This window comes from Salminus brasiliensis, chromosome 13, assembly GCF_030463535.1.
Source record: "Salminus brasiliensis chromosome 13, fSalBra1.hap2, whole genome shotgun sequence".
In the NCBI taxonomy this organism is placed as follows: domain Eukaryota; kingdom Metazoa; phylum Chordata; class Actinopteri; order Characiformes; family Bryconidae; genus Salminus; species Salminus brasiliensis.
Genome location: NC_132890.1, coordinates 23,744,779 through 24,030,096, shown reverse-complemented (window position 1 = coordinate 24,030,096; position 285,318 = coordinate 23,744,779). Strand labels below are relative to the sequence as shown.

The 285,318-nt window shown below is 40.5% G+C and overlaps 3 protein-coding genes across 11 annotated transcripts; 2 read left to right on the top strand and 1 right to left on the bottom strand.

Moving 5' to 3' along the window:
* Nucleotides 1-145,879: 145,879 nt before the first annotated feature.
* On the top strand, nucleotides 145,880-193,946 carry cngb1a (cyclic nucleotide gated channel subunit beta 1a). Its single transcript, XM_072695413.1, is given in 40 exon segments — nucleotides 145,880-145,966; nucleotides 146,711-146,750; nucleotides 146,933-146,969; nucleotides 149,477-149,573; nucleotides 149,812-149,834; nucleotides 150,542-150,556; nucleotides 153,057-153,156; nucleotides 154,441-154,482; nucleotides 155,391-155,393; nucleotides 155,957-156,014; nucleotides 156,988-157,072; nucleotides 158,822-158,943; nucleotides 159,400-159,460; nucleotides 159,894-159,960; nucleotides 161,052-161,076; nucleotides 165,917-166,050; nucleotides 166,090-166,139; nucleotides 167,614-167,760; nucleotides 168,787-168,828; nucleotides 169,050-169,106; nucleotides 171,571-171,585; nucleotides 175,226-175,427; nucleotides 175,519-175,549; nucleotides 179,126-179,189; nucleotides 179,736-179,819; nucleotides 180,804-180,955; nucleotides 181,470-181,670; nucleotides 181,908-182,116; nucleotides 183,273-183,323; nucleotides 183,457-183,543; nucleotides 183,767-183,831; nucleotides 185,099-185,221; nucleotides 185,909-186,050; nucleotides 186,207-186,366; nucleotides 187,311-187,408; nucleotides 187,576-187,659; nucleotides 188,658-188,776; nucleotides 190,238-190,384; nucleotides 191,595-191,775; nucleotides 193,761-193,946. Coding segments are annotated over 40 exon segments (3,693 nt in total).
* Nucleotides 193,947-199,814: 5,868 nt separating this feature from the next.
* Nucleotides 199,815-257,701, top strand: kifc3 (kinesin family member C3). Of its 7 annotated transcripts, XM_072694519.1 has the most exons (23): nucleotides 199,815-200,026; nucleotides 203,139-203,245; nucleotides 228,365-228,482; nucleotides 232,087-232,229; nucleotides 236,956-237,178; nucleotides 237,489-237,607; nucleotides 237,969-238,034; nucleotides 238,493-238,624; nucleotides 239,690-239,971; nucleotides 241,086-241,259; nucleotides 245,933-246,080; nucleotides 246,444-246,574; nucleotides 246,704-246,815; nucleotides 247,540-247,718; nucleotides 247,808-247,912; nucleotides 248,137-248,267; nucleotides 250,539-250,662; nucleotides 250,754-250,883; nucleotides 251,437-251,666; nucleotides 252,164-252,316; nucleotides 252,436-252,562; nucleotides 253,588-253,634; nucleotides 256,654-257,701. In XM_072694519.1, the coding sequence occupies exons 3-23, from the start codon at nucleotides 228,401-228,403 to the stop codon at nucleotides 256,660-256,662; spliced, it is 2,847 nt and encodes a 948-aa protein (XP_072550620.1). In that variant the 5' UTR covers nucleotides 199,815-200,026; nucleotides 203,139-203,245; nucleotides 228,365-228,400; the 3' UTR covers nucleotides 256,663-257,701. The 7 variants fall into 7 exon arrangements, with proteins under 7 accessions (XP_072550620.1, XP_072550622.1, XP_072550616.1 ...); XM_072694521.1 differs by lacking the exon at nucleotides 203,139-203,245; XM_072694515.1 differs by lacking the exons at nucleotides 199,815-200,026; nucleotides 203,139-203,245 and adding an exon at nucleotides 213,528-214,206.
* Nucleotides 257,702-259,694: 1,993 nt separating this feature from the next.
* wt1b (WT1 transcription factor b) lies at nucleotides 259,695-285,080 on the bottom strand. Of its 3 annotated transcripts, none has more exons than XM_072695248.1 (9): nucleotides 284,539-285,080; nucleotides 279,549-279,662; nucleotides 277,472-277,562; nucleotides 272,064-272,144; nucleotides 266,497-266,605; nucleotides 264,692-264,836; nucleotides 262,083-262,172; nucleotides 261,905-261,997; nucleotides 259,695-260,827 (listed from the first exon to the last, which is right to left on the bottom strand). In XM_072695248.1, the coding sequence occupies exons 1-9, from the start codon at nucleotides 284,909-284,911 to the stop codon at nucleotides 260,706-260,708; spliced, it is 1,218 nt and encodes a 405-aa protein (XP_072551349.1). In that variant the 5' UTR covers nucleotides 284,912-285,080; the 3' UTR covers nucleotides 259,695-260,705. The 3 variants fall into 3 exon arrangements, with proteins under 3 accessions (XP_072551349.1, XP_072551352.1, XP_072551351.1); XM_072695251.1 differs by having other exon boundaries at nucleotides 261,914-261,997; XM_072695250.1 differs by having other exon boundaries at nucleotides 279,549-279,659.
* Between the last annotated feature and the right edge of the window lie 238 nt (nucleotides 285,081-285,318).

Here is a 285,318-nt window from a genome sequence, read left to right as displayed (position 1 = left end):
CTTGGCCTCAACACACCTTTAACAGTACGGGGAACCTCTTGGGCGACCTCAAGGTCCCAAATGATACAATTCTCGGCGTCAAGTTGTGGTGTAGAGGCTCCTTAAATATCCCCCAGTCCCAGGTGTAACTCATGAACCAAACAAAAAATGCAAGCAACCAAACCAAACACACGTGAACATAAACAAACTGAACCAAACACACATGAATGTATATGAACATGAACCGAGTCACTAAATCAACACACATGAACGTAAATAAACCAGCAGCGGCTCGAGATCGCCCCAGGGGAGGGTGCGATAACAAGGGCCTGAAAGTTGGATGCATTTTTAAATTTTACATTTTAAAATTTTGTATTAAAACATAATTACAGATCTGAACAGGCTTCTCTATTTTTTTTCCATATCCATACACAGAAATGTACACCCTTTGGTCACTTCCAGACAAAGCTCATTTTAATAAAATGGAGGCAAAGGATGGCAAACATCAGGATTGCATTTGCAGAACTGGACTATACTTTTCGAAATGAAGATATTTGATATTTCAAAGGGTTTTTTTTTATTGAATGTTATTAGGAACCAGTGTTCATGCCATAAAGAGCCATGTCTGTAATAGAAATGGGTCACACAGTGTCAAGAACCTTTTAAAGATCTAAGGAACCTTGACCTGATGTAAAGGTTCGTCACACTCTACTACATCTACGCATCTCTACTACAATCATGGGACAATTAACGGGACCAAAAATAGTTTTTTATGGCATAGTTTAAAGAACCATTAAAGCAGCTGTATTTTCAGAGTGTGAATGGGTGTCTGCTGTTAACTTTAGGCCGACATTTTCCCTTAAAATGTAGGAGAACCAACTGGTAAGATATAAGATATAAGATCAAATATGAATTGGCATCAGAAAAAGAACTCTACTGTTTTTAATGAATTCACGGATCATCATATTTGCTTGACTCATTGTTGAATGTCAAGGCAATATTGTCATTTCTCTAGATGTTCACGTTCTTGAGAAGAAAGTTATGAAAATGTTATTTTTAGCATTGTCAGCACAGCTGTTGTGTGTGCGTGTGATACAGAGAGTGAGTTGGAGTGTGAGACTGTAGCTAAATGCGATAGAGCTCTTTGAGGAGTTGAAGTGACTGTGGCAAAAAGACAGAGCAGTCACCTCCAACTATTTTATTAAGACATTCTGTCCTCTGTGGCCTCCCATATGCTGTCTGAGCATGCCCATCGGCCCATAAAGCTTTATTTATGGAATATTTCAGTACAGTGGATTTTCGGATGTCCTGGCAACCTGTTACAACCTGTTACATGGGTGTACTCTTAGCAAAGGCGTGACCTGTCCAGGTCATTCTATTTCGTATAAGCCTTCTGTAGTATATTGGCTGACTGACAACATAGGCCCATTTTGGGAGCCTATTTCTTGGGATTCATTAGTATCAGCAACAGCCCGCACTAATTACTCGAAATTCCCCAAACTCCGCAGAATTCTGGGAACCAGCTCTGCCATGTGCTGCCCAGAGCTGAGGGCACAAACTGCTGCTTTCTAATTGGAGGGGTAGGATGGCAGTGACAGAGAGTTTCCTGGGAGGTTTCAGCCTGGCAGGCATTTGCATAGCTCTCCTCAGTGTGCAGTCAAGTGGTCAGCAGTGCTGCATGGCCAGTAGTTCATAAAGACTGGCCTTTACACACACTGGAAGAAGTGTGTGCACCCTCTCAGACCTCTCAGGTCAGTCAGGCAAAAAAGGAGCCACCTGCCACTGCACTGGAGACTGACTACAAAAACTATTTAAAAATATCCTTTACATATAAAACTACAAAAAGTGCAACATTATGAAGGCAGAAATATGAAAAGACATGCTTCTTTGCCACTCACTGAGTGTGACGATTAGAGGTAGGCTTTTAATTTGGGTTGTACATGTACCCTCAAAGGCACAACATGGTATTTAAGGTCCAGTGGTGTACCTTTAAGGTTCGCTATTTATTATACCTTTTAAAAATTGAACACACAGGCTATTTGAGCAATAATAGCACCCCCTTGTGGAACATCTTCAGCTTGCTAAAAGTGAGTGAGTGGTTTTGTTCTCAAACTTAAGGGACTAAAGGCCCTTAGTTCAATCTTGACAAAGTATTTTGAAAAACTTGTCTTCATGGACCCTCTACAGTTTGCATACCCCCACAAACGCTCTACACAACACTTCCATTCAAAATCCCATCCAAACTCACCACCACATTCATTCATCCCAGTGTCACTGGATCCCCAGCTTCCTGATGGGCAGTGTGGGCAGACAAACATGTCTTACCCACTCTCACCCTCAGCACTGGAACCCCCCAGGGTTGTGTCCTGAGCCCCCTGCTGTACTCACTGTACAATTATGACTGTGTGGCCACTTCCAGCTCTATTACCATTGTCAGGTTTGCTGATGACACTGGTGTGGTAGGTCTGATCTCTGATGATGATGAGAGGAGATACCTAGAGGAGATTAAACCCCTGGAGAACTGGTGCCAGGATACCAATCTCAATCTCCTCCTTAACATTAGCAAGACAAAGCAGCTGACAGTGGACTGCAGCGAGAAGCCTAAGTAACTTACTTCGCAGACCCTTAAAGGTAATGCAGAACTTCTACACCTGCACCATCGAAAGCCTGGTTTAGGAACAGCATCAAGCAAAATAGACAGGCCCTCCAGAGGGTAGTGCGTTCAGGTGAGCACATTATTTGGACCAAGCTTCCTAACCTGCAGATCACCTACTACGAGCAGAACTTGACGAAGACCAGGAAGACTGACCATCCCAACAATGGACTCTTCTCTCTGTTGCGGTCAGGGGAGTGCTTTTGCTCTCTGAAGGCAAACACAGAGAGGAAGAGGAGGAATTTGTTCCTACAGGTCATTCGGGCTCTAAAACCAGTGCCTTCCTTATCATATTTTAGTTACATTAATTTTATTTACAGTATTTTTATATTTAATGTTTATTTGACATCTTCAAAATATCAAAAGGATATGTTGGACCACTCCTATTGGTCAAGTCATCATGAAATGTTCACATATTAAAAAGGGCAACGAGCATTTTGCCATTGATGGATCCCATTAAATCCTATGTCTATACATACACACACATACAGACACACACACACACCAACCTTACTAATCTTAGCTGCGCACCCACTCCTCCACTTGAGCCCTCTCCTTAGTTGCCATGCCGACAGATGGCACTGCCCAGGGTGCTGGTCTCCTGCCATGCCGAGGTCTTTCGAGGGTTGATGGGGGAAAAAGTCTGCTTCAGTGCCCTGAGAGCTGAAGGACACAGTAAAGTGCAGCAGTGGGGTAAAGCTGACTCTAATTACAGCAAACAGCTCAGTATGTTAATGACTATTAACAGAAGAACACTGTATTCCTGCTCATACTGTAGATTTTTCGGCAGTATCACCTACCAGATATCTCTTAGTGTGTATTTTTGAGTGTTGGATTGTATTTTTGGTGCCATCCTTAAACTTTACAGTTCAAATACTTTCACAATGGTGAGGTTTACCCCTTTGTGTGTTGCCATTTCTAGAAAGCTACACCTACTCTTTGTTATAATGATGACTGATCACAAAAGAGCTGCTGTTGCGATAAAACAGATGTGCTATAATCTGCAGAGGTTTTAGGCACGTAAGCACATCATTTAAAGCCCCTACTCATTTTCATGATTCTCTTCTATTATCTATTGTTTTGTGATGAATTTACTCTGACCTGGCAGGAACACATTATGTTGGTTTTGGGTGAAGTTGGGTGGGACTAAATTAGGCCCGGTCAAAGAACCAATCAGAGTTAGCAATATCTAGCAATATCAGCTGCCTCTATTCCACTAGTTCTTCCAACCTGCTTCCCCCAGCACACAGCACATCTCTAAAACACAGCAACACCTGTGTTACCAGTCACACAGCTGCTTATATTAATGTGCCTCCAGTGGGCCTTCAGTGCTGTTACAAACTTCTATTACCAAAGAATAGCCCCACCAGTTTATACAGAAGTCCATGTAGTTACTGAATATTACACCTCAGTGTGTAATAAGCCTTGTTAAGGGGTTAGGGTCCGGAGTTGTTCTCCATTGTCTTACTGGGATTTTCCGTTCCACCATAAATGGTGCAGAACTTAGCTACAGGCAGAATGTATCTGTGGTGCTGTTTTAAGGTGGAATATCATGCTGTGAGATATGCGCATAGCTTTTTGTGTAGTTTTGTTCTTTAAAATTATATTTCATCAGTTCAATCCAGATCAGTCAGAATCCCTGAATCAGAGTCATGAAGTATCACCACTTTATTAAAACATGCACAAAATGGCTATAATTAAATAAAAGCATTTGACATAGACTTTTTTGTTGTTTTTGTCAGAAAAGGCACTCAAGCCAATATTAATCATTCTGAGATCTGACACATCCTCACAGTTTTGAGTGGGCTGCAGCTCATGGTTTTTAGAGCTACAATTGGACTGCATTAACATGTAAATATATATTTTATATAACATTGGTAAATGCTTATTCAGTGGCATGACCACATTCAATTTTTACATATTAAAAATTAGTACACAGGGGCTCAAATGTTTTTACAGTAAAGAGGAACACACAGTTTTCATTTTGAAGAAAGTAGTTGAGATCTTGTGAGCTGGTTCAAAGAACAAAGCTTACTCTAAACTTTTGCTCAGTACTGTACATGCAGCAAAAACAGCAGAACACTATATGTGAACGTGCCTTTAATTATATCATTTATTTTGCATAAAAAAGAGGAAGAAGAAATAAGAAAATGAGAAAAAGACAGCATTCATTTCTCAGGACTAAAGAACATCTCTCCCTTTTTCATTCTCTCTGTCCTCAGATAAAAGGATTCCAAATGATTACAGCAGTACATTATTTTCTAATCTCCCTCAAACGACACAGAGATGTAACATTTGCCAATTTCGCCCACAGCCAAATCCTCAAATCCAGTCATGGGCAACCCTATCTCTCCAACTGTTTCATCTAATTTTACACAGGGCTTTTACTCAGAATCCTGCAGTCTGTTTCAGAAGGCCTGGGGACTGGGTGTCCTGCAAGTGACGTGGTTGATAAGTGTGTGCATGTAACAGCAATGCAGACAGACACTGTGTCCTTAGGAGTACTTGAACAGTGTCAAGAGTGTTAAGGGTGTTGCTGGTTCCATAGTAGTGTTCCACTTGTTTACAGCTGTTTTACTCGGCTCTATGCTGAGGATGCTTTGCAAAGTGACCTTGAGCTTTGGAAATGGGCCATGAAAACTTTATAGAATGTGTAGAATGACAGTCAAAAAGAATTCTTTACTGCTTTCACCTGAACCTCCTGGAGCAGCAGTAGTAGTAGTAGTAAATTAGTAGCAATTGTAGTGGTGCCAGTAGTACTAGTAATAGTAGCAACAGTATTAGTAGTAATAGTAGTAATAGCAGTTGTAGTAGTAGTAGAAGCAGTAGTAGTAACCATCATAGTAGTAGTAATAGCAGTAGTAATAGAAGCAGTAGTTGTAATAAAATAACTGCAGCAGAAATAGTAAAAGTGGCAATGGTAATACTACTACTACCAGTAGTAATAGTAGTAGCAGCAGCAGGAATTGAAGAAATAGTAGTATCAGTAGTAAAGATATCAGAAGTAAATGTATTAGTAGTAGCAGTATCAGTGGCAGCAGTAGTAATAGTAGTAAAAGTATCAGTACTAATAGTAGCAATAGTATAAGTAGTAACATTACCGGTAGTAGCAGTAGTAATGGCAGTAATTTTGTCAGTAGTAGCGGTAGGAATGGTAATAATGATATCAGTAATAAAGTTGCCAGTAGTGGCAATAGGAATAGTAGTAGAAGTATTTGTAAAAATAGTAATAGTATCAATAGTAAAAGTAGCAGTAGTAGCAGTAGTAATAGTATCAATAGTAAAAGTAGCAGTAGTAGCAGTAATAATAGTATCAGTAGTAAAATGATTAGTAGTAGCAGTAGGAATAGTAGTAAAGGTATCTGTAGTAGCAGTTGTAATAGTAATAGTATCAGTAGTAACAGTATCAATAGTATCAGAAGTAATATCATTGATAGTATCAGTAGTAAGAGTAACAGTAGTATCAGTAGAAATAGTAGTAAAGGTATCAGTAGTAGCAGGATTAGTAGTATCAGTAGTAATATCATTGATAGTTTCAGTAGTAACAGTATCAGTAGTATCAGTAGTAGCAGTATCAGTAGTATCAGTAGTAATATCATTGATAGTTTCAATAGTAACAGTATCAGTAGTATCAGTAGTAGCAGTATCAGTAGTATCAGTAGATGTTACCAGTAGCTATCAGTAGTAGTAGAAAGTAGAAGTAGTAGTAATAGGAGTAGAAGCATTTGTAAAAGTAGTAATAGTGTCAGTTGTAACAGTATCAGTAGTAACAGCGGCAGTAGTAATAGTAATAGTATCAATAGCAGTAGTAATAGTAGTAATAGTAGCAGTAGTAGTAATAGAAACAGTAGTAACAGTAGTAATAGTATTAATAGCAGTACTAATAGTAGTAATAGTAGCAGTAGTACTAGTAATAGTATCAGTACTACTAATAGAAACAGTAGTAATAGTAGTAATAGTATCAGTAGCACTAGTAATAGTAGTAATAGTAGCAGTAGTAATAGCAATAGTAGCAGTAGTAGTAATAGAAACAGTAGTAATAGTAGTAACAGTATCAATAGCAGTAGTAATAGCAGTAATAGTAGCAGTAGTAATAGTATCAGTAGTATCACAGTGCTTCCACTTCTGACTTCTTTTAACATATTTATGGATCCATCCATTAAAAACAAAGCATATCAAACTAATTTTGCCCAATTTCTTTTCCTGTTTCAACTTTCTTTTGTATAATCTATTGTTAACCAATAGAGCCCTTTTGCATTGTTCTTTTTTTCACTTTGTCACTGCAGTCATTTTATGTGAAGCGTAAAGTGTCTTCAAACAGAAAATGTCAAGTAATGTCAGGAAGAAATGACAGTTTCCATTTTAGAACAATCCTGTCAATGCCCTTGCTCTGTTTAACCAGGTCCCTGCCATTTTTTATGAGATGCTTTTAGCATCAAATTTGATCATTTAAAGCAAATGACGTATCAATTGAGGGCAATTGTTTTTTTTCTACTTAGTGTACCCCATCAAAACTGCTCACAGACAGCAGGAAATGACAAATGATTATTATCACTTCACTGTGAGGGCTGCTCTTGAAGACTGCATAGTGTTGTCTTTAGACTGTAATTGCACCACATCAAGTAGCAACAGAGCAGTGAAAGGTGAAGCTGGTTCAATTTGACTTCTGTGGGCAAAACGTAGCACAAGCAAAACAACACTTTATAGAAATACACTCTACAAATGAAGGTTCCAACATGGAACTTGGCTTCATTAAGGTGCAATTCTATCTTTTAAATTGAATCTAACGGTGCTCTCACACCTATCCTCCTATCTTGTTTGTTCTAGACCTTCTGACTTTTCAGTTTGGTCCAAACCAAAATAGCAGGTGTGGAAGCTGGCTCAAAAAGGACCAAAATTTGCTCTGACCAAAAGGGGTGGTCTCGGTCTGTATCAAACAGAACCATAGTTAGGTTTGTTTGCAGTGTAAAAACACATTTTTGGATAGTTCAGCCTTTAGAGCAATTCCAGGAAGTTGAGACAGACTATTGTCTCTCTGTGATTATACAATTGTAATTGTTCTGCCCTTGAAGTTGGTGCTGCTGGTAGTAATGCTGTAATATAAGCAGTTTAGTGGAACCAATGAATCTGCTAATTAATTTGAGATGAGTCGGAAATTTTGGGAAATGCGACTCATTGAATCGACAACACATCGAGATCAGACGCGCGCTTCTGTATCTAACAATCGATTCAATTCAGATTTATTTCTATAGCGCTAGTCACAATGAATTTCGTCACAAAGCAGTTTTACCTCCTTTGGGCAAGACGACACTAGCATGGAAAAACTCCCTCCGATCGAGAGGAAGAAACCTTGGGAGGAACCAGGTCTCAAAGGGGAAACCCATCCTCCTCTATTTGACACCAGACAATAGTCTGATCTTGCCATCTCCTTTGAGAACTCACTGGTCACTCCTTCTACAGAAGCTCGAAGCCTTGGTGTCTAGAGTGGTGTGAATGAATCAATGTGAGGATCCAGAGCAGGACAGCATTGCAGCAGACAGCAGGGCAGTGGGGAGCCGGATCGGGCACCACCAGGACAGAATGGTAAGAACAGGGCATCTTAATATATAGGACAGAGATAGGAAGAAGAGATAGCAGTATCACTGTGTCAAGTTCTAATTCTGTCTGCCAAGAACAGAAAGCTGAGGCCGCAGTGGGCAAGGCTCATCAAAACTGGACAATCTTAATTTCTACTGAGGCTCACAGATGTTAGGGTCAGAATAGCATGTTTAGGCCCAACTGAGGGTCTTGCAATCCTTTTGCTGCTGTGATACTGTGAATTTCTAGGACTTCTAGGACTCTGGGACTAATACAGGATTATCTTATCTCAACAGCCATGAGGCCTAAACCCTGTCGTGTCAACAGTCCAGGCTGGTGGAGGTGGTGTAATGGTGGGCCATGTTTTGAGCTAGAGAGAAAATAGAAAGGAAGGTAAAACAAAGGGTTTAGGAGGACAATGTCAATGTGAAGTATAAGGAGACGCAACCCATGTAGGTGATGAGGGCGATGCAAACTTCTTTAGTGAGCTCCCTAACCTGCAATGTGAAACCAAAGTTAACCGGATCAAAGAGGTAAATAAGGTTGACTAATTATATCACCTCACATTTCCCTTCCCACCAACCCCTTATCACTGAGAATAACCCCTCAGCTAGCTCATCAACCATTCTCGAAACCATGGTCTGCTCGCCAAAACATGTGGTGTGGTGTGGTACATAATTGCGCTGTATTCTAATTAATGTAAAGTATTGATCAGTCTTCTCACTTGTCTCATGATGAAGGCTTGCAAAGTAAACAAAGTTGGTACTGATTGCTGTTGTGCTTGTAAAGGCATGTCCTAATGAAGGACCCCTGCTAGCCAAATATGACTTTCAGTTCACGTTGTGCAGGCCTGGTGGTATGATCAAAGGCACAGGCTTGAAAGGCACTTGCATAGGTACCAATTAAGTGGAGAATTCCTAACTAAATGGCCTTTTTGCTCAATGTGATCCCAAATCATATATGCACCTGAATTTTACAGTGTTATTATCAGGCCTGCTATTCTAAAGTGAAGGTAAGAATTCTGTTTAGTAGTCTGAACTGAACCTACCCAAAGTTCAGGCTTCAAAAATCTTCTATAGTTGATTCTATATGTGTTTGTATGTAACACCTAACAATTACCCTGACCCACACATTCATACCATGATCTAATCAGCCAATCATGTGGCAATGCATAAAATCATACAGGTATGGGCCAACACTTTCAGGAGGTGGATGGACTCCATGGTGGATGGGCTAAAGGCTGAAGTGGGCACAGGCTCATCAAAACTGGAGAGTTGAAGACTCATAGATACCCCAATAGCATGGGTCCATGAAACCAACCTGCCTTGTGCCAACTGTCCAGGCTGGTGAAGGTTTTGGGCATGGTTTGCATGTCAAGGCCTTTGAGTATTGCTGTATACCTTTGTGACCACAATTTAACATTTTTTATGGATACTTCCTGTATGTTGATGCATCATGTCTCAAAGCAAAAGCCATTTCAAACCAGACCAGAATCTCAAATACCTATCAAATATCTATACCTACTATTAGAATACTGTTCCTAATAAAGTGCCTGGTGAGTGTATGTGTCTGTACAAGAAACTCCATCTTGCTGAAGTTAGAAATGGTAGCTCATTGAATGATGTACAGTTTGTGCTAGCCAGTCCTTTATCAGTGGTCAGTTCCTGACCACAGAGCTGCTCCTGGCCTAATATTTTTGGACTCTCGAATTAGAGATGAAACTCACTACTGTGTCTGATACACTTGTACCAGCACCACACACACTATCAAAACACTACTACACTATTTGGACAAAAGTATCTGGACAACTACTCATTCATACTTCTAAAATCAAGTGGAGTTTATCCTTCTTTTGTTGGAGTAACTGTCTCTACTGTCCAATGAATGCTTTCTATGAGATCTTGGAGCATAGCTGTGTGGATTTGATTGCATTCATCTACAAGAAAGTGAGATCAGAATTTCAGATGACCACCATGTCACCTTATCCCCAACTCCTCAACTAGGCACTAGGCATGGTGACAGTAGGTTCATTTTTATCTGCTTCAGAGAGTCCTATTCTATTAGCAGTACGACTAGACAAGCTTTGTGTGTGCTTTTGCACATCCGTGTCAGGGATAGGTGCACATTACAAATCAATATATTGTGATTTGTTTTAAATAACATTTGAGGAAAACTGTCATAGTATAAAACCACACAATTATCTGCCTATAATCTTAGTAAAAGAAAAGTTTACTCTTACTGAGGTACAACACTGCTGTCTAGTGGTCAGTGGTTTAAAAACAACACAAAGTAAATCACTGTCTGCCACCAATATTTACATTTAAACTATTCATTGTATTAATGAATAAGTTGGTAATTAATATTGAGTAATGCAAACATAATATCATAATATCATATGTATCAAGGTTTTCTGATACCGCTACCAATGCTTGCTTTTCTCTGTAACTGTACATCTATAAAGTGAACTTATAGTTACATCTCTATTACAAACATGGTTCTTTACGGACGCAAAAGTGGTTCTTCTATGGCATCTCTCAAAGAACCATTTGAAGCACCTTTTTTTTGTAAGAGTTTAGGGTAGGTAGAGCAAATAGGTGGTTTCTAGCTGGATCGTGAGAGAAACTGTCCTGGCATTTGATCCATAGATGGCTGTTTAAGAGTCTCCAGAGTGTAGCTGAGAGCGACAGTAGAAACTACCCGACCATTCTACAGGACGAATAGGAGTTATTACACAGTTTCAAATGCCGGCTGTCACCCTGCCTTTGGAAACATTTCCCTGCACTGCAAGGGCATTGCTCTGAAAGGAGATTTAGAGGATATTGGAACGTGTGAGCACTTTTACTGCTGTTATTACTGAGCTGCTGCGTCTCATTAACATTGACTGTAGAGTGTATCGCATCTCATGTATCAGGCCCTCGCTGAAGCTGGCCGAGTCTCTGCAGGAGGAAATCCGTCGTCACATTTTTTTTTTTCTTCTGAAGGCACCTCGTAAAGAGGGCAAAAACGGACGCTTAATGATGCATTGCAAATGGAAGTCATTCAAGGCTCATTCTGTGCCCTGTCCCCCAGAGGAGTGCTGTTATCTCCTCTACACCAGATGCCAAACAACACAATCACTCCTCGCACATAATCTCTTCACATTTTGAGGTCAGTTGTTTGGACAGCATGCCCAAATGATGCCCAAATTAAGTCCATGACCACAGACCAAAAGATAAACAGGGGGCAATCAACAGTATAAATGTTTTATACTGCATTAAAGCTAAAAGTATTAACAGAAAAAAAATACCTTAGTAATTTTCCGCTCATTAAGCACTGGTGGTTTACTATCACTGCAATTGTAAAACAATAAGGATTAGTGTAGCTTTCCCCAGATTCAGCTATGGAATCCTTCTGCTCTGCATACCTTAGCATTGTCCCCTATTAATTCTCCCTGACTTAACTTCTATTGAGTTTCCCCAAAAGCTTTGTAATGCGCCAGCTGTTTTAACCCCAAAGACATGCGATGACTGATAGGTAAACTTTACTGTCAACTTCCTATGTAGTGATAAACCGTTACGTACTACTCCCTATGCAATTTAACCTCTTATAAAGCTTGGCTGGCTAAAAGTATTATTGCTAAGTAGTGACTGCTATTCCAAGAGTTTGTACAGAAGTCCCTATAGTTACTGAATAATATGGCTTAGCGTTAACACGCTTTTCTGCGTTAAGAGGGTTAAAGTTCCCTGCAAACTGAACACTTTCACTTCCTATAGCTCGAAATGTCTCTTAAAATGTTAGGTTTTCCTGTGTGATCCACCTTTCAAGGAGCTACTGGGATGACTGGAATGTACTAGTGTTGTAATACTCAAGCATGGTCTCTAGACCATAAATGAGCAGTCTCGGTTTCGCCTCAAAATCGGCCTTGCCTCGATTTTGGGGTGAAGTAGACTTAGAAATCATTGTCGAGACCAGCCGAGTCCAATGTGTCCATCTAAGGGTTTAAAATCAACGTGCTAAACAGCTCAACTCTCTACCATCTCCATTAAAGCTATCGTACACTGGCTAGCAGAAGCATTGCATAGCATAGTTTAAGTGTTGTCATTTGCATTTGACAGCTGAACAACCTGACCAAGCCATCCAACCAGGTAGTCCAAGCTGGTTGACCATTAAAATCAAGATGGTTGACCAGTATGACCAGCATGACCAAACTGAATGACCAGCATGACCAAACTGACCACACTACTCTATACAGTGATACCAATGATGCCACCACCATGTCAGTGTCGCTGCTGTGCTGAGAACAGTCCACCACTCAAATGATATCTAGTCAGTGGTGGTACTCATGTGGTTCCTTCCCATTGATGAATGGAGTGTCGGGGTCTAATTAGTTGGTAGTAACAGACTGATGTAAATTGTAGAGCATGTAGAAAGTGCAAAAGTATGGTTGATATACGTCATTTAATGGTGAATGAATGTCTCTACAAGGTTGTTCAAACTTCAAACTGGCTGCATAAACATGCATTTCAGCTTCGCTCCAGCTTTATTAAAGTGATTCAAATAGAAGCTGCGTCTGCAGTGATGTTTTGCCTCCTGAATGAAATCATAACTCTGTTACTGTCAGGGTCACGGCCGGTGAATCCATTCTTTATGACCGCTGTGTGGATGTGGCTTGGAAAACGTGGTGTTTAAAATGCAGGCATAGCTTAGCCTCCGGAACAATCGTGGAATAATGTACCCTTTACAGAAGCCACTGTTTTCAGTCTAGGAGGTAATTTGCCCTGAAACGGATTCATACTTCCAGAGTCAGCAGAGATATAAACACCGCTCCGGTTGTCATGGATATCTGCATGAGATGATGCTTGATCAGGGCTTTGCTCCCTGCGGCCCTGCAACGAGCCCAAATGATATTGTGTAAGCTTCAAAGTGCTGCCAGCCGCTTCCAGGAAGACGGAATGGTGGCATTAGTATTCTGTATCTCACCTCCCTGCTGCATGTAAAATGACTTCAAACGCAGCTCCCTACCTGAGGGAGCGCCACGTCGGTAAATAACTCAGACATTAGAGCCGATTAATAATAGATTCTCTCGCCCGGCCTCGCTCGCTTTATTTTTGGGGAGGGGTAGAGCTATTGGACGTGTATCAAAGGCAAAGTGGCTTCCTCGCTACTGTAACCTCCACACTATCACAGATGCTGGAAGCTCCTGGGCTGCTCCTTGAGGGACCGTTTGGTCAGCGGTGTTTAGGCCAGGGCCTTGAAGGCAGAGACAAAATGTGATTCATTCAAGGCCTTTTTAACATTGCACTAATATGCTGATCAATAAGCCTTTTTTTACTCTGAAATCCTTCTACAGCAAACTGCTTTTGTCCTGAGTGCAGTGACAACTTCTCCTTGTGTATTTTTGCCTACTACCTATTAGGCCAGAATTCATACATAAGTGTTAAGTACATACACATGCATTCAGAGCTGTCAATCACATTTGAAGTTATGCCCTACCACCTATATTGCCAGATAAAAGCTTCATCAATCCATGTATCTTCTTATCTTCTTCTTCTTGGTCAAAGTTGCAGAGGTTCCAAAGCCTACGTGAAATCGTTGTGAGGAAAGCAGGACACCAGTCCATCACAGGGTACCACACACCAATTCACTCATATCCAGGGGCAATTTAGTCCAGCCAATTGCTTGGAATAACCATTTTCGTTCAAATGAATCAACTTTGATAGCAGAGAAACGTTTGAAAATGATTCTAATATGCTTGGCCTTTGTACCTTCACAGCTTCCATTAATTAGAGACTGAGAATCGGAACCATGTAATTTTAGTCCAGAAAGATGAACAGAGCTGGATATGACTCTATAAGGCCTCCAGGACATTAATAATGAAGTTATCAGCAAACACAGAACACTGTGACAACGTTGTCTTCTTTCCTACAACATTGCTATAGCTCTGTCTTGGTCTTGGTCTTGGTCATAAGACATTTTCTGACAGTAGAACACATCATATATTTTGTAACATTTAGAGCATTTCAATCTAGTGACAACATTGTTGGCACCAGAATAACAAGTTGCCACAATGTTGTGAACAAATGAACATCCAGAATACCTTGTATTTCAAAAGTGATCAAATCTTGTAGCAGATCATTCCAGATGAAAAATATATTGGTATTTTCTTTTAGTATTTATTGTATTTTAAATCTACACAGAGAAAGGTTTTAACTGAATATAATATGATTGATATATGACAGTGATTTCAGCCTTTTTAATTATTAAGAAATAATTCAGACTAAATCATTAAAACGTCAAATGCTAAAGTCATGGGTTCAAACTACTTCTTGGGTGTTAAATGAGGTCTGCAGTTCATATAAGTTTGACTACAACTCAATCACTTCATTCCTAAGTGTAACACCACCTGCTTACAATATAGCAGAGTAATGGTTAAATAAATATGATAACTACCTGTTGGAATTAGACACTGGATATGGAAAGACCGTTTAGATGAGAAAAATGAGATGGAAAATGGGCCGTTCTGTCATTGAAACATATGGGGATAGGCGGGGCTACAGATCATACTACAACTACTACGTATTTTAAAGTTGTATTTCTACTTCTGCTCAAACATTCAAGTACTATGTCGACCCCTGGTAGTCATTGTACTAAGACATGTTTGTCGTCTGAAATCTGGAAGTTTATAGCCCAACAATTAGCATGGTGTTAAAACATCACATACTCTCCTTAAACTGTGTGTGGATGTCAGCCATCTCAAACAGTGTTGCTTAAGTGGTTTCCCTTCTGACACTGTATGGACTTACTGTTGACGTAGACATAGAACATGGAAATCAATAGCATAGCTAAAAACAGTAGCATTAGCTCATTTCTGTCTGTTTATGTTTACATCCCAGCTTCCATTAGCCTCATAGTTCTGGTGCAAAACTAAATGAGTTTAGGATGCTCGTCGTCTTGACCTGTGTACCTTTAATGGCCTTTAAATAGACTCAGACAGACTCAGCATCAGAAAAATGATCTAAACAAAACATTAGCGGTATACAGCATAATAACAGAGCTATGCATTATTGTAAAATGACTAAGAAAGCTGTTCTGGCTGATGGAGTTCATTCAGGGTGTCGGAAACCCACCACCACTTCTTGTCCACTTCATCTTGGTCATCTTGAGTTGTGGCGGCTACAGCGCCCACCTGGAATACACTCAATGCAAGGCAGGAATACCTCCCTGGACAAGACACCAGTCCATCACAGGGTACCACATACACCTATACACTCATACATAGAGACAACTAAGCATAGCCAAGTCACCTACCATGTGTGTTTCTGTGATTGGTGCAAGGAAGCAAGAGGAATCTCATACAGGAAGAACACACCAAACTCCTTACAGGTCAGAAGGGTTGGGGAATGAACCCACATCCCCAGACCCCTGGAGCTGTGCTGAACTATGGCTTTTAAAAAAAATAAATAAATAAAAGCTCTACTGATGCAACCGGCTGATGCAATACGGCCAAGCTGCATAAACTGCACACCACCAGTCATTATTTGACTGGCTTTATTCTCCTGCAGAATAACAAAGCCCAGAAAACTGCTCTCCACAGTCCATCAGCATGAATTTCCAACACTCATCCAAAAAGCAACCCATTATATGACATTCTTTTTTGCTTTTTATACTCTATGTAAAAAAAAATGCCTCAACTGGAAAGCTTCAGGTAATCATACAAGCAGTTCTGACAAGCGCATGACTCAAGCAACTGTCTACAGCACATAGCAAAAGTTCAGTCCATTCTTCAGGGACCCCTAGGCAACGCGTGTATTTGTTCTTTTCCAGCTTTTCAACAAACCTGAGCCAGGTAATCTAGGCTGGCATCCCCAAATGGCTGCCTGTGTGCAGGTTTCCGTGTGTTTGATGCTGATTATGATGAAGGCTTTGCACCTGCAGCGAGACCAGCACCAACTGTCAGCAGCGGTTTAATGGCTAAACCCTTTTAGAGTGTTTTTCATCTCCCTCCTACATGTGTCTTGGATTTGAATATTTTCACATTCCAGATTAGGAATAATAATCTGTCATGTCGCTGCTTCAGTATACCAACAACAACAACAAAAAAAACAATCAAATCCATGCACCTTGGGGAAATCAACATGTCCGCTGAACAACAATGGACAAACACAGCGTGCAGTCTGCATTGATTAAAAGATAATAATCTGATAAACCAGGAGACACATTTCCATAAGAAAATTAAACCTTCTGTGTAGTGCTGAGCCAATGGCTGGTTGAGTTGTAGTGAAGCAAGCAGAGTCATTTAGGAGTTATAAATGAGTTAGCTGTGGAGGGGACAAGACTGACAGTATCGGAATTACTTTGTAAGTTTAGAGAGTAAGGTTGGCTGGAGTGGCTTAAAAATATTGGTAGTCGTGGGTTGCGCTTCTTTGGGCCTGTTTCTGAAGTGTAGTTGCTTATTTGGGCTTGCTCGCTGACCCTGTCTCTCTCCACTACACCTGTCTAATGAAGTGAAATTGCTGGTTTGTCCTGTTGCACGTCCACAACCATCCACAACCCCGTTGCTTCCTCACCTTCTCCATACAAATGTAAACTGTGCCACTGCTGGAGTTTCTTTAGTTAGTTTGTGAACAACGTTAGGAGCTAAGTGGGCGGAATACAACAAAGAGCAGGAGAACGAGAGGTGATAAAATGACTGGATTCAGCCTCAAGAGGGGGACAATTTAAAGGCAGTGTGCAGATTCTGTAAGTGTCAAATACGTGCACATCATGCTGATCTTGTTTAACATGAATAATTAATTAAATACATTAGTCAAAGGCTAATCTCAATTATATAATGACTTGTTCAGCTCGTTATTCGTCATTTATTTGTTACCCACTATTGTTGAGCAGTTGGTTTTGTTCAATGTCTTTCGAGTTAAAAGGAAAAATTTAATTTTACAAGCTATGCTATTTTTCCAAAAGGTTGCTTATTTAATACAGAATAAAAGCTTATATAATATATATTTTTGTTTATATAGTTTTCTTATTTGACTTCCTCCTTCCTTTGAAGATTGAAGATGAAGATGATCATGGACTAGATTGCTGTTTTGACTGTTACTGTAATAAATAAAGGATTATCCCTCACTTTTGTACAGTACTGTATGGTATATTACTGTAAACTCTTACTCTGTTGTAAAATAAAGATGCTACAAAAGGTCATTTGATTGAGGCTTGAGATTGTTTTTGGTTCTATAAAGAACCCCTTTTGTGGAAGAGATATGAGTTTGAACCTTTAAATTGGTAAAGAACCTTCATAAACATCTTTAAACCCTCAATGGTCCTTCACATATGAATCTTTCTTACTAATATGGTTCTATAGAGAAACAAAACAATGGTTCCTCTAATGCATCACTCAAAGTATGGAGTTAAATGTGTAATTATTGATAACCATCAATTTTCCCTCTAGGAGCTCAGATGACCATCATGTGGCTTGTAGACCGGCAATGGGCTGGGATTGCCAATGGCATCTGTGGAGGAGATATGAGTGTGAAGGACCTTTAAATTGGCAAAGAACCTTCATTAATGGTTCTTCTTACTAAAATGATTCCTCTGTTGCATCACACAAAGTATGGATTTCTTTTACATGACTAAAATCACACTAACAAGAGACTTTGACTTTGTGTTGCTTGAGTTCTGGAGGTTTTATTACTGTTTCTGTTGATTCTAATGGTATTTTAGTTCCAAGCTTGTATGTTCAGAGATGAAGCGTAGAGTACAGACGTTCCTCAAACAGACACGCCATCAGCAGCAGACAGAAGGAGAATAGCAATCTGTCCTTGGCAAACAGGCTCAAAATAAATGGACTCAGACCCACACTGCTGCAGTAACGTCTTTCCTCATGCTGGAAAAGTTGTCTTTGGGAACTGGAGATGGTGTAAACTCACGGTAGTTCCTTCTGTGATATTTCTATATTGGTTTGATGTTTTGCTCATCAGCTTTAACAAGATTTAAAGGTAGGAAAAGGTTTGCTATGCTCTCTAAGGTTCTTGTTGGCAATATTTCATGCACACAGTGTAGCAATAATATGGTGTGATTCTGATGACCTATTTGGAAAGCACTCTATAGCTATAGCTAACCCCTGAGGTCTATCTGATCAGATGTTAATAAACTGAATTTGAGTTCGAATCAGGCTAAGGGTTAGGTTTAGGGTTTAGGTTTGGATTAGGGCCTGGTTTGGGGGAGATTAAGATCAAGTTTGACCTTAGAAATGAGTGTAACATCACTATGGAAACTGATATTATGTAACCGTAAGAATGAGTAAATTGTAACCATAGAAATGAGTGTAACGTCACCGTGGAAATGGGTATCATGTAACCATGAGAATAAGTGCAGTGTAACCATAGATGTGAGTGTAGCGTCACCAGGGAAATCTGTATATTATAACCCTGAAAATGAGGGTAGTGTAACCATAGAAGTGAATGCAGGATAGCTATGTAAACAAGATACCATAAATGGTATAACGTAACCATGAAAATTGGTATAGTGTAACCATGGAAATGGGTATCATGCACACATGAAAATGAGTATAGCATAACCATTGACATGGATTTAATGTAGCCATGAGAATGAGTGTAGTGTAGTCACATAATTTATTCGTAGCATAACCAAAGAAACGGATATAATGAGCATATAGTAACCATGGAAATGAGTATCATGTAACCATGTAAGGTATGATGTAACCAGTGTAGTGTAATCATAGGAATGAGTGTTGTGTCACCATGGAAATGGGTATAGTGTGAAATAGGTGTGATGCAACCACTTAAATTGGGTACTCTCTTATATCAGTGTTTAGTTCTATTTCAGATGGATTTCTATGAGAGTTCATCTTTTCCCTTTTTTCTATCATTATGCCATTATGATATAATGATATGATATATTTACAGACAGACTCGCGAGTTTTTGAATGGGATTCTTCCGTATCCCTTGGAAACCACGCCTATAAATGATTGAGTTCAATGGAAATGGAGTAGACGAGCCTCTCCCTCAAGCAGTAGATGATATGTTCACTGGTATTTGCATTGACGGTTAGAGGCCAGGGCAGTTTTATTGTGGTGTTTTAGATGCAGGACCCATTCAGCTGATTGGTATACAGTGGTGGCCTCCACTAAAAGGGCAGTACCTCTGGAACGTGGACCTCATGCATACCCCAGCTGGCCTTGATGAGAGAGACCCTGTCGTACTTACTCCTCTGCGTGGAGCGGCTGTGTATGGATTCCTCCCTCTACATTCATCAAATCATAAATCAGCATCACAGCCATATGGCACCAGCAGTGGAGGATCTATTTGTATAGATGTGCCTATGACAGAGTCTGCTTGTGAACATCCGTTATGTTTTATAGAGATAACACAGCCAATGCTGCCAAGGCTTTGAGTGCGTGTGACCCTCATATCCTTCACTGCTCGCCTCATAAATCAGATGGAGATTCTATTAAAACACACACACACATATACACCTACACATACACACACACACACATACACGCTACAGATTATCTCCAAAAAGGCAGTCTTGGTGGTCTCTAATTGGCAACATATTGCCATTTCTGCCTCACTGATCAGCTAATGAAAGGTGGAAGTGGTAATATGAATGAATACACAGCCTGTGGCAGTCTGTGCCCTTGTCCTGCATGGAGACACAAGTTCACTCCTCTGCTGAATTTATGGGAAAAGTTTGTTTGAAGGGCGAAATACAAGAACAACAACACACATGGACAAGGCTCAACATGCACACATGCTTTTCTTCTGTGGCAGTTACTCATATGAACAGTGGAGTGCTTTTCACCTTAAGGCCTGTTCGAGCTGGGTTAGTTCTGCCTGTGGAGGACCGGTTTATTATTCAAGATAAGATTTCAATCAAGTATGAATCTTAAGTGTGTGTGTGTGTGTGTGTGTGTGTGTGTTCTTTGAATCTGGAGTGTATGTTCTTGGTAATCCAGTATGAATCTGCAGCATGTGTAGTGTAGTGTTTACTGTCTGACTGTAATGATTATGCAGTGATGACTCTCTATAATGGGCTGCCACATGCTGTCAGTGTTACTAAATGTGGCATCTGTGGTAAGTTTAGATCTAGCTTGTTTTGAGACAAGAATACCTCAAAACAAACTATTTGCCTGCACATATTCACATCAGAATATTATGGCCACCCTTGGTGTGCAATGAACTCTGCCCATTTTACCAGCTCCCCTTTGTAAGTCTAGACTGTATTTCATCTGTTTCTCTGCATACTATGTTGGCCTCCTTTCACCCTGTTCTTTAATGGTCAGGACCCCACAGGACCGACCCCTACAGGGCAGGTATTATTTGGGTGGTGGGTCATTCCCAGCACTGCAATGACACTGCATGGTGGCGGTGTGTTAGTAAGTGGATCAGACACAGCAGTGCTTTAAAAAACAAACAAACAAACAAAAAAACACCAACCACAGAACAGTCCACCAACCACAAATATCCACCCAACAGTGTCCTGCGGGCATCACCCTGTGACCAAGGATGAAGGACTAGATGATGACCAACACTGACTGTTTGACTTTACATGTACAAGGTGGAGCAACTAGTTAGGAGTGTCTAATAGAGTGGACAGCGAGTGGACACAGCGTTTAAACACTCCAGCAGCACTACCGTGTCTGATCCATTCATACCAGCAGCACAACACACACTAACACACCACCACCATGTCAGTGCTGAGAATGATCCCACACCCAAATCATAGCTGCTGTGTGGTGTTCCTGCGGGGTCTTGACTATTGAAGAACAGGGTGAAAGGAGGCTAATAAATTATGCAGAGAAACAGATGCATAACATTACATTAACAATTTGTATTTACTGATTTATCAAATATTAAAAGAGGCCTCACTGACATACTATTTGGGATCCAGCAACAGACATAGTGAGAGAGGGACACTGAGAGCATCCTGATTGATCTCTGTTGTGAACCTATCAGTTCTCTCTTTGGGTGGACCTATTAGTTTCCTCTTTTGGTGGGATATACATACAGATATTAAATAAATAGAAAAAGTCAGACCTGCTGTGTTTACAGTACAGGCTGTGATGACTACACACATGTGGGACGATTCGTCTGGATCAATCATTATAAGGGCTGCACTGATCAGATGAGCGCTGGCCCAGTGCTGAGACAGAATGACTGATCAAATGTCAGAGAAATGTCAGCTCCCTTTGGAGTTAAATTAAAACTGAGCACAAGGGTCACCCAAAGTTCAGGGTGGCAGACAGGAAAGGACCAAAACTGGGCATCTCACAATTGATTTGCCACAATAAGTAAAATGCCACGTTTTCCCATATCTAAGCCGGTTTTGGAGAACAGAAGTATTGATTCAGTGTTCCTGTCGACTGTCTTTGGAACTGAAATAGGAAAAAAACAAACACCAAATAAAGAAATTAACAAATATGCAAAACACTGAATGTATGATCTGATGATTTTTTAAGCTTTCTAGCCTAATGGCAATGTTCATGGGAATAATTGTACTGGACAGTTTGACATTTAACAATGACATTAGCATTCAAACCACTGAAATCTCTCCAAGCCACTAGGGGTTGGTACATGTGTGTTTTAGAGTCCTGGTGAAGTTCATCTTTGACATCAGTGGTAAAAACCTTAGAACTTACAATAAGCCCAAGCCTCAAGATTAGTCTGTATTATAAACTGGATTACAGAGATTTCAGTTTTTAAATTTTTCATGCAAACCAACCAGCTTTTAAAGGAAACTTTCAGCAAAGTCAGCACTTCTTATTTGTCAGCAAATCTTAAAAGCAATTAAAATGCTGCTTGCAAAAGTATTCAGAGGTACTGGGTGGAAGCACTTTTTGCTGCCTTAGGTCTGTTGGAAAGGGATTCTCCTACATTCGCCCAGCACATCTGAAATTGTTAGGATGATGCTTGTGAACCTTAATTTTGAAACAGTGTCACAGATTCTCAGTTTAACTAAAGCTATGGCTTTGATTAGGCCATTGTAGAACATTCACCTTAGTTGTCCAACAACGCTCATGCTGTTTAGGTTTAAGCTTGGGATACCTGCAGACATCCCACCTCTCCTGGAAGTTGCGGGAGACTTCTGCATATTGTTTGCGGCTCCCTGACACCTTTGAATTGTATCCAATTGGGCTCCCTCACCTACTTTTAAGAAGCAAACGACAAATGTAGCATGAGATGTAGTGAGTGAGATGCACTGGGAGCATCCTGATTGGTCTCTTTTATGCTACCAGTTTTCAGCTTTGGGTGAGATTTATAGTCAACCTTTAGGGTCAGTGTTCATCAGTTTGGTTTAGTGTCCTGCAGCTCCATGCCCAGTAACAGAGAAAATAAAACACACTTCACCCCAGACTACACTAAAGTGACCACTGTAGTAGGGGTCAAAATAATGACAGTGTTGCTGCACTGTTTACAACAGTGTTTTTTTATATTGTCTGTGGTGGTTAAATGACTATATAAGGCATGTTGAGGTTATTTAACTTAGCTGTGCTAAGATATTGGTGTTCCTTGAAGTATATATGTGGGTGATGGTGCCAACTCCCTGAAATTAGATTTTGCAGGATGGGATATCTGTCACTGTCCAGCTGAAAGTTTCCACTAAACACATGAAGTACCACCATTTCTTTTCAAACTGCCACAATGTCAACATGTTTGGAGGAGAACATTCGTTGCCAATTCTGTTATGTCAGCTAACAGATACCTGCACTGACTAGCACCCAGAGAGACTGATGCTAATTATGCTGTCTTTGACTCCCTGATCTCTCTTGAATTTGAGATCTCTAAAAAAATAGATCTTTGTTTATTAGGGCCCATTAGGGCCATTAGGGCCATTTCTCAGCCTCAGTAGTGTTGCATTTTTTTTCTTCCTGCTATCTTGCTAAGCTAAGATTTGATCTTCTTCGTGGATTGCGGCCTCGGCTTTCAAATATTTCTGGACTCTTGATCATTGGCTTGATTTTGTCCTAAATTCAGGAAATGAGTAGTGATGCAGTCCAGGTGTTTTTTTGTTTTTTTATCAGTCAGGGAAATATATTATGCCTCTTCCTTGCCACGTATCTTCTACCACACTTTAGCCAAGGCTAGCTGCTATAAGTTAGAATTTTCATTACCTTTATAGTTGGTTTAATGAAAAGTGTAGAGCTCAGCAGTAAGCCGTTAAAGTCCATCCTCTCCCACTGGTGGAACAGATCCTTTACTTTCAGGACATCTTGTGTACTCAACAAACACACCATGCCTGTGATGGTGAATGTACGAAGTTATTAATATTTCATTTCCCTGTTCTCAGAAGAGTGGAAGTCCACATTAGGTTCCGTGGTAGCCTTCACTAGAAGGTGCATCAGACTGCTTCAGCAGTCTTTGTGTTAAAATCCGCCATCAATATGTATGAATGTCAAAGGTTTGATTCATGTTTTGTTTAAAGATTTATGATGTTTTCCGCATTCTCTCGGCATGTGTGCACTCAGTGCTCAGCTTAGATACTATGTTGGACGTAAGTGGAAGTGCGAATGTTGCTCTTGTTAAGTGCACTTGTACCATATTAGTCATAAAAAAGAGCTATACTGCATTTGAAACAAAGGAACATGATAAACCTCCACTTCAGAAAGGCCTTTTTTTCATTAGGTGTAGTCACATGAATTAGTTTAATAGTCAAATGAATTGTTGAAAATGTTAATGGATATTGCCAAGTAAACATACAGACTATAAACTCTGTACCTTGAGTTAAACTTGAGTTCAGCAGCAGCAAGGCTTGTGGTAAGGGTGTCTATTCATTTTAACTCTCATCCTGGACCCTTAGGGCCCCTATTTTAGCAATCTTAGCCAAACCGCCAACCGTGCACAGTGCAGCTTGACCTAGGGCCTGTGTCTTTGCTATTGTCACGAGAAAGGTACACATTGTGTGGCTAATCCATTTAAGAGCCAGGTGCAGTCTGAATTTGGTGTTATTAATAATGTTATTAAATTAATATTATATTAATAATATTAATAATGTTATGTTACTTTGTATTCTGTTAATTGTTGATGTAAAAGTTTGCATAGCTGCCAACTGGAGCACGCTATGGGTTTGTGCCCTGCTGCATGTTCATGTGTGTGGAACAAGGAGGGTGTAAACATTGGCCACATGCCTGTGACAATTCACTGCCAATATAGCAATGAACGTCTGACTGTTAACGTCTGGCTGGGTTGTTTTAGTGAAGCACCTGTGTTTTCCATTGCCAAGATAGTTATACGCCAGAAATGTACCTGAAAACCTCATTTGGAGACCACCACGCCCATCAACATAGATATATTCACAAGCACCATCGCTATTTAAACGACGCAGACGGAAGGTGTGAAAATAGACTATTGATTTCATTTGGAAAGGAGCACTCCAAACAAAGTGCCACCGTTTGTTTCTCCAGCCAAAACTAAGGAAATACAAGGCTTTCTGAGGAAACTTTATGTGGCGAAAGGTCAGTGAAACTTTAAAGAACTCCTGTTCAGAGCTGGAGAAGTATTAATGAAGCGAATAAGAAATGTCAGAAGAGCAAACAGAACAAAGTAATCCACACTGCTGCCCTTGGCTGGGAGGAACATGAAAGAGCGAGGGTGGTCTGAAAGCTGTGGAACAAATCGTCCACAAACAAATAAAACACCTGCTATTTATTATACAGATGAAAATGGAGGGTGTATTTTTCATCGGCAGAGCGCTTGGGCATGGTAATGCGTTTGTGAAGCTGAACAGTTGGAGTGTGTGAAGGGATGGAGGGGTTCGGAGGGCGAAGGAAACATCATACTGCTTAGGCCAAATGCTTTCTTTACTTACAGTGGAAGTAAATGAATAAATGGTGCGAAGGCAGGAGAGGAGTGCAGGGGGGCAAAGAAGGAGGATGAAGGCAGGAATGAGGAGGAGAATGAGAAGAGAAAGCGGGAAATGTGAGGCGAGACAGGGAAATGAAAGGTAAAATGAGGTGCAATTGACCTTTTCTTGACCTTTGACTGGAATAGCCCTGGGGTGCATCCAGCTAATGATGTGTCAACCTGAATGATCCAAGAGCCCAAGCTGGATGGATATAGAGAGGGAATATAACACACTCGCACACACTCACACACACACACACACACACACACACACACACACACATACATATCTAGGTCGCTGTCAATTTCGCTCTGCTTCCCTTCCATTTCTTTGGTTCTTAATGGTTTGGAGCATCACTAAATGATTCTTTTTCTCACTTTTACTCTCTTTTACACTCCCAGCCACCCCCCCCCACACACACATGCAAAATGGCTTTTTGAATTATGCTAACAAAGGGGTGACGAAGTGTGTGCGTGTGTCAGCTTGTGTGTCTGTGTGTGCGGTTTTCTCTCTGAGTGTACTCCAATATGGCGTGTTGAGTAAATAGCCGCTGAAAGGCCGTGTCCCTGAAGAACACAGTCTGGAATAAGTTCACAGAAATGAAAGAATGCAGCAACAGGAAGAAGGTTAACAATCCTTTATTTATTTATTTATTTATGTGCTTTTCACATCTGTGAGCTTCATAATCAATATTTTACAGCACAATTTCCTTTATTTATTTGCTGAATTTAAAGCAGTAATATGAGAAAATCTGTATTTCTTGCTCCTGGACTCCCCCTACAGTCAGGAAGTGAATTCGTGCTGTGAGACACCCCCTAAAGGACAAGCTCAGTCTTCATCCTGACTTGATCTTGGCTCTAATGGTCTTGACCGGGCCATACTCTGCATTTACACTGCTCTGGTGCGTCAGCGTTGTGCAGTGTATGCAGATATTTGTTATGAATGGAAAGCATTGGTTGTGTCAGACGCATCCATGTGGTGCATGATGGGTCTGGCGCATCAGGTCAGAGGGGTGTTGTCCAGTGGAAAGTTGAGCCGAGATGAACTTTATGCAAATGAATCTCGCCAATGCGAGGGATTCTCGCCAATGGGCAGGACTCAGTATTGGTCTTAACTAGGTCTCAGCTCTAATGTTCTTGGGCAGGACTCAGTATTGGTATTGACTAGGTCTCAGCTCTAATGGTCTTGGGTAGGACTTATTCTTGGTCTTGAGTCTATCTCAGCTCTAATGTTCTTGGGCAGGACTCAGTCCTGGTCTTGACTTGGTCTCAGCTTTAATGGCCTTGATCAGGTTTCAGTCTTGGTCTTGACTTGGTCTCGGATTTAATGGCCTTGATTAAGTTTCAGTTTTGGTCTTGACTTGGTCTCAGCTCTAATAGCCTTGACTGCAACACTACAAGATTTAAATCAGCTTAGTATTAATTTCTGTTGTAAAATCTAATGATCCAGAATAAAACATGATGGATACGAAAGATATGGGGACTGAATGCAGTCATCACTATTACAGTATAATGAACTGGCCACAGTTATGAGCTAATTTAAAAAAGTCCATTAGAAACTATTAATCTGCAGAACATAATGTGACTGGACTTTGCATGAGTTTGCATTTAGATTTTGCAAAGCTGACAAAGGTGGAGATGAAGCAGTTACATTTCAATATGACAGAAAATACAGCAGTTCCTAACAGCCTCAATTCAGTGCTATTTGCTGGCATTGTTCTATCATCCTCAGGTGCAGGATGCTTTGCGAGAGACCATGCCTGGGACTTATTTTTGCTTGATCTTGGCTCTAATGTTTTTGCACAGGACTCAGGCTTGGTCTTAGCTCTTGACTCAGTCTCAGCTTGAATGGCCTTGATCAGGTTTCAGTCTTGGTCTTGACTTGGTCTCGGCTTTAATGGCCTCGATCAGGTTTCAGTCTTGGTCTTAAGTTCTACGCCAGAAAAGTCCAGGTAGAAGCTAAAGAGTAACTCCAGCCTTGTGAAGCCAGATATGTTTGTTTGCAGTGTCATAAATTGGCACTGATGTTTTTTTATTTTATGTCAGAAATGTTCTAAATTATCAGAGGCAAAGCGAAACTTGGCACGTCCAAATTTTTGCATGTCACCGTATATTTTATATGTTTTTATTTTAGGGTTGTCTAATATATTAGAAATGCATTTGTGCCAATGTTTAATATTATCTTCTAATTAATGTACAGTAAATGTGAAACAGGTTTAGACGTGAAACTGTCACACCTGCATATCTTGAGCAAAACAAGTATCCTGTGCTGGCCTCTATGTTTTCTTGCAACACACACTCTCTCAGACACACACAACTTTTTCCATAATTCCTCAGAGAAGGCCAATAAAATGATAATTATACCACACTATGCCTCAACTTCTTAGTAATGAATAATTCACTCCTGTAAATAAGTAAAAAAAAATACAAACCATAGACTGTATTTCAGATTGCTCCAATTAAAATGCCATGATGCCTTTCAGTTTAGCATAAACAGCACAGCCACAATTTTCATCTCTCTTTCAAGGCTTTTTGGTATTTACCCAACCACCCCCCCACCCCCGTGCCTCCCAAAAAAACAAGTTTTGCACCGTTTGAAGAGGGCAATCTGGACAGAGGCCATATGTCCAACATCATGTTTGGCAGTGAAGCCTGCAGAGATTGAAAGCCTGATGTACTGAGCCTTTTGCAATGCTTTTTGGCGTAAATCAGACGCATCCTGCCTGCTTGTTGTTTGGTACTGGTGTACTTCTACGTTTGCTGGAAATTAATTTAAAGGAAGACTGCACAAAAAACTGTCTCTTTTAAAAACAGTGTGCCTTTATTGAAACACATAATGCCTTTCTACATTAAGTACAAAGAAATGTATCTCTTCACATATCCCAGCTTTTACCAGAAAGCTGGGAAAGCCTTGTCTCAGCATTGGGCCTAGCCACACTACAGCATTCCTGGAGCAGAGAGGGTTAAAGGTCTTGCTCAAGAATTCAAAACTGCCATCTTAGTGAACCCGAGTATCAAACCCACAACCCTAGGGTGAACTAGGGTGGTTGCTAAGGTGGTTGCCGTGGTACTTCTGGTGGCTGTTGGTGTTGCTGAGATGTTTCTTGGTGGTTGCTATTTTACTTCAGGTGGTTTCTAGAGTTCAAGGTTTTGTTCATGCTTTTGTTAAAGTGCTAAATGCTAATATTAGATGCATTGTAAGTGCATATGGGTACATTAAGCCATATATTTAGTAATATTCATGAGGTTGATGGTTAGCTGGCAGCTAAGATTTCATTTGTACATTTGTTAACATGGTTAAAATCCAATCGCCAGAGCTGTTAGTCATAGCCTAGATAAATAAATGAGAGGGTTGAGTAGTAAGGAACTTAAATTAACCACACAATACATTTTGTACTTATGAAGCTTGCTGCTTTTGGGTGTGTTTTAAATGCATATGTTGGCAAATGAGAACTGCTACTGATTTTCTGCATGGTGAAGCAGCTCTTTCAGGCGGTGTTTGCATTACATTCCTTTTTGCGCAGTTTGTTTTTACTCAGATTTAGACTTTCTTCACTGACAATAGAGTGTGGCACCTCCAGAGGGCTAGGGTTGTGGGTTTTGGCCTCGCTCTAGTCACTAGGATTTTGGTGTGTTCTCCCAGTGTCCATGCTGGTTTCCTCCTACCTCCTCTAAAACATGCCAGTAGATAGCTTAGCTATGCTTAATTTGCCCTTAGGTGTGACCGGGTGTGTGTTTTTTTCAGCCAATGCAACTCGCCTTACATCATTTCCTAGCTTGTAGCCATATAAACACTTCCCCAATCACCTGAGCATGACTGCTTCAGGAGAGTCTCTCAGCCATTTACTTGGTCTAGGAGGTAGGCCTTGATCTTCATCCTCTATTTGCCTTAATTAATTCAATCATTGTACTCATCAGGCAATATTGTGTTTTCTAGTCTGGAAAAGGCAGACTGTGCAGACCGTGGAAGTGAGAATCTCTGGAGTAGCCCCAATCAGACATTACCTGGGTTTGCTTCTAATCCAGAAATAAAAGCAGGGAGGCAGTGTAAGTAGCCGTCAGCTCCTTCGCAAATATTTGAGCAAAAATTCAGAGCCGCAAGCAGGTTAATTAATAAACTCTTTAAATATTTTAGCTGGATTGTCAAGGAGATCAATCCTGCTGGCTAATTCTACAGCAGGCCCACTTTATCATCACCTAGAATTGAAGGTACTCCTCATAAAGCTACTGCTAAACAGTACAGCTCATGTCGAACACAAGGTTACGGTCACAGTTGCAGTCGGACGTTTACATATCATACATATCACTCTTCATGCACATGAATGGCGTGGCAATATTGGGATTTCAGAGGGTTTTTTTTACTGTTTCTTCATTATTTCATCCACTTTATGCAGTGTACCAGTTCAAAAAGCTGTTACTACCACCATCATGTTTAACATCTGGTACAGTGTCGCCTCATTGAATTTCCTAGCCTATACTGAAAAGTTAGCCATAATTCTGTGACAATAAACTATTATTACAGTGACCCACTACTATTTTATTCATCACATATGCTTCACATCACATTTATTATCACATACACTTTGATTACTTGTTAGCTTCTGTTAGCAGCATTTATGCATCACGGAAAGACACGCTGTTTAGTATACAAATGTACAAAGGTATGCTGCAAATCTAAAAACAGTAGCTAAGTGCTTCTTGAAGCCCCAGTTTTGTCTGCCTATAGCACTTTAGTTCAAGCTTCCACTTCCATCACCTGTGTGCTACATTAGCATAGCGTAGCTTGACAAACAAAGAAGCCACTTCAGATACCAAACATGGCTTGGCTGACTGACTAGATTTGAGGTAAAGGCAAACAAAAAAGAAATGTATTTCCTTGTTTTTGGAGAAATAATCAGATAAGAGTGCTTTCATGCTGGGATTTATAGTAGTGCTTCTGTAGAGTAGTAGTCATGATCACACACACACTGCTCATGAAAGGGTAATAACGTAGAGAAGATGAGTCACGGATGATGATAAATGGTTAACGTGAAGAGCAGAGACCTAATGAAAGCAGGCAGGCCGTTAAATCTTCCTCTCATTCTCTTGCACACACAAATTACCCTCTGCAGCATGTATGCAGTATTTCACACAGTTAAATGGGTGTTTTTTTTTTCTCTGCTGGGATTTACGTGTGAAGAAAATGAGCTATGTGATAATGTTGCTTTATTGTTTTTTGCTCTATCCGTTTTTTTCCCCAGCAGAGCACAGAGACCAGCGGTACACTGTACTTGGAACAATGTAAAGTTCTGTAAATGCATAATAGCAAATCCACAGCATACTGCAGTGTCTACATCATTCATGATCACAGTTTTGAAGTTGCTGTTCATTACCTGCTCACGTATCGTTGATACCCACATGTACGCACATCGCTTCTGTATGAAGCATTCCACTGTCTATAGGTTACCTACATAGGGACTTCATAACACATGCAAAAGCATTGGATAGGATATATTTCAGCCATCCATGGCAGGGAATACACACAACATACACACTTATGACACCCAGAGCAATGGGCAACCACCCCAGCACCAAGGGGGAGATGAGGGTTAGTTGCCTTGCTCAAGGGCACCTCAGCTGTGAATGTTGAATGAGGAGAAAGGGCTGTTCCTTCACTTGCCCCACCACCACTCGGTTAAAGGTCAAACCAGTGAGCTTCTTGTCTCAAGCCCACTTTGCTAACCATTAGGCAACAGCTGCTCCACTGAATGTCATATTTATTAAGCAATGCTTGGGTATTTAGGGACAGCTTACCCCAGTATTTGCAACATCGTCTAATCAGCTTCTTATCGGGGTCCCACACACAACCCCATTCATTCAGACCTAGGAGAAATTTAGCCGCCTGCCATGTGTGTTTTTGAGAGGTAGGAGGAAACCCCCAGGAAATATGGACATGAGGAAAATACACCTCCTCACAGACAAAGACCAGAGTGGGGATTGAACCCACAACCCTACTCCCCTGGAGCTGTGTGACACACATGTACCATCTGCGACACCATCATGCCTCCCATTTTTGCATTTTTGTATTGTATTGATACATCGATAAGCCATAACATTAACAGCACTGACAGATGAAGAGAAAGACATTGATCATCCTCATCTACAGAGGCATCTGTTAAGGTGTGGATATATTAGGCAGTTCATGAAGTTGATGTGCTGAATGCAGGGGAAATGGTGAAGCATAAGGACGTGAGTTGCTGTGATGAGGGAAAAAGTGTGACAGAGGCTAGACATCAGAGCACTCGCCTTGAGAGGCCTTGTGGAGTCTGTTCCTCAAATTCTCAGATCTGTTGTGATAGCACAGACTGATGGTGTTAATGTTATGGCCAGGGGCGCTGCCAGGGATTTTAGGCCCCATGAAAATATATTACGCTGGGTCCTACAACTCTAACAATTCTGCCAAAATACTCAATTAATGTATTTTTAGGGCCCCTGTCAGTCACAGGCCCTTAGAATCATCTTTACGCTGCTTCTGCACTATGGAACTTTGATGGAGCTGAACAAGACCTCTCTCCAGAACTGACAGAAAGAAACTCAACATAGATATTTCTAGTAAATCAGCCAGTGTGTATTAGTACAGGGTAGGTGTTTCTAATAAAGTGGCCAGTGAATGGAAACTCAAGATAGGTGTTTCTAATAAAGCAGCCAGTGAGAGGAAATGTAGGGCTTTATAATTAAGTGGCCAGTGAGAAGAAGTGCAAGGTAAGTGTTTCTAATAAAGTGGCCAGTGAGTGTAAGTGCAAGTGGTTGTTTCTAATATAGTGGCCAGTGAGTGGAAGTACAAAGTACTCTACGGCCTCAGGCCACATGCTTCTGTTTCAATCCACTGCCCCCACTTCCTATCGGTCCTGGGGATCAAGCCAACCTTCTCTTCCCATACCTGCCCCTCAGGCAACGTGGAGTATATACTGCTTCACGTTTAAGCAACTTCAGCTGCGTTTTGTGAACTTCATGCTTCGACCTGATTCCACTGAATCTTGAAGGTCTGTGTGTGTGTGTGTGTTCCGACACCTGGAATCTTTAGCATGCTTACTTCACTTTACTTCTTTCTGTGAATTTGAAAAAGCCTTTATCTTCATCTGTTCATTGCTCTAAAATAACACCACTGAACCTTCGAAAAAAAAAAAACCTCCCGAAGCACATCACCTACATGGAGACGGTTTGCAGTATCTTTGGCATCTCTCTGCGATAACAGCAGCGGAAGCTCAGGGAAGATGAATGCAACATTTTTGTGCGGAAATGAATGCAGCGTTTTTTGCGTGGAATGCTAAAGAGGCATCCTGGCGGTGAACTTCTCGGAGCGCCTTCATCCAAGCGCATCAGCTGCAGTTCAGCTCAGATTAGATTGGACTGGTAAAGGTAGTAATGTGATGGCACTTTACCGAGCTCAGATAAATTACCATCTGCTTCTACCCTACACTCTCACATCCATTCCTTCCTTTTCTGTCACTCACGCTCTCTTTTCTGTCTGCCTACCTTTACAGTGTGTTCCCCCTTTGGTTTTGGGTGCTGTTAGGATCATCTACAAACTGTAGAGAAGCAGTGCTTCTCAGATTAGCAATTCTGAATGATTTATGAAGTCTAGCAACACTGTCTAAAAGTTTGTAGACATCTTCTGAACGCAACGGTATTGAGTTTGTGCTCACGTTGTTGCAGTAACAGTCTCTACTCATCTGGGATGGCTTTATGCTAGATGCAGATTGCATTCAACTACACAAGATGTTCCACTGCTCCACAGCTCCATACTGGAATGGCTGTAGACCCTCTCACCAGGACTTCTTGTTAGGCATGAATGCAGGTGTTTCTAAAAAAAAGTGTCCAGTGAGTGGAAACTCAGCCTGTGAGTGTTAGTACAGGGTAGGTGTTTCTAATAAAGTGGCTAGTGAGTAGAAATACAAAACTGGGGTTTCTAATAAAGTGGACAGTGAGTGGAATAACAGGGTATGTGTTTCTAATAAAGCAGCCAGTGAGAGGAAACTCAAGGTAGGTGTTTCTAATAAAGTGACCAGTGAGTGGAAGAACAAGGTTGGTGTTTCTAATAAAGTGGCCAGTGAGTGGAAGTACTGGGTAGGTGTTTCTAATGAAGTGGCCAGTGAGTGGAAATACTGGGTAGGTGTTTCTAATGAAGTGGCCAGTGAGTGGAAGTACAGGGTAGGTGTTTCTAATGAAGTGGCCAGTGAGTGGAAATACTGGGTAGGTGTTTCTAATGAAGTGGCCAGTGAGTGGAAGTACAGGGTAGGTGTTTCTAATGAAGTGGCCAGTGAGTGGACACTCAACATAGATGTTTCTATTAAATTGTCCAGTGAGTGGAAGTACAAGATAGGGGCTTTTAAAACGAAATTAACCAGTGAAAGGAATTATATGGTATGGGTTTCTAATAAAGTGGCCAGTGAGTGGTGGTACAAGAAGGGCATTTCTAACAAAATGACCAGTGAGCGGAAGTTTATGGTAGGGGGTTCTAATATAGTGACCAGTGAGTGGAAGTACAAGGTAGATGTTTCTAATAAAGTGGCCAGTGAGTGGAAGTACAGTGTCTTTAATCAAGAGGCCAGTATAAGGAAACCCAACATAGTGGTTTCTAATAAAGAGACCAATAAGAGGAAACCCAACATAGGGGGTTCTAAAAAAGTGGCCAGTGAGTGGAAGAACAGGGTAGGTGTTTCTAACAAAGTGGCCAGTGAGTGGAAACTTAATATATAGGTTTCTAATAAAGTAGCCAGTGAGTGTAAGAACAGGTTAGGGATTTCTAACACAATGACCAGTGACAGGAAGTCTATGGTAGGGGGTTCTAATATAGTGGCCAGTTAGTGGAAGTACAAGGTAGGTGTTTCTAATACAGTGGCCAGTTAGTGGAAGTACAAGGTAGGTGTTTCTAATAAAGTGGCCAGTGAGTGGCAGTACAGTGTTTTTAATCAAGAGGCCAGTATAAGGAAACACAACAAAGTGGTTTCTAATAAATACTTTTCTAATAAAGACGCCAATGAGAGGAAACTTAACACAGGGGTTTCTAATAAAGTGGCCAGTGAGTGAAACCACAAGGTAGGTGTTTCTAAAGTGGCCAGTGAGTGGCTAGTCTCATTGATGTTTATGAATCTGAGGACCAGTGACGCAGATGTTGCGTGAGTTCCACACAAGTAGACAGTCATTGTCCACTCTAGCCTACTTGATGTTAATTTCCTGTGACGGTTTCTGAAGACGCCACTGAATTTGGACTGGGAACTGCAAGTGTTGCTAGAAAGGAGAAAAACAGATGGTGTATGTGTATGTGTATGTGTGTGAGAGTGACTGTCATTGGACCGTGGGGCACAGTATAACCCAATGCCTCTGCTTCAGTAGTCAGATCTTTTTGCTGAGTCACCATGACCCTGTGGCATTTCTTCACCATGACAGTGAAGTCCATTGGGTCACTGCAGCCTTTGCTGCCCCTACAGCAGGTCACTGAAGGCCCAGCTTCTGTCAGTGTACTTTTCTAACTCTTTGCACAGTCTGTTCAGACCTGACATCTTCAAGAAGCAAGAAAAGGCAATTATCAGACTCAGAATGCAGAAATCAGACTTACACTGTAAAAAAGGTAGAACCAGACCATCTTAAAATGATGCAGCATCTGATTACAGAGCATTTTTCAAGTCACCTCAACTTCAGTCAAAAGTTCTCCAAACTCACGTTTTCATTTCTGCATCTCAGTTTGATCAACAGTACATACTGAGCTGAGCCTCAAAAACATTAGTAAATGAGCTGCAGCTGAAACTGCTTCAATACTGTGTAAGATGTTTAGTCTATGGCTCCTCCCCCTCATTCTGTTTATCATTTATTCCCATTTGCAGGTTACAAATTACCTCCCTAGACTAAGATGTTTTTGACAATGGAGTGCTGATCCCTTGCTGGGATAAGAATTGATGACCTTCTCACACTTGATGAGTAGCAGTTAGACCATAGGGCCACCCTAACTGCCTGCTTGTCGAGAGACAGGAAATTGTAAGGTCGAATCCCATCAACACCACAACCCTCCTTGGTCAGGAGTCTGAGAATCGGAAGGCCTTCCACCATGTGGTAGGGGGAGTTCTAACCTGCAGATGGGAATGAGCAGTAAACACATTAAGGGGGAGGAGCCACAGACTAAACAACTTACAGAGTATTTAATCAGTTTCAGCTGCAGCTCAGTTACTAATGTTTTTCACTCAGTATGTATTGTTGATCACAGTGAGATGAAAAAAAATGTGAGTTAGGAGAACTTTTGAGTTTGATTATTGAATCATTTGATGAATCATTTGATGAATCATTTTAATTCTGTCTGACTTTACGTTTTGTACAGCGTAAATAAGACAATGTCTGTATAATCACTTTCCTAAATGATTAGATTTAAATTTAAATCTTTTTTGTTATTAAAAAAATAAACTTTTATTTGCATCAGCTGAGGTATTATTAGACCAACAAACCAACAAACAGACCATCCTCCTGCAGAGGAAACGAAGGTAGCAGTCTGTTCTTTTAGATTGGACAATTCTGCTTTCCGTTTTAATCTAATGTGATTTTTCTTTCCTGTTATGTTTGCAAAATTCAATTTAAACTCATGTTTATTCTGCAGTTTATCTCCCGCAGATTACTAATGTAAATGTAATCATGGGCAAACTGCTTAAGATGAACAGTTCAGACATGGCGAGGAGTTTTAGCAATTTAGCAGATGTGATGGCGAACGACCATGGCTGCGGCACTCAGCATGCTTTCAAAATGAGCCGCCAGTATGTACAAACTCTAGCAGGAACTATTTCTACTATACTGTCATAAACGTATACATATTTACATGTTATATATATACTAAACTGTCATATATAGTATATATAAAAATATGCAAAACGATTGCAAGAATAAATGTTTATTGATTTAGTACTGGAACGTAAACCACATTAATTGCAAGCTAGAGTTGAAAACTCAGGGCTGCTCATTTCATGAGGAATGATCATATTGATATATATATATATATTTTAGCTAATACAGGAGCTAATATATATATATATATATATATATATATATATATATATATATCAAAACATCTTATATTTCACACAGAAATATGCATAACTCAGTTTATACATTTGTACCTCGATCTATAACTCATGATATGATACATGTGTAGCAACTGCCTTAATTCCTGATGTTTATTTATGCTGGTTGGATGCTAAACTAAACAATTAGGCCATGAAGGAAATCACAGCTGATACAACTCAGCTTTTGATCCTAATCAAAGCAGAAGATGAAGATTAAGAGGAAAGGACTGTTTTCATATGGAACAGACTTCATATTTCAAGGGCTTCATGTTTGAGTCCCAGAGGAATTGCCTATATTTTGCTATCTTCGTATACTTATTTTGCAATTGCAGCATTTGCAATCAAGTAACCAATGAATGGTGTAAAACATTTGTTTGATTTTATTTGTTCACGTTCATGTTCAAATGAGCAGTTGGAGGAACATGATGTCTCAGCGGTTAGGGGTCCAGGGTATTGATGACAGGGTTGTGGGTTTGATACCTGGGCTCAGCAAGCTGCCACTGTTGGGCCCTTGAGCAAGGCCCTCAATCCTCTCCGCTCCCCAGGTTCCACAGCAATGGCTGCCCACTGCTCCAGCCATGGGTACTCACTATATCACTGTGTGTTTGATCACCAGTGTGTATGTGTTCACTGCGTGGATGGGTTAAAGGTGAAGGCCAAATTCTATCTGTGTCCAATTCACGTCTTATCTGGTCTAATAGTATTAGTTACGACATGTATAAATACCTTGCATTCATAATTTAAAAACAAATATATGAAAACCTTTACATTTAACCTTTTACTGCTAATTAAATGAATCAAATTAACCTAATTAATTAATTCATCTAATTAACATGATTTATCACTTACCAGAGAAGCAGTCAATAGACCAAGGCATGTTTAATATCTGACATTTTCTTCTTGTGTTGACAGTAAGGCTACAAGAAAGCTGTGTTAGTAGTCAAATAATCTATTGATTGAAACAAATATTATACGTATTATAAATCACTCAATTACCAAATTACTCCCATGTAGTTATGAGTTTTTAAATTTCGCTTGAGGTTGTTTCCTGTATTTGCTAACGAACAGTGAAGACAATAAAGATACTTACCTTTTTCAGAAATTCTGCACCTTCCTGCTAATATAAAAGGTGAATAAAACTATATATTTTTCCCGTCATCCTGTCACCATCACCTACTATGTGGGCTGTGTTTCCCCATACCTGACATTGCTTGGTTGATATTTTTTGTCACAATTTAAAAACCCAAGGGTATGCAAAGCAATAAAATATAATAAAACTAAACCATAGGCAAATGTTTTTGGTTTTAGAAATTAGCTTTCCCTTCATTTCTCAGGTCAGCAAAAAAGACGAAAATCAAGACAAATGTGAGACAGTAATTGTAGCTTTCAGTAAGTATTTTGTGTTACTGCTACGTTTGTATTGACTTTTATTTTGAAACTGTCTAGCTGGCGCCACGTCAACCCTCCTCTGCTCGTGGAGCTGATTGGCTCTTTTCGTTTAGGGGGTGACTTTATCCATAACCTGTAACCTGATTGACTCTTTTTGTTGAAGAGTGAGTTTTTCAGTAACCAGCAAGATAAAAGAAAAATCTTTTCAAATTGTTCTTAATGGGTGGGATAGGTTAATGTTGCTAACAAACACTGTAGACTGTCACCAATCTCATCTCTGTAAATAAAACCATTTATGTTTTTTAACTTAGCTTTCATAACTTTTAGTAAAGTATATAGATTATTTATCTGCACTCAGTAAACTCAGTAAAGTTTGGATAGACCTTATTATCAACCAATGAATAATCTGTAATCTGTATAATGTAATAATCTGTGTTCTGTATCTATAATTTCAGTATTTATCTTTATCTAAGATAAAGTTTGATTAAGTTTAATCATACTATGTTCTAATCCACCTCTATTTGGGAACACCAACAAATTGAAAAACTGGATGTGTTATTGGACACAGATGAGATTGATGACAGTCTTAGCTCAGTGTTTGTTAGAAATATTTGCCTAGCATCTTCTAAAGAAGTCTGGTGTGTACTAAAGAAGCACACACCAGACACCAAACACATCTTGGCTGATCGACTGCATCCGAGGTCAGTGATCAATCATGATAAGTTGATAGGGACCCCCTAAAAGTCAAAGTAAGAGTATTTTGCAAACTGTGTATGAAGATGCAGTTACACAAAATAATCTAAGGGGTGTTTTTACACTCAAAAGCCTGGATCAAGGCTCATGTTGTTGTTACATTGTAAAGATTTGATCCAGTTAGTTTTGGTTTTACATTGCAGGCTAGCTAGCTAAAGCGCTAAAGAACTTTACATGATTTACTTACATCCAGTCATCACCAAAGTAGGCTGCATCTCCCTATACTTGAGGGAGAGGAGCGTACATCTAACCTTGGTGTGTTGTCAATTGGGTGGGTTGCCTTTCTCAGAAAAAGTAAATGAGCAGATTCATTTGGTTCCACTCAACTGCTCATATTACTACCAGCAGCACCAACATCAAGCGTAGAACTCAAGACTAGTTCCAAGACTACTACATTGTTTAATGGGTGACGATATCCTGCCTTTAACTTCCTATAATCTGTCTGAAATCACACTGCAAATGCACCCAACTGTGGTCAGTTTGATCCAGACTATTATGGTCCTTTTTGATGCACCTTCCACACCAGCTAGACTTAACAAGGTAGGTGTGAAAGCAAGGGTGTCCTCACACTAGGCAAACTGTACCGTGCTGGAGCATGTTTTCCCCTCATAGCCCAGTTCAGTTGGATTTGGACACTGTACACATCTAGTATGATCACTAACTGCCTAAGCATGGAACTCAAACATGACGCCTATAAGACATATGAAAGGATGCCCAAAACCACTCTGAATAAGCCACAGTGGTAAGTAAATACAATCTGTGTCGCTTGCCTAAACTGTACTGTGCATTTGTACATGTGTTAATTAATGACCTTAATATTAAATATGTCAGCATTCAGAGTACATTATCAGAGGAAGAGATTTTCAGGTAATGCAGATTGGGTATCAGCAGGGTCTCTTTAATATCTTTGAATTTGATGCTATTATTCTGTGTATTTATAAGCCGTCCATATCAAGCAGGTGATTCAGGTGGGGGTGGCAACTTTTTTTTTTTCAGCACAAAAAGCTGCATCAGGAATCTTTGGAATTTTAAGTGAGTGCAGGCTCAGGCATGGTACAAGTCAATTGGGCCTAGTGTGAGTATGCCATTAGTGGCCAGCTGCTTCCTATTCCTATGAAGTACAATGAGGCTGAAATGTAAGAACATTGGGCCTCCATTACCAAAATCGTCTTAAGAATATTCTTTAATCTGAGTGGTCTAGTGGACTAAGGCACTGCCCTTTGACCCGAGAATCACTGGTTCACATGCTGCTTGCCCTCAGCAGCTGGAGCCGGGGAGAGCATAACTGGCCTTGCTCTGTCTGGGTGGCTAGAGATCACAACTTGCCTTGCTCTGTCTGAGTGGGTAGAGATCACAACTGGCCTTACTCTGTTTGGGTGGGTAGAGATTACAATTGGCCTTGTTCTGGCTTGGTGGGTAGAGATCACAACTGGCCTTACTCTGTTTGGGTGGGTAGAGATCACAACTGGCCTTGCTCTGTCTGGGTGGGTAGAGATCACAACTAACATTGATGTCTCCACACATCCTTTTAGTATAATGCTGGCATCTGTTAGCTGATACATCAGAACTGGGTACGCACTGCTGGTTGCCCGTTGATGTCACATCAGTGGCGGTTGAAAAGAGGCAGTGGATGGTTGCGCATGTGTCGAAGGACACGTGCCAGTCCTCACCCTCCAAGCGTTAGGAGCATTACATGTGATAGGGGAGAGTACGAATGATTGGGTTGGGTAATTGGCTAAATTGGGAAGGAAAATTAATCCGATTCATGATGTATTTTGAAAACACAGAATTGTTTTCAGGAGTTCTCTTATAATAACAGATCCCATCGTTCTCTTAAATTCCAAATTTCAAATTACTAAGTGTTGGTGAATATCACAGAGATATCTTTTCAAGAAGTTGTTAGATTGTTGAATGAGGCCTATTTTCTTTTGAAAAGTTATCACATGTAATCTCTCCACAGCAGCAATGCTGCAAATGCTGTAAATGCTGTCCACAGTGAACAGAACACCTTCAACCAGACATTCCCGGGAGGCTCACTTGTTGTCCCCTATACTTAGAACCCACTTTTCACACAGCTAGAGGCACCATGAGGTTTAGGGAGCAGTCCCTCCTCTGGAACATGTGTGAATCCCTCTTACCTAGATCTCAGGTTTATTTCCTCACATTTTCTCACAATAGTCCCCTAGAAATGGAAGCGCATGAGATACTCAGCCCACAGTCCTAATAAGACTCAGTAATCAGGCTCTTTCAGGGGACTCTGTATCTGGCTGTGAGAAGGAAGGTGCTTTAATTCCCAGTAAAATGCTGCTTATTACTGAATATATCTTTGCGAAAGGCCGAGCTAATGGGACGTGCTGCTCTTGGCAAGCTTCTGAAGCAGCCATTATAGCTTAATGTGATTTGGCCTTTCATGTGGCAAGGGAGAGATGCCGTGGGGGAGGTTTGGGAAGATTTAAGGAGAGAATGTGGACAGAATGATGCCGTGTGTAGCAAAAAAAAGAGAGAGAGAAGAAGAATATGAGGCAAATTAGGGCAGGGAATCATGGAGAGCAGTGGAAGGTGAATGACGTATAAAGTGGCACATAAAGATGGTGCTCAAGTAAAGCGAGTAACAGTGCCCCTAATCAAAGGTCACCTTCAGAGAGTGGCCTTCAGGTTTCTTCATAGTTTAATTAAAAGATCAGAAGATATGATGGTAATTACACAGTCATTTACCTACAGATGAGTAAAACCGTAGTGTTCCAAAAGATTAATGTATTCAGAAAGAGAGTAAGTGATGTTTTCTGTCATCAGAGGTCATCTTCAGAGAGTGGCCTTCAGCTTTCTTCACCACTTAATTATAAGATCAGGAGATATTCTCCTAATTACATTACCATTAGTAATCTGTTTATCCACAGATGAGTAACTTGATCTTTAATGAGGAACAAAAAGTTGGCTGCAAGCAAAAGTTTGGACACCCTATTTCGAATGACATGCTTTGTTGGTTTGAGCAACTCAACCAAATTCAATGCATAGTGGTGCAAAGCGTTTTTTACTGCTTAAAGGTGAACGCATAGCCCATGCTTAACCGTACTAACAACAAGCACTAAGAAAACTGTTTTCCTATGTGGTTTAACTAAACTTGAAGCACTCACTGGCCACCCCTACCTTGTAGCTTCACCTTGCTGGGGTAGACTGTAGCCCAGCTGTTGATGCACAACAGTGTTTGTTAACTATAAGCCCTTCCTCATTGGTCAGTTTCTGACCTAACTATAAAGTAGACATATCTAGTAAGTCGGTAAGTGACCTAAGAACATTGCAATGTTGCAAAGCAATAACTCGTCATGGCAGAACAGAGCATGGGTGGTTGGCTGTGGCTTAGAATTTCCTCTATAAAGTGTTCATGCCTTATGTCAGATGAACCCTGTTCTCTGGGCTCTGTGTCCTGAGATTGCCTGATAAACCGTTCAGTCTGGTATTTCTCAGACATCAGACAAGCCAGCTAATTAGAGACGCCAGAGGCAGACCAGCCTATCCTCATTAAATCCCTGTCAGGACGGGGCTAATGAGCTTTTAATGACAGAGAGACAGACACACGCCAACTTCAGCCCTCGTGCATGGATTCTCCATGGAGATCCACTTTTGGATGAGAACAAGGGCGTAGCGTTCGTTTCAGAAGTGGAGGGGACACTATGCACTGGAAACCCACAAGTTGTTTGAACTCAAATAAATGTAGTCTGTTGTATGTAAAACTGTATCTTCCTGCACATCACTGAACTAATTTGAATGTTATTTGAAAGTGAACGTTATCATCCCAGCTTTGGTAGAAGCAGTTTAATTACTAGTAACGTCATTTTTTTCTTTCCTAAAGCAGGGCATGTTTTCCACCAATGAAATGCTAGCTGAACCAGAGGGACTCTGTGTAAATGAGTCATGATTTTAATAATAGAAGTGTCCTTTTTAAGTAGAATTAACATTACCAGTACTCTAAAGGTCAGAGGGCAAGTTTTCTTTTGGTGAAAGATTACTTTCAGTGTTGCCAGATGCTAGGTAATGGCTTAGCTAACTTCCTGTAGCTACATTGAAAGAGCCCAATGTAAAATAGAGTGCTGTGTTTTAGTGAAGCTTAATTTGTGATATATATTTATTACGTATTATTAAGATCATCAGTATATATATGAAAGATCAGCATTGTTTTTTCTGAAGTTATAATGTTTGAAGTGAACTGTAAGACTCAGACTGAACTGCAGAAAAAAATCCTTGAAGTCTAAAAAGCAATCAAGTCCCTTTTTCATGCAGTTTCTGTCTTTTAGTCAGTAGAGTCGCTCTGTGGCACTTCCATTTAAGCACTCAACCCACAGTCTGGAATTAAAGTCCTTGCAGTTAAATAGTGAGCAGACTACCAGAATCCTTTATATTTAACATTTATGTCCCCTCATCATTATTAACACACTGGCAGAATCCAGGAAGAGAGGGCTAATAGAGTTTCTACAGAACATTCAGCATTACTTTCTCTCTCTCTCTCACTGTCTCTGTCTCTCTCTTCATCTTGCACTGAGTGTGCTGTCATGCCTACCAATACACTTGATTATTCAAGGGGTCATGTAAACAGCATGCTCCAAGCCATTTATTGCCTTGTATATTTATTGCATTTATTGTCCTCTGCATTTCTGCATTCATTGCTAAGACAATGGGGTCTGATCTTTCACAATCTTTCACAAAAGTCACAATTATAGACATAGATAATCTAATCACACTAATATGTGTGCAACTGTTCATGTCTTTTATTGAGTATATTAAGTAAACATGCACACGTGGACACAATTGTTGGTACCCCTCGGTTAATAAAAGAAAAAAACATGGTCACAGAAATAACTTGAATCTGACAAAAGTAATTGTAAATACAAATTCCATGAAAATGAACAAATGAACAAATGGCCGCAGGAGGAAAATTGATGACAAATCAAAGAGATGTATAATACAAATGGTAACAAAAGAGCCCAGAAAAACTTATAAAGTGAATAAAGGTGAACTTCAAGCTCAAGGAACATCAATATCAGATCGCACTATCCATCATTGTTTGAGCCAAAGTGGATACCATTGTTGTAAACAAATCATAAAAAAGCCAGACTGGAATTTGCCAAGCTACATGTTGACAAGCCCCAAAGCTTCTGGGAGAATGTCCTATGGACAGATGAGACAAAAATGGAACTTTTTGCCAAGCCATATCAGCCTTATGAAGCATATCAAGAAAAGAACACTGTGAAACATGGAGGAGGCTCTGTTATGTTCTGGGGCTACTTGGCTGCATCTGACACAGGGTGTCTTGAATCTGTGCAGGGTACAATGAAATCTCAAGACTATTAAGGGATTCTAAAGAGAAATGTGCTGCCCAGTGTCAGAAAGCTTGGTCGCAGGTCATGGTTCTTGCAACAGGATAATGACCCAAAACACACAGCTGAAAACACCCAAAAATGACTAAGAGGAAAACATTGGACTATTCTGAAGTGGCCTTCTATGAGCCCTGACCTAAATCCTATTGAGCATCTTTGGAAGGAGCTGAAACATGCAGTCTGAAAAAGGCACCCTTCAAACCGGAGAAAACTGGAGCAGTTTGCTCATGAGGAGTGGGCCAAAATACCTGCTGAGAGGTTCAGAAGTCTCATTGACAGTTATAGGAATTGTTTGATTGCAGTGATTGCCTAAAAAGATTGTGCAACAAAATATCAAGTTAAGGGTACCATAATTTTTGCCCAGGCCTGTTTCATGAGTTTTAATAATTCTGTTGTAGCATGGTTGAAAAGCAATGTCTGACTTTCACAGGTTAATTTTCATAGCATTTTTATTTATTATTACTTTTGTCAGATTCAAGTTATTTCTGTGATCATTGTGGGTTTTTCTTTCATTAACCAGGGGATGCCAACAATTTTGTCCATGTGTGTATAATATACAGTGCAGGCCACATCAACCACATGATATGATTCTCTGTCCACCATGCTTTATAGTTGGGTGATGGTGTGTAGTATTCTTTTTCCTGAGCATTTGTGCCAGTCTTTTTGTTCCACTTATGTCTCATCTGTACATAGAACATTTTCCCAGAACCATTATGGAACATCCCGAGATCTTGGGCAAACTCAAGACAGACCTCAATGTTCTCTTTGGACAGCAGTGGCTCCAGTATTTTTCTAATAGTGGACAAATTATTGAAGAGTTTTGCTGTTTGCTGAGTCTTCTGTAGGTCTTTTTGCTGGTTACCCTTGGGATCTTTCTCAGCTTTTTCAGGATTGCCCTTTGTGTTATTGGAGTGATCTTAACAGGATGGCCAAGTGCTGCATTTCTCCATTTGTAGAGACTTTCTCTAACAATAGCTTGATACACACCCAGGTATTTAGCAATGTTAAAGCAATAATTATAACTTGATAACGGTCAGACCACATATCATTAGTAATGAATGTGAAAATCTAGATAAAGGTTCCAAAGGTGTCCAATTATTTGTTCTATGCCAGTTTCATAACTACTTCAGGCAAATCTTTTCACATCATACTAAATACAATTTTGCTATCTTCTATATTTTGAATGTAATTCTTAATCTTAATGCTTAATCTGTCATCAGGATATCAGGATTCCATGACCAGTGAATGCTTTCACACTTCTTAAGGAGCTTTCATAGTTGTGTCAATAGATACATTTTATTCTGAATGCAGCTGTTTTCAGACTGTTGGCGCGCTGTTACATATCTAATATTTGCCAAGTTATGTTTTAATCCAGCTGATTATTTGTGTCTGGCCCGTTCAGTCAGGCTCTGGGCCAGTAATGGACTCCCGTATTGATTCCTCTTAACCGATGTTAATTCAGCTTCTGTTTTGCAACAATGGAGCCTTCCTGGCTAATTGCTGCTTCCAAAGGTCATTTCTAATGAATGTTGTGGCTGAGCGGCTGAAGTGTGATTATCTGAGGGCTTATCATAGCATACTAAACAGGAATAAATGTCACCAGAGATGGGTTCCAAATCATGGAGAAGGAGATGTGGACATTCTTATAGCTGAACACACATGGATTACCATGAAAATCAGAACTAAAATTATTCTCTAATGCCACACATCATGTTCTCAAGAATAGAAAGCATTGGCATTAAGGGTGCATATATTTATGTGCAGTAGTTTAGTATCACCTAATCATTCTGGATATCTAGCCTTCAACAGACACACCATTTGAAATATTTGCAAAATCTAAACATGCATTTTTGAATCAGTTGTCTATCATGTGTTATCAGTGGAAACTAAACTGGCCCAAAGTATTCAGAGAATCTTTAAGGATTACTGACCTAGACAGACTAAAGCTTGTTGACAAGAGCTTGTGTTGGATGCTGATTTGTAGGTATACTGTAGGTAGATCAGTCATCTCTGTGAAGGACTAAAGTAATGTTTCAAGGAATGGGCCTCTACCGCCAGACCTTCTGAGGGATCTGGAAATTGGATAGAGAAAACTATCCAAGAGAGGTAAAAGAGAGCATGTGATCTTACCACCAATCCCAGTGTTTTTGGATTCTAGGACGATAGAAGTGGACCAAGGGCAGACCCTTGGAGGACTCCAGAAGCGAGGCTGTAGGAGCAGAGTGTGAATCTTTCCATACTACATGATACAGTCACCCCTGAGGATAAGCTGTTAGAGAGCAGTGTAGATGATGGAGAGCCCAGTGGCCACATTTGCATCAGGACTGATTTGCATCAAGGTAGTTGTTTCTCACAAAATGGCAGGTCTTGATGGACCTTGGTGCCAGGACAGCCCTTTCCAAGGTTCTATTTTAAGGATCTATATTTCACAGAAGTGTTTGATTGAGAATGAGTTGCTTGAGCATCTGTGTTAACAAAATTATAGAAGGAAATTAGGCTTGCATACTTTTGTAGGGGAAAATACCAAAAGAAAGTAGACTACTATGTATTACTTTCACACCAAAAAAGTTACATATCTATTTTTTCTAGCATATTTCACATTTTAATATTCACCCTTGAGGTAGGACAATGCATTTCAGCTTTATTTATCATTAGAATTATTCATAATTATTGACATCTTTTTGCACAGAACTCACATGTCCTTGGGGTCTTTCTAAATGTTATTTTAGTAAGTAAAACCAACTGAAACATTTAGTAGATTCATTTTTTTGCACAGAACTCACATGTCCTGGGGGTCTTTCTAAATGTTATTTTAGTAAGTAAAACCAACTGAAACATTTAGTAGATTCAGCCAGGACTAAAGTCACTGAAAAACACCAGCAGAAATAACTTTAACCCACCTCCCCATGTACAACTAATCCCATCCGAATAATACTTCAGTGTAACTCAATAGCTCAAGAGAACAAAGCGCTCAACATGCATTTCCAAATTTCTTGCAGAGCTCCACTTTCTAAAGCTCTCTAACTACGATCTCTCCTCTGGCTGTTCAGCTGATTACAGAGCAGAATTACCTTTGAGTTTCCACTGGCCTGCTGGGCTGAGACAAAAAAAATACTGTGCCAGGGTGGGCAGTGTCTGATGAATATTGACCATTTTAGTCGTTAGCATGTTCCCACATGTCACCAAACCCTTTTGTGATTGAATTTGTGCAGACAGCCATGGAGAAGCAGTGCGCAAGATACACTTCTGAAATATTCCACACAGCTTAGAGGTGAGAGGGTGAGATGAAGAAAGACAGGGGAGGGAGAAAGGTAATGTGGTATTTGAAATATTGAGTTAATTCAAACAGAAATTCAGATGACTTCAGCAGTCTTTGAAATGCAGGACCTTTTCATTTAGGATTATTCTCCAAACTTTAAGAGGTTTGATCAGGAGAAAGGAAAGGACAGGACCTTGAGAGCTGCAGAGGGCACAGAGTAAAAAGAAAAGTGAAAAGTATTGGTAGATGTACAGATGTGTGAATTCAATGAAAATCTATTTATTTAATCTATTTAAAATGCTGATTTGAAAAAAGCTACATTTACATTGTAACGCAAATAACAGCTGGTAAGACTATAAACAGAGCCTTGAATTTGAGTGGAAAGTAGCGTGTCAGGATACTAGTTATAAAAAGATAACCTTGCATTTTCGTTTTTGATTAGAAGTAACATGAACAAAGAGAAAAGCAAAGGCCCTAACCCTGAACCTGGTGGCACTCAACAAGTACATTTTATTTCTAAATGAACCCTTAAACAATATTTTGCTGAGAACGTAATCATGCTCAATCATGCAAATCTCTGTTACTAGTTGATAATGTGATGTATTTTCAGGACAATAGCTTATTATTTCTGTATGACCTTCATACCCCAAAATGTTTTTTGAATCATGCAGTTTTATTCAGCAGACTGTTGTTCTAGCAGCTGTGTTTGGCTATATGTGGTGGGGGTTAATTTCAGTCAAATCCTATTTCAGAAGGTTTCCAAGATAGCATGGTCCGGTTATGGAAATCTATCCCCTTTTTTTAAGCTTTTTATTTCTAAAGATATCAAACAAGTTACCCTTTTGCACAGAAAGGCTTATTACACACTCAGGTATATTATTCAGTAACTACAGGGACTTCTGTACTGGTAATTTGATACAATAGATCATTCTATATTACTAGAAAGATTAGAGAAAATGGTTGGAATCACAGGGACAGCCCTATCATGGTTCCAATCATATCTAATGGGACGCTTCCAATTTGTAAAGATAAATGATTTATCTTCAAACTACACAGAAGTAAGATATGGAGTTCCGCAAGGCTCAATTTTAGGACCACTATTATTTATACTATACATGTTACCACTGGGCTCAGTTATAAGCAGACATGGCGTTAATTTCCATTTCTATGCAGATGACACACAGCTCTATATATCAGCCAAACCTGACGATAAATTTAGACTACAGAAAATGGAGGACTGTGTAAAGGATATAAAACTCTGGATGTCACATAACTTCCTTCTCCTCAACAGTGACAAAACCGAAGTTCTCCTTTTAGGTCCAAAAGACTCTAGAAATAAACAGACTTAATGTTAGACTTGGCTGATTCTTCCATCATTCCTGGTTTAGCAGCTAAAAATCTTGGCATCACATTCGACTCAGATTTATCATTTGAGCAACATATAGCTAATATTAGTAGAACAGCCTTTATGCAGCTTAGGAACATCTCCAAACTAAGAAACTCCTTATCACTACAAGACGCAGAAAAGCTAGTACATGCTTTTATTCCCTCAAGGCTAGATTACTGTAATGCACTACTGTCAGGTTGTTCCAGCAGGAACCTCAATAAACTTCAGCTGGTGCAAAATGCTGCAGCCAGGGTCCTTACTAAAACTAGAAAATTTGACCATATCAGTCCAGTTCTATCAGCACTTCATTGGCTCCCAGTTAAATTCTGTATTGAATACAAAATTCTTTTATTAACATATAAAGCCCTACATGGCCTCGCTCCTGAGTACCTGCAGGATCTTATAGTATATTACGAACCATCAAGACTACTTAGATCTCAGGGTGCTGGCCTCTTACGCGTTCCCAAAATTCAGAAAACCTCAGCAGGGGGAAGAGCCTTTTCTTATAAAGCCCCCCAGCTCTGGAATAACCTTCCAGATAATGTTCGGGACTCAGACACAGTCTCAATCTTTAAATCTAAGCTGAAAACTTATATGTTTAGTTTAGCTTTTGGTAATTAATGTTTCTTAGATAAGACCCAGGGAATTGTAGTACACTGAGATGCTGGAGCTGTCGTCTCGCTGCTTACACGCGATTACTCAGGTTTGTTGACGGTGGAGCAGATAGATGCTGGTGTTCTCAGGGTACGCCCGTGTCCGTGTTACCTTCTGGCTCTCTCCTTTTAATTATGCTGTGATAATCAGACCTGCCGGAGTCGTCAGACATACCCAGATGCTGATTCTCAACATTCTCTGCACTCCATAAAATTCCTCTTAGAACTAACTTTTCTCTCTTTACCTTCTCCGAGTAAATGGCCACCCAGCCCGATCTACAGGAAGATTGCCCGCTGAGGTCCCCTCTACCTGCATCTAACCAGCTGCCACCTACCAGTCCGGCCAGCGGGTCCCCCCCCAACCCGCCACCACCCATGGCTCACCCGCCAGCTGCTGCTGCCTGTTTGGTGGCCGTGCTGAAACCTAGATGGACTTGTGCCTGTCTGACACTATTAATATCACCACTATTAACTTTCTGTTGTATCTGCTTTGGTAATTTTTATCATTAATGTTTAAAACAGTCTGGCCAGAGGAGGATGGGTCCCCCTTGTGAGTCTTGGTTCCTCCCAAGGTCTCTTCCTCCAGCTCTGAGGGAGTTTTTCCTTGCCACTGTCGCCGTTGGCTTGCTCACGGGGGTCTTTGACGCTTCATGTTATTCCTTCTTTCTTCTCTGTCTCTGTTCTTTATTAAGTACTAATTATGTAAAGCTGCTTTGTGAAGACAACAGTTGTAAAAAGCGCTATACAAATAAATTTGACTTGACTTGACTTGACTAATAGAAGTAGTAACACTCTCAGCCTGCCGGCAGGCCATGGGCTACTTAAGGGGTTAACCGTTAAGAAAGTTAACTCTTGAAATAATCTAATCAAATCAAATCAAATCAAATCAATCTAATTTATTTGTACAGCACTATTTACAACTGGCATTGTCACAACACAGCTATGTCCTCTATAAGAGGACAAGAGATCAACAACATAAAATCATACCCCCCCCGCATGCCATAGGCACCAGTGGCAAGGAAAAAGTGCCCCAGGACTGGAGGAAGAAACCTTGGGATGAAATCAAGACTCACAAGGGGGACCCATCCTCCTCTGGTGAATTAGACACTTATTGGGTCTGATTTACTAACGGATCATGCAGATGAAGATTCTGACTTTCCTCATTGTTTTGATATGTTTTATAATATTCCTGGCAGTAGTCTAAGTTTGTGTACCAAAGGGTTTATTTTTGTGGTGAGCAGAAATTAATTTTGGTTGGAAAGGGTTCCTATGCATTATGCAAATGGCTACTTTCACAGCAGTATTGCAGAACTGAATTTGGTGAGCGCTCACAGCGTCCACTTGAACATACAAAAGTACTGGAGTGCACTTCACTGGAGTTGTACTCAAGTCAAAGCGATTGTTATTGAACAGATTCAAGACTGAACAAGTCCTGTGGGGGAGAAATGTAGAAATAAAAGTGCACCTAATTAGGGCTCTTTCCAGCATTGCTGCTTTGTGCGTGTGTTCGTTTGGGTGCGCTTGGCCCATTGTGTTCTGTATGAGGTGGAGGTGGAGGTTCGGGCCCAGTCAGAAGTGGAGAGGCATGACAAAAGCTTTTGAAGTGAAAGAGCAGGAGGAGGAGAGCTATTTTACAGATGAAAGGATTAAGATAATTAGAGAAAGACGGAGTGATGCAGGGCGAGATGAAGTAAGAGAGCTGTGTGAGCAGAAGGCTTCTTTTTTTTTGCAGATGCAGGTGAGAACAGTTGTACCAATGGACTGTGACTTTGTGTGTGTGTGTGTGTGTGTGAGAGAGAGAGACAGCGAGAGATGCAAGTGTTGATGAGTATGAATCATCACAACCTTGTTGCTCTACTATCATATCTCACTTTGCCTCTCGCAGTCTAACCACATTGGGACGGCATCAATTGATGACCCTATTTACTGTTCTAAAAAAGCCCAGCAGATGAACCAGACAGCTACTGTACCTCATGCGTCTGAGTCACACCCCACACTCATTATTATTAACATTCGCCCTAATAATAGACTCTAGCTCCACCTCAGTGTATATCCCAATACCTACATTCAGAGTGTTATTAATATATATTCACCCTAATGAGAGACTGTAGCTCCACCTCAGTGTATATCACAATACCTATATTTACAGTGTTATTAATATTCTCCCTAACAAGAGACTGTAGCTTCACCTTAGTGTATATCACAATACCTACATTTAGAGTGTTATTAATATATATTTACCCTAATAATAGACTGTAGCTCCACCTCAGTGTATATCACAATACCTACATTTAGAGTGTTATTCATATATATTCACCCTAATAGGAGGCTGTAGGTAATCCTTAGTGTATATAACAATACCTACATTTACAGTGTTATTAATATTCTCTCTAACAAGAGACTGTAGCTTCACCTCAGTGTATATCCCAATACCTACATTTAGAGTGTTATATATATATATTTACCCTAATAATAGACTGTAGCTCCACCTCAGTGTATATCACAATACCTACATTTAGAGTGTTATTAATATACAGCCTTAGGAGAGACTGTGGCACCACCAGTGTATGTCACAATACCTACATTTAGTGTGTGTTATGAATATACACCCTAATGAAAGACTGTAGCGCCACCTCAGTGTACATCACAAAATCTAATGCCCCATACCTCTCCAAGGCTTATTATACACTAAGGTGTATTACTCAGCAACTACTGGGACTTCTGTACAAACTGGTGGGACTATTTTCTGGTAGTAAACAACACTTTCAGCCAGACGGCAGACCATTGCCTCTTAAAGGGTTTAAAATAGCCGAATGCATTCATTAGAAGAGGTGTCCACAAACATTTGGACACATAGTGTATGTACGTATGTTCTTCAAGTTTGATGCTGTCAGTAGTCTCTAGTTAAGCACTGCAACTTAACAACTTTGATTGGACATTAGTAAATGTGTAAATTAGTAAACGTTTTGCTGTTCTCCACTGTAGCATTAAATCATTCTTCCTGCACTCAGAGCTCTACAGCAGCTTCTTATGAGGAAATTATTTTATAGAATTTATTGATTGTTGCCATTCAAGAGACATCACTTGCAAGGGTACAGAAAGTAAGTAGCAAAAATAATACATGAAAAAACACCATGCACAATCACAATGTCACAATACAATTACATTTAAGAATGTATCCAGAAAGATCAGAACTGTTCCAAAAAACATCAGACCAAAGTTACATCAGAAGAAAGTTCCAAGTTACGAACATCTTTTCTATCAAGAATGCAGTTCTAATACAATTTATATACAACATAAAATTCTAATACATTTAGTATCCAGAATGAGATTCCAATTAAATTACCATCAGAATAAAGTTCTAATAAAATTAGTATCCAGAATGAGGTTTTAATACAACTAACATTAGAATAGCATTTGTATCAAGTATGACGTTCTAATACAATTAATATTTAGCAGAAAAGTCTAATCAAATTGGTATCCAGAATGAGGTTCCAATAAAATTAACATCTGAATAAAGCTAATAAATGTAATATGCATATATGTTCCTAACATTTATATAAAACCTAAAGGTCTTTTAAAATGTTATTAGGTTATAAGGTTATTTTATGACTCGATTAAAATGAGAAATAACTGTGGAAGTGCTCCGTTTTAATCACAGCAGCACTGCTGAAATCAAACCCCAGAGAAATTATGATTTTCAGAATTTAAAAAAAAATGGATTTCATTTCCTGATACACCTGCTTGCATTTAAATGAGCTCTCTGACAGGACTGCGGAGGTGATACTCAGTACAGCATATCGTTTCTCTACTCCAACAGGTGCTGCAGTCAAAATGTTTACCGGCTAAGCTGAGCCTCTGTTATTCTCTTCCATTGGATATGGCCCTCACAGATGTAATCAGTGGTAATGATGGGAGTGTTTAGGCAAGAGAAGTGGACCTCTCACCTGTGTGTGAAAGAGGCGCTTTGGAACTGCACGCTTTTAAAAACTGTAGAAATGGTTGTTGAAATCAGTACAAGCTGCTCTACATCTCTCCTTCACAACAGATGGGCTTCAGCATGTGCTTGTACACCTACATGAAGCTACACCTACCTAGCTTGTATCTACACTCTAGGCACTTTATTAGGAACAATATACTAATACTGGGTAGAGCCTCTTTTATTAGATCAACTTCAGTTGTTTGTGGTATTCCACAAGGTGCTGGAAAATCTCCTGGTCCATGCAACGTGACATAAATACACTAAATGGGTGCACCAAAGCCCTCTGGAGTGGTTTGTCTGTGGTGAGAACCTGATCTGACCTTGAACCGACGCTACTATCAGGTGTACTCTGCAAGTTTGTGCTAAACGCTATCTGTTAACCCAGTACATTGTCCAGATAATCACTGCAGTTCTGAATAAGTACCATCTCTGCTGTTGCTCCATGTTAAACTGCAAAGAAATCTGCACTAGTCCAGACCACTGGACCTTCTTGCTGTGGTTACCTTCTTGGTACCAGACCCAGACAGTACTGGCCAATAAGTAGAGAGAAGCGAACTTTCTCACATGGTTTGTTGTTACACATTTTGTGCACTTGGATTTTTCTCTAAGTAAAAACAAACCAAACCAAGGGAAAAACCTCCATGTTCCAACTCTTTAACTGATTCAGGACCAGAGCAAACAAACTGCTGGTGTGAAAAAGGTCTTGAATGTCTTATGTTTTAAAAGTGGCAAAAAAGTCATTAAATAAAAAACTACCGAAAAGAGGATAATTACTGTATATAATATTTAGCACATAATATTAACAGTAGTTTTAGTTGGAATGTTAAAAGTATATTTGTGATACTACTTTCTGTTTAACAGTGACTTTTATTTTGACATCACTGATTAAGTGAGCAGTGTACAGTAAGAGTGGAGAGGTTAGTAGTCATGTCCATCATTTTAATATTGACTTTCTGTCAGATATCCCCATCTGCACAAAGACCTTGGCTACCTGAAACTCCCCAGCCTTACACTACTGAATGATAAAGTAGCTTGGACTGGACAGACTGCTGATTAATGCATTTGTGTGTGTGTGTGTGTGTGTGTGTGTGTGTGTGTGTGTGTGTGTGTGTGTGTGTAAAAATTAGCTTTGGTCTGAAATGGTCTTTAATTCACTCAGGCACATGTGACGATTAACATCCCATAGTTTAAAGAAACACAAGCCAGCTGCAGTTACAAGAAAGCACCTACTAATAAGAAACTCTTTTCTAAATGGCCAGTGTGCAAAACCCCAGCAACACGGCTGTGCCTGAAACACTCACACCAGCACTACACACACCACCATGTCACTACTATTAACCATGGTGTATCTACTAAACCTGGTTGGTGTTGGTGTCAGTGGTTGGTTTTGCATAGAAAGTGAAAACATTGCCCTTTCTGTGGCAGACTATAGGGTTCAATTCCCCAGCTGGACAAGTACACCTACCTAAAAAGAGTGCTAGACAACAGTAAAAGTGCTTTGGGACATGGAAGCGACAAACCGTGAATCTCAAATGCTGTTGTTCCTCCTTCAAAAGAAAATCCAACAAAAACAACACAGAGCTGTTAAACGGGCCATTTCCAAAACTCCAAAACTCTTACATAACAGACCTGACTCGTCATATTTACAATCCCACAATTTACACCCACCCAGCCCACTAGCAAAAGCCTTTCAAGGCTAATTGCAACATCTTGGAAGTGAGGCTAAAAAAGGCTAAAAGCTAACATTACCCAACTTAGAGAAGGGCTGACCGATAGAAGCGCCACTGTGGAGAAGCAGGTGAGGCCTATGGGTGCTAGGCTAACAGGTAACCCTAGCAGACCCTATTGCCATCTCACAGCTACTAACCATGCACAATGCCAACTGGACAGTTAGACTGTGGAATAATGGCAACCAATATTTACAATGATGTTGTTACAGTGCTAAAAACAAAACTATGCTATGCTAGGCTATGCTAGGCCACCGTGGGCTATCACCAATCAAACCAGCCAAAGCAAAGCTCATCATTTTATTCATGAGCCCTTTATAAAAGCAAAATCAGTGTTTTTGATTCTGGGTTCCAGGTTCTGTAGTAAATGTTATGGTGTGATCTAAAACTGGGACAACTCAAAGAACCTTTTGGATGCTGAAATGGTTCTTTTCCTGGTTAAAGGGTTCTTTGGATTGGTGAAAACCCATTTGAAGATGACTGTATATATAGAACCCTTTCAAAGAATAGTACATTGCACCAATTGTTTACACAGTCAAGGAACCCCCTTTCAGTATTGCGGAGAACCCTTTTTTGCTTAGAGCGCAAAGTTAGGTTGTCTTAACTACTCAGCACAAAAGGCACATTCCTTCAACCCTGTATGCAGTTACTACATGGAACGCAGTGTAAACTGTGGAGTAGTCTTGAGATAAGAGAGTGAGGTGGAAGCCTGGACCTGCTGGCAGCTCCTGGCCATTTAAGGAGTGACTAGAGAAATCTATAGGTGGAGTAATTAAATGGAGATGGCACACTCAGTAACAGGAAGGTGTGAAAAGCTGCAAATTACAAGAGAGTGATAGAGAGTGAGAGCGAGCGAGAATGAGAGAGAGTGAGAGAGATTTTACACAGACAGAGCAGGTGAATGACTGATTGAATGTTCGTCCTGCGCTTGTGGAAAACAGCTTGATGTGTGTGGGCGTTTCACGAACTGCCACAAGGACCACGGGTTATATGCTGTTTGTGACAGATGTTTGAGCGGAGTGTGTTTGTGTGTGTGTGTGTTGGTGTGTGTCACAGAGCGAGTGAGAATACATACTGCATTTACTGAAAATATTTCTCTTCTCCATTTTTTACACTGCCAGTGTGTTTAAACAGCAGACTGTGCAGACTGAGTGTCCATTAGAGCTGGAGAACCTGTAGGGAGTTCATATCCTGATTATTATATTGTTTATTATACTATTTATAAGGCTTTACATTCAGTTAGTTAGTTAGTCACTAGTTAGTTGGATCAACTAAATTTAGTCATACCCCCAAACTGTAGGTTGTCTTCATAGCAAAAAGCTAAAAGCAAAGCAGTAACATAGCATGTTGAATGTGATTTAGCACACAGTCCCTTCAGCTGTCCATTTCATGAGTTAAAAGCTGTTCAGAATGTGTTTTACTCTGAGATATAATAACAGGGTGGTAAAAAGGCTTGTAAAATAATACCTAACTATTATTCACTCTGACCAAAAACTCACACACTCACTATTGCCCATCCTCATCACCTTTGGGGGATGTGTCTCTCTATACTCTCCCATTAGGGTAAGATAAATGCACTGAAAATACAGAAGGCCATTAGCATTAGTCAATTGCCTTTGCTAACTGTATCTCTCTTTAGCTCTCTCTAGATCTAAAACGGAGAGCGTCTATGAATTCATGTATCATGGCATGTCTTCCACTGTCTTCAACTGTGGATATCAGAGCTGCACCAGAGCAGCCAGGAGCTGTCCAAGGTGCTGACATGACGTCCAACAGCAAGAAGTGCAAGAAACAATAAGGCTTTAATACAAAAACAGAAGAATAGAACAGATTGTAGGTAAGAACTGAAGACCACAGCATGCATGCTGAGTCTTGTTTAAAAAAATAGAGACAGAAGCAACATGCAATCATCGTGGATTTTGCAGCTCTGGTGGATCTGGTGCTTTGCATATGAAACAAAACTAGGCAAGAGCATTAGGAGACCTCTCGATTAAAGAACCCCCACATGCAAAAAGAGCTGCCTTTGGATTAAAGGGTCAAGTGGGGGCTTGACACTGACTGGTTTTATGAGAGGAGTGTTGTCTGCGGCATGTTGTCAGTTCAGCTGGTGACCTTTCCTGAGAAAAAAGAATGAACAGATTTATTGTGTAACACTAAACTGCTAATATTACAGGATTACTACGAGCAGCACCAGCTTCAATTGCAGAATTCTAGACTAATTCCAATTCACCAGATCAGTGCACTTGTGGTGCAGTAATAGTATCATCTCCAACAGATATAATCCTCCCTGTGTTCCAGGCACTTCTGTTTTACTTCTTTTCCTGTGTTTTTTCTTCTTTGATTGTTTAATGGGTGAAAATAGCCTGCCTCAACTTTCTATAATTGATGTGAAAGTCTGCAAGCAATCATGGTTCAGTTTGATCTGCACCTCTTTTGGACAGACCCAATTTTGGTCCTTTGGTCCAGTCCGAATTAGTCACTCACTGTGTGTAATTTGCTAAAATAAGGGGTCCTGAGAGAAAGGCAGCTACAGGCTATAATTTCAGAACTGAGAAGATATAGTTATCCAATCAAAAAATATAGATATCCAATCAAAATTATTCAATCCTATTCCAAAGTAGGTTTATCAGCATTTTATCAATGTACTTTCAGATATACGGCTGATCCATAGACCGAAAATGTTTCAAACTTTCATTACTCAAAATGTCTCACTGCTCCACAGAACAGAATCCCCATACAAAAACTGGCCTATGATCGCGTCTATGGATCAGCCGTATGTCTGGAGGAGGAAGAATGCAGCATACGCTTTAAAGTACACCCTGCCTACAGTAATGCATGGTGAAGCTGGTAAAGATTTCTATGGCACTGCAGCCTGTGGAAGGCAAGATAGATTCAATCAACTCTCAGGAAATCCTAGGAGAAAATGTCATGCCTTTTGTGAAGAAGCTGAAGCTTGGGAGTCATTGGACCTTCCAACAGGACAGGTCATAATAGCAAAAGCGTGCTCTACTAAATACTAAAGACACTAGATGCTAAATTTACTTTCTCTCTGGCTCTCTTTCTCTCCCTAGCTCTCTATGCCCGCCAGTTGCCTCTCTCTCTCTCTCCCTTCCTCTATAATTTTCTTTTCTTCTTCTATTTGAGTCTGTATCTTTCTTCTCCAATGTCTCTCTCCCTCTATCTCTAAATTTTCTTACTCTCTATATATTTCTCCAGTATCTCTCTTACTCTCTCTCTGTCCTTCAGCTTACATTGAGAGAGTGTATGAACTCATATATCATGGCCAGACTACCTGCTATCTTCTGCCATGGGTATCAGAGCATCTGCATCTGAGCACCCAGGTGCTCTCCAAGGTGCTGAAACAACTTCAGACAGCAAGAAATGCAAGCAGCAATAATGCTTTAATACAAACAGAGGAGAATGGGGAAAAATGTAGATGAGGTTCGAATTCCACAAGTTGTTTGCTGAACTGCGTGCATGTTTAAAAAGATGGAAAAGACAGGAGCAACATACCATAAAACGTCCATGAATTTTCAGCTCAGTCGGATCTGGACCTTTACATATGAAACTAAACAAGGCAAAAGCATGGAGAAACCCCATGATCAAAGAACCCCCATAATGCGAAAGAGCTGACTTGGGATTAAAGGGTGAAGTGGGGTCAGTTTTGAAATGGGCACATTACTGTGTTCCGCTGAGCTCTATTACATAAGCCTCCTGTTGAGAGTGCCTGTTGCAGCAGCATTGAAGCCTCAATGATGTGAATATCTGGTATAAACAGCTGAACACCAATAAGACGAGAAGAAAAGAACAAAGAGTGAGAAGGACGAGAGGACTGCCAAGAAGTGCAGTTAATATATTGTTATTCAAGTTTATCATTTTTTCATGTTATTCTACATTTTCGTTTGGATTTTTGTACTTGTTTCCAAAGTGTTTGCTGGCTAACTCATCCCACCATCCCATCATTTCAACTTCAGGTTGTTCGGCCGGCTTGAATTATTCAGGCTTATTCAGGCAGATTTTAATCATTTACATTTACATTTATGGCATTTAGCAGACGCTCTTATCCAGAGCGACTTACAAAGTGCTTTGCTATTTACCCAAGAAAAACCTCAGCTAGTTAGAATAGATTAATAGTTCAAATAGTTCTTTAGACATTACTAAGCACAAGTCAATAAGGTGACCATAGTACTCTATTCGTCCAAGTATTCTCGGAAGAGGTGGGTCTTCAGTCTGTGTTTGAAGACAGTGAGCGACTCTGCCATTCGGACACCCAGGGGAAGCTCCTTCCACCACTTTGGTGCAGCACAGAAAAAAGCCTGGACGCTTGTCTTCCGCGGATTCTGAGGGATGGTGGGTCGAGCCGAGCCATACTCAAAGCTCAAAGGGCTCTAGGTGCGGATCGGCTTTTGACCATTGCCATCAAGTACGGAGGGGCTGGTCCGTTCTTGGCTTTGTAGGCCAGCGTCAGGGTTTTGAATCTGATGAGGGCAGCAGCTACAGGAAACCAGTGAAGAGAACGCAGCAGTGGAGTAACATAGCTGAATTTAGGGACATTGAGGACAACCCGTGCCGCTGCATTGACCCGTGCCCGTGCCACTGCCTGATGGTGCGCAGAGGGAGACCAGCCAGAAGAGAGTCAGACATATGGTTTCCATCTGACAACAGATTTTTGCAGATTTCTTTCCCATAGGACTAGTAACAAACAAACAGTCCCTTGGGTTACCTCAGCACTCTAGGAACCACATGAGTTACCATACTACCTGGGATACCACAGCAACCACCTAGCAATACTATAGCTCCAATCTAGCAAGCACTAAGCAACATAGTGGTCACTTGGTATACAATAGCAGACACTTAACAACATCACAGCAAAAACACAAAACCATAGCAACCATCTGAAAGACAATAGCAACCATATAGCAACCACATGAGATACCATAGCAACCTCTTTGCAACCTTGTTGCAACCATCTAGCAACAATATAGCAACCACTTTGAAATGCCATAGCAACAACCTAGCAACCACCTGAGATACTATAGCAACCACCTCACAACACCATATTGACAACACAGCAATCAATTAGCAAGCAACACCTAAGCAACCACTTAGCAAAGACAGTTTCACCCTAGTGACCACATCAGACAACAGTCTAGTAACTTCCTTGACGTAGATGTGCAACCATTCTGCATTTTAACTTTTACTGCCGGCACAATCACTGTCATTTTAAACAGGGCGGAATTTTTAATTGACAGAGGAGAATCTAGCGCACAGCCACTGTGCTTCTTATTTTATTAACGTGTGAGCTCAGTGGACTGAATGGGGAAGTCGGGCCATCTCCACCTCTCTCCTGAAGTTCACTGTGTCCAATTCATGTTCAATTTCCTTAAGCAAATTTGTCTTGCAGTCATCTACTCATTTGGAAATCTGTTTCCATTGAATTCCCTTGAAGAGGAAATGTGCCCTGCACTCGGCCACCCCCCACCCCCACCTCCCTCAGTGTTACTGTTGGACTGCGGTCAGGAGCTAGCCTGTAGCTACAGAGAGCTGTTACTTTACAGTGTAAGGATTTGATTCAGGGCCAACTTGGAGCACAGTGCTCACCTAATGGCATGTCTGGCACCAGAACAAGGGATCAGAGCCTTCCTGCAGAGATACTTTTGCTCATTATCAATGATCACGCACACACACACACACACACCCATATACACACAAACACAAAGTTATATATACATACAAAAACCTAGCACAAAAGGTAAGGAAATTTGTTTTTGGTAGATTATTTCTTTGTTGCTTCTTAGCAATAAATGTTATACCATTGATACAACAAAGAAATTATCTACCAAATACAAATTTTCATACTTTTTGTATGGAAGTTTATATATAAATAAAATATATATAATTTTAAAATTATATATATATATATATATATATATATATATATATATATATATATATATATATTTGACATACAGATCATTTGATCATTGAGAGTTAGTTTTTTTTTTCTTGTTGGTCATTTTATTCTGCCTGTCCAGTACTAGTGCTGCTGAGTAAAATACACACAAACACACACACGTGTGCGCGAAGGGGAATTGACAAAACAGGACTAAGATATTGTGTTGGAGAATATCCTGCTGTAAAGATTCATGATTTCAGTTTGGTTAAGGTTAGGTTTAGGTTAAGTTAAGGTTAGGTTAAGTTAAGTTAATGTTAGGTTTAGGTGTAGATTACGATATTACAATTACATTTAGCAATTTTGAAGTTTCTGTGTCATTACAGTAACGTTGGACTTGAAGAGTCAATTCTCCGTTGTGAGTCGATTCTCAGCTGTAAGTCAAGACTGGAGGCATTTCCTCTGAACGTAATAAGGGCTCTAGGGGGTTGGACAGTTGTGGTAGTACATTGCCTAATATTGATTTGGTCATAGATAAATAGTGGACATTATGATTATAAAAATAAAAAAAAAAGTAATAATGTTAACAATCATTTTATGTGGGGTTTATTTGTGGTACAAATAACGTTCAAATAGAAAGTTGTGATTTCACCGTGCATATTGAAACACTTCCAAAGCAGAATATTTGAACATACTGATGCAGAAAATCGCTACTTCTGTTAATACTATTTCTATTCATTGTAAAACCAGTGATGTAAGCACATAAATGATTGCCCACTATGCCTTGTACAGTACAGTACAGAACTGTTTCAAAGTTAGCACCTGTTTGGAACAATTTATATAGGATACACTGCAGTGCACAAAAATCCCCACACACTATGACCAGTGTAGACCTGCGAGGCAGATTCTAATCTGGTAAAGGGAGGAAACACAGAGTCTCTGGGTAAGATATGTTAGGCAGGGTTAGCCATTTTCCCTCTGTATAAACAGAGGCTAAAGGGTTAAAGAAGTGCAGAGACATGTTTTCTGCACAGCAGTACTAAATGACTCATCTCTGCCACTGTTCATTAACACACTCTCGTTCTCTCTCAACATCTCTCTCACACAGCAGGGGTCTGCTTTAAGGGCCCCAGCAGGGCTAACTGGGGTCTCTGAGGGCAGTTGTGAGAATGACAGTCTATTGGCAGGTGGTCCAATAATGTCTATCCACTCAGTCTAGCGGTGGACCACTCGTGAGTGGTGGAGTGGTCGTATCAGCTGTGTGTTAAGGTCAAGAGCCATGCTGCATTGCTGGGCTCCATTCTGTGTGACAGTTCTCAGAGCAAAGGAGAGTGAGAGAGTGACCATAGGTTAGTGAGTGAGTGAGTGAGTGGTGCTTCTGCTGGTTATGTGTGACTTACATTAGCATGTTTTTGTTCCTCTTTGTATCCTGATAGACTGAGTACACAGAAAAATCATACAATCAGGTTCTGACCCCCAAACCCAAACCCCAAAAAGAAATTGCCCCCCCATTCAAAATCAAATTTAATGTTAGTGTTTGATTGACAAGTAGGCCTAGATAAAAATGAGACCGCTTTTTAGGTTTAGGTGTAGTGTGTTAGTTTTAGATTAGGTTTAGATATAGTAGACCAGGTGTAGTAGAAATTAGATTAAGGAGGTTAGGTTTAGGTAAGATTCAGGTTAGAATTAGGTTTAGGTGTATTAGGTAAGGTTTAGGTTGATGTTAGAATTAGGTTTAGGTGTGCTAGGTTAAATTTAGATTAAGGTTAGAATTAGGTTTAGGTGTATTAGATTAGGTTTAGGTTGAGGTTAGAATTAGGTTTAATAGGTAAAGTTTAAGTTGGGTTTCAGTCAGAATTAAGTTTAGATGTAGTAGGTTAAGTTTAGGTTACATTAAGGTTAGAACTTGTTTAGTAGGTTAGGTTAAGGTTAGAATTAGGTTTAGTGTAGTATGCTAGGTTTAGGTTACAGTTAGAATTAGGTTTAGGTTTAGTAGGATAGGTTTATGTTAGATTCAGAATAGTATTAGGTTTACGTGTAGTAGGTTGAGGTTAAGGTTAGAATTGGGTTTAGGTGTAGTGGGTTAAGTTTAGATTACGGTTAGAATTAAGTTTAGGTGTAGTAGGTTAAGGTTGAGATTAGAATTATGTTTAGGTGTAGTAGGTTGATGTTAAGGTTCGAATTAGGTTTAGGTGTAGTAGGTTAAGTTTAGATCACAGTTAAAATTAGGTTTAGGTTAGGTTAAGTTTAGCATTAGGTTTAGTATGTAACGTTAAATTGGGTTCCAGTTAGAATTAGGGTTTAGGTGTAGTAGGCTAGGTTTAGGTGAGGTTGAGGTTAGAATTAGGTTTAGGTGAAGTAGCCTAGGATTTACGGGTTGCTTTGTGACATTCTCTGTTCAAATACTTTAATTTCTGCATCAGTAATTTATGAATATACACATGGATCAAACTATATGTAATACACATTGTACAACTACTAAAATGGTGCTGTAGTCACACATGTACAAATTCCTCTTAACACCAGACAGTGTGATTGCCCTTTCCCTTTAATAGTTGGTCACACACCAATTAGGTCCAACTGCAACCAAAAACTTTCTGTAGTCGTTATTATTAAATAAAACTTTCAAAAGTAATTTCTTATTTTTAACCACTGGGAGAGATTTGCTTGTGTGCTTTGGATCACTGCTCACAGACAGATGACCCAACATTCAAGAAGAATAGTGTTTGCTCACTAATGTGTATGTGTGTGTTCACTGCATGGAAATTTTGGCAGAGGCCAAATTACATCTGTGAATATGTGAAAATGGCTTGTCTTGTCTTTTTTTTTCTGACAGCTGGGTCATATACACTGACCATGGCAAAGGCAAGAGAGGCCTACAGTTCTTTAGATGTTGTGGGTGAGGTGGGTAATACTTTCCTCACCCACACCCTCACTTAAAACCTTCAAGTTGATAAGGACCCTTTACCTCAAGAGAAGATTCTTTAGACCTTTAAAAGGTTCTTCACACTCACAATACAAACATCTTGACCACAAACATGGTTCTTTATGGACCCAAAAGTGGCTCTTTTGTGGCATCGCCCAAAGAACCCTTAGAACTTTTTGCCATATGATAGAAATGATATATTTGCATGGAAATTATGTATTTTATTCATGCATAAATAATGTAGGCATTTGAGTCAATGGTACTCAACACATTTGTTTCCTTGGTAATAAATCATGTACAATTACATTTAATTAGTACAAAAATATTGCAGTAATAACTCTAGATCTCTATGCAACCCTGCAGACCCCATTCCCATTCACATTTCAGCAGCAGACACATGGACAGCTTGTTCAGTAAATAATGCCCGTAACCTTCTACTTCCTCGCTCCTTGCAGTCGTCAATAGCAGTGATTGAGTCATTCGCAGAATACCAACATGCCCCCGGTGAAATCATAATTACTGTATAGATTATGAAAATCCTTCACAGTGAGCTCACAAAAGCTGCCTCTTGTATGTTTTGTTTCATACTTGTAGAGGTTTAATCATTATAAATTCCAGAGAGTTCAAATCCTGGATCCTCATTAATCTGAGAATTTTAAATGAGCCTCTGAGTGACTCTGCATGTGTCAAAGTTTAGTGAGAGCATATGTGTGGATTTGTGACAGCATATGTGTGAGTGTCTGTGAGTTTTCCGTTCTGTATCCCAACTGTATTTTCACCTCAGTATGATTATTAACTGCAGACTGTATTGTATGATTTAAATACTATCAGGCTCTTAACAGATTTACATTACATGATGAATGGACCAATAGAAATGCTCCAAAGTCTTTTCATGCTGACTTCCATTGAAGGTTCCCCTCGTGCCACCCAAAACAGCTCTGACCCATCAAGGCATGGACTCCACGAGAAGGTGTCCTGTGGTATCTGGCACCAAGACGTTAGCAGCAGATCCTTTAAGGTCTGTAAGTTTTGAGGTGGGGCCTCCATGAGTTGCATGTTCTATCTTGGAGCACTTTTGGTAGGTCCTGCCCACTGCATACCTGAGCCACCCACAAGACTGACCTGATGTTTTGGAGATGCTCTGATCCAGTGGCGTAGCCATCACAATTTGGTTCTTGTGAAAGTGGCTCAGATTCTTACTCTCCCCTATGTTTCTTGCTTCCAACACAGAATCTTTAAGAGCTGACTGTTCACTTGCTGTCTAATGTATCACAACCCTTTGACAGGTGCCATTGGAACCAGATAATCAACAATATCTACTAGTGTACATTTCAAATGATGTTCAAAATGTAGTATCGGTATTAGCAGTGATGTTTAGGAAAACTATGGGCCTAAATGGTGTGATAATGTCTTCTGTCTGTGTTCATGTAACACAACATTTTTGCATTATTTGAGAAGTATTATAAAACAAATATTTAGTCACTCTCTGTGATGTCCAACTTATCCCATGTCCAATTAACAAAATGACAGTTAAGAAAGTTTTGTATTGCACACAGAAAAGTGAAACAAACAAGCTTCCCAAACAGAAAAAGAAACCAACAAAGTGTTATACTAATGATAATGACAGACGTAATTATGAGCAGGTGTCAGCAGTCAGGGGAGGCAGATTGCTGGGAATGCCCTGCTGGGGGCGCATCCGAGAAAACATTTGATGCTCATACAATATACAAGATACCAGATTCCACCACATCTGATCCAACTAATGAGCTATCAAGCCCTTCCTGAGATGAACTAGTGAGTTAAGGCAGGAAAACATAATAATATTCAGAATAGTGGTACTCCAGGACCAGGACAGCTTAGACTTCAGATCTGTGAACTTAACATTTGGTAAAAACACCTCCTTTGACAACAACAACAGTTACAGGTTCGGATCTTGAATGCATTTCCAGCTGTTCAGCACAATGACTGGGTGGCTTTTTCTTCTTGGGTTTCTCTTAGTTCCCCAGAGGACTCTCTCTGTTTTATGCCTGTTGCAGGTTCCTTCTTAGACTCAGCAGATATCTGGGCTTTCTTTCACTTTTTTTCTTATGTATCCTTGGTCTTCATTGTTGACTCCACACTCACAAGTACCAAGTCAGTGCCCATGTTGCTCAAAGAAGTATTTTGCGTTACATAAAGCATGTCCTTGAGTGGGGTCTACAGAGGAACAGCCAATAAACATGAGTTCTCTATTTTCCAGCATCAGAAAAAACCCTGAATCTATTTATTGTATTCCACAGAAACCTCAATAAAACATCTTTATTTGAAAAATATGTTATTGTAAGTGGTCTTTTGGAGATAACAGATCTTAACAGATCAGATCAGTAACAGATTAACAACCTATCAGTGAAGTAGCAGCAGTAAGGCATTTGAATGACTTGGAGATTTTACTTTACTGATTTACTTATATGTTATAGGAAGTAGATTTCAAATAAGCAAAACCTAACCCTGCCTTACCCAAATCCTTTAAACAGCTTTAAATGCTGTTTATCTTATTGGGGGGGTTGGTGGTCTGCATGGTCTTGCATGGTTGGTAGGAATGACATTTTCTCTGTACCTTTGAATCATTTTTTTGAACTTATTAGCTTCGATGTTTCTCTTACTTAAGGCCTATTCACACCAAGTATCTTTAGTACCTTTTTGGGTGAAAGAAATGTGTTTTAAAAAGTAGTGGCACCTTCACACCAAGTCAGACGTCAGTTTTTTGCCATCTGCACTCTGTAAACATGGCTAGAAACTCGGTAGCTCTCATGAATTTTCACTCTTTCTTTTTCTTTGCTCCCTGTTCGCGTTTGCTGTAATTTCCTACCTCCACACGAGTGGTTATTAACGAGTAAAGCTGTAATTTGCGGCTCTTTTTGGTCATGAACAGACTAGGATGCACCTATACCTAGAACTAAACCTAGAAAAAAATCACATAAAGTCTCTGTAAAGTTTTCATTGCCATTCCCCAGCCTTTCAGCTCTTCTCTGCCATATATTTTCTTGTCTGTAAAAATGGACTGTGTGAAGGGCCTAAGGGTTTAGGATTATTTTATATCTAATCTCCACAGAAAGATATCTTCAACAGTGAAGAACAAGGACATAACTCATACCTACTAGCCATTCTTTTCATATTATTTAGAATTTCGTATTGGTATGTCATGGTCTTGGTCTGTAATGGTCTTTTAGTCACTCTCCAGTTCTTTTTTTTATTTCAAAAAGAGATTCCACAGACCCAACACTGTTCATCTCCTCAGAAAGATCTCTTAAACATGAACATGACTTGTGCTTACTAGCCATTCCTTTTGGATTATAGGTAATCTCTGACCTGAGAATGACTGGGAATGAGATAGATTAGTAACTTATGGAACTGGATGTGAGGTGAAACAGAGGTAAGGACAAGTGGGCTTATCTCCTTTTGTCTTCTTTGCTGCAGGTTTCTCAGTAAATGAAAGGTTAGCATTCAGAATTGAGAAAACAGCAGTGCCAGCTATGGAACTTCTAAAAAAGGAATGAATGGACAGAAACTCCTGCAGACAAGGTAAGAATTTTACATTTCACTATGCTTAAGTTTAGGGTAAGAGTTGGGGTTAGATTAGGTAAAGGTTAGGGTTAGAGTCAGGGATAGGTTAGGTTAGGGTAAGGGTTAGGTTAGATTACGTTTAGGTTAGGTTAGGGTAAGTGTTACATTAGGTTAGTAAGGCATAGGTCATGTTTAGGTTAGGTTAGCATAAGGTTACGTTTACATTAGAGTAGGGGTTAGGTTAGGTGAGGTTAGGTTAGGTAAAGGTTAGGGTAAGGTTAAGGTTAAGGTTAAACTTAGGTTAAGGTTAGGGTAAGGTTAAACTTAGGGTAAGGGTTAGGTTAGATTATGTTTAGGTTTGGTAAGGGTAAGCGTTATATTAGGTTAGTTTAGGGTAAAGCATAGGTTATGTTTAGGTTAGGTTAGCATAAAGGTTACGTTTACATTAGAGTAAGGGTTAGATAAGGTGAGGTTAGGTTAGGTTAGGTTAAGGTGAGGATAAGGTTAAACTTAGGGTAAAGGTTGGGTGACAGTAAGGTTAAGTTTAGGTCAAGTTTGGGCTATGGTTAAGATTAAGGTTAAGGTAAGGGGTAAGATTAGGGTTAGGTTAAGGTTAGGTTATGGTTAAGTTTAGATTAAGTTAAGTTATGATTAAGGTTAAGGTGAAGGTTCTGGTTAGGTTATGGTAAGGTTAAGTTGGGTTAGGGTTAAGGTGCAAGGTTTTGGTTATGGTGAAGGCTAGACTTAAGGTAAGGGGGTTAGGTTAAGTTTATGTTAAGTTTAAGTTAGGTTAGGCTTGGATTAGGTTAGAGTAAGGTTAAGTTTGGGTTATGGTTAAGATTAAGGTTAAGGTACAGGGTTTATGTTAGGGATAGGTTAAGGTTAAGTTAAGGTTAAGTTTAGGTCATGTTTAGATTATGGTTAAGGTTAGGGACAAGGAAAAGGGGTTAGGTTTAGTTTACATTTAGGTTCTGGTGTAGGTTCAGGTAATAAAACCTTTGCGTTGCGTTGTAATATTCTCTGTTCAAATTGTTGGATGCTTGCGTGTCTGGGTTGCATCAGTAATTTGTGCATATACACAATGATCAAAGTATATTCAGAACACATTGTACAATTTATGAAATGGTCTTTTAGTCCCATATGTTCAAATTCCTCTTCAGGCCATGCTGGGTGCTTCACAGACCCAACAGTGTCTAATAATGCAAATAATGTGATGATTCCCCTCTGTTTAACAAGACTTTTTGACAAGAGACCTGGACCCACAAGGAAGAAGAAGACTGCCATCTGCACCATCTTTCACAAAGTCTTTGAGAAATCACACAAGAAAGGAAGTGATGATGAAAAAGAAGATGAAGCGATTAATGTTGGATGAGATGTCACATGAAAAGAATGCAGTCAAGGCAGATGATGTCGCTGATTTCTTCAAGGTTGAATACCAAAAAAAAGAACAAGAGAGAGAGAGAGAGAGAGAGAGAGAGACAACAGCCTATTGAGCCCATTTACTCTATCAGCAAGCTAAGATGACTCCAGTAGACCCTACAGACCCACACATCCCAGCAGCAGCTTCTTTGAAATTTAGTAACTTTTCCGAAATCCTATGCTTGGTTTCAAGTTCCTACAGCAATAAGGAAATGTAGAGCTCTATGAATTATAAGAAGAAAGGGCCAACCAAGGATAAGCACTGTTCTAGAGAGCAATGCGTGTTTTGTAGTACCGGAGGATTATAAAAGTATATAGTACCTAACCGAAGTGAGATTAAAGACCTTGCTTATGAAAAGGTCACAATGATGTTCAGGCCTATAGTTTCTTCTACAGTAATTAAAAAATGTAAAAATGAGAAGGTAAGGATTGTGTGTTCTCCCTAAAGGAAAAGAACGAAAACTAGAAGAAATAATACAAAAGCTATGCGACCTTTGGACTGTTTTGCTTCCTCTAGCACTGGAAACCTGCAGTATGTGGAGGTGTGGAGGCCCAATGATCCCAAGCATACCTCAAAGTCCACAAGGCTTGGTTTCAGAAGAAGTCCTGGAAGATTCTGGAGTGGTCGTTACTTTGAGGTATGCTTGGGCGTCATAGGACCTTCCAACAGGGCAATGATTCCAAGCATACCTCAAAGTCCAACAAGGCTTGGTTTCAGAAGAAGTCCTGGAAGATTCTGGAGTGGTTGTCACAGTAGGCTGAATTGAAACCCATAGAAAATATTTGGTGGGATTTAAAGAAGGTGGTTGTAGCAAGCAAAAGCAAGAATTTTAGTGAACTGGAGGCCACAGCTCTTGAGTCATTAGGAATGTAACTAGAAGCTGGTGTCTGTCTGTACATTAAGTTTCCAGGTGGTAACAGCAAAAGGGTGCTCTACTAAGTGCTAAAGACACTTGTCATGAAGGGGTTGAGTAATTCTGAGACAGCAGTAGTCATTAAATGTGACCTCTTAACAGCATGGACACCTAATGTTTTTTGTGTGCTGGTCCTGAAGATCTCCCTAAAGGCCGTCATCGCCTGGATCAGGTGTGGGGGTTTGAGGTTGGAGCCAAACTCTGTAGAGTGGTACACTTTTACCAAACAGGGTTCTATTTACAGCATATTTCCATAAACTGTTCTTTTACTTATACTATTTCTACAATGTTAAACCTCTTTTTGGTGCTACATAGAACCTTCAGACCTTCTGTACATACAACAGGTGCTTCATCATGGTGAAGAACCATTAAACCACACAAAGAACCATTTATGTATTTAGCATTTGAGTTGACATGGTAAAAAGTATCATAATTTGGACATGCTTAGCACTGTCATATTTTCTGAGTTAAGAGGTAACCCCTAATGACCCCGGCTTCCAACAAACTTAGGAATTCCGATTATAAACCTTTTAGGAAAATGACAAACTACTGAAGGTGTCTGGTTGCCTGTAGAGTTGTACTGCTTATAATTAGCTGTTTTACTCTCACTCTGACTATGCGTGACTTCCAACACCTCATCTTTTCTTCTGTAATGTGGCAATTATAAAGAGTCATCAGTCCGAGCTGCAGTTTAGCGGAAGCTTTGAGCAGATTTGAGTGTGAAATTCTTAGGATGGAGCTGCAGACTATAAGCCGCGGCAGCCCGAGCTTCTTTTCAGCAGGAAAAGGTCGCGACTCCAATATCATACTGAGCCTTTCTGTGAGTAGGCTGTTAGTCTGAAGAGCTGATGGGGGTGTGTGTGTTTGTGTGCGTCTGTGTGTGTGAGTGTGCACTTGTCGTGTGTGCGTTTGTGTGTCCAACTGCAGCACAGCATGATGGACAGAGATTATCAAATGTCATCCTGTCACTTCACAGTATGAAGAGAGAGCGGTTGAACGTAAGGGGAAGAAAAATAAAAGAATAGGAAGATCAAGAAGTCCTTGGCCGTCGTACTGTTCATCACTACAGATAATGGGGAGGTCTGACCTGAGCTCTCCTTATCAACGTCAACATAGTATATAAGTGGAAAGTCCAGATAAACAAGGCCGGTGCAACTGTATTCTATACTGAGGTTCTTTTAAAGCTCTCATATCGTTGTGGAGTTTTATGTTCTACACATTAGGGCTGTGCATTGGCAAAAATAACATGGGATACAATGCACATCATGTTACAGGGGTTACGATTCAATATATTGCAATATGCTGTGATTCTGTAACTAAGGCAATATATTGTATTTTTTTTTAATCAAAGGAAAAGTTTCATACTATAAAAATACACCATCTTATGCATGAAAAGTTGAGACACTGCTCTCTAGTGGTCAAGGTTTTAACTATTAATCGAAAATGGATGTTAGACTAGGAGGTGAAGGGGCTTCAACCATGTTTTTGTATTTTAGGTTTTCATAACTCCACTTGTAGCTATTATTTCTCTCTGCCACATTACGGTGAAAGGTAGGATTTACCTTGAATTTACTTGAACTTTTAGTCTTCAGAAATGTAAACTAACAAAATTAGACACCTCAGTGAATTTTGCAGGGTCAAACAAGCAGCACTGTACACTGCCTCCATATGCTATAGAGGAGTGATCTGGACCAGACCAGAATTCTTGCATCCAGCTCATGGCCAAAGCATATTTTTTTATTCGGAGATGAATGTTTTAGCTCTTAGTTCCTGAGAATATAAACACAATTAAAATGAACACAGGAAAATGGTAGCCCACCCCTGAAACTTAAACACTTCGGTCTGTGAACGCTAAATTTCCAGACAGTGTTTAACGTTGTGTTTACAGATAAATGAAGTTCTTCTGTTAAATTAATATGGCACTTATAGTCATTGTCTCTATTTACTTTTATTAAATAATCTCACGAAAGGCCATTTATTCCCAAAAAACATAAAGCAAAAATGTAATAACATGACAATGAAAAAGTTTCTACCACATCTAATTCTCCTGAATTAGAAAGGGACCCCTACACATAATAGATAGATTAATAAAGTCATAGCTTGTATTTAACTGGAAAGAATAAAGTTCATTGAATTCAAAATGTATTTTGCTTATTTAAAAAAAAAACTAAAATGTAATTTTATATATTGTCCTTCTGAAAATGATTATTTAATATTTAAAAATGTATCTGATTAAAATATATTATTACTATATATATATACTGATTGTTATTGTATTATTTGTTAATATATTTATACTTGGTTACCTTTAATTATGTACTTTTTATAATTATAAGGTGATGTAAAATCCCTACGTTCTATATGAAAGTTATTAGAAGAAGAGACGAGAGAGAGAGAGAGAGTTGAGTTTGAGTCTGTAATACAATTTCACAGATGAACTGAGGTATGGGACCTAAATTCCAGCTTTGGAAGAGTCAGTCTGAATTTATTATTTCATTTGTTACCATTGTGGATAAAGCATGCTGGGCTATATTACTGTGGTAATAAAATGTTGTATGGGCAATAGGAAAATTTAGATCCACTGGGTGATGTTCTGCACACTCTGTAGTTTACAACTGCAGAGCTTAATTGGCTTAGTAACAACTTGGGAGTGAATTAGGAGGGAACCAAATAAGTTATGTTAAGTTATCTACAAACCTCAGCCTTGTGTGAACATTGCTCAATAAATGCTCTGTCCCACAGCAACATCAGCATCTTCAACTGTAGAAGGCTTTATAATGGATTTTGGTGCATACGAATTATGATTACTTTTATTTTTATTTTTATTATTATTAGCAGCAGCAGCAGCAGTAGTAGTAGTAGTAGTAGTAGTAGTAGTAGTAGAATTGTAGTAGTAGTAATAGTAGTGGCAGTAATAACAGCAGTAGTTTTTGCAGCAGTAATAGTAGGAAGGGAGGAGAAGGAGTGGCAGTTGTAGCAGCAGGAATAGTAGTAACAAGAACAGTAAGAACAGTAGTAGCAGCAGCAGTAACAGGAGGATGAGGAACTAAAGTGGCAGTAGTAGTATTAGGTGTAGTAGAAGTACAAGGAAAAAAAAGGAATAGGAGTAGTAGTAGTAGTAGTAGTAGTAGTAGTAGTAGTCGTAGTAGTAGTAAAAATAGGAGTACTACAGGCAGTAGCAGCAGCTGTAGTAGTGGTTTGGAGGAGAATATGGAGTGGTAGTAGTTGTAGTAGTATTATGGGTAAAAGTAGGAGTAACAAAAATAGCCATAGCAGAAACAGTAGTAGTAGGAGTAGTAGTGTAAGTAAGTAGTAGAGTAGTAATAGCAGCATCAGGAACAGGAATAAGAGGAATTATAGTGACAGTAGTAGTAGTTAGAGGAGGAGGAGGAGGGGTAGTTGCAGTTGTAGTAGGGGCAGGAATGGTGATGAACTTAAGATGCTTTGAGGAACCTTGAAGAAACGTTTTTAGCATAACATGGTTCATTGAGAGCTCCTCAAAGCTTCACACTGAAGAACCTCCAAAAGTTCCTCTAGGATCTTGTTCTTTTAACAATGTAAGAGAATCATTAGCAGCAAACGTAGAAGGAGAAAGAAGAAGAAGAGTAGCAGTACTAGTAGTTGGAGAAGGAGTGGAGGTACTATTAGTAGTAGTAGTAGTAGAAGCACTCTTTGGAAGAGAAGTAGATAATAGTTGTAGTTTTATGTATTAGAAATAGATGTGGTAAAGGTAGTAGCAGCAGCTGTAGTGATAGTAGTAATTGAAGGAGTGGTAGTGGTGCCTATTAGTAGTAGAAGAGAGAAGGAGAAGGAGGAGAAAGAATGGTAGTATTATTTGGTATATGAGTAGTAGTTGTAGCAGCAGCAGTAGTGGGTGGAAGGGTGGCAATAGTAGTTGGAGGAGAAGTAGTTGTAGTAGAAGAGATAATAGCAGCAACAGTAGGAGAAGGAAGAAGAAGAAGAGTAGCAGTACTAGTACATGCAGGAGGAGATGAGGTACTAGTAGTAGTAGTGGTACTCTTTGTATGAGGTAATAGTTGTAGTCATATTACAAATAGCAATAGTAAAAGTAGTAGCAGCAGCTGTAGTAGTAGTTATTGGAGGAGGAGAGATAGTAGTACTATTATTAGTTGTAGTTGGACAGGGGGAACGAGTGGTAGTAGTTGTTGTAGTAGTAGCATTAGGAGTAGGAATAGTAGAAGTAGTAGCCATAGCGAAGGCAGTAGTAATAGTAGAAGAAGGAGAAGTGGTAGCAGTCATAGTAGGAGGAGGAGTTGTGGTAGAAGTTGTTGTAGTAGTAGTAGGAGTAGTAGAAGAAAGAGGAGTGTTAGTGGCAATTGTAGTAGCAGTGATCTCGGTAGAAGGAGGAGTAGTATAGTAGGAGAATTGGCAGTAGTGGTAATAGTAGTAGTAAGAGTACTAATAGCAGTTGGAGTAGTAGTAGTATGAGTAGGAGCAGACATAGGAGTACAACAGTAGCAGCAGTTATGCTATGTAATACATTATTTATTGCAGTATTCACATTCCTGTGTTCTTGGGGTTATTAATTTATCTTTGTATAACTAAAATTAGAAAGAGAGAGAGAGGGGGGGGAGAAAGAGATGAATGGGAATGAGAATAGAGATTGCTATGAGCTGCTGACTAGCTTTATAATACGTGTTGAACAGAGTCGCTCAATGGGCTGATTCAAATAGCCAATTAGCTCATAACAGCCAACAGATGGCTAATACAAAAAATGTAATTAAATATTGTTCTCATTATAGTACGCTTCATTAAAAGACCCACAAACAGCGAACAGCGATGTTCTACACTGTCTCTGGTTTTGCTTTTGTCTAGACTGTTCTTTCAAAAAACTATTCTTTATTTTTCACTGCTCTTGCAACTTCTCTACGTGGAAAATAGGCCTCAAAGCCTAAACCTTACTTACATTACAAACACCTCTATTACAAACACGGTTCTTTACTGAGAAACCAAAAGTGGTTCTTTTATAGCATTGCATTTTTAGAAGCGTATACTCGTTTAGAATCCCCACTCTTTTAGCTCCACCTTGCTTCACCTTGGTGTGCAGCTGAAGACTGAACTCATCTGTTTATTCACATTTTGTGTTTGTCATCCTCAAGACCATCATCAGTGGTCAGTTTCTGACCACAGAGAAGTTGTTGGCTGGAAGATTTTGGATGGTGGACACACTCTTGACCTAGCAGTGACAGTGACGTGTCTACAAACCCCAGCGACTCCACTGTTCAGACACCCTTTGCTTGCCAGACATTTCGACCTCCATGAAAAGCCCCCAAAATGCATTATGATTGAATTACGATTGTATCACTCAAACCACGGATGTGGTCAGAGACGGATCTCAGTCAGGCAGGCGGGGTTAAAAAACATGGTAATACGAGTAATAATTACTATGGATATTGGATTCTCCTTCAGTCTTTCATGTGTTTGTGTGCTCATGCTTATGCTTATTTACCGGTAGATGAGAGCAGTATCACAGAGTTTGTTCCCTTGCGTCTTAAACAGTCCCATGCATTTTCTGATAGAGCCATTACAGGAATACGAGAACCATCTATTGTTCCAAACTCCCACTGTTTGTTTTCTTTGTTTTGATGAACGTATTGCAAGAATTGTTTACAGAAAGTAAAAAGGAAAAGGAAATGATGTATGGGTTGGTGTGTTTTTACACTGTAAAAAGATCAATGGGAATTCATCCGGTCACACTGACAAGTGATAAGCATCAGAATCCGATCAAAGTAGATCCAGATAATCCCCTCGTACAAAATATTAGTCACCTTGCATGTTTAAGGTGGTAGTAACTTCAGGTTCCTGTAGATGGCATTGCATGAGGATGATCAAGCTGTTAATGTTTGGCAAAAAGGAGTGATTGTGTGTGGGCATGCCAAAAGCCATATCGAAGCGTACAGTCATACGGGTTTACTAGCAGTGGCAAAAATCCCAGTCTACAGGAAATTAGTGATCAGTGTGGTGGTGTTCTAAATGCTTCCTCATAAAAAATATATTTCATTATTACAGATAATTACATTTTACAGATAATCATTTCATTTCAAAAATCTAGATTTTATGTGTGTATGTGTTCTGTGTGGACACAGGGGTGTCCTATTTTTTCTCCATGGCTGTATATAGTAGACCTATAAGGAAGGTGTTTCTTATAAAGTGTGCTGCCTTCTCCTCTTGTGACTACTCAGTTCACTCGCTCACTGTGTGTGGCTAATAAACAGCTTCTCTTCTCATCTGGAACACTGCCACTGACTGAGGAAGAACATGGGGGGGGGGGGCTTTGCGTGTGTGATTTTGCTGACAAGTCCTTGACGTCGCTGCTGTCAGTGAGCATCGACGAGGTAAACAGTCTGCCCATCATGTCCAGATGACAGCTGGCCATCACGCAACCCCCCATGCAGTCATGTGCTCGGCACACCCCCACTGTAATAGACACGGCATTACACACACGCGTTCCTGTTCCACGTGTTGAGTCACCTCTGGAGTCACAAGGGCCATCAGGGTCATTTCTTGCTATCCACCTTATTTTTTCACTGTATTCTGAGACATCTGCTCAGAGGTGCAAGTGCCGTTAATCTCTGTTTTATGTCCCATTAAGGTTTCTGAGACAACAGAGGTCAGCACAGACTTGTGAAGTCTAAAAGGACGACAAGAACAAGTGGCAATGTAATGAGCAAAAGCCTCTCAACAACAGGGCAAGGTTGAGGCTCATGTTTTACAAGCTTACACCAACCAGTCATAACTGTAAAAACACTGACAGATCATGTAAATAACATTGGTTATCTGGTTCCAGTGCATCCTGCAAAGGGGGGGGGGGGTGTATTAGGCAGCAGGTGAACAGTCAGTTCTTGAAGGTGATGTGTTGGAAGCTGGAAAAACGGGCAAACATAAGGATCTTTAAGGAACGTCAATAAAAGCCAAATAGTGATGGATCAGAACATCTCCAAATCATGAGGTAGGTCTTATGAGGTGTTCCCGTATATGATGTATGCAGTGGACAGCAGCCACCAAAAAAGTGCTCCGAGAAAGAACAATGGGTGAACTGGCAACAGGATCATTGGAGTCCAGGGCTCATTGATGCTCATGGAGGTCCCACCTCAAAACTAACAGGACTTAAAGAATCTGCCACTAACTTTTGATGGCAGATACCACAAGTCCATCTGTCCAGTTTTGGTGGCACGAGAGTGTTCTACACAATATTAGGCAGGTGATTTTAATGTTATGGCTGTTCAATGTGTACCCCATCAACTGACATGCTTAAATCATAACAGACCACATGGAGGTGTTCAGTCATATCTAATGGGGGTTCTGACACTGTATGAATTTTCCCAATTTCCAAATTCTCACCCACAGTCTAGAACTCTACCTATCACACAATGCTACCAACCTTGGTAGGGTGAAAGCAAGGTGTCTAGGTGAGTAAACCTCCTTTAAATTGAGACGTTGTAATTTTTTTCAACCTCAAACATTGATTATCTTTGTCAACACTGGAATCTGTCAAGGGGTGGATATATTAGGCAGCAAATGAACAGTCAGTTCTTCTGAGACACATTGGCTTACCTTCACACTGCAGGTAAAGTGGCCCAAATCCTTTTCACACCAATCAGATCTGATCTATACCTGTCATTCATCTGACCAGTTCACACTCCTAAACTAGACTCATATTTCATCTTCACCAGTATCACAGGAGCTATCAAGCAGTGATAGCTAGGATTTCAGTGCCTCATATCGGAGATGTCCCATGTGTCACACATGACCAAAAGATTGAATTTGAGCCACTCTGAATGTTGCCTTTGACAAAGGCCAAATTGTGACGGCTAGGCGGCTGTCAAAGCATCCCCAAAACATTAGACAGGTCCGTGGCTCATGGAGGACCCATCTCACAACTTACAGTACTTAAAGGATCTGCTGCTAATGGCTTGATGCCAGATACCGTAGGACACCTTCATAGGTCTTCTGGAATCCATGCCTCAAATGGTTAGATACGTTGTGGTGGCACAGGGGAGACCTACTCAATATTAGGCTGGTAATTTTAATGTGCTGGGTGATCTGTGTAACAGCTTCCCCCCCGTATGGTGTCCATGTGACTCCCAAACTTTCAGAAACAGCCCTGGGAGTTGTTCATTAATGCTAGGTCAAGTTGCATTAAAAGCAGACAGATAAAGGCCTTTAGCATGTGGTAGTGCTGATTTTGACCCTGTTTGTGAAATTAGACAGCGCTCCATCTGTTCCTGAGCTGAGCTGTGCTTTGCCATACTGAATGAGTTCTGTTGCATAAGGTGTCATAACTCTGAGTGAGAGAAGGAGAGACAGAGTGAGAGAGTTATGGTATTACATAGTAATTCAGTTAATGCTCTTCTCACATGCTTCTCTCGGCCCTGATATCTGTGGGCACATTAGTGGGATTAAGAGCATTTGTGTAGCAGGATTACATCTTCGGTAACTTTCTACAGTAAAACTGCAACATCTGGACAGAAGTAAAGTTAATTAACATAAATTATTAATGTTACATCAAACATGTTCTTATAGTTGTCATTTCTAAAAACTATAAGACATTGAAAATTGTAAGTAATGGTTTGTACCTGAAGCTGCCGTTATAATCAGCCAAATCAAATTTTTTTTTTACGCAATTTTTCTGCCCTAGCTAGCCAATTGCCCAACCCACTCGTTAGTGATTTCCCATATCACATGTAATGCTCCCGTCACTAGGAGGGTGAGGACTGCTACATGCCTCCTCTGACATATGCGCAAGCAGCCACCGCCTCTTTTCAAGCTGCCTCTGAGGCAACCAATGTGCTTGGAGAAAAATGCAGCGTACCCAGCTCTGATGCATCAGCTACCAGACGCCCGTGCCAGCCAGCATCACAATGAAGTGATGTAGGGAGAGAGAGAGAGTCCATCTGACCACCCAGAGAGAGCAAGGCCAATTGTGCTCTCTCTGGCTCCGGCTGCTGATGTCAGGCAGCATGACCTGGGATTCAAGCCAACGATCCATGTCCGCCTTTCTTTTCTGATTGAAATCATACAGACCAAGTAGATGGTCAAGAGACTGTTCTAAATCATCCTGGGAGACTACATCCGACTAATAGCAGCGGCCAAAAGCCTTTTAGTGGAAAAAAGAGATCTGTGTGTATCTGAACAGGATTTATCACTGTATTTTTGACCTTCCTCTTGTCCAGATCCAGTCTGCCTTATTAGCCACAACACTCTGAAAAACCTCTTACTGGAAGAGCTGCAATAACATGATACACTCACTGGCCACTCTATGATAAACACTGACCATGTACTTTCACTCAAAGTCCACTTTATTGGAAACACCTACCCTGTACTTCCACTCACTGGTCACTTTATTAGAAACGCCTATCTTGTACTTCCACTCATTAGCCACTTAACTCTTTATTCATACTTCTATTCACTGGCCACTTTATTAGAAACGCCTACCTTGTACTACTCACATCAAGTCAGAGGAAGAGGAGCAGCAGTGGGTTACCTGAGTTTTTTTAAGTTACTTTAAAATGATGGCGAACTCAGAAAGAAACACTCTACCTACAAATGGTGCGAAACCTCTGGGTGAACATGTGCAGTAAAGACTGGTGGGAGAAAGTCGTACTGAAGGAATTCACAGATTTTAAGGAGAAGCAAAATTTCCATATGACACGGCAGTCATTCATAATTTCGTGTGGCTTGATGAAAGATAATCTCGGCCCTGCTGATCATACTGTAGGAGCCCCTAGTTTCTGAGAATGGATACAGGCGGACACAGACATTTATTTGGCTATTATCCTTCTATTTAACAGATTATTTAACCTACGGCTTATTACACATTAAGGTGTATTACTCAGTAACTACAGAGCCTTCTGTACAAACTGGTGAGGCTATTCTTTGGTAATAGAAGTTTGTAAAAACACTTTCAGCCCACACGTTCAGTTTATAATAACATGGCCAGCAGGCCATAGGCTTTTTTATGCTTCCTTCAAAGGTAGCCAGGCCTCTAGGTTCTGATGCAGCAAACCATCACTCTACCACCACCATGCTTCACAGATAGTATGAGGTTCTAATTATGAAATGCAGTGTCAGGTTTTCGCTAGATGCAAAGGAGCCCATGATAGTCAAAAACTTTCTTATCACAAAACATATTGCTCCAGAAATCTAGGTGTTCATGTAGGTTTTTCTTGGCAAACCCCTGGGGACCTAAATCTGAGTTTAATCTAAGTTCATTAAGTTAAACTGGCTCCTCAGAGGCCTCACCTTCAAGGACCTTTTTTTGGACATAGGAAGTTTGACCTGTATGCTGAATTCAGTTTTCACAACTTTGACAAATGACAGATTAACTGACATCCATATTTTGGTCAGCAATGCAAATAGCATAGCATCTTTCAGGCAAGGCTCACTTGACTGCACACCAGCTAGGGATGGGGTTTCTAATAAAGTGGCCACTTTCTGTAAATTGCAACCCTTGCAAACATAATTTTAAATTATCAATAAGAACGCTTTGAGTTAATCTGTTAAAAAATACAGTCCACATTTCCATCTGTTAGACACTGCAGTGTAAAATCACTTCACTTATTATGCTTCATGCATCCGCACACACACACACACAGTGTGTAAGGTTCTATATTTGGGAGGTTTTGATCTGTGTTAAAAAGCAGACTCCAGTATTATTCCTCCTCCACGTCTATCTTTGCTGTAAAAATAAACTAATTGTTCATGTTTAAAAATGGAACATCCTCAAAGCCCCTCAACCATCAACACCCCCCCCCCCAACACACACACCCACCCACATCCTGCAGACAGAGTTAAATATAGGTTACACGTCTTTCTTCTGAATTTTATGTACAGCGGCTTCTCTCATCCCAGAAACTGCAGAAATACAAAGTGATGCATCAGGCCTTGAATGGCAATTTTCCTTTTACTACAAATGAAGGACCATTTGTACGGGTTAAAGCCCACCCACTCGTTTAGGCTGTAATGCAGTGTGTATATTTAGACATGTCTCTAATTCTCTGATTACATGAGTCGTTTTTATTTCTCAGCACAATAAAGGGGGTGCAGAACAGAAGAGATCTCACACATCACTGTTTTATCATTTTTTTTCTTCTCTCCATCTCAAGTCAAGTCAAGTCAAGTGGGTTTTATTGTCATTTCAACTACATACAGAGTACACAGTGAAACGAAACAACGTTCCTCCAGGACCATGGTGCAACATAGACACAGTGCATACAAAACACAAGTGCAACACAATACAAGTGCAGACAGACAACACAATACAGACAAAGAATAATAAATAATTGGGGGTAGTGTGCAAATTATGCAATGTGTAAGAGTCCAGTGAGGTAGTAAGGTTATTAGTGCAAAATGCTTTGTGCAAAAATGCTTCCCATTTTATCTGGGGTAAATGGTTGGAGAGAGAGAGAGAGAGAGAGAGAGAGAGAGTATGTGCATGTATCAGAAAAGACATCAGTTCAGAAGTTGAGTTGAGTTGAGAAGTCTGATGGCTTGGGGGAAGAAGCTACTGCAGAGTCTGGTCGTGTTGGACCGGATGCTGCGGTACCTTCTTCCTGATGGCAGGAGGGAGAACAGTCTGTGTGATAGTCACTCTGTCCCTCTTTGACTCTGTGTGACACTGAACTGACAGGAACATGCTCAAAGAGCTTCTAGAAACTGAGCACTGAGAACAGTACAGGCTTTAATTTCATGCAAAACCATACAAACCGTGGCATACAAAGGTTTAGGCCCCCCTGGTCAAAATATACTATATGGGCAAAAGTATTGAGACACCTGTAGGTGAGCTTTTATGACATCCCAGTTGTCATACCCAGTTCTAGGTCAACCCTCGGTGACCCCACTCTATAACCTTTTCCGTGGTCTACCACTTCGTGGCTGAGGTGCTGTGGTTTCTAAACGCTCCCTCTTTTTAATAATACCACTCACTTCTTGTTGCAATGGTGGCTACTATTACAGTACCACGCTGGAATTCAGTGAGCTCTTTAGAACCGCCCTTTTTTCACTAATGTGTGTAAAGGAAGACTGCATGGCAAGGTGCTTGATTTCATACACCTGTGGCAATGAGACTGAATGAAACACCTGAATTCAATGATTAAGATGTGTGTCCAAATACTTTTAATGTAAAATAAGTGATTGCATAAATATTTACCCCCTCCAAGTCAGTATTTAGTAAATGCAGCTTTATCTCAGCACTCACATCACACATTCAAAGCACTGAGTCTGTGTGGACTGGTGTCAGTCAGGCTTGCCTATCTGGATGCTGCAATTTTACTTCAAAACTGCTCAAGCTCTGTCAGATTGCACAAGAATCAGGCTTGACCAGCTCTTTTCAAGTCCAGCCACACATTGTCTATTGGATTGGGGTCTGGGTTTTCACTCTGCCACTTCCGAACATTCCCCTTCTTGTCTTTAAAGCAGTTCTGTGTAGCTTTCGCTGTAAGCTTTGGGTCATTGTTTTGCTGGAAAATAAATCCTCTACTCAAGTTGTGGTTCTCCTGCAGACTGAATTGACAGACTGACAGATTGTCCTCCAGGATTTCCCTACTTTGTACTGCATTCATTTTACCCTCTACCCTCACAAAACTTTCAGGGCCTGCTGCCAAAAAAGAATCCCAACAGCATGACGCTACCACTACCATGCTTCACGGTGGTGATGGTGTGTTTGTGGTGATGTGCATTTTTCGGGGCTGCCAAACATTACATCTAGTCGGATGGCCAAAAAGCTTCATTTTGGTCTCATAAGACCAAAGAAAGGTTTCCCACATGCCTTTGGATGAACTGTAGTGGAAATTGAATTCTCAGTGCCGTTCTCCCATAAAGCCTTGACTGGTAAAGAATCTGGGCAACAGGATTTTAACTCCTTTAGAGTAGTCGTTGGTGTCCTACTGGCATCCCTCACTAGTCTTCTTCTTGCATGGTCACTCAGTTTGTAAAGCTGGCCTTCTCTAGGCAGTATACTACAATCACTCGAGACACATTCACTGCACTCAGGTGATCTCCATTTCATTCACTGTGAGACTACTAGCACCATTTGCCTGGACCTCTGTTGAATTAGGTCAGTCACATTAAAGGGTGGTGAATATTCATGCAATCACTTATTTTAAATTATATATTTTTATTTATAACACATTACTTTCACAGTCTGTTTCACCTTAAACATTACAGAGGTTTATATTTCAGGATGCCGCCCACCGTTACAGATGTCTTTGTGTGTTTCTCCGGCAACTGAAGATATTTAATATTTATTTTAACTTTAATATTTATTTTACATGTACAGTGTTCCTCCGGAACAGTTAGTTACAGTAAAGAGGCACTCCTGGAGTTTGATAAAGTTAATAATGAACTTACCTTTAGCCTTTCTGTTTTACTTTTATGTAGCTTTACTTTACTTTACTTAGTATACTTTACTATTATTTTAGTATTTTTTATTATTTTTATTGTTATTATTATTATTATTATTCTGTTTTCTCTCTTTTTATATTGATATTTACAAGATTGTCAGTAAACAGAGGAACTGCAAAGTAGGAATTGTATTGTACAGTGTAACTGCTTGTTTCTGCTGTGCACATGACGATAAAAGCTTGAATTTTGAATCTATTTGTAAATTATTGTAAAAAAACAAAATCTATGTTGACCATGATTCCATTTCTAAAAGCAACTAATGGTGACATCTTTTATAGGCACTGTAAATCAATGAAAAAGCTCTCAGAAAAACTCTCAGGCTCTGTCAACAACAAAACCCCTGAATTCAACCTGGAAAGTATTTATTACAACAGTGACCTCCAGTTTTTTTTTTTCATGATAACATACATGAAGGATGGTCTTTTGTACAGTCCAGTATATCAATTACAAGTAGCTTCAGAATAGACATCACATAAAAGCTTAGGCCGACACCTAGATCTGCATAACCAACAGTATTTACTGTTGCTTAGCGATTAGCGAATGAAGCATTATAGCATTAATCTGCTGTTGATGCTCTGAGAGACATGAGGACATCAACACCAACACACACAAATTGCGTGTCAGTTCTATTCTCACATGAAGGCAGTGTTTCACACATATTTTGGAGTGATATATTAGTGTGAAATCCAGTTGGTGTGACTAATCACACACTTTCTTCCCTCAAGGTACTGAGTCATAAGTAGGGTCCCTACACATTAGTCCTCCAATAGCAGATACATATGTAATGTGTTTCTCACAGTTAGCCTCTGTATTAGTGCCATTCATTTAACTCTTTATATAAGTAATCTCTACAAAACCATTGACCCCTGACCCATCACTTTATTTGGATGGTTCTAGATGATCCACAGATGCTCAGATTGTTACTGTGTTGGTGCGATGTTCAGAATCAGGAGGAAACGTCATCTGAAAAGCTTTGAGGAGACATTCTCAGCATGTCTCACCCTAACAGCTGTCCCCAACTGCCAACTTGCTTCGATTACAAATGAGCTTCAAAGTTGTCGTTTTAGCACAGAGAAATGCACCCAAATAACGGTCAGTGATTGTTGGTATACCTCTGATGTGTCAGATAGAAATTAGGTTGAAAATGCTGGAAGGAGCGTTTAATAGTTATTTAGCTGGATGTAATTAAAAAAAAAAATAATTCAAGCATCTACACAGAACATCATCATCCATTGTTGTATCAACAGCAAAAAGAGAAAACATGTGAATAATTTGGATTATTATGGGGTAGGATATATATATATATATATATATATATATATATATATATATATATATTAGACAGCAAGTGAACAGAAACAGGACAAGGCATTAGCGTCATCTGTCCAAAGTACATTGTTCGTGAAGTCCTGGTCTTTGTCTATTTGTTCTCTAGCAAACTTAAACTGGAGTCTCCCATTAAAATCAAACTTATTTGGTCTCTTTCTGATGGTACTTTGACATCAGCTGTGGCAAGAGAGCTTCCTGTAGGTCCCATGGTGACATTGTAGGATTTTTTTAAACATCTTTACGTATTTTGGTCTGTTCTTGGGCTGACGGTCTGACCCGGCCATGTTAGCAGTTGTTTTAAAGGTCCTTCACTTAAAATTGACACTGAAATGTCTGATCCCGAACTGTTCATCCTTTCCAGCCTCATCTGCATCTACAAATGTCGTTCTGAAGGCCTCAGAGAGCTCTTTGGATCTGACCATGGTGACCCCACTCACTTCAACAATCAAGAGCAAACCAAACCAAACTAAATGTAAATGAGGTTAAAATAAATCAGACTCCTCCAAATCTTTTCTAACCAAAAAAGATGATTTTTAAAGACAAAAATGTCTGGATATTTAACTATTTAACTGCTAGAAAAAGCAAAGGGTTTCATAAGGTGTCCTCACTTTTTCACACAACTGTATATATGATTCATACACTATATGGACAACGGTATTGAGCTCATCCTGCTACTGTTGGAGCAGGATTCTGTCTTTACTGTCCAGGAAAGGTTTTCTACTAGATGTTGGAGCATTGCTGTGAGGTAAAGATGCCAAATGATCACCACCCCACCTCAACTCCAACTGCCCAACTCATCCCAAAAATACTGGATGGAGCACCATCTATCATTCCAGAGAATGGAAGGGGGCCTTAAACCCCTCTTGCCCACGTCTGGCATTAGGCAAAGTGCCAATAGGTTTATGTTAATCTGCTACAGAGAGTCCTATTGGCAATACTTCTTTACAGGGATTATACAAGCTGTGTGTGTGCATTTGCACATCTGTGTCAGCAATGGGTGTAACTTAATGTAGTTAGAGCTGTTCATTGGAAAGGTTGTCCACAAACATTTGGACATTGGATTGTGTATGTCTTTGTGTGCATGTGTTACGTGGGCACGCTTTCGAGAGTGGATCTCTGAGAGAGGTCACAGGAAGGTGATGATGGTAATACTGACTGTTTTTACTGGAAAAACTGGAGTATTACTCAGGTATCAGTGTAGGTGGATTTATTCTCTACTACAGGGGTGCATTTTACACACACACACATACATACACACATACAGTCTTTTTCTCAATCCACCCACCCACACACACATACACACACTGTTCTAGACATATAGCTTACTGATGCAGTGTCATAAGGGTTGTGCTAAGAGAAAACATTAATATCAGGATATTGAGTAGAAGTGAAAAGTGAGAAGCTGGATGCAGAGTCATGAGGAAATGTTGCTGATGTTTCGGTTCTTGGAGTGCAGGTTCAATAAATGAAGTCTCTCTCTTTTTGTATTTACCACCCCCCCCCCTCTCTCTCTCTCTACACACACACACACACTTATTTGAAGTTAGCAATCCATCTCACTATGCCATTTAACTTTTCTACTCCAGCACACGCACGCTGTAATTATTCTGCTGCTCGCTTTATTGGAAGTCATGAAAGGCCCAAGAGCCGTTACCACGCAGTAGAAGCCCAAAGGACCCAAAACACCATTTCTCAGATAAGGGGTATAGGTTAGACACAGAAGTAATTGCTGTTACATTTGTTATTGGACATTTTTAATTATGTCAATGATCAAACTCTCAGTGGCCACTTTATTAGAAACCCCTGCCTTCTGGCTCCAGCTATACCCTGGTGTGCAGTTAGAGACTGTAAGTCATCCGTCGATGGATAGTTCCTGATTGCATTCTTGAGATATTTAGCAATGGTCAGTTTTTGACCACAAATCTGCTCCTGGCTGGATATTCTTCAGACACTTAGTATCAAGCTAACACACAATTAGTGTATCTAGCATTCCTTTAAAATGTCTAGCTAGCACTCATTAATAGTGTGTAGAATTCATGAGTTCAACTGAGCACTCCTTAAAAGACTATCTAGCATTTGGGAAGTTAGTATCTAGCTGCACTTGTTGAACGTATCTAGAACTAAATTTAGTTAGTAGTTAACTAGCACTTTTTACATGTCTCTAGTACTCATTACAAGTGCCAAAGTATCTGGTGCTCAGGCAGTTAGGATCAAGCCAGCATTTGTTAAGTATCTAGAACTAGTACCCATTAAAAGTATCTAGCACTCAGGCAGTTAGTATCTAGCTAGCATGCATCAAACATACTAAGTACTTGACCTGCATGATAAAGTGTCCAGTGCTTTGGCAGTTAGTATCTAACTAACACTCATTAAAAGTATCTAGCACTCAGGCAGTAAGTATCTCGCTAGCACTAATTAAATGTATCTAGCACTCAGGCAGTAAGTTTCTCGCTAGCACTAATTGAAAGTATCTAGCACTTGGGCAGTTAGTATTGAGCCGTCAGCTGTTAAAAGTATCTAGCTAACTCATAAAAAGCTTGCCAACTGCTCAGTAAGGAAAGTAGCTATTGGTGGTCTTAAAAGTTGCTAGAAGTTGCTAAATGATGTCATCTCCTAATTTGCATAATTGTCTCAATATATTAGAACTACAAAATAACAGTTTTTTCTGTATATGTTTATATATATATATATATATATATATATATATATATATATATATATATATATATATATATTAGTTTTGAGGTAATTAAGACATAAATGCAGCAATTTATTTTTGTGTCACACAGAAGACGCATTTATATTTACATCCTGCTCTGTAAATAGGGGTCCGGGTCAGCGGTGGCTTTGGGCATGCACAGTTCATTTGCAGTGTGGACATGGAGCGGTGTGGGTCTGCTATGACTGTGAGACTGAGCACTGTGAGTGTTGTGGGATGGGGCTCACGGCAGCACCCGCTGCTGAGGACAGTAACTGAAGAATATCCTGTTCCCCAGATTCTCCAAAAGTCTCCAATAACACCTGAAAAAGTTGTTAGAGGGGTCGCTAGAGGGGTAGATGGATAGAGCGAGATAGAGCGACAAGTTGCAAAATCGCTAAGTTGGCAAAATTGTTAAAAAAGTATCTAGCACTCAGCCTGCGTGTAAAAGTATATAGCATTCAGGCAGTAGGTACCTAGCTAGAACTCATAAAAAATATCTAGCATTTGACCTGAAGGCTTTGATGTCTAGTGTTTGGGCAGTTAGAATCTTATTAGCACTTGTAATAAGGCAGTTATTATCATTAAAAGTATCTAGCACTTACGAAGTTAGTATTGAGCTTACAGTTGTTAAAAGTATCTAGCACTTAGGAAGTTAGTATTGAGCTTAAAGTTGTTAAAATTATCTAGCACTTAGGCATTTAGTATTGAGCTTATAGTTGTTAAAAGTATCTAGCACTTAGGAAGTTAGTATCTAACTAACATACGTTAAAATGATCTGGCCTGGGTGCTTAAATGTAAGTGTTTGGACATTAAGTATCTAACTAATAAGTCATTAAAAGTATCTTGCACCCATTAAAAGTATCTAGCACTTGGACAGTTAGTAGTGAGCCTGCACTCATTAAAAGTATCTAGAACTCTTTATAGTATATAGCACTTGGTCTGAGTGCTTAAATGTCTTGCCGTGTTTGGGCAGTAAGCCCTTGTGAAAAGGCAGTTAGTATCTGGCTAACACTTATGAAACATATCTAGCACTCAGGTGGTTACTATCTAGCTAACACTTATGTAACCTATCTAGCACTTAGGCAGTTCGTGTTTTGCTAGCATTTCTTTAAGTATCTAGCAGTCTGTGTTAAAGTGTCTAGCGCTCATGACTCATTTAAAGTATCTAGCACCCTGACTGAAATCTGATTTTCTATGTTACAGTTTGAGTAAACTTTCTGCAACATTACCCTGTAAGAAGAAGCTGAGAACGCAGCTGTCACAGCACATTTCTGCAGACAATACAGATGTGCAGACTGGAGATAATGAAGAGAAGCTGTGTATACATTTCCTGAATTATTCATTAATATATAGAAATAAACAGTTGCACACAGATACTTCTGCCTTTCATATCATAAAATCAACATCTTCAATGTGGCCAGAGCAAATGTTTGGACACCTTACAGAGTCACTACTTTTGGCAGAAATCACAGCCTGCAAACACTCAGTTCTCGTAGTTTGAATTTTTCCCACTGTTCTTTTTTGCCGGCCTTTAGTTCTAGATATTCCTGGGTCATCTTACTGCACAGTTTAAGGTCCATCCACAACTGGCAGCAATCAGTATAAATACAGTATATTTAAGTACAGTACCTATAAAATACTGTAATATATATATAATTTTTTCAGATCTTTAGACAAGTGTTTAAAGGAAACTTAATTCCGTTGACAGTTTTAACTGTTTTTTATTTATTTATTTATTTATTTATTTATTTATTTATTTACAATTGGTGACATGTCTAAAGCCTGACATGATAATCAAGGTCTACATTAGGATTTACTAAGGCCAGGGGTGCACAAACGTTTGCATAAAACTGTAGCTTAAATTCCACTATCAGCTGGATGTGCTGTGTACTGAGAGGTGACATAACACAGTTTGGAAGCATCTCTAGCATTAACTATGTATTCTTTCCCCCCATCTTAGCATTAGCAGCACCTGTTACGCTACCTGTACATTTGCATCCACCCACCTGTGCTGTGCTGTCTGTTGTCGAAGGTGAATTACATAATCTGCCAGAGCACAGCTTGTAGATGCACGTGTGTGTGTGTGTGTGTGTTACATTAGTGCTAAATGTAGGGGAAAAGTATAGACTATCTCTCTCACCGCTCTGCCCGAGCTCTACTTTCCGAATTACAATCTCCCCTCTGCACACAGAAGCTTGGCACGCTGTGTGATGTTGTAATTCATGCGTAAAACATGGCATGAATAATGCAGCACGGCCCGAACCGCCTCCCCGTTCACGTTGAGCCAGGTCGGCGAGTCTCCAGGGAGCATGCTCATATACGGCAGTAAGCAGATACCATTACTTCCTCATAGCTGATTACGATGTAGAGCACCCCTGTGTTAAGTGGATGTTATTGATGATGGTTGTAATCCTAGGTTATATTGAGAACGGGTCATTGGTTGTTATTGCGGCATAGTTCCAGCGCAGTCAGTTAGTTTGAGCTCCTCCGCATGGTTCCGCAACATACAGCCAATAAATCTTGAGTTCATATTCACTCAGCATGTGTTAATGATTGGTGTTTTAATGGAAGAGAGAGGAAATTAGTACATATATAATTTATTTCCGATGTTCAGTAAGATTCGGTTCCCTGCTTAACAAGTATATGTATATTTAGATTTATGCAAGAGTGAGTTCCAACCTCACAATCTGATTGGTTGAGAAGTGCTTTAACCGTGCGGATATTTGTGATAACAGCACAGCCGTTTCACACTAAAACTGTATCACTGCACCAATGCCTTGACAGCAATTGAAAAGGCTGAGCTGAACCAAAGTCCTTATAGGCAAATCTGTTCACTCAACAGCCATCTTTGCAATGCCGCCGGGCAGTTATTTCCAGTCACACAAGACCAGGCTCCCATCTCTATGAATGGGGAGAGACTACTCGAATCTGAAGGTCCAATTACAGTTTCAAAAGCATATTATAAATCACTAATCAAATCTGATCAAAACCTCAGTAATTGTTTGTAGCATTTGTCTCAATAATGCACAAAAAACATGATTTTGCAGCTTCTTTCGGCAACTGCGCTTGCTTGGCTCTTCACATACAGGGGGCTTTCCGCACTAGCATGTAGACAATCCTCTGCTCATGGCGTAACCAGTAAGCTGATTGGCTCTTTTTGGTTTTTGCTTTTGCCCTTGTTGAAGATGAAGCTTATAGTACCAGCAATTATTTTGGACTGGGTACAGGGCTTAACAGGTACCTTAATTAACTTTCTCTTCACTCTAGCTTCAGTTTGTGTCTATGGTGTGTGTTGAAGTGTGTTTGGATCATTATCCTGTTGCAGATGCTACCTTCTGATCCAGCATCCAGGATTTGCTGGTATTTAATAAAATTCATTCTTCCCTCCAGCCATGCAATATTGCCACTGGCAGCAATACAACCACAACAGATCCACCCCCATGCTTCACAGTTGGCAAGGTATTCTTTGCCAAATGTTTGTCTCCATATGTACCTGTGCAGATTGGCCAAAAGGTTGTATTTCAGTCAAATAGAAATTCACACAACTTTAGAAACACAGCAGCAAATTCAGAAACATGCCAGCAAAAACAAAAACCACAAAAGAGAATTCAGCATTCAGCAAACATTTGCTTATGTTTTTTTGGAGTTTAAGTGTTATGGAGCAGAACCTCAACAGCTGAAAGTGCATAAACAGCTTGTCGCCACTCAAATATCTTCACTGCTTGACCACTGTTGCCAAATCTATTATGATTTTGAGATACTAAGATGATAACAACCAGTAGCACTGGTTAGAACACAAAAAATAGCAGCACTGTTACTGTACTGCAGCAGGGCAGGTAAACATATGATCATACACATTTTAAGGACGGCATTTTGTTTGTGTGTGTGTGTGTGTGTGTGCCGAACTGGGTCTTGTTAAATGCTTCCAGTGTTAGCTAAGCTAACTAGCAAACAAATGTTAGCCCTTGTATATGTTCACCAGCAACAGAAGCCAGTAAAGTACAGTGTTTTGTACATGGCATCTTGGAGTCAGGGAAACCATGGCAACTAAAGGTTCGAGTTCAGAAACACCCACAAGCGATGAGTTACAGTTTGAGGTGATACATATCAGAAAGTCGGTAACTAGATGAGGATTGTCATCGCCACAGCTTCAGTTACACTAAATTTCAATTTTAACTTGCCACTGAAGCCGTGTCTGTGAAAATATCACAGACAGATTTGACCTGTTTTTGTAAAATTGCCGGTTCAGGCCACGCTTTCTGCAAAACATTAGACACATTTAAGCTCATTAACAGCAGCCAGTTTTATGCTTTAAAGTGCAAAACACTGCCATGTATAAACACTTTACTGTAATTAACATAATACAATAATAAATAAAAGCCTTCAGAAAGTGCTAGTATTGCCGTAATAACATGGCTCTTCAGCTCAGAGGTCAGAAAAACATGGCAATTAACAGATTACAGGTGAACTGGCTTCTCTATCTGTACTGGTGCAGTAAAACTGTATCATTTATGATATTTACAATTCTGTTATTTGTAGGAGAGTGTAATCTAATAGTCTAACACTGTGTTAAGAATAGCACAGATCTGCATTACCATTGTGAATGGAAGTTTACATACATTCCTAATGAACATAAATGTCCATTTCAATGAAGAACCATTTTTTGAAAATCAGATGTGATTTACATTTCTTAAAAGATTCTTTAAAGGTACCCAACCTGGTTGTTCTTGGCATAGTTGAATAATGAGTGTTTAGTACATGCACAATTTTCTTAAACCTGAACAGGCCAATTCCAAAACCCCTGTTACACAAAACAGTCTTGACCTCATTACCTTTACATCTCCAAAATGTACCCAAACCCTGCTCACTAGAGAAAGCCCTAATCAAAGCTAGCAAAACAGTAAATGCGACTTCAGAATATGGTGTTGATACTAGAGAGTCCCCTTCTTCTCTCTGCAAATTATGGAAATACGGTTGTTTTCCATACACCCTAAATCAAGCAGCGTGGTGCACGGTTGATGGCTTATCTAAAGATTGCTAAAATAAGGCCCAAGAAGCTTGTAAATAGACTTGTTAAACAACATCTGAACATTATTTGCTCAATCCAAAGTCACATATGATCTATTTATACACTGAACAACAACTTACATTCTACATAAATGCATTCTGTGGCAGCTTAAATAAGCATAAACAAGAGTTTCTCCATCATAGAAAAGACCCATTAAACCAAGTTAATTTTTCTCTGAGTTGTTATGGTTCTAAATCTAACCATTGCCAATTAAAGAACCTCTGAATAACCCCTTTTAAGACTGTAGTCCCATACAGTTGTCAGGCCCTCATTATGGCCCCCTTCCCCGGGGCGATCCCGAGCCGCCGCCCACAGGCTCAAATAAGGACTTCCGTTTCGTCTACATTCATGTGTGTTTGATTTCATGTATCGGTTCATGTTCATTTACATTCTTGTGGGTTTGGTTCGGTTCATTTGTGTTCACTTGTGCTTTGGTTCTGTTGTTATCGTTCATTGTTTTGATCATGAGTTTCACCTGGAACGGGGGGTACTTAAAGAGTCTTGACACCACCATTTGGTTCTGAGAATTGAACTGATTGGGCCCTTTAGGACGCCCTGAGGTTCCTCGTAGGTTACCGGTGTAGTTAGGTCAGCTCCAGCGATGCACCCACATTCAGGAGGAGGTCTCCCGGCTACTCACGTGTCAAAGCGAGGCTTGCTCGCTTCCTGTCTGGATACTCAGGTTACCCATGCCCAAGCAAGGCGACTTACGCTTGCGGCAGCACGCTGCAGTTCCAGGGTTGGTCGCCCTTGCCATTTGGTTTAACGTCTGGTTCCCCAGCTCCCCTCATTTGTTATTGAGCGCTGCTCAAGGTTTTGTTTACGTTAGCCTCCCCTCTGCCCAGGCGCTGCCTGTAGGTCTTCGTTCAAGCTCCTTTTTGGTTTCTCCCCTATTAATGTCCCCTTTAAACCTATTCAGCTCCCAACTCCTCCCAGTCCCGGGTTTGGTTGTTTTCGCCATTTCGTTTGGGTTTGTTTGTCACTGTTACTCACTGTTTGCTGCTCGTTTTTGCCTCACTTGCCCTCTTTTGTTTATCTGGTTGTGTTCATAAATCTTGCTTTGATACCATCTCTGCGAGTGTTAATCCCATCTTGGTCTGGCCTAACACGCCATGACAACAGTGTAGACATTTATTATTTACCAGTTACTGGTTTATGAAGTGAGGAGCGCAACTAATGCAACAAAGACAGAAATCACCTTTTCTGAAAATCCATTCATTTTCTCACAGAGTCGAGGCTTCTTTCACCTTCCGAATCCTCTCTGCTCTCTTTCTCTCTCTTTCTTGCTCTGTAAAGGTCAGGTGTTATCACCAGTCGGGCTCCCGTAAGACATTTAAAGCCATTCACCTCATTTGTCTCTGAGCGGAAAGCATGTGTAATTTCACACAACCTTTTCAGCAGCCTCTCCTTAACAGCCTGCTCAGCCCATCGCCCAGCACCTAGAACACAGCCATCACCTGCTAAACCAATGCCTCAATTAGACCAGTGGTCTCCAACCCTTTTCCTGCACAGCTATCTTTCCACAGACTTGGGATCCAACCTTAATCCACTCCTCCTGACCAAGCTAATTAGAGGAATCGTCCCTGGAGTTGAAACCGGTATGAAGGTAGATCCTCAGAAGTATGGTTGCTGTTCCTGCTGTTCCAGATGTCTGAGCAATGTCTCAAGGTAGTTAGTACCTAGCTTGTAGCTGTTTTCAGAAGATCTAAGCTGGTTTGCGATGGTCAAAGGTGGTTGAAAAGCTGGTAATCCAGGTGAAAACATGTCCTGTGCTGGTTAAGATAGGTGACCAGCTTCGACCAGAGTATCTTTTCATTTGAGATTGATGGACTAGCTGGTCTATGAACATGACCATAACCAGGAACGCTACCAGGGACCCCACAACTGTATTGATTCTGCACATTAATACATGTTTTAGGGCTAGCATGATCTACCTGGGCACACTGCTGGACCAGCATGATCATGACTAGCTTGGTCATGCTGACTGACTAGCTTGGTCAAGAGCTAACTGGTCAAACCAGGCTTATTTCAGCAGAGAGGTTTCTGAAGTTGGCATCTTGAGTTTTACACTGAGGTTTTGCTAATGTATACCCTCATGCTTAAATCATCATCACACACACACACATGCACAGCAAACTGTAAGGAGCTGTTCAAACTGCATCTGCAGATGGCCTACAGTCTGTACACCAGCAAGGTGAAACTATAAGACAAAAAAGTGGCCAGTATGGGTTTACTGTATACCTCACTATTTTTCTCTGCATTTCTGTGTTTTGCCTTTTGCTCATATTTGTTTGTTTTGCTCATGATGTATCTGCTTGTATGTGTTTTGACCCCTACTATGTGTCCTCATGCTGATTATTGGATTTGTACAATTAAATTCACTGAGCACATGTATCCTACTGTGTGTGCCTTCTGATCATTACACCAGGGTGTTTTATCAAGCTCAGTCAATACAGAGGAATATCACTGGCTTTTTCATATTTACAGTACTGCCAGTTTTGAACAGCTTGTGGATCCCAGCAGAAGAACCTACAGTCACCAAACAGACTGCAATGTGGGTTTTTACCACTGAACCTGTAAAAATTGTTCATTTTACTTTTTAAAGCTGACTTCAAATGAGAGGAAACCAAAAGTTTGCATTATTATATACATTATTAAGTTATGCACCAACGCACTAGAGTGGTTTGATGACTTAAGCTAGCAGAGAGCAGTATAGGATTGTTTAGCAATGTTTTTAAAAGGTTTAAGGAAGGTTAGCCTGTAACGCTACAGACTTAATGTTCTGGGAACGTTCTGAAAATGTGTGGCATAATAATGTGTGGCATAACAAAGCTATTAAAACCTTACACAACATTTTTTGTTAGTCAAAAACGAACATCATGGAAACAACAGAAGTAACTCTACAATAGTAACAATACAATGAAAAAAATACAATACAATAAAAACATGAATGTATCATAAAATGTTCCAATTTAAGAATTGTGCATTTACACATAACAGAATATTTTCTAAATTTACACTGAAAATAAAAGAATTTAAAGGATGAACTTGCATTACTTTTTGAAATATGCCTACCAGATATGAAAAGCTTATAATTGATTGTGAGAATAAACAAAGAAACGTTAAAAAACATTCAGAAAATTGACCGTTCTAGGTACCAAAACATTTAGAACCTTCGAATTAACTGAACATTTTAAGCTAGGCAGATGTCTGAAGAGTTTAACATCTCTAAAAGCATCACTCACAGAAGATTATGTCATACAATAGTTATAGTTAAATAGTTCAACCTCCCGTTTTACCTCAGGGTGTGGTCCACACTAGCACACATAACATTATTTTAAAATAATATTAAAAAGAAGTCATGAGTTGCACCTGGGACTGGGAGTATTTAAGGAGCTCCATGATGGCCATTCGAGAGGCAAGCGTGTTACATTCGCTTCCTGCTCATGCTCCTAGGTGACCCCAGCTTGAGGCAGTCACAACATACTCAGGTTTGGCTTGCCTAGTTATCTAGTCAGGCAGCTGGCTGTCCAGCTACCTGTGTGTTCACAGAGAGCAGCTCTTGATCAAGTTTCTGGTTACTAGTTATATCCCGCTCGGCTCCTATTGCTCCCTGCTCCTCCCAGTCCCAGGTTTGTTGTATTCACCATCTTGTTTGCCATGTTCTGTTGTGTTCCCCATTTTGACCCTTAGTTGCTTCTCTTTGTTTTTCATAGCACCTTGTTTTGTGTTTGTGTTACGTTTAATAAACAATCTTGCTTTGTTCCATCTCTGCAAGTGTTCATCCCTTCTTATCTGGCTGTACACGCCATGACATAAATTGTGAACTTGCATTATTTTTTGAAATATGCCTACCAAATGTGAGCTCATAATTATAACAATAAAAAAATAAACATATAAAAAAATGTAAACAAAAACTTTCTAGGATTAGCCATTAACTGTAATAAAACATGTTTAGAACCTTCTTTAGAACTTTTAAATGAATCAAAAATGATAAACTAGGCAGATGTCTAAAGGGTTTAAGGGGCTCTAAAATCTCCCTCTCAAAAGATTATGTCATGAAATGTTTATGAATATGACATTATCTTAAGATAATGTTGAAGGTGCAAAACGGAAGCAAAGGATGAAAAATGGAGGAAAAGGATGTGTATGATGTTGTAAGGTCCCAAAGTAAAGTTTTTTTTTTCCAGGTTTGGAGAAAGTTTACCCTCATCAACATATATATAAAACCCTTAAGACATGTGAAAGTTCACTGGTTGGGATTTGATAGTAAATAGCATGACTATATTTGTGTTTTACTCAAAGTGACATCTAGTTTTATTCACCACCTCTCCATTCATCTAATGAATGGAAAATGGACTCATGTGTAGAGTACCACTTCATGTACATGTTACCATGACCGGGAATATCACAGGAGTCCAGTTCCCCTATTACAGAAGAGGTCAGGTCCTGCAACATTCCAAAGCACATGAGCTTGATGCCAGTCCAGCCACCGATGACAGGAAATCTCTGAGTGAAAGTGTGCAGTAAGACTGGTGGAATTCACAGATTTTCAGTGGAAGCAAAACTTCTGTATGACACGGCAGTCATTCACAATTTCACGTGACTTAATAAAAGATGATCTCGCCCCCGCAGATCATACTGTAGGAGCCCATATTCCAGTAGCAATGCGTGTTGCTGTTGCCGTGTTCAAGATGCATGCAGAGAACATACTTAAACTTCCAGACTGGGAATGTAACCGGATACAGATGTTTACATTCTGTATTGGCCTCAATCAGACTAGTCCATTCCGACTGAGGTGCATACACGGACATATTCTTTTCCGATTAAGCTGTTAACTGATTATCAGACTGCATGTAATTGTAGATAGTCCTATAATGTCAGAAACCAAATAATTAGACATGCAGTTAGTTTGCTAATTGATGCTAATTGAGATATGAGATTCAGTTATGTGCTAACATAACAGCTCCAGAGCAAGATCGGATACCAAACATGTCTTGACTAAACAGTTTCAGGTTTTTGGTAATCATTTTGCAGATGTTCTATAAGATTATTGGATTATTAAGCAGTTTCGTGGACTGTGTAAAGTTTTTTCTTGCAACTGCAGGTTTGCACATTTGCTTTGTGCAGTCCTGAGGATACACTGTAGTGCTTGGCTGCAGGATCTGACAACATCAGAGGAAAACGTGGTATTCATCTTGATAAACACACTACTGTGTGTGTGTGTGTGCGTGTGTGTGTGTGTGTGTGTGTGAATTGTTCTTTCTGATACAATCTCTATGACTGGCACTTCTGCTGAGTGGCTGCTTGTGTCAGAGCTTTGCTTACAGCAACTGTAAAACAGACAAAAATTGAAAAATTGTGTTTTCAGAGAGGGAACGTGCAGTATGTGTGTATGCGTGTGTGGGCATGTGTGTGTGTATGTGTGTGTGTGTGTGTGTATAAGAAAGAGAGAGAGAAAAAATGAGCACGAACGCAGAAATATGATCCGTTTTTTAATAATTCAGAATGATTAAATGTAATCCAGTGCACATCATCAGTGTACACAGGTAATCCACTTCACACCATCAGTATATACAAGTGATCCACTTCACACCATCAGTATATACAAGTGATTCAGTTCACATCCTCAGTATATACAAGTGATCCAGTTCACATAATCAGTATATACAAGTGATTCAGTTCACATCCTCAGTATATACAAGTGATTCAGTTCACATCCTCAGTATATACAAGTGATCCAGTTCACATAATCAGTATATACAAGTGATCCAGTTCACATCCTCAGAATATACAAGGGGTCCAGTTCACATCCTCAGTATATACAAGTGATCCAGTTCACATCCTCAGTATATACAAGTGATTCAGTTCACATCATCAGTATATACAAGTGATCCAGTTCACATCAGTAGTAAAATGCAAGTGATCCAGTTCATATTATCAGTATATACAAGTGATCCAGTTCACATCCTCAGTATATAGAAGTGATCCAGTTCACATCATCAGTAAACAATTGTTATCCAGTTCACATTTCAAGCTTCATTTCACACAGCTAAATATTTATATCAGCCACACATTCACACCCGCCCAGTGATCCATGTTGCGTTTCTCTTGCCACTCTCAACTTCGTCAGGCACCAAACTCACAATGTGACATTGAGATAAAATAATCACTATGAAACATAATAACAGTTATAATATGGTCTCTGTAGGCTGTGGCCTGTTTACACTAGCAAAAATAAGACAGTAAAAGTACACTAAATGGAGGAAAGTATTGGGACACCTACTCATTAATCAAGAGTCCCCTTCAGTTCTTCAGTCTGCTGCAGTATAAGACATAGACTGGGTTATTCGAAGTTACTGGCAAACTGCAATATACCTTAAGAGCAGTGCTTAGAAATCTCACTCAGACTGAGACCAACGCAATGACCCGCAGAAATGACTCGCTCATGCAGACATTCATATCAGCCCAGTGATCCATGCTGCGTTTCTCTTGCTGCTGTCGACTTCGTCAGGCACCAAACTCACAATGCGTTTGACATGGAGATAAATTACACGCTATGAAACATAATAACAGTGATAATATCAGCCGGGGTAATGATAATAGTAATAACTGCTATTGATCTGGCAATCATGAGGCCTAATATCGCCGCCTGCGCTCCATTGACTGCTGGCCCAGAGTGTGTGAGCGAGTGAGTGAGTGAACTAAATGTTAATTTCCATTGATGAAAAATGTCAGCGTTGAGCAGAAACTGCTCTCTGGTTAGAGAGAAATGTTCACACAGTGCACTGGAGGTATTGCTAATCCATTCACGCCTGCCACAACAGAAAGAGATTAATATCGCACCTAGATAGAATGACTTTTTGCTGTCTTGTTGTCTTCTGGGTCTGAGAAAGAGCAATATACACTACAATTACAACTGCAGCACATACTGGAGGTGGTACTTATTTCCACTATAAGAGTTAGGAAGGAACACCACCACTTTAAGTAAAATAAAAACAGCCTTATGTTTGATCCACCCCATTTAGACACTTTCAGTGTTGGCAGGTTATTTGTATTGCTTTTAAATTCAAAATAGAATTACACAGATTTCAGGGCTCTGAGTGGCTCAGTGGTCTGTTGTGCTGCCACTATGGCCCAGGGGTCGCAAGTTCGAATTCCAAGCCATGCTGCTTTACCATCAGCCGCCGAAGTCTGAGAACATACATTTGGCTTCCCCTCATTACTCTACAAAGCGATATAGGCCCACACTGGCCTTTGTTAGCTCGTGAGGCAGAACAGGGGGGAACTCGGCGATGCTGATTTGGTGGCAGTTGGAATCTTTGTACGTATCAGAGGAGACGTGTGTTAAGTCCTTAAAAAGACATTCGGTAAAAAAACTTTGCCATCATCATCATCACAGTTACACGTCCACCTGCAGTAGTAGAGCACTATACGCTTTAAAAGCACTGAAAATCATCAGACACAATGATAATGACTGCACTGCCATCTACACTCGCTGGAAACTTGCAGTGAAAGAGTGTGTGTACATGTTGTTTTTGTTACATAGAGGGGACTGTCTCCACATCAGCACACTCATGCTTTAGGGACTGAAAACTTAGTGGGGACCAAGTTGCCAGTCATCACCACAGTGAACTCATTCAACTGACCCTTTCAGACTCACAGTCTCTTGACTGGTTGACTCTCCCCAGCTTGCCCAACCTGGAGGAAATACCCAAAACATACTAAAAATTAAAACTGTGATAGTAGATTGGTGTGTTCTTTCCTGTGTCTCCTCTGGGTACTCCGGTTTCCTCCCGCCTCCAAAGAATGCAGAGGGAAGGTGTGTGGTTGAGTGAATGGTTGTGTGGGATACCCTGCCTTGGACTGCCCAGGCAGTGTTACTTCCTAGGCTTCAGACTCCTACAGACTCTTCAGACTCCATGACTCTGACCAGAAAGAAGCGGATTTAAAAATGGATGAATTAAGAAATGGATTTTAGAGGGATTGTTACAAAAGCTCCATGATTCAGACTCCTCAACTGCAATATAATCTGTATGGGCTGACAAAGTCAAACTGATTTTTACCAACAAAGTTGATTTTGTAAAAAACAATTTTTAATTACATAAAAAACACAAATAGTTGTTTTTTACTGCAAAACAAAACCATTTTTTTAAATAAAATAAGCCATTTTTTACATTTTAATATGTGATTTTACTGAAACATTTTTATAAATATGGTGGATTGATGTAATATCATAGATAACTTAAATAAACCAACAAAAACAAAATCAATATGACCAATTTTACAAAACAATTTCCTATAGAAAACAATCTTTACAAACACTATTTATACAAACCACCCTTTTTTACAAACATGACTGACTGATTATTACACAAAACACATAACAAATACCATAGAAAATCCAAATGTATATATATTTTAATATTATTCATATTTATACTAATGTTAAAATTTTAACTAAAAAACAAACCTTTTTTTAAAATACAATATTTTTATTATTGTGAGATTTTAACTGAACAAACAAAAACAATGTGTGTTCTTCTTTTCTTTTCTTTTTTACAAATAACCGATTTATACAATCTAAACATACAGAAACATTATTAAATAGTACAATATGAGAAGCAGTGGGCTAATGGCTTACATAAATAAATAAAACTGGAGCTGAATGACACACACAGAGGGTTGGGGTCAGTGACTTGGGGCAGGTGAGTAAATGTACATTTGGACTGATTGGTTGAGGTTGTGTAATGACCTGTCTACTTGACCTGTCTACCTTCTCCTCCTCTGTCTCATCATTTCTTTTCCTTCTCTGTCCTGTTCACCAGGACTACAGCTAAAGCTGCAGTGGAATGAGCTAACTGAGTTAGATCAGTCTGAATCAAACCTGTTAATAATAATTATAACAGTCAGGTTAAATACCACATTAAACATGAACATTTAATTGAAATGAAAAATGCAAATTAGTTTTGAGTCTTCTGAACCTCGTTATCAAACACAGCACTGCAGTTCATCAGATGTGGAATAAAGATATCAAAGAAAAGTATTTTTGGCAAAGCGTGAACAAGAGTCTAATGATCATATCACACTGTTCACATGCTGCTTTCTAGGACAGATAACAGCTGTTATATTTGTAGACAGAAGAAGATTTCATAAAATTTAATTACTAGGAATGCTCATTTTCTTGTGAGGATAAAAGTTCAGACACCCCCACGTTAATTACTATTTAAAAAGCCTAAAAGTTGAATCAGGTGTTGTCGAAAGTTGGTGTCGCACCCTAAACCACTACAGAAAGTCGTTACGCACCCTAAACCATGTATGTATTTATGGAAAAGATTTGTGTGACTATTAACTTCTACTGTTTGTTGTTAATATTAGACTTTCAGTTGGGGTCAGACTTTCAAGGTTGCGGATTACAATTAATGTTATAAGTTGTAAGTCAAGTCACACCTCTAGTCACATCTCTGTGTCTAATTCTGGATTTGAGATTTTAATATTACATTGGTTCACTGTACATTCACCCACATTATATAAGAAAATTAACTCCATATATTCAGCTGGAAGAGCAAATGAAACACCTCTGACATTTAGTTTGGATTGCTTTTGAGTGGTAGCACCATGGCAAAATTCAAAGAACTCTCTGAGGCCTTCAGAAAGAAGGTCGTAGATGCATACGAGTCTGGGAAGAGATTGTAAAAGGTCTCAGAACAATTAAAAATCAGATGTCTTACTCTCCGCTAAATAATTTCCAAGTGGAGAACATTTGAAACCACTGCCAACATGGCCAGGTCAGGCCTAGCAAGCGTTCTAGCAAGTTTAGTCCCCCAGATTATAAAAGTCAAGTCAAGTCAGATTTATTTGTATAGCGCTTTTTACAACTGTTGTTACAAAGCAGCTTTACATAATTAGTAATTAGTAAAAGACAGAGACAAAAAAAGAAATAACGTAAGACATGAAGGATCAAAGACTCCCAGTGAGCAGCCAATAGCGACAGTGACAAGGAAAAACTCCCTCAGAGCTGGAGGAAGAAACCTTGGGAGGAACCAAGACTCACAAGGGGGAGTCGACCCATCCTCCTCTGGTCAGAACTACTTAAACATTATTGATAAAAATGACCAAACCAGAGACAACAGATAGTTAATAGTGGTGATATTAATAGAGGTAGATAGTTACAAGTCCATTTAGGTTTATTTATGGTCATTAAACAGGTAGCAGCGGTAGGAGGGTGTGCCGCTGGTCTGTTATAAGTGGTGGTGGGTGGGGGGCCTGATGGAATGATGGATGAAAGAAGTCTCTAACAATGCTACATGGGACCTACAGGCAGCTCTTGCCACATCCACATCCATATCCCTTTCACCTTTAAGACACATTATCAGAGGGGGGTTTTCCTAATGTTCAAACTCAAAAACCTTTTCAAGTCACTACTGTGGCATCGCTGTAGGAAGGGGTGTAGTCACATTTCCAACAGATATTGAAATGATTAATTTTTTTCAATTTGGCCACAGAGGCCTTTTAAGATTTCCTTCATATCTCTTTCAATTATATCTGTCTATTTATTTTTTTATGTGAAGTCGTTTAAGCAAATTCAAGCCTGGTTTCCTTTTATCTGAGGCTGATAAGACAGAACAGGTCACTCTGGCACACAAAATAAGGAAATCAAACATGTGAACGTGTTATCAGAAGATTAAAACTTGAGGCAGCTCAGAAGAGAGTGGGCAGGAAAAAAGGCTATCAGAGGGTCAAACAAACAGAGACTTCATTATTTCAGCTGGGCTTATCACCAGCTCCACATGCGGATAAAAGTTTCTAAATGAAATTAAACATTTCGGCTTAAATGTGTCTCTCGTGGATGGAAGATTGCCTTTCTTACATTCCACTAGTGTTATCTGCACCGTGTTACCGATGCTGTATGTTCTTGATATGTTGTGGTAAAATTATGAGATTGTGAGACTGTTTGCGCCTTGCATTAACAGGCTTTTTGGTGATTGGATCACATTACCAGTAGATGATCGGCCACAGCAGGCAGTGTTACAGAGTATGCTCCCTTCCCCAGCCCTTCACATTTTCTAATGGAGCCGTAACGGTAATGCGAGAACCGTCTGTTGTTCCACTTTGTTGTGGAACTGTTTTTCAAAAACCATTCACACCCTCCTGGAGCCGGATTGTTGTGTGTCCATGTTCAATAACACAACAGGGGTCGAGTTATGACTGTCTTTATTTGCTGACTGTAACAAAAACAGCAACTTACAGGAACCGCCATTTTTACCACCTGTTACTACCTGGTAGGCTGATATAAGCTGATTTGCTTACAACCTTGTCTTTATTATCCAATCAAAACACCAAGTGGGGTGGCTTCACCTGGCCTAGGACTCAACAATGAGCTTGCAACATCTGTCTTAGCCTGAAACAGGGACTTGCTGTTAGACACATTGTTAGAAACCCAGTCACCAGTATCTGTTCTTAGACCCATGTAATGATCTACCTTCAGGGGCCTTTCAAGACCAATGTCTAAAGTAGTAACAAAGTAGTAGCATGAAACCTCGTCTTGTCTCGTCTCGTTAGACCTTTTTGGAACATCAAATATAAGTACGTCATCAGACAACTCAGGTACATCCATGGACATTTCTGTACTGATTAACTAACTTACATGGCTTTTGTAGATTTTGCCAAACACCTTCACCAAGTAAGTAACAGGACCCAGAACATTCACAATGCTGCCTGGTAGCCACTTAACACTTCCCCTCTCTTGTGGTTTCAAACCTGTACCTGTGGCTGGGGCAGAAAGTGCCTGTCATGTGTCAAAATACCGGCCAGTTTTTTAACAGGCCGTGTGAATGCACGTCTTAGAAACAGCTACAGACTTATACTGTAGTACATTGTGGGATACTTCTATAACAAAAAAGGAAATTGTAAATGCAGTGTTGCAGACTCTCGCTTTAATTTTTCCCCTTCTCCAGTGCCCTTATCAAATTTGGCACTAAATGTCCAGCAGCCCCATTTGACGCAGGATGAGACATCAGGGCTCTTAATACGGCTTACTGAAATTTCCTTGAAGTAAATTAGGGACCTTTATCAGACACTACCTCTTAAGGAAGACCTCAAGTAGTACCCAAAGTACCCTCTTAGCACCTCATGGTCTTATTTGCAGTGGTACTAGACATTAACACAAGGCCAGCAGGCCAGCGAGAGTAACTGTTAATAACCACCAGGAAATAGTTATTTCTGTTTTGAGTGAAGTCCAGATGAACCCTCTGCCATGGTCTGTTGGTCAAAATGGTCAAATATGGACAGGAGCCCTAGCTGGCCTATTCCTGTCTAACGGACATGTCTGACAAGTACTGACACAAGCTTGTATGCCTGAATCCAGATGTGGCCACCAAAAATGACTAAGTGCTAGCGCTTTCATTTGTGATCATAACACCTCAGGTATAATTACCCAGAACCCATCACACAGTCATTTAACTGTTAGCTTAGTGCTTCTCAAAAAATATGATTCTCTCATTAAGGATCACTCCTGTTCTAGCGATCTCTACTGTGGATATGGGCGCTATATCCAAAAAAGATACTCTGAAATTATGCCCTGATGCACTGATACACAGCTAGAATCTAGAGGCAGCTAAGGTAGGAACCCCTGTTTTTGGTCCTAGGATTTGTGGTCTGTGACCAACGTGAACTTATGCCCATACAAGTATTAATTGAATTTGGTTACACCAAATATGATACTGAGTGCCTCCTTTTTAATTTGTGAATCGCTGACCTTAATCATGGTCAAGTACGCGGTAACTGGTGAGAAATAACTACACCTAACCTACAAGAAAAGGCATCAATATTTTTAGCCATGCAGTCCAGCATGAGAAATAGCTTTTTTGCACATAACAAAATGAACCAATCATGCAACCCAACAGGCAGCAATGGGAGCAGATCACTTCCACATGATCAGCACACCGCACCAGAGTCCGGTTCTCTTGACCCCTCCTAGGCTCGAAAACAGCTTTCACACTTGACCAAACGTACCAAACTCTCAGAGCAAGCGATAACGAGACCCTCCCCCAAGCGATCCCAGAATTGGTCCTAGATGCGGACTCATGTATTTGGGACAAGCTTAAAAAAACACGCTTAGTGACACGTGTAAACAGAATCCAGCCAAAGTAGATCTAGATGCTCTCTGGATATAAAACACATGTCAATGCTAGGTGTAAACAGCAGATGTGTAAATTACCTGGAAGTTCATGTATTAAATAATGAACTACAATTGAATCCCTGTGACCAGTGTGCAAAATATCCCCAACAGTCAGAAGGTTCCCTATGCTTCAGTGTTGATGTTCAGTGCTCAACTGGCTGTGAACTCACTAACCCAAGCAAGTTCCAATAATTCCAACTCCAGCAAAATGTTCAGTCAACAATACAGTATATAAAATACCAGACACTTCACAACTGTTGCTAGGGTTAAGAAGCAAGCTACTAAAAACAGCACCAACAGTATATCGATATCAGTCAGACCTGAAAACCCTGGTCTAGTGTAGTCTGAGAGTTTAGAATCCAAGGCTGCACTTTTCCAGTGGTGTACTGTATAATTTTTTATTTCCTTGGCTTGAATCTTGCCAGTTTAACTCGACCCCAGCACAGCAGGGCCACTGAAACGAAAAAGGGTTTGTTATTAGTCTCAACTTCATGCACTATTAAAACGGCCTTTCTTCACCTCATTTCTACCCAGTGTCTGAAAACAAAGGGAGCCATTTGTTTCACTTGTCACCATCACAGCAAATGCATTTTAAACAGGATCTTTTAATTTGGTCGCTGTCAGCCGCATCTGATAGGCTGTGTCTGAATAGGGGAAACAGCTTCCTGAAGTTTGATAGGATGTGTAAAATGCCAGAGCTGGATCCAGGCGCTAATGGAAACAGTGCTATCAGTCCCGTTTAAGAGATAAGAGAGGAGGGCAGGTGTTTAGGCTCGAGCTTCAGGAGCGAAGCCAAAGACAAATGTCACACTGAGAAAACACTGATAAGACGACGGTGGCATCAAGGGTGATATTCCGCAAAGTTCAGGGAATATCCATATGATGGAATCAGCATATAATCAACACACACACAAACACGGGTGTACACAGAAACAAAGCAAGCCTGCTTACTTTAAAGGTCAGGTTCTGAAAGGCGACTTGTTAGTTTTGCTCTCAGGAAGCGGCCAATATTTGAACATTTTTGTTCTTATGTTCCCCGGCCCCCAATATAACCTTCTAGAACAGTTTAAAAAAAAAGAAAAAACATGATTAACCTCTACGTGTATATGAACTTGAGTGGCATCCCATTCTTCCATACATCTGGTTGTAAGTTTAATGTGCTTTTCCACATTAATAACATCTTATGAGTAAAAGTCACCCCCCTTTCTCAAAAAAGTTCTTACTGATCCCAAACTGCTCTCTAAAAAAGCTTACATACTCATTCGGGGGGGCATAAGCCATTCTTTTGTGGACTTTCTCCAATGTTTTGGGTCATTGTCCTGTTGCATCACCCAACTTCTACAAAGTTTCAGCTGACATATAGACACTCTCACATTATCCTGTAGAATGTTTGATACACATGGGAATTCATCTTCCCCGTAATGATTGTAAGCTAGGCCAGGCCCCGGTTGCAGCAAAGCGGGCCCAAATCATGATGTTCCCTGCACCATACTTTACGGATGGTATGATATTTTCATTGTGATGTGCAGTGCCTTTTTTACACCACATCTAGCGCTGCATGTTCTTTCCAAATAGTTAAATCTTAGTTTCATCTGTCCACAAAACATTTTGCCAGTACCCTTGTGGAGTGTCAGTGTGCTCTTTCAAATCTTTGGCTGTCACTCAGGGTTGGTACTTTACATCATTGATGAGTCTCCTTTGTGCTCTTGGGGTAATTTGAACTGGACGACCATTTCATGACAGATTATCCATAGTTTGTTTGCCTCACTGTTGACTGGTGAATTTCATTGAAATCACTTTGTAACCCTATCCAGCTTTATGTAAATCAATATTTTACATAAGACTCCAGGTATGCTAACACCTGACTCCAATTTAAAAAATAGCTTTTTTGAGATTATTAACTCAAGGGTTCATATTTTTTCCCACTAGCACACTTTTTTGTGGTTGTTCTCAATGAAGACATGAATGATCAGAATTTTTGTGTTATTATTTCAGGCACATTATATTTGTCAATATGTACACTGGACTTGGATGAGGATCAGATTATATTTCATGACAAATTAATGCAGAAAATGGTTGCTTCCATGGCTGAGCAGCTGCATCCAAGCCTTATATCACCAAGCAAAATACAAAGCGTCGAATGCAGTGGTGTAAAGCACGCTGCCACTGGACTCTAGAGCAGTGGAGACGTGTTCTCTGGAGTGACGAATCATGCTCACGTCTGACTATATATAAAGTTTGGTGGAGGGGGGATTATGGTGTGGGATTGTTTTTCAGGAGTTGGGTTTGGCCCCTTATTTCCAGTGAATGGAACTCTTAATGCTTGAGCATATCATAAGATTTTGGTCATTTTCATGTTCCCAACTTTGCGGGAACAGTTTAGGAATGGTCCCTTGCTGTTCCAACATGACTGTGCACCAGTGCACAAAGCCAGGTCCATAAAGATATGGATGAGCGGAAGAACTTGACTGGTCTGCACAGAGTCCTGACTTCAACCCGTTAGAACACCTTTGGGATGAATTAGAGCGAAGATTGGGAGCCAGGCCTTCTTGACCAACATCAGTGTCTGACCTCACAAATGCGCTTTTGGAAGAATGGTTTAGACATTAATGGCTGCATATTGAGTTATTTTGAGGGAAGAATAAATTTACACTGTTATATAAGCTGCACACAGACTACTATTCATTGTGTCAAAGTGTCATTTTGTCAGTATTGTCCCATGAAAAGATATACTTAAATATCTGCAGAAATGTGAGGGATGTACTCACTTTTGTGATACACTATATATATATGAGTATTTTGATCACATCATCCTTTTTATACATGTTGTCCTACTCCAAGCTCTATAGGCCTGAAAGCCAACTACCAATCAAGTAAATCAGGTGATGTGCATCTCTGTAATGAGAAGGGGTGTGGTCTAATGACATCAACACCCTATATAAGGTGTGCTTAATTATTAGGTAACTTCCTTTTGTGAGATGTCTTGCAGAGGGATGCAGCAGTCTTGAAATTGCCAAACTTTTGAAGCATGATCACCGAACAATCAAGCGTTTCATGGCAAATAGCCAACAGGGTCGCAAGAAACGTGTTGAAAAAAAAGGCGCAAAATAACTGCCCATGAATTGAGGACAATCAAGCGTGAAGCTGCCAAGATGCCATTTGCAACCAGTTTTGCCATATTTCAGAGCTGCAATGTTACTGGAGTATCAAAAAGCACAAGGTGTGCGATACTCAGGGACATGGCCAAGGTAAGGAAGGCTGAAAAACGACCACCTTTGAACAAGAAACATCAAGACTGGGCCAAGAAATATCTTTAGACTGATTTTTCTAAGGTTTTATGGACTGATGAAATGCGAGTCACTCTTGATGGGCCAGATGGATGGGCCCGAGGCTGGATCAGTAAAGGGCAGAGAGCTCCACTCCGACTCAGACGCCAGCAAGGTGGAGGTGGGGTACTGGTATGGGCTGGTATCATCAAAGATGAACTTGTGGGACCTTTTCGAGTTGAGGATGGAGTGAAGCTCAACTCTCAGACCTACTGCCAGTTTCTGGAAGACACCTTCTTCAAGCAGTGGTACATTGGTTATATTGGTTTACCTGGTGAAAATAAACAAGTGAGATGGGTATATATTTGTTTTTTATTAAGTTTTATTAAGCCTAATAATTCTGCACAGTAATAGTTACCTGCACAAACAGATATCCTCCTAAGATAGCCAAATCTAAAAAAAACCCACTCCAACTTCTAAAAATATTAAGCTTTGATATTTATGAGTCTTTTGGGTTGATTGAGAACATAGTTGTTGTTCAATAATAAAAAGAATCCTCTCAAATACAACTTGCCTAATAATTCTGCACACACTGTATATATATTAGTAAATACAGTTTTGTGTGTGTACAGTTTCATTTGTGAGAAATATTACCACCTTTTATATTTTTTTTTCATGGTTGTTGATCTCGAAACTGGAAAAAGGTACAAAATGCTGACACAGACTTAGTGATGCAGAGTGTAAATCTAATGGAACTGCAATTCTTTGTATAACATACTAATTAAATACATAGTTATGTAATTACATTAAATAGTACAGCACAGCAAAATGAACTAAGGCGTAACCTCTAGGGCTGAGATTCAGTGAGCAGCACCATCATATAATTAGTGCAGTCACACAAATTGTTCAGCACTTGCTGCTTGCAGCCTGTTTATGTGGCCATATTTTACACTGCAGTACTCCACACACAGGGTTGTGTTTCCGGTTTTTATAGTGAATAAATGCCATTTTGAACGCGGTAAAGATGAAGGATCTGTTAGTGAGAGAATGGAGCGTTTGTAAGCCATGGAGAGCTGCAGGCATATGGAGTTTTGGCTCTACATGAATGCGAGTGACCTCAGTCTGTGTGTGGGTGGCAGTTTCTCTGACTGCAATTACTGAAATTATATAATACCACAGTGCTCAACAGCCAGAATCGGTACCACTAGATGTGATGCAGTATGCAGTGCTCATTAAAATGAAATTTAACATGTACACACGTTTAACTTTTAACAGAATGCAGCTGTTCAGCATGTTTTCTCCACATCTTACAGAAATCTGGATTGCTGTGGAATCTGAACTAGGACCAGACTGACATGAAAATTACTTATATTGGGGGGCTACAAATTCTACAAAATGTATGTTAAAGGCAAAAAAACAAAATACTTCTAGCTAACTAAACTACATCAATACAAAAACAACAGGTGCTTCCTAGTGGAACAGCTGTCTAAGTGCTGGCCCTACCATTGGAAGACTGGTGGTTCAGTTCCCAGTTATATCACATCCTCAACATGTACTTTGTGACATAGTGCAGTATCATGCTGAAAGAGGCCATTAGTGTGTCAAGAAAGCATTCCCCACACCATTACACCACCTTCACCAGCCTGGACTGTTGACGCAAGGCAGGTTGGGTCTATGGATTCATACTGTTGGAGCCAAATTCTACTATCTGTGAGCCTCAGATCTAGATTCATCAGACCAGGCTACATTTCTCCAGTCTTCAACTGACCAGTGTTGGTGAGCCTGTGCTCACTGCAACCTCAGCTTTCTGTTCTTGGCTGACAGAAGTGGAACCGGTTGTGGTCATCTGCTGTTGCAGCTCATCCACCTCATCCAGACTTGGATTCTGGGATGCTTTTCTGCTCACCGCAATTGTGCAGTTACTGTAGCCTTTCTGTTCCTTCAGCACCAACCTGTATGGCTTTTCACTTGGCCCTTTCTAATCAACAGGGGTTTCAGTTCCGTTAGAACTGCTAACACCACTAGATGTGTTTTCTTTATCATACTGTTTAGTCTAGAGACTCAAAAAAATCAAGAAAATCAGCCCTTCTGGCACCAACAATCATGCCATTCTCGAAATCACTGAGATCACATTTTCTCCTCATTCTGATGGTTGACGTAAACATTACCTGAAGCTGCTGTCCTATATCTGCATGATGTTGGACAACGCACAGCTGCCACAGGTGTAGCAGGTGACTGAGCAGGTGTACAGGTCTTCTTAATAATATATTTGAATCAAGTCATTCAACGTATCACTTCTGTCAGTGTACCTCACCTCAAGCTCAAGCTCAAATGAAATGGAAAGCTGCTGCTTGATCAGATATTCATCCACAGAAAGTGCATACCCAGCCTCAGCTGGGACTGAAGGATGATATGCGATGTGTTTTATATGCTTCAGCAGGCTCAAAAACAACACCACCACAATACTGAGTGAAGTTGTCCAGCATCAGAGAGTGAAGGCCAATGACAGACAGGTAGAGGCGGAGCAAGGTCCTTGTTGAGTGTGTGTGTGTTAAAGCGAAAGAAATGAAGTCCAGATAAGAGAATGTAGCTGTCAAATATCCTCTAGCTGTATTAACCATCACAGTAGAGATTGTATGTAGTAGATGATATTTGATTTGCAGCTTCGCTACACCTCACCTGGCCTTGGCTCTTTCATATTGGGCAACCGTACAGCAACACTAGCGGTTAGAGAATCACAGATTTTATTGTTATTTGTACTTCTTTCTACACTGTAAAATAGCCAAGTCAATTTAAAGTGGAGACAAGTGGAGAGGATAACTGACTGCAAAACTTCTAATCACTCAGCTTGGTCAACAAATTGTTTAAATAAAGGCTGCCCATAATTTATTTTAGTAACTTCGTTACTGTACTTAAGTAGATTTGTGACATATCTGTATTTTTCTTGAGTGTTGAGCTTTATAGGTGTCTAAAATATTACGTAATACGTACCTCATTACCGCTACGTACTTGCTCCATGAGGTCAGTCGTTTCTGGCTCGGCTTCATTCAAAGCTACAGTTTTAAAAAACAACTGGGGCTGCAGCAGAGTCTGACCCTGCCCAAAGAAGCAAGGCACTGAAAGTGTGAGATCACCTGGAATTAGCCCAAAACGAATATGTGGTTTGTACACTGCTCCATGTTTCAATGGCATACCCATGGGCTGACCGTCTGTTGTTTCACTTTTCAAATAGAGAACAGGCCTTGCACAGTTACATCACTTTGGCCTCGTGTCTGCAGTAGGTATGAAGCAGCCTTTATTAATCATTTGTGGGAAAGCTTTTTAAATCTGTTGTTCTTGTAGCCGCCAATTGTGCTCGTTATTAAAGCAATGTACTCGTCTGTCTGTTACATTAGAATTTCTAGTGAATATGTGACTAAGGAAAAAGGTTAAGGCTTGACGGTGCCAGTGTGTGTGTTTATGCACTTTGGGCTTGACTGAATATAAACCAAATATAATTTTTGTGTAGGGAATGGTGTAAATAAACTAGACAATACAGTAATATTGTGCTGAAAACCTTTATTTACATTTTTTACAAAAAAAAATTTGAAATCCTCAATTTTACTTTTTTGGAGTAAAATGAATCGTTTAGATTAAAAGACTAATCACCATAAATAATTATATAATATAAGCCTGTGGGTAAATCTGAATCTGTGAAAGCTTCGGTTTGTGTGAAAAACAAATTGAGCTGAGCTTCGGTTCTGAAATCTGATTGAAATCTTAATCAAAATGATCTCTGTGAAACTATTTATTATTTATTTATTGTGATGAACAGCACTAACAGATAACCTCTAGCTGACACACTCGCGCTGCTTTGCCTCCCGCCCCGACTCATTTACATTTAAGGCATTTAGCAGATGCTCTTATCCAGAGCAACTTACCGAAGTGCTTTGCTATTTACTCAAGAATAACCTCAGCTAGTTTGAATAGACTCCCCACTTGCCTTTTGGCACCATGCGTTTGAGGGTACGTTTCTGGTCCTTTCTGCTTGATCATGACGTTAATCCTTTATGTAGCCCAGATTACCCCCCACCTCCTTACGCCTCACTCCTCTTTTGGCACAATGTGTTTGAGGGAAGTCTGGAAGTACGAATCTGGCCCTTGAAGTTAAAGTGTCAGAGCTGTGTATCAGAGGCTGCTCTGTCAGATACACTGAGGAGCTGAATCAAACGATGGTTCATACTGCAGGTCTGTTCCACATAAATAGATCAATTCCATTGAACTCTGATGCCTTTAATGCCTTGGGCTCACAGTAGGAACCGCCACTTTCTGTAAGTTAAACGCGTGAACGTGTTAAATCTCCTTCTTAATGAGCTCTGCATACTGTATCGCTATGTAATGCTAGCATGAGTTCTCCAAATCTGACAGCAATCTACAGATTTTTCCACTGTTATACTCAGTGTATTTAAAGGCATGTATACATAGCTAGCTAAGAGTGTTTAATATTGATTATTATGGTTATTATTACCAATTAGTTCCATCAGTTCAGTAAAACTAAAGCAGTCAGTCCTGTGAGGTAGGAATGCTGGGGTTTTTAGTGGTCTGAGAAACGAGTTTTCATATCTGAACTGACAGCATTAACAGAGGTGATAATTTCAACAGCTTTCTGGATAAAGTTCTTTACTGCCACTTTCTTAATAAGAGCAAATATCTGGATATCATAGAGTAGGAGTTAAGTAGGAGTTCCTGGAGAGGCTGTTCATTTTAGATGGGTGGGGTGTTGTTTTGCTGGTTTGCTGATTGCTGGAAAATGTATTTGCTGATAATTATGATTAAAAACTACTACTAAAAAGTGTATAAGTAAATGTGTTCAAATTAAGGTCTGAGTGAAAAGACAGAAACAAGCTATTAGTGTTAATCACATGTTCAGGGTATCAGAGCTGAGAACCAGCTATTACCACATTTATCACCAGTGAAGTAAATATGACACTGGGAAACTCAATATTTTAATTATGTAGTTTTATTTTTTTGTACTACTAAATGTTGTGTATGATTTTGCAGACACTGCAGCAGTCCTACCATATACCACTATATAAATGCTATACTAATACCATACAAATACTATTATTTATACTCTGTGTCATTCTATGTTCATCTATAAGTTTAAATACTTATATTTCAATAAAAAAGTTATAAATCAAGAAATTAGAAGCCCTTAAAAGAAATTTTTGTCATGTTTACTATTTAGTATAATATACCTTCACTTGAAAAAAAGTAAATCATACTACAACTTTTACTTTTACTTTTAAGTATTCTCTTTTTTGAGATGACCTTTTTATTTAATTTTAGAACAATAACAAAATAGGATGAACATGGAGTACAATTACAATAAGGATAAGAAAATAAAGCATAATAATACTATAAATAAATAAATAGGTAAAGTAGGTGAAAACTGCACTTGAGTATTTTCTAACTGGAATAGCTGTACTTTTATTTAAGTATGGCACTTGCGTACTTCTGCCATAGCCACAGCGACTTGCAAGGTTAAGGTTAGGCTTAGCCAACCTCTGTAATACCCTAACCCTTGTAGGAGACGTGAACATGGAGCCAATCAGCGAATCCCTGAGCTATTACGCCCTCCCACCGAACAGTTCTGTTGACCCAAGTACGGTTAGCTAACCATACTGAGAAAACCAGGCCCAGCTCAGCCGAGTTGCAGGCGTTTCGTGCCGAACCATGAACCAGGTAGCTGTGAAAAGTGTAGTAGGGTCTGGTAAGGTATGTAATCAGCCTAGCACCAGGGTAGCACCTGGATAGTACCAGTGTAGTGCTAGCAGTGCAGTTAAAAACATCATATTGTGAACGTGCTATGCACACTGCATTTGAGTTTGTTAATAGAAGAACGTGTACAATCTACGTCTGTTCGTATTGTTCCAAGTTTTGCTATTTCTTGTGATCAGAACAAGCAGAAATTGGCAGAATTGGAGACTAAAACCCATCACTGCAGACTGTTTATCAAACATAATTGTAATCAAATATTGTTACATGGTTAATTTACAGTGCAATAGGAGGCCCTGATGGTAAATGAGTGAATTTCAGCCTTTTAGACTCGTAAGCCTCTCTGGTCATGCTGATATGAAAGCATCCCACCGTAACTCCCAGCTAGCACGGGCAGCGCTATAGGGCATGGATTAGATTTAAACCCTCTCAGCATGCAGATATGACTGTTTATCTGGGAATTACTGTTTATCCATAAACTCTCAGCACTCATCTGTGCAGGCTTTTCTCCTCCTTATATTCATGCGCTGTATTAATGAGGGCCACGGTAATTATACCGAATTGAATTAACTGAAGCTCAGCAATGGGACATTGGGATGGTGGTTGGAGGGGGTGGGGGGGGTTGTTTTTTTGATATTTGCTCGGTGAGTGGTTATCTAAGGGCTTAAAGTCTGCTTCTTTATTTACTGGAGGATTATGGGTCAATCAAACCAGTGCCACACACACATATGCTGACTGATTCCAAGCTGATTACTAAACAGGCATTATGGATGTACAGTATAATCACTGGATTCACCAGGAGGTTTCCGTACTCAGCATACGGCTACGAATGAACATGCAGTAAAAATAACCGCTGCACTGACTTTAAAGCTGTACATACTGTAATGGCCACATAAATAAAATCATGTTACATCAACACAGGTAGTGCTATTCCTGGTGATTTAGGCATCTTCAGGCATACTTTTGACAGTGCTTTAGACTCCTCATCACATGGCAGCTTTACTGAAATTCAGGTCCGAGTCTCTAGAATAAACAAGACTCAAAACAAGGAACACTGTAAGAGCTTGATAAAGAACCACAAAGAATAACCAAGACTCAAACTACTCAGATGAACCAACACAAAGGAAAAGGCCCATATAACATCAAAACACTGAAACAAATTCCCTAAAAGCATGAGGGAGGATGATGATGAACATTAAAGGGACCAAGACTCAAAAAGAGAACCTCTCTAGGAACATGAAGAAGAACCACTAAGAAGGACCAAGACTGGGTTCCTCTCAGTTGTCTCTAAGAGCATGAGGAAGAACCACTCATGGGAACCAAGACACCAAGACAGCCCGAAGAAGAACCACTAACCAAGATTTAAAAAGAGAACCTCTCTAGGAGCCCGAAGAAGAACCACAGACACTAACCAAGACTCAAAAAGAGAACCTCTCTAGGAGCCCGAAGAAGAACCACAGACACTAACCAAGACTCAAAAAGAGAACCTCTCTAGGAGCACGAGGAAGAACCACAGAAACACTAAACAAGACTCAAAAATAGAACCTCTCTAGGAGCCAGAAGAAGAACCACAGACACTAAACAAGACTGAAAAGGAGAACCTCTCTAGAAGCCAGAAGAAGAACCACAGACACTAAACAAGACTCAAAAAGAAAACCTCTCTAGGAGCCAGAAGAAGAACCACAGACACTAACCAAGAATAGAATGAAGATGACCCACAGAGAAGAACCAAGACTGGGTTTCTCTCAATGGTTGCTATATTCATTATCACATAGATCAACACTTAGAAGGTCAGATTATTGTTATTTTGTTTTAGCCAAATACTTCCATTACATCAGTAATTACATTGGTAATTGCATTCCATTTCCATCTAAATCAACAGGGCCTTTGCTTTTAGTAGAAGGTCAAGACACAACAATAAGTCAAATTCAAATTCCACTAAAAATATCTCGGGCTGATTCACAGCATGCTCTCTATTTCACCCTCCACCCCCCTCTCTCCCTAATTTTTTATATTCTGTCTGTTTCTCTCTCTCACTCACTTCTTATCGCCCTCTCTCTCTCTCTCCAATTCTCTCTCTCTATCTCTTTCTCTCTCATACACATTCATTCCTTACATCTCTCTCATTCTTGTTCTCATTCATTCCTTCTCTCTCTCTCTCTCTCTCTCTCTCTCTCTCTCTCTCTCTCTCTCTCTCTCTCTCTCTTTCTCTCTCTCCTCCTCCTCCTCCTAACCCCCCTCTCTCTCACAATTACTCTCTCACACTCACTTTCTCTGTCCAATTGTGTATTTTTTTCGTTCTTTTCCTCAGCTCTTTGGCACAAGAGACTGGTCGATGACATCCAGAAGGCACTGGTAAACTTTTTTTTGACTACCTTCAGAGCTGCTGTACTCTAGAGAGGACAGGGCCTGATAGACATTCGGTCCAGAGTTGCTGGCGGTGCAGCGCTTTCTGTATCACACACATCACTGTTGGACAGGTCTGCGCTCTTTTGAGGGCTGCTGGGCACACAGGCCGGAATTTTGGTGATGATTTTAATGAACTTGGTTTGATTCACAGGTTGGATTAAAAGTGTCTCTCTCTCTCTCTCTCTCTCTCTCTCCCACTAATTCCCTATATGTATCTCTCTCTCTCTCTCCAATTCTCTATCTATCTTTCATTCTTTCTCTTGTTTTTCTCACTCTCTCTCCAGTCCTCATCCTTTCTCTAATTCCCCATCATTCTCTCCTATTCTCTTTTCTCCTCTATTTCTCCATCTCTCTCTCCCACTCATTCCACTCACACTCATTCTCTGTCCAATTCTATTTTTCCATCTTTCTCCCTCTCTCTCTCTCCCCCTCTCTCTCTCTCTCTCTCTCTAATTCTCCATTTCTCTCACACTCACTTTCTGTCCAATTCTCTATTTATCCTTTAATTCTCTCTCATTCTCTCTCTCCAAATCTTTTGTTTCCATCTCTCTCTCTCTCTCTCTCTCTCTCTCTCTCTCTCTCTCTCTCTCTCTCTCTCTCTCTCTCTTTGAATCACTTTCCAATTCTCTATTTTCCCTCTCGCACACACACACCACCTCTCTCTCTCCCCATTTCTCACTCTCTTTGTTTTTCTCTTTTTCCCCCCTCACTCTCTATATTCCTCTCCCCCTCTCTCTTTCCAGTCCCTTCCTCTTTTGGTCTCCCTCACTCTTTTCTCTCTCTACCCCTCTGCATTTCACTCTTTCTCTCTCTTCATTTCTCTCTCTCTCTTCGTTTTTCTCACCCCCCTCTCTCACTTCTCTCTCTTTGAAATGGTAATATGTGGGTAAAGTCAGGGAAAGCTGTGTCATGCTTGAAAAGAGATCCCGCCGCATCTTACGGCTGTCAGCACTGTGTGTAAGCGTGTGTGTGTGTGTGTGTGTGTGTGTGTGTGTATCTCCACAAACAGTTTTCACTAACACACTAACACACTAGCACACACACACTACATGTTTTTCTGTCAAATCGGGGACATTTGGCCACTAGAGAGAGTGTAAATAGGAATGCTTTCACAAGCTTTACACTCACACTGTGTCCATTAATAAAAAGGGGCCACCAGAGGACCACTGCTGACCAGTAATTATTTGGGTGGCGGTCCATTCTCAGCACAGCAGTGACACCAACATGGTGTGTGGCAATGGTATGAGTGTTAAAGGCTCAACAGTACTGCTGGTACACGCATCGGTGGGTGCAATCCTCTAATCCTTCGTCAATAGTTTTTGGATGGTTGCCCCTCTCTCAACCAATAACCACAGTCACACTGATGTGCCTGATACACTCATACTATATTTACATTTAAGGCATTTAGTAGACGCTCTTATCCAGAGCGACTTACAAAAGTGCTTTGCTATTTACCCAAGAAAAACCTCAGCTAGTTAGAATAGACTAATAGTTCAAAAATACCTCTAAGCTTTAGACATTACTAAGCACAAGTCAATAAGGTGACCATAGTACTCTGCTATTCGTCTAAGTATTCTCTGAAGAGGTGGGTCTTCAGTCTGCGTTTGCTCATACTAGCACCTACACACATTATCATGTCACTAGAGTGTTATGGCTGCATAGAGAACGGTCCAACACCCGAATAATCTCTGGTCAGCATGAGGGCATAGACTAATAGACTGAAACCCAATCCAGGCATATGGTAATAGATTAAGGATCTGCAATTTTAAGCTCTATCTAGTTCCGATCCTTTGTTTTTACTACTGTGTTCTAACAGAGCACCCTCTGGTGCCCTCTGGACTTTATTTCCAAACAGTGGGATCATTCAGTGTGATTCCTTAAAAGTCATCAGAATCTCTAAAGCGGCCACAAAATGTTTGTAATTCCGAACAAATTTTACTGCTCCAATTTGACTGCACTTTAATTAAGTTATTAACTAAAGAAGCAAATAATACATCAAAAAATGTATCTCTACACACTCACTCAACATTCAACTCCCTAATAAAGCCTGTACAGACCAAGTAAATGGCTAAATGACCCAGCTAACATATCTATGTGTCTTACATGGGTAGTCCACCAGAAAGTTTTGGCCTCGGGTTCCACATTGGCTGCACATATGGATGCCCACCAGGGTCAATGATGGGACCATGGGCCCCATCTGAGTTGTACACTGCATATGGGGCCTAGATGGGACTCATGTAAGATTAAGGTTGGCTGTAACAATGGGGCCCTATTTGAAAAGCCCAACTGGGTCCCAGTATAAATGCATGTACAAACCCAATCAGAATCCATGCGGACCTGCAACACACCTAGCCCATGTTCTACCCATGTGAGCCCCATATGAGCATGTTGTCTGGATATTGTGTCACACGTGATCAATTAGTTATTTATTTAATGTGGATTAACTCATTATAAAAGACTCTGTAATAGCCACATGGTTGCTCTTGTGCTGCTGCTGGATATAGCAGACAGAGAGTTCTGCAGGGAGAATGTGCTTTTGTAGGACTGATTTATTAGCTGAGAGTGAGCACTGGTCGAATTTAGACTGTCGAGATCCATTCTTTTGTATTAATGCAACATTTTTGAGCCAGCTTTCAGAGGTGAGTTCATCAGATCCCATGCTATTCCTAAACCTGTACAGGTGCTGTCTGTGCTTGGCTTCTTGGATACTGAAACCTTACAGCAGGAATTTCTCAGCCCTCAATCGTCCCAGGATTATTCCATTTTAAGATAGCTTTCGTGGCCCTGCGTGTGGGCCCTGGTCACTGTGCGTGGTTGTGCACTAGGGTTGGGCGGTATGCACGATTATTTATACTGTCATACCTTCTCAAAGTGTTACTGTGTTATATGGTATTACCGGCGGCTGTAAGTTGCACGAGTAGAACAGAGAATTCGACCCTTCCTCTCTAGAGAGGCCACCCAGGTGCTTGTTCAGTCTCTTGTCACTTTAAGACTTGACTACTGCGACTCTCTTCTGGCTGCTCTCCCTCTGCACACCATCAGGCCCCTGCAACTAATCCAGAATGCAGTAGCACGGGTTGTCTTCAACCTTTCTAAATTCAGCCATGTCACTCCACTGCTGCGTTCTCTTCACTGGCTTCCTTTCGCTGCCCGCATCAGATTCACAACCTTGACGCTGGCCTACAAAGCCAAGAATGGACCAGCCCCTCCGTACTTGATGGCAATGGTCAAAAGCTGATATTCACCACAAGCCCTTCGAGCTTCAAGTACGGCTCTGCTCAACCCGCCATCCTTTATGATTCAGGGAAGACATGCGTCCAGGCTTTTTTCTGTCCTGGCACCAAAGTGGTGGAACGAACTTCCCCTGGGCATCCGAACAGCAGAGTCGCTTGCTGTGTTCTAAAGCAGACTAACGACCCTCCTCTTCCGAGAATACTTGGACGAAGTGTTGAGTATTATGGTCTCCATATTGACTTGTGTTATCTAGTATCTAGACTTAAATTTTTAGTCTATTCAAACTAGCTGAGGTTTTTCTTGAGTAAATAGTGAAGCACTTTTAGACTTTTAGACTTTTAGCACTTTTAAGGCTAAGAGCGTCTGCTAAATGCCTTAAATGTAAATGTAGTGCAAATGGTTCTACAATTACGTGGCTTCTGTACCACCTCACAGTGCCTTATTATAAATTATAAATGTGATCAAATGCCATGTTCAGTTTACTCTCAAGGTTAAAAACTAAGTGGACAAGCATTATTTTTGTCATTCAATAAATGTTAAACCATCGGTCTGACGACAACATCAAGGTTAAACTTCTCTGAATCATGTGAGAGAGAAGCTGGTTGGCCTTAGCTTTGTTAGCAGGATAATAGTCAGAACTAATTCTGACAAGTCTGACTGACAGAAAGCACACTTCTAAACATTTAGACGAGAATGACTCAGATCAAGCGCCCGCTGTTGAAAGGACAGAAAGCTGAAATTACAGTTTCTTTCTCCTTGGTTTTGGATCTGTAGCCCACTTGCTGAGCTAGCACAGCACCCAGTATCAGATAGCTCAGTTCAGCTACTGCTGACCAACTGCTGAGCTCCCGACACATACTTGTCTGAGACAATGAAGTCATGCGACTGGTTGTTGTGAGTAGCAGAAACACAAACTGAGACTGAAAAATGGTCTAAGGAGTGTCTTCAATTGGTTTTAGGCCCATTTAATATACAGGTTTGCTTAATATACAGGTTCCCTTTCAAATGAACGTAATGTTGCTAAACTACGGTCGGCTAGTTTTTTTTCCCACCTTTTTTCAGAGCATGACATTTACAATCAGTAAGCTCCCACACGTGTGGGAATGAGCTTATTTGGTCATACAATATATAGAGAAAGAGAAATCTGAGACATCAGACATGCCATAGTACCCTCAAAATATTTAAATACCCAACTTTATTGTGCACCTCAGAATGTTCTGTAACTAGGAGCACGCCACTCAATAGTCAATGTGGACGAACATGAAGAAGCTCTTGCAGAGCAGACACAACTGAGATACAATCTAAAGGAATTTGTATGATCGCTTTATTAGACACCACAGTAGTCAATAATCCTCAAAAAAGGATGTTGCATCAAGTATAAACACCTATACCATTTGAACGTGACACTCTGCTATGAAAGTATTACTCAGCCTTTAGCCGGCATAATCCGTCTAATCCCTTGCTATACCGAGTGAGTCACAAATCTATAGACAGACAATAAAAGGTGCTGATTTAAATACACTTCCTTCAGTAAAGCCTGAAAATTCCACTCAGAACAGTTGTTTTCTGCTGTTCTGTAGAGATGTTGAAGCTGTTGAAGGAATTCTTCAGTCTAAGGGCTTCTTCCTATGGTGGTCATTTGTAAATCATGGGAGTGGTTTATGGTAATGGTATTGTAATTTTAGAGAAGCGTTCACATGTGCCCAATTTGTAAAGCATTGGTATTCATTAACATACACACTTTCTCCTAATAAATGTGGTGTTTACACAGTGTTTGTGAACCTGGAGAAAGGTTTTCAGGAAGGTCGCTATTTGATCATGTTTTGATGAAGGTTTTAAGAATGAGATTCATTGTACAAGCGTTCTCAGAAGATAGAAGAAAGGTTCTGAGAACATGAGAACTTAACGTAACATGTGAGGTTCCAGAGCATTGACTGCGTTTGAGCTGCTTTTCCTCCAGACGCCCAGGTCGCCCAGGTCGTTGTGCGAGGTTGTGCAGTAGGGTTGGGCGGTATGCACAATTATTTATACTGTTATACCGTCTCAAAGTGTTACTGTGGTATATGGCATTACTGGGGGATGTGAGTTGCACTATTCTGGCTGCTCTCCGTTTGCGCACCATCAGGCCCCTGCAACTTATCCAGAATGCAGTGACACAGGTCGTCTTCAATGTTTCTAAATTCAGCCATGTAACTCTGCGTTCTCTTCACTGGCTTCCTGTACCTGCTGCCCGCATCAGATTTAAAACCCTTATGCTGGCCTAAAAAGCCAAGAATGGACCAGCCCCTCCATACTTGATGGCAATAGTCAAAAGCCAATCTGCACCTAGAGCCCTTCGAGCTTCAAGTACAGCTCGGCTTGATCCGCCATCCTTTAAGATCTATGGAAGAGTCACTCACTGTCTTCTAAAGCAGACTGAAGACCCTCCTCTTCCGAGAGTACTTGGATGAAGTGTTGAGTATTATGATCTCCATATTGACTTGTGTTATCTAGTATCTAGACTTAGAGATAGCTTTACATTTTTAGTCTATTCAAACTAGCTGAGGTTATTCTTGAGTAAATAGCGAAACACTTTTGTAAGTCGCTCTGGATAAGAGCACCTGCTAAATGCCGTATATGTAAGTGTTTGTGAACCTGGAGAAAGGTTTTCAGGAAGGTCGCTGTTTGATCATGTTTTGATGAAGGTTTTAAGAATGAGGTTCATTGTACAAGCGTTCTCAGAAGATAGAAGAACGGTTCTGAGAAAATGAGAACTTAACGTAACATCTGAGAATCCAGAGCTTTGACTGCGTTTGAGCTGCTTTTCCTCCAGATGTTTGTTTATGTCCCGCCAGGGAAATACACTCCTACCACATCTTTACTGTTAACTTACGGCTGTTAGGAAGAAAGCTATCGCAGAAATGTTCCATTTTACCAGCAGGAGAACATGAATCGTTTCTATGGTTGTAAACCTGCACTGAACAGCGTTATTAAAACTGAGATGCATACACACACACACACAAACACACTGCAGAAAACCCAGTCACAGAGCATCCACCACACTATAAAAATATTATGAAGTTATTTTACATCAGTAGTCGACAAAAAACAACAGATATCAGTTCTGACTGTGTTTCACTACACACACACACACACACACACACACACACACACACACAGTAAGACTGGATTAAAAGATATTAAATGTCTTCCATGGTGTTGATAACTGGTTGACATGATGTTGCTAGGCATATGCTATGGTGTTGCTATCGTATCCTAGGTGGTTGCTATGGTGTTGCTAGATTGTTGCTATGGTTTCCCAGGTGGTTGCTATGGTGTTGCCAAGTGGTTGCTAGGCGGTTGCTATGGTTTCCCAGGCTGGTGCTATGTTGTCAATAAGTGGTGGCACAGCCATTATAAATCAGTCCAGAATCAATCCACATTGAACACACCTAACCTGTGTGATGGCAGATCGGATTGTTATCGGACGATACTCACCATTAATCTACTCAGATCAGAACATCCCTAGCTATAATCTACGAGATCTCCAGACTGATTACGGTTTTACTGTTGATGTTATAACCTGTCAGATTGGTTCATTAGCCCTAAAGCCATCACACTGGGAGGCCTGCTGACAGGTGTCAATGGGTCATTCACTGTTTATTAGCACAGATCCAGAGACATCTCACTTTCTCTCTCTGCCGTGCATGATGAGCTTCCCCTCACTCCTTTCAAACTAGCTCCAGCTGAACTCCTCTTGCATCATATTGTTTTGTGAATCTGCGAGTCTGCCAGAAGTTTTGCTTGAGTTCCATTCCCTGACCGCTGGTGCCCCCTGTGCATTGCTGCTGGAAATGCACCGAGCGGTCAGACACGCTGTCACTCACACTCATTCATGCGCTAAACAACGCTCCCCTTGCCTGCCACAGTGAACTCAGCCATTCAATAATTCATCTGATCTGGAGCTGGAGGACCCAGCGTGAGTCAGCCTGACGGGGGCAAGGGGAGACGGGTAAAACAGCCTAATGCCCAGCACTCTCTTTCTTTCCTAAATACTCTTTGGCATTTATCGATTCAGCGGGCTTTATTCATGCACCACAGAAAGGGAAACTTGGACAGCTAGAGTTTAGGACAGGGTGATACAGAACATTGGAAGAAAGGAATGCACTGAATGTACTCTATATTTCATCAGAATTTGAGGGGATTTTCACTCACTTTCACCCACTAGGTAAGTCTCTCCCAACACACTTTCTCTAAATACTATCATGCTGGGAGGGTAAAGGCAGGGCCGCTAAGTGGCAGCAGTAAGTGGGGGCAGGGTGAAGAAAGTGCTCGCTGGGCACTGAGTTGGCTGCCCACCGCTCTGGGTGTAAGTTCTTACTGCTTACTGAGTCCCTAGTGAGACCATACTTGTTTATTTAGGATGGGTGAAATGTGGAGGTTAAATTCTGTCATACAGGTCCTGGGTCATGCTGCTTGCCATCAGCAGCCAGAACCAGAGAGAGCACAATTGGTCTTGATCTTTCCGGGTGGGTAGATGTTTCTCCCCACATCACTTCAGTGTGATGCTTGTGTCTGCTAGCAACAAGTGTTTTTTCTTAGAGCTGGTTGGTTGCCCTTTGGCGCTGTAATGGTGACATTTAAAAAAAAAGGTGATGGCTGGTTGTGCGTGAGCTGGAGGGGGCATGTGTCAAAGTCTTTTCCTTCTCATGTAAAGTCGTCATTTTGGAGATTTGAGGTTTTTGCGTGACAGCGTTGATGTGCTTCCTCATGTGAAATGATGTCTACTCAAATTGCTAATGTATGCAATACCACTGGACAGCTCAATATGCTTAGGGGAGAACACCAGGCCTCCAGGCCTCTAGATACGTTCCACAAAATATTTTGTTAGTTTCTGATCCTAGAGCTGCCCTTGGTTGGATATTTTTGGATGGTAGATTGAATTCATATGGTTTTTAAACAAAAAGCTTCCAGACACTTCTGTGTGGATCGCAAGTAGCAGGCATGAGAAGTGATAGCCTTCATTCCCTTTAAACATCAACGAGTCTTGGGCAGCCAACGCTCTGTTACCGTTTTTTTCATCTGTGCTTTGTCAGACCACTGTCAGTAGTCACCCTGGACGGTAGTTGCCCTACCCTGACAGCTGACCTGGAGCATCTGGCCTTGACAACCTGGCCCTTGTCAAAGTCACTCAAGTCTTTTACACCTGACCATTTTTCCTGTAGTTGCTGAAAAACGACTCTTCAGTTACATTCATCCGAAGATCATCCCATTGGATAATCAATGTTTAACATCATCTGTGGGTGGAAACACCAGAAGAGCTACTATACCATGCCAGTGTCACTGCTGTGTTCAGACTGGTTACTACCCATTAATATCCCCTGAGCAACAGTCCTGCAAAGGGACTGATCAAATTTTACAGATGGGCTGCAGTCCGTAACTGTACACCTACTGGGGTGGAGCTATTCAATAAGTAGAGCTCATGAAGTGCAAGTACAAGAACTTTTCAAAGCATAATTCAGTTCTGAAAGTCACATTAAAGACAAAGACTTTCTCAGAGGCTTTTGAAGCGTTTTTTTTTTTTTTTTTTTCTTGGACTGTCTCTGTGGGTAGGTGTATGGGGGGGTAGCCAAAAACCAGACAGTACTTCCCCAAGGAGGCAGCTGAAAAGACATGACGGGTCAGATGCGGTAAGCAGAAAAGAAAAAACAAGATAAATAAAACAAAAGAAGGTCAGCAGATTTACAGAATGTCCTTTACTTTCAGCTGTCCTTAAAGAAGGGCCATGTTCTACACTTTCTGAATTTTATTTCCTTCCCCAGAGGTCCACTTATAATGTTTCCTAACCCTGTCTCAGTGCCCACTAGAGGTCTGCACAAAGAAGGTTTGCCGGCAGGTTTCGCATGATCTGCAAATTAATTGTCAGGCGGGATCAAATTTGCAGCACTGTGGCCATAGCAGTCAAACAGCCAACAGGTTGCGGGTTTGAGCAGGCGGGTTGTAAAACGCTTGCTGGGAGCTGAGAGAGGTGGGAATAGGCAGGATAGAGGAACCCATGAGATAATGAAGACAAGAATGAAGCTAAAGAAGGATTGTTGAAGATGGACAGCAGCATTATTATCATCATCATGGTCAGGAACAGAGATTTGACAGCAGCATGGTTCATAATGTGTGGGTTCTCACAGACCAACAAGGAACCTTGTGCAGGACCCTTTTCACAATTTGAGCCCGATAAATCCTGGCAATCCATTGATGGAATAACCTGGTCATCCAGTATATTTAAGTAGTCAGCTGACCTCATCCTTTGGGCACACAACCCTGCTGAACTTAGACCTGACCAACTGCAGCAACCCCAGATCAAAGTACTGCCCCCCACAGGCTTGTACGGTGGGCACTAGGCATGATGGATGCATCACTTCAGCCTCCTCTCTTCTTACCCTGATGCGTCCATCACTCTGGAACAGGGTACATCTGGACTCATCAGACCACAGTACCTTCTTCCTTTGCTCCAGAGTCCGATCTTTATGCTCCCTAGCAAATTGAAGCCGCTTTTGCCAGTTAGCCTCATAGACGAGTGGTTTCCTTAAGTAGCTACACGGCAATTTAGTCCCAATCCCTTGAGTTCTCTTCGAACTGTACGCATTGAAATGCTCTTACTTTCACTATTAAACACATCCCTGAGTTCTACTGTTGTTTTTCTACCATTTGATTCCACCAAACGTTTAAGTGATCACTAATCACGATCATTGAACATTCCTACTTCAAAGAGGCTCTTACCTATTTGCTTGGATGAATCCAGGTGGTGACCTTTTTTTGGCCTGGTAGTGTATTTTGCAATACTGTGTCCATTCAACACAGTTCTACTAGAAGACTCTGAAGACAAGCAGTAAAGCATAAGTTTAATCTTGACAAATAATGACATAGGAACAATATTAGCAAGTTAAAACTTTGCTGATAGGTAAAATCATTATCGCAGGCTCATACCCAGCCATTGGGACCAAACTGGTGACGGTGGGGAGGAAAGAGGGAGAGACATGGCATTACTTCTGAAAGCAGCAAAAAAAAGATGTAATAAGAGGTCTTTTTAAGACTTTTATTATGGAGGCTGGTGATTGGCTGAGTAAAGGTGACGCTGCATTAGCATTAGAGTCTCCTGGTAGAACTTTCTCTAGAGCTTTCATTATTAATTTTTAATTAATAGTTTAAATGCAAAGATTGAGGCCTGCAGCATATAGAATCGTAACCCCTATATTGTGATGCGTATGTCACCAGGCTCTCATTCAGCCCAAAACCATTCCCGAACAAAGCATGCAATGTGGAAGCAGCATTATTACACTGAAAGAGGCCCCTAGCATTGGAGAAAAACTCTGCCATTAAGGCGTGTACCTGGTCCTCAACCACGCTTAGATAGGTGACATCTTCACATGACTGTCTACATATACATTTACAGCATTTAGCAGACGTTCTTATCCAGAGCGACTTACAAAAGTGCTTCACTATTTACTCAAGAAAAACCTCGGCTAGTTTGAATAGACTAAAATTCAAAGATACCTCTAAGCTTAGATACTACTAAACACAAATCAGTATGGAGACCATAATACTCTACTCTTCGCTATGTCTGCGTTTGAATCCAGTGAGCTCTGCTGTTCGGACACCTAGGGGTAGTTTGTTCCATCACTTCGGGGCCAGGACATGAAAAAGTCTTGACGCTTGTCTTCCGTGGATCTTAAGGGATGGCAGGTCAAGCCGAGCCATAGTTGCAGCTCGAAGGGCTCTTGGTGCAGATCGGCTTTTGACCATTGCCATCAAGTTCGGAGGGGCTGGTCCGTTCTTGGCTTTGTAGGCCAGTGTCAGGGTTTTGAACCTGAACGTAGAGACGTTGAAGACGACCCGTGCTGCTGCATTCTGGATTAGTTGCAGGGGCCTGATGGTGCGCAGAGGGACAGCAGCCAGAAGAGAGCTGCAGTAGTCAAGTCTTGAAGTGACGAGAGACTGAACAAGCACCTGGGTGGGTCTCTCTAGAGATGAAGGGTCGAATTCTCCGGATGTTGTACAGGAGAAATCTGCATGATTTGAGAACAATAACTGAGCTTTGAGCTTCTGTAGATGGAGTGACCAGTGAGTTCTCAAAGAAGATGGCAAGATCACTGTGAAGTCCAGCAGTTCCCGGCATGTACAGCCGGGAACAGCATGTTGTTTAGACTCAGGGGTTCCCAGGAGAACATTACACAGAGCATCACTGGTTTGCAAATTTTTGATTTCTCACTTCGCCAGATAAAACATTGGGTTTTCTCAGTCTGCGTCCCCCAGGTTTGCATGCATGTGTAACACTCTCATTACAAGTTTCACCTGCAGCTCATTTCCCTACAACTCCGTACTCCGGTGTTTAACAGGCATTTCTTAATTAGTACACAGATCCAAGTGCCTTCTCCCAAAAAAGAAGACTTTGAAGAACAAAGGAACACAAAGCAGAAAGGAAAGGCCCCGGAACCCCTCTAATTACAGCTACAAGCCCACTGAGTAATCAGAAGCTCGGTTTAAAATCTCAGGGAGCAAAAAAATATGCCAAACCAATGGAGCTGAAGGAACACTGCTATGCCGTTCACACACCACAAATGAACGTGAAAATATGATTTCAGAATTATGACACATAATGCAAATGTGGCTGTAATTAGAAATGGCTGATTGACAGATGGAAACAGCCGACAGTAGATTGCACTGTTTTTGGAGGCAGAAAGAGAGTTGTTGAAGAGCTTTCTCGTTATTAAATCCCAGCCTGCCATGAGTAACGTCTGACGCTTTTTTTTTCTCTCTTAGGTGTTAACCAAAGCTGCTGTTCGATTCCAGACAACTTCAGCACTCAGGAGAACTCGGAATTAGCATGTCTTAATTAGTGACACAGTTTCTGTCTCTCTGTTTCTCTCTTTTACTTTTTTCTCTCTCTCTCTCCACTATATTTAGATGTGTTTCTAGGAACAAGGGTTAGATTACATGCAGATGATGTATAATATGATGTTAATAATCTGTAGTAATTGCCTTTGTGTGGACTGAATGTGTACTGAATGTAGTTTGATACAGTACTGACATAACCCAGACAATCTACACCTCAACCTAATTCTAATTCTAACCCCTTTAACCTAATTCTAACCATAATATAATCTAAACCTAACCTACTACATCTGAACCTGTCTAACATCAACCTTAACCTAACCTACTACACCTGAACCCTGAAGTCTAACCCTGAACTTAACCATAGCAGAATGTGAAATTCGTATCATTACTGCAGGAGTTTCTGTCCATGAATTTTTTTAGAAGCTCCATACTGAAAAAAGGGTGGTGCTTGCTGTGGTGCTTGAAAGGCTGGGTTGTGTGTATTTTCCAAAACAGCGCCATCAGTGGCCGGGAGCTCTGTCTGATTTGTAAAATATGTACAAATATGTTTTAAGAATTTATTGGGGTGCACTTGGGGAGTTTATGACTTTTGAGTCTTGGGTCTTTTTCAATAGCTTTTCCTCATACTCTTAGAACACTTCCCCTTTGGTCCACAGTTCCTCTCAGTTGCTTTCTTTTTTATTATTAGCATTTGAGTTCTTGGTTCTCCTCAGTGGTTCTTCGTGCTTCTGGGGAGTTTCTCCTTTTGAGTTGTGGTTCTTTCAGTGGTTCTTCTTCTAATTTCAGTATGCATGGCTTGGCTAAACTGCTATAGATAAATGTAATGATCTGTGCATGTCAAGTGTGTTGTAGCCCAGCAGCAAGTTGAAGCAGGCCAGATTGACACTTTAGACTAACACAGTCACATGATTCTGATTATTTATTTACATTAATTGTAATACTAGTGTATATCATAACTGTGTATCATTGTAAATGTGTAAGTTTTGTAGCTACATTTTAAAAAGGGTGGGTGGAAGTGTTTTTTATGGCATTCATACCATAAATGCATGTTTAAAAAGGGTCCTGTACTCAGCTACTATTTCATATGCTTTTACGGTTCTTGGTTACGGCCTTTTAAAGGCAAAGGATTACAGCCTATAAAGGCTAAAGGTACAGGAATGTACAGTAAATGGATTTAAGGGGAGGGGTGGGATGTGTAGCGGAGGCTTCTGCCCTGAAAGGGCTGCTAATAAACCACATCTTCTGGTCATTATGAGCCAGTATCCAGCTGCCATAACAGAGGAACACACAGCATAACTCTCCCTAAGCATGCCATATTACTGCCTGCTCTGCCTGCCTAATGGCCGCTTAACACAGTAAACTCTGCCACAGGCAGCATGAGGGGGTGGAAAATGTGCACAAGAGAGGAGGTTAGTGGAGAAATTGGAGGTGACATGAGGCTATTTACTGAGAACTACAGGTAATGGGATATATGGAATATAACACCATGGGCTGTTGATCTAATTTAGAGAGAGTGAGAAAGAGAGAGTGTAATAAAGAAATGAAAGAGTGAATGACAGACGAATGACGCAGTAATAAATACTGCGTCTGGAAACGTTGGTGTAATGAGTAGAGAGCAGCTCTGTTCTGTGAAGAGACGAATGGCGGCAAATTCGTAATGCTAACCAGTGTCACATAAAAAATTTCGATTTTAGTTTTTTTAAAGAGGATTATTGAGCGTTAAAACAACAGTTTGATGGAAAAGCTAATTTCCTGTTGTGTGCAAAGTTTGATTCTTGCTGCAGCTATGGAGCTAATGTAGCTAACAAGCAATGAGAGCTAGAGGGTATTTCACAAAGCCTGTCCGAAGCCTGTCCATTAGGTGAAAAAAAGCTGAGGGACATTCCTACTTAGACAATTTGGGCTTAAAGTATCTGGCTAACTAAGAAATTGTGCCTTGTGGAATCAGTCATTGACAGATGATGTAAAAGTGGTCTTCACAGTGGTTCTTCATGGTTTTGTGGACTTTCTGCTTTCTCCTAACAAGCAATGAGAGCTAGATGGTATTTCACAAAGCCTAAAATCAAGCCTGTCTAATAGGGAAAAAAGTTGAGGGACATCCCTACTGGACAGTTATCTTTTGGCTTTAGTAATCTGGCTAACTGAGAAATCATGCCTTTTGGTTTCAACCACTAGCACTAGTGGTTCTTCATGCTTTTGGGCCGGTTCTCCTTTCTTCTAACAAGCAATGAGAACTAGAGGGTATTTCACAAAGGTTGTCCAAAGCCTGTCCAATAGGGAAAAAGCTGAGGGACATCCCCCTGGACAGTTATTTTTGGGCTTAGGTTGTGTACATCTTGGTAAGTGGAAAAATAAAATAGCTCTGTGTATAAATCAAATGTGATTTTAGGGAGTTTTGGCATAATAGGCCCATTACATAGGGGTTTATTTGGGTATACTATTAGTATATTTCTTTTAAACTAAAAGAAGGTGTGTTTTTTCAGTTTAGTTTTTCTGTATCTCTTAGATACAGTTAGGATCCATAAATATTTGGACAGAGACAACATTTGTCTAATTTTGTTTCTGTACATTACCACAATGAATTTTGAATTTTAAAAAAATTGAGGAGCTAAAGCATTTTTTTAACACAATCCCTTCATTCCAGGGGCTCAAAAGTAATTGGACAAGTGAAATAATTGTAAAAAAAAATAAATAAATAAAAAAAAAACTTATTTTTAATACTTGGTTGAAAACCTTATGTTGGCAATTACTACCTGAAGTCCTTAACTCATGGACATCACCGGACGCTGTGATTCCACCTTTTTAATGCTACGCCAGGCCTTTCGTGCAACGATTTTTAGACTTTCTGTCTGAAGTTTAGTCTTTACCAATGCATGAAATGAATGCTCAATTGGGTTGAGATCAGGTGACTGACTTGGAAATTCAAGAATATTCTGCTTCTTTGCTTTAATAAACTGTGTTGCTTTTGGCTCTATGTTTTGGGTCATTGTCCATCAGTATTATGAAACACAGACCAATCAGTTTGGCTGCATTCGGCTGGATTTGAGCACACAATATGTCTCTGAATACCTCAGAATACATCCGGCTGCTTCTGTCCTGTGTCACATCATCAATAAACACTAGTGACTCAGTGTCACTGGCAGCCATGCATACCCAGGCCATTACACAGCCTCTGCCGTGTTTTACAGATGATGTGCTTTGTGGTATGCTTTGGATCATGAGCTGTACCATGTCTTTGGCATACTTTTTCCATCATTCTGGTAGAGGTTGATGTTAGTTTCATCTGTCCAAAGAATGTTCTTCCAGAACTATGCTGGCCTTTTTAGATGATTCTTAGCAAAGTCCAATCTAGCCTCTTCATTCTTGAGGCTCATGAGTGGCTAGCACCTTGCAGTAAACCCTCTGTATTTACTTATGGTAGATTTGGATACTGATACGCCTACCTCCTGGAGAGTGTTGGTTGGCTGTTGTGAAGGGGTTTCTTTTCACCATGGAAATTATTCTGCGATCATCCACCACTGTTGACTTCGGTGGGTCCAGGTCTTTTTACATTGATTAGTTCACCAGTGCTTTCTTTCTTTCTCAGGATGTACCAAACTGTACATTTTGCCACTCCTAATATGGTAGCAATTTCTTTGATGGTTTTTTTCTGTTTTTGCAGCTTGTTTCACCTGCATGGAGAGCTCCTTTGACTGCATGTTTTCTTTACAACAAAATCTTCCAAATGCAAGCACCACACTTCAAACGAATGATTTAACGTATTAATTGCCCACACCTGCCCATGAAATAGCTTTTCAATCAATTGTCCAATTACTTTTGATCCCTTTAAAAGTCTGTATGTTGATTATACCTGTTTATGACTGTTTATACCAACCAGAATTATAACTAAGTACTCTTAGCTTATACTGCCAACTATGCAGAAAATACTAAGTATATTTGGCCTCTACTTGTACTTAATCCTTAGCTCTGGATATACTTAAACAAACAAACAACAAAAGAATAACAATAAGAATAAGTGTTTATGTTATAATCATAACATTTTAGAATTGGTGTTTTGTTTCTAACTATATTTTATATTTGCATCCAATACAAAATTAGTTTGAACATGTCCATAAAGACAACAAACATTCTTAATCCTGTGAATTATTAGAAATTGTTATATGCGTAGCAGAAATCTTAGGAGAATTACTATTTCAAAATGTCTTCCGGGTTTGTCAGACACTAGATGGAGCTCCTGAGTGAGTCTAAAATGATTAAATGATATTTGAGCAAAATCTACCCCTCGGTGTCCGAACAGCAGAGTTGCTCACTATCTTCAAACGTTGACTGAAGACCCATCTCTTCCAAGAGTTCTTGGGTGAAGTGTGGTGTAGAGTATTATGGTCTCCATACTGACTTTAGTATTCAGTAGTGTCTAATCTTAGAGGTATCTTTTGGCTCCTAGTCTGTAAAAACTAGATAAGGATATTTTCTAAGTAAACAGTGAAGACCTTCTGTAAGTCGATCTGGATAAGAGCATTTGCTAAATGCCTTAAATGTAGATGTTAAATCATAATTTTTAAATGTTGATTATTTTTATACTAAAAAATGCTCTCGTTTCCTCAACACAGAACAGCATTAAATATTTCAGCACTTACATTAATCTAAGTGGTAAGCTATAAGTACTTTGTCACATTCACTTAAAGAAATCTTAGCAATATACTTGCAGTATAAAAACTATTAACTGGGAGTTTACAGGGTGTATACTTAACAGTGACAAGAGTATATAACTAGTGAACTAGTTGCATACCTATAGGCTAACTATGGGTACAGTTACAGAACAAAATTTAACTGTAAAATAGTTTAATACTATTATACATAAAGTATACTTTATATTTACTTTATATACTTTCATAAACTAAAATGTGGGCCAATTTTACTCCCAAGAAGTAATAAAATAGTACTCTCACAAGTATAATAGTAATACATTAATATTACTATACTTGGAATTACTATACTTGAAAAACTTTACTGAAGGCACTTTTACTGTCAGGGTCTACACTGTTAAAATATAAGATCCTTTAGGAATGTTTGGAGGTTCTATTATTTGAAACTGTGGAGTTACTAACAGTTACTATAGTAACTTCGCCTGTCACGGGTTTGATTCCACGATGGGGAGGGCAAGTGGGGGATGATAGGGTTGTGGGTTTGATACCCGGGCTTAGCAAGCTGCCACTGTTAGGCCCTTGAGCAAGGCCATTCACCCTCTCTGTTGCCCACTGCTCCGAGCATGTGTGTTTCACTAGTGTGAATGTGTGTGTGTTGACTGCATGGATGGGTTAAAGGCGAAAGCCAAATTCCATCTGTGTCCAACACTAATGGTTACTATGGTTGTCTTGTCTTGTTTCAGGTGCTCTGAGGAACCTACAAGAAAAGGTTTTTAGAAGAAATAGGTTCCTTAAGAGGTTCCTCCACTGTTTTAAATGGAAGAATCTCCAAATCCCATGATATTTAGACTTTTAACAGTGTACTTGAGTCTACAGGGCTCTACAAAGAATTGGCTATTTCCTGTTCCGGGCTCAGATTTGTTAGAAATTTGTAATGTAGTATATTTCTTTTATTTAAAGGAATATGCCTTTTTACAAGTTGTGCACCATATCTCTCACATATCTCTCTCTCTCACACATCTCTCTCTCTCTCTCTCTCTCTCTCTCTCTCTCTCTCTCTCTCTTTCAGTATAGCTATGATCCATAAATCTCCAGAGTTTGGGGAGTGGGCAAACATGCCCCTGAAATAAACCGGTGCTGAAGTTCAACAGTATGTCAGTCTCAATCACATCATGGATAATGAGAGGTATGTGTTGGGTTGGCAGAAAGGTTATAGTGGATGTTTCCCCTTGTGTATTACCGCTTAAGTGCACCAGCGAGAAGAACTAAAGTGCAGGAAGGCTAAGAGTTGATCAGATGAGGGTGTATACTGCTCTGGCCTTAAAAAATATATACTTGATAATAACCACTGTTAGTGCGTCACAGACGTGTACCATATGGGTTTATTACAGCATGACATTTTCTGTCCATCAACTTAAACGCTTAGCAACAAAGCAAAGCACTGTAACACCGTGTCTGCAAAGATCCGTCTTTGTTAGTGTATGTGAGCCAGAGGGGAACCCTTAGGGCTGTCTAGGACTTGCTTAATTCTGGGAGTGAGAAAATATGTCTGCAATTTTTGGATGATGATGGTATTTAAACTTTTTATGGTTTTATTTTGGAAAATCCAAATAGAAAATGGTCATGAGTTAGTTTTTTACCTGTGGTGTCTAGATGATGCAGACACCGAAGCGAGTTCTTATGAGCAGAACTGAAGATGTACATGTCAGATAAATCGCCAAAACAATTAGGAATCAACCAATCACCTTTTGCTGTACAGTGAATCAACTGACGAATGACAACATGTTTGGTCCACAGCTTCTGAAAGTTCTACATTTAGCACTGACTGGGAATGCTAGTGGTACCATCACCAGGATTCAGTCAGTTGCTAGAAATGGAAAATAGTGGCTGCAGCTCTGTAAAGCTGTGCATTGCTGTTAACTTACTGGCATTTTTGTAGATGTGTTTTTCTTCCCTAATTTTTTGACAAACCTAGCTCTAATAGTCATGGTACTGATCTTGTTTGGGTATCAGTTGAGCCTGGTCAGGTCGGGTCTCAAAGTCATGGACATGCATCAGGTTCGGGCTTCAATTCATTACACATTTATTTCTATAGCACTTTTTACAACAGATGTTGTCACAAGGCAGCTTTACAGAGAGCTGGGTCCGAGCTTTTTTAAACAAGCGCAGTGGCGACAGTAGCAATGAAAAACTCCCACAGATCCAAAGGAAGAAACCTTGAGGACCCATCCTCCTCTGGTCGGCTTCAATGCCATTCCTGTGCAGACCTCTAAATTAGTACATGGGGGACTTGCTTTTGTGAGCAATGAACATTCAGTGTTTTTTTATGTCTGAAATTTAAACATCATGTGTTCTGCAAATTAACGCAAGAACCGCTAACATTCTCTAGTCCATGACCAATTCTTTGCAACTTTCATGATAAGCTTTCAGACACTTGCATCATCTTCTAATGACTTTTGAATGCTGCTGCCTGCAGCCTTTGAAAAAAATGGTATTTTTGATTGGATTTCTCAAGACTATTTCCAGACGTGTTTGGGTAGACGTCAAGTTTTCCGAGCGATAGACTCGTTCTGAGCGATAGACTCAGGGGGTGAAAGGGAGAAAAAGAGAAATAAACTTTGAACAATTTGGCAAACAACAAAGTTCTAGCTTGGAAAATGGCACTGTTTTAAAGCTCTATAAAAGGGAAATTATGGAGATTTAAATGGGGCTCCCTTATGAGCAAGCGGTGCGCAGTTTGGCATTGAGAGATGGAGGGTTGTTCATTAGCTTCTTTTGTTTGTGGTCCATACCGCTTTAAAAACCTCCCCTTTCATTAAAAGCCCATTATAGCCCTCAGAACTTGATCATTAGTGAGGTTCTAATTGCCTTTCACATTAGTGAAAGAGTATATGATTAGAGGGTCTGTATTTCTAGGATTTTGTATGAGTGCTATGAATGGGGGACTTTTTTTCAGTTTAATGGGCAGTTTCTTTATTTCTTCACAAGACAGAGATTTCTTCAACGAAAATATTACTGTGCTTTTACACAACATGACATTGGCAATGACCTACGTTTGACAAAGCTACCGTGAGATTTGAAGTATGTGTGTTCGGTCTTGTAGAATTATAATTATTTTGTTTCATTCAAGGGTGCCAAGTTGTTCATTAATGTGTAAATAATTTCAATAGTAAGTGTGTGACTTTGTCTGGGGTGAAAATGCTCACAGTAGAGCTCTGATTTGGCTTTGATTATTATTATTATTATTATCATTATTATTATTATTGTGAATAATAATAATAATAATAATAATAATAATAATAATCAGGTTAATTAATTATGATTAATTAAGGTTCATTTTAGGTTCTAATTTGTTGGACCTTGTGGACCTTCAAAACCTTTTTGACAGTCATGTAACTAAACAAATGAGCTCTGGAGAAAAATGCTGAAGATCACAGAAATGTATTTATTCGATTATTTTATTAATGATTAAATATTTCATTCCTGTCAGTCATTTACTGAGCTCATACCTTCCAGCTCAATCTTGTGCTAGTTTTCATGGTCACATGATGGATTCTTTGGCACACTCTCTTCCTCTCTTCCTCTCCTCATCACCTCACAAGCTTATACCTGACAGGATTACAGTTCCTTTATCGTTTAATGAGATTTACAGTGTGGGAATGTGTGTCTGTGTATGTGCTGCATTTGTTTGCATGACAATACTAAGAATGGAGGAAAGGTTTCTTTATAGGATTTTGCACAAAAATGACTCTTTGTATGTGGGAAAACCAGGTAACTTTACAATGAAATTATCTGAATTACACCCCTTTGGCTGCATCTTATCCAAATGACCACAGCCCTGCTCTCTCTAACATTATTGCATCAGTTTGATATTGCTTTGCCTGCTTTCTCAAAACCTTTTACTGAATTTATTTTGTAATAAGCTGCATAACCTGGACATAGAGGCTGTTCTCAGGTCCTGCAAGGCAGCAAATTATTTATAATATTAGACCAGTGTTTTTCCAGTCCGGCTCCAGTAGTCCTGAAGGGCCTGAAATGAGCTGATGAGTTCAAGTTCAATATTGGTAAGTAAGCCGTGCAGTTGGTAAGAACTATGTATGAAATAAAAAATGAAAATAAGTACACATAACAAAATTATGTAAAAAAGTAAAGGTCGATCTACGGAAAATCAGACATGTACTGCATGTTGGAGCCCAAGAACAAAAAAGGAACTCCTGAGCTGCTGTCAGAGTCATATCTGTCCGTGAAGGATGATCCATCCTGCGTTTTGCTGACGCTAGACTTCAGCCCTGTCAGCCCCATTACGTCTGCCATATTTCTGCCTAATCCCTCTGACCAGGCTACACAGACAGCTGAAGTCTCGCCTGCCAATCAGACACATTAGCATTAGCATATTAGCAACAACTGGCATGTACTCCCTGCAGCACACCTACACACAGACCTGCATTAAACTGCACTTAATCCAACATTTCTAATCGCTTGGCTGCTTTCAGAACAATGGAGACGGCTGTGTGTTTGAAGATATGCCATATTTGACCATTTTACCATATTTTGCATACCATTATATCCTCAAAACTGGTCAACCACAGGTCTTTCTTCTCAGACAAATAAATACAAAATTTTATATAATTTCTGTACAAATATTGGAAAATCCCATGGTTATATTTAATTTCATAATTGCCCATCATATTATCTGGCTACTTTATGAGCTTTACCTACACTATTAAAAATCAAGGTGCTACCAAGGGTTCCTTGTGACACCATAAAGAACCATGTTTGTAAAGAAGCTGTAAGTGTGAAGAGAAGCTGTAATTGTAGTTATGGCATTGCTCTACAAACCATTACCTGATAGCTCTACTATATTGGTGTACAATTACAGACTGCATACATATGGTTGGGGTGGTGGGTTGTATCACTGTAGTGTGTGTGGAGCTGCTACGAGTGTATCAAGTGATCTTACTGGTATTTATACACACATCAATATCACTGCTAGGTTAAGAGTTGGTCTACCACCTAAAACCATCCAGCCAAGATTAGCTCTTTTGTCAGAAACTGACCTTTAATGAAGGACTGGACAAGGGGTATCCAACCCTGGTTCTTATGAACCCCCGGCCCTGCAAATTTTATTAGACCTGATCCAGCTAATCAGCTAATCAGCAGTTCACAAGCCTTTCCTGAGTTGAGGGTGGTGTGTTAGAGGGTACTCAGGACCAGGGTGGGGAGCCACTGCTCTAGGCCAAAGGTGTGGAAACAAGGGCCAGAATCCAGCACAGTTTGATGATTTCCCTGCTCTAACACACCAACTAAAGCTGGCAATGAATGGGTGAGTTGATCTGCTTGTGCTTTAGCTGACCTTCTGGACTAGAGATCTCCATCCTTGCTCTAGCTCTTCATACATGGCCAGTTTCTAGCTAATCAGCTAATCAACAAGCCCTTTGGCAGTGTGTTAGACTACGTTCTTATGACAATCCTCAATAATAATCAATTCCCATTTTTTGCTCAGATCGGATTTGGCCATCTTGATTGTTCACATTCATAAATAAAGGTGATCTGAATCTGTCTGTAATGCTACCTTTACGCATGTCGCCTCCGTCCCCAACAAAAAAATGTTCCTCTCTTCCATTGTTGTTTTGCCGGGCTGCCAGTAATGCCTGAGGACGACAGCACTCATCGCATGCGTACAGGCACAAACCTAAAACCCTCAAATCTGATCTGACCATCCACATTCATGTCTCATGCCCTTTAATCGGATGCATATCCAATCTAGGACTGCATATGAAAGGCTGTGTTCAGACTGCCAGCCCCAATTCAATTTTGATAGTTAGATTGTATCTAGATTGATTTTTGATAGACTGGACAGTAAATATAAAAAACATGAAATTAGATTTTTGCTAATTGGATCCAGTTGGATGGTCTGGCTGCTCAAAAGTGTCTTTTGCGTCTTTTATAAACAACGACCACATCAAATGCAGAATGACAGGAAGAGCAGGAATCCAAGAAGAGCGCTAAAGGATGCCTCTGTCGTTACCACAGCAACCTGTGCAGACATGCAAATCCGATCTGATTACTTGAAAATAACAGTGTGAACAGTCATCTCACCAGATCTGATTAGAGAAAGAAATCTGCCTGCGGTCAGTGACTCAAATCTGATTTGAAAAGATCAGATTTGACATATCTGATCAAGAACTTTGATGCTTTTGACAGTAAATTATAAGGCATAATTTCATACACCTTGTAACTAATCAACCAATTTACCAGGCTATACTTCATAGTTTTGCAAACACAGCACTTTCACATACATAGCATCCACCTCCTCTCCACTCTAAACCCTCTTATAGTGAAAATTAGGACATTTCTCAAATGTTTCTCTGCTGTTGTACAAACTGCTGTTCAGCATCTTTAACATTAATGACTCTTTACAGTGGACAGCCCTGGAAACAGGCTGATTAATGTGTGTATCTGTGTGCAATCCTTCATCAAATGGAAGTGGAAAGACCCAAAGTGACAGTTAAAACACAGTTATTGGACCCAGCCTATGATTTCTGGTGCTTGTTGGCTGGGAGTCTGGAATCAGTCAGCGTGAAGTCAAAGGGAAACGAGCTAATGTGATGTTTCTTGGCTTTGACCCATGATGTAGTGATGAAGCTCCCGAGAGGTTTTGATATAAATGCTTATACACTATACTACAGTCTTATGCAAAAGTTTGGACAAGCTTGGCCTTTTTTTGGTCTTTTTTATGGACAAATAGTAAACACAGCCCCTATAGCATCAACAATAAAATCATCAGTGTGGCCTTGTAGTTGGAATTATCCTGGGGTTGTCTTGCTGCACAACTTGTTAAAGCTTTTTATTATTATTATTATTATTATTATTATTATTACCCAGTTTTTCTCCTCAATTTTAGATACCTACTACTAACCTCAATTTTAGATAACCTACTTGTTAGTATTCTCCCCTATCACATGTAATGCTCCCGATACTGGAAGGGTGGGGCCTGACAAATGCCTCCTCCAACTCATGCACAGCTCATGCTCATCAGCCACCACCTCTTTTCCAACTCCCGCCGATGCAACGTCACCGGACAAGCAATGCTCTCAGAGGAAAAAGCGCCGGGATACCCAGCAATTGTGACAATTGTGCTTTCTCGGGCTCCAGCTGCTGATGGCATGGTTCCTGTAGTTTGTAGTGGCAGCGCCTTAGTCCGCTGAAGAAGGTTGTAACCCTGTGAGGGCCATTCCATAAGCTTTAATTTGTGTCTCATGAAACATTGAGTTTTTATAATGTGGTCACAGGTGGTGTATTTGTGTCTCTGAAAATTTATAGTGCACCCACCTCTTGAGTTAGCTAAACTTTTATGCAGGTTTCTGGCCTATCTGTTATATAGGGGATCAAGTCTATGATTTCTGGCACTAAGAGTTAATTAGGTAGCCTCTGTGAATGAGTCTTGGAGATCTGGAGGTCTACTCTAACTCTAGCTAGAACCATTCAGTGAGGGCCAGGTCTTGTGTACAAAGTTCCACAGAGCCAATCAGGTCCAAGTCCATCCTTCAGCTGCAACCTTCCGTGAGAGACCTTAATCCTGTTCTTGGCTAATCCCACCACTTCTCCACCTGCCTGTCCTCCAGCCCTGTCACCAATCTCTGGGATGAATGCATACTGCTGAACACTAAAGGTAAATCTTTATACAGCTTACTGTAGGCAGATGAAGCTCAGGAAACATGTAAAATAGGACTTACTTACAACTTTGTAGCACATCATTGTTTATTTTTCCCTGATACATGTTATTAATGCAGAGAAATGAACAAAATGATAATTTTCGAATAATGAGCTCACGTGAAGTAATTCTTATTTCTCAATTAATGCATCAATTAAATTAATTAGATGCTGGATCATTGCTGTCACAGAACAAAACGTGTATCTCCAAAATGGCAACTTTACAGGAGAAGGGAAAGAATTTTTAGGCATTTTCATTAACTTTTGGTGTCCTAAGTTATTGCAAGTGAGCTTTTCTCACAAATCAACGATTAGATTATTTACTAGGTAATAAAAAATGGTAAAATTATTATTGCAATTTATGGATAATAAAATGCATTTTGAAATTAAATTCTTGGATTATTAATTTTTAAAGTACCTCCTTCAACATAATATGCTCATCATACATTGCATCTTTGTCGTTGTCACACAAAAACATTGTATCTCCGAAATGCTTGCTTTACTCTTAATAGAAGTCAACCTAAAAATATTTTCATACAAGTCATTTTGGAGCATTTCTATTAGTCCATTCATCATATATTTTTAATATACTGTGAAGAACATCTGCCAGATTTACATAATGTCAAAAAAAACAGATGAAAAATGCAGATACAAGGTTTTTCTGTGACAGATATTTAGCATAAGGAACGTCAGTCTTCATGAAGCTTTCTTGAGAAAATCAAGCGTGTGTAGATCTACAAGTAGTCCCACAAGATACCCGAACAGATAGATTTGATTTGTGAAGCACATGAAACCACTGATTTTAATTAGCATTGATGCTGTATACTCTGTCCTAACTGCATGCTTTTTAGTTTCTATTTCTATTTTTAAAATATTTATGGAATTAAACAAAGATTAAGAAATTATATTAAACTCTGTGAACTCTGTGTACAGTTAAAACCCATTGAAGGTGCACACTTGAACCATAAGAACTTTGTTGACCACTTGAGGCTATATTTACATTGTTTTTCCCTTAGGGGCCAAAAAGGTACCTGTACATCAAATTGAAATTGGGAGTTTTGGGAGGTTGGGAGGTTTGACCGAAGTGCAATAGAACCAACCAGTTGTCAGATTACTCTTTAAATTTAGTCTGGAGTCTTTCTCTATCTCTCTTACTCTGGGCCATGGAACTTATTGGCAGGTTCACTGCAGTAGCCACAGGCTGGGGCATTTCTTTCTGCCCCTGCTCTGGCCTGTGGAGATTAGGGTCAGAAACGTTAATCGCTGATTAGCGGTGACAGCTTTCCATACAAACAGCCATGACCCCCCCCCCCCCCCCCCCCCCCGCCCCCTGTAGCTAAAGGCCACGGAGAAGGACAGTGATGGAAACAGGTTGTGTCTCTATAGGGCAAGGGAGTGAAAGTCGATGAGCAAACCATGTCAACATTCATTTGGGAAGAGTCTTAGGTGGTCTTAGGTGGTGTAGCTTCATCTGAGTGGCTTAATGATTAAAAAGTCTAGATGTACAAAGTGTGCTACAAAGTGTTCCTTGGGCAATGCCATAGAAGAACCATTTTTGGTTGATCGTGTGTTTATTGTTTTTATGTCTGTTTAGATTCCTTCACTATTTTAGAACTATATGTAGTTTTATATAATGCACAATGAAAGTCCTTCAGTCATTCCATGATAATTCACCAGTCAGTTCACTCTATACAGTCTTATGTTAATGTTTTGGCACCCCTGGTTAAATAAGACATTTTTAGTTTACAATGATTCTAGAAGATAAAAGAAAAAAAATAGAAAAAAAATATCTGCAGAACTCAAATTCAACAATGACAGGCTTCATCCGTTGAATCAGGTGTGCTTGAGATAAAACATCAAATACCTGGACTGACTAAAGGTCTGTTGACTGTTACATTAGATTGCATGCTAGAAATATGGCTCAGTCAAGAGAGTTGTCCAAAAAGTTCAGAGAAGAGATCACTGCCTTGCACAAACAAGAAAGAGGATACAAAAAGAGAGCAAAGCACTTAATGTTCCTGGAGATACAGCTGGAAGCAAAGTTCACCGCAAAGGAACACTGGCTACACTTCCTGGACGTGGCACAAAGAGGAAGCTATCACTTTGGCAGAAAGAGCTATAACCGCCTGCCACCAGATTCCTGAGGTGGCAGGTTGTCTAAATCCCTTGAGTGACTGCAAAAGATCTGCAGCAAGTTTTGGTGGCAGGAGGCACTGAATTTTCACTTTGCTAAATAAGGAGATCTATAGGTCTTTATGCCCAAACCCCAAGCCGTACACCTCTGCTGACCAAAAAGCCCCAAAACATTGTCTCCAATCTGCACAAAAACTTATAATAAGCCACAGATGAAGCGTGGGAGTCACTGGACCTTCCAAAAAGCAGATGCCAAGCAGGCCTCATGTCAGGTCCACTAAGGCATGGTTTCAGAAGAAGTCCTGGAAGATTCTGGAGTAGTTGCCACAGTCGCCTGACTTGAACCCCTTAGAAAATCCTAGAAAAATGGTGGGGTTTGAAGAAGGCAGCTGCAGCCACAAACCTAAGAATATTAGTGAACTGGAAGACACTGCCCATGAGGAATGGGCTATGATTCTTCCAGAATGCTACCAGAAGCTGTTGTCTGGCTATGCATCATTTTCGCATGTCATAACTGCTAAAGGTGCTCTACTAAGGACTAAAGATACTTATCATGAAGGGGTAGAATAATTCAGATACCTTTTCTACACATTTTAGATACAGTTCCTTTTTTATTTACTGCATTTACCATATTTGGAAAAAAATTACCATTATTTTTGCACATGCTACATTTACCGTTTTGCAATATGTTAAATGACTACATAACTAAATTATGCTTTAGAATGTTCAGAAAATTGTTTTTGCTTTCTGGAGGATGTCACTTATTAACACCTAAAATAAAAAAGAAATACTGGTACATTTGACCAGGGGTGCCCAAAACTTTGCTTACGACTGTAGCAAACACATGGAACATAGGTAACACTTTTTATTAATTAAATTTCACAAACATTGTTAGTTATGTTGTTAGAGAGTCACTGATTACCCATTATTAATTTGATAAGTATTGATAGAACAATTATTTATCAACTATTTATAACTATTTATCAGCATTGGTAGTTACAGTAACTGCTTAGGTACTTAGTAATTACATAGTTCAGTAAAATTAACTGTACTATTGTTAGGGTTTTAATTCATATAAAGAAGTAACGTAAGAACTTACTAGTACTACTTATGTGTTAGTCTTGTTAATTGTCTTCTGATTCATCTACTAATTTATCTCCTCACTTGTGCTCCATTGTGCAGCCTTGATTGACCCGCTGTCATCAGTCTTTATTTTCCACTTTTCCAGGGGACACAAAAAAGAGTAATTCAGATATCTGTAGCTACTCAAACCTTAATTATGAGTTTCTAATGTAATTAGTGATGAAGAGCATCACTTTACCTGCAGGGACAGATAAAGCATTAATTAATGGCCACATAATAAAAAGTTAGAAGTAATTAATGATGCAAATGTAAGGAGAGTTCTGAGCTCAGTGTGAAAGCTGAGGCTGTGGCACTGAAGGAAATCTGCTACTGAACTTTTACTTCATTTTGCACAACGGAGAAGAAGAGTGTAGCGACACATCAGGAGATTAATTATTATAATTATTAGGAGATTAATTTTATTGAGAATATTGAGAAGAATAAGAATTTCTCATGTTACTTCTGTACTACCTTCTGTAATAAGCAGCAGTTAGTACACAGTTAATTAGTAGATGAGCACTGAAATAATGATCTAGAATTATTCACGCTACATAATTATGAATTAATAAGTACTTTATACTTTTTTAATCGATCACTAAATAAAAATAATGCTAATATGTAGTTAATAAGCATATTAATAGTGGTCAATTGATGACTTATTAACAATATCATGAATAATTATTTATGATATTTAATATAAGGTTTCGCTGCTGTCCAATGAAAAGCATGTATCTCCATTTTTGTTCTTTTTTTGTTTGTTTTTCTCCATGGTTTGGACAGTGTAGCTGCTCTGTACACTGTGTATTGATTCCGAAAGAACAGACCAATAGAAATGCTCTACATTATGTTGAACTTATTTTACATTAACTTCCATTCAAAGTTCAGAACAGCTTTTCCTTCACTTGTAAAGTCGACACTTTGGAGATACATGTTTTATGTTGGACAGCAACAGAATATAATCTCTCTTTGTTTTTGGAATGATTTGAAAGTTAACACATTCACTTTTTAATGACATGACTGGTGTGTAGTTGATTGTCTAATTGTAAATATTAATTTCTAAGAATGCAGTTAGTTAATAGGTAATAACTAACACTAATATATCAAAAACTGATTGTTAATGACTTTGAAATTAAGTGTTAATGACCTGAAATTAAGATGCACTTTGTATCCGGATGGTATGTAGACGTACTTTGACCGGATTCTGAAGCTTCTCATGAAAAATGGGCCCCCAGTGTGACCAGATGAGATCAGATTTTACTGGCACTACTATTTCCCTGACACTACCGCTTTTAATTGGCTTTGATTGCAGACACTCATCCAATTTATGCTTTTCAATTGATCCGAGTAAACTACACCTCATCTTCTCCTAACGAAAAGAGACTAACGTGAAGTTAAAAGCCCACCCCACACTGAAGAACTTTCTCCTCTTCTTTCAATGAGGCGTCTGATGGCTAACAACCCCAGCTCCCTTTTTTCGAATCTACACTAAACTGTCTGGTTTACTGGTTTGTAGATGAGGATTTGGGTGATGATTGGCTGGTCGGCTGCTGTTTGTACAGTATTCTGCTTTGACATATAGCGGACATACATTTTCTTGTGTTAGGTGTGTGTGGGTTTAAGCTGAATGTGTGTGGTTGGTATTTATAGATGTGTTTTGTGTCGTTGTGTCTTTTGACAGCAGGATGTTTAGCTGGGTGGTAAAAGTCGTTCCCCAGCCCCCTGAAAAACCTGGAAAACTAGAAGAAGAAGAGAAAAACAATTCAGCTCCGGTGCGTATTATATATATATATATATATATATATATATATCCTCTTATCCACTAAAATTGCTCTTTTGAAGATACATGGCTTGTGTGATATAAATTATCCTATTATCATGATCCCATTATATCAGCTAACCTGATCATATTTGAGCACTTTGTAGTTCTATAATTCTAGACTGTAGTCCCTCTGTTTCTCTGCATACTATGTTAGCCTCCTTTTCCCCTGTTCTTTAATGGTCAGGACCCCACAAGGCCGCCACTGAGCAGGTATTATTTGGGTGGTGAATCATTCTCAGCACTGCCATTTATCCTTCCAAACTGTAAGGCCATTTATTTACTTGCAATGAAAGTCAGCCACCGCCTCTTTTCAAACATCGCTAGGTAGCCAGCTCACCCAGATACAACTCCCCAGCTCCGATACAACAGCTAGCACTCCTAGTGGGGAGGAAGTGCCATCAACCCACCAATTGTTCTCTCTCAGACACTGGCTGCTGATGGCAAAGGGGTTCAAACCCCCAGCTATCCCCTGATCATAGTGCCAGCACCTTAAAGACCCCAGATTCACATGCTGTCAAAAACTGCAAAAATGGAGATACAAGGTTAAGTGGAGACACAATCGAGTTGAAAAATGTAAAATGAGAATCTTTATCTTATGAAAAGCTGCTTCAGTCAGTCTTGTACAGGGTGCTATTTTGGTTCCCTCAAACCGAGCGATACGTCTCACCACATGTTGTTTTTGACACTCTTTCAGGAAGCAAATGCGTCTGTCAATGAGGAAGCCTCAAAGCAAGGTAGGCGTACTCTGCGTTCTACAGCCTGATTGCAAACATGACAGTTAGTCATAAATAAATAAATAATACTGTATTATCTAAAAAGGCCACAATGCATTCCTTAAAAATACTAATAATTATAAACACCATAAATATGCCAGTATTGCACTGTTAGTCAGGGCTCTTTTCTTTTTGTTTCACAGACAAGCCCAAAGAGGATGAGATCTCTGAAGAAAACAGGTACTTGTGTTTGTGTGTGTGTGTGTGTTTTTGTGTGTGTGTGTCTGAGTGTGTGTTTGTTGCCCCACTTCTTTTTTCTGGATGTCACACTGACCCACTCTGCAGTCGGTCCAGGAATTTGGACAGGATGGGCAGGATGATCGGGGTTAGCAGGATAAGCACTCCTCAACAGTCCACCGGCCTCAACTCACACAGCTTAGCTCTGTTTACCACCATGATCTAGGACTGCACAGCATAACACAGAACTCAATACACTTGAACCCTAACGTGACACAGTATTATTTGACTCAATAATGGAACCATACCAGGGTGTTTTCACATATATTCTTTTTAATTTAACTGACCTGAAAGGGAACCACCAGCAAATGAGCTCAGAGCTTCATGAGTTCACACTGTAAGTGAACTTTAAAAAGGACTGAGGTCTTTTTCTGGTCCTCTTTAGGACCTCTGATGAAAATCTCACACCACAACTCATTTAGAGCTCCACTAATGTTAAACAAGGATGACTGTGGGGTTAGTACTCTGTGTATTGCAGAGAGCTGACGTCTAATGTGGCAATGTAATCTTTCGAGATATCCAGGAGTGCCAAGGCCTCTTCCTGAGAGCACACAATTCCAAATGCAGCTATTTTTCTCAAAGTCCTAATCTGTAAAAACTGTAGGTTCTATCCATGAAAGAAAACATGCATCGGACCTTTGTTTTCACAGTGCATGAGCCAAGCGGACTGCAAAACAAACCAAAAACTAACCAAACTGAGAGCTCCTCTGGAGGTGGTTTATCGTGTTCACATATGCAAAAGAAACCATTACTTTTACACTTAAGTGTAAAAAACGCCCTAAAAGTACCATATTAAAGAGGATCTCCATCATAGGAAAGAACCGATTAAGCTTTCAAACTGTCCTTTAAAATGTATAATGATTCAGTTTACTGAAGAGCCCTTGAAAAATCTCCTGTTTAGGGTACATGTTTAACCTTTAGACTAATAACACTGGTGCAGTTCTAAAGTTTGTGGGATATGCTAGGCTAACATTGCTAACTAACACTTGTCTTAGACTAACACTTGCCTTAGATCTTGGTAAATACATACATACATACCCAACAAAACTCCCTCAGCTCACTCAAAATGCTACAACCAAGCTGGTTGTAAAGCTGGTCATACTGGTTGACTGGTCATACTGGTGATCCAGCATGGTCATGACCAAGTTGATTGACTAGCATAACCATGATGACCATGATGGTCCACCAGTATGACCAACTTGACCAAGCTGGTTGTCATGCTGGTCATACTGGTTGAGTAGTTTAGGCAAGCTGTTCATACTGGTAAACCAGCATGGTCATGACCAAGTTGATTGACTAGCATAACCATCATGACCATGCTGGTCCACCAGTATGACCAACTTGACCAAGTTGAGTACTTTAGGCAAGCTGGTCGTATTTGTGAACCAGCATGGTCATGATGGTTATGCTAGTCAATTAACTTGGTCATGACCATGCTGGTCCACCAGTATGACCAACTTGACCAAGCTGGTTGTCAAGCCAGTCTTACTGGTAGAGTAGTTTAGGCAAGCTGGTCTTACTGGTGGACCAGCATGGTCATGACCAAGTTGATTGACTAGCATAACCATGATGACCATGATGGTCCACCAGTATGACCAACTTGACCAAGCTGGTTGTCACGCTGGTCATACTGGTTGAGTAGTTTAGGCAAGCTGTTCATACTGGTAAACCAGCATGGTCATGACCAAGTTGACTGACTTGCATAACCAACATGACCATGCTGGTCCACCAGTATGACCAACTTGACCAAGCTGGTTGTCACGCTGGTCATACTGGTTGAGTAGTTTAGGCAAGCTGGTCATACTGGTGAACCAGCATGGTCATAACAAAGTTGATTGACTAGCATAACCAACAAGACCATGATGCTCCACCAGTATGACCAACTTGACCAAGCTGGTTGTCAAGCCAGTCTTACTGGTAGAGTAGTTTAGGCAAGCTGGTCTTACTGGTAAACCAACATGGCCATGACCACGTTGATTGACTTGCATAACCAACATGACCATGCTGGTCCACCAGTAGGACCAACTTGACCAAGCTGGTTATCAAGCCGGTCATACTGGTTGAGTAGTTTAGGCAAGCTGGTCATACTGGGGGACAAATATGTCCATACTGGATATGCTGGTCAATCAACTTAGTCAAGCTGGTTAGCAAAATTGGTCATGTTGGTGCACAAGCTTGGTCATGCTTATTGACTGGCTTGGTCTGGTAGGTCCTCCTAACATCTCCTTATCCTCTAACTTTCTTTGTTTGGGTTATGTTCATGTCTGAACTTATGAGTGCAGAAACGTCTTCTGGAACATTTGAGATTGGTCACAACAAACAGGATAAAAATGTAAAAAATGATGTCATTAGTTGGAGAGCTCATTTAAACATTGTCTCTTTATCACAAGAATGATTAACATATGATATACTGTTCCCCCTCCTTTCTCACCCCCCTCTCCTCTCTGCAGTACTGGGGTGTTGACCTGGCTGTCTCATGGCTTTACCAGCGCCCTCCCCCAGCCTGTGGCCACCCCTAAACTGGGCAGAGCAAACTCTGAGGTCAAGGTGCATAATGAGGCGTGAATCTTCCTACATATTGTGATATCAATAACACTGGCAATTTAAAAAGCATAACTGAGCAGACAGAGCACTTGTTCTTTAATCATGTTAGGTATTCTTGTATTAGCAGGATATATTGGATGCATTACTCATCTCCTCTAACAAACACATTAAGCAATCATTCTAATATTCTAATTCATCCTCGTTATCTCTCTTTCTCTTTCTCTCACACATTCTTTATCAGGAGGAAAACGCAGTAAGCAACAGGTACAATTGTACAAAAGGCCTAGGATTGCAATTAAAGGGCCCATATTCTACCTTGTTTCTTATATTTTTGTGATGTATTGTTTTCCTGAGCTCTACTTGCAGCACTTCTTATTTTAGACATCAAAAAGTCAGACAGTCATATTTCATTTTACATAACCATTTTAATAAGCTGTCCTTATCTCTGCAAAAAATGATACAGTAGCAATAACATTTGTTGCTTTATTTAGTTTAAATAAAACCGTTTGATTTAGTTGAAATATTGGATATTTCTCATTTTTAGATTGTGGAAAAACTATTATAGGATTATTCAACATATTCATATTTCTATATTTGTACAACTGAGGGTGTCTTTTTTCTACTGGTGGCTTCAGCTTGTTTCAGCTATATTTCTTGAACAAAAATTAGCTGTTTGTTCTTGATTTAGCCCCTTTAAGTAGATATAATCACTTAAAACAAGCAAAAATTAAGTTGGAAATATGTGAATTAATCTTATCATTTCACAACAATCTCAGATTAAGAAAAAGTTCATATCCAGACTATTTTCACAGTGGGCTGTTTGGAACAGCTGGTGAAATTTGGATTTCCATGATATGGGCCCCTTAAGTCCTGAGTGTGTGTGTTTGAATGTGTGTGTGTTTATGTACTTCTATAATGTGTTTGACTTCCCCTTGTCATACATTTGTTCCCTTCATCATCATGGATTGCAGTAAAGCGGGTGAAGAGTGAGTAACCACATGGCTAATCGCTTATGCAAAGCAAGCTAGCTAATGTTGTGTAGCCTCGTTAAAATGACTTGCAGCTAATAGAGCAAAGACTTCATGAAAGTCGACATGAAGTAGGCATCATAAGTGGGCATGCCGCTGTGACGTATTAGGCAGGGTCTCTGAGCCAGCCTGGCGTTTTCTCTCAATGAATGAGGTTGTTGGAGTTGTTTTCCCTGTGATTTTCCTAGTGGCGCATGGCCATGTTTTAGAGGTCATCACATGTAGATGAAAAATAATGTGAATAAAATATTTTGTCTGTTAGATTAGAGAGTATAGCATGGTAAAAAGGTTTCAGGTCATGGTTTCAGGTTGATTTTTATGTGCCTAGAATTGCAGTGGAACTAGAAATATACTCTGAAGTACACTGAACGTTATTATGCTGCTGTGCACTAATGTGAACTTGTAGCCACACTAATGAGCAATGCCCTTAAAGAGAGCTAAATGGAACAGATATTTCTGTACATGTTATACTTTAATTCTACAAAAATAGCACAAAGGCCTAATTTAGTGTTTAGTGTGCTTAGCTGTGAGAAATGGATCTCTATTAAATATACTCAGGTAGACTTTAAACACACTTCTGCATTCTTATGTATTTAAATCTATATTTAACTAAACATAAACATGAACATAAAACAAAACTCTTTTAATAAGTATAATAAGTATATTTTAATAAAGTATAAGTAACTTTATTACAGTCATTATAATAGACATTTTTACAACTCATCTTTATCATACACTAAGTGAATTAGAAATGTACTATAAAACATGCACATATACTGTACCATTCCTTGTAGTATGTTGCAGATATACTTCTAGAATTGTATTTTACATTTCAAGCGTGCTTTAAGTGACTTACTACAGTACTTGTTTTAATACACTTGCAAAAATCTACAAAAGTATGATATTTAAGATGTATTTTAACTAAACGTATACTTCATAGTAATGTTTTATATAAACAATTATATTGTTACTATTATAATTGTGTGATCAAAGTGTACTTGGTGTTTGATGGCAGTCCAGAATATATAAAAACATACATAAAATATATAAAATATTACAATATTTTTAAGTAAATACATTTGCTAGTATTGGTATGGCTAGTACTTAGTCCACTAGGGAACTGAAGACCACTAGGCTCCACTAGAGCTTTTTTGTCCCCTTTTTTGGATCCTTTTGATCCAGAATAAAATAATAAAACTCTACACTATAGAGGTATGAGCAATGATAAAGTGGTCCAAGAGTTGAACCAACCAAACAGAAGGAAACGAAACCCAGCAAAGGAAATGGGGAAAATTCGATTCTTCTCAAGTGTAATTCAAATCATCATCATTTAAAAATAAGTGCAGATTCATTTAGATGTACTTGGAAATTGAACGTGTCACTATACCCATCTCTAGTGCTAATAGGGCTCAGTTAGCATGTTTGCTAGCTAGTATTCCAACCAAAACTCTTTGAGAAGAAGCTTTTAGATAAACACAAACTCACTTGGAGACATTTCAGGTCATGCTGAACAAAGCCCTGATCTCAGTTTGTTGATGGTAATGCATAGGCCGGTGTTCCCCCAGCTCCAGTCCTGTAGTGCAGTGGTTCTTAACCTTCTTTAGCCACAAGCTGACCATAAACTACAAATATGGGAACACAAGCAAATATCTGAAAGTTAATTAGCCTTTTTTAAGCTTACACATAAGCATATAAGATAGCTAGTAGTTAGTCCCCTAGCAATGGCCGTCCCAATATATAGGCTTCTTCTCGATGTGCAATCAGAAACATGTAGAGTTAGAGACCCACTTCACTTTCACAGTGATATCACTATTGTGAGAGAGTTTATGGTAAAGACATTTCCAAAAGGATCCACACACACACACACACGTATGTACACATATCTTGTACAATCTCCATGGAAAAGCACTGCTCGGGAGTAGCATGTGCTAAGTGTATGCTATTGGGAGTAGAAAGCCCCTCAGTATTGGGCTGTGGAGCAGTAGAACAGCAATCTCTGGAGTAATGGAGCTCCATCCAATACATTTAACATGAGTTGGAGTGGCCGAACCAATCATCCGACATCAGTGCCTGACCTCACTAATGCTCTTGTGACCGAATGCAATCAAATCCTCACTGCAATGTTCCAACACTTTGAGGAAAGCCTTTCTGTATTAATACCCTTGATTTCATCAGTACAAAAATAGAGAAGATAGCTGCCCTTAAACTAGAGAAGCAGGTGTCTACAAGCGTTTGGGATAGGGATGTATGGTGTAGACCCATGGGCAGGTTGAGAAGCACAGTGTTGGGGCAGAAAAAATAAAACTGCAGGACTGGATCTGGAATACACTGACACATAGATCTTCGCTTGCCTGCCACAGAGTCGCTTTGCCAGTCTGCTGCTGCCTCCTAGTGTTCACATAGAGCACTACACTGCTAACACACTGCCTGACTGAGCTGTTCTTTCTTTTTTTTCCAGGACTGGCATGATGGGCTGGATTGTGCAGGGTTTAGGCAAAGTGGTTCCACAGCCTGATGACAAGTACAAACAGCAGACAGAATCACAGGAGGTCACAGAGGTATGGTCAGAGTAGCAAAATAGTGGTTTTACCTAAAAATGGGGTAGTTTCCGGATCTATTTATGCTATGTATATCTTACATTTCATTTTTAATCATAATTATTATCTACATTATTAATAGATAGATAGAGGAACAAAACCCTACTTATATACAGTTCTAATTAAGATTAAAAGAACGAAATGCTGCTATATATATATATATATATATATATATATATATATATATGTATATATATATATAGTAAATAGAATACAAATAAATAAAATATTTACAAACAAATAAGATAATCATACAGTAAATATATATCAATAATTAAAATGTTATTTAATCAATTTTTCCATTTACTCTCTCTCTCTCTCTCTCTCTCTCTCTCTCTCTATATATATATATATATATATATATATATACTAAATAGACAAATTGATAAAATAATTATACAGTAAATATATATCAATAATCAAAATGTTATTTAATCAATTTGTCCATTTACTCTCTCTCTCTCTCTCTCTCTCTCTCTCTCTCTCTCTATATATATATATATATATATATATATATATATATATATATAGTAAATAGACAAATTGATATTTAAAAAAAATAAAATATACATTTAAAAAAGTATATTGAACCAGTACAATTCAGCAATGAGCAGTGTTTCTCAGTGCAATACCTCAGATTTTATTTTTTTTATATTTTACACATTTTATATTGCATATTGTATCTCTCTATTTATCTATCCATCTGTCTATCCATCCAACCATCCATCCATCCATCAATCCATGATTTCCAAACAAATTTTGTTCTAGATACAGTAAAATAATTAAAAATACAGATATATTAGTGCAGCGTCGTCTAAGCATTATTCTCTTCTAGAGTTTAATCAATAAATCATCAAACATGGTTTTGAAAAATCCTACTGACAATATTTATATTATTCCAATATAATTGTGCATCCCTAATAATGAAGTATTTGTGTTGTAAATCAGACAGACTGTTTTTCTATTAGATGGTAGATGTGTAAGTATTTGGTGAATAGTAATGTGCTATAGAGTTATACAGTATCTATTGTATCAGATATGTAAAATGTAGTAGGTAACAACACCGCTTCTGCGTGGCAGATCAGGGTTTGATGCCCTGGTCAGGCAAACCACTTTATTACACTACACCAATAAGAGTCCTTGGGCAAGACTCCTAACACTACATTCTCCCACCAGCTCACCTGATTCTTTTCAAATGGGCAGGCAATGTTGTGTTGTTTAGTTTTTGATGGCATTTCTGTTCAGGTTCCACAGCCGGTACCGGAGGTAAAGGTGGAGCCTGTTGTAGTAAGTACATCATCAGCAAAACATGCTAGCAGTGAAAAATGCTAAGCGCTGATGCTATCCCAAGTCCAGGAGATCCACTCCAAATGAAACCCTTTACACTGAGAGGCCTTCAAAAACATATAACACCTAAAGTGAGCATTTGAGCAAAAATCAGCCAACACATGTTCAGTGTCTGAAATAAATATGAAGAAATGATCAAGGATATGAAGACAAAAGCGATGACAGCTGGAAAGACCACTAACTTTACCAATGAGGGTGAAGATAGGGAAGACGTGTTGGACAGCTACTGCTTGCAGCCAAGAAATACAACACAGATCAGCTCTCAGCAGAGCCAGGATGAATGAGCTAGAAAAGAGCTTCAAATATAATGACTTGTCTCACCAAACAAACCTCAGAACTGTCAGGGCTGAGATCCTTTTTGCGGTACTTTATGAATGTGAAAGCTGGACGATAAAACAGCGTGACAATCAATATTGTTGCCTTTGAATTTTTGACCACCTTGGATGGCAAAGAACACAAACAAATGGATTTTTGACCAAATAAGCCCACAAACCCAAACAAAACTTCTTACTTTAAGCATTTTAAGACTACTTTGCTAAGTGTGGAGAACTCAAGAAACTTGGATCTGACAGCATCAAACTGATGAGGCCCGAAGCCAGACCACTTTTTCTCAGAATAAAGACAAAATGGACGGATGCCTAAAGACCCAAACATGTCTTGGCTGACTGACTGCATCTGGGCTAACGAGAGGAAGGATTTTCCCTAAATTATTACTTTAATGTGAAGCCAATTAACTTACATTACAGAAACATCACAGTCTTAGTGGATCTCACTGAGCTGAACTGGCCCAGGCAGGCATCTTATCTGGCTAGCTTGAGTCTCTGGTGGGGTGTGTTGTCACTGATCAGCCTGTAGCGATCTCTGACTATGATATTGAGGTGTGAATTACAGAGGGCTTGTGGAGTCTCTCCAAAGGTAGTGTAAACATCTCAAGCTGATTTTCACCTCTAGAAGTCCTTCTAGGGCAGATTCATTTGCGAGTGTGAAGGTCTGCCCTTATATGTCAGTCCTGAACATCCTGCTGGTCCTGCTAAGTGTTGATTACTGAGAGCACACCCTCATCAAGACTGCTTTGGATGAGCTTTAGGCACATCTGCCCTATCATCAGAGCACAAACAAACCCTGAAAGTGAGCATCCCTCAAAGGATGGTTAACTGCAGTTAAATGACATGGTATTTGTGGGTTAAGTGAGGGTTTCCTATATTAAACGTGCCTAAACTATCTTCTGTAGAGCAGCCCTCACACTCTAACAAGCATAGGAGAGTGGTGAAGCATAGCATGGCATTTGTCATTGTTATGGCTTGAGCCTTTTTTATAATTATGACTAAACATTGTTGAGAGATATGTTGAGGGCACAGAAGCTCCCAAATGTCCTAAAAGCTTTCAAGAAGATCCACCATTCTGCACTATAAAGAGGTCTTGCTGACTTGTTCTTTTTACCCCACAGGTGCATGATGTTAAAGATCTTGCAGGTATGTCTGGTCTATTGATGTCTGCATTAAATGAAGAAGCTTCTAATTTACTTCTAAGCTACAGTAAAGGCTGGTGGTCATTTGCACAGCATAACAGCGTGTTAGGTACACCAGTGTTAGGTACAATGCTCTCTTGATGGACAGTCTTCTGTCCATTTTAGAAACTGGGATTCACCCTGTGGTCACCCACAGACTTCAGGTTTGGCCTATGTACTCTACAGTGGTCATCCTGGATTGTGGGAGGGTCAGTTTTGTATTCTGCTTGGAAGCAAAGCACAAGGTCTATGGAGGAATGGACTAAAATGGGCATAAACACTCTCAGGAAAGCTATTATTATTAGGCCAAAAGAACGTTTAACCAACTATTAGAGAAGAAGCAAGGTCTAAACAGCCCATATATGTTCTTTAATGCCACCTTGTCCCCTATAAGACAACATTTCTTCCATAATCAGTTATTGCTTGTAGCCGTAGAAACATAAACCTTGTACTTCCAGACATTGGCCACTTATTGAGCTCCACCTCCATTATAGGAGTATTGGTACATGGCTACTGTTGACCAGATAGTATTTAAGTGCTGGTGTCACTACTAGGTTGAGAGTTGGTCCACCATTCAAAGATAAAAAAAAAAAAAACTGACCACTGATGAAGGTGTAGAGCAGTGGCTCCCAACCCTGGTCCTGGATGACCTCCTGCCTTGCACATTTTAGAGTTGACCCTGCTCCCAGCACACCTGATTCAGCTAATCAGCTAATTAACTAGCACTTCCTGAGTTGCAGGTAGTGTATTAGAGCAGGTATGACCACTATTATGTGCAGGGCATGTGCTTCTCCAGGACCTGGATTGGGAACCACTAGGCGGCTAGAGGGTGGCTAACACAAGCAGTGCAGCATTTGGGCTACAGTCTCCAACTGTACACCAACAAGGTGAAGCTACAAGAAAGGGGTTTGTAATATAATGTTGTTCTCTCCACCTAGATGCTGAGCCTCTCCCTCAAATCCCTGTGGTGGAGGTAGTATCTGATGAAGAACCTGATACAGGTGACAAGACCTTAACTCCGAGGTACAGCACACATTTAAAACATATTAAGTTTCATCTCACTTGTCCTATAGTTGCAGCTCTGATTTGTACAAATATACCAGTTCTGGTAATATTTACATCTCAGAATCATCTGAAAAAAAAAACATGGCAGTAAGTGTCTCTTATAAATTCTTTGAAATTTGTAGGCAAATAATTATGTCAAACTATTAAAGAATCATGCAAAATTGGCCTAAGGGGTCTAAGGGAATAAGATGGTATCGGATTGCTGTTGGTATCGGCAGATACTCAAGGTTCCAGTATTGGTTTTGAACATTAAAAAATGGTGTTGTGCCACTCCTAGCTTTACATTCCATGTTTAATCTTTCAATGAGGTTCTCAGTGACAAAGTAATAAATGTTAGGCAGTCATGGGAACTGCTTGAAACTCTTAGGCTAGGTTCACATGACCAAGGTTGACTAGGTTCACATGACACCAAGAAGCCTTGGTGTAGTCATAAAAGATCAGTTATCGCTCTCAAGTCATGTCGCAAACGTAACTCGGTCATGCAGATTTCTCCTGTACAACATTCCGAGAATTCGACCCTTCCTCTCTAGAGAGACCACCCAGGAGCTTGTTCAGTCTCTCGTCACTTCAAGACTTGACAACTGCAACTCTCTTCTGGCTGGTCTTCCCTTTGCGCACCTGTAGACCCCTGCAACTTATCCAGAATGCAGCGACACGGGTCGTCTTCAACGTTCCTAAATTCAGCCATGTAACTCCACTGCTGCGTTCTCTTCACTGGCTTCCTGTAGCTGCCCACATCAGATTCAAAACCCTTATGCTAGCCTACAAAGCCCAGAATGGACCAGCCCTCCATACTTGATGGCAATGGTCAAAAGCTAATCTGCACCAAGAGCCCTTCGAGCTTCAAGTGCGGCTCGGCTCGACCCACCATCCTTTAAGATCCACGGAAGACAAGCATCCAGGCTTTTCTCTGTCCTGGCACCAAAGTGGTGGAACGAGCTTCCCCTGGGTGTCTAAACGGCCGAGTCGCTCGCTGTCTTCAAACGCAGACTGAAGACCTTCCTCTTCCGAGAGTACTTGGACGAATAGAGTACTATGGTCACCTTATTGTCTTGTGCTTAGTAGTGTCTAAAGCTTAGAGGTATCTTTGAATTATTAGTCTATTCTAACTAGCTGAGGTTTTTCTTGAGTAAATAGCAAAGCACTTTTGTAAGTCGCTCTGGATAAGAGCGTCTGCTAAATGCCAGAAATGTAAATGTAAATGACCAGGCTGAAGTGAGTCAAATCAGATTTGACACAGATCTGATTTTTTCAGGGCTGTGCGGACATGGCAAATCCAATCTTCTCAAGTCCGATTTGAGTCACATATGTGATTCTAGATCGGATATGTATCCAATTTGTGAGCATGTGACAAGAATGTGAATGGTCAGATCGTATTTCGTAGGTCTTTTTGTCTGTACGCATACACTTAGTGCTGTCATGATCAGCCAGCACCAGCAGTGTGGAAATCAACAATTATGGAGAGGGTTTTTTTTTTGATGTTACATGAGATACAGCTCACTTTTTATGACTGTAAACCATTAAGATGGCTAAATCTGATCTGTGCAAAAGGCATAGGCATAGTTTCTCCTTAGAGAGAGTGTTGAATGTGATGCTTGCTTGACTAAAGGAATCATCGTTGTGCCTAGAAGCTTTAAAGAGAAACAATACTAAACAATATAACTCTCTCTCTCTCTCTCTCTCTCTCTCTCTCTCTCTATGACTCAGGGTGATGGACTGGCTAAAGCAAGGTTTTGAGAAGGTTGTGCCACAGCCTTCTCCAGTGCATACCCCAGAACATATTAAGAAGGAAATCCCTGCTCCAGAACAAACTACACCACCAGTATCCGGTATGCACACCTGAACACCATTAAGTAGCCCCCCACCTCGTGTCGGCAAAACAGCTCTGACCCATCAAGGCATGAACTGAAGGTGTCCTGTAGTATTTGGCAACAAGACGTTAGCAACAGATCCTTTAAGGCCTGGAAGTTGTAGGGTGGGGCCTCCATGAGCATTAGACCCTGTCATTGGTTCACAGGTTGTCCTTCCTTGCAGCACTTTTGGTAGGTACTGACCACTTCATACCGGGAACATCCCACAAGACCTGCCGTTTTGGAGACCACATCAACTTTGAGAACTGATTGATCACTTTCTGTTTAATATATGCACTCTTTGCACTCTATGCACTCATTGGCAGCAGATCAATGTTAGGGATAAACAAAACGAGCACATACTTTATAAACATTATTAAAATTGATTATTTTATTTCAAAATGTCATCAGTTGCCTTTCGTTTGCTGTGTTTAGCTCCTGCACCCTCACCTGTGGATCCAACCAAAGCAGAAGAGGGGGCCAAAGGGGGCACAAAGTAAGTCCAGTCACACCTGCCTGTCTGACACATGTTCTGGAAAACACTCTCCACTATAAAGCATTGACTGTGTTTGTGTGTGTTGACGGCATTCCAGCGTGGACGGGGAGACCAAGTAGGTAGTAGTCTGGCTCTAGTAGTCTAAGTTACTCTAGGGCATTGCTCTGCTGCTGTCAGAGACAACAATGCTATTTGTACGCATTATTAATCAGATGGCACAGGCAGTCAGCACCTTACAGCCTTTTACTTCTGCTTCTGCTCACCAGCATACCGCTTACTGCTGTAGTCTCATCGTTATGGAGTTATAAAAACATCTGCTTAGCCCCGTCCACTGTTTGCGCATTCGTTACCGTAGGCTTGCAGGGTACAGGCTGTATAATGCTAAACTGCACTTCCATCCATAAATCAGCATTTATTTTCTTGTTTTTTAAAGCATGGTTGGCTGGATTGTGCAGGGACTCAGCCGCATTGTGCCACAGCCTGTTCTGAAATCAAAAGAGGTAAGGGAATAAAACTGCTTCTCTTGATACACCTCCTGCATACACAGTGTACGCTTAGGCATTCTATCAGAATAAACCATTTCTTCTAAAATGCCTAGTGCCATTTGCATCTTGGCAAGTGGACATTTTGTTAAATGTAGTCTAAATATCTAATATTTGTCATTTTGAGATCACATATTTTATATCTAGACATTTTACATCATTAGATTAACATAAAGTGGCATAATCCCCCAATGAAATAAGACAGGAGGACAGGACACTCCCCCACCCCCACACCTGATCATGGTGTGGCAGGTGTGGCAGGTGACAGGTGTTCAGCCATGTTAACAAGCTCAGCTCTCACACAGAGCAGGTAGAGAGAGTTCAGAGACTGTGGTGCCAAGCACGATCCCTAGAACTCAATGTAAGGTAAACTCTTAGAGAGACGGACTGTTATGACCCTTTAAGCCCGTGGGCCGGTCAGTTAAGTGCTGGGGTTTGTTTATGTGGGCCTATGTGTAAATTTAGACACTTTTGGTTGCATCACAGCAAGCTCTGTGTGTGCTTCTGAGACTTGTTGGATTTTCCAGTCATGTAACTCATCTGATCCCCAGGCTGAGGTCACAACCTTTAAATTGAAAAAAAAAGTTCGAATTTTCTTAAAATCACCTCAAAATGGGAAAAATCTATAATATAATCTATAAATCTATATTTCAGAGTAGTTCACTAGCTACGCTTACATTATTTATGTTTTTTTGCAGCATATTCAAGAACTGTAGTTTCACAGGTAATGGAAAGGCATTTATTGAGTATTTTAAGCTATTTTATGCATTAAAAAGCTATTTACAACCCTGTTATCTTGCCTCAGAATGAAAGAAATTATATTTGACAAGTAAATACATCTAATATTTGTAATGAAGAGATTGATAGAAGAACATTATAATATTATATCAACATTTTTTAGATACTTTAGTGAAACGATCGTATTCTGTTGGCAGATCTCATGAAATACAGCTTATAACAAGCAAAATCATATGCCGACAGAAAAGCAAGACAATTCTACAGTATGTAAAAATCCTAATTTGTTGTAATGGCTTAATCTCTCTTCACAGGACACCTCGGATGCCGTTCAGAGCAGTAAGTAATTTTTTTTTTCATCATATTTTCACACAGTATGTTCTAAAGAACTTTGTAAATTTAAGTCACTAACAATTAAGGTCATCTCAACCCCACCGCTTTTCTGGTCGTAATATCATCTGAATCTGTCAAGGCATGAAATTGACTGAGAATTTGTCAATTACTCAATTGAGTAGCTAGTTATGGCATCAATAATGACCTCTCACCACTAAGCCAGAGTTTTACAATATATACTAAGCAAGTCTGCATTGTATCTTACAAGAAACACTGGATTCTGGATTTCTGCTGTAAGTGCCCTAGGCTAATCAAGCTAAAGTCAGGGCAGTGGCTCTTAGCATCAATTTTGGCCCGGCATTTAATTTAATAATGGCCCGGCATTTCTGATATCTGTACCACCTGAGATAGCATGGAAAAGAAAGCTAAAATAGATGCAGACCTATGCAATCTGCTGGTTTTGTTCAAAAGGTTTGAAATCATCATTAATTTCACCATAGGAAAATATTTGGCAATGCATTAAAAATCACAGCAAACCTGGAATTTTTGTGAGCACATATGCATAGTAGTTGTGAATGCAGTTTAATAGTAAATTATCTGGTAAGGACAGAGCCATGCTGGTGACATTCCTTCCTAATAAAAAATGCATGGCCAACAATTTACTAAGGACATAGGAACAGAAACTTTGATCATCAAATGGTCACAATTTAATTATCTCATTCTCAAGCCCTACCCAGTCGTGACCACCACTTTATTATCACAACTCAATTATCTCATTGAGTTGTCTTACTAAATCATGGCCACCACTTAATTATCATGACTTAATTATCTGGTTGGTATGTTTGAGTCACTACTTGATTATCATAACTTAATTATCTCTTTGTTGCATCTTACTAAATCATGGCCACCACTTAATTATCATGACTTAATTATATCATAGTCACATCTTGCTAAGTCATCCCTGCCTCTTAATTACAACTTAATTATATTGTCATGTCTAACTAAATCATGGCTGCCACTTAATGGCATGACTTAATTATCTCATTTGTCATGGCTCACTAAGTCATGACCACCACTTAATTATTATGACCTAATTATCTTGTTGACATGTTTTCCTGCATCAGAGTCACCACTTAATCATCATGACCAAATTATCTCATTCTCACACCTTACTAAGTTGTGGTTGTGACTTAATTATCTCATTCTCTTGCTTTATTACACAATAGCCATGATGTAATTATCTCATTTCCATGCCTTATTACACTATAGCCATGACTTAGTTATCTCATTTTGCTCCCTTGCTAAATCAAGGCTGTGACTTAATTGTTTTAATTATCTCATTCCTACTTGTTTTTAAGCCTTACTAAGTCATTACCATGCATTCTTTTTATTATGAAGAGATGTCAAATGGGCTCCAGAACGGGTCATATTAAAATTGTGAATGCGTATAAACTGCAAAACCCATGGCTGGATGCCCTTCATCTGCACAACAGACTTTGTAGTCCATAGCATGTGCACCACCTCCTGTAATGTTACTGCATTCTGAATGCCAACAGCAGGGCGCTATCTGACGGCTTTCTTCCCCTGTAACTGGGCCTGAGAGCCACTGTAGCAGAGGAAGCGCTTTGGGTGGAGGTGTTTGAGTATTGAGACAAACTCTAACTCAGCTCCTCTTCTCCTTCTGTTTCAGGGGAGAAGGATGTGAAAACCCCTTAAACATAAGGAGAGAAGGACTGGGAGAGACACACAGAGAAAGACAGAGACAGAAAGAGAGAGAGAAAGAGAGAGAGAGAGAAAGAATAAATCAGACACTTGTATACTTACACAGTGGGGCTTCACAATATGGAGAGAATATCATATTACATATTTTATTTAATCACTTACTAATCAATACTGTGATTGACTGGTTAGAGGGCTCATTTGAATAAATACACATATACTATGCAACACTACAGGTATATTGTGCAGCCCTATTATACACACTCATATGCTCTTGTGCTCATAAACAAACACACACAGTCATTTATACTACACCACACACACACACATGCACACACACTTGTGTGAGATCTTTGTGCAGCTATTACGCATTAAGCACTTTCCTCAGCTGATATCAGGCCTAATGTTAGCAATGCTATCTGAGCTATGGGATGATTTCCCCCCCTGCTTTATTGGGTTTATTCAAGGTCTTTTAAACCCTGCCTGCTATGATTGCCTCTAGATGCCCTTAAGCTTATTTGCTCAGCCTATTAACTAAACATGAGCATGAGATACTGTGGCAGCATTTCACTACATGGCAACACATCTTTAACAGTCTTTCATTAGTAGCTGTAGTATACCACCCAACACCTTTACTCAGTATCATGGAAGAAAGCCTCATTCAAGACTCCAGAGTAAAGACAGTTGAAACCATTGTTGCTTTATGATGATGTTGCTGTTGTTTTGCTTTTGTTTTGTATTTGAAAAGCTTCTGCTTGCTTTGCACATGCTGACCTTACAGTGTATGAGAATTGTTTACCGCATATAATGAAGAATAAACTATTTTTGCAATGCAGAACGTTTGTGTGGTGGGAGGTTAATATGTAGTAGTTACCTGGGCTTTCTTCACTTGCAGTGTATAGACATTGCTTTCAATTATAGGTATTTTCATTCCTCTTACCACCACTGCTATGACTACTAAGCAGAAGAACAACTTACGTGGTGGCACTTTTTATCAATAACCTGTAAATGGTTATGACCAGAGGAGGATGGGTTCTTTTTTGCCTTGCTTGCTCACCAGAGGGGTTTAAAATAATGACCTTAATTGTCTCCTTCTCATGCCTTATTACACCGTAGCCATGACTTATCCTAATTATCTCATTCTTATGCTTTATTACACTATAGCCATGACTTATCCTAATTATCTCATTCTTATGCTTTATTACACTATAGTCATTACTTATCCTAATTATCTCATTCTTATGCTTTATTACACTATAGTCATTACTTATCTTAATTATTTAATTCCATGCCTTATTGCACATAGCCATGACTCAATTATATTAATTATCTCATTCACATGCCTTATTACATTATAGCCATGACTTATCCTAATTATCTCATTTTTATGCTTTATCACACTATTGCCATCTCTTTATTACACTATAGTCATTACTTATCTTAATCATCTCATTTCATGCCTTATTACACTATAGCCATAACTTCATTGTCTCATTCCATGCCTTATTGCTCATAGCCATGGCTAAATTATATTAATTATCTCATTCTTATGCCTTGTTATACTATAACCATGACTTAATTATCTCATTCTCATGCTTTATTACACTATAGCGATGACATGTCTTAATTATCTCACTCTCACATTCTCAGACATAATTACACTATAGCCATAAAATAATGATTTTATTCATTACTTTCAGCAAACGAAAATATAAATATGAGAATAAATAAATAGAATAAATCTAATATATGTTGGACTGTAGCATAAAGGTAAATATTAGAATTAGTAGAATTTTCTACCACCTGTATATGATAATCATGCAGTTAGCAACATGCTAACCACAACTGTTGGGTGTAAGCTTCCATTACTTGTTAGCTAGCTACTTTTGTCTTGTAACTCAATCACAAAGTTAGACTCTTAAAAATAAAGGTGATACAAAGGGGGCAGTAGGATATAAATAAATTACTAAAGAAATAATTGGAAAATTAAATGAGAATTAAGTGTTTCATTTATTTTGAAATAAAGTTTAAATAATTGTAAGTATATCAATTTAATAGTAGCATGCATTTTAGTATTTGGTTAATTTGATTAATTCTATGGGCATCACATAGTAAAGAAATCTGTCAAAAACAAATGAATCAGTGTCTGTGAATGATGCAGTTAGCAGTTACCACATTAATTTTGGCTCACAAATAGCTGGCTAATGTTACCCAGTTATGAACATACCACTACTAGGCACACAAAGGCCCCAGAGCTAAAATACACTATATTGCCAAAAGTATTCACTCACCCATCCAAATCATTGAATTCAGGTGTTCTGATCAAATAATTTCAATGATTTTAATTCATTAGCAATTAATCAAATATTAACCAGATCTTAATTAGATATTAACAATGCATGTATAATTAGCAATTAAATAGATGACATAAATCATCTAAACTTCTATTTCAGAATGAATAAATTACATGAAAAGGTTAATTCTTATTTTAATCATTAATTTAATTATCTATTTATGCACATCCTATTGCCAAAAAAATGTGAAGAGCCTTTAAATTAGTAAGGAATCTTTACATCTTTACAAGTCCTTAAAGGTTCTTTACATTCAGACCTATTCTTCAAAAATGATTCATTATGGACACCAAAAGTGGACCTCTTATGGAATCAGCATTAAAACCCTTTTAAACACCTTTATTGTTGGTCAACTACATTTGGTGTTATGGGGAAATGCTCAACCTTACTGACACAGTGACCTCAAGAGTGACCCACAGTCTAAACAGAATCAGACAGGAAAAAACATGCATGAAGATACATGGTTATTGCACTATAGCAGGATTTAATAATATTAATTATTTCATTCTCATGCCTTATTACAGCCATGACTTATCTTAATCATCTCATTCTCATGCCATGTTACACTATAGCCATGGCTTAATTATCATAATTATCTCATTCTCATGCTTTATTATACTATACTGATGACATGTCTTTATGTTATGTTATGTTCAACATCTGCTTTGCACATGTGGCTTCTAATTGGTGTGGTATACACCGCCATTACTAGTTAGCAAACATCAGTCTCATATACTGAACTAAAGACATGGCTTGGCATGTCTCTTTTTACCCAGTCTGCATCCTGCAAGACCCGTCAGACATGGTGCTGGAGGAGGTGGACCCAGACTGGGAGAGGCAGCAGTTGGAGCAGAGAGATGCTGAAGCCAAGCAGAGCTGCCTCTTGCTGGAGGCCATGGATCAGGAGGACGCTGAGACTCAGACCGAGCGCTGGACTCCGATGGTGGAGAGCATTAAACGTCAGGCTGAGGAAGCTGCCATGGTCTCCTTGGAGGAGAGGTAAGGAGGAGGGGCACTTTCATCCAACCTTGGTTCTGTACACTATACTGATTTAAATGAACTAATAATCTGATTACATTAAGATTTCTTCATTTGTGCTCAGCTTTTTACTGGTAAACTCTGGTAATGACAAAACCTTAGCTACTTTAAAGCACTAGCTACTCTGCTGCATTAACTAATAAAGTGAAATATACCTGTGTAGTTGGTGAATATGCTTAAATTGTGCATAAGCATGTTGTAATTAATAATGAATTATTGATTAATGATTAAAGCCAAATATTGACTGTCAAATTACAAAAAAAAACATATGCAGAATAAATTCACACATTAGTGCACATTAGTACTCTGGGTGCACATCAGCATGTTTTGTGTAGTATGGCGGATCAACAGTGTGTAAATGAGAAAAACTGGCCCTGTTTTGGTCATTAGTGCTTTACTAGTCTGTCTTAGTGCCTCAAACAGGCAGAAGCTCATTAACAAGCAAAGCATTCGACTCAGAACACTAGACATCATTTATGTGGAGAAGCTTCTTCATAAAAAATATCTGCAATTTATGTTGCGTTCAATTTGCCTTTTGGGTGTCGGAGCTTAGAATGTAGTCACACCTTGTCGGCCACGTTGTAGTTCGCTAAACACTGGTTTGACAATCCTTTATTGGTATTTTATGGTGGATCCAACCAAATATTGGCCCACTTTTTATGTCACAGATTAGGATTGTTAGCATTGTCCAAGGTTAGCATTGGTAGTGATACCAGCTGATAACACATTGCTGTATTTTGCGCATCCAAACACAAATGGAAACACGTCCACAGATAGAGGTTGGACAGTACTGTGTGTATGACTGATTTAATGAGAGGCAAATAGATAGAAGTGCTAAAAAAACTGTATAGAACTACTGCTATTAGCTTTTACTGTGACTTATGGGCGTGTTCCAGTTGAAATGTCCTACGTGGAAATCAGAAATTCCAACATCCCAGCTCAAATGGAACGCACCATTACTATAAAATCATACTGTTACGAAACATTTTAGCGAAACAGCGAGATTTGATAGCTGGTTTAGTCTAGTTAGGTCTTGTTACCCATGAAATGAACTAAATTCATGCACATCAAACATATGAACATCAATTCATATTTTCAAAACGTCATATCACTTACCAGCCCTAAACAGTGGTTCTGTGTCATTACAGGTTGTCTAGCTTGCTAATGTTAGCTGTTTAGTAGGAATATCAGTTATATCCGTTGGTTACATTATGAGCTAAATAGTTTTTTTGGGACATTTTGTGTAGTTGTGTAGCTCTTTTGGCATTCAATCATTGTCAGAATATTGGTCACTACTCTGGAAAGTTTAAAAACAGGTGGACCCGACGTTTTGCTGTTTTGGGCTGCAGTAATCAAAGGTGATGATCTTGAATGTCTCGCTCATGCCGTATGTCGTACAGGGCCCTGTAATGACAACGCATGTGTGTGTGTACAGGCTGCAGCAGGAGCGCTTGGAGGCTGCTCGGATGGCAGAGGAATTAGCCCTGCAGGCCGCGGAGATCGCAGTGAGACAGCTGGAGGAGGAACACACCGGACCCATTTCCATGGAGCCTGAATTGTCTGAACAAGACAATGGAGAACAGTAAGTTACACACACACACACACACACACACACACACACACACACACACACACTCACACATACACACATACCGCCACCACAATACTGTGTATACTAGCTACCATTCGAAAGTTTGGAGTCACAATTTAATAAAATACATTTCTTACTTTATGTTAGAAATCTGGATGATTCTGAACTTCAGGACTTTGAAAGCGGTACACCTTCCAGAATGACATTATAATGACATTTAAAATTCAGAATGCTTTAATTTTTATCTTTTTTAGGACTGGCGATCTAACATTAAGACAAATGTGATAAAACAATGAACAATTAATTCAGTTTATGTTCTATGATTATATATATAAATATTTTATTATTATTATTATATATTTAAAGCAACATTATGTAGCAAATTTAGCCTAAAATAGCAGCTTATTAATGGTACACTGACACTGTAACAGGGAGAATGGCGTCTTTGTCATTCCCACTCCAGGCAGGAACACTGCTGTTGCACTATAGAACTTTGGTGGAGCTGCAAGAAAACCTTTGCCCAGAATTGTGTAACATTACATCATACTTATGTGACATATTTATGTAACAATCTGACCCAAGTCATTACTGCCCTCAAAAGTCCTTGATTGGATTGGGGTTGGAGCTGAAACCTGCAAAAGGGTAGCTCTCCAGGAGGATGGTTGGAGGCCACCGCTGTAGGGTGACCATAGCCCTTCATTAACTGAAAAGCTAGACTCATACACATATCTGGCTTAGCTTTACAGTAGATGGGTATTGTCCTTATTGAGGTATATCTCTGGCCATTTGTCCCTGACAGAAATAACTTTGATATGGTATATTTGATATTGGTAAAGAGAATGTTTCAAGTGATGCTCACTCTGCCATTTAACAACCTTACTGTACTATGAGGCCTTTGGGAAATCCAGCCCTGAGTGTACGGTACAGCTCCAGCGAGTCTAGAAATGTCTCAATATTACACACACATGCACATAGATAGTATTCAGTATTCAAATCCTCACTGTTTGTTTTACAAAGACTGTCCAATATCCAGGAGGAAGAGAATGAAGAAGATCCAGAGTAAGTCCCACCATTCCCTCCTTCCCTTTAGCCTCCCTAATTCCTCTCCCTCCTTCTCAGCCCTAGCTTCTGCTGACGTCTTTCTGCTTCATGCCGCACTGGATGAACGCCCGACTCTTTCTCCCCCCTCTTGCCCTGTGGACTCTTCCTCCCTCTCTTGTGTGTGTATGTGTGTTTGTGGAGTTGAGACCCTGTTTTGTCCTGTCTGGCCCACCATTCAGGTTGCAGCCACTGCGTGAGGAGAGTGAGGAGGACAGTGGGGATAGTAAAAGCGACGAGTAAGAGACTCTACGCTCAGAGCTCCATAGCTAACAGCTTTGTAGCCAAAGTGGCAAAGAAAAACACAGGGAACACCCAAACTTACAGTCTGCACCACAGGTGCTCAGCGGAGTACACCGCAGCCTACAGTCACCACAGCCATTGAACCTTACCTGAACCTACACCTTAATCTACACCTAAACGTAACCTTAACCCTAATTCTAAACCTTTAACTTTAACCACGCTGGAATGATAAATCCTTAGAGTTTCTCCAGTCATTCTGGTCCATTTTTCTTTAATCTCCAAAAAAATCATTAACATCCTAGGATATTTGGCTGTGCCAAGTCCACACAAGTCTTGTCCTGATGCATACTTGATAACACAGGCAGGACAAGGACACATCCGGGCATTCGGACTGTACTTGGTTAGATGTTGGCTTCTGAATGGAGCAGTACTCGGGCTGCAACTGTCCACAGGAACACCAGTACAGACATAAATGCAGACTGAGAATTGGCCGTGATCTCCCAGCGCTGTTTTATCAAGTTTTGTGTTTGTGTGTATTTTGCTCAACAGTGCTACTAGTGGACAGGGGGGAAAAACTGGCCAAATAGGTCGTATTTTTGGCCTGAAAGAATCAGCCTATGTGGCCATTTCTATATATATATATATATATATATATATATATATATATATATATATTCTATATATATCATTTTAAAGACATTATATATTGATTTTCCCTCACGAATGAATCATTGAAGCGAACTGATTGAAAGAATCTCTTTGGTGATCACTAATCTTAACAAACCAGGTTCTCTATTCTCTTTAAGACAAGAATCCTTATGCAACTGTTCTTTTTCTGTTGGCTTGAAACATTTATCAGAGTTAGAACCTTATTGAAGGGTCTAAACAGAACTGTTCCCACAGAACTTATTGTACATATCCAGCTGAAAAGAAAGGCGTTACCTGCTGTGGGCTGTACTGTATGTCTGTTGAGCAGAGAAGCTTCTGAAACGTGCAGCTGAAGTTTGGTGGTCAAACCTGATGGCTTATGTATGATCTGTGCTACATGCTAAACTGCTTTAGCTTGCAAGCTTTGAATGCAGCGTGTTTAAGGAGATTTGGGGATTCGCTGTTGCTGGATTGGGTTGAGTTTGAATGTCTAGCACATTTAGAAGGAAGAAGAGATGCTGGAAATGTAATGTTGAAATTTTACTATAGACCGTAGCGGCAGACAAAAACCTGCAGGTGTTGGTAGTATGCTGGGTATCAGCTGTTTTCAGTCAGTGAGGTGGTACAGTGAACAGTGTTCATTTCTTTAACGAAAACTATGATGAAATATATTTTTTTCAAAATATATTTTTCATGATGAAACAAGGCAAGAACTAAACAAAAAGTGACATTTGGAAATGAGGACTGTTGCGAAATGTGTGGGCCTTTAATTAATAAATAAAAACTAAACAATAATGTGAAAGATTGACATTTTGACACATTATTTTGAATGAATCTGTTTATCCATCTGTCCAGTGATCAGCACATATGAACTTTTTATACCGGCTGTGCCGCACTGTATCTTTATGACTGGATTCCTCATGCTCACAAACAGCGTCCTAAAATCTCTGAAATGACATTTTCGAACTCGTGGTGGAACAGCGGTCAAACTACAATCAGTATATTTTTGTTGAGTCTCCGATCTTTCCATTTTGCAGAGTACAGTTAATCAGCAGTTAATCAAGGACCGTCTTTAAAGTGCAGACATTGTTTAAAAGTGCAAAACCTTCACATAGAGATAAGCAGCCTTTTGAGTTTTGTTCAAAAACGTCTTGAAACCCAACAGAGGGGGGAAATGCAAATAACCGCTTAATATCCAGTATCAAACTAACTTTACCGATCTCAAAGATGTGCAATAAAAATCATTGAAAAACAAAAACACAGCTAACCTCAAGACATAGATGAGCACCCGCCTCACAGAACTGTACAAAAAGGTCAGCTAATGTTGCCTTATCTCTTAAGATGAAAAATATAATTTTAGACTGATTAGCTTAAATAATCTTCAGTTTTTCTTCCTCCAGCAATCTCACTTTTAATATTCTTTCATTTTCCAAGACATGAATCCTCTGCAGCGTTATACTGTAGAGTGTCGGTACAGGACATTAGGCCTGCTGGCCTCACTCCCGGACGGTCCACTCCACCTTTTTATTGTTGTCACTCTAGTCTGGACGTTATTTTTGAGAAAGGACCGCAGATGCTTGTGCAGATGTTTGCTACTGGCTTCTTCCCCCTCTGCTTCTTTCGCCACGTGTTAATCTGGCTCATCCTTGCTGAAAGAATGTAGCCTGCCCAGCGAGCTCTTAGGCCAAGAGGCTGCATAGAGTTCAGACAGGCTGCCGCATTCTCACATGAAGTAAATCTTCATGAGGAAAGTTCTCAGCTGTTTCTGTTAACACTTTCTTTTTCTGCAAACCTGCAAACCAATGTAAACAGACCAGACATGAAGAGGTATGTTGGAAAACATTAACACTGGTTCCTTAGGTTACAGGCAGACTGATGTGAGGATTTCTGACCTACACAGATACATAAAGTTCATGCTCCAGTAGTCTTAGGCTATGGCTTTTTCCCGTTTTTTGTTTTACAGTTTACAGTATAAAAATAACACAATCACACTATCATGAGTTGATGGAAAAAAGGCCTTGATTAATGTACAGTAATATGTGCATGTTGATGGTTCTCATTAAACTCACATGGCCAAGAATCATATTTGTGACAATATATGAATGTGATTACGATCTGATGAAACATCAGATTTAGGACAATTAGTAACAACTGTTAAACTATTGCTTAGGCAAGTTAGCAATAAATATGACCTCTAAAATAGCAAAACCCTAAAAAATGCATGACATAAATTTTTGACAAAATTTTAGAAACTGAACTGACTAAAGCTTTACTGAAATTATTTGGTTTTTGGCAACTAAAACTAACAACAACTTACTAAAATGTGCCATAAATATTATAATATACATTTTGGTTAAAAGACTAAAACTAAAACTTAATCAAAATCACCTGCCAATGAACTCTGCCACAAGCAAGTCCTGATTTTCAAAATGGAAAAATGAAATATACAACAAAAAGTTTTTATTTATCTTGGGTTTTTGGGTTCTTGAGTATTTTTATTTAATTTAAATATCTAAGATTTTACACAATGAGATTGTTCCTAAAAGATGATTTAACCTATTTCTTTATTTTTCTTTTTTTTTTTTACTTCTTTTAATTAATCATATTCAATTTAACTTGGATTTATTATGTGATCATTTAGCTTGAATTAAACTAAATAATTTACCCACAGAATAATCACTCAAACAAGTAAATTGTGAACTTTGTGAACAAAAATTTTTTAATCTTATAATATTCTTAAACAATGCTTGAGAATGTGTTTAATAATGAGAAATATTTTATATATTAAATCTTAATTGTTCATCATGACCCTAAACAATCTATAACTATGGCACATAGTGGGCGTCAAGGACACATAAATTAAGTGGGCTGTGCCTCGGATTTCTTACATAAACTAGCTGTAAGATTAAAACTATTAGCCTAGTATTGTGTAGATCACCCTCGTGCCGCCTGAATCATCGAAGCATGGACTCCACAAGACCTCTGAAGGTGTCCTGCAGTATCTAGCACCAAGACATTAGCAGTTGTGGGGTGAGGCCTCCATGAGCATTTACTGTCGCCAGTTCACTGGTTGTCCTTCCTTGGTGCACTTTTGGTAGATATTGACCACTTTGACCCACATACTGGGAACACACCACAAGACCTGCCTGATGTTTTGGAGACGTTCTGACCCAGTCAACTAGCCATCACAAACTGGCTCTCGATAAAGTGTCTGAAGTTCTTATGCTTGCCCACTTTTCCTACCTTCAATAAATCACCTTCAAGAACTGACTGAACACCTGCTGCCTAATATAGCCACCCTTGATGGTGCTACTGGAACCAGATCATTATTCACTTCCCCTGTCAGTGGTTTTAATGTTATGGCTGATTTCATACATTGTACGACTGCATGCAGGTTTCTTTTTTTTCATTTGACCCTAAAGCAGATTAACATCCACTGCACCACCACAGCAACAGTACTGATTTACCTCCCAGTATTTCTTAACACTGACACGGTATAACCCTCATGCTGGTTGCCGTGGTGAATTATCCCTGCTTTGAGCAAACAAGACCAGATGTGGCAAACTAATCTGTCAGAGATGACACAAAGACGATAGGATACATCTTTCTGCAGACAGATATTGCATTGTGGGTAAAAATAGAAAGGTAAGCTACCTGAGGCTACAGGTCCATAGAGCTCAGACTTGAAGAAGAAGTTGCTGTGATGAAAGTAAGTGTATGCACAGAGTACTGGACTCATTCTAGGCTTATTATTATTATTATTATTATTATTATTTAGTAACTGCTATGACTCGATCAGGAATGGTAGTAGAAGTTATAAGATTGGAAAGGATTATTAATACGGAGATTGTTAGTTCATTAGTAGATTAGATTCTACACTCTGACTGGTAGTCAAGGTTGTACGGTACACTCTGTGGTCACGGTCCTCCACAGCAAGCAAGTTTCAGGACTGTTTTAATGTGATTTGTGGTGACTTCGTGGTGCATTGAGGGCACACGATTCAGCTCCTGTTTACCCCTGCCTGAATGGTCGGCTGTCTTGATTCAACAAATCCATGTCTGTTGTTTATATTAGATTATACACCCTAATGTGTTTGTTGATTGTAGTTGATTGTAGTTGATGTGTTTGTTAATTGTAGTACTTGTGCAAAATCATAAGAAATGATCGCCTTGCACTGTCAGAGAGTTTCACACATTATTTCTTGGACTAAGGCTTTGCGATGGGTGGAATTAGATGGTTTCCCATGATTCATCTGCTTAAAATAATAAAACAAGCCTGGAAACAAGTTTAACAACCTCAAATAGCGAAATATTATATATAGCGCACATATTTAAAGGGAAATTACACCCATTGTTCAGAAGAACATCTGTAAAATTCTGTGGTTGAGATGCAAAGTTGTTCAGAGTGGGTTTGGTGTGAAATTTCAGCTTATTCTAGAGAAATCTCCCATTTGGATTTCTTTGCAGTGGCGGTGAATGGAATCAGACATCATGACTACAACATGTGCCGATCATGTTATTTTGCCCCTTGATCCTTTCCGAGTTCCTTAATGCTGAGTATCAGCTTAGCTTGATAAGATGTGCCGCTAATAAATACTATAAATAAATAAAGTAAAATTTAGTAGCAGTTTCTATAATAAGACATTCTGAGGGACTTATTGTTTTAGTTTAGTAGAGACTTTTCTTATAGTGTGTTTAATATCTTATAATCCAGTCTGACTCTCCTCCATGACCAATCAGCTCCTTTAAAAGTGGTACACACTGTAGACTGATATCTGCTGTTGTTTGTCGACTACTGATGTGAAATAACTGGTTTATAGTGGGCGAATGTGTTATTATTTTCTAAATCTTTTCTATAGCTAACATATGTGCATGTGTATTAGCATTAGTGTTAGTCCCTCAGTTCTGAATGTGCTCTTCAGTGCAGGTTTAAAACAAAGAAAGGTGTGCAGTTCTCCCACTGGTAAAACAGAGCGTTTCCATGATAGTTTTATAAAGATTTAGAAATTATGGTCTGTTTTCATGTTCTACTGTAAAATAGCTCCACACTGCAGACTCTAAACTCTTTTATTTACCTGCTGAGGATGTCCTTACTGCTGTCAGTTGCCTGGGCAAAAATCAGACATGAATTGACTTTCTAAATACATTTTAAATGGAACCCTTCTCAGAACTATCATAACGACAACATCCCAGGTGACCATATCATTATTTATTATTAATAACTCCCTGTGAAGGAGCTTCGAAAGGCATTAAGCTCTTCAGGCGACTGTTTCCAATCACCACCACTGTAAACGTTGCTCTAGAGTTTCCCACCAACCTCTGAATGACATCGTAACCATTTATTTATGTACATCAGTAAAATTCTTAAAAATGCCTATGTCATTTTTTTTGCGGTGCATGCTATTAGTTTCTTGCGAATGGCAGCTCACATTGTTCTTATGAAACTCCATGGCAAACTTCATTTTCAGGTGTATGCTGGATGTGTGCCCGGTCGAGACTGAGCCTGTAGTGGAGAGCCCCCTTAGGGCGGCGTCACCGGAGCCACCAAAGACAGCCCAACCCTCACCTCCACAGCCAGAGCCTACCCCAGCAAAGAGGACTTCCTTAACTGTTGTGACCACCCAGCCTCAACCTGCCACCTTAGATAGCTCCCCAGCAGCTGCTGTCCAGGTAATCGTTCATGTTAAGGTAGATAGAGGTAGCGACTTGGGATAGCTCTTCATTCTGACGGACTAACCAAGGATAATGTCATGTTTCACAGGAAGACGAGGTTCTAGAAGAGGGATGTGGAGGTCAGTTGCGATTGAAAACATATCTTGTGTTACAATATGTACTGTAGATCTGTAAGGCAGGTGGTGGGAGGTTAAAACAGTAATGGATAACATGTTTGTGTAGATATAGTACTTTTAATGTGTATGATGGTTTTTAGATTGCAATGCTAATCAGTGGGCTGTAAATATCCATTGCTTGTTAGTGAACTGAAGAAGAAAACATAGGGCCTTTCTCACAAAGCAGTATTTGCTGCCTAACCTGCAAACTATAGAGTTAGTTAATCAAAACCCTGGATTTTCTCTGTAACTTTTCACTTTCTAGATTACTTTTTGCTCAGATATGTTGCCACAGCAGATTTTTCCAGGACATGTTAAATTTTGGGTTTCATGAACAGCTCTTGGACCAATTAGGGACAGTCGTCTGAAGGAGGCCCCTCCAATTTGTGGCGTTTGTGGCATGAAAAATATTAAAGTAGAGAAATCTTACTACATTCATTGCTGACATGTAATCAATCTGAAATCAGACTAAAGCTTTCCCATGGTAGATCAGTTTGGATTACCAAACTACCAAACTGAGGTCAAACTAAGTTTACATACATTTTCTTAGTAATTTGTAGCAGTGCCTTTAGACAGTTTTGGGTGTCCATCCACAAGCTTTTCTCAGTATTTTGCTGGAATTCTTGCCCATTCCTCCTGACAGTACTGATGTAACTCAGTCAGGTTTGTAGGCCGCCTTGCTTGCACATGCCTTTTCAGCTCTGCCCACGACTTTTCTATGGAATTGAGATCAGGGCTTTGTGTTGGCCACTCCAAATCATTGACTTTCTTTTCCTTAAGCCACTTTGTAAATAAATAAATCAATCAGTGTCCATTGGAAGACCCAGTTGCCCCCAAGCCAAGGTTGAAGCACTCCTTAGAAATTTAGTCCAGTCTGAATCAAATTGAATGGGAAACCTAATTTGAAGTAGACTTAACTGGTGGAGATACTATATGTAAACTATTGTACCTTGTGACATTACAAAATTGGGCTGTAATTCAGCCTAGTTTATATTTGTATTGTATAGACTGGGGAGTTAATGATATCATATCAAACTCTTATTGTAAAAACCCATCATTGTAATAGGTAGTTTAGTTAATCACAATGTTCATAGGTTAGTCAGGCACTCTGTCTAAGTTGAACATGCTTTGTGAGACACGCTCCTGGTCTGATTGACTATATTTATGGCTACACTCTTAAAAATAAAGATTCTTCAAATGGTTATTTGAGTAATACCATTGAAGAACCACTTTTAGAGCTGTGTAAGTATGAAGAACTTTAAAATTGGTAAACCCAGCAAACACCAGATCTAATTTTTTAATGTCAGAAAGAAGTTGGACTCTAATGTTGTTTTGTTTAGACATGGAATTTTGGTTGGAAATGAAAGTACACATATCCCAGCACTGGGTTGACAGCAAGCTCATACATTAAAACCATGACTTAAAACCAATAACATATCAACATCTAAAAATGTTAGAATGTCACATTGTGTAGAATTTAATATTTTTTTATCATTATATCAGTTGTTGTTTGGTTCTTTATGGATTGAAAAGTGGTTCTTCTATGCCATTGCTCAAAGAACCCTTTATTTTTTGGCACCTTTCATTTCAAGAGTGGATATTAACCAGATGTTTCTCCAGAATTAAATCCAGACTGACAGCATGAGCTCCATTTTTTTGTAGTCTCTTCACTTGCATTCGTTCCATACAGTAACTCACAGCACTTGGTTGTCTGCCTGCCCTGCAGTGCCCTCCCACTGCTCCACAGCAAAGAGCTGGATTCTGCGTATCCCTCATGCCTCATATTGCCTCAGTAGCTTCAACCACCTGCTGAAGAAGGGCAACTTCACCTCCCCCAAGTTGCCCTCCCTGCCTCCAGACCTGCTGCTGCTGTACCAGGAAGTCGCTCAGCTCCCCAAGCAGGCGCAGCAGCGGTGCCAGAACGTCTTCCTGCGCCTCAACAGCCTTAAACCCCAGTAGGATGCCAAAGCAGCAAAGCGTAGACCTGGAGTTAGAGACTGTAGATAGAGCATTCACAACCAAACACACCCCCAAAACTCCCTCATCACCCTACATCAACAAGTCCATGCTCAAGTGCCCCAGCATTCCTAAAAACCTCAACCTCATCCCAGAAGAGCTTCCGCCTCAGACTGCTTCTTATACAGAGACCTGCCGGCCCACAAACAGGCACTCAGGTGACCTCGACACTTGTGGTGTTGTCCTGTCCTGTCTTGTGCTGTACACTAGATTGTGATGTGCTAGCCGTGTTGTTTTCTGTCATGTCCGGAATACATATCTAGTGAACATCTGATTAACAAAGATGACTGTATGCTGTATTGTGAGAGGTCTCGTGCAGCTCCACCAAAGTTCCATAGTGCAGTAGCAGCGTTCTGGCCTGGAGTGGCTGTGACAGAGATGCCATTCTCCCATTCTCTGTTACAGTCAGTGGAAAATCTAGCTGAGAGATTCCTTTAAAGCAACATTATGTAGCAATTTTACCTTAAAATAGAAAGCTCCAGTATTTTATTGATGCTCCTCTACAGTCATTCCCACTCCAGGCCTGAACGCTGTTGTGGAGCATTGTTCCGGCCTGGAGTGGGAATGACTGTTATTGAGCATCAATAAGATACTGAAGCTGCTATAAAAGCTTCTCAGTATCTTGTTGATGCTCCACGACAGTCATTCCCACTCCAGGCCGGAATGCTGCTACTGCACTATGGAACTTCAGTGGAGCTGCACGAGGCCTCTGACCAGAACTGCGAGTAATTTTTGAGTTCATTCCTGTAATATATATATATGAAACCACAACCCTGTATATTTGTCAAAGTATAATATATTAGTGCAGCACATGGATTAATGTAACAATTGTTTTTGCAACTAGTTGATTAATCTAATGACTAATTTATTGATTATTCTAAAGGGTTCAATTATATAAGAACATAATAATAATAATAATAATAATTCAACCATTATAATAAAATAAATAAATAATTATCTTAATATTTTAGTCTTCAAAGTATACAAGACAAGACAATCCCACTCACCATTTGTGTTGAACACAGGCAGAATTTGGCCTATACACACTACTGCGGTGGGCAGTGAGGGTTAAAGGCTTGCTCAAGGGCCCAGCAGGGGTAGTTAGATAACGCATGGCGCAGCATTACATTACCATAACATGGGGCAATTAAGACACTGCACTTACAGTGTTGTAACACAAAAACCTTGTATCTCCATTTTTTACATTTGGATATAGTGTGACTCTGACAGTTGTTCTTGACATTGTGTCAAAATGTCATGAATTACAGACCACTAGAAATGCTCCAAAATGACTTGGAAGAAAATATTTTTACATTGACTTCCATTGAAAGTTAGGAAGCTTTTTGTTAAGTTGGCCTTTTGGAGATACATGGTCGTTGTGGGACAGATATGTAAACACATAACACATTCTTGAAAGCATATTCTTAATATTCGTAATGATTCACCAGCACCAGCTGTTTTCAGAGGTTCTGATGTATTCTGTGTATTCTTACATGAGTTCATATTGTTTTGATGTGAATGTAGAAACGGATGATGCTGCTTCCACTTTACCCAAAATCGTCGAACCCAGTCAGGGCTCCACTCACAGGTGAGCAAAAAGAAAAGAACTTGGGCAGATGAGACATAGAGTTGGGTTGATTGGCCACAATGGCCAGAGGTAATTATAGGAGTAAACTGAACACTGTAGCAACTGAACCAAGCATGGTGGTGGTAGCATTACGACATTGATGTCCATGATGAGTGTATGTAAACTTCCAACCTCAACTGTACAAATGTAATACTAGTATGTTTTACCTAGAACTGTACATTCAAGGCAAGAACCATTCAGGAACCTTTATATTTAAGAGCACATTGGATTACGCTGCAATGCTATTGATGTTTTGCTAATAAAATAAATGCAGTCGTTAATCTACAGGTGAGAAACTGGGGTGAATGAGATAAGGGCACTCCTACATTGACCATAACAGCTCACACTCATATCAAAACTATATTTTTATTTAGACTGGCCTCAGATAAACTAGCTGTGTTTGTCATGACATTACTGGGTGTTTATTTCTGGTCTGCTACAGCAAAGCTGTGCACACAGAGTAGTCCCTTTTTCTTAGCTAACCTTCTTGTCTCTGTGCTGAACCAGAAAAATGGGAGACCAAGCTTCAATGGACGATATGGACATAGAGGACGGACTTCACACACCTGGTCTCCTCACTGTGGATGAAGAGTGAGTGATAGGCTTTGTGTTCTATGGATAAGCATGATGCTGTTAAGAGGCTTTTGTCTTTCAGTAATTGCTAAACAAATTGTTTTTCTTCACAGACAGACAGTGATAGACATATGGGCCGATAAATAGACAGACAGAAGCCAAACAGACAAATAGACAGACAGTGATAGACATATGGGCCGATAAATAGACAGACAGAAGCCAAACAGACAAATAGACAGACAGTGATAGACATGTGGGCCGGTAAATAGACAGACAGGTAAAACAGACAAATAGACAGACAGAAGCCAAACAGACAAACAGGCTAAAATAGAGATTGAAAGAGAGATAGACCAATAGATGGGCAGACAAACAGACCAATAGATAAACAGAGATAAAGCGACAGATAGAAAGACAGATATATAGACTGAGAGACAGACCAGCAAACAAACATTCAGACAGACAGACAGACAGGGATAGACAGACATTTGGACAGACAAACAGACAGATAGACAGGCAACTGGATAGATAATCAGACAAACAAACAGATAAAGAAACAGACAGATATATAGACTGACAGACAGGCCAGCAAACAGACAGAGATAGATAGGAAAACAGGCAAACAGACAGACAGACAGACAGGAAAATCGACAGACCAACAGACAGAGATGGACAGGCAAACAGAAAGACAGACTCACAGAGATAGAAAGACAGACAGATCGACAGATAGACAGACATACAGACAGTCAAACAGACAGAACAGACTGACAGACTGGCACACAGAGAGTCGAATAGACAGACAGGCAAACAGACATATAGAGAGTTTTGCCTGTTGGCCTCTCTGTCTCCTCTTGAACACTCCCACTTAAGCTCAGACAGGCCTAAATGAGCTGATCATGAGCTGGTTAAGTTATTAGTTCATTAGTTGGATCGGGTGTGTTTGGGAGCAGGGATGTGAATCAGGACAGAGGGACACACCACATGTTTGGTTGTTGTTTGTGTCAGGAATCCTGAGCGGCCCCTCTCCGCAGCCAGTCAGACCAGCGTTGTGAATGTTCGACTTCAGGAGCTGGTGAAGCTGTTCAAAGAACGAACAGATCGAACTCGAGACAGACTGCTCGACCCAGACGATTCTGATGAGGAGAGTCCTACAGGATGTGAGTAGTCTGTGTGCATTATATATATATATATATATATATATATATATACATACACACATCATGGAACTAATTAAATAGAATATCATTAAACCAAAAATATAAGATCTCAAACTCAGACACACTATTATATATTTATATATATAATATCTTATATTTTTGATTGAATGATATTCTGATTAATTAGTTCCATGATGGATTTCTGTGTCTAAACTACTAGCATGATAAGCAAAAGCTATCTATAATTAATCTACATCCATAAATATATAATAACTCAAATTCAAAGTACTTTTAATTTCAGAAGCAAGTACTTTTGTACTTTTACTCAAGTAGAGCTTCAGCTAGCAAGTACAGCTAGAATACTAGAATGCAGAAGTGTTGTTTTTTATCCAGCACTGAAATTGTGAGTGTGTGTGTGTGTGTGTGTGTGTGTGTGTGTTAGTATTTTTCTTATGATGTGAATAAGTGGAAAGGCTTCAAAACTACATTTTGACCTTTGACCTTGCAATTGCAGCACCTGCCAAAAAAGCTGATGCACCTCCACCACCTCCACCTCCCCCTGAGGAGCAGAAGGAGGCAGCAGACGGTGAGGAAGAAAAAGAGTTGCTGGAGTTTATGGGCTACCAGGTCAAAATACCCCAAATGCCCAAAATGCCCGACTGGCTGAGAGCTATAGTGGAATACCGCTTCCCTTCCAGCATCGACCCCTACACTGGTAAGACTCACACGTGTGAATCTGCAGTGTGTGTGTAGTTTTTACAGTCTGACAGTCTGACTGTAACAAGTGTGTGATGATTTTAATCCAGTAAGAATCTGCTGGAATGTGTCTGTGTTTTTACAGTCTGTGTGTCGAGTGATTTTGATCCAAATGAGTGGTGTGATATTAATGTGTGTGTGTGTGTGTGTGTGTGTGTTGTATGATATTGTATTTGTCTGTGTTCCCTCCTGGCAGATTTGATCTATGTTGTTTGGTTGTTCTTGGTGACATGTGCGTGGAATTATAACGTGTGGCTGATCCCGGTGCGCTGGGCCTTCCCATACCAAACCCCTGAGAACATCCACCTGTGGCTGATGGCCGACTACCTGTGTGACACCATCTACATTCTGGACATCGTGGTCTTCCAGCCCAGGCTGCAGTTTGTCAGAGGGGGAGATATTGTGGTGTGTATTTTAAGACAAATGTGACCCAAACACAGTCTGACAGTAACAACTGTGGAGTGATTTCAACCCAGTATAAATCTTTTTTTATAGCCTTACAGTAATAAATGTGAAATGATTTGAATCCAGTATGAATCTGCAGTATGTATAGTTTTACAGTCATTGTGGTAGTTACTGTGGAAAGACTTTCATCCAGTATGAATCTGTAGTGTTGTAGTATTTACAGTTATATGGTAAAACTATGGAGAGACTTTTATCCAGTATGAATCTGCAGTGTGTCTAGTATTTACAGTTATACAATAATACCTATGAAGAGACATTTATCCAGTATGAATCTGCAGAATTTCTTGTGTTTACAGTTATACAGTAATAGCTATGAAGAGACTTTTATCCGGTATGAAGCTGCAGTGTGTCTAGTATTTACAGTCTAATGGTAATAACTATGAAGAGACATCTATCCAGAATGAATCTGCAGTGTGTCTAGTATTTACAGTCTAATGGTAATAACTATGAAGAGACATTTATCCAGAATAATTCTGCAGTGTGTCTAGTATTTACAGTCTAAGGGTAATAACTATGAAGAGACATTTATCCAGAATGAATCTGCAGTGTGTCTAGTATTTACAGTCTAATGGTAATAACTATGAAGAGACATTTATCCAGAATAATTCTGCAGTGTGTCTAGTATTTACAGTCTAAGGGTAATAACTATGAAGAGACATCTATCCAGAATGAATCTGCAGTGTGTCTAGTATTTACAGTCTAATGGTAATAACTATGAAGAGACATTTATCCAGAATAATTCTGCAGTGTGTCTAGTATTTACAGTCTAAGGGTAATAACTATGAAGAGACATTTATCCAGAATGAATCTGCAGTGTGTCTAGTATTTACAGTTATACAGTAATAACTATGGAGAGACTTTTATCCAGTATGAATCTGTAGTGTTGTAGTATTTACAGTTATATGGTAAAAACTATGGAGAGACTTTTATCCAGTATGAATCTGTAGTGTGTCTAGTTTTTATAGTCATAGCAGACATATAGACACATGCACACAGAACAGACATAAACAGCAGTGTGCTCATAACCCTGTGAGAGCAAGCTGAAGTTAGTTGTGTGTGTTCTCTGCTGATGATTCTGGTTTTGTGTGTTTCTCAGTGCGACAAAAAAGACATGAGAGAAAATTACATGCAAACAGAGCGATTCAAGGTGAGCCGCCAATAAACCGCCTTCCTCAGAGACACAACACTGACAGAAATGCAGTGAACCTAAAATATTGATCAAAATAGGTGTGTTTGTTTGTTTGTTGAACATTTGTTGATGTCGTATGGCTGTTCTTCAGATGGATATGATCAGTCTGTTCCCTCTGGAGATCCTGTACTATTTCACAGGAGTTAAATCTGTTTTACGCTTCCCTCGCATTCTAAAGGTATAACCACCTTTCACACACAGGACAGTGTAGACTACACTAGTGCTTGCATGCATTAGCACCTCCATATTATAACTGTATAATATATATATTGTCGCTGTACCACAAAATAAACCGCTAAATTGGTGACTTTACAAGAGCGAAGAGCTTTAAGAGACAGCGGCAATATATTTCTATATTACTCATATGGTAATAGTAATTCTACCTTCTCCCTCTCTCTCAGTACCAGGCATTTTTTGAATTCAATGATCGTCTGGAGGCTGTAATGAAAAAGGCCTACATTTACAGGTAAGCTTACAATACACAGCAGACAGTGTGTGTGTGTGTGTGTGTGTGTGTGTGTGTGTGTGTGTGTGTGTGTGTGTGTATTCTCCTTCACTTGTACCCTTGTTATACAGTTATTCAGTTATCCAGTACAGTCATTTTTAGGAACGGATGTCCTTTGTGAAGATAAAATAGTGACACTCATTCAACCCTGTCACTGATTTTTGTCTTTACAAAGGGCACCCACTCCTGAGAATGGAGCTACTGAAGGTAGGTGTTAAAGGCGTTGTGCTACAATAACAAAAACTGTATACTAGAAACACACACTGTTTTAATAGACAGTGAAAATAGATAATCTGACCTTGAAACTTTGATGATGTCATTTCCTCAAAGTTAGGTCAGAAAGATCCAAACGGTTATTTTGAATGTAAATGTAAATATTCAAAAAAATGTTATGTAGTTTTAGAAAAAAATATCATTTGTGAAAGAAGTTAATTTCAATGTTAATAAACTAAGAGTGCAATAAAAATTATATATAGGCTACACGAATGAGATGTCAATCAATTGGGACATGCCACAATGTTGATATTTGTCAGGAAACACAAGCTTTAAAAATGTATTTTATTTATTTTATTACTGTTATGTACTAAAACATTTAATTCTAATAGAAGTGACTTAATTAATATCATAGCCAGAAGGTTGTGTATTGCAGAGCAATTTGTAGCAATGGATTATTGCTGAATTCATGCAAAAGTGGTGTCGGCACCCTTCCTATGTGCCTATGATACCGATACACTAGTAACACCCAACCAACCACCTGAGTTACATCCTGGGGTACTATAACAACTGCCTAACAAACACTAAGCAACACCCTAGCAACCACTAACCAACATCATTGCAACCACCTGACAATACTTTAACACTCATCTATCTAACACTAAGCAACACCATAGAAACCACTTAGCAACCACTGTGCAACACTATTGCAACCACCTAGGAACTACCTAGGATACCCATAACAACCACCTAGCAACACCATAGAAACCACTTAGCAGCAACATAGCAATTGAATTGGTTACCATAGCAACCATTTAACAACACCATAGCAACCCGCTAGCAAACCACATTCAGTACCATCACAACTATGCAGCAACGGCCTTGCAACAATTGCCTATGCTGTGGAACCATTCATGCACTTTTCTAGTTATATAATTATATTTAATATAATTAGTTTTTCTATTAGTCTGACCCTCATGTCCTCTTCTCCCTATGCTTTCTCTCCTCCTTCCAGAGTGATTCGCACATCTGCATACCTGCTCTACTCTTTGCACTGTAACGCCTGTCTGTTTTACTGGGGCTCTGATTATGAAGGCTTGGGCTCCACTAAATGGGTGTACAATGGTAAAGGCAACAGGTAAACACCTTAACACCAGCTACAGTAATATTAAACATATTTTTATGATAGATGGTAATGTGTGGATTAGTAATCAAATACTACTGATTATTTTGACTTTGGTAACACTTTATTTTAATTGGTCCTTTAGAAAATATTAACAACCAGTGAAGTAGCAACGGTGAAGTAGCTAAATAGCTTGGAGATGTACTGTTGATGCATTTACTTGCATTAAGTAGATTTACTTATGATGTTTTACAGGAAGTAGATTTCAGTGTAACTTCCATTAGACAAAACCAAACCCAGCCTTACCCAAAACCTAAACCTAACCTAATCCCAAACTTTACCTCAACCCAAAAACAAATCCTAACCCTCACCCTGGCCCTAATCCTCAACCTCAAACCAAAACCTAACCCTCACCCAGCCCTAATCTTAACCCTAACCCTAACCCAACCCAAAATCAAATCCTAACCCTCACCCTGACCCTAATCCTAACTCCAACCATAACCATAACCATAACCATAACCCTAACCCAAAACATAATCCTTACCCTCACCCTAATCCTAACCTTAATCCCAAACCAAAACATAATTCTAACCCCCACCCTGGCCCTAATCCTGACCTCAACCAGGTGTGTGTGTGTGTGTGTGTGTGTGTGTGTGTGTGTGTATGTTTTGTGTGTGTGTATGTGTGTGCGTGTGTTTTCAGTTATATCCGCTGCTACTACTTTGCTGTCAAAACTCTGATCACCATTGGAGGCCTGCCGGATCCCACCACCGTGTTTGAAATTGTCTTCCAGTTGGTCAATTACTTTGTGGGCGTCTTCGCTTTCTCCATCATGATTGGTCAGGTGGGTGGAAGCAGAAGATCTGAGTGGGCTGTTTCACAAAACATTCACTACCATACTAAAGAGATTAAGAGTGGGTTCATATGTGCATTCATATATATATATATATATATATATATATATGTGTGGATTTATGTGTGTGTTTGCGTGTGTGTGTAGATGAGAGATGTTGTAGGAGCAGCGACTGCAGGTCAGGCGTATTACAGGGCATGCGTGGACAGCACAGTAAACTACATGACCTCCTACCGCATCCCCCGTGAGGTTCAGAACAGAGTCAAGACCTGGTATGACTACACCTGGCAGTCCCAGGGCATGCTGGGTAAGTCACCTTTCCCCAGCTTTTCCCTTAGCCGATTGGCCCACACTTACACCGACAGTAAATTTTAACATATTAAAGCCGTTTTCACAATTTTCTAGAGAATCAGGTCCAGACATTATCCAGAGATACCCTTTCACAAATCTAACATACAACCTGAGAGTTTCCGTATCAGATGCATTCTCACTACAAGAAATGTTAGGGGTGGTGTAGGCAAGGTGCACTGTCTGTGTAGCGTGTGTGTGGGAGGCACGGTAGGACGCAAAAAGTATGCTGCGGAAATAGCAGTGTTTTGGTCACAGCATCACGTCACGTCTGTATTGGGCTTTTATGGAAATATGGAACAATATTGGTTCAATACGAGACGCAACATTTAGGTGCCAAATAAAGGATGATTCTGGATTTTACGGGACGGGTGGCAACATTAGTTTTGTGAACCATCAACAGTGCCAATCACAGCATAGGTGTTTCATTTTCATTTATCTATGTCTGAGGTAAAATAGCAGGGTAGTACTAGGCTTTAAATGGACATATTTAATATTTATATTGGCTAATACTACTGAATATTAAATAAATGATCATTCATTCGACTTTAAAAACATCCTAAACAATCAATCAAACCACGATACTCTACTAAAATAAGCTAGGCCCATTTTACAATTTGCCTTGTACTCATCTCCACTGACGCTGTCCAGCCAAGGATGTGCCTCTTCCCAATCACGTCTGTATTGGGCTTTTATAGAAATATGGAACAATATTGGTTCAATACGAGACGCAACATTTAGGTGCCAAATAAAGGATGATTCTGGGTAGGGTAGCAGGGTGGTACTAGGCTTGTAAAACCACATTTGAGCATTTTCACCCCACATAATTTGCTATTAATACACCAAACAACAAATTAAATTAGCCAATGAATGTATTCTTATTCACTCTCTCCCTCTGCCTAGATGAGCGGGATTTACTCGTCCAGCTTCCTGATAAGATGCGTCTGGACATTGCAGTGGATGTGAACTATTCCATCGTCAGCAAAGTCGCCCTCTTTCAAGTGAGTTCATGTAGAATCCACACGTGAAGAAGAACATGGCTTACATACAGTACATTTACAGTGCAACACACACATATGATAAAAATACATATATTGCACTTATACAGTGTCCGCACTGTATAACAAATATGGTCTTCTGTCTATGACCATCTTTCTCTCGTTTCTAGGGCTGTGATAGACAGATGATTTTTGACATGCTGACCAGGCTGAAGTCTGTGGTTTATCTCCCAGGAGACTATGTCTGTAAGAAGGTGAGTGACTAACACACACACACACACATACATTGTCCTCTCATGCACAGTACTCTCCTACACAGCAGTCTATCATTAAAGCAAAACACTGGTAAGAAAAAGAGAGCTATAAACATGGGCCGATTGCATGTATCCAGCCCGCTAGCGATAGCCTTTAGTGGCTAAAATCAACAACTACTTTGGGACAATATTGAAACCAGGCTAAAAACCGCTTGGAGACGACTTGAGCAGGAAGCTGGTAAAGCTATCTGGGTGCAAGCCAGCTAATCCTGCCTTCTCCAGCTAGCTATCCAGTCAAACTCAGAATGGAATATTACAAAAAGTTCTTGTTACAGCATTAAAAACTAAGCTAGGCCAGACAAAGTGTGGCTAAAATAGGCTAGGCCACTGTGGGCCACCTCGATGATGTAGATCAGCCAATAAAAGCCGCCCTCTGTATAGGAAAAAATAATGTGTTTCATTCAGAGGCAAAGTAACAGGGTGGTAAAATAGGCTTGTAGAACGACATTTGAGCATTTTACGCCTAAAGCAATGTCACATACTTACTATTTATACATCCACCAACAACCGAAATGCTCAATAAATACATTCGCCGGCACTTTTGAGACAGAACATGTTTCAAGTCTGAAGTTTGCTTCTTTCGTTTTTTTTTTTTTTTGCTAAGAAACTAAAGTAGTTGGCGGAATTTCCCTTTATCAATACAACGTAGTTTGAAGTAATGTAATTATTTAGGCATGCAGTTTGCTAATCAACGGGGTATGAGCTTCTACTACTTGTAAGCTACATTAGTTTCATAGCTCCGGTACAAGCAAACTTCAGACACCAAGTCTTAGAGCCCAGTCTCTAGAGTAATGGAGAAAGTGTGTACGTTATATTTTTCACCAAATTATCACTTTAAGCTCACATCAAAGGTCAGATATGAAGGCAAAAAGCCTTTTATCCTTTAGCCTTTCATGTCAGTGGCCTGACTCCCCTCTGACTCCTCTCTGATCTGCCAGGGCGAGATCGGCAGGGAGATGTACATCATTAAAGCTGGAGAGGTACAGGTGGTGGGCGGTCCTGATGGGAACACTGTGTTCGTGACTCTGAGAGGAGGCTCTGTGTTTGGGGAAATCAGGTGAGTGTTCTGGGATCTGTGTAGCAGCTCGTTTCAGTCTGCATATGGTAGCAGATGTGTTTCTGAACATCTAAGAAGAAACGTGCAGGGATGAGGTCAGAGACTGACTGATGTGGCATGTTGTGGCAGAGTTTACTGGTTCGAATGATCGCTGTGAATAATTCAGCTGATCATATAATCCAGATTTTGCAAGTTGCTGCAGCATAGCATGAAGTCACAGCACCCCGCAGTTTCTTATTAACCACTAGATGTCAGTATGGACCTTGTGCATGGCAACAGAACCTCATTTAAAAGGTAGTATAGAAATCCACTGTGCACGCTTTTTTTATTATTTATTAGTTTTATTTATTTATTTATTTATTTATTTATTTATTTTACCATATCTGACTCAAACTCATATTGGTAGAATGTGTAAAACTAAAGATCTTTATGGGGGGAGCAAAGTAAAGACTGTTAACACCATTAACCGGACACCTTTCTCGAGAGTTCATCACTCAGCCCAGTACAGCAAGGACCAGTGAGTAACACCGATACTCTGAGCTCCACAGTGTGGTTGTGAATTCACAGAAGGTGTGTCCCAATTTAGGGGCTGCATCCTTCTAAGGACACGGTCAAGGAAGGCATAACAAGAGGCTGCACAGACTGCATATGCCGAACCGAAATAGGTAGAGGTAGTTCATGGCGTATTTCCTGTTTGCGTCACAGCACTGCTGTTCCTGCCCTTGTTGTTATGTCATGACCCAAAACTCCTAATGTTTATCTTTAGTTTGGATGTCCTTGACTGTAATATTAAGTGCACGCAATGAATCTCAGGATATGTCAGATCCTTCGTCGGATCCTACTATGGAAAAGAAGGACGCATTTTTCGGCCGCATAAGAATGGGAAAACCTAGTCGCGCCACTGTGATGCAAACCGGCCTTTAAATACAGCATCCAAAGGATGCAGCCCCTGAATTAGGACACAAGAAGAATCTCTGAGTTCTCTGAGTTTTAAACGTGACATCATCTCTCTCTCTCTGACGTCTTCTCTGTCTTTCCTTGCAGAAATGTTAGTAAAAGTAACAACAGCTATTAGCTGTAACTCAGTGGCATAGAAACCCCATCACCAGGCTACAGCATACAAACCATTGCATAAGTAGAAATACCCACAATGTCCACAATAGTTATTTCTTTTAGGAACCACACTAAATTAGCCAACTCAACCAGAAGCTTAATGAGCAGTAAGAAATATATGAGAGAGGGGTGGGTGGTTTGCATGGGCTGGGGGTGGTGGTGCTACCTCCCTGAAATTTGTCTGGAAATGTGTCTTGTCAGTGTCCAACCAGGCAACACAAGTATTGGAAAACAATGTAAATATTTGGGTGAATTATTCCTTTAATAGTATTTTCTATTTTAAGTGCTGAGTGAGTCCTAATAGCCTCCCTGGAAACCTTCTTCCTGCTTTGTGTTTTTTTTTTCCAGCTTGCTGGCAGGCAGTGGCGGTAACAGGCGCACAGCCAATGTCAGGGCTCACGGCTTCGCTAACCTTTTCATCCTGGATAAGAAGGACCTGGCGGATATCCTGGTGCACTACCCTGAGTCGCAGAAGATACTGCGGAAGAAGGCCAAGTGAGGGAGGGGCTCAGACAAGAGTCCTAATCAAGAGTCTTAATCAAGCTGCAGCAGCTGTTACACACACACACACACACACATAGGCAAAGATATGTCTGTTAGGAATAGTCTGACTCTACAAAGCACCTCAAAAATGTAATGAACTGTAAATATATTACAGTATATTCAATTTTTTATACTATCCCTCTTATAGTTGCCCAGCAGGTACCAGATGTCAATTAGACGTCTGAAAGATGTTGGAATTTTAGTCATGTTCCCATCAAAACCATGTTAGAACATCACGTTGTGTGGACGTCAACGTTATAAAGTTTGGCAGACGTTCAGATTTGGTCATCATAAACTACTATAAGTACAAAATTCTGCAAATGTCACACGCTAACACAATTTTGGCATAAACTACAAACATTTCTAGTCCTTGGCCTAGTACACTGCTTCTAGTCACTCCCAGCTGGTCAAGAACATTGATAGACCATAATTGAATGGCAGGACAATGTCTAATGCTGGCATGGAATATTGAGGACAGCTAACGTTGATATTTTATTGGGTTAAAGATGTGAAATTAAGTCACCAAAATCCAACATCTTGAAACTGTGGAGGAACCTCTTAAGGTGCTTAGAGGAACCTTCAAGGAACCTTCAAGGAACCTTGAAGCTGTTGTCACTAATCTGTGTCAACATGACGTCTACATTAGACGTTGCCCTGACATTTAATTATGGTCACCAGCTCACATCTATCAATGTTCTTGACCAGCTGGGAGTGATTCGAAGGAGGGTACTAGGCCAAGGACTTACCAACTCCTCCCAGTCAAAATATTCTGTTAGCGTGTGATTGTGTAAGCATTACCATAGCACTAATTCCTGTCCTGAAAAGACAAGCCCAGTCAGACGTGAGTCTCATGACTCATGTTGTCTGCTCACCCATGGATCCAGTTCATCAGTGCCAATGAGCATGACTGTGTTTGTGAGTGTGTGTGTCTGTCTGTCTAGGAGTGTGTGTAATTACCTTAACTCTTAGATTCTTAGATCTTAGATTTCACTTCACAGCTATTCCTTGATTATAGTTGGAATCACTTTGCTTTAAAGCTCTTACTTACCTCATTTAACTCAGTAGTGACTCAGAAGTGAATCAGTTGATTTAATATATGGCATGATGTCGGTCACTCATTTGGTTAATTATGAGCACGGGTGAGCTTGTTTGTGTTTCTCAGGAAGATGTTGACGAAGGATAAGAAGCCTGCAGATGAGAAGGACGAGGGTAAAGATGCCGGTGAGGTCATTCCGGAACGGCCAGAAACGCCCAAACTCTTCAAAGCCGCCCTGGAGATGGGCAAAGGAGAAACGTTCGCCAAGCTGAAGGAAACCTACAAAAGTACCGGAGCCACACAGGAGGTACATGCACTGCTAGGGTACCCAGGGTGCATTAATGCTGAGTATCGGCCAATACCGATCTCACCCAATCTGATCTTTGTGTTTCTATAGATAAAACAGCCACACAGTTAAGGTAAGATGTGCTGCTAATTAATACTGGAGTGTGACCACTTTGTTTTTAGTAACAGCTTGTATAATTCTGACATTCTGGACCAATGACTGTAGAAAAGCATGGACAGCACAGCGTCTCTCAAAAGTGAAGCCACCGCAGGTCTGGCTGGTTGCAGTATGACGTGTAGCTCGGCCCATTCCCATGTGTTTCAGTGACAAAACAGCTCATCTCCATCTCTGTCTGTCCATCTCCAGTGTCTATTTCCAATTAACTGTTAGTTTACCCTGTGCTAATATTGACCCATATTATTTCCACACTTTCCCCAAATTCTTTCCACCCCCGTATTTTTCCATATTTTTTCCCATATTGGCTCATATTTTCCCCCAGAAATCCCTCAGAAGTTCTTAAAACCTCATTCTGCTATATTGTAAGAAGGCAGGGTTACACTACAAAACAAAGTGATGGACATCCTTTGCTGGAACAGAGCATCTGCAGGACCTGAGGTCTATTTGAGCTGTCAGGCAACTAGCCAGTAATGATGCTGTTATTTATCATGTAGTGTTGCGCTGTTGGTTACATTAACAGACACTCTGTAGAAAGTTCTCTGCAGTTTTTCTGGTATGTCTGATGTTAGAATAAAATGGGCAATGTAACCAAATTAGTTATTACCTAGTCAGCTAAAGGTTAGTGTTGTTAGACATGCTGGGCAAGTTTATTTTCTGGTCAGGAGTCCAAATAACGGTTAAAACATTATTCTTTTCTTCTTTTAACCATCGCCAGTGCATGCTGACTCTCCCACAGAAGCAGCTTAGGGGTTAAACTGGGCCGCTGTAGTTCCAGTTCGTCTCGGTGGCAAACAGAGCTGAGCTCTGAATCTCTAATCTGATGGAAATGTAACTTGACCATTACACTTTCAGGACAAACTGGGTATCCAGTGGGAAAATACTCTTTGCTTCCGGTCCTGTAGGCTGACTGTAAGCTGAATAAAGGCATTCTGAGACACGATTGGTCTGGGAGAGGGGGGCGGGACTACCAAATGAGTAGGCAAGTCTGACTCTGCCTCTGGTCTCTACTGTACAGACTCTGGTTGCAAATTTGACAATATGGCGGACAAGTTTGGCTTCATTTCTATAAAACGGGGGTGGAACCACGGCGTCCACAGCGTTTCTATGGTCATTGTTCTGGACTGATTTATTTAGGTAGTAAATAAAGTAGTTTTATAGTGTGTTTAATATCATATAATCCAGTCTGGCTCACCTCCCTCATCATTCAGCTCCCTGTTCCATATGTGTGTGTATATGTATGCAGAGGGGTAAACACTCTTGTTTGTCTACATTCTCCTGCTGGCCAAACTGAGCATTTACACTATAGTTTTGTTCCTAACCAGCTGTAATTTAAGAGTAAAGACTTGGGGTGGGAGTGTATTTCTCCATCGGCATGGGCAAAAACAGACAGCTGAAAATAGACAAACATCTGGAGTAACAGCAGCTCAAACACAGTTAAAGCACCAGAACCACAGACATTACATAAGTTCTCATGTTTCACTGTAAAACTCGAAACTGTTCTGTTACCTTCTGAGAACTCTTCTCATTGCTACTGCTATAATGTCCGTTAATGGCGCCTAGAGGACGCCACAGGAACATATTAATGAAAACAGAGGATCAGAACTGGACCAGGCCAAAAATAACCAGTAATTTCTAACCAAACATTGCAGCTGTGGTTTCACAAGTGCCCACTGTGACTGTCACACTGTCCTATGAGATGTTAGGGATCTAATGAGACACAGCTCCAATACTTGCCTCTAGCTCAGAAGCTGATATCTACCGTGATGCTTTGGTTTTGTGAGCTGTTCTTCATGAGCTTAGTCTCTATCTCTGACTGTCTTCTCTCTCAGCCCTCTACCAGTCCCATTCCCCCTCCCTCCCCCATACACCGCCGCTCCCCTTTGCCGCGGCTGGCCCCGCAGGACGACACTGACGACGCAGTGGCAGAAACCACGGACAGCACTGTGATCATCCGAATGACCCCGCGGCAGCACGGAGAAGAAATCTTGTCTGTGGAAATGGGCCCCGGGGACTAGTAGTGTGCTGGTCAGGACTGGATGGACAGAGACAAGACCCAAGAGGAGAAGCAGCGCGAGAGAAGAAGGATGAGGAGCAGACTGAACGTAAACCTTAACCAGCCAATGAATGGGCAGTTTGAGTCTTGACACAGTGACACAGGCTACACTCTTAAAAATAAAGGTACCTAGAGGGGTTCTTTGGAGCAGTGACATGGAAGAACCCAGTTTGGGGATCTAAAGAACCTTTCAAAACAAAAGTTTTTAAGAACCTTTCAGTTAATGGTTCCTTAAAGAACTTTTCAGTGGATGGTTCCTTGATGAAGTTTTATATTTAGATGGTACCTTACCTAACTTTTTGATTGGTGGTTCTTTAAAGACTCATTTGGACTTCCTAAAAGAACCTTTTAGTTCATGGTTCTTTGAATAACAGTATTGATTGGATTGGATTGGATTGGATTGCTTGAGACCTTTTAGTGGGTGCTTCTTTAAAGAAGAAGAACCCTGCATTTAAAGAACATGTCAATACAGGGTTGTTAAATTCATCATTTTTGGTTCCTTCAAATACTTCTATTCTGTAAAGAACATGTTTGGTCCCTTTAAGAACATTTCAATAGATTGTTCATTAAAGAACCCATTTTTTGCGGTTTTAAAAATGTGAAAAAACTTTTTGTTTAAACGTTTAAGGAACCTCACAATAAGTTCTATACCAAGCACAACTGTATGTCTCCCTCAAAACCCATTTAGGAAGCTTTATTTTTAACAGTGTGTTTTAATGGAAGCTTGTGCTGTTCACCTCAGTGGCTAATGGACATGAACGAGGCTGAGAGCCTCAGTTGTTTGAGGGCCTTTGGTGGGTAAAAGCCCTGCACACTAAAGTCACACACATACTGTATACTGTATAGTTATCCTAATTCAGTTGATGGGGTGTTTGGCCCGTGGTGCATAATATGCTATTATCAAGTAACTGACCCTTGTAGATACTACCCTTAGTGACATTTTTTCCCTGTAAAAGCCAGAGCTGGCTTCAGACAGGTGAGTAAAAGTAGAGAAACGCTACAGAAACCAGGAGCCAAAGTGTTCTGAAATCTACTCTCGGCTGAAAGTGGATTCCACAGCATGCGCTGCTCTAATGTCAGGTTTGCTGCTTTGTCTGCTATTAAACTGCCACTTTCCCTCCCATTATGGCCTTAGCAGAACTCTCACACATACATATGTGCGTGCAGTCATCTGTAAAAATTAGGACACCCCTTGAAACCCTATGGCTTAAACAGATTTAAACATATGGACATTTGAACAGTATTGGAGATGGATGTAAAACAACTGCTAAACTCATACAGCTGAAGAAATGTCTGTTAAATATAATTAGTCAAATTAATGAATACAAATGCAGGTGCAGAACATCAGCTGCAGATGATTAGAACATGGTTAGAAAGGATTCTGTAGGAGCCTTAAGTCTTATGTGTTCAGACTGCAGGCAAATGGGATCGGCTCAAATCAGATCTGGTGAGATCACTGTCCGCACTGTTATTTGCGTGTCCTGATATCGCAAACCTATCTGCATGCGTTGCTGAGGTAATGGCATTGGTGCTTTCAGGTTGTCCAGACTAAAGACGCATCTGGACAAATCCGATTGTAATCCCATTTCAAACCACATCTGTTTTAGGTTGTTCAGACTGTCAACAATCAATCTGGACCCAATCTAGATATGCCAAAAAAATTGGGCGGGTTTGGGCTGGCGTTCTCAGCATAGCCGGGCTCGGCAAGCTGCTGCTGTTGGACCTTTGAGCAAGGCCCTTCACCCTCTCTGCTGTAGAGTTGGCTGCCCACCGCTTTGGGTGTATGTGTGTTCACTGCCCCGCTGCCCCACTGCCTAAAATGTAATTTTAGGACCAACAGGTAACTCCAGTGCCACAGTTGATGTCAGAGTACAGCGTCTACCATCAGAAAGAGACCACACAAGATTTTTAAGTAGTCATTTTTAGGAAATTTGCATTTCTATGAATCTCATTTGACATGATTTTAAAAGACGTTTCTTCAGTTTTATGTGTTTAGTTATCTGACCTCCATCTCTCAACATCGTACACATGTCAAGATGTTTAAATATGTTAAAGACAAAGGTTTTCATGGGTGCCCTAACATTTTCCCATGGCTGTATAGGAGTGCTAGTTTCTATTCTGGAGTAGATTGGAGTTCTAATGTACTGAAAAGTCCTATTTCTACCCTGTTGTCCTTCAGTACATGCATAAATGCTCTTTGTTTGATTCTCAGAGATTTGTAAAAAATGATGTGTGCAGAATAATGTATAATTCTAGGAGACACATAAATGTATTTCAATTTTTATTTATTTTCTATTTGTGAGAAGCGTTGGAGTTCCAGGAACACCGCATTCCCAATGTGGGAACGTTCCGGCTGTGTTTTGGACGTATACGGCTAGTTTATTTATGTAATCTGTCTTTGTAGCCCCACAGCTCAGTGTATTGATCAGTCTATGGCCTGTCCTCATGTTCCCCCTCACACACACACACACACACACACACACTACCACATACAGATCATTGGAAACGACTTTCCGCTGTTTTCAGGTCAGCGTGTTCTGGCCCCCTGCTGCTAAAGTGCTCCACAGAGATACACTGATGGACAGGCAGCGGCCTTTCTCTCTCACTCTCTCTCTCTCTCTCTCTCTCTCTCTCTCCAGGAGAGTTGCTGGAGTTCGGGTGATAAAAAGTGATAAGATAGTCAAATCTCACTAAGGTTGAATGTGTAGAGATGAACGTCGCCATGTTGACTAAGGCTCAAATGTAGCCATTTGTAATAGCTATCCAAACCCACCAGTGAACCTCCACAGTTTTAAGCCAGGCCTACATGGTGCAATTTCAGAAACCCCGTTGTTTGGCAGTATCACACACTGCACATATCTCAAAGCCAGAGATTTGTATTCTCACGCTCTACAAAAGTAGTCGGTCCGACTAACATCCTGCCTGCTCACACTGCATGTCAAACACAGCCGCTAGGCAGAGTTCTGCCAACGTACAAGTGGTCAAGTCAGCAGAATATGGTCCCCTGTGTATAAAAAAATATGAGATTTCAGCTTTGCTAACTAGAGCAATGCTGTGTGCTGAACTTCCACAAAAAATAGGGGGCTACAACTTGGCTGCTCAAACTATGAGACAAGCGACCAAAAGTTGATCATCCCCTCCCTCCACTGCATCAAACGCGAGCCAACCAAACTAAATTTCAGACCGATCCTAAATTTCTGTTGGATACAATCAAATCTGGGCTTAAACACATTATGCCTGGCTTCATACATATGCTGAGAATTGTATCAGTTAATAATAGTAAAATATCATAGCTTATACATTTTTCCAAGGGAGTTTCTCAATGTATTCATACCCTGTTGGTGTAATATTTTTCTGTGAGGAAGCTTTTTAGTGGTATTACATTTTTTTTTTTTACGTCTGGTTCCATTCACTGCCACTGTTAACAAGTCTTACTGAGTAAGTTTCTCCAGAATGAAGCATTTCACACCAAAGTAACTCCGACTGACTTTGTTTACATCGTGGAATTATGTTGACTGAATTACATTGACATTTTGAAAACTTCCACTTTAACACAATACAGTAGGTGTTAATTTAATAAAGGAGATATTTGGTGTGTGTACAGAGAGAGAGAGAGAGAGAGAGAGAGAGAGAGAACGAATATAGGCCAAAGTGGAAATCCTCCTGTTGGACTGACACACACACCCACATACATACACACACACACACACACACACACAGAGGAAAAGGACAGGAAGTGTAAGGATCTTTTTTTCATTGTGTCTCTCACCCTCCAGCTGACCAGAAACCGGATGTGAGAAATGGCGGCAATCTGGGAGACAATACAGAGCAGTCAAGCCCACTGTCGTTAGTCCAGTCGAGAGGAAACTCTCTAATAGAGGCTTACTTTAAGGAATGTTCTGCTGTACGGCAGAAACAGTGGTGTAGCTACTGGTGGAGCAGGTGGGGTCAGTGCACTGGGGCCTGTTCCTAATGTCTTATTTGGCCGCTTAGGGAATTGTGCACCCATGATACTTCGATACACCAGTTTACTGCAGATACTGGTGTAGACATAGCTACTGTGAGTAAACAAGGAATGTCATTTTTATTAAGAATATTATTAATATTATTAAGATCATCATCCACTTCTTTTGTGTGTGTGTGTATTTGTGTAAGGTAAGTATACTTTGTAAAATATTATTCATGCAAGTGGAATCTACAATTTTCTAAGCCCCTGGTTCCCAACTCTGGTCCTGGAGAACTCCTTGTCCTGTAGATTTTAGGGGTTTCCTGCTCGAACACAGCGCCTGCAACTCAGGAAGGGCTCGATAATTAGCTGATTAGCTGGATCAGGTGTGTCTGGAACAGAGCCAACACTAAAATGTGCAGGGCAGGGGGATTCTTGATCCCCTTCAGGGGGATTCTCGATACAAAGTGTGCCAAGTTCGGACTGGAGTACAAACAGCAGCGTGGTGCGTAATGCATTTTGGGATTTTTTCATTACCACAAAACGTCCTGATCCATCCTTGATAACACATGCGGAACAAGGACACATCTGGGCATTCAGACTGTACTTGGCTAGGTGTGAGCTTCTGAATGGAGCAGTACTTGGGCTGCAACTGATGACATTTCACAAGTCCACAGGAACACAAGTACAGACGAGAACACGGACAGAGAATTGACCCAGGACCAGGGTCGGGAACCACTGCTCTAGGCTAAAACATAGTGATTCAGCATTAGAGGTATTAGAGTTAGACCTTTGACCCTAGCAGCTGGGCCCAGTAGGCCTACATGTACCCAGTGTTTGTTCTAGATACATACTGTAGCATGTGGCTCGTGACGGACATTAGAGAAAGCATGTTAGGGACATTTTCATAAGTAAAAGTAGGGTCAGGTTGGCCAGAGAGTGACTCCACTAGTTTTATGTGTTGCATAATTATATGGGTGTATTTTCAGGAATGACTCAAGGCAGAAAATTGCTTCCAGCTTTTTACATTTTGTGTTTTCTTTTTCTGTATAAATGTATATAACCCCATAAGGCAGAGAAATTATGTTTTAATGTATTAAAAATGACACATGATTTTAAAAATGGCTCTACCTTGCTTACTTTGTTGATCAAGCTTTTGTAATAACTGTAATTATTTATGAAAAAAACATCTGTAATCAATAATCACTTGCAATTAAAATAAAACAGCTTGAATCGAGTGTGTCTGGCGTGCTTTAAGGAAAAAGGCAACAACGATACGAGCGATCCTGATAAAAGCAGAGCTGCGATCGATGAAGGCTGAAACTGCTGGAAATGCGTGTAAGTGCAGTCAGCTGTGCGTCATTTGTTCTCCACCCGTATTCTGGCTAAAGCCCGCCCTCGTGTGCTTTGATTGGCCATTAGTTCACACTCACAAGCAGCCTGTCGAATCAGACAGCAGAGAAGCTGTTGCGTCATTAGCAACCGTAAAAATTCCGCATGTAGTGGAATCGATTTTTTTTAATAACGATTTTTTCACGTTAATTTTTTTTTTAAATATTTTATAATAATGTTTAAGTGTATTTTTTTCACACGGTATTATTCAAAACACGCATCGGCTTCTGCGCTACATATACAAGCAGTCTGTTTAGTGCACGTACGTCGCCATAGCAACCGCATACGTCTTTCTTGTTTCTTTTCTTTTTTTTTTTTTCTCACTACATTTTTAATATTTATATCCTAGCTATTTTACCTCATGTTTTCGATATTCGTCGCGTTTTGTAATTTTATATGTAATTTTAGTCATTCCCAGTGTGGAAGGAGTGGCTTTTCGGAAAACGGGCGGGAAAAGAAATGAGGCTTTTTTCCATACTGGGGCTGCGTCCCCTCAGCTCGCCTGTATCGTTGAACTCTGTCACTTCGAAATCAGGTCTAAACCAAACGGAGCTTCTTCTTATTATTTATTTCTTTTGGTAAAGAGTGTTTAGCTGCTACAGTTCACAGGAGAAGTAGCTAGCTAGAGAATCGCCGTGAGCTTCACCAAACCTCGAGGAGAGCTGGCCGGAGGAGGAGAAGTTTGGTGTGCTGTCTGAAGAAACGTAAGCGCATTCCTCACTTATGCTAACTGACCGACTCACTTGGCTAGGAAACGCCAAGTGTCTGTAAGCACCACAACCAACGACTTCATGCGATTTAAGGTGGTGTTAATTAATTAGCGTGTGGTAGAAAGTGGGGTTTGTCTGTTTTGTCAGTCTGCCTCCACTGAAGTTGCTGTTGAACGGTTGAGAGGGTGGCTAGAGCTCCTAATTATAAGCTCCTGCAGGCAGGAAGAGCTGAGATGATGAGCCTGAAAGCGAGGACATAGCGATCATTTTTAAGGGCTGGTTTCCTGGACGGGTTAAGCCCAGTCTAAACTGCAGTACCAGAGCTGTTTAGACTGGGGTTAGCCTTAGACTGGGTCTGGGACGGTGTGATACAGTGTTATAAATGACCTTTAAAGATTTTAAAGTTCTTCTATAGTTAGTTAGGGGAAAAAAGGGCTTTTGTGAGACACAACAGGTTGGCTTTCCTACAGCAGCAGCAAAACAGAGGTCATGAAGGTGAAGCTGATGCAGAAAATGACTGGATGACCCATCAGAAGTGGTCAGAGTAGCTTTAAACCATTCAATCGCTGTTATTTTGGGTAGCAAGGACGGATGTAGGTGTTAACATGGGTGTCCAATCCAATTCATCCAGTTTCACCATGTAAAAGTCTAACCTTCATCTTGGCCTGGGAAAAAGGCCCAAATGTGTTGTGTTGTCAGACGCTTTCGCTTCAAACCACCTTCAAATCCAGCTCGAGTAAGGGGCAGTGGTGTCTCAGTGGTAAGAGTGCTGGGCTATTGATGACAGGGTTGTGGGTTCGATTCCCGGACTCGGCAAGCTGCCACTGTTGGGCCCTTGAGCAAGGCCCTTTACCCTCTGTGCTCCCCAGGCGCTGGAGTTGGCTGCCCACCGCTCTGGGTGTGTGTGTGCACTCACTGCCCCTAGTTCACTAGTGTGTGTGTGTGTGTGTGTGTTCACTACCACAGATGGGTTAAATGCGAAGGACGCATTTCGCTGTACAGTGTACAGTGACAAATACGTGCACCTTTACCTTTATCAGGTCCAAAACACACCTGCAGAACACGGTCTTCTTTTAGACGCGAATAAATTGATAAACCTCCAGAGCGAGAGACCAGGGTATAACCATGTAGCATGAGTTTCCAATGAAGCTGAATGGTCCAAATGGTCCTGTAAGCATCCAGGCCCCCCTTCTAATTAGTGAATTCAGCTCCTGAAAGTTCTCTGCTAACACAGGCACTCAGTTGTGCACACATGGCTTGTATAATCTACATTAAAAACATTGGCACTAAAGAAGGACGCTCTGGAACGCCGCAGATGAGCCTCAGGTCTCTCTCCCCAATGCCAGGGATCAGCTAGAGGGGAGTAAATGAATGGATGAGGCTCCATACAGTATCTTTGGGACGAGTTAAAGTGGCAGTTTTGTGGTTGAATGCAATCCTTCCAACTTTTATTGTACTGCTTTCCCAAAAGACGAACACACCAGAGGCTGTTACTGCAGTGAAGGAGGGGCAAACTCCTTATTAATAACCTTGATTCCAGAAGATACTGTAGATGATCAGGTGGTGCTAATATCAATGATCGCTGAATGTCCCTGAACTGCTGGTTCTGTGTTCTTCAGATAAATCTACCTGCACTGGAGTCTGGAGTCAAGGGTATTGGTGGGGAGTTTGCCCCTTCTTTGCTGCAGTAATGGCCTCATAACTGTCTAAACATTGGAAGGTTATTAGATTGTCATTCTCTTATTGACATCATGTGCTTGCAATCACTGTGGGTTCAGTTGCTCTTAGTCTTTTTTGTACTGTTGGTGACCTTCCCTGCACCATGGCTCAGATATTTCCCAGCTGAATGTTGTTGGATAGCAGATATTAGGATTTAAGGGCAATAGCGATTCAGCATAGTGACTTGGAAGCTTACTGGTCCAGCCAGTGGTCTGGAAGCTCTGTGTTGGGCTGTGGAGCGTTGGAACGGAGTTCTCTGAAGCAATGGAGCTTCATACTTCATACAGAAGGCAGTCACTGGCCCAGCTGATGGCGCGACACTACATGGTGGATCGGAGGCTCGCTGGGCATGCTGTTGCCGTAACTGTATATCAACGAAACTACCTTGTGACCTGGGGACTCTCGGTGTTGCGCTGTGGAGCTGTAGAACTGCATTCTAGAGGGTGATTGAGCTCCATCCAATAACTTTTTTTTTAAGATGAGTTACAGTGGCAGTGGTTTTGTGGTTGAATGCAGTCACTGAGGCCTAAAAGCTCACTGGGCTCAGTTTGGAGGCTCTCTTTAGGTGCATTGCGAGTTTTTCTGCTCCTAGAACCCTCCTGAAGTGTTTGGTAATGAGATGATGAGGGAGTCTGGTGTGTAAGAGCAGACAAAACCCTTGAATGAACCCTTAAATCCTACCTCAATCAGTGGATTAGTCCAGTATTCTGCAGATTACAACATATAGCAGTGTTTATATTTAAAAAAAAGACCTTATGGAGAAAACAAAATTTTCATAGAAGTTTGCACGCTCAGTTGATGTGGCTTGTTGTTTTGCAGATAAGGAATATGATGAATCATCATGAATATAAATTGATGGTCATATTATTGACTGACTGTAGCAACAAAACCTAAAGAGCGCCCCTTTATCTTATCGAAGAAAATAACGCTGTAATATCCCCGTTATCAGTTCCACCAGTAGCTTATCTGATTTACTTTAAGTTAAGCACTGATTAGATAAACTGGGTTTTGTATGGGAACTGGTAATACTGGTTTTACTTCAGGAGAGCTCTGTAAATTGTTCACATAACTCAGTCCTATCAAATCAGTGTATTGTTTGTATTATTTATGTACATTTAGTCAGTTTTTATATATATATATATATATATATATATATAATATATATATATATAATTTTAACCAGTAAGATGCTTTCGGTCCGGATGGAGCTGTAGATGGCATTTTTTCGGATGCCTCAGGCTGATTGAACAGTGCTATTTTTGCATGATGCCACATCAGTGTTTCTTCTGCAGTTCTTTTGTCATTCAATGTAGAATTGCCTGCTTTCAGCTTCTGACCTCTCATCACATCACGTTTAAGTAAATCATCTGTTTCGTCTTTTTCTAAGGTCCTGATCCTGAAATCCGAACAAAAGTGAGTGCTCTGGGGAAATAAACGCAGCTACTCGACTCCACAGCTTTATCTGTGCCGAGCGCAGGGACAGGGCTTTACAGGGTGAGTTCAGGTTTAAAACTCCTCCATGCTGAGAGTGGGTGCCACCCAAACAAAAAAAAGAAAAGAAGACTTAGATGTTTGGTAGATGACTGGAACTATAAATACCCAGCCAGAGTCAGCGCAGTGGCTTTAGAACAGTACAGGCTTTTCCATCAGCAGTAAAGTCCGGCTTTTAGCGTGGTGCTTTGAGTGGCCTTAAAATGGACTTGAGTAAATAAAGCCTTGAATAGTTCGCAGTAGGAGGCTACAGTGTTTCCCAGCCCTGTGCACTTCGCATTCTAGGGCTTTCCTGCTGCTTCAGCACACCCAGGTTAACCTCGTATAGGGCTTTTTAATAAGTGGGTTTAAAGAAAAAGCTGAAATGTGCAGACATGGAAAACACACTAGTCAAGGGTTGTCACATTACCTCAATGTTCGTTTTGATACAGATGGCAAATAGAGTATGGCAATGATCTTTCTGACCAGCAAGGGCTGTTTTCCTGGCCATTGATTAAGTCTGGTCTTGAACTAAGTTGTCATGTTTGTGGTGAACATGTGGTTTTACCTCCATTGTTTTAGCTGGGACATAGCCTTAAGTGCAAACTTTACAGGAGGCAGAAAAAACCTTCTTAACGTTCAATGGACGTCAGTGTAAACATACTTTATTCCTTTATATTTACTTTAAGTCATTTCAGAGCATTCCTATTGGTCATGTCGTCAATACAAATTGACACAGTATAAAGAAAAGATTACCTTATGCCAAAAAGTGAAACCTGTGAGAAAAAAGGAGATATAACAGTTAAGCAGGATGGCAACCTGTCCACCCTTTTATGGCTTAATTAACCTATGATTTATTTATTTATTATTTAATTATTGGGTTTAATGTTGTTTATTTTTGACTCATTTAAACAAATAAGGTGAAATATTCAAAATGTCTTGATGCAGCTCCGCTCTAATATTGAAGCCTTGAGGTTTTTTCCTGCTGGAAAGCGTTACATAGAAACACCAGGGGCAGGATTGGGGAAACACTGCTCTGGATGGGGACAGAAAACACATTTATCTGAGAAATTGTGACCAACTTATTTGGCAAGTCTCTTTGCCAAGAGAGAACCAATTTACAGTGCTATCAGGTTTAGTTGACAAACTTTTGTCCATGTGATGTAGAAAATTGACACTGCCAGTGAAGATGTTTCGTTGTGAGAGTGAGAGTGAGAGTGAGAGTGAGAGTGAGAGTGAGCCACTAAATGCAAAAAAAAAATTACATGTTTGAGGCCTCATCTTGGCCTGCTTCTGGCCTGCGCTTCCTCCTCGTGAAAACACACATGGACATGCCTTAAATGCCAGTGTCTCAAAGGCAGTGTCCTGTGTGCGTTCTGCATGCGTCAGGACTCCTCAGCTCCAGTATTTATTAGAAAGTTAAACTCTGAACACACTCTAGATCAGCATTAATAGGCAGGCCTCTTTAACTGAGCTTTTTCTGGTTTCATTATGGTCTATGAAATACTGTTAATTCTTAATATAGAAAATGTAGTTTTGAATATTAAGTACTAATGTTTAATTAAACGTTTCTTTTGCTGTTACTGATTACTTTTGTTTGTAAGGTACTTTTGAGCTGGTACCTGAATGAAAAGTACAATAAAAGTAGACCCCATTTGTGGCGTTGTTTGCATTGTTTGCAATGTTGTTGGTGATGCGGACGTTGTTGCCATTGTTATTAGTGGCGGCAGCGTTGTTATTTGCAGCTATGGTGTTTTTGGTGGTGTTTGCGTTGCTGTTAGTGATGCCGTTGACATTGTTGCTGGCACTAGTGTTGATGTTGTTGTTGGCTTTTCCAAGCCTTCTAGGGGGTTTTAATACTATTATTTACCCTGAAATTTGACTCCGTTATAAATGTTGCTTAATAGTTGCCTGGAAATACCTTCATTCAGTAGATAAGTGGCCAAAATCCGACCTTTTTATTTATTTATTTTTTTTTTTGTCATGTGCGACACAGATGTGAGTCTGACTTTTTCAGTTCCGATTTGGGCCACTTTCATATGTGGCACTGAAATCCAATACATATCCAGTACACAGCAATGTGACTCAATCTGAACAGCCAGATCGGAATCCATGCATCTTTTAGGCCAATCCAGTGAGAAGGAAACATGGACGACAGCAGTGAGGGTGGTTTTCAGTGGCAGCATAGCAAGGTAACTACAAGTGCTGAATATTTGTGGTGATGTCTCTGTTTAAACACAATTAGGGGACATGTATTGCAACAACCACTCCTTGTTTGAAGAAATATCTAAAGAAATATCGGAACACAGCCATAGGGGGCGCAGCTGTGGAGTCAAAAGAAAATTAAAAAGCTTCTAAACTAAGTTTAAAGGAACCAAGAACTCAAACTTAAGTAGTAGCCATTGCTGGATTCACAGCAAGCTCTAGTGCATTTTCTGTTTAAGCCCAGCTGTCAGCAGCTGGAACTGTTGATAGCTCCTCTGATGCTCTTTTGTGCATGTGGAGCAGTTTAGGAGCGTGAACTGTTCTGACCAGTGCTGTGTATATAGATCACATTTAAAAAGATCAGCCTAAAAACATTGGATTTGGACCACTATACCTGCTGTGTGAACGTAGCCTCAGGGCCTACAATGCTCCTCCTCAAACACACTGCTTGCGTTTGAGTCATTTCTGATTTGGTAAATTCTCACTAAATGTGTGGCTGTGACTCAAGCATAGTTGATCATTGATGCAAAACTTGCTCATACAACTTTACATATTGTGTGTTCTTAAACTTTGCATTGAAAATAACCATCTCCCCTTGGAGAAGACCACCTGGTAAGGTGGCTCCTAGATCAGCTAGTTTGAGGCCCCGGTGTTAGAAGGTGTAACTATACCACAGAAGCCTAACGTCATGTCTGTAATCTTCTCAGAGCGTGAAGTCAGATGTTGGAGAGGTTAACAGGGTGGGGTAGAAAATGTCTGCAGCTGCTGCGTGAAATAAACAGGGTGTTCGGTGTTGGAGGGGCAGCTTAGCCAGCGGTTCGTCCTGCTCTTCTTGTCTTCTCGCGTGAAATGGCACGAACTAGTTTCGGGACTGCTGTGAGTCAGATATACAGCCCTGGGAAGAGCATACCAGTGGAAAATCCTGCACTGCAAAGTGACGACATTCATTCAGAGCTTCCTAAACTGCAGAAAAGTAGTGAGGTTAAGTCGTCCGGTTTCAGTGTTTTGCTTTCTTTCTTTTTAGTTGACATAACTGGGTTTTATGATTCTCAGTGTATTAGATCCCTCTAGGGGTCTTTATATCTTTCTCTGTGTTGATAAAACTGGAGTTGTTTATATTGGACTCCATAGACACAGACTTCCCTGGCAGCTGTTCTGAGCAAACTGCTTACTGCAAAGGACCGTTTCCAGAAGTTATGTAATTGTAATTTTGTCCTGATTGGGGCCAGATAACAGAAGGACATAAGAACTTCTAAGTGGATCCAGCAGATGGTGCTCTTCCTCTTCCTTTTCACCCTTTCCCTGACTTCCATTTTTATTGTGTGTACATTCCAGTTCAGCCAACATGCCGTTTTAAAACCATTCAGAGTTTCTAAATGCCTACACTATCATTCAACACACAATAAAGTTAAATAAAGTTTCTTTGAACGACACTATAGATGTTGTTTGGTTCTGTAAGGAACAGTTCATCTAATAGAGATGTGTGTTTGGGGTTTCTTTACCAGTTTAAAGATCATTCTAATTCTCAAACACACCTAATACGAACGTGGTTCAGAAGTAGCAGTTGAAGCACCATTATTTAAAAAAAACGCACAACCCCAGCGTTAGCTTATTATTTTTTTTAGGTTAGTAGCACCCCCATTAAATATGTTTAAACCAAGACATTAAGTGGAGTTATAACTAACTGAATTTTGGGGGAAGGACCATGGCCCATACTCCTCCTTTTAGCCCTCCTGTTCCATCTCAGGACATGGTCCGCATTAGCAAAGTTCAAATAATCCTTTTACTTGTACTATAATGTACCAAAATACCAATAGTGCTTTTTTTATCAGAAATGTTTTTATTATTATTATTATTATTATTATTATTAAAATTCTGGTATAAAGAAGATCCCCAATGTTTTACTTCTCACAAGTTGGAATGGACGACCCAAACGGTGGTGGTTAATTAAAAAATGCAGTCACAATTTGCATGCAAGTTATTTGTAGTCAGAATCTCGTACACTATACCACACTTAATAAATCCTCTAATATTACAGTAATGTACGCAAGTCTGATTGTGATCAATAATATCACTAGACATTTATTTTCTCCTATTGCCCAGCTCTTCCTGATGTAAGTCTCTAATATGAAGATCTAGACCTGTGATTACGAGGCATCTTCTTGGAAACCTGTACTTTCCTGCAGGTTTCAGCTTCAACTCAAATCTAACACGCCCCATTCAGCCAGTAAAGACCTTCTGAAGGCCAAAATGAGGTGGATTAGGGATGCATCCGAAGTCTGCAAGAAGGTAGTTGTGTATCTTCTTGTTTACCTCGTATCTCTGTTTTTGTCATTCACCTTTTGACACAATGTGAATCTGGCAGATATTAAACTGCCATGATAAATGGGCCAATAGAAATGCTCTCCTCCATTTCTTAACCATCCGTTTCGTTTCTCCTGTACAGTTGCTAGATACAAGGTTTTGTGTCCCTTAACTGTGTGACTGAGATGAACGACAAGACCTGATCCTAAGCACAGCATTTGGTTCCTCTCATCCTTTTCATTGCGAGGTTCCTCTCTGGAGGCAGTAGCTCAGTAAGCTAAAGAAGGATTGAGCGTTTCCCTGATGTTTTTAGAAAGCACATGTGTAAACCAGATGTTGAGCAGCCACAACATAACCGTCTCTCTCCCCGCATGGTTGTTTCTGTCTGTCTCTGTGGAGACTGTGAGTCACTGCTAAGGTCACTGTGTTCGGTGTCAGTAAAGCTGAACGTTTTTAAACTTGGCGTGGTGGAATTAAAGTAGCAGTGCAACCATTAAAATCTATTTCACCCAGAAAGCCCAGATGTAGCTGATCATCCAAGACCCCTGTATTGATGTCTTTACTCTAAACTTTTAAAAATAAAGGTGCTTCAAATGCACAAGCACTTTTAGTTCCAAAAAGAACCGTTTGTAGCTTTAAGAACAGTCTTCACTTGATGTAAAGGCTCTTCACCAATTGAATGGTTCAGCACGCTCACATCTCCTCTACAAACATGGTTCTTTATGGCATCACTCAAAGAACCATTCGCGGCCCCTTTATTTTTCTGGAGCGTCGCTTGCATAGAAGTTGTGAGCCTAATGTAGCAAAGTAATAATGGCCGCTAATACCCCACCAGATTAAAGCATCAAACACTCTCCTCAAATCACATGGAGGTGTTCAGTGGTCTCTGACACTGTGTGACTCACTGTTCTCTAGAAACATGGATTAACCTACATCAGCATAGCTTTTAAAAATAAATAAATAAATAAATAAATAAACAGCAGCAGTTGTAGGAGCATGTCGACCACTTTTCTACGAGTGCCTGAATCATAAAGTGGAGTTCGAGTGTGATTTTGAGGGCCCTAGGTTTCTAGTGAACAGTGTGGGTCACTACATGAGCTGGACTGGAATGCATTGCCAGTCTCTTGTTACTAAGCAGCAGTGGACAGTGGAATAAAATGAGCAGTGTAGCGACCAGTGCAAGTGAAGTGCGACCACTGCCATGTGGACACGACGGAGACGAAACTTCTCATGCGCCTTTAAACTGCTGCCTCTTTCGTCTTTTTTTTTGTTGTTGTAGCAAATGCGTTACGCACCAAGCCGGCACCGTGCTTCTTGTTGTCCGAAGCTTTTGATGCTGATCTGCCCTCTAGTTGATGTATGGAAGGGTGCATGGAGGTTTGTGGGCAGTGGCGGTTACGACATTTGGAGCTGCCATGTTGGTTCTCGTATGTAAAGGGAGTATAAATGCGCCTTAATCAGTTCCTCCCTATATAGCGCAACGCTAATGAGGGAGTAAAGATCAAATTCAGTCACATGCCAGCGTGTCCTACAATGCTAGAAACCGCACTAATCAAGTCGGTTTGAGGAGAGTGTGTGATGATTTAGCTTTTAACAGCTTAGGTCACAAACCTGCTTTACAGAGGTCCAGGTCCAAGCGAATGGAAACCGTGGCAAGGGCAAAAACTCCCTCAGAGCAAGAAGAAGGACCCTTGAGAGGAACCAAGACCTTAAAAGGGGAGCCCATCCTCCTCACTAGTCCACACTAGGCAGTGCAAGAAATGGACCAAAAGCATGCAATGATGAGTAACTAATGGGTACACAATAATGGAAATCAAGTACCGTAATAGAAGTGAGTCTGATTCTCCACAGAAGAGCTCAGGGTTCACCACTGAAACCAGAGATTTACTCCTGATTGGTTGAATTTAGGGTAAAGAAAATGAATGGAACTCCCCTCCTCCCCCTCTTATCCTACATTGCCCTTTATCTAGGGAGTTGATTTTAAACACACAGACACACACTGATATAACTCTGTAATTTCTGCTGGTAGGAACTCTGTGGTATCGCAACATGCTTGAATTAAATCTACCCTGTAATTTATGGGCTTCCCACCCTTTTGTATTGCACTGTAATTTGCTCCCGAAATAACACAGACACACACAGGACGTTACAGAACACCCTCTGTCTGTCTGTCTGTCTGTCTGTCTGTCTATATCTCGTACTCGTTCTCTTTTGTTTTATCTACAGTGTCTGTCTACCTGGCCTCGCTCTCTCTATGAAAGACACAGACAGTGGACGTGCTCTGAAACGCAGGGTTGGGTGTGTTTATGCTCTAAGCTGCTTAACCTAGGTGGTCTTAGTCGGTTTAGTCTTCGTGTGTCTCTCTCTCTCTGTGTTTAGGGAAGCTGTGCTGACTTGCACATGAAAAGGGATGCAAGTTGATTAGTAAAAGTGTTTGACCCCCTGTCTCAATTCCTCAAACCCAGCACCTAATGATGCATACAAGGTGTACCGTGACCCCAGAACTGGGATAGTGCTGAAGTGCAAAGCTGTTCAAGCACAAAGCTGGAAGCTGCTTTTTGAGTGCATTTGAGTGCATTGAGTGCCAGCCCAATCACTGATGGCCCAAAAGGAATTCACAGACTTTAAGAGGAAGTTTAAGGACATTTCTGTATGATGCGGCAGGCATTCATTATTTAATGTGATTATTTTTCTTGCCACAGCAAAACATACTGAAAGAGCCCCTCTTTCAGAAATATGTGCTGCTGTTGCTCTGCACATGCCGGGAATTTACTTATTACATTCCCAATCGGAAAGTTTTGAAAACCGGAGGTTACATGGCTGTTATTCTTTTATTTAATGGATGATTTAAAGGGTTACCCACCTCGTTCAACCAAACAGGAATTGTATTTGGAATGGCCTCAGTCAGGCTAGTCTAGTCTGATTAAAGTGTATATGTGGACATATTCTATTCTGATCTAGCTAGTCGTCGAATTATGAACGGATTATCAGGCTGCATGTAAACGTGGCTATTGTCCTGTTGCATTACCCAACTGCGCTTCAGCGCCTGAGCAGGAGACTTTCAGAATTCATAGTTGCAGCAGTGGTAGAAAAGTGTACGGATACAGGAAAGCTTTGATGATTAATATGTTTGTAGTTTCTCTCCCTCCATTGGAGGTCTTAAGATTTTGAGGTTTGTGTGTATGTAAGGGCCATTGGTGTCAGGTTAAGCTGCTGTCAAACTTCCAAATGGTTTGAGTGAAGGAATGCTTCTCCTGAAATGAATGGGATCATTCTTGTTGACCTGTTGTTGTCTCTGCTGTTCTTGTTTAGCAGTCTGCCTCAATATGGACGTGTCGGAGAGAAAGAGAGAGGGCCCCCTAAAAAGGTTAATGAGGTGGAAGGGAGTTTTTTTTTTTTTGTGGCTTCATGCTGTGGGGAAAAATGGTACAGTGTTGTTTATAATTGGACTCCTTTTGAGCGGCGCTCTACGTCTTCACAAGGCCACTGCAGTGCTCAGCCGACATGCTTCTCCTGCTTTTCTGCTGATTGACGCTGTCAGTTCCCATCAGGGTGCTGGTTACAATGTCTGCTTCTGCATTTCCCCCCTCACATAGCTGCAGAGTGACGGGCCACACTGTAACAAAGTCGTCTCACTAAACCAACGGTCATTCAGGGGCGCACGTGACTGACGTGAGGATTTGACAGGACAGATGTTTTGAGGACACTTCATTCTTTCCATTTCGTATGTGTACCAGAGCATGTTGCTCTGGTAACAAGGCAATGTTACCGAGGCAATATTTAATACTGGTTATGTTTTAACACCCCACACATTGGTGTGGTTTCTACAGTAAAACAAGTTCATCATGCTTTGTAAGAAAATTAAGATATATATATATATTAAGGCACAATGATTATTTTTTTGCTTCCATATAAAAAATGCATCATTTTGTGCTGCAAAAAACACAGTGTATATAATATATGCACTATTAGTTGCTTATCAATATTCCTATGATGTTAGATAGTTGGAGAAAGATTGAATTAAATTAAATTGATTCAAGTGTAGAGGTACTCCTTTAGTATTCTTTGTCTTTTCCATTATGTAAGTTATGAAACCATGTTCCTTTTAATATTTTGTGTGTTTAATATTGCAAAGTATATCACAGAGCAACAAAATATTGCAATGTCAGATTTGTTTTCCCAATATCGTACAGTCCTAATATAAATATAAATCCACATCTTATGAGCATTCTTGTCTGTAATGTTAAAGATATGGATATTTAGTATGGTCGGTTGTGGCGGTTTAGAGGAACGCAGTATTCATTACTATTCTTTGTTTAAGAGGCGATTATGCTCTTTAAATCTAGAAAATGCTTTGCAAACCAAGTTGCTGAGGTTTCTGCAGATAAAACACTATCTGTAAAATAGCACATCAGTTAATTAATAAAGCAGTTATGCTGTTCTGTGACTTTCTTTGTTAATTACATTTTCAGCAGGTCCTGTTATTAAGCCAGTTAGACGTGGATCATTTTGATATTTGTTGATATTAGTTATGCATATTCTTAAATATGCATAATTGTGTGCTGTTAAAAGCCACAGTTCATATTCCCTTGTGACTAGTTGCAACAATATGAGATTTTAATGATGATAATAAAATATTGTTGTTTTACAGTATCACTGTATTTTGCGATTATTAATTGAATGCTAGTATTGCGCAGAAGTACACAGTATAGTAACCGTGGCTTTTCTTTACACCATAGTATACCTAAAACCTTAATCGTGACCTTTGAGTGGTTTTAGCTGTAATGTTCGAAATCTAGATATTTAAATATGGTCATGTTGTGCTTGTCCTCTACATCACTGTGACAGATGGACAGAACAGAACAGAACAAGGGAGGGTGGGGAAATGGGTGAGTGGAAGGGGCAAGACTTTTTTTCTCTCACTTTTTTTTTTCCCCCTCCCAGTGGGGAAGCATAGGACTTCACCCACAGCTCATGAACTGTCAGGCAAACTGCGACAGGATTTTGGTCGCTGTCCTTCAGGACGTCCCGGCTTTACCGTGGACGGGAACGACCTGTTTGTTTTGGTCTGACGGATCTTCATGCAGGGCTTTGATTCCTGTCCTGATTTCTGCAATACAGACAAGGGATTATATATTCTATCTGCCGGGTCACGTAACACCCTGTGACGCTGCGAATGGGAGTGGACGCAAAGAAGAATGCTGGACTTCCCTCTGAGAACTGACAATTTGCCCTATCAGGGGTGTGCCTGAGCGTGTCCAGGTGAGTGAAAGGTAACTCTGAGCTATAAAAAGCTGAAGGTGTGTACTTTCCTCTCTGACCCACACGTTCTCCAATCGGGAGCGACAAGCAAGGGCAGCTGGCCCATTTGCTTATCAAAGCACCAGTGGATTATCGAATGTCTAAATGAGCATTAGGACCTGCTCCGATCTCCTCGTCCATCTGAAAAGCTCTTGCAGTCAGCAGCAGCGAGGGGATCTGTGATGCCTGGGGTGCAGTGGTTTCAGTGATTCTCTGAAGGCTTCAACATGAACTGTACCTAAAGGACTTTTTTAGGACTGACTGAGCACCTTCAACTTTCTGACACACCCTTCTAATAGTGGACACTTACTGCTTTTTGAGGAACATCTAAGAGCATCTCCAAAAAGAGAGGAAGACTTGGCTTGTTTTTGCTTCTATTGGTGAACATTTCCTATTTAACTCCTTATTCTCATTGATGGTTTTCTGCTTTACAGTATAGGTTGTAATGTTTAAGCATCTTTTAAGAACTTAAATTTAGTGAAAACCTCATTATATTTATTTGCGTTTGTTTTATTTTAGAATAACTTTTAAAATCTTCTGTCTGAACATCTAAAAGTATAGATTGAACAGTTTCTACTCTAAAACGTCACCCTCCATCAGAGCAGATCTCAGACAAACACTAAATCTAATGAACGAATCTCTTATGCAATGGTCATTTAAGAGCTTCGTTAGACAGCGATCTCTGTGGGACATCTAGGTGTTTTGGATTTCAGAAGGTTTGTGTTTCAGTAAAGGATCCCTGCTTATATCACGGATGACCGTACCCATCTCCAGAGGACGACGTTCTTATCCTGCAGCCGGTATGTCCTACAGTGAGCTCTCCCTGTGGAGTCGTGGATGAACCAAAAAAATAAAAAATAAAAGTCCTTGTTCTAGCCGGTGGGACCATGTACGTACTATGCACGCTCGTACTGCTGTCCATCCACAGCCTGTTCAAAAGACCCAGAGCGCTGGAGGCGCCTGAGGCTCAGGCTGAGGCACGGGAGGACTCCGAAAAACCCAGGAAGGAGGCACCTCAGCCGGGCCGAAGAAGGAGGGCCAAACCCCCTCTACCTGGAAGTTCTAGAGCTCCGAATAGTGAACGTAGAGACTGTAAGGCCGGAGAACACAGCCAAAGGAAACCAAGCAGAAGGGCACACCTGAGAAACACTGCTGACCGCAGCGAGAGTCTCCAGGTGAGCGATAAGGATGTCCCGAACCAGTCTGAATTATTGATTGAGTTTATATTAAAGCCAGTAAAGGCATGTTCTTTAGTAAGTGTTAGAAAGGGTTGAGGGTTTTGTTTTTGTTTGTTTGTTTGTTTGCAAGATGTAGTTAATGTGGGTGGGTGCTGACCAGCTGACCAGTACTGCACAGCTGTCAGACCTCAAGACTACAGTAGATCCACAGTATGAAACAGGGAAAATATGCATAATACCAGCTACAAATGAGGCTCAAAAATAGCATAATTAATGAATTAATGAATGAATTAATACTTCAGATACAATTCAGAAGGGTACACACTGTATACACCCAATTTTTATTATATATATATATTTTTTTTATCATTTTTTATCAAAATCTTTGCCTACATTTTTGATAGTCCCAGTGCCCACATATCCATCTTAAAACCTTAAAGGTTTTTCTGACTGCTTCAGATGAAGTTCGCACAGTGCAGCTGTTTCATCTGTAAAAACACAGACTCTGTGCTCTCCAGTGAGCGAGCAAGTGAGGATGGATGAGGGTGAAAGTGCTTGATGGAGTGGTATAAATGGTTTAGAAGCTTAATTAATTTGTTGTGGTTGCACTAAAACAAAAAAGGAAAAGAAAACCAAAAAAACCCAATATCCATCGAAACCGCTCCTGCCAGGAACATGGTCTAGCAGCTGTCCTGGTGTACTAACTATGCAAAAATCAATCTTTACTGCAAAATCTCCAATCTTTCTGTGCGTGGTTCAGGTTTTGACATAATGTGAATGTGGCAGTTGTTCTTAACATTGTTTTTGATGCTTCTGATTCTCAAAATGAAGCTGGTCTTGTGAATTTGTTGCTTTTGCAAGGTTGCTGCAACAAACTAAATTTAAAACAGAATATGGAAAGGATCTATGTGCCATCGCCCAGTGTTCTTTCATAGCTACTGGTGAAACCAGGCAGGTTTCAAGGCTGATGTATGCTTTTGTTTATACTTGATTTGTGTAGCTGTCTTCCCACATGCGTGCATGTAACATGAACATGTATGGTAGTCCACAGTGTCTGCCGCCAAGCTCCACCGGAGGGCCAGAGTATTTATCAAATTTCTACTAAACAAAATCATTCACCTTCAAAGAAGACCCTGAGTGTTTTGTCAAATTGACCAAATTTAAAGTCATTTAGTTGCTTTTTTTTTGCAGTTTGTAAGGATGCATTTTAAGAATAATTTAGTAAAGCTTTACCAAACCAGCAGCAGCAGTAATGACTAAAAATACATATTGGTGAGCCTGTATGGGTCCAGTTTGTGGGCTCGGAATGAGTCAATTTGTCACCTAAAAGAATGTACATTATTTTGTAAATTATATTAAGGAGCATCAGATATAAAGTGTTCTTAACTTTCCCATGAGAAATGAATTTTCATGTTTTTTTTTTTTTTTTTTTTTTTTTTTTTTTTTTAACAAAAGTCATTTTAGTTGCATTAAATAATTTTGATTAATAATGTAATAAAATAATATAATAATAATAATAATAATAATAATAATAATAATAAAATTGCGTACATTTAAATATACGATAATCAGGTTGAGTAGGTTTCTCCACTGGCTATAATCTTAATTAGTTGTGATACACAAACATTTAATTACATTTTGTAGAAGGAGTCTTCTTATTTTCAAGGTATGTTATTAGGGGACTCCAGATTATTTTAGAAGGTTTGTTGCTCCTCTTATTGCATTTTATCTTTTCTATTTTAAAAATCAGGTTAATCTGAGCCGTATAAATGTCATTGGTGGATTAGGCCAGCTTCATTTAAGCAGTGTTCTTCTGCAAGCCAACAGAAAGGCAAAAGTATGGGTTTTTGTTCACTGAGGTGACAACTTAAAAGTCAATTTCAGCACTGGGTTGTACATCAAAATCAAATGCCTTCTGTACAGTTTTATATATATTGAACAAGAAGCCCCTCAGCTTAAAACAAGTCCAGGGCTTCTGTCACATTTTTCTTCTAGGTTGGGGTAAGTCTTGGACAGGTTTGCTTTGCGGTAATAAGGAACTTTACGCTGTATTAAGGCTGTTCTTCTTCTGATGCATTGAAAATCTTAACCTTGGCCTGTGTTGGAGTCAATCATTATTTTATAGTATCGTTTCTTGTTCTTGACATACTGAAATGCTAAGATTGCAGAAGGTTACAATAAGCAAATTCTAATGAATCTGATCAATCACAGTAAATCAAACCATTCATAGTGTGTTGGTGTTTGGGCACTGTGTTGTGAGCATGTTGACCAATCGCAACTTCAAATGAACATTGTTTGTTTTCCAACAAAGTCTATCGTTTGGTAAAGCAGGCCATTTTCCGCCCTTACTGATTCAGCTGATTCATAATTGGAGTATTGTTCTCTTTTGGCTCTGATGTAAAGCACATTAGTGTTCTTATTAGATTTAATATTTTAGTTTCGTCCTCTTAATCACCGACACTGATAACCCTACTGTTTTGCAGATAACTGCTGTGTTATTGATTTTAGCTGAATCTCTGAGGGTGAGGTTCTTATTCAAGGCTCAGTCTGGGTGTGTGAGTGGTCCTTCACAGTCCAGTGGAAGGAGTGTTCATGCGTCAGCAGCTCGGCAGTAATCAGCTGTTGAGTTGGAGCTGCTAAAGTAGAATAAGAGTGACTAATGTCAGAGGTGTGTGTGTGTGTATGTAGGGGTGGGAACTGGTGTTCGCAGGGATAATATCACTGCATAACTAATCTCTGCAATTCTCCCTCTCTGTCTGTCTCTTTCTTTCGGTCTCACCCTCTCTGATCTGTTAAGTGTGTGTGTGTGTGTGTGTGTGTGTGTGTGTGTGTGTGTGTGTGTGTGTGTGTGTGTTTGTGTGTGTGTGTAGTAAAGTGTTTCGGTGCTGAATGAGTGGATCAGTTGTTACGTAAGCAGCGCACAGTTTATCTAATCGCTACAGGCAGCACACTCTGCCCTATCCTTTCTAATCCCACTTTAATTCAGCCCCTCTCTCTGGCTGCTGACCCAATCCGTAAGACTCCACACACCTGAGAGTCTGTGTCCTCTCGGGGCACTCTCCTCAAACCAGTTGCCCTCCTTTTACCTTTTCACCTGCTAATGAGGCGGCAGATCCTCAACCAAAACCGCTGCTTTTAGATGAGTGCAGAGTTGGGTAATATGATGATAGATATAATAATAATGTGCTTTTTGAGCATGTCATAGATATTGTCAGGACTTGAACACTGATCATCCCAGGTTACTTTAGGTAGAGGATAATTAGGTCTGTTTAATTGGGTTTAGGGCAGTGTGTATAAACACACACGATTCTGCAAATTCAGTTTATTAGCTAAATGTACAAATGATTAGCTGTTTGTTATAAACCAATCAAACAAGGCCAATTTAAATAGCTGAACACATCTGATATAGGAAGTGTTTTCTCTATATTCAACACAAAAGCCACTTTCAGTGACTCAGAATTACTCAACCCCTTCATGACAAGAGTATTGGTACTAGTATTGGTACCCATTTACATAACGCACACGTAAATGCAAACGTGATGCACAGCCAGACACTAGATGCTTCTGGTAGTGTTCCTGAGGAGTCCCACCAAAGATTTTTCTATTGGATTCAAGTCAGGCGACTGCGACTGCCACTCCAGAATCTTCCAGGGCTTCTGAAACCAGGCCTTGGTGGACTTTGAGGTATGCTTGGGATCATTGTCTTGTCATAAGGCCAATGATGCTCAAGCATCAGCTTCCTCACAGAAGGCCTGATGTTTTCTTCTAGAATTTCCTGAGACTTGATTGAATCCATCTTGCCCTTCACACGTTGCAGGTTTCCAGTGCTAGAGGAAGCAAAGCAGCCCCAGAGCGTCACTGAGCCACCACCATGCTTAATTATAGGCGGCTGTTCTTCTCAGCGTATTCTCTCCCCTCCAGAAATACTGCTGATTGCTGAACATTGCTTCACCAAACAGAAGGCCAAAACTTCTGAGGCTTATTTCTACGGTTTTGAGCAGATTGGAGGGGTCTTGTCTTGTGCTTTTTTTGAGTATTAATCTTACTGAGGTTTCAGTTTGCACAGTGCCTGCTGCCACTAAATCTTGCTTTAGGTCTTTTGCATTCACTCAAAGGTTTTTGACCACCTGTGTCCTCAGAAATCTGGTGCCAGCTTGAGGTTTGCTTCCTCTTTGCGCCATGTCCAGGTGGTTTGGTCAGTGTTCCTTTGACCTTTAGTCCTTAATTTAGACTCTCTATACTTGGCCAAACATCAGTCAGCAAACCTGTAGCCAGTTCAGATATTTGATGCTTTTTATCTCAAGGACACCTGATGCAATTATAAAAGCCCTTAATTTGCCACTTGATTTGCAAATGTGTGCTCTTATGAGGGACATTATTCAGGTGGTTAAATAATTCTGAGATGTCAGAACTCAGAGGTCATTGTCATTGCAGACAGCAGGAAGTTTGAGAGTCTTGTTTGTTTGATGTGAGAGTTAATGATTTTACATAAAGACTGTCTTTTCAGGTTACATTCTGAAATGTATAGAACGATTTTATTTAATTCTAGTTAGTAGAGTTCCAAAAGTAATTGTTTTTTTATTTTTAATCTGACCTTGAATCAGTCTAAATTGGGGTGTGTGGGTGTGTGTGTGGGTGTGTGTTTTGCTCTTTGATCATGTTTCTGTTTGTAACCCAGTTACTGAGCAGTGTCTCAGTGGGAGGTGAGACCGACAGAGTGAGCAAGCCAGAGTCTCTGGAGAGGAATGGTGTCAGTGTATCAGGTCTCTATTGAATACACAGTGAACAGACACACACACAGCCTGTAGTGTGGAATCAGACATTGCTTTTCAACTATGTTTCAACAGAATTATTTAAAAAATAAACTCATGAAACCGACCTGGAAAGAAATTTACCTTAACTTGATATTTTGTTGCACAACCTTTTGAGGCAATCACTGCAATCAACCAATTCCTGTAACTGTCAATGAGACTTCTGAACCTCTCAGCAGGTATTTTGGCCCACTCCTCATGAGCAAACTGCTCCAGTTTTCTCCCGTTTGAAGGGTGCCTTTTTCAGACGGCATGTTTCAGCTCCTTCCAAAGATGCTCAATAGGATTTAGGTCAGGGCTCATAGAAGGCCACTTCAGAATAGTCCAATGTTTTCCTCTTAGCCATTCTTGGGTGTTTTCAGCTGTGTGTTTTGGGTCATTATCCTGTTGCAAGACCCATGACCTGCAACTGAGACCAAGCTTTCTGAGACTGGGTAGCACATTTCTCTCTAGAATCCCTTGATAGTCTTGAGATTTCATTGTACCCTGCACAGATTCGAGACACCCTGTGCCAGATGCAGCAAAGCAGCCCCAGAACATAACAGAGCCTCCTCCATATTTCACAGTAGGGACAGTGTTCTTTTCATGATACGCTTCATTTTTCCATCTGTGAACATAAAGCTGATGTGCCTTGGCAAAATCTTCTAGAACAGTGACTTCTATAATTGGTTCATTTAGCAGGTGTTCAACTGTTTTACTATAATTATAATATTTATAATCCTTAAAATAGAAGGGTTCTATAGAGTTTAGATTATAATTATTTAATAGATCCTATCGAAAATGGCTCTATATAGCACTTAGACTTGCTGCACATGACCAAACCCATGTGCACATTGCAATAACAATGCTAAAACGATATATCGTGCAGCTCTAGGAAGAAGAGTAAGATCACAGGATTTTACCCAAGTGGGACTGGTTATGTAGGGTTAAGGCTGGATTATGGTGGAACGGACGTGCGTCCCTCTGTTTATGCTCACTTGCGGCACATATTGAAAAGCCAGTCAAGAGTGTCCATTGCCTTCCTTGGATTCTGTGTCGGCACCACCTAAAAGTGCAACATTAACGTGATTCCGTAGCTGCTGATTTAAGGTGGAATTGCTACATAACTCTGCGTTAGGTGTGATTTTGTGTCTTTACTGCACTGAAATGCTGCAGTGAAGTACGTCTGTTCTATACACCTGCAGGTTCCTCGGTCACATTGACAGGCTTACGACAGCCGCGCATGCCCACATGCGTTCATACGTGTACTGTTACACTTCAATATTTCAGCCGGTGGGTGGACAGCAGTCGGGTGCCATATGACTCTACACACACACAGCTCTGTGGGAGGAGCAAAGAGCACCACGTTTCATTTGTGGATTAAATATTTATTCGTCTGAGGGAAAGTGAGGGCGAGAGAGAGAGAGCAAAGGAGGGTAGAGAGAGAATATGGTGGTGGGGGGATGAAATTGGAGCAAAAGGAGGAGGAGGAGAGGGGGCTGGGATGCTAGCTCCGGTTCCACTGTTACTAAGAAACAGCGAACGAGAGCATAGCGTATATATCCGCATGGATGTGAGTGACTGTGTGTGAGTGTGTGTGTGTGAGGGGGAGAGAGAGAGAGGTACTGTATGAAAGGGGAAGAAGTGGGGGCAGCTGGTGGAGCTGGTGGCAGTGCGGCACAGCGTTTGGTGGGTGTGGGGGTGTGTGTGTGTGTGTGTGAGTGAGTGTATGCGACTGTGTGTGTGCTTGTACTCCATATAGACAAGCTCCATGGCAATGGTGGGATGAGTAGGATCGGGAGGCTGCAGCGAATGAGGTAAGAGAGGAGAGTGAGTGTATGTTTTATACATAAATATTTATATATTAAATATGTATGTATGAAATGTCATTTCTTTGTCCATTGCTTCATTTAGCAGCTGCATGGATTCATGAGCTCAAAGACAAAAGCCCCATCCTAGCCCGATCTGGTTGCATTAATGGAAGTGTACAGCTATTGGTGCACGTCTTACCTTGTGTGCTTTAACCTTTAGCACAAAACAGACTGTCCTGAAGTGCTGGACATCGTAACAGGAGTGCTTGTGTCTGTGTGTGTGTCTGTGTATGTGTGACTCTCCATGCCTCAAGCAGTGGCGTGTTAGCATTACAGTAGCCAATGCAGACAGAGACAGATGTTTGGTCTGGGGGAAGAGCCGAGGCTTTAACACCACACTGGAGCCAGAGGATGAGGGAACCCGAGCTAGAGACTGACTTTACAGCTGTGTAAATGGAGGATGGGCAGACTTTTTATAAGCAAGAGCACAGCATGCGCTCAAATTAACACTGTGTGCACCTCCCTTTCATGTTCATTTAGGAGTTGCTCTTGCCCTTATACTGTACGTATGTGTTTGTGTATGCGTGAGCGTGCAAGGACAAAGGCAGTGACTGCAGACGTACAGTGTGCTGCAGACAGCGACAGCCTGCTTGACCACAGGATCCTTTATGGCACGCACCAGTGATAGACCGCGATGGGGGAATATGATCTATGATATGAACTCGTATTTATCATTATCTTTTCTACAATAAGGACTCCAGCATGTTATCATATACATACAAATGGTTGTTGTAGCTACATGTGTGTGTGTGTGTGTGTATATATAGGTTTTATCCAGTAGAGCACAAGAACAGGGAAAAAGGAGGCCTGTCCCACACTATATAATCTGTGCCAAAGTCATTCATAAAATGAAACAGGGTGGCTATTTCCTTCAGAGATGATTCTACAAATAGGCTTAGCAGTCCAATTCACTACCACTATGGACTGGGGGTCGTGAGTTCAAATCTCAAGCTATGCCACTTTTTCATCAGTGGCTGGAGTCTGAGAGAGCACAATTGGCCATGCTGTCTCCGGGTAGGTAGGTGGCGCACTCCCCTAATCACTCTCAAAGCAATGTTGGCCGACACAGACATCTGTTATATGGTGTGGCGGAACTGGTCACCCAGTAATGGCAGCAGTTCAAAAAGAGGTGTCTGGCTTTACATGAATGCAGACGTATATGCTCTTGGGCTCCCCCTGCAGTTGGGAAGTGTAAATCCCTTCAGCACCACTTGTAACAGCACCACAGCTTTTTTTTCTTTTTCTTTTTTTCTTTGGCTGCCCCCCTCATGGGCATTTGTTGACAAGCTGAGAGAAACAGAAGCAGCATCTGAATTAAGAGAAGCATGTGCTTGAGTTTCTGAGGAGTGGCCACATGCACCTCCACCAAAGTTCTATAGTAGCAGCAGTACGGCCATTCTGCCTATTGTTTTACGGTACAGTTTAAGAGCATCTGAAAGGAACATCACATCACAGTGTCAAGTCAAGAGTTTCAGGGTAAATGTGTTACAAGGCTCGGATCACCCGCCTTAAACTTACCCAATACCCAGATCCATCCGTATCCATCTGTAATTCCATCTATAAAATTACACATTTTTGATCTGAACACAGTATCCTCAGCTTCCAGGTGTCTGCTCTTATACCGGTATATATCTTAGTGGTGTGCAGGAGGTTTGAGTTTTGTCATGACCTTGAAACTGGTTGTGCAGAATGCTCAAGTGTGATAATGGTAGCCTCTTTGACGGAGTCAGGAGGCTGTGGCATGGTGTGGTGTTAAAAATGCACACATTTCAGTTCTTGCTCTGGATTTTTTGATTTTGACATTTGTGTGTAATCCATAGGCATTAATATGGAGTCCCGTCCCGTCCCGTCCCCCACCTCTGCAGCTCTAACAGCAGGTCTGGAACCCTGCAGTTATTGAGTCAGCAGAACAACTTTTATGCACACTGCAACACCACTCTGTAACTTTACATGGTCCTTTGGCTGCTGTGGCCTCTTGACGCACCCATCTTATTTAAAAGCTCCCCGGACAGAAAATGAGTCACCCTGCGTGTTTTAAGGTGACAGTAACTTCAGGTTCAGGTGTACGGTCATACAGGTCTCCCGGCAGTGTCAAGTATCCCACTGTCAGTTGTCATTACTCCTAGGCAGACGTGAGCAAAGGCTTCTTGCGTGCCACTCTGCTCCATATGTTCATGGTATGCACTTTGTTGCAGACCTGCGTTGGCTTTTAGGAGCAATTCTTGCCTAAAACCCAAGCCAAGCCTTGAAACCCGCCGACGGTCCCTGTCTGTCAGTTTCAGCCGCAATTCTGACGAGAAGCTTCTGCAGGCTTGGATTTTTGCCACTGCTGGTAGACCCATACGACCGTATGCTTTGACACACCTGCAAGTTCGGCAACTTCCCTCACACTGCAGCCCTAATGCAATCACTCATTTTTTCCAATCATTAACGTCTGCGTTATGACCCATTTTCCACACAGGAGACATTCACTGCACTCTACCACCTCTTTTTAATCTATGAATCTCTTCACACCCCACACAGGTATTTACAGCCCGATCACCCTCATGCTTCATAATAAATATATATTGGGGTGGGGGGTGGAGACTGGTGCATAATGGATGCAGTTAGCAGGTGTAATGAATGCTTAGTCAGCTATAGCTCTCTGCTCATTTACAAAAGCCTGGCTTACTTAATTAAGCAATTACTTTCTTTGCTCAAAATGCATGTGCGTTAAGCACACATACACATTGCTGCAAAAACACATGCATGCACATCCCTGCCATGACACCGTTTTATAGTAATGTTAAAATATGCTCATAACATTTCAAGGTCTAGCAGAGCTGATGCTTTTCTAGCTGCATAACTCTTCACTGGGTGTGCAGAGCAAAGCTGCAGATTAGACGCTGGAGAGAGAGGGAGATAATATAAGTGGGCTAATGAGATTCACACTGTGTGTGAGTGTGAGTGTGAGTGTGTGTGTGTGTGTATGTGAACGTGCTGCAGATGTTAGAAGGCAGAAAATATCTTTGTGTGATATTGGAGGGGGAGGTGGTGAAGGAAAAGGCTGTTATCTTCTAACTGAGGCAAATATTAGACGTTGTCTGGTTTGATCGCTCCAAATAAAAAAATGATGCCTTTTAAAAAGGTAAAGGGTGTTTTTAGGCCCACCGAGACGTACGGTTATCCTTCTTTACTGTAGCTTCTTTTTATCCGTCTTAAACAGATGGCAGTTTTGCTTCTTTTGCAGACAGAAACAAAGACCCTGAGACATCCGAGGCATTTCTGTTTTACTTTTGATGGAAATATAGAACATCTAGAGGCTCTCGAACAGAAAAATACTACACCAGGAACATGCATGTGATGTAACTGATAAATATTACATGTATGGCATCTCGTTTGGTCAGTAAATATGCTGGGTAGCGGCACACAGTGCCGCCTGTTGTCCTCAGCTTCCCAAGGGACCACCAAACCCTGCACTGAAACTGAGACCCTGATGGACTTTGAGTAACCTGAATAACCTAATCCTCTAGAGAGAGAGCGAGAGAGCGCGAGAGACACCAATCCAGGCCAGAGAGAGAGAGTTTGTGAGAGTGTGCTCACAGGTAGATTATGAATATGTCTGGACACTCAATGAATCAAACACGTGTGATGAGATTAACCTCATTAAGTCATGTTGTAGTGATGGGAGCACTGTGGCCCTCTAGTGTCCACCGGTCAGAATCGCAGCAGGTAAAGACAGTGTTGAAGACCACAGATGGAGGTTAAGCCTGACTCTGACTCTTAAAGGTCTGAAGAACCTTCTCTTCCTAACCAGTTTAAAGCTTCTTCTCACAATCCTCTCCATTGCAAACTTAGTTCTTTATGGAACCAAAAGTGGTTCTTCTATGACGGAGCTCATTGCAGCACCTTTAGCACATTTTTTTTTTAAGAGTGTCTGTTTGAGTCCACTGTGATTCCTTGTGATCTGTTTGGAAACAAGCAGAGCGAGTGCTGTATTTCCCTAGAGGTTGTATCAGCATGAGGTCGAAGGTTCGTAAAACTAATCTACACACCTTTCCTTATACTCCAGATGGAGCCAATCAGCTGAGACCTGTTTGGTGGCTGAAGTTCGCTTCCTTAGTATTACGCTATAGCTGTGTGGTTGATGTAGCTAACCGGTAATGAAGGTCCGTGTCACCATACAATCTTCCGAGGCCTATAAACCCCTTTTAGGCCTGGTCATTTAAGGTAAAGGTAAAGGTGCACGAATTTGTCACTGTACAGTGTGTACTGTACAGCGAAATGGGTCCTCCGCATTTAACCCATCTGTGGTAGTGAACACACACTCTCTCACACACACACACACACACTAGTGAGCTAAGGGCAGTGAGTACACACACACACACACAGAGCGTTGGGCAGCCAACTAATATAACACTAATATTAAAAATCTCTTTTTGTAATTGTAGATCTCTGATTTTGACCTGCACAAGCTCTGTCCCCAATATCGAACTGATACCAAGACAAGGAATTTATGATCTTTTATGGGTGGATAATTCCAGAGGGGAAAGTCACATATTACAGTAGCTTTGAGACCGTAAAAATGGTAATATCACAGGAGCAGGTTAAAACAGTGCTTATGTACAGAAATATGAAGGAGAGAGAATAAAACAAATAAAGACTGAATTAGTTCAATTTAAATACAGTGTATTTTAAATAAAATGATAGATTTGTGTAATCCTGTAAATATTAGATGGTTATATTATGAAGAATAACACTATCTGTATACAAATGTCCTAGATTTTTAAATTGTTACTGGAATTAGCACAATATCCTAATTTTCCCAGATCTCGATTTAAATCTTACTTTAATGTATTTTTAATACTTTAAAGTGAGCTGGGTTGTTTGTTTGTTTGTTTTTGTTGTTTTTTTTTGCCATATTCTCCACAATTATGCTAGCTAGCTGCTTATGTTTTTATTTTTATTTTTTTATCGCTAATTCCATGTCATTGGAATCAGAGAGCAGCAAAAAGTTTCATTAAAAATTGGTGAGAAACAACCCCAAAAACATAAGGTAATTTTAGGCATTCACAATTCCTACACTAGCTATGACTATCGTATGATTGGCACGGGAGGGTAAGCTTAACCCCTTGTTTTCAAACCGTCTCTAATGCAACACTACTGGAGCTCAGTGCACTTGGAGGAGAGCACTAACAGCCTGTCCTTCTCCACGAGCATCGTGCTGAGTAAAGGGGGGAGAAGGGAGGGCCATCCTATCTACCCAGAGAGTGGAAGATTGGATGCTCAGTTAAGACAAAGAGAGTGTGCTCTCTGAGACTCCCAGGAACATGTGTCTGAAATGAGTGGTCTTGCATTGAAGCTCTTCACTTATTAGTTACTCAGTAGTTTCCTGTGCTGTTGTATTGATGAAGCACTGCCTGTATGCATCAATAGGGGGCACTGTTTAGGTTTACAGTACATGACTATCGAATTGCAGGGCCCGCTGGTACGATTGAGGGTTCGCCTCTGGATTTGGCCTCGAACGTCTTGTCACTGCATCAGAGCACGCTGGGGAGGGAGCAGGAGGCCATCTGCCATCAGGCTTAAAGGATTATGGGTAATCTCAGTGGGAGGGGGGAAGCAACACAGCACTCTTACCTGTCAGCAAATAGCTACGCTCTCTTTTTTTTTTTCTTCCTTCAGTTTTCCCTCCCGCCCTCGTCTGCCGGGATGGGTAGTCTACACGCTGGGGTGAAGAGTTAGTGCTAACATTAGCTGCTCGGTAGTTTAGAGTAGGGGGAAAGATGTTGGGCTGGATGGGGTCACTCTTCCAGAAGCGATGGCTGGAGCGGGAGCGAGGCCACAGCAGCTGCGTCCACACCATGGACCGCAAGAAAAGAGGACTCCTGGTGTGTTGGTTTGTCTTTTGTTTGAGTGTTCCTGCCCTTAGAGAGTCAAGCATTAGCCTGTTGAGTATAGCTGCAGTACAGCAGTCGGTATGGTAATGTGGAGGTAGTGCTTAGCTTGTCCCAAGATGGCTTTGCTGGTTGGAGTGTGATCTGGGGTTTAGGACCAAGGTGAAAGGGCCACAGGACTGACCACTGTAGTGAACATGTACTAACATGAGTGTAGTGCAGTGCTTACACTCTTTTAAAAAAATAAATAAATAAAAAAACTGGAGAATGTTCTTCACACTCTTACTTCTCTATTACAAAAATGGTTTCCCATTAGGAAATTCCAGGAATTCCAGTCCTGGAGGTCTAGATTTCTACACAGTTTGGTGATTTTACCTGCTCGGACCTCAGCAGCTAGTTGACACCCAGTCAACATTCAATCGAATTTAAATGCAACTGAACTCTAAGATGAATGCAAATGTCTACTGAATGTAACCCTATACCCAACTCCAAGCCCAACCCTAACCATACCCTTTTAGGGTTAAGTTTGGGGCTTGGGTTGAGATTTAGGGTTGATTTAACAGGTAGGGTTAGGGTTACATTAAATAGACGTTTCAGGTGAGAATCTACGGGTCATCTGTAATGGACCTAAGTCAAAAAATCTTATTACCAGTCAATAGATCCATGGATCAGACCAGTGGATAGATTAACTGGATAACTGGAGTACTCCTAAACAGCAAGCACTTGTTGGCTAGCTGGTTTAAGAAGTGCAGTGTCCAGCACGTAACCGGCTTTAGCTTTCTCAGGCTCTTGTAGTGGAGAGGTCAGCCCTTGGCCTGACCTGTTAACTTTTATTGCTAGTCATTTACTGCCAGTGATTGTCTGATGCTGTGTTATGGAGCACTTTATGGACGCTTTGGTTTTATGGGGCTCAGTGGTTGTTGTGAAGCACACATTGGTATGGATGGATGTTCACAGCAGGGTATCGATCCTGAAGTAACATTTGTCCTCCTGCGAGTTGAGCTAAGCAGATTAAGACTGGACCTTCCCCAAGACTGAAACCATCCCACTTTTTTCCTCTGCACTGTAAACTGCACTGCGCTTCTGTGTGTTTGGTCAAGCAGTTCCTCTGTTCCTCTGAGACATCTAGCATAGCCTTGAGTGGGGTCTTTGTTTTTGTGTTGTCCGTCTGGATTTTAGACTTGTCGTGTGAAAGCCAGGGTCACTCTTCAGTAATCTGATTAGTCAGAGCTGTGGTCGTGGTCAGTGTCCTGGAATTTGTAAATAATCTGCAGTCGCCATGGCAGTGGGGGAGATGTGGGAATTGTAGGCACATGGAGAAGAGAGGGGCTAGATCATGGACTGGTCTTGCAACAGCACTCACTGGCCGTTTTAGCAGGTACACCTGCCATATGGGTGCACTTTTGAGATCAATGGGCGTGGCCACTATTGACCAGAGGTTGTTCAGATAGTGAAGCCACATGGCTGTGGTGTGCATGTCTGTCTGTGTGGTGCTGGTACACCCTGTGATGTTGTTGTATTTCTAATAAAGTGGCCACTCCGTTAATGTAAAACTCCAACTGACTGTAATATCTTCCTCTCTCTCTCTCTCTCTCTCTCTCTCTCCGTTTGTGTATAGCCGGTCCAACGGTGTGGTCTCCTTGGCCCGGCGGTCATGTTCGGCACACGGAAGACCTGGGACCTCAGCCACACCCCCTGCCTGCAGGAGCTCTGGAACAAAGATCTCTCATTGGATGGTGAGCACAGTCACATGGGTTCACTTAAACCAGTGTGGTGACATTTTTAAAGACAGCAGCAAGTGTGTGCGAGATTGTTTGTGTCTGTGAGTGAATGAGCATGAGGGACAGCGTGGTTTGCATGTCTCAGTCGAGGAGAGGGCAGTGAGGAAGAGAGGAGCAGAATGTGGGAAAAGGAGAAGCAGGTCCTGGACTGAATGGAGGGAGTAAGGCTCACTGGCTGCAGGTACTGAGGGGTAAAGCTGCTTACAGAACAGGAGCTTTAAACAGGGCTGGTTGAACAGTGGGGTTTTTGTGTGTCAGTGCATTCCTTTTCTGCAGGGCTGCGGCAGGAATGACGACAGGAATGGGACGACAGTGGTAATGCTGCAAAAAATGCTCTTCAATCTAGTCAATATACAGCACTGTGCAGAAGGTTCCGAATAAAAAAAAAAGCTCCATATCTGGGCAGGAAGTGTGTTTTCACTCAGTAAAACACTGATATTAGCATAAATACTAATAATCTTCATAAAGAAATACAGAATTTTACATCACTGTGCTCTTTTAACCGCCTCCAGAGCTCTCCTCATGGGAATCATGGGATTATTCAGTTATCATCCAACACCTGGTTTGGTAGATCAGTGCTTAACGATGCTAAATTAGCTGAGCAGGTGATGGAATTGAACACATCCATGCTCTGGCTGGGGATGTCCAGGAGAACCAAGCTTTGTTTTTCAGACTAGCTCACAAGATCTCAATTCTTGGTAGGTCTTATTGTATTCATGTTTACCCTATCTGTTGTAATGGGATCTGGAGTTCTAAAAGCAAACACTGTTCTTGTCGAGATAAATCTTTTAGATAATATGCTTAGGTTTTTGCACAGTGGCGTGTGTGTGTGCAGTATTTATATATATATATATATATATATATATATATATAATTTTTTTTTTTATAGCATATCATATTTATGTGTGAAATATGACAAATAAATAAATATCCTTTTTTTTACTTAAATTTATCCTTTTTTCTAATATTTATCCAGCATTTTTTCTGTTTTTTTAAAAAAAGCTCTTCACTTAAGATAAGCATCTATAAGTAGACCATCGTGCTCGAACAGCTCTAACACTCGACTACCCTTTAGGGTGACACACATAGTTAACATCACATCACACGTCACTATGGCCCCGTTTACACCTGGTCACATCATGTTTCTTGAGTATCGGGATTATGTGTGGGTAAGGCCAAGCCACATAAAAATGCAATTAAATCCAATACAAATCCGATCACTCAAACCACTTCAGGAGGTGGTCTGAGACTCATTTAAGCCACGTTCTAGTAGTGTGAACACACTCTCTCCAAGACTCATTCGACAGCAGACACAACACCACACAGCAACCGGATTGCAGTCTGTCGAACTGGAGATGCATTTGCTTAACAAGTGTAAATGCATGTGGCTAAAATCTTACCAGGATACAATCCAGATGCTAGTCACATGAAGTGATCATGTGTAAATGGGGTCTGTGGTGACCTGTGCTTCAGAGGGGGTTCATGTGCTTCAGAGCATCCCACTCGTCCACCCAGGTGGTGCAGACCCAGTGAACGATCACCTTTTATCATTGTGTAAATGAGTGTCGTTTCAACAGCGATGAGGACAGCATTCAAACCTTCTACCGAATGTTCATTTTCATAATTCTGAGAAGCTAAGACAGCACCCGCACTCTTGAGAAGTCGTCCCAAATGATCTCCAGAGCGCTTCATTCATGGTAATCTTGTAATTTGACCTCAGTCCGACCCAGGTATACTCTGCAAGTTTGAACAAATGGCTCCCATAGCCAGGTGCTAACCTGGTATATTGTCCAGACGATTAATACAGCTACATACAAATGCCACCTCTGCCATTGCTTCGTGTTATATTACACAGAAATATGCACTAGTCCACAGGACACAGTTCTGACCAATAAGCGGAGAGATCTTTGAGAGAGAAATGTGCTCTCTGGTGATGCGTTTTAGTGCCCTCGGATCACTTTCCACTTGGTTTGGTTCGTTTGGACGCGTTAACTGATTCAGACCAGAGCAAAGCAACCATAGGTGTGAAAACCCTTAAAGGCCCTTAAAGGCCATCTGAAAAGTGGAAAATTATGATTGAAGGATTGTGATGACTTTGGAACATAAAGCTGTACAGACATTATGAATGGACCTTAATGACCTTAACAACAGACCAATGAAGAAACTGACTACAAATGTGTGACATTTTTTCTCCTAATAAATTTATTGAACAAAAATAAATAATAAAAATGTTTCCACGGTTCATTTTTTGCAATGAAGTGATAATCTAACAACCCTAGAGAGGCCAGGAAAGTGGGAAGCAAAGGGAAAAATGCTGGTGCAGCTGGATGGTGACAGTGATGTGGTGGTGGTGACAGATTTGCATAGTGCATTTTCAGAGCTGTCTGAGATCGCCTGACACACACACTTTTATCTCCTGTGTCATCGGAAAACACGCATCCTCTGAGCTGCGGTGTGTTTTTGTATGATACGGTCACTGTGTATACAGAGGAAAAATTGCTTTCTGGTTGTTTAATAGTTTCTGTTGTCTTAGTGGTGACTACGGGGTGTATCCCGGTTTTCTATTGAAAAGAATTTAATTAATTAATTTAATTAATTCGTGTTTTTTTTTTTTTTTTTTACTGTAAATTTTCACATCCCGTTAGACCACAAATCTAGACTTTCTAGATTTGCCAAACTAGCCGTTGGATGATGACTATAAATGATGCTAGACTCTCATGAGGAGCGCTATGGGGATGTTTTAATGAGCACAGTGATGTAGAATCACTACTTTGCCATGGAGTTGAACTCTAGAGAAATCTAGTGTAAAATCTCTCCCAAGCACACGTACCTGTTTAAGTTAATGTGTCACCACAGACACACAGCTGTTATCTTCCAGCTTATCGTGCTGTGCTGGTTTCCATGGAGCCTGCAGGACCTTGAATTTGTTATTGTTGAGAGAAAGAATGAGGGAGTGAGAGAGAGAGAGAGAGAGACGTGCTAGAGGACACCCTGGGAGCGTGCCTGTCGCAGGAGTGCTGGATGAGGATTTTGTAACTCCAGATATCAGTTTTGTGAATCAAATGTTCTTGGTCGTAAAGCTGTTCTGCCTTTCCTTGGCGGATCAAGACCACATAACTGCCTTCTTTCAGGTTTTAGATTTTACGCAGTTTAAAAACAGCAGCTGCCATCACTTACTCAAAATTTCATGATAAATGGACTCCATATAGAAATACTCCAAAATTGGAACACAGTCTTTTTTACATTGATTTCTATGGGAAGTTAAGGGTTTTTTTTTCTCCTTTTCCTGGAAAGCTAACAATTTTATACAGTCTTTTGTGCTCTTTTTTTTTTTTTTTTTTTTTTCGTATGTGTTATGTAATGTACATACTGCTGAGAAATAGTAGATAAGTGTTGAAACATGAGTAAGCATTTTGCATGAGTTAGCATTTTGTCAATTTTGCCTGTGGCAACATTGAAAATGTTAGTCTTAATTATGAGGACCTCTCCTCCTTTTAATGTGTGTGTGTGTGTGTGTGTGTGTGTGTGTGTGTGTGTGTGTGTGTGTGTGTGTCTGCAGCAAGTTCAGTGGATTTCCTGATGAGCGATGGTGAGGAGGAGAGCTCTTTCTTGACGTTGCCTAACACAGTTCTCCAGCGCCACTGTTTGTCTTCAGACATCTCAGATCCTCCTTTATCAGACCAGCAGCAGCTGCTCATACAGGTACCACCATTTTTACCTACTACGGCCTACCTGTACAAACGGAACAAACGTTGCAACAAAACAAAAATTAAATTGTTTTCCCGTCACTTAAATGTAGCCAAGACTTGTTTAATGTCTGAAATGTCCCTTTTATTGTTTTACACATTTTATTAATGGACATTGACCAGGGTTAGGTGGCCAGGTCAGCCATGCTACAGCACTGCTGGAGCAGAGAGGGCTAATGGCCTTGCATAATTGCCAGCTTATCCGACCTGAAATTGAACCCACAACCTTGAGATCAACGAGTAGTTCTAGTGTTTCAACTACTGAGCCACCACTGCATAACCACTGAATAACAACAGTGTGTATAGGTCTCCTCTTACTCTGAGGCAGTGGTCAGAACCCTTAAAGGTGCTCCAAGGAAGGACAATCTGTGAACCAGCAGCAGGGTCATGAACTCTGAAAGCTCACTGATGCTCATTAAGGCCCCAACTGACAACTTGCAGAACTCTGCTGCTCATGTTGTGGTGCCAGATACCGGAGAACGCCTTCAGAAGTCTTGTTGAATCCATGTCTCAAATGGTCAGATCAGGGATCTGCAATTTTAGGCAGCTGGTTTAACACTATGGCTGATCTGTGTGCTATATATATATCGGCTACAAAAAAACTACCATAACCTACTAGGGTTTTATTTATTTAGTTTTTATTATTATTATTATTATTATATTTTAAAGAGGATGCTAAAACAAAAAGGTGCTCATATCCCAGTTTTCTCAAAGACTGAGGGGTTTGACCATGTTTAACAAAACTAGCATGCTAACAGAGTTGAAGTGTGGAGTACCGGGTTGGTCCGAACAGAATGCTCTTTCAGGTCAGCAAAGGCGAGGTGCTGATAACATCTCTCCTGAATCAGGCTTTCTTAGGCTCCTTAATAATGGTGGCCACTCACAGGACTGCACACTGTGACACAGACACACACAACAGACACAGAAGCAGCACATGGGGGTCATAACTCATTTCATGTTTTTGTGATATTTTTTTATATTCTAAACATCAAAGAAGAAACTCCAGGCACCGGACATGTCTTTGCTGATGCACTGCATTTGGGGTAATAGGGAAAACGGTGCACATCCTGTTCCATTAACACAACACACACAGAAGCTGCAGCTTAGCCTCAGGTCTCAGGTCTAACTTGTTGTACTGGCTTTTGTGTCATGACTGGTTAGTTTGTTTATTAAATGCTCTCTTCAATGTAACGTTAATACTGGGAAGTGTAGCTGTTCCAATGTTTATTAACTCAAATCCTGCATTCTTGGCCTACTTTAAGAGGCTGGCCAGTACTGTAATGTATGAACTTTGAGCCACATGGGCCGGAAGGACTCTGGTGTACTTCATAAATTTGGCATGTTGCTTCCTACCAGTGCAGGGTGTTCTACTCTGGCAAAAACCCGAGGTTGATGTATTTGCTAAAATGCTGAAGTGAGTGAAATGTAGATTTTTTTTAATTTTTTTTATTTTTTTGGGGGGGGGGGGTATTTTTTATTTTTTTATTGTGGTGTGATTTTAAGTGCTCGGGAAAGACTAGTAAGACTATTTATACAGTCAGTTTTTCCATATTTCTCAAGATATGTGATCTGCTGCTTTATTTCCGGGTCTACAGTGTAGTAACTGAGCGGAATTGCTTTCTTGCAGTCTGTGCTTGCTGGGTTAACCATTGCACTCCTCCTGAGTAACCTGTATAAAAAGTGACACTTGCTGACCCTTACATCAGAGCCCAGTGCTGAGAAGTGTACCTGATCACACATCCCTCAGCATTAGCATCTTATTTAAGCTACGAAGACTCAAATACAGCTGAAACAATGACCGCTTGGTCATGTTATCCCATTACACAAAATGTGCAGTCAAGGCCTCATTTGTCCGCAAATTCCATTTTCTGACCCATTTTTAATCCCTTAAAATTAAACAGAGTATTTTTGCTACTGTGCCTTTGAGACCAATATACTTGCAGTGGGCAGTCATACATGTGACCTCAAAAATGGAATATTAATTCATACCAGGCTATTTCTGTAGATTAATTTCTACACACAGACAGACATGATTGTAGTTATTTACTACACCAAGCAGGGAAAGTTGGTTTGTCCATAATCTGGGCCCTTAAGGGTGGCGTCTCCTCAGACAAGTGTTTCCAGTCCCCTCAGTGTTCCATGTTTCGTGCTGGTCTCTGATTGGATGGTGATCACATGTTTTGCGGGCTATATTCTTTCCTCAGTGGGAGGCCTGCTCCTTTTGAAATTGACTGACTCTCATGCTCTGAATGTACACAATAGCCTCAGCCTGGGACAGTCATGATTGTCCACAGAGCACACCTGGTCCGTGGCGCGTCGCCGCGCTATACAGCCCAGCACAATGCCTATACTGTGACCTGTAATCCAAATCGGATTAATCATTGGAACCCTGGACTCTTGGCTGTCCAGTTAGCTTGGAACCAAAAACGTCAGCTAGTTTAGAGGGCTGACCTGTGTGAGTATTTTTAGATCACATTTATTGAATACTTTTATTGAATACTAGAGGGGGGGAAATGTAATGTTATGAGAAGTAAGAATATTATGTTGATTTTCTTTGACGATTAACTCAATATTTTAAGTTTATTTAATATCATAAATAAAACGGTATAAAATCAGTTCACATTTTAGGCTTCAATATTTTCAGCTTTATGAATCATGTGCAACTCTGTCCATTCTGGATCATCATTATAAATTAAAAACCTCTAAAGATAAGCAGGACTGAGATCTTGCAGCCATTTTATACAACTGAATTATTATGTCCAACCAAAGATTGGAAGCAGTAATTTTTTGAAGTTTTTGAAAAGTAGTTTACAGTTATCAAATGATCAAATTATTTGTTTAATTCCTTGGATTGCTCAAGTAATCAAAGTCAAAATGTGCTATAAAATGCCTTTATTGAGTTTTGTTAGGCTTGTCACATACTGCTAATGCATCCATCACCACCCTTTATTTACCACCCTGTTATGTTGCCTCCGAATGAAGATTGTGAGTAAAATTAGGTCTGCTCTGATTGGCTGGTTACCCCTACAATTCAAAAGAGCCTTGGAATGGTTTCGTTTTTAGCACTGTGACCAGAACATTGTCATTCCGGCTCCAGGCCTGGTTTGCATAGCAACCCATATTCCTATAACTGGCAGAGTCTGGAGGTGATGAGCTGCTTGTCTCCGTACCCTGTATTATTCAAAAGTATTAAAAACCTCATTTTCCTTGAAGTGGACATTGTGTGTTTTACAGTTTCGCTAGCTTTGACTGCATTTTGCTGGTGGGCTGGGTCGTACATGTAACGAGTCAAGACTGTTGCGTAACAGGTTTTGGAACTGGCCCGTTTTCCAGCTCGGTTTGGCTTCTGCTGGAGGAACAGCCTCTCGAGGTTCACCGTTGCACAGCACCAGTCAAAGGTTTTGACACACATGGTTGACTGCTTACTGATAATCATCTTAGAGTGACCATATTTTTGTTGGGGGGAGATGAGGGGCACACCAGTGTCCATAATTAGGATGTTGTGACAATGGGGTTTCAGGTAGGCCTAAGTTGTATGATGAACTGAAAGCAGATGATTTGATTATATTAAGGCTAGATATCAGGCTTACTAAATTAGTAAATGTGTATGTATTAATGTACATTAACATGCTGTAGCTGCATGGGTTAAGAGGCATTTCCACCCTCACACATGCACCTCCACTGTCCTACAGCTTTGGCCTACTTAAAACCTCTCAGCTATGACGTCCTAACTGCGGTGGAATTATTTATTTATTTATTTATTTATTTTTTAACATGGTCACCCTAGCATGTGGATCAAATGTTTTCAAGATGATCAGCACACATTCAGCCAGGTGTGTCCAAACTTTTGGCATTGTGTATATATCAAACTGTCATTATGCAGCCGTGCTAAGATAAATGCAGTAATCTAAGGCACCTTAAAAAGACTTAAAGATATCCTGAAGAAGCCTTTTAAAAGGCATACAAATGTGTCCATTATGTCCATAATAATATTATTGAGTACACACATGTGATTTATATTTGTTAATTAGTAAGTAATTGTGGCGGCACTGATAAAAATGAACACATTCTTCTTTTTCATAACGGTTCTGTTCAATGTCTTTTTTTAAAATTGTAACAAAAAAGTCTTTTTGTCCTCATTGTTCATCATTTGTAATCTTTTTTTGTTGTCATGTGATGTGCTTTATGTGGTCTCTTTCTCTCTTCATATATTTGTTTGTCCTCTTTATCTCATGTTCCACATTCTCTGTCTTTCTGCGCCTTCTCGGCACCACTTCACCTGTACAGAAGGTCACCTGGTCCTGTTCCTGGACATCTGCCTACGTAATCTCCCCCCTCCTCCCCCCTCATTCTCCTCCTTTGTGCTTAGCTGTGAGCTCCTTTTGTCTTTTGTACTGTGCTGCCAAATGTAAAAAAGGAAGGTTCTCCATTTTCCACAGTGCTGTTCTCTGCTAGTAGACAAGCTGGCTAGAGCGCGAGTGAGTGAATGGGATGCGTTTTTGGTAGCATGTGTGGCTTTTTGTTAGCCAGAACTGCTGCTAGAGAGGTAGATGTATGCTTCTCTTCTCTGTTTCTCATTTAAAACCAGTGTTTTGACCAGTAGAATGTATGATGCTTGGTAGATTATGGGCTGTGGGCTTGGGTGAACATAATCTAAGTTGTGTGTCTTGGTGTCTTTGCAGGCACTGCAGGAGAAAGTGTGTGAGTTCCAAGCTCGTTTGTGTAGTGAAGACGCCACCAAGAGACTGCTGCTCCAGCAACTGCAGGCACAGGAAGACCAACAAGGCCACACAAACGGTGAAGACCAGCCGCATTTCAGCCTGCAGCGTCAGTACACTAACCAGGAGCTTCTAGAACAGCCCAGCCTGCAGGAGAACCAGCTCAGACAAGCTGACTCCACCACAGGTAACTGTGGGAAATGTAAACATCAGCCTGCAACTGTTCGGTTGCAGTTATATTATTTTTATTTGATCCATCAAACATTATGCATTTTTATTGCCCACTACTCTAATGATTCATTTATTACTGACTGGAATAAACCTCCAAATCTGGATTTTGTAATTTTTTTAAAACCTTTACATAGTTAGAAAATGCCAACAATCGTTTTTTTATTTTTCCAACTACCAAAAATATGGCAGTTTCTAGAACATTATTTTAAAACAGTAGTGGATACTTGCTGTGAGAGCTCTAAGATGTCAACATGTCTGTGTTACAGGTGTAAGGCAATCAAGTGCAGGATCACAGAGGCTTCAAGGCCGTCCTGAAAGTAAAATTTACCCTCTGCACAAAGAAGAGGCACACCAGCTTGCGCTCATCACAGGGCTGCACACACAGGTAAACACAGGCAGTGTGTTTCAAAATTCTTTTACCTTTTTATTTAATGAGTTACTTCTTAGCTATTTTTACTTTAGCTATATTTTTTAATATATTCCTAGTTGACTTATCATTATTTAATCATTAATTCAATTAGATTTTTACTCTAACTATTATAATCTCTTACCATCTCTTACCAACCTGCTTACCATCTATTGCTTTATAATAGAAAACCATGTCCTTTCATTTCTTAATTCATATCTCATGTATCTGCTCTGTTGCATTGTAATTAAGCGACACCCTCATTTAGGTTGAAATGTATTGAACTGAATTGTTAAGAGGATGCTGAACATGTGTTTGTGTGTGTTCACGTTCCTCTCAGATTGAGGAGCTGGAGAAGAAATTGTTGGACCAGACGCAGGAGGTGGAGAGACTGCGCTCTGAACTGGTGAGAAATGGTCACAGCTAGAAAGATTGCAGTGTTTCTCTCATTCTGAGCACAGTACTTCCAGACAGGATATCTGAAACTGGAATGTGCATTAGTGCTGTTCCTACTGACCTGGTTTAGTTTGAGGACAGGACAGAAAGTCTTAGGAACTGACCCAGTTTTGATATGTGAGGAATGTGGTCCTTCAGCAAGATAAAGTTTCCCAGGTGTGTGTGTGTGTGTGTGTGTGTGTGTGTGTGTGTGTGTGTGTGTGTGTGTGTGTGTGTGTGTGTGTGTGTGTGTGTGTGTGTGTGTGTGTGTGTGTGTGTGTGTGTGTGTGTGTGTGTGTGTGTGTGTGTTTGAGAGAATGTGTCCTGATATTGTGTTAAAACTACAGAAGAGCAGGGAGGATGTCAGGACACAACGTTTTGTTGTTTTTGTACTAGACAGTTGTTTGACAGTTATTGTATGGTCCATAGGGGGCGACAGACCTGGAAAAGCAGCTGGAGCTGCTGGAGACTGAGAACCAGCGGCTCAAACAGGAGCTGAGGGCCAGCTATGCCCACGAGCCTGCAGCTACCTGCTCCACCTCCAGCTGTCCTCATAGCCAGGTACGGTGTTCACTCGCACAGCCAGCTGTGCTTTTAGAGAGCACCTACACTCACTTAGTTCTGTCCTCAGTGTTAAAATATTAGTCCATTTTGATGCAATGTGCTCCACCATGGAACACTACTACCTGATGTCCCTTGAAATTCTTGCACTTGTGTGTTCCTTATAATGAGGAGTCGGGCAGTCAGGTAAGGACATTAATCAACCTTGAGTTTTGCATTCTGGCATAAAATGCCTACAGAAGACTGGACAAAACATGATCACAACAACCGCTTTTGTCATTTTCTCACAATAAATGGAAACTTACTCGTTAGTTCTCTGCTACACATGTAATGCTCCCAAACACTGGGAGGGTGACGCCTGCGCAACTGATGGAACACCACTGGGCAACCAGCACGCTCTGAGGTAAGCACCGGATACCAAGGTCTGATGCATAGGCTAGGAGACGCCCATGCCGGACCACACTGAAGTGTTGTGGGACCAATTGTGCTTTCTCAGGCTCCGGCTGCTGATGGTGGGCAGCATGACCCAGGATTCGGGTCAGGATCTTACTCGAAGGAGTGCATTCTTGTGTTGGCTGGATGTTTCAGTATATTTTGATTTGTGATGTGCTTCTTTGTGGATATGGCTTTAATGGTTGACGATGAAAACAATACTACTTGCATAGCCACTGTGTTTAAGGGGTAAAGGTTCGTGGAAGCTGGCCCTGTCACTTAGCACTACTTACTTTTTTAATGTAAAAAGTGCCATTGCTATATAGCTAAAATACTTCTTAATTTATTAAGACTAAGGTATTAAGATCTGAATTTCTGATCTGGACACTGAACTGAGAATGTTTTAATATGTTCTTTAGCTTCTAAGTATATCAAAAGATGTGGGGATGTAGGTACGTTATTGCGCCTTGAGGGGGTATTTAAATGTGTGCATTTGCACATACACCCAGGTGCAAACCAGGACATTTCAGGAGGCGTCACTGAAAGGTTCATATTCAGCAGTGTGCACAGTGTGAGCTGCTGTCGTCGTCCTCCTCCTGTTTTACTGATCACTCTTTTGTCTGTGTGTGTTAGGATGCAGAGGCCTTGCGGGCAGAGCTGTCTCAGCGTGAGGAGATGTGTCTGGAGCGTGAGCGGCGGCTGTCCACATTGGAGCAGCAGTTACAGGAGCGGACAAGAGTGGTGGCACAGCTGCAGGAGCAGCTGGAGGAGGCCTCACGGTACAGACAGGAGATTCAGAAGCGGTTGGAGGAGGCCTCACGACGCCGGGCCGAGATCGAGGAGCAGCTCACCACTCGGCTCAGAGACGCAGAGGAAGCCCTCAGCCGCCAGGCCGCTGCACCTCCGCAGATCAAGGTTAGCAACGTAGCCTTGGTGAACAGTTGCACTTCATTTCTGTTTTTTAACATTAGTCTCGTTAACCCCACTTTTTAAACGCTGTTGGCATCCTTTACTAGTTTGACCCATAGTACTACAGTTTCTCCAATTCAAACACTGCTGTTATGCTGAACAGTGCTCGCAGAAGACCTTCGGGAAAATCAAGCAGCAGCAAAACAACAAAAGCCACGTTCCAGTCCGCTTCTCATTCTTACTGGTGAAGGAGCTTAACCGCTAACTATAGTTGATCACCATCGTCCAGTGAGAGTAGCAGTGGTCTCAAACTCTTTCTGTACAGTCACTGGATAGAACATAAGTTCATGTGACCTGCGTTTGCACCATGGAAAATAATGTTATTGAATTTTTAATGAGTAATAATAATATTAATGACTAATTAACATTCTGATTCATGCTCCTTTTTAAGGCCAGTATTCAGTTAAATTTTTCTGGCCCGTCACTCCCACTTTACTTGGTAGAACATTGCATATCTTAAAATTACACTGGATGTAATACGATCATTTATTTATTTATTTATTTATTTATTTATGGTACTGTACTAACATTTGTCCAGCTCTTACCGGTTGTTTACATGTGTATTAAATAAAATAACAATACATTATAAATGACACTATGTCCAAATATTTGTGGACACCCCTTCTAATGAATGCATTTAGCTGCATTAAATTGCACCCATTGGTGAGACAGATGTATTGCTAGTAGAATAGGATTCAGCGTTGAGCTGTGGAGCAGTGGAACTGTGTTTTGTGGAATTACGATGCTCTATCTAATACTTCTTGGGATGAGTAAATGTTAGATGATCACCACCACCACACCTCATCCCTAACTCCCCTAAAGCTCTTGTCGCTGAATGTAATCAAATCTTCACTGCAATATTTTAAAATCTAGTAGAAAGCCTTCCCTGGACAGCAGGGACGGTTAAAAGGATCTAATTTTGTCCATATAGTGTATGTATATTGTTGTGGAGGTACAGCTCTGTTTGTTGTGTACATATACAGTAGTACATCCACCGACACTACTGCTTCTCTGAATGTGTGTAATGTCTCTCTTTCTTTCTCTCTCTCTCTCTATTCAGTATGTGACCAAGACCGTAGAGGTGGAGTCTGCTCAGTGTAAACAGGCTCTCGTGGAAGCTCAAGCACGTAACCAGGCTCTCCAAGAGCAGCTTGGGGTTCAGAGGGAACTCCTCCGCGAGCTGGAGCAACAGCTGCACGAAAGTCAAAGGACCAGCAGCCAGTTACGCCAACAGGTACTAATCCCTTTTATAATGGAAGTACAAAACCCAATACAAATTGGGTCTTTATATTAAAAAAAAATTATTACATAAATAAATAAATATTTAAAAAAACACCACTGTGACAATGTTTCACATGGTTTGTGTATGTGTCTTGTGTGTTTGGAGAATTATGGTTCCTTCGTAGTGTTGGTTACCCCCTACCTGATTACAATTTTAATGTGTCCCCAGTGCCGAAAGAGTGACTTTTGGCTTTGTGTCCTTGTTTTTGCCCCTTTATGCGACATATTTGTTTTTTCAATGCCGTGTGAAATCTCACAATCCCTTCCTGGGACTACCTTTTTTATTCTTGAGACCATCTCCTTTTTAAGTGTAAATTCTTAAGCTTTTCTTTTGTTTTGTATCAGGAAATATATGCATATATTAAATATATATAAATTTAAATATATATAAATATGTATATGCTTATAGTGACTGTTTGTTTTAGAAACCTGTCCTTTTTAAGAAGCCTTTTAATCCAGATACTCTATGCCAGTGGTTTTCCACCAGTGGGCTGTGACCCCTCCAGAAATTCTTCCGATATACAGTGGGGAGAACAAGTATTTGATACACTGCTGATTTTTCAGGTTTTCCCACTTGCAAAGCATGTAGAAGACCTGTAATTTTTATCATAGGTACTCTTCAACTGTGAGTGATGGAATCTAAAATAAAAATCCAGAAAAATACATTGTATGATTTTTAAATAATTAATTTCCATTTTATTGTGGGAAATAAGTGTTTGATCATCTATCAACCAGTAAGAATTTTGTCTCTCACAGACATGTTACTTCTTTAAGAAGCCCTCCTGTTCTCCACTCATTATCTGTATTAACTGCACCTGTTTGAACTCGTTACCTGTATAAAAGACACCTGTCCACACACTCAATCAGTCAGACTCCAGCATCTCCACAATGCCCAAGACCAGAGAGCTTTGTAAGGACATCAGGGATAAAATTGTAGACCTGCACAAGGCTGGGATGGGCTACAGGACAATAGGCAAGCAGCTTGGTGAGAAGGCAACAACTGTTGGTGCAATTATTAGAAAATGGAAGAAATGCAAAATAACGGATAATCTCCCTCGGTCTGGGGCGCCATGCAAGATCTCACCTCGTGGAGCATCAATGATCTTGAGGAAGGTGAGGAATGAGCCCAGAATTACACGGCAGGACCTGGTCAATGACCTGAATAGAGCTGGGACCACAGTCTCAAAGAAAACAATCAGTAACACTCTACGCCGTCAAGGATTAAAATCCTGCAGTGCACGCAAGGTGCCCTTCCTCAAGCCAACGCATGTCAAAGCCCGTCTGAAGTTTGCAAATGACCATCTGAATGATCCAGAGGAGGAATGGGAGATGGTCATGTGGTCTGATGAGACAAAAATAGAACTTTTTTGTTTAAACTCCACTCGTCATGTTTGGAGGAAGAAGAATGATGAGTACAACCCCAAGAACACCATCCCAACCGTGAAGCATGGCGGTGGAAACATCATTCTTTGGGGATGCTTTTCTGCAAAGGGGACAGGACGACTGCACCGTATTGTGGGAAGGATGGATGGGGCCATGTATCGTGAGATTTTGGCCAACAACCTCCTTCCCTCAGTAAGAGCACTGAAGATGGGTCGTGGCTGGGTCTTCCAGCATGATAACGACCCAAAACACACAGCCAGGGCAACTAAAGAGTGACTCCGTAGGAAACATCTTAAGGTCCTGGAGTGGCCTAGCCAGTCTCCAGACCTGAATCCAATAGAAAATCTTTGGAGGGAGCTTAAAGTCCGTGTGGCCCAGCGACAGCCACGAAACCTGAAGGCTCTGGAGGAGATCTGTATGGAGGAGTGGGCCAAAATCCCTGCTGCAGTGTGTGCAAACCTTGTCAAGAACTACAGGAAACGTCTCATCTCTGTAATTGCAAACAAAGGTTTCTGTACCAAATATTAAGTTTCTTTTTCTGGTGTATCAAATACTTATTTCCCACAATAAAATGGAAATTAATTATTTAAAAATCATACAATGTATTTTTCTGGATTTTTGTTTTAGATTCCATCACTCACAGTTGAAGAGTACCTATGATAAAAATTACAGTCTTCTACATGCTTTGCAAGTGGGAAAACCTGAAAAATCAGCAGTGTATCAAATACTTGTTCTCCCCACTGTATATCCAATGTAACTTGTGACGTGGCTGATATTATGTCAATTAATTGCAAAAATCTAGGTCAAGCTTGTTGATTGGTCAGTAAAAATCTTGTGTGTGTTGCAGGACATTTGGGGGGTGGGTTAAGTGGGCAGTGAGCTCTAAGGTTGGAAACCCCTGCTTTGTGCCAGTGCTAAGTAGGATGCTTTTTCATGGTGTGCTGGCATCAAGTTAGCACTGTTTGTTGGCCAGGCATGTTTTAATTTTAGGTATAGGGGTTGTAGCCTAATTGTAGAAGATTCCAACAGACATCCAGGGAACAGAAATAATGCTGATATAACCTTGGTTAAATTTGGGATTCTGTACTGCCTAAGAAGACTTTATGTTTAGGGTTTATGAACTTGTTTGCGTCAAGCTGAAGCTGTTGTTAATTAGCCAGAGGTTTTAATATTAGCGATAGCATTTCTAACCCAATTGTGAGCTTTTCCAACAGACATTCAGTTAACATTGTTATTTTAAGCTTTGCAGATTTTACAGTTTGTATTTTAGTAAATATTCAGAATGTTGTTGGATTGTTGGCCTGTTAGCCTGTTAATCTGCAGAGCTTTTCCCACTCCTAGTTTTTACTTCTGTGGAGGTATGTGGTGGTCCCAGTGGGTTCCCTGACCTGTGTGGTGAGTTTGTTGCAGGTTAACCGTCCTCTTTCTCTTTCTCTCTTTCTCTCTCTCTCCCCACTTGCGTTCCAGCTAAGTTTGGACCGGGCTCGGCTCTGCGGCCTGCTCTCCAGGGCTGTAGGCAAAGCCAACACGGAGGTCACCCGCAGGCTCTCCAAGGTTGGCCAGATAACGCTGCACCTGGCTAGGGTCAAAGGTCAAAAATGTGTCTGGGGTTTTCAGAACATGAATTAGCTGACCTTGAAGATATGGTCACAAAAATGAATTCATGCTGATGGCCAGGGTCCGAAATATACTTTTTATTTTCCCACCCACAAAAGGTCTAGATGATGATGATGAAGATTATAAATCTAATTATATTCATTTCTTCATTTGTTACTCCTTCAAACCTTTTATGATTCTTTATGGTGTGTTCTGCCCAAAACCTACTTTTTCTGTTCCTCACTTAATTGTTAGCTTCTGGACAGAGTCTGGCAAGCAGAGTGGCTCCAGGTTAGTGAGACCTTAAGCAAGACAGATAATGACACTTGGATGCTTCCAGCTCCACAGTTTTATTGGAAATTATAAATGTGGTTTTGGTGCTGGCTTTGCCTCTGGGGAATTTTCTACTGATGGAACAAATCAGAACTTCTTTAGAAGTTTCAAGCCAGTATCCCTTCATGCCTTGATCATTAAACAAGACAAACAGTTGAAGTTTCAGCCTCTTGAAGTCCAAGATGCTGTTCATGTATTTTCAATGATATTGCTGTTCATCAGCTTGAATGGTTGAAGCCTGTTGTCAAGCAGTTTGACAGTGGTGCCCTGAATTTGTTAAGAAAGCTATTAATGCTGTTCTTAAAGGCTCTCCATGTGAACTGGGCTAGAAATCACAATTTGAAGATTCTCCATGAGCTTAGGAGGACTCTTAAAGTGTGGTTTGATTTGTGGGCTGACAAGGGCCAATGAGAATAATGAGTAAGGATATGTAAAAACTTGGCAACAATCATCTCTCACTGGGCCATTTGTCCAAAACCTTACTATTATGAAACATCTTAAAAATCCATCTGGTTGACCCAAAAACTTTGTAAACCAGTGTAGTCGATTCATCGGCCAACTGTTATTATATTAACAACACAAGGGGGAAAAAAAGCTCATATCTGAACGTTTTCCACCTAACTTTTAGGGATGCTGTTTTTATCTCCACATGGTCTCCGCTTGTCCAGTGGATATCTTGGTAGGGTGGTAATGGGTGGTCATTTTGGACCCTACTGAAGATCCTGTTGATCAATGTCCATTTTTGACCCTTGAAACTTTGGTGTTCTGTAGAGTATCGTGTCCCCAGTTTCTAGAGAACTCAACTGAGAAGTATAATCTTCTGACCTGTTTGAGTGCACCCCAGCAGACCCACGTCCCACCTGCCCCTTCCACCTGTGTGAGAACACGCGCTTTTGTAGGCACAGTCAGATGTAGATCTCTTCTTGTGCTGTGAATTAGTGTGATAGTTGACTCTTACAGGATCGGAGGCCTATTTTCTAGTCCTGTATCAGTTCTGGTTGCGTTTAGAGGACTTTGTATAGAGTATAAATGGTAGTTATTAGTAACATTTGTGGTTTTTCCCTCCTTCTTCCAAATGATCATTTGTGACCGTGCAAATACATGTGGTTGATTCAGTGGGTGATGTGTCCACGTTATGGATTTTGGTGTGTTGAATCCTGTGTTTCATATGCAAGTGTTTTGTGTCCAACAGTTGTGACTAATACTCTGTTCTTAGTGCCAGTATAGAGACGGAGCTCGTCCACATTTAATACATGTTTTTTTGGGGTTTTTTTTTTTTGTTTGTTTATTAATTTTTTTGTGTGTGTGTGTTAGATCCTGGTATATGAGGGTGAGATGGAGCGAGCTCAAGGCCAGCTGGAGGCAGAGCTGCAAAATCTGGAGGAGGAGAAGAACAGGGTGATAGAGGAAGCCTTCATCAGAGCAGAGAGCGAAATGAAGGCTGTGCATGAGAACCTCGCAGGTGTGTACACGTGTTCCTGTGTGTGCGTTTATGAGGGTGTGTGTGGGGGGGGGGTTGGGAAGGCATGTGAATGTAACTTAATTTTGATGCATAAACACACCATCCGCTTACCTACAAAACTTACAAAATTTAGTCTAACAAATTTACCCAATGCATACCCTGTAATTTCCTAAAATATGTTCATATTTTGTTTACATAATTACTACATGATTGGATTTAAGTTTTATCCCTTGTTCTAAAATACAGAATCATTTAGTAACCATTTAGGTAAACAAGCATTAACGTGGGGATCCGTGTATTTAGATAAACACTCCTGCCCACTCCTGTCCTGAAGTGTGTCTTCACTGTTCTTTCTTTGTGCAGGTGTGCGGATGAACTTGTTGACCTTGCAGCCTGCTTTGAGGACACTCACCTGTGACTATAACTGCCTGAAGAGACAGGTGCAGGACTTTCCTTATATGCTGGAGAAGGCCATAGCTGAGGCTAAACAGGAGGTAAGAGACCACTGCGTACTAATATACACTATATGTCTGAATATTCGTGGACACCCTTTCTAACGACTGCATTCATGTACTTTAGGTTGTTCGTGAGTTGACGCGTGTTTTGTGTTTGCGTTAATGCAGATCTGCCAAGTGATCGGAGAGGTGAGCAATGCCAACCAGGAGCTGCTTCGCAAGTACAAGAGGGAGATGAACCTGAGGAAAAAGTGTCATAATGAACTGGTGCGCCTCAAAGGTACAAACTGAACACAGTAGAACTTACCATACCTGTTTTGTTCTTTTAGTCTCACAAGGGTGACTGATCTCCAGTACAGTGTACAGAAGTCCAGTGGCACCTGTTGGTTGAGATGAGCCAATTCACTTATCTGTTAGTGAAAGGTCTGCCAAAGCGTTATAGGCACTTGCAAAACTTACAGGAATCCCTGTTTGTATTCCTGGATGTGTCCCTGCCTCATTGTGACACACAACCCTATGAGGACATGTTTCATGGAAGGTGGCTCATCCACAGGTTTTGTTCAACCTCATCATCACTTGCATGTCCAAAAGTATCCAGACACTCTTTAATTAGAGAATTCCGCTGCTTTACTGCACCCATTGCTAACACCGGTGTTCAACAGCTGTAGTCTACGTAGATAGGAGCAGATAGGAACATAACGTTTTCATGCCCAGCAGTGGAACTGTATTCTTTGGAATGATGGAGCTGGGTGACTGGGATGAGCTGAAGTAGGAGAACTCCAACATCAAGAGTGCAGACATCCACCACAACAGATCAGTGCAGATACCACCCCAACCTGACAACCTCCTCGCTGTTACACACAAGCCTTACATCTCCATTTTTGCCTCTTTTTGACATACTGGAAATCTGGCAGTTGTTTCTTACGTTGTGTCTCAATTCCTTGATGATTGGACCAATAGAAATGCTCCAGAGTGGCTTAAAATACTCTGTTAACTTTTCACAGGAAACATTCGAGTGTTCTGCCGAGTGCGTCCCATCTGCCAGGAGGAAGCAGAATCTGACATCAAGAACATGGTGACCTTTGACCCAGACGACGATGCTTTGCTCTACCTTTCAAATAAGGGAAAGCTCATGACATTCGAACTGGACAAGGTTTTCCCTCCTCAGATCACGCAGGATGAGGTCAGTTAGATAGCGGGTCATGCTGGAGTTTATGTTAATGGCATGTGATGTGACCTCACTTTCTCCTCTCTTCAACTCTGCTCTGACAGGTGTTTCAGGAAGTGCAGTCCCTGGTCACGTCCTGCATAGATGGCTTCAACGTGTGCATCTTTGCTTATGGACAGACAGGCTCAGGAAAGACCTACACCATGGAGGTATGTTGTCTTTACAATGATTTATTTCCTGATGTCAGAGCTTTCCCTTCTGATGCATCATTTAAAACCCTGATTTTTAAAATGCATTTCTTGTCTTGTTTTGTATGACTGCATTTATTTATTTATTTTTTCTACATGCATGTATTTAACACTTTCACTGAGTTTGATTTTTCACATAAAAATGCCTTGCAAAATTGGTGCTGATGAGTCCTTTTCTGTTGCAGGGCGTTCCTGAGGATCCTGGCATTAACCAGAGAGCCCTGCGTCTGCTGTTCTCTGAGGTTTCTGAGAAAAAGCCTGACTGGGATTATAACATCACCGTCAGCATGGTGGAGATTTACAACGAGACTTTGCGGTAAGAACACACTCAAACACCGGCGATACAAACACACTGGCACTTCTTCTGTACTGGATGCTGACTCTGTGTATAACTATAAATCCAGCAGTGTTTAGTCAGGGAGTTTGTTGCTGGATCAAAAGCACTTGATCTGTGATTTTTACCTGCGCTTTCCATACATTAATGTACACTTTTGTTTGTTTGTTTGTTTGTTTGTTTTGAACAGTGAATTTCATGTTATTAACACACCTTTTTAGCCAGATTGGTTGATGGGTTTGATTTAAATTCAGATTTGTGCTCATGCAGTCTCTGAAGACACATGAACAGACAGATGTGAACCTTAAACAAGAGGATTGTCCAACAGATATGATCTTATCTGTATCAGTTTAGATTTTTTCAGGCAGTTTTGGATCATGTTATCTTCTGATTTTTATCAAGAAACCAAAGTGCGACAGTCAACTTCAGACTAAACTGGATGTTTTTTTTTGTTTTGTTTTTTTTTTTGTTTTTTTTAACTTCCATAATTCAAGTTTAGATGCATTTAATGCATTTATAGTCTTAATGTTTATATATGTGTGATCAGGGGGGTAATAAGCTGCAGTTAACCAGACAGTAAATGTACATGTATTAGGAAAACCAAGAGTAGAGTTTCTTAATTGTGATTGGCTGATACATCTCTAATTTTAGCCGATCAGATCATATTCACAAGTTAAGGATTACAGCAGCTCTGCATGAGGCTCCTCTGTCACAGGACACTGCAGTTCCTTTGTTCAAACAATTAGATGAAACTACAGAGCTCATGCACGGCTGCAGAAGCACAGTAGAGCCAGTGTTTTACTCCACTCCTTGTGCTGTATTTACCAGCCTGGTAGTCTTTAGCATATCTGTCTCAAATGCAAATATTTGTAGAATGTGTGTAAAACTAACATGCCTCGTGGATGAAGCAGAGTAAAGACTTTTAAAAACCACTGACCGGATACCCCTCACAAGAGCACATTGCTCAACCCAGTACAGTGAGTATCAGAACACAGCAGAGCTAACGGACACCACAAAATCGCAAACGGTACAGACCACATTTACCCATGACCAATAACCATGAGTTTGTAATGCTAGATAAGCAGCCCTTTTCAGTTGTGCAGTTCTGCATGGGAGTACACAGACTCGCACAGCTGGTGTTTAAAATGTGGAGAGAAGGTGCATGAAGCATTACCAATTTGGCCTAAGAAATTTAATGTGGCATCCAGCCCCGCCAGCGACTGGTATCTGGGATCAGCAGTATCAAAAACACTGATCCTTCTATCTCTAACCTACAGTGTTTCATTAGGAGAAACTTGTGAACTCATTGACTTTTTTCACCACTAACAAAAACTGCCAGAGAGCGAAGCCTCTTTTCCTCCGAGGGAGAGAGGGAGAGAGGGAGAGGGAGTTTGCATTTATTTTTTACAGCTGGCCAAATAATATTGCCTCTAATCTTTTTACATAACTGCTACTAAAACCATGTCATGCACAGCACTCACACCAAGCACTGTGCCTCCCATCCAAAAGCATAGCCTAGACTCTTGCACACTCTTGCGCTCGCTCTCTCGCTCAGTGTTGTATAAGCTATGCACAGCTGTTTGGCTAAGCGTTTTGGAGGCTTCTCAGTGCAGTGTGTTCTAAATTGTGTTGCTCCACCCGTCCCCTGTTCTCATAAACGAAACTTTACCAGAACTTAGGTGTGTAAAGAATTCCTAATTCAGTTCAATATGAGACAATAGTGTTTCAGCATGTTAATCAATACCAATATAGCAATATAAAAGTACAATATTATAATAATATAACACCGCCGCCCATAGATGAGGACCCTGCATTAAAGGTGCTTAAGAATAAATAAATTAATAAATAAATCTACCAAAATGTACATACAGCTGCTTTTACTGGGAACTTCAACACCTTAGCATCCATACCCAGAGAAAGAGTGAGACCTTTAGGTAGGGTAGTGCTTAGGCTAACATCTTAGGCCAGAAACATAGTCAAAGTACGCAAACGTGTACGGTGGGGGTTCAAACACCTCAGTACTCAGAGGGCAAAAAAGGACAAATCAAAAGTGCTTCAGAATTACAATTGACTGGAAAAGCATACCCACAGGTACCAGACAACGTGGTCTGTTGCTATAGCGCCTCTTTCAGCAACCCTCAGAATTCACTCAGAATAATTGATATATGCACTCATAACAACAAAAGGCGGCTCAAAAGTAAAAGTCTACTTGTCAAAGAAATAACTGGATTTTTTGAACTCTGATTTCTTCAGGAATCTTTTAGGCGACAACCCCAGCGAGAAGCTTGACATTAAGATGTGTCCGGATGGAAGTGGTCAGCTGTACGTGCCGGGTTTGACCGAATTCACAGTGGAGAGCGTAGAGGACATAAACAAGGTAAGAAATCAATCTGACGAGACCAACAACAGTTAGTCTTGACCATAAAATCTAAGTGATATAATTGTTGTTCCAACTCCACGCCCTGCAGGTGTTTGAGCTAGGCCACATGAACCGAGCGACTGCCTGCACGAACCTGAACGAACACAGTTCACGCTCTCACGCTCTCCTCATAATCACTGTTGCTGGATTTAACTCCTCTACAGGACACAGAACCTCAGGTGGGAATATGTAGAACTAGTGCACACTGTAGAATGGCCATGTTCTGTCTAAAGTGTTAGAACTAAGGCTTTAGAAATGACACTAAAAGCGAAAAGCAGCATTATTTAGCAGTTATACCTTAAAACAGCAGCTTCAGAATACTGTTGATGGTATGCTGACTAACTGGGAGAATAGCGTTCCTGTCATTCCCGCTGTGGGCCGGAACATTGCTACTGTCTTTTGGAACTTTGGTGAAACTGCTAGAGATCTCTCTTCAGAACTGCGTTAGGATGCAAAACCCTGCATAAGCTATAAGGAGCTCCCCCTATAGTTGGGAAGTGTAATTCACTTTTGTCACCATAGTTTCATCGTGCAGTAGCCATCGTTTAGGTCCAGAATGGAAATTGCAGATGCAGTGGGACATCAACATGATTCTGACATCATCTAATGTTGCCGTAAATTTAGAATATTGAGGGTTTTTTTTTTCCCCCTCATCAATATTTCAAAATTATTCCTGAAGCACCTACTCACACACCTAATTGCAAATTGTGGATTTTTCTTTCCTGTGTGTAGGTAAGCTGAACCTGGTGGATCTAGCAGGCTCTGAGAGAATCGCCAAGTCAGGGGCTGAAGGAAGCCGCCTGCGTGAGGCTCAGTGCATCAACAAGTCCCTCTCAGCCCTCGGTGACGTCATCAATGCTCTCCGCTCACGACACTCACACGTTCCCTTTCGCAACTCTCGCCTCACGTACCTGCTCCAGGACTCTCTCAGTGGGGACAGCAAAACACTGATGTTGGTGCAGGTGTGTATAAACCAGTGATCCATACCCAAGGATCTTTAAATCTCTGACCTCTTCATCCTTTGCACCTAAATTTCATCTAATTCTTGCAGTTCAGAATTATATACTTAAAATTGCAGAACTGTCAATTGTGGGACTTTTTACACAGTTATTACGATCAATGTTTTCCATAATCTGCTTCACCTGACTTGACAAGGCCACCAGGACTGGGATTGAAGGTCACAGAATTAAAATCATGTAACATGGACCAGATTCGGTAGTCGTTACGAAATCTTTGTTACAGCATGCCGTGCTGTGAGTAAAAACAAAATGGGGTCTTTAAGCATTTTGTGTTGCATACTGTAGCCTACTGGAGATTGCAGTGTTCTGGAGATATGTAGAAAGCAGTTAAGCTGTTGGGAAGTAGGTAAGCAGATTCTGTTAAGCATGGAAATGTTGAGTGACCTCGTTCTCTTTCTACAGTTCCTGTTCTTCATGCTGTTCCTCTCTTCCTCTCTCAGGTCTCTCCTCTGGACAGTAATATCAGTGAGTCGGTCTGCTCTCTGAAGTTTGCGCAGCGGGTTCGCACTATCGAACTTGGCCCGTCCTCTTCCTCACGAAGGCATACAGAGAACTCCTCAACATCTTCCTCACCTACTCATGACAGTGTGGAGGTACACACACAAACACACACACACACACACACACACACACACACACACACACACACCACCACTACAATTTACCTTTCTTACTCTTACTGTTTTTCTTTTTTTCTTTTGTGCACGCCCAGCTGGACTCCCCTCCAGTGACTCCTGTGCCGCTTCCCATCTCCAGAGCAAGCAGTGCAGGCTCCACTCTCTCCTCCAGCTCCAAAAGCACTAGCACACGCCGACGGTCCCAAAGCCAGCTAGCTACAGGTGAGTAAAGACGCAGCCTTACTTGTAAAAATAAATAAATAAATGAATAAAAATGAACACATTTACTTAGCAGTTACACTCACCATTAGTTACCTACAAAATTAGCAGTGGAACAGTGGAAGCTAAACCATGCTAAATCTGCTTTTTGTAGATGAAAAAAAAAGTAAAAATTGCTAGACATTCAAGACGCATGCTGCAACATACTGATTAAACACCTGATAATATCTTGGCTCTAATACCCATAATGCACATAAATGACCATTTGCTTTAAAGCCTTAAAGGTTTTACATGTACTTGCTAAATGTTTATACTTGCACTATGAGTATAAAGTTGGCCTTTCAGTGCTCGTCCCACATTTGTGTTCTCTCGCAGCTAGGTTAAACAAGCTTTACAGACCCCATTCAGACCCCATTCAAAATTTCTTATTTGACCACTAAGTCACCACCGAAAAAAATGCTATACCAAGAGCTGATTTACACTGTTAATTGAAACCGTACCACCATACTCCGATGACGAGCATGCAGGGGTGGGACTTGGTGAGGAACATGAGGGAATGGATCCACACTCTCTTTTATTAGTGTTGCGCTATATAGGGTTAGTTTTAGTAAAAGGTTTGTGCTGTTCATGAAATAATCATTAACTGTTATGTTGCTGAGCAACCTAACCTAAACCTACTGTTAACACACTACATGGAAAAAATAAAGTGGTTCATAACTATCACTTGCATATATTAGCAAACATCATTGGTTCAGTTTGGTTCCAAGGTCTGTTACTTAATAACAAAGTGACGTCCAATGCATTTCACGTCCAAGCATTTCATGCTTTTTCTAAGTGTTCTGTAGAGCTTGTCTAACCTAGTAAAAGTTGCCACAATGGAATGCATTTGTGGGCGGAGCATCTATTGGTCATTTCAACCTGTATGTATGGAGAAAAAAAAAAAAGAAAAAAACAGCTCAACCCCCTTGGCTGGATCTGAGTCTTCGTCACTGCGTCTGTATTGTGACTTTTGATTGGTTGGTTTGCAGACAGACAGGTAGACAGAAGCAGCCCATTGGTTGGGAACAGTGGGCAGGTAGGTGGGGTTTTAGTTTTATCTCATTGGTCTCTCGGCATGGAAAAGCTCAGCATGGCATGGTGCCCCCCCGTGTCACCTGGTTGCTATGCCCATCTAACACACTGCCTCTAACCCTAGGAAGGTGTGTGTGGGTGTGTGAGAATATGTAGCCGAGTGTATGAGAATGAGATAATGTGTGAGTCGTTTGGTGTTGCTTTTCATTTTTAAACACTTAAAGTCCAGTATTTTTTTTTTTTTGTTTGTTTTTTTTACCTTTTGTTGCAACTGGTGTGTGTGTGTGTGTGTGTGTGTGTGTGTGTGTGTGTGTGTGTGTGTGTGTGTGTGTGTGTGTGTGTGTGTGTGTGTGTGGAAAAAGAGAGACCTGGCGAGAGAGACTGCACTGTATTCCCTCACTCCTGCTTCTGTACGGCTGGGCTGTTTTGTGGTGAAGTGCAGAGAACTTTAGTTTGTTTTTTTTATTATCATTATTATTATTCATGACAAGTATGGCTTCACCACCATACTGTGGAACTACATGAACACAAGCACACACACTCCTCCTTCCTCTACCTAAAGAAATGCTGCTCTTGCCTTATTCATAAATCTGTCCTTCTCATAAATATGCTCTACAGGGAAAGGTTTCAACTAACTGAACTAAACTGGGGTCATGCTTTTACTCTGGCAGCTGATGGTTAGTTTGATTAGTTGTGCAAAGTCAGTAATATAGTTGTAGTTACACTGGTCCAGGTGAAGGTGGGTTATATGGCAGTAATCCAAAATGAAATTGGACACACAGCTGCAAGAAAAAGTAAGACCTCTCTCCAATTACCTGGATTTCTGATTGATTACTAATAAAATGTCTAAAAGCACATTGAGTGGGTGAACCTCCACAGTGCAAGCTAGAAAAAGTAAGTGAGTCTGTGGTAATGGCTTCTCTAAGAGCGAATGAGCATATAAGATTGGAAAGGTAAATTTCATAGAGGCTTTGCCTGTATTTTACCTTCAATATATATAGTTGGGGGGGGGGGGGTCAGTCACCAATTGTGCAAGTTCTCCAACTTAAAAAGATGAGAGAGGCCTGTAATTGACATCATAGGTAGACCTCAACTATGAGAGACAAAATGAGAAAAAATATTTTATTTGCAAATAATGGTGGAAAATAAGTATTTGGTCATTAACAAAAGTTCATCTCAGTACTTTGTTATATATCCTTTGTTGGCAATGACAGAGGTCAAATGTTTTCTGTAAGTCTTCACAAGGTTTGCACACACCGTTGCTGGTATGTTGGCCCATTCCTCCATGCAGATCTCCTCTAGAGCAGTGATGTTTTGGGGCTGTCGGCGGGCAACACAGACTTTCAACTCCCTCCAAAGGTTTTCTATGGGGTTGAGATCTGGAGACTGGCTGGGCCACTCCAGGACCTTGAAATGCTTCTTACGAAGCCACTCCTTTGTTGCCCTGGCAGTGTGCTTGGGATCATTGTCATGCTGAAAGACCCAGCCACGTTTCATCTTCAATGCCCTTGCTGATGGAAGGAGGTTTGCACTCAAAATCTCACAATACATGGCCCCATTCATTCTTTTATGTACACGGACCAGTCGTGCTAGTCCCTTTGCAGAGAACCAGCCCCAAAGCATGATGTTGCCACCCCCATGCTTCACAGTTGGTATGGTGTTCTTTGGATGCAACTCAGCATTCACTCTCCTCCAAACACGAGTTGTGTTTGTACCAAACAGTTCTACTTTGGTTTCATCTGACCATAAGACATTCTCCCAATACTCTTCCGGAACATCCAAATGCTCTCTAGCAAACTTCAGACTCGTCCGGATATGTACTGGCTCCCACAGTAGATTTCTTCACACCAAGCTGCTTGCCTATTGCAGATTCAGTCTTCCCAGCCTGGTGCAGGTCTACAATTTTGTTTCTGGTGTCCTTCGACAGCTCTTTGGTCTTCACCATAGTGGAGTTTGGAGTGTGACTGTTTGAGGTTGTGGGCAGGTGTCTTTTATACTGTTAACGAGTTCAGGTGCCATTAATACAGGTAATGAGTGGAGGACAGAGAAGCCTCTTAAATGAGAAGTTACAGGTCTGTGACAGCCAGAAATCTTGCTTGTTTGTAGGTGACCAAATACTTATTTTCCACCATTATTTGTAAATAAATTCTTTAAAAATCAGACTGTCCTTTTCAGAATTTTTTTTCTCATTTTGTCTCTCATAGTTGAGGTCTACCTATGATGTCAATTACAGGCCCCAAGTGAGAACTTGCACAATTGCTGAATGACTAAATACTTTTTTTCCCCACTGTATGTATGTATGTATGAATGATTTCTGCTTACCTTATGGAGAAACTATGCACGCAAGACATACCAAAATGATTGTAGTCAAAACACATTAGCAGGAAAGGGTGGTTCAAAATCATTCTCAGTCGTGCTTGAATAATTTGCAGCTATATTTGGTGGCCGCTAAAAGGGTGTCTGCAGTTACCATTAAGGGTTCACTTGACAAAGCAGCACCAATGCTTCACAGTTGGGTTTCCAGTGTTCACCGAGGGTTTTTGTGTAGAGGTGCAGATTTTCCCCCCTCTTCTTCTCCAAATATCAGTGTTGTACATTTGTGTTAAAAAAAAAAAACAAAAAACAAAAAAAACATATACTTACTTTTTCTAGCGTGCACTGTGGATGTTCATTCAAGAAAAATGTGTGAATAGTGTAACTGTTTGTCTGTAATTGTTTAGCATAATTTTATTGATTTTATCTAAATCTGTTTTAAATAAAATTATGCATAATTTAATGGTATAATTGACTGACATCTAATTGGCTACATGTCCCTATGCAGTATAATTATTGTTTAGACCCTATAATTGGTCTGCATCTGCCTGTTTATTGTTTAATATGCTTTGTTGCAATAACAGTACCTCACATCACTCACGCCTTACTGGAGCGGTGCTGTTTTCACTGGGCTTCTTCATGATTTTAACACTTCTAAACATCAGCATCCTACTTTTATTGTTGACCACTGTTGTTTTGCCTCTGTTCAGGACGAATGAAGGTAACCGTATGATGCTTCTACAAAGTCCAGGTGCTTGGAGGCTACCTTCTAGTACCCCACCACCAACTCCACCCACCAAAGAAACCATTTTCTGAGGAGTACAGCATTTAAAGGACGTGTGTTTCTGATGTGAGTGCTGGAGACGTACCAAACCGGCAAATCAGGGTCCTGCACGGAATCTTTAGGAAACTGCTAGAGACAAACTTGAACAGACTTGAAGTGACACTCCTGTCGACGACTGACTGAAGAATCTGCGCCTCCCTCTGATCTCTCTGCCGCACCTGCTGGCTCAGGGACGTGAAGACCCGACGTTTCGACGTTTCCTCATTTTCTCAGTGTTTGTGGACGTTAAATGCACTTTAGCACAGGCTGATTTTACCATTTGTGGTGTTACTCTAATTATCCAGTCCCACTTAAAGGTATCACATGACTGGTGTTGATTTTTCTTTAGTGTGTGTGTGTAAATTTCTTTTTTAATTTTTTGACTTTTTTTTTTTTCTGTCCTCCTTAAGCTAAGGTCCTTTTTTATTTTGAGCACAAAAACAACGAACAAACTAACTCGTACTTCCAAAAAAAAAAAAAAAAAGCATTGAGCTTTGATACGTTTCTGTGTACTAGTGACAACAAGCAATACTACAGGCCGAGTTCTGGCCTCTCTCCTGTAGCGGATTGTGTTTCTCTTGTGTATATTTGGCATCCTGAAGGCCAAGCAAAGAAGTCTTCCTGATCTAAGCATGTGGTTGTAGTTTCAGCTGTCTGCTCATGCTCCATCTGTTCGACAATCAGTGTTGCAGTGTACAGTCAGATCCAACCCATCAAGCTCATAACTCTCATCGCTGTAAATAGGAATGCTCTGAATTTTATCACAGTCCAACAAAGGCATTTCCTCAGTGTACGAAACTCTGTCTTCAGCTGAAGCGGATCACTGAGAGAGAACAGTCGCTGACTGTGGGTTACTGCTTGCTTCTGTTCATGTCGGTGTAGGTTTGTATGCATTCTTGGTTTTGTACACTTTTTAATAAATGCTCTAAACATGATCAGTCTGCTTTCACCTTTACTTTGATTGTCGCACAAAAAAACACACCTCATCTTTAAAACGTCAAATTCACAAGAAGCAAAAAATATATATATTGAAATTTGGCCTTCGCCGTTAACCCATCCTGGTCATTAACACGCACACGGTGCTATAGTAAGCGAAGGTGTGGGCAGCCAGGGTTAATGGCTCAACAGTGGCGAACATGGGGATTGAACCCACAATCCCACTGTCCTAAATGTCCTAGTGCTTGGACCACTGAGCCACCACTGCCTCAATGGAAGTCAATGTAAAGCATTTCTGTTGGTTTCAGTCATCATGAAATTTGGACACAATGGTCCTCCATCATGAAACCGTTTAAGAAAATGTGCAAGTTGCGAGTAAATTATGAGTAAAACAGACCTTCCCAAAATCGTACCACCAGATTCCAACACAAACGCTGCATAAACACCTGATTTATTAGTGTAAGGTGTGTAGCACGTTTCATCACAATTACCATAAACACCCATCAGCACCATTAAAGGAAGCTCTTGACCTAAGAAATCGCAGCAAAAAGCTTCGTCATCTCTACAAAACAACAGAAAACAACTGTTCTGAGAGGAAGTTCAAATCAACACCTTTTATCTTCATTCTGTAGATTAGTGGCTCGCTTACGGGAACTTGGTATAGCGAGGCATTAGACAGATTATGCCATCTAAAACTCCTGGAATTATGTGGCTCATTGAGGTCTGAGAAATTCCTGATCTGTCAGAAATCACCCACTGTAACCTTCTAGTATCCAAGATAATGTGGCTCTGCTGGACTCCCCCATCAAAGCTGGCTCTAAAATTTTGCACAATTTTGAGACTAAGGACACTAATGAATCCGGGTATCTGCAGAATAGTGTTTTCTGAAAGATTTATGAACAAGTTTGTTCTGCTTGTGTTTGATGAATGAGGTACAATGTAAAAAACTGCAGGATTCATATTTTTAATTAAAAAAAAATTAAAAAAGGATGGAGGTTCAACTTTTAAAGATTAAGATCAATAGTTTCTTCAAAGAAAGAAACTATTTAATGTCTTTAAAGCTGGGCTTTTGAGTGGAGTTTCCGTTCCTGGCCTTTGTGATCCTTGGCTGTATAGTGGCACAACTACCAAACAATCACATCAGCCGTTCTCTTCATTTCCAGTGACCACAAAATCCAGGACTGGAAACTGGATTCAAGGTCTGGATTTGATGCCCTTTGATAATGCTGTTCCATCAACGGGTACCACACACAACCATTCAAACACCCCTTAGCTAGACAGAGAATAGCCAATTCACCAAATCCCCTTCAGTGTGTGTTTAAGGTAGGTGGTAGAAAACCCCAAACTCCTCACAGAGGCTAGAGAGAAGATCGAACCCACAGCCCCAGGCCCCTGCAGCTGTGCAGCACAGGCACTACCTGTTGAACCACTGTGCTGTCAACTTGATGGACATCCCAGCATAGTTCTACCAGGCTAAGCAGGTTTATCCCCAGAGTCATCCAAAATTAAAATTAGTCAAATTTAGACTACCTCCCCCTTACCTTAAAAGTAGCTGATTGGCTAAGACATGTCTAAAGCCGGCATGTTTAGTTTTGTACTGTGGCTGCAGAGCTAATGTAGATCTTAGAGACCAGTTTTCACCCAGTAGTTAGGACTCCACCAATTACACCTTGCTACCAGTGCTGGAAGGATGCGACTAGCATGTGCTCCCTCTGAGACACATGTAACTTGTAGCTCCACCACATCTATGTAAACTGCTGCTAATCACTAGCATCACTGGAGCTCAACACGCTTGGAGGAGAGCGCTAACTGACGCCCACACTGACTAGCATTTTAAGGGACTTTTAAGCCAGACATTTAAGGTCTCTGTTCTGAAGAGTCAGGTTTTGCTCCAGTGCTTTAATGCACTCTCTAGTGACCATTACGTGCATTGCACCTCTTTCAATCTTAAAATACACTTGAGATTAGGCAGCTCAGAGACACTTGTGTTTAAATGAAGCATTTTAATAGAAAACACAGATGTTAAAATGCTGAAGGTTAACATACAGTATATACAAAGAAATGTGACAGTGCACTTATTTAACAGTTTTGTTCCTAAAAAGAAACCCTTTCAAAGCTTTGCTGGTTATAGACTGTATAAAACCAAGAGTGATCAAATATTCACATGATTTAAAAGAACCAGCACATCTCTAAGACGAATGTCCTGTACTGTAGATACGCCCAGTACAGCAGGAGGACTCAAGTGCCAGCTATTTACAGCATGAGATGAACCACCGTTTTCTTTAAGACTGGAAGACATGACCTCTGGACCTCTTCAAAATAAAGGGTGCTATAGAGAACCAACTTTAAGTTCCTAAACGTTCTTAAAGGTTTTAAGGTTTTATGCTTTAATAATGCTGGATCCCATGTCCTCATAAATTGGACAAATCCCAGATAAGAAAACACTGGTGAACGTCAGAATCATTGTGAAATCTGCATAAGCAGTAAGAATGGTGGGTGCATGAAGCCCCATGTCTGGGATGGGAAGATTCTCCAGGAAACCCTGGAAAAGTGGTTCTTCTAAGGCATCGCTCAAAGAACCCTTTGTAGGCCCTAATGTATTTTAGAGAGTGTGTTATGATGTTTTATGTCCAGGGTCATTTAACATGTTGTTGTCATGCAAAAACCTTGTATCTACATTTATTACATCTGCCACTTTTCACTCATTTTTGGCATACTGTAAATCTGGCTGCTGTTCTATTTTTCATGATGAATGGACCAATAGAAATGCTCTAAACTGACTTGGTATAAAACATTTTTACATTCACTTCCACTCAAAGATAAGGTTTTTTTTCCTTCTCCTCTAAAGTTTTGGAGATTTTGGAGTGATTTTGCGGCGACATGTAAAGTTCAGGTATTCGCTCTGGAGCACCCGTCACGTCGCCCTGTGAAGGTTCCTCTTTCAGCCTGAGCTCAGGCTGAGCTTCTTCATTAGTGGCAGTGTCTGAGAGAGTCTCTCGCAGTTCAGAAAGCACTCTGCAGTTTGGTCACATTCCTCTGATGCATGCTGTGGTGTCTGACCAGCTCATCCGAACGGGCAAACTTCTTCTGACAGCTCGGCCAGCGGCAGGTGAACGGCTTCTCACCTGAGAGAAAGAAGGCAGATAGCAGTCAAGACGGGGAAATTCATTTTCAACACAGTTCATATTTGATGTCAGTATTTCATTGCTGTCATCACGGAAACCTTGCATCTCCTAAAACTTCATTTCATTAACTTTAATGTTTGTTAAATTGGAGTTTTTTCCCCTTCATTGCAGCCTCTAGTCTTCTGCAAAGGCCTTACACTAGATTTTGGAACATTGCTGTGAGGATGTGATGCCAGCATTCAGCTATGAGAGCATTAGTGAGGTCAGTTCCTGCTAATAGATGACTGCTTATAGATCAAAAATCAGATCAGACCTATCCCAGAGATACTAGCTGGAGCTCCAGCACTCTAGAGAAGCCAGTCCCACTGCTCCACAGCCCAGTGCTGCAGGGCTTCATACTCCTCTATCTACTGAGTGGCACTGGGCATGCTCCAGACTGTGCTGTGTTATTAGCAGAGCTTCTCTATGGCATAGGTATAGGTTTGGATAGTAGGTCAAATGTTTCTATTTGTGTTGTAGTCATGACAACATTTAATCTGTAAAATCTCCCTCACAGACCGCTGTTATTATATATAATACAATACTTGACGCCTCATATGTTTTACAGTTATTTTGTAGCCAGGTTTTAGCCTAAAAGCCATCCATGGTGGAGGAATACAGGGATGCAGGGTGTGTTGTAAGGCAAACTAGTTCCCAAATAAAACCTTATTTAGTATCATCATCAATATCACATATAAACTCAGAAGATGTATCCAGGTTCTCTGCTGGGTTTGGATAGCAAACAAAGCAGCTGTATTTGTGTCGCAGTCGTGGCGACACCTGGTGACATCCGGTTCCATTCACCACCACTGTAGAGAAATCTGAGCTGGTAGATAACTCTACAACAAAGCATTTCACACCAAACCCACTCAGAATGATTGTGTCTACATCTCAAATACTGCATCATGCAGAACTTTGGAAAGCTGGTGAAATTCCTCTTTAATGCAATGAGGTTTAATGAGGTTTCTAGAAGTTGCAAGGTTTCAGCAGGACAGTGACGGCTGGAGAAAGCTGAGAGAGAAAAAGGGGTTTACGCACTTGTTTTACCTGTATGAGTCCGAGTGTGGGTCTTCAGGTGGTCTGAGCGTGAAAACTTTCTCTGACACGTCTCACACTGAAAGGGTTTCACTCCTACAGCAGGAGAGAAAGGGGAGGATGTGGATAGAGCTCAAGAGAAAGGGGGGAAACACAGTGAGGGTTAGGGTTAGGGTCTGACCTGTGTGTCGGCGCTGATGTCTCTTCAGCTGATCTGATCTGGAGAATCTGCGGCCACAGTCTGTGAAATCACACTGATAGGGCTTCTCTCCTGCACACACACACACACACACACAATACAGGGACTTTTACTACACAAAGCCTTCATTTAGTAGTAAAGTAGCTCAGAGAAGAAGGTGGGTGCTCTGCATGGAGACTCCACATGGGGGCGCTGCTTCATGTTTAGCCATTTGGAGATGCACCCCTGATGATCTTAACCCAGATTAAAACACATTAAACTGTATTGAGTCTGTATTTATTTTATATTCTACAGTTTGTAATGATATTATTTCATTCATTTCGCTCTGACATATGAGAAGTAATGATTGGAAATTGCAGCAATGTCTCAAAAAAATTGCTGAATTTAAGTTGTTAAGATGTAAACAACCACACATCTGAAGAGATTCATCTCTACAGCCTTCTCACGGACAGTTAGTGATTTAGCTTACAGATGCTTTGCTTATTTTTAGTGAATTTGCCTTAATTTTGTAACTAAAATGAAATGAGAGAAAGAAGATGATGATATAAAGACTTTTTGGGCAAGACTCAATATTCATCTGACCAAAGCATGCTGTTCCAGGCGTTTTTTTCCTTGCACAGCTGTTATGCAGTCTCTTTCTGATGGTAGATGCTGTACTCTGATATTCACTGTATCATCTTGTGGTCTGTCCTTGGCCTGAACATGCTAGGACGGTCTTGCTAGGCCACATCGATGGAACTGATTTTGCGAACAGTAGAATGAATCTTTCCTAATTGTTGAGATCTTTTTAACCCCTTTTCCAGCCTCCTCTTTCTTTTTTCACCCTTCTTTCTCATGGTCATGGTGATACCACTCACTTCAACAATCAAGAGCAAGCCAAACTAAAGGTTTAAGTAAGAAATTTTAGACAATAATTTGACAAATTATTTGTATTTGTAGATTGTTTGTTAGCCAAATTATACTTATAATAATAAAAATAGTAATTCATAATAAAATAATATAAATAATAATAATGTAATTATTATCTTTATAATGGGAAAGATGTGGGTAGTGTCAAGTAAGTGTCATTGTTGACATTTTTTACTTTTTGACATGATCTAAATCTGAGTTATATTTTATTACTGTTATATTTTGTCAGAATCTGGACAAATTATACTGATAATAATGTAATTATTATCCATATAATTCCACTTATAAAAGCAATAAACAAGAAAAATCACCTAAGGGGTGAATCATTTTTATAGGCACTGTAACCAGGCCTGAGGGCAGAGGACAGTGTAGCCTACCACCAAGTCCATGCATTACACTACAATTATTTTTACTGATTTGTCCATAATTTGTCCATACTATACACTGTCCATGTATACACTGACTAGTTGGAAAACACTGGCCAGATGAATTCATCAAAATAGTTTCATGTTTTGACCTTTTCCAGATCTATTAGGCCAAAAACCAAATATGCATGGCAACTGGATCAGCCTCCAAAACATCAGGCAGGTCTTGTGGGGTGTTCACAGCATGCAGTGGTCAGTACCTACCTACCGAAAAGGCTCCACAGAAAGACAACTAACTGGTGACAAGGTTGTGGGCGCCCAAGGCTCAATAATGCATACGGAGGCCCCACCTCACAACTTACAGGACTTAAAGGATCTACTGCTAACGTCTTGGTGCCAGATACCACAGGCACCACAGGCTTTCAGAGGTCCATGCTTCGATGGGTCAGAGCTGTTTTGGCGGCATGAGGGGGGCCTTTGCAAAATTAAATGCTAAATAAAATACTTGAATAACATGAAATAAAATATGATTTTTAAAATGACAGCAATTATTAAGATATATGTTGGTTGTTTTTAGATTTAGCAAGACTATGCAATGCTTGATTTACCAGTTTGAGTTAATTAGTCATTTTAACAATGGGGATCACAAAGGCCTTTATGACTAACTCAACAGGGAAATTTGGGTGTAACAGGAATCACTATGGAATTCATATAACGCTCCGCAATCCTTTTCTTCTTGCAAGAATACTTGGGCGAATAGTAGAGAGGTCACCTTACTGACTGTGTTCAGTAATGTCTAAGCTTAGAGGTATCTTTGAATTATTAGCCTCTGGATAAGAGCGTCTGCTAAATGCCTTGTGTAAATGTAAATGTAAATGTATTATTAAATGTAAATGTGTAAATGTAAATGTAAATGTATTCAGTTTGCAGATAAACTATGATAACCTGGTGCAGATGGCAAATCCATGTTCGTCTGGGCAAATGAAATGCTGTGAAATGGTGTTGAAATGCATGTGGAAGTATGTGGACGTCTGTGGAACCTTTAAACCTCACTCTTCTCTATTACAAACATGGTTCTTTTAGGAACTAAAGGTGGTTAGTCTATGTCTTAGTCTATGGTAGTCTATGGTATTTATCAAAGCGCCATTATTTTTAAAGAGTGTGTAAGGCCCCAACCCTTACCCTTCTTGGCCCACCAGCAGACAAGGACGCACAAAAACCACAACACACGAGCCAAAACACAGAGCAGAGGAGAAGGTTTGTGTGTGTGTGTGGGTGAGGGGGAAAAATGTAGGTATATGTGCCAGTGTGTCTCACCTGTGTGTTTTCTCCCGTGCATCTGCAGGTGGGACAGTTTGAAGTATCTCTTGCTGCAGCCTGGGTACGAACACATAAACGGACGCTTCTCACTGCTCTCTGACCGCACTATAGATGGGGTGATGCTGGGCATTCGACGCACGTCCTGCAGAGCAACACAGAGTGAGGGTGGCATCATTATACCACTTCCTTTTTCTAACTGATATGAAAACAGACAGTCAACAGTTTGTAGTGTAAAAGAACCTGCTTGTAAGTTCTGCAGTGATGCTGAAGGCTTACCAGTGCCGGTCTGTACACACCTATTTACAGAAGACCGTTCCTTCAGTTCCTATTTGCAGCATTTTGGAACGAATGTGACGGTGTCAAAATTGGACGAACAACACTTAATGAAGAGTTCCGGGTGATGCTTTTCCAACAGGGCTGAATAACTACCTACACCAGTCAGTCATGATATTTAAACCAGCTGCCTAATATTGTGTAGGTTCCTCTAAGTGTACTGAGGTGTCTGGACCAAGACATTCGCAGCAGATCTTTTAAGTCCTGTGAGTTGAGAGGTGGGGCCTACATGAGCATTAATGAGCCTTGGGTGTCCATTACCGTGTCACTGGTTCACCATTTCCATGGAGCACTTTTGGTAGGTGCTGCAAACCCTGCTGATACTGATTGTCTCTTGTCAAAGTGGTTCAGATTCTTACGCTTGCTCATTTTTCCTGTTCCAACACATCAACCTTCAAGAACTGACTTTTCAATTGCTGCCTAACAAACATACCCACCCCTTAACAGACGCAGCTGGAACCAGATCAGTGTGTTTTTTTGTTTTTTTTTCATGCCTGTGTTAGCTAGCTCGTCAGTCAGTCTAAGACTGAAATCCTGAAGTCTGTTTAACATCAGTCCAGCTTTTAAAAGCCTTAAGAGGAGAGCAGTGTTTTCCGAATACAGATAGAAAGCAGTTCAAACACACGTATCGTTTCTCCGGGGAATTTCTGTTTCCACAGACGCTGAAAGATGTTCATTAAGTCTTAATGATTTATCAGCAGGGACAGAGGCAGGGTAGGGAAACCCAATCTGTACAGCTAATGGAGTCAGGGACAGGCAATATCTCTGCTGTCTGTGACAGAGGCTGTTCTACACACCTCCACCACTCTGGCAGGCCACGACCTTTAATAAGCGGCGTGTTTGTATCCAGCTAATGCTTTTCTCTGCTGCAGGACGGAGGGACCGGACCAGGCGGTGATGTAGCACTAGTCAGGCCTGACCAGTCAAACGCTGGCTGCTGCTGCTTCTGCTCTCAGTTACACGCTTCAGAGGAGCTTTCTGGCCTTGACTTCAACAATGTTTGGCAGGATATCTGGGTAGGAGGGGAGTTTGTGACCTTTAGCTGAACCTGGACACGATGGCTGGGTTTGTTTTCGTCTGTTTTCGGGACCAAAAATGCCTACATAGTAAAAGCACTTTGTAAAATGGTATTTACAAACGCCTAATTTTTAAGCCTGAAAGGTCACAGACATCTTCTTATTGGGATCAGAGTTGATTGAGATGTGGGTTAGGTTAAGAAAACTAGATTTGGGATGTTACTATTACATATAAATACTAATAAATATATAATCACGTGGAAGAAATGAGGAACACCACATGAAAACCTTTGTCTTTTTGAACATATTTGAGTATACGGACATTTGAACTGCATCTAAACATTACTGAGAGATGGACACAGACACAGTCTTTTAAAATAACCTGTAAAACTAAAAGAATTAACAGAAACTAATGTGTGTGAGTGTGTACATGTGTCTTTTGCATGCACCAACCTGAATTCCTCGGAACATGCCATGTGTGTGTATGTGGTACTGGGCACTGCAGCTGTAGACTACAGGAGCAGCGGCTGTAGAAGGTTCACTCTCAAACCCTGTGCTGGGACTGGAAAACATCAGTGGAGAAAACACAGAGAGGATGCTGTTAACTCCTCTGGGTCACTCTGTGGCCTTTATTCTCAAAACACACCATGGGAGACCACATTCTCATCCAGTACCCTTCAGATCACGCTGTACTGTGTATTCTAATGTGTTCTTAAAGGAACAGTTTAGTTAAAAAAAATTTAAAAAAAAGGAAAATGACACAATGTTCCCCAGTCTGTAGTACTATATACTATATACCATGACTATATACTCTCTATACTGTACTGGACTTGCAATGCTAATAAGAAATAAGAAAGAAGGGAAGCGTATATTTACTCCTAAAAATAAAGGTGCTTTAAATGGTTCTTTTCAATGTCAGCTGTTTTACTTGTTTTCCCCCAAATTAGCTGAGCCAATTAATTGACTCACTAACCAGAACTCCTCCTATCACTTGACCAATGCTCCTGACACTCCTCAAATATGTGTAAAGTTAACCACCAACTTATGTCAAACTGCCACCAATGCAGATCCCCCAGGTCCCCAGCTCTGATACATCCGCTAACAGACGCCTGTGCTGGCCAGCATCACAATGGAAGTAATGAGGGGAGAGAGCGCCATCTACCCACCCAGGGAGAGCATGGCCAATTGTGCCTTCTCAGGCTCCCGCTGCTGATGGCAAAGCAGCATGACACGGCATTCGAATTTGCAATCCTCAGGCCATAGTGTCAGCGTCTTGGTCTACTCTGAGCCCCTCCGAGCTTTACCCCTGGGCTCCTCTCACAGTGAAGGAGTGTGATTCACTTTTACATTGATTCAGCATTGCCAGAAATACAAATCATGCTTTGAGTTTGCCCACAGGGACAGCTGTACACATGCATTTCTGGACAAGCTGAGAGAAACAGAAGCAGCATCTGAAATATGACTTGGGTTACGCAGCGTTGCGCAGTTCTGATGAGAGGTCTTGTGCAGCTCCACCAGAGTTCCATAGTGCAGTAGCAGCGTTTTGACCCGGAGTGGAAATGACAGAGATGCCGTTCTCCCTCTTACAGTCAGTGGAGCATCAACATGATTCTGAAGCTGCTGTTTGAAGCTAAAACTGCTACATAATGTAGCTTTCGTATGTAATCAAGGTGATCTACAGTATCTAAATATGTCAATTGTTGATTTCCATTCTGTCAGTGGTTGAGTAGAGGATGCTAACAACTCTGAATCCAGCATCTAGTCTATGTAGTATAAAGCTACAAGACTAAGGAATGGAAGTCTGGAACCAGGGAGTCCCTCAGAGTTTAAAAGGTTAAAAAGTGGCCCTCTATCTATCAATGTGTAGATTACAGAAAACAGCCAAGACGAATTGACTGCAGTTAATGAACTCATAATCCGCGCCAGTCCCCTGAGGTAGCGCATGGAGCCGTCAGCAGCACTTAGGAGGCCCGAGAGTGTGAATGGTGAAGGCAGTGGGAAACGCTGAGGGTCAGGATCAGCCGGTATGTGTGGGCAGCACCTGATGAACTGCTAAGACTCCATAAAGCCCCCTTTGTCCTGTTAGCTTAACGTCTCGGCCTGCGCAATCGGCCAGCACTGAGGGACTCATCCCTCACTCCATCTATCCGTCTGCACAGCCGGCGCACAAACACTGCACGCTCATGGCAACAGGGTTGAAGGGGCTGTAACCATGGTGATTATCAGGATCAGCATAAATATTCTGTCTTGTCTCCCACACCACCCATCCAAATGCCAGATTTCACTGCAGTACTAAAAACACATACTCTACTCACACTGCTGCAGCCACACCTCAAACCCACCCCGGCCCTTCAGCCAACTCTAGCCTACACCTCACAGTCTTCTTTCACTCACTGATACACACCAACACACACACACTGCATTCCACCACACCCACAATGAGATACTTTATCTCAACTGAACTGGATGACTGAGCAGAACCTCGAACCCCCTGTTCTGCCTTTCACTGAGGAGATCTTTATCTGTGTTTACCTAAGAGTAACCCACAGGGTGACTCCACAGCTCCATAATCGCTTCACACATTGAAACACACTGCATTTAATGATAATTAGACCAATAGAAATGCTGCAAAATGACTTGGAATAAAATAAAGTTCAAGTGTTTTTACAGAACAGTAATAATAAAACATGTTTTTTGATTGTTTTATTTAATATTCCTGTATTTGACAAACAAAACAATACCAAAAAATTTAGTTATCTATTAACTATTATACTATATGTAAGAGAAATGCATGGTCTACACCCATCCCCTGGTCATTCATTGCTTATTCACAATATTCTATAATCATTTGCTAATCATATATATATTAATCGTTTACCAATCATATTTAAAACCATTTAAACTTTGATGTAACTGCTTTTAATGAAGTATTAGTTCATTTGAAATGCAGGCAATGTGCCGAAGTTGTTTTGTCTTCCAGCAGGCCCAGAGGAACAAGCTGACACCTTCTGACACTCCATCCCCTGTTTATGCATGCATTCATAGTGCTAAAGACAGCTCCATCACACCCTGTTCCTTTCCTCCAAGGCCCCATACACATACTCACTGGCCACACAGATAACACACCTTCACACACACACACTTCTAAAGGAAGGCCTACAACACCCACCCCAATTAATACAACCCCCATCCTCACATATGTACATTCCACAACATACATCTATTTCTCCAATAAATCCTTCCTCCTCCCTTTCACACATCACAGATCTCCTGCATGCTGTTCCTGCTGGATGGACTATCTAGTCATGGACAAGTTGACAAGCTAGTAATTGTTTGTAATTGTTGAATCAAGTACCAAAAATTCATGACGAAGGTTACTGAGGAGGCACTTGTCTTTAGATGTCATGCTGACTCTCTAGCAGGGCGCTGCCTGTCAAGGTGTCATTAGGGGATGCAACCTCGCCCGTTAGGGTATAAAACCTCCAGCAAAAGTCTTTTGGACACCCGCCTGACGATTTGAGAACGAACGCACTTACTAAGTTGACAGATGATACTTAGAAAATTCTCTCAGCTCAACTCTTCCTCATGGAAGCTCTGCTGTTTTACTCTGGCTTAGGCCAGACTTATTTACTCAGCCTGATTTTAAACCCATCAAAAACTTGTTTTGACCAGCATTTTCCATCATTAAACTGGCAAAGCATATCTTCAGACTCTGTCTTCATTTGACTAAATAGTTTTTTCAAAAGATTTAAAAAACCTTACACTATATTTTGAGGTTTTAATATGAAACATGGGGCATTCTAGGTATTCCTTCTTAATGTTATACAGATTCCTGGTCATTTGCATTGAGTTAGGCAGAATTTAGATCACATATCTGGATCCCACATTATGTGGAAACACCACGGTTCTTCTAGGTCCCATTCAAGTCCAACAATTACATTTCGTACGGTAAGAAAAAATGCCTCAGAACTGCATCTGATTGGATGAAAAGTTGAGATTTTGCATAGTTAAGCCTCGGATGAAATTCGTCTAATTTGGCGCCATTTGTATACTTTATTATGATATTTTACAAAGCAAATTAGGAAGATTTTAGAGATTGACATTATTTGTTTAATTACATCATGCTTTTTATTAACTAACCACTATAAACGATTAAGCTACTTTGCAGCTAATAAATATGTTAGTCTTACACATCACTAAATATCACTATGGAAACGTCTAGGATAAAATCTTCTTTAAGACAGAGAAACACAGTCAATACAATGAGACAGATCATGGATGTTACAGCTTTCGTAATATTGTAACTTCTAAAATCATTAAAGTCATTAAACTTATGAGATTAAAGGTGAGTGGTGAGTGATGCTGGTTTATTTGAGCTTGAGCTCTGTAAGTCTTCGCTGCTGAAAAACTATTTTCAGACTTATGGAAAAAACAGTTATGCCCTTGCTGTCTGTCATCTCAAGGCCAGTCTTCTATAAAAGGAACGTATCACAGGAAGTATCCCCCTCTACAACGGACCGAATGCAATATCCCTCCACTGTCAGACAGCGTACAGGAAGGAAGCAAACATTCCAACTCCCAACCACTGGAAATTTGCATACTCCTAAGAGTTTGGCAGAATTTGGATCCTATATCTGGATCCCACATTACATGGAAACGTCACGGTTTCTAAGTCTCATTCAAGTCCAACAATTACATTTCGTGAAGATTTTGTGAAGAAATGTTTCAGAACTGCTTCTGATTGGAGGACAATTTAGTAGATTTTGTGTAGTTAAACCTCGGATGAACATCTTAGAGTCTAATTTGATGTAATTCCCATACTTTATTATGATATTTAGAGTTAAATTAGGAAGATTTCAGATATAGAATTTATTGGTTGAATCACACCAATATTATTTATAACTAACCACTACAAATTATTAAGCTACTTTGGCAGTGAAGGACTGAAGTCTGGACTCATATACAGACCCTGATGGTTTAACCCCTTAACACTCCGAGGTTTATTACACACTAAGGTGTGTTATTCAGTAACTACAGGGACTTCTGTATGAACCAGGCTACCGGGTCTATTCTCTGGTGACACTTTCAGTGACACCGGCAGGTCATAGGCTGTTTAAAGGGTTTTTCCAGTCCTAAAATAGTCTTATTAATTAACAGCACCTATTTCAGTATCATTTCATCAGTAGCAGTTCTAACCCCCTGTTCAGCTGTGAGCTGATGTAAAACTGAGGATGGCTCTTTGAAGATAACCTGGAGGAGAGGCTATCTGAAGCTGTCCGCCTGCCACTACAGAGTAACCCCGTCTCACACTAGGTCAAAAAGATACACAGACAATGCCTCTGAACATGTACTAGCAGTCCAAAAGTTTGAATAACACCACCATAGCATACTTTACAGAGTAGCTAACAGCAGTGACATAAACCCAAGTTAATTGTTATGGTATAAATTATATAAAATATGCAAATCCTGTGCATGTTCATAGGTTTTCATTGGTTAATAAGAAGGTAATATTATGTTTTAAAATATTACATTTCCAGAAGCTTCTAACATTTCTAAAATGACTCTAAAATGAGTGATGTCTGTCATACATCAAGAAAAAGTTCCCAGAATGCCCCATATTTCCATGTGTCCATTTAAACCTCAAAGGTTTTAACTTATATGACTTATATAATAGTTCAACATACAATTACAGTATATTATTGTATTTTTTCTAGGCCAAAGATTAAGATAGCATAAAAATAAAAAAAACATCATATTCGTTATTATACATAGCTTATATCTAAAAAGGGCAATGTCACAGGAGCAGGAAATAACATAGAACTCGATGTGAAAAGATTTTACTCATTGTACTCAGTGTGTGCCCTCATTTTAAGTCATTTCGAAGCATTTCTATTGGTCCGTTCATCATAAAATTGTTGCCACAATGCAAAAAACATCAGTAATGAAGCAACAATAAATAGCTCTTTACAGGTGACATAAGAAATGACCACTTCTTAAGCATCATCTAGACTGATTCATACCTCTTGATGGTGGAGGCCAGAGAGTTGACTGGGTTCCAGGCCATACAGTCCAGCTGGGACGTCATTTGGTACAGATTATCACTGTTAGAGGAGAGAAGGAAACAGAAACATGGCATCAGTGTTTTAGGGGAACAATCACAATCCTATGAAGTGGTGGTGATGATGATGTTGTTTACTCGGTTTATCAGTCATGACTATTTTTATCAGCTACTAAAATACTTTCCCAGCATTCGCAGTTCCCCAATCTGGGTACTGAACCAGCAAATAGGACTGTGAGTCATCTGACCACTACAGCTGGAGGTTTAGCAAGACGGAGCTGAAGAGAGCGCTCACTGACTACATATGAGAGACCTTACACAGCAGTGAGGCACTCTCACACCTCTCACAGCAAGGCCACAGGCCCTCCAGCGCTGTGGAGCTCCACAGTGCCTGGTACAGTGCTGTCATCCTGTGATAGCTCAACACAGGGAGGGGTGGAGGGGAAGAGAGTGTGAATTGCTCAGTGTGAAGCACTGCTGCACACTTAATCTCTGCTGAACTGGCGGATGAGTAGGCCTGTTTCGTGGGCAAGGGTGAAACAGTGCGTCCTGTTTTCAACTACAGCAGAATTCAGTATTTTACTCACTGTGATATAGATACGCCGTTATCTACATTTTTATAAGAATCCATTATTTGAAGACTATCGCGCTGCACTAGAGGAAGAGTTTGGCCTCAAAATGGATTTTTAATTAGAACTAGAATTATAACATTATTACAGTCAGTCAGTGAGGACGTGTTTGGTGTCTAAAGTTTACTTCCATAGTTTCACCCTAGAGCTACATGGTTACTGTAGCTCACAAGTAGTGGAATACTGTACTAACAGTATTCTCATGAAATACCGAACTGCTGAAAATGTGAACTTGCTTTCCAGCTTCTAGCGATTATGAATAATTCAGCAGTGAGCTTATCCCTTTGGCAAGGAGTTGTAACAGACAAACAGGATAGTTGTATTAGTCACTAAAAAAATCTATATACACAAAAATCTATATACCAGCATGATTAATTTTGTGTTGTTTGCAACCTAAATACATATAATTATTTAGTTAAAATAAACCTGATTTGTGAAAAGAGGCTGCTGCGTCAAACGCTGATGTGTTCTAACATCGAAGATCAACATCACAAAAATAACATACATTTCATTTCCAATTCTATCAACATACTTGTACTTTACTTTTCTGAATTTATTTTCTGGACTTGCACCATAAAACTAAATAAATGAAAAACATTAAGGGCTTCTAATGGAAAGAAAACTGTTCGTTATACCTTGGATCAAAACCTTTGAGTTTATTGAACTTCTTGAACATCTTAACATCCTCCTAACACCCTGCGCAAGGCACGTCGTGATGCTCACTGCTATCTTACACCCCGCCAACAGTCTATTTTCATGCCATCCATCTGCAGAATTTTTATAGATAATAATCGGTGCTTGTGACTATACCTACACCGATGGGCGTGGTGGTCTCGAAATGAGGTGTTCAGGTCAATTTCTGGCGCATTGCTATCTTGGCAACGGAAAACACAGGTGCTTCACTGACTGAAAACCCAGGCAGACGTCAGTTGCTATCTTGGCAGTGAATTGTCAACACAGGTGCGTGTCCCATGCACGTACTCGCCACTAAAATAGCAATCCGCCAAAGTCAGACCGCATCTGGCTCTTAAAGGGAATAGCAAGTGACACTCTAATTGGTTTAATGTATGTTACACACTGACACACCCTAAATTAAACTGGCCTGCCTAAAGATTGCTAAAATAGAGCCCATTGAGTTATTGTTCTGTTAACTAACTACTTAAGTTCAAATTAAATGCAAGAAGGTTTTAGGTTGGTTAGCCTGGCTAGTGCTCGCTGTGAGCTGTTTATCTGCATTTTCCACCCTACATAGCAATCTGATTTCAGTCTGACTAACCACCTTAAATGCATATCTCATCAAAATACAGTCCAGATACCAGTCACATGAAGTGAGCAGGTGGAATCAGGGTCTCAGTTCTCAAAAACAGTTACTGTTATGGTACAGAAAGAGTCATCAGGGTGAATCATCAGAAATATGTTTGAATAAGATTGAAATCCACAGATGACGTGGCTATGAGAATATGAGATGAATAACGTATCTTCTGCTTGTTTAACTACATAAAATATTCATGTTACATTTTAGCCCCATGTTGCTTTGTGCCCCGTTTCCCCTACTGGTACAGATAACAGCACAGTGCTCACTGGTGAGGCCTAAGGTTTATTATTTGTTAGCTAGCTTAGCCTCAAAGCTCCAGACCAACTATATTTGCGCTATAGGAACATTTCAGCTAACGTTCCATCAACAAACACTGGTTCTAATGGGCAGATCCACATATAAAGAATATTTCCCAACCAGAAGAGTCAAATTAGAGATATTACAGCAAAGATTATGTGTGGACTGTTGATGTTCCACCGGAATTTTCTTATCTTGAAAGGATTTCATGGGCAGGGAGTAAAGTGCATTTCCATTATGTTGGTATTTTGAAAGTCACTGGACATTTTTCCCAAGAGAGCACATGCTGTCTAATCATTGGGTATGTTCAAGGTTAACGTGTGGATGAAAATGAGCTGGAATCTCCCTTTTTGGCTGGGCTGGAACGTGACTTCATCACCCTGAAAGATGGGTTTGAAATCACTCACCTATTACAGAAACGGTGTACGGTGATACTAACTCTAGGATTGTTCAAAACCTTAACGGTACATTTCACTCCATAAGTAGTTCACTATCTAAGGCCAATAATACATTACAATCTCTAGTGTAGAGATAATACATACCACAATGTCTAATGCATACCAGAACGCAGTGCGATGGTGTATTGCTGGGTTATTTCTACAGAGATGGTTCATGTGGGGTAGTTTTTGTATAGAGCAGCTGCTGGGCTACTGAACATTTCACAATAACATCCCAGCCAGGGGGTTAAGGATCAGCTCTTGAAGAAGTCAGTTAGAATAATTAACAGCACCTGATGAGGCCCATTAGAAAAAAACTCTAACCCCTGAAAACACAAACTTCTATTACCAAAGAATAGCCCAACCAGTTCAAACAGAAGTCTCTGTAGTTACTGAGTAATATGCCTTAGTGTCTAATAAGCCTCTCTGCGTTAAGAGGTTAAACAACTGACAGGACTCAGTGAATTCAGCCAGTTCTATATACCAATGTAAGTAGATTGTTTTATTAGTGAGTTGGCAATGGCTAGGTAATGTGAAACTGCACCACAGACAGCTAGATAACTGCTGAGTTAGCTTGCCTTGCCCATTTTATATACAAATGTAAGTAGATGCTGATATTAGTGAATGGTGATGGCTAAGTCATGTTAAACTGCATCACAGACAGCTACACAACTGCTGAGTCAGTTAGCTTGCTTACACAATTCGATATACCAATCTATATATATATATAGATTCTTATATTAGTGAGTTGGCAATGGCTATTGTTAAACTGCACCACAGACAGCTAGACAACTGCTGAGTTAGTTAGCTGTCCAAGCCCATTGGTAAGCAGATTCTTATGTTAGTGAATTGGCGACAACTACTTAGGACCGCAACTGCATCACCTAGTAACTAGTAACTACTTACTTTTTTCAAGCAGTGGTTTTAAATGTAGTGTCCAAAAACTTTTTGGTGTCCCCTGGTCAGTCCTCTATGTAGTGAATGCTGTGTAGTGAATGAGTTAACGAGAGAACCATTCTCTGAACTGTAATACCAGGCTTTAAGGGTGTGTGCATGCTTGTGGTGGTGGTGGTGATGGGGGGGTGGGTTGTGCAAAGACATCTCCCACCCTTATCAATCCAAGTTCCGTTATTTTGGGTTCTTTGCGATCTCCCCTTTCTCCAAACATGAGAACACTATTTGAGGAATGCGGCCTCATCAGTGCACTGCTAATGGGAAACGCCAATTGGCTTCAAGTCCTTCTTGCTACTCTCCCAGCCTACTGTCTGTTTCCTCTTCTCTTAGAGTCATACTGACCTCCCATCATCATTACTCTGTTTTTCTACCCTTCCATACTACCCTGCCCTCTTTCCTTCTTGTGCAGGCAGTCCTACTCTCATCTAATCCCTGTAATCTCCCTCCCTAGGCCTCCACTTCTGTCCTGTCCTTCTTTCTTTCCCCGAATCTTGTTTCCCCATCTCTAGGGAAAGCAAAGCAGGGAAGAGGAATTGGGAGGAAACGGACTGTAGATCACACAGAGTGTATTTTGGCCTGCTGAGGGCTGCTGCTCTGCTCTTAACCTTTGCACAGACAGCATGGCTCCCTGCAGACTTTATTCTGGATTTTTATGAGCCACATAGCGATACAGCTGAAGTGTGTCAAAGAATCAGAATCAGACCGCTGTCTGTCGAATTCTGCTGTAGGTGACCACTTTCACTGTCAAACACTGATGCAGTAACTCGTTCCAGAGCGTTTTTAGAGTGAACTCAAATTAGTTTAGTGAAAGTTCTCCTAACTCACATTTTTCACTTATACATAATACAATACATACTGAGTTCAGCCTTAAAACAATAGTAAATGAGCTGCAGCTAAAACTGATCAAATAATGTGTAAGACATTTAGTCTATGGCCCCTCACCATTTGTTTACTGTTTATTATCTATTATCTGCAGGTAAGAACTCCCCCTATCACGTGACTTCCTTATATTGGGAGGCTTTTGACAATGGAGCGCTGAGCCCTTGCTGGGATTTGGACTTATCATCACCTCACACAGAATAGGAAGGCCTTCCACCATGTGACAGGGTGAGTTCTAACCTGCAGATGGGAATAAACAGTAAACAGAGTGGGGGCACAGACATCCTACACAATATTTGATCAGTTTTCAGCTGCAGCTCATGCAACTCAATATACACTGTGAGCAAACTGGGATGCAGAAGGAGGAAATGTGAGTTAGGAGAACTTTTGACTAAACTTAGTTGAGTAAACTCAAAAAACTCTCTGGAACCAGATACCTACATAATAATTCAAGCTTTTATACAGTGTAGAGGAGAGAGCAAAGAAGTGGAGCTATCACCAAAACTGCATTATGAATTCTGTATATTCAAGTTAAACATCAATTAGTAAAATATGAAAACATTACAGAAGCTGCTGTAAGACTAACAGCTTCAACTACTGACGTAAGATCTGTTGGCCCCCTCAGGCTATGTAATCTACAGATATGTAACTTAGTTAGCCAGTGGTGCTGCAAGTCTGCTGGAGAGCTGGAGTGAATGCGAAAATTCTGCATAACTGAAACATGAATAGCGCTCACATTTCTACCCCAGGCACTTGTGGGAAAGTTGAAAAGCAGTATCAGCTGTAAATATGATAGCATTCTATGTTGATATGCACAAATTGCATTATTCAGTGGTGCACCCCAACCCAGGCCAAGTACCTGTTGTAAGCATTTCGCAGAAGGAGAGCCTGTCCGTCTGTGGGGGCGTGGCAACCGTAGACAGGGGGTGGAGCAGGGTATTGCTGATCACCTGCAAAAAACAAAAAAGAAACATTTTCAGTGCTAACATTGGGTCATTATTGGAAAAGCTTTATTGGAAGTCCTAGGCTTAATCTGGGTCAGGAAAACACAGCCCTAGTGGACCTTTATGCAAGCTCACACTTCACAGTTCACTTACTCCCTTAAAAAAGAATTCTACACCATTTTTAATTCCATTAAGACCATATACTTAAATTTAATAACTCTTTAATACATCAGCATTTTCGACGGTGAGTCTTAAGGATTCTACATCCAGCATGAGTCCAAACAGTAGCTTGATGCTCTACACTTTCAGGTTTGTAGAGACTAAGAATAATAACAATGTACAACGCTATCACATTTCCCCAATCTCCTACTCCTATTTTCCTGTTTACTTGTGAAACAAAGCATTTCACGGGAGGACTAACGGATTGTTCTTTGGGGAGGAGATAGTGGAGTGTGGCCTTCTCCTCACCGCAGTTATCCAAACAGCCCTGTGATCTCTCAGCCCATAAAGCACTGCCGCGAAGACTTGAACAAGACCTGGGACTCCAGCAGCAGTGTGGGCTTAGAGTGTCTCCCTTGGTAGTGTTAACCAATTCATTTCCTACATTTAGCATAACTAGCAAAACTCATTATTTAGACACATGGCCTGATCATCAGACTAAACATTTGTCAGATTTAAACTCAAGCAGAGAACACATGGATATGAACGGCTTCAACATTTCTCTAAACATCTGCAGGACAGTGGAAATGTACTGCTCTGATCATTAACCTGCACACATTACTCACCTGAACACTCTTCAAAATAAAAGTGCTACAAAGGGTTCTTTAAGTTATTCCATAGAATATTCACTTTTGGTTTCATGGGATCCATGATGAAAATAGAGATGTGTGAGTGTGAAGTTGACCAATTTAAAGGTTCTTCACACTCTGTAATCTCTTGAATGAACATGGTTCATGTGGAACCAAAAGTTCATCGCTGGCATTGCTCAAAGAACTCTTTGTAGAACCTATACCTATTTAACAACATTGGTTCTTCATGGTACTTCTATGGCGTCACTCACAGCACTCAAAACCCTGTAGCACCTGTGTTTCTTTCACGAACATGGTTCTTTATGGAACCAAAGGTGGTTCTTTTATGGTGTAGTTCTAAGAACCCTTTGTAGCACCTTTATCTCTTTCATGAACATGGTTCTTTATGGAACCAAAGGTGGCTCTTCTATGGTATCACTTAAGCCCTGTATTTTACAAACATGGTTCTTTATAGAACTAGAGGTGGTTCTTTTATGGTATAGCTCAAAAACCATTTCTTGCACCTGTATCTTTTTAACAAACATGGTTCTTCTATGACTACTATAGGGCTACAAAGGGTTTTCGAACAATGCCACAGAAGAACCAATTTGCGTCCAAAAGGAACCATATTTGTACTAGAGTAATTGTAATTGGTCTACAGGTTCTTTATCAATGTAAATTTTCTTCGCACTCACTTTCTATAACAAACGTAGTTCTTTTCTTTTCTATTGCATCACTCCAAGAACCAGTTGGAGCACCTATAGAAGTAACAGTACCTTCAGCTCAAGCTTTAACTGGTGGCTAAACACTCACTCTTGTTCTCTGTTTCAGAGATTCAGAGACGTTGCTGTCGCGTTACGTGGTTTGTGATGGACGTGGTGAGAGGAAAAGAGAAAGCAGAGCAGCCGGCGACAAAGAGAACACTTTACTGTGTGTTTCTGACACTTTCCCTCAGTGTGACTTAGAGCTGAACGGCTTTAGTTTCTCAGTGAACCTCTGAGATGCCGAACACTCACTACTAATAAATTAAACTCCCCCCAGCATGCACTTACTCACACTCACACCCACCGTGCTCTCACAAAACACTGAACTACTGACAGTTAAAGTCTTGTGAAATGTATAAACAGTGGATGCTGGATGCTCAGAATGATCTAAAAACACACTCCAAACCCCCCCCAGCTGTGTGTTTGGATAAAGTGCTTACCCATGGTGCTTTGAGGAGACATGGCATCCTCATGTTTGAAAGGGTGTGAACAAGGGAAAGGTGGAGAGTGGTGAGAAGGAGTCTGTCCATAACTTTGAACACCTTCCAGACCTGCTGAAAAAGTAGAGAGAGAGAATTTTAGATGAGGAGGGGATAAAAATGAAAGAGTGATATATCACTTGAAGAACGCTTGGTAGATCCTTTATCTCTTTCACAAAAATGGTTCTTTGCGGTACTAAAAGTGGTTCTTCTATGGAATCGTCCCAGGCACTAATAGTAGCTTTTCTCAAGTAACTATCTGAAGTTTCTTTTGCTCTTTAACAAACAGGGTTCTTTATGGAACCAAAGGTGGTTCTTCTATGGCATCACTCAAAGAAACTTTTGTAGCACCTTTATCTCTTTCACGAACATGGTTCTTTATAGAATCAAAGGTGGTTCTTCTATGGTGTAGTTCAAAGGACCCTTTGCAGCAGCTTTATCTCTTTAACAAACATGGTTCTTTTTGGGACCAAAGGTGGCTCTTCTATGGTATCACTCAAAGCCCTGTATTTCACAAACATGTTTTTTTTAGGGAACCAGAGGTATAGCTCAAAGAACCATTTCTTGTACCTTTATGTCTTTAACAAACATGTCTTTAACAAACAAGTTTGTTAAAAGATAGACAGACTAGCAACAAACATGGTTCTTTATGGAAGAAAAATGGTTCTCCTATGGCCCCACCCAAAGAACCCTTGGTAGCACCTTTATCTTTTCCCAAACATGGTTCTTCTATGGCATCTGTCAATGAAACGTTGGTAGCTTCTTTAGATTTTTAACAAACAGGGTTCTTTATAGAAGAGAACTGGTTCTTCTATGGCATTTCTCAAAAAACCATCGGAAGCGGCTTTAGCTCTTAAACAAACACAGTCCTTATGGAATCAAAACTGGTTCTTTAATGCCAAGATTAAGGATCTGGTTTTTTTTTTAGTTTTTTTAGCTCTTTAACAAACTGGGTTCCTTATCCTTTATCCTTTATGAGAGAGAGAGAGAGAGAGAGAGAGAGAGAGAGAGAGAGAGAGAGACTTTCTGTGCATGTTATAGATATTACGCTCTTTTAAGGACTGACCCATGACAGAATATTTCCTGGTTGTGTGGAAAGTTGGCATTTTCACCAACACACTCACAACAACAGATTTAAAGGTAATAAAAAATAAGTTACCAAGATCCTGATTCCAGTACAGCAGCCAGGCCCAGCACTGAGTGCTTCAAAGCACTGAGATGCTTATAAAACAGCCAGGCATGTGTCTGAACAGGGTTGCCAGACTGCTGCAACAGTTTCCTGCCAAAATATCTTTTTAGACAAATCAAAATCCACTAAAATGCACAACAATCACCCTGATGTACCCAAAAGTACAAATCGGGGCAGTGGTGGATTAGTGGATCGGCACTGGGATTCAATACCCAGGACTACTAAACTGCAAATATTGGGTCCTTGTGCAAAGCCCTTCATCCTCTCTGCTCCAGGTGTGCAGTAGCAAGGCTGACCCTGACCTCCCTAGTTTTCTATGCTAGTACATGTGATGAGAAGAATTTCACTGTACTGTTCAAATATACATGTAGAATAAAGGCACATTAGGGACAGCTATTATTACATTATTAAAACTGCATGGCTATTAGTTTCAATGTTATTTCCGGAATAACAATGTTAGGATATGAAAAAAATGAATAAGTCTAAGAATTTAGGAGATATATCAAAGGTTTAAGTGATTCCTCATGGTTTCTTGTGGTTCCTCTGTATTCGGTTGAATATTAGATTGTAAAAAAAAGGTCACAGAAGACTGATTTCCCAGACGGACATTAAAACTGCACCGTGGATATTTGCCAAATTCTTAATCTAAGCCTTGGTCTAGGCTTAGTCTTCATGAGTCTTCTAGTAGCGTCAGCGTGGTGCAGCACAGAACATCATCATTATTCAGAAATGTCAGCCCTCAACTCTTCAGCATTCTTTCAATGACGCCATAGAAGAACCTTGTTTGTGTTTTTCATCAGGTGAAGGTTCTTTAAACCTTTTGTGAAGTTTCTTCACATCCACACATTCTCATATCACTTTACACACATGGTTCTTCCATGGCATCATTCCAAAAAAATTTATACCTCAATTTCTTTTGCTGTTCTTCACTTTTTGGCTTACTGTGAATCTGGCAGTAGTTATTTACGTTGAATGGATCAATAGAAACACCTTAAAATGTTCTGCATGAATGCGTAAAGAATGACATTGGTCATTTCAGTTGAGAGATTGCTGTCCTTTCGTGTTTCGTGTTTTGGGTGGGCAGGCCAACAATTAGAAGAATCTGACGTCAAGTGATTCCTCAAACCAATCAGAATTAGGGCAAGAACTGGGGAGTGAACAGCACGTTTTGGAAACATCTACAGTGTTTACATACTAAACCAAACTCGTCCATTTCAAACGCGCGTCCGGTTCACACAGCAGTCACTGAAACCTGTGATTACCAATCTAGAGATGGCCAAACCCCTTCTCCTCACAAAAAAACACTTTCATAGAAAAACCATCAGAGATGTGGAAATGATATATGGTTCTGAACCTGCTTATCGTCTGTGTTCGTGATGGGAAATGGAACTCAGAGCCACTCGAGACCAATAAAACCAAACTATTAATCAGCAAGTGTGTGGTTTTGACTTTGTTCTTCAATTAAAAATCACAAGAAACCTAGAAAGCAATAATAATAAAAACGCTCAGATCTTTCTTCCCATTCCTCAACGTGTAAGAGCAGGTCAGGAATATAAGGAAGTCAAATTGAGGGTAAAGCCTTTTGAAGACTTTCTGTTCTCATCCTGCTTTGTGTTAGCTAACCGTGCACAGTGTTATGTACACTGTGTACCAACACACTACTGAATACAAAATACAGCAGTACAGCCATGATGTAATACTGAACAACACCCTACTTACCTCTTCAACCTTGCTTTCAAGTAAACGCTCTGTATCGCTGCATCCTTTTGCAGATTTTCCCTTTTTTTTTTTTGCTACAGCGATGATAACCATATATAACATAAATAAACTATTATATAGTGACCTGTTTCTTTAATATTTCTATTTAGTATTTCAGGTATATAGCAGTTTATACAGTGTATATATGACTTATGTTGTAAGTTTGTGCAATTCTTTACAGTTTCAATATGTAAAATAATCATTTAAATATGTCACTGTCTGTCTCTAAATGTAATAAAATGCAAGACACTATAGTGACCTATATTTTAATACTATCATTATGTCATAACTAAATTTAATGCAATGTAATAAATATACTTTAAAAGGGATGTCAACTTATTTTGATGCTTTCATTAACAGGGTCCTGCATGAATGTACAACTGACCACCAAACAAAGAGCAATGTGTGTTTTTAGTGTTTCCACTGTTGGGCTGGGGAAAATACTGAGATACTTTCAAACATCTAGAGATCTTTTTAGCATCACATTTAATGAAGAACAAAATATATTTTCCAAATTAGTTTTTTCCAAATGACCTGCCTTATGCCCTCTAATGTTGATGAAAGGGAACCTCTTTGTGCATCATTAATGTTCTGTAAAGCACACCACTGACACATGCTTCCAGTATATCTGAAGAACAGGGAGATTTTAGCATTGCAACATCAGGCTCGTCACATAGAGCTGTCTTTATTAGCACTATCATTCGAAAGGTGGGAGGGGATCATACGGTCTAGCGTGTGTCCTCTTCCTTGACATGTGTAAGAGGTAAACAAATGAAGTGAAGAATTAAACTTCAGATATTATATTACATATGCTTACTGTCACGTAAAAATTATTAAAAATGTAATTATATTGCATTTCTATTGGTCCATTCATCATGAAATGTTGACACGATGTAAAGAACAACTGCAAGATTCACAATATGTCAAATACTGAAAACTGTTGCTGTCCAATAAAAAAACCAAAATGTTTGTATCTCCAAAATGTTGACTTTACAGGAGCAGGCAAATTTAAATGGATTTAATTTAAATGGAAGTCAATGTGAAACAGGAGTTTATTCCTGGCAATTTAGAGCATTTATATTGGTCTGTTCATCCAGAATTATTTATACAGTATACAGAGCAGCTCCAGGGTTCAATCTAAAAACATACAAAAGTCGGGATACATGTGCTATAGGGGTTTTTTTTTTGAGCGATGCCATAGTAGAACCACTTATGGTTCCGCACAGAATGTCTGTTACCATGTTTGTTAATAAATATGAGTGTAAATAAAGAATTTAAGCCTTAAGAGATTTTAGATTTTGACGTTATTTACAAACATGTTTCTTTACAGAACCAAAAAGGTTCTTCTATGGCATCGCTCAAAGAACCATTTGGAGCATCTTTATTTTTAGTAAGTCTAAGGCTGACATATCTAAATAGCAGTAACGTTCTATGCGACACTAAGCTTACTTTGAGGACTCTAGAAGACTATAGACAATTGACTCCAAGCCTACACTTAAATGTCTGGGAAATCACTTCTATGTGATCTTTTCAACCACCTACTAAACAACAGAATATACAGGAACCACAAGGAACCACAAGGAACCACAGAACCCTTTGATATATTCAGATACAGACATCTTATACCCCAATATTATTAATAAGTAATTATCTGAAAAACAATAGACACTGGCTTATTAGTTCCTAAGTTAGTAGTGAAGAATGCAAGTCTGGAGCAACCCATGGTAAGATGTTTTCTAGATGTATGGTGAGGTGAGAGATAAACACAGTAGCAAGTACTGGATGAACAGTTCCAGGATAATGCTATATATTGTTCATTAACTCCTGAATATTTAACCGAACCCCTTGACCAGTTAATCTGAAGCATCTGAAGCTAAGTGATCTCACTGAAAACCTGAAAACATCTCAAACTAAGGCCACCAAGGCCTCATGCTCTGGGCACTGGCCTAAACCCACCAGTACACACTTTTTTGAGGGGACAGCAAACAAAGAAAGGTCACCTACCCTGACTCCGAGGGGCCGAAGAGTTGTCAGCACAGCCAGACAGATATGGTCCGTTGGGGAATACTCTGCTCTGACTGGGCGGTGGATCTGGGAAGGTTCCGTGTCTGCAGCCTCCTGGTCCGGTAAACTGGCCCGAGAAGTGGACGGTGAAGGCACCCAGGCTGCAGTGAGGGTCATCGTGAACGTCTGGCAGCCCCCAGCCTGGCTCCTGCTTGATGAAGGAGTGTGAGGGCAGGGCCCCGGGGTGAAAGTCCATTATCGGTCCCCACTGCGGAGCACTGCTGTTGGACCCTGGGACGGTGGGCACTGCGGGCAGCAGGGTGCTCAGATCTCGCACATCCGATCCCATCAACCCACACGATTCGGTCAGCATTGAGGAAGGATAGTGGCTCGGGAGAGACGAGTAGGAACGCTGGAACTAAAGCTGTGAGGGTTTGAAATTGGTACACAAGGTAGACGAAAGACTAAAAACAGTCAGATATCTGTCAGATATCTGATATGAAGACTCCAGTGGCTAGACATATAGACAGAAATAAGCAACAAAAAAAAGAGGTCCCTGATGGTCAAAATAAAGCTGCTATGAACAAAGTTGAATATCTGCTCCAGTTTGGGGAAGCAAATTCCAACACACTCAGCAGTTCAGAGTCATAAGCATTGAGGGTTCTTCTCGATCCAGCTTGAGAAGTGCATGCAGTATGAACGGCCTGGTCCAGAGAATGGACGGGGAGTAAAGGAGAGTTAGGTAGGAGTTAGGTCCTCTCCTTTCTGAGTGCGTCTGGA

What these genes read in the sequence shown, in the direction of transcription:
- kifc3 (XM_072694515.1), top strand. Translation starts at nt 213,919, where the DNA reads ATGTACGTACTATGCACGCTCGTACTGCTGTCCATCCACAGCCTGTTC. An exon ending in TGTGCATGAGAACCTCGCAG is followed by an intron (nt 246,081 to 246,443) that starts GTGTGTACACGT and finishes TTCTTTGTGCAG; the next exon opens with GTGTGCGGATGAACTTGTTG. An exon ending in GCGTAGAGGACATAAACAAG is followed by an intron (nt 250,663 to 250,753) that starts GTAAGAAATCAA and finishes CACGCCCTGCAG; the next exon opens with GTGTTTGAGCTAGGCCACAT.
- wt1b (XM_072695248.1), bottom strand. Translation starts at nt 284,911, where the DNA reads ATGCTGACCGAATCGTGTGGGTTGATGGGATCGGATGTGCGAGATCTG. An exon ending in GCATGTTCCGAGGAATTCAG is followed by an intron (nt 264,837 to 266,496) that starts GTTGGTGCATGC and finishes GTTGCTCTGCAG; the next exon opens with GACGTGCGTCGAATGCCCAG. An exon ending in GCACGGGAGAAAACACACAG is followed by an intron (nt 262,173 to 264,691) that starts GTGAGACACACT and finishes GTGTGTGTGCAG; the next exon opens with GAGAGAAGCCCTATCAGTGT.